At 47.7% G+C, this 286,515-nt stretch overlaps 5 protein-coding genes and 1 pseudogene across 13 annotated transcripts; 3 read left to right on the plus strand and 3 right to left on the minus strand.

Annotated features, from left to right (window-relative positions):
* NXPH3 (neurexophilin 3) lies at positions 41,067-45,932 on the plus strand. The gene is made up of 2 exons (XM_003483007.4): positions 41,067-41,500; positions 44,145-45,932. Exons 1-2 carry the CDS (start codon positions 41,447-41,449, stop codon positions 44,847-44,849), a joined length of 759 nt encoding a protein of 252 aa, XP_003483055.1. The 5' UTR covers positions 41,067-41,446; the 3' UTR covers positions 44,850-45,932.
* SPOP (speckle type BTB/POZ protein) lies at positions 64,514-132,523 on the minus strand. 4 transcript variants are annotated; one of them, XM_021067138.1, is made up of 12 exons: positions 132,338-132,523; positions 111,514-111,631; positions 100,864-100,909; positions 86,617-86,760; positions 85,876-85,997; positions 83,226-83,377; positions 82,971-83,098; positions 75,121-75,298; positions 71,698-71,753; positions 71,077-71,199; positions 67,031-67,173; positions 64,519-65,794 (listed from the first exon to the last, which is right to left on the minus strand). In XM_021067138.1, the coding sequence occupies exons 4-12, from the start codon at positions 86,692-86,694 to the stop codon at positions 65,650-65,652; spliced, it is 1,125 nt and encodes a 374-aa protein (XP_020922797.1). In that variant the 5' UTR covers positions 86,695-86,760; positions 100,864-100,909; positions 111,514-111,631; positions 132,338-132,523; the 3' UTR covers positions 64,519-65,649. The 4 variants fall into 4 exon arrangements, with proteins under 4 accessions (XP_020922796.1, XP_020922797.1, XP_005668928.2 ...); XM_005668871.3 differs by lacking the exon at positions 111,514-111,631; XM_021067139.1 differs by lacking the exon at positions 100,864-100,909.
* On the plus strand, positions 150,245-153,168 carry LOC100737031 (annotated as a pseudogene).
* Positions 153,725-160,439, minus strand: SLC35B1 (solute carrier family 35 member B1). Of its 3 annotated transcripts, none has more exons than XM_021067140.1 (9): positions 159,984-160,439; positions 159,217-159,320; positions 158,489-158,619; positions 158,178-158,208; positions 157,387-157,544; positions 156,323-156,449; positions 155,300-155,406; positions 154,990-155,143; positions 153,725-153,986 (listed from the first exon to the last, which is right to left on the minus strand). In XM_021067140.1, the coding sequence occupies exons 1-9, from the start codon at positions 160,187-160,189 to the stop codon at positions 153,934-153,936; spliced, it is 1,071 nt and encodes a 356-aa protein (XP_020922799.1). In that variant the 5' UTR covers positions 160,190-160,439; the 3' UTR covers positions 153,725-153,933. The 3 variants fall into 3 exon arrangements, with proteins under 3 accessions (XP_020922799.1, XP_020922800.1, XP_020922801.1); XM_021067141.1 differs by having other exon boundaries at positions 159,217-159,724; positions 159,984-160,187; XM_021067142.1 differs by lacking the exon at positions 159,217-159,320 and having other exon boundaries at positions 159,984-160,205.
* Positions 162,764-217,329, minus strand: FAM117A (family with sequence similarity 117 member A). Its single transcript, XM_003358095.5, has 8 exons — positions 217,084-217,329; positions 185,847-186,016; positions 176,236-176,331; positions 173,836-173,946; positions 172,989-173,123; positions 171,097-171,298; positions 169,200-169,350; positions 162,764-163,927 (listed from the first exon to the last, which is right to left on the minus strand). Exons 1-8 carry the CDS (start codon positions 217,277-217,279, stop codon positions 163,627-163,629), a joined length of 1,362 nt encoding a protein of 453 aa, XP_003358143.2. The 5' UTR covers positions 217,280-217,329; the 3' UTR covers positions 162,764-163,626.
* On the plus strand, positions 242,859-276,899 carry KAT7 (lysine acetyltransferase 7). 4 transcript variants are annotated; one of them, NM_001195359.1, is given in 15 exon segments: positions 242,869-243,026; positions 246,181-246,328; positions 249,579-249,755; positions 251,068-251,307; positions 255,907-255,989; positions 259,360-259,449; positions 260,818-260,916; positions 263,997-264,107; positions 266,542-266,733; positions 269,708-269,797; positions 270,027-270,167; positions 271,427-271,520; positions 273,420-273,566; positions 274,443-274,549; positions 275,203-276,899. In NM_001195359.1, coding segments are annotated over 15 exon segments (1,836 nt in total). In that variant the 5' UTR covers positions 242,869-243,011; the 3' UTR covers positions 275,305-276,899.

Raw genomic sequence — 286,515 nt, forward strand, 5'->3', positions numbered from 1 at the left:
TGTGTGTGTGTGTGTGTGTGTGTGTGTGTGTGTGTGTGTGTCTACCACATAATGGACTATTACTCAGCCATCAAAAAGAATGAAATAATGCCATTTGCAGCAACATAGATGGACCCAGAGATTATGGTATTAAGTGAAGTTAGAGAAAGACAAATATCATATGATACCATTTATATGTGGAACCTAAAAAATGATACAAATGAACTTATTTACGAAACAGGAATAGACTTACAGACATGGAAAAAATTTTTGGTTGCCAAAGGGGATAGTGGGGAGTGGGGGGAGATAAATTAGGAGTTTGGGATTAACATTTGCACACTACTTTATATAAAACAGGTAAACAGCAAGGACCTATCGCATGGCACAGGGAACTCTACTTAATATCTTATAATAACCTATAATGGAAAAGAATCTGAAAAAAAGAATATATGTATATATATATATATATGTGCATATATTTACATATATATGTACATATGTATAAGTGAATCACTTTGCTGTACACTTGAAACTAACACAACATTGTAAATTAACTATACTGCAATAAAAAAAATCAAGCAAAAATCCTTAATTCTCATCACAAGGCAAAAATTTTTCCATTTAGGAGTTCCTGTCGTGGCTCAGTGGTTAACAACCCCCAACTAGTATCCATAAGGACGCAGGTTCAATCCCTGGTCTTGCTCAGTGGGTTAAGGATCTGACGTTGCTGTGAGCTGTGGTGTAGGTCACAGATGCAGCTGGGATCTGGTGTTGCTGTGGCTGTGGTGCAGGCCAGCAGCTACAGCTCCGATTCGCCCCCTAGCATGGAAACCTCCATATGCCACGGGCACGGGTGCGGCCCTAAAAAACAAAAAAAAAAATTTTCTACTTGATTTTGTAACTGTATGAGATGATGGGTGTTCACTAAACTTGTAATCATTTCATGATGTGTGTAAATCAAATCATTATGCAGTACACTTCAACTTACACGGTGGTGTAGGTCAATTATACCTCAATAAAACTGGAAGAAAAGGAGTGGTTCAGTGGGTTAAGAACCCGACATAGTCGCCCTGGCCTCGCTCAGTGGGTTAAGGATCTTGGCATTACTACAAGCTATGGTGTAAGTCACAGAGGCTGCTCAGATGTGGCGTTGCTGTGGCTGTGGCTGTGGCGTAGGCCATCAGCCGCAGCTCTGATTCATCCCCTGGCCCAGGGAACATCCATATGCCACAGGTGCAGCCTTAAAAATAAAAAAAAAATCTGGAAGAAAAAAAAATTGACGTGTTGAGTTTGAAAAGCCTGTGGGACCAGTCAGAGGAGAAAGGCAGGCGGCATTTTTTTTTTTTTTTTTTTTAAAGTCAGGAACAGTAAAATCCATGGTTGCAATGGGATATTTATTTATTTAGTATTAAGTGCTCAATAAATGTCTTAATTTTTTTTTTTTTACTTTATATTGGAGTATAGCTGAGTTGCAATGTTGTGTTAGTTGGAGGTGAAATATATACGCACATATCCAATCTTTATCAGATTACAGGAGGATATTTAGAAATCACCTGCCAGGCCCTGGGTGAGGTCGGTAGAGGAGAGACCTTGGGCTCTTCCTGCTTAGGTGACCAAGGAGAATGAGGGGGCAGATGATCAGGAAGGGCCCGTCAGTGAGTTGAAAGGCCTAGATCTTACAATGTCAAGGAAGCCTAAGAAAAGCACAGGTTTCGGAGTTCCCATTGTGGCTCATCAGTAATGAACCGGACTAGGATCCATGAGAACGTGGGTTTGATCCCTGACCTCGCTCAGTGGGTTAAGGACCCGGTATTGTCGTGAGCTGTGGTGGAGGTTGAAGACATGGCTCAGGTCCTACGTGGCTGTGGCTGTGGTGTAGGCTGGCAGCTATAGCTCCGATGCAACCCTTAGCCTGGGAACTTCTGTAGCCACAGGTGCGCCCCCCAGCCCATGGGAAAAAAAGAAAAGGAAAAAAAGCAAGTTTCTAGGAGGAAGAGCGGCTGATTCCCAGTGCAGGTGCTGCACGGAGGCCTGGGAAGGAGAGGCTGGGGAGACCCCCCGGCTTGGACGGGGAGAGTGCAAGAGACAGATGGCAGGGGTCGGAGGAGAGGGTGGCAGGTGACACAGTGGAGAGGTCCCAGTGTATCTGTCCTGGAAGCTAGGGGCTTGCCCCGGGACAGGGAGGGGCTTTCAAGGGAGGACGTGATCTCCACCATGAGGGAGCTTTAAGGTCAAAAGCCAGGTGACCTTGAGCCATCCCTGTCATCTTGGACTCTGCAGCCTAGTTTCATCACTCCAGCCCTTCTGTGTGGCCTCGAGGGCCCAGGCCAGCTGGAGCGGGGGTGTCCGCTTTGGTCCTCAGAGTCCTGCTCCTCCTGCTGCCCCAACCATCATCTTGCCCCTCTCCTGCCACCCATTCTTCAGTCTCCAGCACCTTCCCTCATCTTACCACCACCCATGCAGCATTCCTGAGCAAGTGTCAGTTAGCAAGGAGCTCAAACTACAGTTAAAAGGAAGAGGAAAATTGTCTAAAAATTCTAAGTAGGATTAGATCTTGCCTGGAGGGCCCCAACCTAGATCCTCTACCAAGAAAGATTCTTTGAGACATTAATAAGCAGCTCTTAAGCCCTGCAAGTCAGAGCCTCACTCTGTGCCTTCCAGGACTGAAGAAGCTGCCAGCATCACATTAAGTTCATGCAGAAGCTACCTCGGCAGCTCTGGGCACCAAGCCCCACCTCTTCCTGGAGTGGCACATGGGCCGGGCACGTGCCCAGAGAGGACCACATGCCCATCAGGCTGGGGCCTGCCTCACCCCTCTCCAGGGAGGCTGCCAGAAACCCTGGACCAGGGCAAAGCCAGAGTGGTGACTTGGGGGAGGGCTGGGGCTGGGGAGGGATGGCTGCGGTCTAGGCCAGATTGTGGTGTCTGGCCAGCCAAGGGACAGGGGAGGGAGCACAGGTGCCAGGGGCAGGGGCTTGACTCCATCTGGAAGCAGGGTGATGCCTCTCTTGGCAGGAGGGAAGTCTGCTTGGCTGTCTCGGGCCGACCGAAAGGAGCTGACACCCTGAGTGCTAGGCAGCCCTCCATCAATGAAAAGCTTCCACCCAGGATGAAGGGCAGCCATAGTCCAGCCTGGGGGGACCGGCCCCTCAGGCCTGGGAGAAGAGGGGTAGAGGTGGGGGTGGGTGCCGATGGTCAGTGGGAGCCACCATGCGATCCTCTGGACTCTGGGCCCCAAGTCTGGCCTCACAGTGGAGAAGAGACTCTGGAGGCCCTAGGGGACCGGAGGGGGACCAAGCCACTGAAGTGGCCAAACTGAGCAACACAGCTGCCTGTACACTGGGGCCTCTGGAGACACAGCTTGATGATAACAGATAACGTTTGCCCAGAGCAGGGGCAAGGGGCTGGTCTGGGGAGGCAGGGAGCCTGGAGTAGGGACTGGAATTCAGACAGGGGATGGAGGCTGAAGATAAGCTGACCCCCTTCAGGTATTTCTGAAAGCTCATTCCCTTTCCAGAATCCCCTGCCCGCCTCCTGCCAAGAGTGGCAGGGACAGCTGGAGCCCACAAGGGGAAGAAAGGGGATCCCCATCCAGAGCCATGTGTCTTATGCTGATGTGCAACCAGCACCCCCTCCCTTCTGCCCCCAGCCCCCCAAACCAGGCTGCAGGAGGCTGGTGCCACGGGGAGCCTGGCATAGAGTGTATAAGCCAGGTTTGGTGGAGGGGACAGAAGATCAGCGTGGCCACATTGCAAGCTGAGTCTCACCCTGGGGGACCCCTGCCTGGACCCTTCTCCTATCCCCAGCTGCCCATCTCTCTGATCAACCATGCAGAGTCCTCATAACTTGAACTTCAGTCTAGAATCCAGACAAGTTCGCTCTTTCGAAAGACCTCACCCCCCACCTCCCTGGGCTCTGTTGGGTCCCACGGGGTAACTCCACAGGCACCTCCTTTCTTGAGATCCCTGCAATGAAGCTCCAAGGCCAGAACACTCTTCCCATCTTTGCTGCTGGTTGTTTGGGCTCCGTCTCCCAAGGGATATATGTCCTGGGTCACACAGTCCAGGGTTCAGATCTTGACTTTGCCACTTACCAGCTCTGGATCCTGGGCAAGGTAGTCACACATTCTTATTGCACCTTTGTTTCTCAGCCATCAAATGGGAATAAATAGCTGCTCCCTTGGAGATTCAAACCCCCCCTGCCCTTCCAACCTAACCCCCACCCTGCAGGCAGACTGGGTGATCTGTGTTCCCTGAGTCCAGCCTACGCTTCCCATTTGAGGCTTTTACTGCTGCCCATGGGGCCCTCTTCCCAGCCCTACCCGTAGCCACAGCCCTTTCCCAGCTCCTCCTGGACATCCTCCCAGATCTCCTGTTCCCATTGCCTCCAGGATGGCCCCTCTGCCTTGCAAAGAAAGGACTCTATTCCATTTTGGGTCTTTGCTTTTATCTCTCATTAAATTGTAAACTGGAGTTCCCATTGTGGCACCATGGAAATGAACCTGACTAGTTTCCATGAGAACATGGGTTCTATCCCTGGGTCTGCTTAGTGGATTAAGGATTCAGTGTTGTCGTGAGCTGTGGTGTAGGTCACAGACATGGCTTGGATCCGGTATTGCTGTGGCTGTGGCGTAGGCCAGCAGCTGCAGCTCTGATTCAACCCCTAGCCTGGGAATTTCCATATGCTGTGGGTGTGGCTCTAAAAAAGTGAAAAAAAAATTGTAAATTGACTTATCTCTGTAACCCTCCCTATCCCCAAGGCAGACTCCCCACCACCACCCCTGGCTGCAGTGCCTGGGCGCAGTAGGTGCCCAAAAGCCTGTGGAATTCTGTGTTCCTTCGAGAAGCAAGTTCAGCCCATCTCCCTCCAACCTGCTCAGACCCACTTCCGCATGGAGCCTTCACACCCTCTGGGGAGGCCAGAGCATTGCCATTCAAAGAGGACTCAGAACCCAACTGTAGTCAGATAGGACGAGGAGAGCAGGAAAGTGCAGCAGCAGCCTGTTGATGGGGGCCAGCCCGTGTCTTAATCCAGCTTGACACAGTTTGGCAAAAGCCATTCACGGTTGTCCCTCTGGCGGCAACCAGGCCAGCAGCCCATACCTGCTGCCAACTCTGACCACGTGGAGACAGAGAAGCCATCCACAGACACCAATTTGCAGGACAGAGCCTGGGCTTCCACGGGGGGCCTCGGGGAAGGCTGTGGGGTCAGACGAAGTAAAGTCAGGGATAGTCACCGAACTTGGCTGCAGCTGACACAGGGCTGGAGATGAATGCATCAGACACCTGTCTGCCTTCTGGGCTGCTCTCCCCCTCCAACCATCCCCCCAACCCCTTTCATATTTTTAGGAAAGTCCCTTCTTCTTCATTTCACTTGAACTGTAAGTTCCTTGAAAACAAGGGACTGGCTCCTACCCCCATAGCCAGTACTGTGCCTGATGAACAACTGTTTGTACAATCACCCCATTGTACGGATGAGGAAATTGAGGCTCCAAGAGGTATAGTGACTCAGATCACAGCACAGGACAGGAACCATTTGAGACCTTGGGCCTTCAATACACGGGAATCTTCTCACAATCCTCTTTGGGAAGCAAGTTTTCAAGGGCAAGATACTCTCCGCACACTGTCAAAGCCAGTAAGTTCTGGAAGATTCAGGCACAGACAGCAGGCCTGGAGTTCCCGCTGGGACACCATGGGTTAAGAATCAGGCTGCGGTGGGGATCCCATCCCTAGCCCAGGAACGTCCACATGCCGCTAGTGTGGCCAAAAAAATAAAATAAAATAAAATTGCAATGAAAAAAGAAAGAAAACAGGCTCCTTTCCCCCCGCCGCACATGCCCGGGTCTCCCAAAGTCACCTCCTAGCTTGGGAGGCCCTGAGCAAGGTCACTGGCCACGGGCCAGAAGAGCCTCTGTCCTGCTTTTTCAGCAAATCCCTAGTCTCCTCCCTTGCTGGCTGCCCCAGATCTGCGGAGGAGGGCCTGAGGCCCTGGGGTGCAGTGAGCCCGCACCCCCAGGGTGAGGCCGGTGATGCCTGCGGAAGCCGACTCCGGGGCTCTGGCTCCCAAGTTCCCGTCTTTCTGGCACCCCAGCGATCCCTGTAGAAACAGCAAAGCTCTGCACTCTCCCTCCTGCCGCCTTAGGTCTAACGGCTTCTGCTATTTGGAGCAGATAAAAAGTGCTTGCAGCGAGCGTTAAGCAGCCCCTAGACTGATGGGAAAGGCATGATCTGGTCTCCGATCCGCTTGTAATCTGATGGTGGAAACAGGTAGCATTTGGATGACCGCAGAGAGAGGAAGCGCAGTGGGCGTCGGGGCCGGGGGACCCGGGGCGGGGGAGACAGAGGGAAGGCGACTTGGAGGAGCAGCGCGGGTTCGGAAGCAGGGGCTGGGCCACGGGACGTTTTTGGCCCGAGGAAAGGCCTGGGGGGGACCCAGCCTACGTGGGTGGGGGCGGAGGCGCCTGCCAGGACCCGCCCCCCCGAGGGAGCCGGGTGGCTGAGCGGCTGGGGGAGGGCAGGACCCCCATCCTGGGCCGAGCTCCGGAGACTCCAGCGGGGAAACCTAAGCCCGGGGGCCCTCCCCCTTCCCAAGCCTCGGGTGCTAAAAAGCCCACGACATTTACGACTTCGGGAGGGTAAAGAGCCTGAGAAACGAATCGCAGACCATATGGATTTGTTTCCTGGATTTAAAAAAAAAAAAAAAAAAGTCCTCATTAGGCCGGGAAAAGCCACTGGGCCCCCGTCTCCAGGCCCCTGGATTCAATTACCACCCCGCTTCCCCCACGCGCGGAGGCAAGCCCCCCCTCTCCCGCGCCTCTCCCATGCGTGGGGTCAGGGGTGCCCTGGGAGGGGGCGGGGGTGGAGGGGGTCCTGTCGACGATTTTATTGACTTCTGATGGCTTCAGTGTTCAATCCCCTCGCGGGGGGTTGGGAGTCTCCAGCGCCCAATCCCCACCCCCCACCCACCCCCCAATCTCCACCCCCCACCCCAGCGCCTCCTCCTCTACCATCTCTAAAAAGAGGTCTTGGGACAGGACCTTCTGGGACTCCGGGGAGGGGGGGGGGCGGTGCCGCCAGGAAAAATTTGACTTCAAACTACAACTGAATCAATCCTTGCGCAAATTGAAGGGTGGAATTATATGTGCCCCCCGCCCCCATTTTCAAAAGTTGGTGTAAGACTTTTCCTATGATACATGGAAAAGTCTTACACCAACTGGGGGCCAGAAAAAGCCCCCACCCCTCCACCTGTGCTCTGGGTTTTGCCTGGTCTGTCCCCTCAGTCTATAAACACTCTCCCACCTCCCTCTCCTATAAACACTTTCTCAAGCCTCTGTCCTCCGGTTTCCCCTGTGCCTGTGCCGACTCCTGAGAAAGAAGTGCACCCCCTTCCCCCCCTTCACCAACCCGGCTGTCCTTCACCTCCCCACCCCTCCCGCCCCCAGCTGGCCTCCCTCCTTGTGGGACCTGTGAGTGCTTGCAGGCCTCACCCTCCCAGCCTCCCTGCCCCCGTGCGCTAAGGACCTGGTGACCCCTGAAAAGCCATCTTCCCCTGCAGCCAGGATACAGATGCGAGGACACAGCTACTGCTCCTCTGCGCTCTGCCCCAGAGCCAAAGCTTCTCTGTGCCCTTCTAGGCCCTTTACTCTCTTGAGGTCACCTGTCCTGCTGGCTCACATCACCAACTGCCACATCCCTGCTCTAAATGGCTCCCAAGTCTGTGACCTCAGCAGCATCTCGCTCTTGATTTTCTCAGTTTTCTGGTTGCCTGTAAATACTGCCTTTTGCTTGTTCTACCAACACCTCCAACTCCTTGTGCTTGAGATGCAATAGGAATTCCTTCTTTATCGGCACCGCCCCTCCAAAACCAAAGCAACAATAAATAAATAAATAAATAAATAAATAAATAAATAAATAAATAAATAAAATCACAGTTCCTGCTCAGTGCTTTGTTATTTTTTTTAAAAAAACTGTATATAGGGATTTCCCCTTGTGGTGCAACAGAAACAAATCTGGCTAGTATCCATGAGGATGCAGGTTCAATTCCTGGCATCGCTCAGGTGTTGGGGATCCAGCGTTGCCGTGAGCTGTGGTGTAGGTTGCAGACTCGGCTTGGATCCTGTGTTGCTGTGGCTGTGGCATAGCTGGCAGCTGTAGCTCGGATTCAACCCCTGGCCTGGGTACCTCCATATGCCGTGGGTGCAGCCCTAAAAACCAAAAAAAAAAACCAAAAAAACCCACAAACCCCCACTATATATATATATATGATCATAAAGCAGTTTTAGGTTCACAGCAAAAGTGAGTGGAAAGTTCCAAGAGAGTACCAACAGTTCCCGTGTCCCCTTGGTCACCCCCAAACACATCTTCATCCCGTCTACGTCCCACCCCTCAGTAGTACATTTGTTACAATGATGAACCTGCACTGACCCTTCATCACCAGAGTTCATATTTACACAAGTTCACTTTTAGTGCTGTACATTCTATGTGTTTGGACAACATATCATTGCACATATCCACATACAGACTCATTCCACTGCCCTAAAGATCTTCTAGTGACCCCTCCTAGTGACCGTTCCCTTTCTCAGCCCCTGGCAACCACTTCTCCTTCTCCTGTCTCTGTAATTTTGCCTCTTCCAGGAGGTGGTATGTATGACATACAGCATGTACCCTTTTCAGACTGGCTTCTTTCACTTAGCAACATGCATTTAAGTTTGTGCCACGTCTTTTCAAGGCTCGATAACTCAATTCTTTTCTTTCCTTCTTTCTTTTTTCTTTTTTTTTTTTTTTTTTTGTCTTTTTTGTCTTTTTCTAGGGCTGCACCTGCAGCACATGGAGGTTCCCAGGCTAGGGGTCTAATCGGAGCTGCAGCTGCCGGCCTACACCACAGCCACAGCAGTGCCAGATCTGAGCCACGTCTGCGACCTACACCACAGCTCATGGCAATGCCGGATCCTTAACCCACTGAGCGAGGCCAGGGATCCAACCCACATCCTCATGGATGCCAGTCGGGTTCATTAACCATTAAGCCATGACAGGAACTCCTCATGTTGCTGAGTTTGAAGCGTTCTTAGTACATGTTGGATATCAGTCCTTTATCAGATATGTCCCTTGCAAATATTTTCTTCCAGTCAGTGGCTTGTCTTCTGATTCTCTTGACGTTGTTTTCCACAGAGCAGAAGTTTGTAATTCTGAAGAAGTCCAGCTTATTAATGATTTTTTTCTCAACCTGTGCCTTTGGTATTTTACCTAAAGAGTTATCACCATACCCCAGGTCAATTAGCTTTTCTCCTATGTTATCTTCTAGGAGATTTATAGGGTTTTTTTTTTTTTTTTTTTTTTTTGCAAGTCGTTGACCAGTTGTTCCAGCACCATTTGTGGAAAAGACTATATTGTTTATATTCCATTGTATTGCTTTTGCTTCTTTGTTAAAGATCAGTTGACTGGAGTTCCCATCGTGGCTCAGCGGAAACGAATCCAACTAGAAACCATGAGGTTGCGGGTTCGATCCCTGGCCTCACTCACCGGATTAAAGATCCAGCGTTGCTGTGTGCTGTGGTGTAGGTCACAGATGAGGCTTGGATCCTGCATTGCTGTGGCTGTGGTGTAGGTTGCAGATGAGGCTTGGATCCTGAATTGCTGTGGCTGTGGTATAGGCTGACAGTTGAGGCTCTGATTGGACCCCTAGCCTGGGGACCTCCATGTGCCACAGGTGTGGCCCTTAAAAGCAAAAAAAAAAAAAAAAAAAAAAGATCAGATGCCTGTGTTTATATAGCTCAGTTCCTGGGCTCTCTATTCTATTCCTTGATCTATTTGTCAAACCTTTCTCTAACACTACAGCGTTTCGATTTCGTCTTTGTTTTGTTTTATAGTTTTTTATCATGAATGGATGTTGAATTTTGTCAAATGCTTTTTTCTTCCTTCCTTCCTTTCTTCCTTCCTTCTGGGCCACACCTGCAGCATAGGGAAGTTCCCAGGCTAGGGGTCGAATCGGAGCTACGGCTGCCAGCCTACACCACAACCGCAGCCACATCAGGTCTGAGCTTCATCTACAAACTATACCACAGCTCACCGCAAAGCTGGATCCTTAACCTGCTGGGCGAGGCCAGGGTTCTTGGGTCCTCATGGATACTAGTTGGGTTCATTACCACTGAGCCATAATGGGGACTCCTCAAATGCTTTTTTCTATACCTATTAATACGGTCATGTGAGCTGTCAGGAGCCGCTCAGGCTCTGCCTCAGTCTCCCCATGCACAGCCTACAAACCCTCTCCAGGCAGTAGCTGGGAAATCTCAGGGCCCAGTTCATGTTTTCTTATCCTCAGGAATGACTGCCTGCCTTGCCTGATGCCCAGTGCCTTGATTAACTTGTTTTACATATGCTGTCTGGCTGTTTGGGGTTGCTGTTTTTTTTCCCTTTCTTTCTCCCTCTCTTTCTTTGTTTCTTTCTTTCTTTTTTATCTTTTGAGGGCGGCACCTGTGGCATATGGAGGTTCCCAGGCTAAGGGTCTAATCGGAGCTATAGCCGCCGGCCTAGGCCAGAGCTGCAGCAACACCAGATCCGAGCTGCATCTGCAACCTACACCACAGCTCACGGCAATGCCAGATCCTTAACCCACTGAGCAAGGCCAAGGATCGAACTCGCAACCTCATGGTTCCTAGGCCCTAGTCAGATTCATTTCTGCTGCACCCACAGCAAGAACTCCTCTTTCTTTCTTTTTTTCTTCCTTCCTCCCTCCCTTCCTTTCTTCCTTTCTTTCTTCCTCCCTCTCTTTCTTCTTTCTTTCTCTTTCGTTTGTTTCTCTTCTTTTTTAAATTGAAGAATATTTTATTTATAATGTAGTGTTAGTTTCTGCTGTACAGCAAAGTGATTCAGTTATGGGAGTTCCTGCTGTGCCGCCGTGGGTTAAGAATCTGACTGTGGGTGTTCCTATCGTGGTTCAGAGGAAATGAATCTGACTAGTACCCTCGAGGACTCAGTTTGATCCCTCGCCTCCCTTGGTGGGTTAAGGATCTGGTGTTGTCACGCACCGTGGTATAGGTCATAGATGTAGCTCAGATCTGGCATTGCTGTGCCAGTGGCGTGGGCTGGCGTCTACAGCTCTGATTCAACCCCCAGCCTGAGAACCTACATATGCAGCAGGTGTGGCCCTAAAAAGACAAAAAAAAAAAAAAAAAAGAATCTGACTGTGGCAGCTCAGGTTCGTTTTCCTGCCCAGTGCAGCGGGTTAAAGAATCCAGCATTGCCACAGCTGTGGTGTGAGTCACAGCTGTGGCTCAGATTCAATCCCTGGCCTGGAAATGTTCATATGCTACGAGTGTGGCCATAAAAAGAAAAAAAAGGTGATTCAGTTATGCATATATATACACACAAATATATGTATTTTTTTTTCAGATTCTTTTCATTATGGTTTATTACAAGATATTGAATATTGTTCCCTGCGCTATACAGTAGGTCCTTGTTAGTTGTCTATTATATATGTAGTAGTGTATATCTGCAAAGCACAAACTCCTAATTTATCCCTTCCCTTCCTTTCCCCTTTGGTAACCATAAGTTTTTTTTCTATGTCTGTGAGTCTGTTTCATAAGTTCATTTGTACCATTTTTTTTTGATTCCACATATAAATGATATCATATGATATTTGTCTTTCTCTACCTGGCTTAAGTCACTTACTTAGTATGACAATCTCTAGCTGCATCCATGTTGCTGCAAAGAGCATTATTTCTTTTCTTTTTTCATGGCTGAATAATATTCCATAATATACATATCACATCTTCTTTATCCAGTCATCTCTTGATGGACATCTAGGTTACTTCCATGTCTTGTCTATGGTAAATAATGCTGCTATGAATATTAGGGTGCATTTATCTTTTCAAATTAGAGTTTTTCAGTGTTAAATGCCCAGGAGTGGGATTGCTGGATCATATGTAGCTCTATTTCTAGTTTTTCTTAAAGAAACTCCATACTGTTTTCCCCAGTGGCTGCACCAATTTACGTTCTCACCAATAGGGTCGGTTCCCATTTCTTAACATCCTTTCCAGCATTTATTATTTGTAGACTTTTTGAAGATGGCCGTTCTGAATGGAGCGAGGTGATACCTCATTGTAGTTTTGATTTGCATTTATGTAATAATTAGCAATATGGAGCATCTTTTCACATGCCCATTGGCCATCTGAATGTCTTCTGTGGAGAAATGTCTATTTAGATCTTCTGCCCATTTTTTGATCAGGTTGCCTGTTTGTTATTTAGCTATATGAGGTGTTTGTATATTTTGGAAATTAAGCCCTTGTTGGTCATATCATTTGCAAATATTTTTTCCCATTCCATAGGCTGTCTTTTCATTTCATTCATGTTTCCTTTGCTGTGCAAAGACTTATATGTTTGATTAGTCCCATTTGTTTATTTTTGCTTTTATTTCTCTTGCCTTGGGAGACTGACCTAAGAAAATATTGCTACAATTTATGTCAGACAGTGTTTTGCCTATGTTCTCTCCTAGAAGTTTCATGGTGTCATGTCTAATATTTAAGACTTTAAGCCATTTTGAGTTTATATTTATTTTTGGTGTGAAGGCGTGTTCTAATCTCATTGATTTGTATGTAATCGTCCAGTTTTCCCAATACCACTTGCTGAAGAGTCTGTCTTTTCTCCATTGTATATTCTTGTCCCTTGTCAAAGATTAATTGACCATGGGTGTGTGGGTTTGTTTCTGGGCTCTCTGGTCTGTTCCATATGCCTGTTTTTGTGCCAATACCACACAATTTTGATTACCGTAGCTTGTAGTATTATTTAAAGTCTAGGAGGGTTTGCCTCCTGCTTTGTTTCCTCAGCATCGCTTTAACAATTCTGGGTCTTATATGGTTCCATATACATTTTAGGATGGGCTTTGTTCTCATTCTGTGAAAAATTTCATGGGTAATTTAATAGGAATCACATTAAATCCATAGATTGCTTTGGGTAGTAGGGCCATTTTAGCAATATTAATTCTTCAGGGCATTCCCGTTGTGGCTCAGCGGGTTAACATTCCTACTAATATCCATGATGATGTGGGTTCAATCCCTGGCCTCACTCAGTGGGTTAAGGATCCAGTGTTGCCACAAACTGTGGTGTAGGTCACAGATGCAGCTCAGATCTGGTGTTGCTGTGGCATAGGGCAGGATCTGTAGCTCCAGCTCCAGTTCAACCCCTAAGCTGGGAACCACCTCAAGTGTGGCCTTAAAAAAAAAAATTAAATTAAAAAAAACACCAATCTTACTTCTTCCAATCCAAGAGCATGGAATATATTTTGATTTCTTTGAATCATCTTCAATTTTCTTTATCAATGTTGTATAGTTCTCAGTCTTTCACCTCCTTGGTCAGGTTTATTCCTAAGTTTTTGGTTTTTTTTTTTTTTAACTTCCCCTTTCTGATATTTCATTGTTAGTGTAAAGAAATGCAACAGATTTCTGTATGTTTATCTTGTATCCTGCTACTTGTATCCTGCTGAATTTGTTTATCAGTTCTAGTATTTTTTTTGTGTGTGTAAAGTCTTTAGGATTTTCTATGTATAGTATCATGTCATCTGCATATGATGACAATTTTACCTCTTCCCTTCCGGTTTGGATAGCCTTTATTTCTTTTTCTTGTATGATTGCTGTGGCTATGTTTTGAGAGGGAAGGCAAATACAACCCCTGTTACTCCATCTTGGGCAGAAGCTAAAGCATTTTAAAGTCTCTTGCCGCTTTAAATCTTGTAGTTTAGAATCTGACTGGCATCCATGAGGACGCAGGTTTGATCCCTGGCCTCGCTCAGTGGGTTAAGGATCTGGCATTGCCATGAGCTGTGGTGTAGGTCGCAGATGTGGCTCAGATCCAGCGTTGCTGTGGCTGTGGTGCAGGCCAGCCGCTGCAGCTCTGATTTGATCCCTAGCCTGGGAACCCCCATATACCACAAATGCAGCCCTAAAAAAAGACAGACAGACGGACAGACAGACAGACAGACAGAAAGAAAGAGGCTCGCACGGGGCTCAAGCCAAGGGACCATGCTGGAAGCTCGCTACCCCCAGGAGGAGCAGAAAGGGAAGACAGAACTGGGTTCTCCGGGGCCCAGAAGGGTCTCCTCCCTCCAGAAGGTTGAGGGGAGCTCCTGTCAGGTGAAAGGCTTGGCCCTGGAGACCTCGCAGGAGTCCAGATCTCCCACCCAGTGCCCTGTGTGGTGCCGCGGCTGCGGGTCAGGGGCAGGCATCTCACGTTAAATACCTTCCTTTTTTATGTTTTTCACAAATGTTCAATTTTAATGTGACACAGACATACCTGTATACGAATGACAGCTGGAGAACACTCAGCAGCATGTTGGATGTGATAATTCAACTACATAGTAAAATGTATAATCCCCCCAATTTTAATTAATACTTGCAAATTTGAAGGCATTCTGGGGCATCTCTGTCCTATTTCATAGATACCTTCTTGTGCCCCTAAGGATTCTGGGGGTTGGAACTGGTGTGGCCCTGAAGTGTCAACCTTGCCACTTGCCAAATACGCAGAAGCCCAGCCTCCCCGGCACGCCAGCCCCTGTCCCGTGTCAGAGAGCCAGATTCAGTGGTGCTGAGCCTCCAAGTCCCAGTGATTCTGTGGCAGCAGGTGTTCTGAGATTCCATTTTGAGAGGCAAAGGGGTATCCTTCTCCCAAGAGTGTCCAGGAGTGGAGGCTTGGGGAGAGCATGGGCAAAGGCATAGGGAAGGGGCCCAGTAGGCGAGCAGAGGTGCACTTGGGAGGGGCAGCTGTCAACATCCCCTTTAAGGTCCATTATGCCCAGGTTCCCTCACACCCCAGATCTTATCGCTGGGTGCTGTCCCCCGGATGGGGCTTTCTCCAGGGGACCTCAGGATCCCCCGGGGCAGGAGGAGGGACAGATCAAAGGACAGGCGCCCCAACAAGGGAACCTGAGATGACTTCTTTGTCTGCGGCCGGGAGAGGCCAGCCTGAGACAGGATGGATGGGAGCCCTGGGCCAGGGGGTGGGAGGGGGCGGGAGGAGAAACCAAATCTTGGTGCATTCACTGCGGACAAAAGGAAGGGCTTGCAGAGGGGCTCAGCCTCCTCTCACAGCTGCTCTGGCTGGAGGCTTCCCGAAAGGTCTGGGGCCATCTGGGTCAGATTCTCTTCAGGGGTGGGAAGGACCCGAAGAGGGTGATGGTTTGTCCGCCTATTTGTTGGGGATCCAGGACCCCTTGCTAAGCCCTGCTTTTAGTTGATTCCAAGTTACTTACACCCAGAAGGGGCCCTAGGAGCAAAGCTGGAGGGAGGGAGAGTAGGAAGTAGCCCCCCCTCCCAGATTCTCAAATCCCAGACAGCATCCCCCCCCCGCCCAACCTCCCCACCTCTCCTGGGAAAGCAGATTTGTCACTTGGGTGTAACACTATCCCTGGGCTTGGGGCTCCCCCACATCTGGAGCCCCAGCTGCCGACCCACCAAGGAGGCTCTGAACTCTTCCCCCCAAGCCTGCCTGGTCCCAACAACAGAGGAAGAGCCGAGGGAGCAGCAGCTGTCTGCTCTGGGGACCGTCTGGGCCACAGGCGGGCGCCGGGGCTCTGTAGGGGGTGGTGGGGACAGGATCCATGTTTCACCCACCTCCATGGTGATTTGGGGCCTTGCGGCCGGTGTGAAGTTTGGGGTATACTGGGGATACAGTTCACCTTATCCAACTTTGGTCGGAATTCAAGGAGATCTGGAGACTAGGATCCCCCAAAGGATGTGACCTCCTATTCCTCAGCTGGGACCCCTTGGATTCCAGACAGACTCACTGGGCTAAGCACCTGCTTCAGCCAGGCCAGGTCTGGAGGCGGAGATGGGTGGGGGCTGGGCAGGGTGAACCCAGTGGTGGAGGGTGTGAGGGCTTGAATTCAGCCTTTTCTCCTCCAGGGTTCTCACACAGCCCCTGACCCTTCCCCCAGCAGTCTCCCTGAGGCTGGTTGTTCTCAAGCCCACCTAGAGTTACTGAGTTGCCACAAATTCAGCAGCCTCAAACAACAACACCTATTTATTTATTTACTTAGGTGTTTTTTTTTTTTGGCCATTTCTTGGGCCACTCCTGCGGCATATGGAGGTTCCCAGGGTAGGGGTCCAATCGGAGCTGGAGCCACCAGCCTACGCCAGAGCCACAGCAACACGGGATCCGAGCCGAGTCTGCAACCTATACCACAGCTCAGGGCAACGCTGGATCGTTAACCCACTGAGCAAGGGCAGGGACCGAACCCGCAACCTCATGGTTCCTAGTCGGATTCGTTAACCACCGCGCCATGCCGGGAACTCCTTAAGAACTCTCTTTGTAAAAATGATTTTTTTATTATAGTTGGTTTACAATGTTTTGTCCATTTCTGCTGTAGAGCAAAGCGACCCAGTCATACGTATATACACACTCTTCCCACATTATCCTCCATCATGTTCCATCACGAGTGATTGGATAGAGTTCCCTGTGCTATACAGCAGGACCGCCTTGCTTATCTATTCTAAGTGTAATAGTTTGCATCTATGAACCCTAAACACCCAGTCCATTCCTCTCCCTCCCCTTTTCAAGAATTTTCATCCGATTAAGCCAGGCCCTCCCAGAATCAGCTCCTTTTTTTTTTTTTTTTTTTGCCTTTTTGCCTTTTTGCCATTTCCTTGGGCCGCTCTCGCGCAGCACATGGAGGTTCCCAGGCTAGGGGTCCAATCGGAGCTGTAGCCACCGGCCTACACCAGAGCCACAGCAACGCAGGAACCCAGTCACGTCTGCAACCTAAACCACAACTCAGGGCAACACCGGATCCTTAACCCACTGAGCAAGGCCAGGGATCGAACCCGCAACCTCATGGTTCCTAGTCGGATTCGTTAACCACTGCGCCACGACGGGAACTCCCAGCTCCTTTTTGATCATTCATAATCAACTGATTGGGAACTTATCTACATCTGCGAAACCCCTTCACATGTGCGAGTTCCCGTTGTGGCTCCGTGTGTTACAAACCCAACTGGTATCCCTGAGGATGCAGGTTCGATCCCTGGCCTCACTCTGGGTAAAGGATCCGGCCACAAGCTGCTGTGTAGGTCACAGAGGCAGCCTGGATCCAGCGTGGCTGTGGCTGTGGTGGAAGCTGGCAGCTGCAGCTCCAATTTGACCCCTAGCCTTGGGACTTCATGTGCCTCGGGGGTGACCCTAAAAAAAAAATTTCATATTCTGTTTTCTAGAAGCAAGTCACAGGTTCTGTCCATGCGCAAGGGGAGGGCTTCAACTCACCAGATGTCCCCTTAGCGCTGCCTCTGACACACCATCCACGGAGGGCCTTGGTAACATGTCTGCTCTCCTCCCTCAGAGCTCTGCCATCTCTGGACTGTGGCATCTCTGGGCTCTGGACCGAGAATGCCAGTAGCCGAGGCAGGAGCCAGTGTGGACCCTTCTCTTTTTGTTTGACTGTTGGCAAAGGGCTGCAAGTGTGCACGAGGCCTGCGGGGCTGGGGTGGGGAGAGATGCATCCAGGCTGAGACCCATCCCTGGGACCTCTGTCCTCGAGCTGAGGCCAACGCCATAAAGAAGTCCCTTTAGACTTTTCGTGGAATCCAGAAAAGCTTCTGGAGGGAGGGGCGTTCTGAGCTGGCTCTGGTGGGATTCTGAAGGCAAGCCAGGTTGGGGGTGGGTGGGGAAGGGGCTGCTTTGGCTGAGGGACAGCCCGATGGAGGTGAATTGTGTGGCTGTTGACTGGAGGACTGTATTTTATTTATTTATCTTTTTTGGTCTTTTCAGGGCCACACCTGTGGCGTATGGAGGTTCCTAGGCTAGGGGTCACATCAGAGCTGTAGCCACCGGCCTACACCACAGCCACAGCAATACCAGATCTGAGCTGCGTCTGTGACCTACACCACAGCTCACGGCAATGCTGGATCCTTAACCCGCTGAGCAAGGCCAGGGATCGAACCCACAGCCTCATGGTTCCCAGTCGGATTCGCTTCTGCTGCACCACGATGGGAACTCCCCTGCAGGACTTTAGATGCAACGATCAGACCAGAAAGCCGATGCGGGAGGGCTGAGAGCGCCAGGCTGAGAAGACAATGGGGAGCCGTGAACGTGAACTTCTGTGAGCTGGGGAAAGACAATGATATCTCGCACGGACACCTCCTGGGAGGCCCGTCTCCCTCTCTAAACCGAGTCCCCACCACAAGCCAGACACAAGAGTTTGGCACTGTGCATACGACGTCAAATCAGCAGAGAGAGCGTTTCGGGGATCTGAGAGAGTCAGGGACACAGACCAACCTTCCATCGCATCTGGAATATGAGCTCAGAAGAGAACAGGGTACCGTACAAGCAAAGACTTGGGCCCTGGAGTTCCCTTGTGGCTCAGCAGAAACGAACCCAATTCGGAACCATGAGGATGTGGGTTTGATCCCCGGCCTAACTCAGTGGGTTAAGGATCCAGCCTCGCCGTGAGCTGTGGTATAGGTCACAGACGCAGCCTGGATCCCAAGTTGTTGTGGCTGTGGTATAGGCTGGCAGCTGTAGCTCCGATGAGACCCCTAGCCTGGGAGCCTCCATATGCCGTGGGTGCGGCCCTAAAGAGCAAAAAAAAAAAAAAAAAAAAAAAAAAAGACTTGGACCCTGACCTAGTCTGGTGAATCCCAGGAGCCTGGGCGGCCAAGGCTGGGGAGAAGGTGTCTGGTATATCACACTCCAGTGGAGAAAAAGAGCAAGAACAGGAGTGCCTCCCGCATTCAGTCTGAAAGCAGCCTCCTGTGTGTGCCCCACTCTCGTCCTCTCGCAAAGCAAAGGCCAGAGATCCATCCTGTTGTGTCTCAGCGGTGAAGGACCCAAGGCAGTCTCTCTGAGGATGTGGATTCGATTCCTGGCCTCAGCTGGTCAAGGATCTGGCTAAGATCTGGCTCCGATTTGATCCCTAGCCAGAGAATTTCCATATGCTGCAGGTATGGCCTTAAAAAAATAAGTTAAACTTTTTTTAATTAAAAATTTTAATTAATAAAAAGCAAAGGCCACCAGCACATGCTCCTCCGGTGTGCCCAGCTCCACGCTCCCTCTGCTTTTGCACCCTGCTTTTGCACCTGTGCTGCCCTCCTGCCCATTATGGGGCCCAACTGTGTGTCCCCAGGCTGTGGGAGCCTCTCTCTGTCACCACCGCTGGTCTGGGGGCCCTGCCCCACTGTCTTGCTGCTCCACACACCCAGCCCCAGATGTTCTCACGCCCCATTGCCCCAGACACAGCTCCAGACAGCAGCACAGCTGGCCGGCCTGTGGGACTGCCGGCCTGCCAACAGCTCTGGGGAGGAGGGCGAAGTGGGGACACCTCACGTGGCTGGCTCCTTGAGCCAAAGCATACACCGGCCAGAGGCCTGAACAAGAAGGCTGGCCTGGGGGTGGCCTTAACCCTTCCTCTCCAGCAGGGCTCCAAGGGGTCCCCACCACTCACATCTCTCCCGTTCCCCTGCCTCCAGCTAGATGTCCCCCTGCCCCAGTCATCCAGGCTGGACAAGGAAAGGCTCTCCCTGCCCCCTGTGGTGTAGGTTCTTTTTCTTTTTCTTTTCTTTCTTCCTTCCTTTTCTTTTCTTTCTCTCTTTCTCTCTCTCTTTCTTTCTTTCTTACTTTCTCTCTTTCTCCTTTCTTTCTCTCTCTCCTTCCTTCCTTTCTTCCTTCCCCCCTTCCTCCTTCCCTCTATTTCTTTCTTTCTTTCTAAAAATGGGACAATTTTGGAGTTCCATCATGGCTCAGTGGTTAACGAATCCGACTAGGAACCATGAGGTTGCGGGTTCGATCCCTGGCCTTGCTCAGTGGGTGAAGGATCTGGCGTTGCCGTGAGCTGTGGTGTAGGCTGCAGACGCGGTTTGGATCCCGAATTGCTGTGGCTCTGGCATAGGCTGGCGGCTGCAGCTCCCATTAGACCCCTAGCCTGGGAACCTCCATTTGCTGCGGGAGCGGCCCTAGAAAAGGCAAAAAGACCAAAAAAATAAATAAATAAAAAATAAAATAAAATAAAAATTTGACAATTTTGGAGTTCCCCTTGGGGCTCAGTGGCTTACAAACCCAACCTGTATCCATGAGGATGCCGGTTCGATCCCTGGCCCCACTCAGTGGGTTGAGGATCGGGCATTGTGGTGAGCTATGGTGTAGGTCACAGATGCAGCTCAGATCCCGAATTGCTGTGGCTGTGGCGTAGACCAGTAGCTGCAGCTCCAATTTGATTCCTAGCCTGGGAACTTCTATATGCCTCGGGTTTGGCCCTTAAAGAGAGAGAAAGAACTGGAAATTTTCATTTGAGCCAAAGTTGAAGATCATGACCCAAGAAGAGCATCTTGGAAAGCTCTGAGAACTGTTCCCTGATTCCTTTATTTTCCTAGAAACGAGACACGGGTCTCGTCCCCAGGGAGCTTGGGTCTGGAAGTTCTTTCTGTTGTCTGACCTTCCTCCTGCTCTCTGACTTGGCCGCTGCTGTCCATCTGTAATGGCAGTTGCTGCCTGCCCTTCTCTGAGCTCCAAGCAGAGAAATGGGTCCGGGAAGAGCAGGAGCAGAAGCAGCGGAGGCAGAGGCTGGAGAAGGTGCCGGAGTCTTGGTGTCGCAAGAGGAGGCACAGTGCAGTGGGTGAAGCCTGGGCTCCCATCGAGGCTACCCACCCACTCACAGTGGGTCTCTAGACAAGTCACCAAGGTCTCTGATGACCTGTGTGTAAGGTGGCAGTGAGCGTGGAAGCTGCCTCACGGGAACACAGAGGAAGAAAGAGGCTGTGTGTGCAAAGCATCTAGACTGGCACATGGTGACTACTCAACCAGGGCTGCCTGCTACTGCTTGGACGACAGTAGGGCCAGCAAGCTCCAGGCAGACACAGAGTCCCAGGCATCTCAAACTCACACGTTAGTGGCCAAGGCAGGCACTGAGCACGTAGGCAATCAGCAAGCAAGGTCATCCCAGCCTGGGACAGGTGATGAGAAAAGCCCTCAGAGAAGTGGGGTCCGGACAGACAGGTGGTAGGAGGCAGTGGGGTGAGGGCTGGGGCTTTAGACAGCAGCTGTTTGTCCATCTTTATGAGCCTGTATCCTGAGATGCTGACAGAGACTCAAAATTAAGCTGATGCCAGACCCTGCACCCACGACCTCCCAGTCCTGACAAACGCTCAGAGAGACGCGAGGTTACGGGAGCACAGAGATGGCATCCATCATCCCTGGGCAGGCGGAGGGAGAAGCAAGGCTTGGGGCTCTTGGGGGGCACGTTCAAGCCTGGGATGTGGTAGGGAAGGCTTGTGTGACCAGGTGTGAAGGCTCTGAATGCCAGACAAGGAGTTGGGACCGACTCTTGGGACAGTGGGGAGCCATGGAAGGTTTTGGCCACAGAAGTGACTGTTCCGATGGCTTTTTTTTTTTTTTTTTTTTTTTTGGAAGAACTACTCTGGCTGCAGGGCGAAGAAAAGATTGGAAGGGCTGGCCTGGGAGGGAGGCAGGGAGCCCAGGCGGGGGCCCAGCCTGTGTTTTTCTGGCTGAAAATCGGTAGCTCCTGGCGACTGACTCGACCTGCAGAGGAGAGAAGAGCTGGGCTTCCCTAAGCTGGACTCTGACTCTCCCCATCTCATTTGGTCCAGCGCATTTCAACGCATCTGCTGGGGGCTGAGACGGACAAGCCACGTCTGATCTTGAGGAGACCCTAGCCGGTGGGGGAACGTACATTACACAAACCGCACTGGGAGTGGTGGCTTCTGAATTATTCAAGGAAAGTTTAGACCTGAGCTCCCTGAGGGCAGGGGCCACATCCCCCCTTCACACTGGAGATGCCTGAGGTTGAGGCAGTGTTTTCTCCATGAGGCTGGAGGCTCCCTCAGAGAGGGTCTGTTTCCGGCCAGTGCTGGGGCTGTGGTCCAGCAGCCAAGCACCTGCCCGCTCCCCACCCCTTCAGAGGGGCCAGGAATAGAGGGAGCAGGTCATGCCATCCTGAAACATGGCCAGCCGCCCACCACTTCCTGAACCGAGCCCACTGCTTTCAAGGTGGTGGGGCCACCCGCTCTATCCAGAAGCACCTCTCAGGGTACGATCAGCTCCCCACAGAGGGTCTCTGCTGGGGTCACGACCCTCCCCCTGCCCCCACCCCCACCCCCGGCTCGAGTCCAACCTTAACTGCATGCTCTCTCCCTGCAGTAAACTCACTCTTCTGCCTGTGTCCAGGGAGATGGCTGGATGGAGCCAGACGGGCACTGGGCAGAAGCCAAAGGTCCACACCCATCCTCAGGAAGGGCTCGAGGGCAGGACCAGGGTTGGAAGAAGACTCAGGAGAGTTGCTAGAGCAAGGAGGGTCTAGGAACAAGAGCTGGGAGACGATCCCCAGCCCCTGCCCTCCATTCCTATGGGCCTTGGGGTTATTGGAGAGAATGTTCGAGGCTGGGACGCTTCTGTCTGGTTAGCCTGCTAACCCACAAGGTGATGGGCCTGGAACAGTCACTGCGGTCCCTCTGGCCCTCACTTTTTTTTTTATTCCAACTGGAGCAACATCTTGGGAAACTGTAAGGTCAGGAGGTTCAATGAGTGGACATGCCCTAAAGCATGAAGGACTTGAGGCTGACACTGAGAAGGACTTCCTGGAAGGAAGGGACATGAGCCCCTGTCCAGGCCCTGTGACCTTGCTTTCCAGGGCTCCATCTGGATGGACAGCAAGAGGGACTTGTGACCAAGGCAGCAGCAGGAGGCATCTCCTGCCCTTGTCACCAGGATGGTAGGACGGTCCTGGTCAGGTTGGATTTCCCTTCCTGGCATGCATGAGGTTTGATCTCTGACCTTTGGGTACATCATGGGACCAGGTCGTTTGTCCACTGACCCCACACCCTCAGGGCAGTGCCGAGCCCAGGGCTGGCTCCCAGCGGGGCGGGCCGTCTGTCTGATGGGGAGACGCAGCCTCTGCCTTCCGGACCCCAGTGGAGGGGGAGACTCAGCCCCTCCCTCAGCCAAGAGACCTGTCCCATGGAGAAATGACCCAGGAGTCAGACAAACAGCAAAGCCCCCTCCTCTGGAGGCAGCTGGCCCCCCAACTGTGTGTGAATCTGAAACTAGATCAGGGAAGCAGAGCTGGCAGCGTGCCCAGCAGTGAGGGCCGTGTGTCGGGGAGCTGGTGGGATGAGAAAAACCCCTGCCCCTGGCACGGGTATAAGGGCAGAGGGCTGGGGGAGGGGAGGCACTGCCCACAGCAAGGGGCAAATGGCTCGGTACCTGTGTTCAGACCTGGGAGATGGGTGTGCCGGGTGCGGGGTCCTGGGTGCTGGTGAACCTGGTGCCGGAGGGTCGGCCCGAAGGTGTAAGGGGCAAGTGTATGTGTGTACAACACGTGTGCCTGAGTCAGGATGCAGACCCCTGGGGGAGTGGGCCCCGTGTCTGCCCCCTGAGGTCATACTGGGTGACCTGCACACCCTCCCTGCACCTCGAGGCCCCTGTACACGGGGAGGGGTCGGTGGGCCGTGAGAGGCTAGCTCCATCAGTCTGTGTGCTCTGAGCCCTAGGAGAGGCCCAGGGGCCTGCCCGCCCACTGCCAGGCCTTCTGTCTGCCCTTGATCCCTCGCCTTGGCGCCCAAACAACTGCTCCTGATCAGTGAATGCTGACCGAGCCAGCTGTCACTGTAACATCCATTCTCTGCAGGCGGGAGCTCCCACCCAGCACCCCCAACTCCTCTCCTCTCGCATCTTCTCCCTCCCCGCTGCACCCACAGCTGGGAATTAAGCCAAGTGGCACCTGGAAGCCTCCGGGGGCCATGGGGTCTTATGGGGTTTTGAGCCTTAATTCATGAGCAGTGAGTAACCAGGACGACAAGGAGTTCTGCTCCCAGCACCTCCAGACCCCCAATTTCCCCTGCCCCTGCCCCCAAAGCTAGAAGTGAGGTATGACTCCTGGGGCCCCAGAACCCGGATCAGGAGGATGTCTGCTCATTTGCATATCACTTACATCTGGTTTGCATGAGCCTCCTGATTGGCCATTTCTAAACAACCCTGGATTCGGCTCTCACAGGATGCTGAGCCTTTGCTAGGCGCCCGCTTCTCTCCATCTCCCCTTGACTCAGGTGCCTCCTAAGGGACAGTTGCACACACACAGAGTCCCCTCCCGACCACACCTGCACTTGTGCACAGGCACAAGGGTATATCGGCCTCTGCATGCATATATCTACATGCAAAAAGGCGGACTCCTGGGTCCTAGCCTTGTGCACCCTCACCCTCGCCCTGTGGAACACGCACCAAGGATATTCTCGCACGTGCAATAGCACAGATGCCCACACTTCCGTCTTACACATGCAAAACTCACACATTTGTCCACACTCATCTGCACACACACACCCCCACACATGCACAAGCCAACACAACTCAGCTTCATATAGGGATGGGCTGCCAGTGAAGTGCCCTAAGCAATGGGTTCCACCCAGACCCTTAGATGGGCAGGACTAGCAAGGGCACCCCTGTGTGATTGGCTGGGAGGAGGCAAGGCTGCTCAGGTGCTGTTTTTAGTGGCTTTCCACCAGCAGGTGACTGGGATACCACAGTCAGAGTTGCAGTCCTTTAGTCAGAGTTTTGTCTTCCCTGAAACATGGCTCCAACTTGCATTTCCTGCATCATCTCCGCTGCCCCCATCCTAGGCCCCCTGCCCTTTACTGGTCCTCAAACACAGTTTCCTTGTGGCCCTGCCTTCTGACTTTATTCGCCCTGCTCCCCATCGGGAACACCTCCCTGCCTCCCTCCACCAGAAACACTCACATCCTTGTGCTCTGCTGGTCTCTCTTCCTGGATGGGCTTCCTTCTCTATCCACCCAGAACACTCCTATACGTCCTTCAAAGCCCCACCTCAAATGTCAGTTCCTGGGTGAATCCTTCTCTAGTTGTACCAGGCAGAAGTAATTTCTCTCCTCACTCTGCGCATCCAGAGACAGAGCAGCGGGGTGGAAAGACAGGGTTGGCCCTGAATATCTGTGTAGGGGATGTTTAGGGGCCTGGGGGCTGCAACCCTTCACCTGTAAGGATGGGCAAGGGACTTTTCCAAAAACTACAATTACAAGGTGAGCATTTGGGTTTAAATTATATGTTGTATTTATTTTCAGAGGGAAAGAATAGGCGGCAGAATCAGACAATGCTGCGTCCATCTTTTCTGCTGTGTGCCTTTGGGTTTCAGCCACTGGGGGCCTCCGTTTCCTTGTCTGTAAAATGGGCCCATGCGGGGGAGGGGTTACAAGGACCCAATTAGAGCTTGAACATTTATGGCCTGAATTCTCATTTCATCAAATGGTACAGACTAGTTTGGCTCAAAAGGTTTTTGCTCACTTCTCTGTCTCTCCACTGGACTAGAAGTTCCTTTTCAGCAAGGGTTATGTCTCTATCTACAAAATGGGGATAATATTAGGTCAGCTGGCATTTGCTTACAGTGAGGATTAAACGAATTAACTCATGGAATACGCTTAACAGAATTTCCTGGCACTTCTCAGTGTTTGCCCCTACAGTTATTACTATGTACTTTTATCATTTAATTCCCACAACAACCTTGTGTTGTTGGAGGCATTCTTTTTTTTTTTTTTTTGGTCTTTTTGCCTTTTCTAGGGCTGCTCCCGTGGCATATGGAAGTTCCCAGGTTAGGGGTCGAATCGGAGCTGTAGCTGCCAGCCTATACCACAGCCACAGCAACTTGGAATTCGAGCCATGTCTGCGACCTACACCACAGCTCACGGCAACACCGGATCCTTAACCCACTGAGTGAGGCCAGGGATCGAACCCGTGACCTCATGGTTCCTAGTTGGATTCGTTAACCACTGAGCCACCACGGGAACTCCGTTGGAGACATTCTTATCCCAATTTACAGCTGGGAAAAGAGAGGCTCAGAATCTTTAGGGGCTTCCTTGCCAAGGTCACACAGTGAGCAAAGTATCAGAATCCAGATTTGCATTTGCACTGGACAGAGTCTCAACCACAGGTCAGGATGTGACAGTTCTGGGCAGACAGATCAAATGTCCAGCCCAGGACTTCCTGATAAGCTTATTTGCACATGCCCACACCCCTTACTGTGTTCCTATAGCACATAGGCCTATGTTCCATCTAGACTTCAGCAACTGATGGCAGCGTGGGGCACCCTGAACAAGAGCAGCCCCTTGGCCCGATCCCCACAGCCAGCTGAGGTTCATGCATAGGTACCATCATGAGTCCATGTGGGGATGGGGAGACAGGGTGACCGCCTGGAGGGAAACTTTTGTCCACACGGGCCCAGGATGCTCCTCCCTCAGCCCCTCCCCCCATATCCATTCAGCATCCCAGCCCAGAACCCCTGGCTGGAGAGACGCTGTCATACAGTGAGTGCCAGGATGCTGGTCTTGGAAAGCGTGCCCCAGAATGTGTTTCCCTGGAGCCCTGCATGCCAGGCCTCACTCACACCGTGGTCCACTACATACTCTGATGCAACGGTCTAACTGGGGCCCCCCCGTCCTGCTGGGAAAGCCCTGGGGACAGCAGAGGTCCAGGGAAGCAGGGACATATGGGGTTCCCTTGTGACAGCTGGATTCCTCCAAGTCACACAGCCCAGCTCCCAGAATCAGCGGTTCCCCTTTCCCCGGCCCAGGAGAGGGCTTGGCCAACAAGCAGCCAGTGTCTTTGGAGGTTCCATCCGTGCGTCCAGTTAGCTGCAAAGAGATGGCCAGAATCCCAGGAGGGACATCGAAGCTGGGGCCCCACCAGCTCTGTGTTGGGGGCGGCTTACAGGGAGAGAGAGCAGAGGCAGAGATGAGAGGCAGGGGCGTGGAAGCAATGATTTCTTGAACACCTTCAAGCTCCAAATCTAGCCACCCTCTTCGGCCTAGGCTCAGAGACCTGGACATCAGAGTGCTGTAGACACTAGTGTGACCAGGGCTGAACAACGAAAGATCCAGTGGCTGTGTGGGCAGTGGCTGGTGAGGCAAACTCAGGACTTCAGCTTTAGCAGGCGACTCTGGACCGCGCTGAGCCCGGCCCGCAGCGGCGGCGTCGCAGCGCCCTCTGCTGGCCAGAGGCGGAAGCCGCCCTCCCAGAGCTCGGCCTTGACAGGGGAGCAGGGAGGGGGCTGCCGGCCAAACTCTGATCCAGCGCCAGTTTCCTAGGGACCCAAGAGTCAGCGCTCATTGAAGTGGACAGCCGAGCTGGGAGAACCTTGGCGACTCCTGTGTCAATCACTCTTTTGCTGCTGGGAAAACCGAAGCCAAGAGAGGGGAGATGATGGGCCCCAAGAGGGGCCGGGGCCAGGGACTGGATTATGGGGTGGGCTAAGTGCCAGGGGTGGTACCCTGGGCTGGCCCTGGATTCCCTGGTCAACCCCACCCGCCACGCGTCCCACCAGCCACCTCAAACCAACCTACCTCCAGGTGACTCCAGAAAGGTCTCCCAGTCCCATCACTGCCTCTCACCCCTTCTACCCAGACCCTTCCTATAACCATTCTAGAGCCTCCCTGTCTCGCTGCCAGTGCCCTCCTCTGCCATCTTGGTCCTCCAGCCTCTTCAGCACCCCCAACCCCCATCTCCGGAGACTACCTTTGCTCCCGGACAGACAACCAAACAGCTTCCCACATAAAGCCGCGTGCTTTTTTCTTATTTTTTTTCCCCCCCGGGAAATGAAAACTTTAATTTCTTTCTTTTCTTTTTTTTTTATTAACTTTATTGGATTTTCGTTTTAATTACACACCACAGTACTACATGTTCTTTGTAGCGGCTAAACAAACCAGAGGGATCTGAAGGAAAAATGGATCGTCTCCGCTCTCCCTTTCCAGCCCCACAGCCCTGAGATCACTAACGCGGGGGAAGGAGGGCTGTCTTTCCTTATTTCTCTAAGGATGCTCACTCTGCAGGTAGGAGGAATGGAAATCTACCACGCGCTGGACCCTGTGCCAAGCCTGGGCTACTGGGGACAATAAGACAACAGCCACAGGGCTCTCTGCCCTCATGGGGCTTACATTCTATTTATTTTATATTATTTTATTTTATTATTTTTGTCTTTTTAGGGCCACACCCATGGCTTATGGAAGTTCCCAGGCTAGGGGTCCAATCGGAGCTGTAGCTACCGGCCTACACCACAGCCCCAGCAACCGAGGCTTACATTCTAATGAGGAGAGGGGAGGCAGTAGAGAGTAAGTAGGATATTTCAGGTAGTGATGAATTCTCTTTGGGGGGGTTGGGGGAGGGATGGGCTGGGAGGGATGGGTTCTGGGGCAGGGGCCAGGCTGCTTTGGGTGGAATCACCAGAGAAGGGCTCTCCGAGGAGGGAAATTTGAGCGGAGGCCCGATAGAGGGCACTGTAGGCCACTCTTTGAGTGTTTGCATGTTACTCTGAGGGCACCATAAAGCCACTGAGCTTAGGAAGGGGGTGCACAAGGACCCCTTGGGAAAATGGATTGAGGGTGGTCCAGTATGGTTGCTGGGAGACAGAGGGAGAGAGAGAGGGAGAACTTCTTTTAGATATTCCTTCTTTTTATTAAAAATGGGCTTAGGAGTTCCTGTCATGGCTCACTGGTTCATGAACCCGACCATGAACCATGAGGTTGCAGGTTCGATCCCTGGCCTCGCTCAGTGGGTTAAGGATCCGGCGTTGCCGTGAGATGTGGTGTAGGTTGCAGATGTAGCTCGGATCCTGCACTGCTGTGGCTGTGGTGTAGGCTGGCAGCTACAGCTCCAACTAGACCCTTAGCCAGGCCCTAGAAGAAAGCACACACATGCACACACAATGGGCTTAGACTACGTACATTAAATGCCCCCTTGTTCTTATTCTTTCTGCTGCTTCCAGGTCAGAAAATGCAGCTCCAGTTACAAAGGAGCAGCAGCACCCAGCAGCTCCCACAGCCCTTATTGTTAATCAGTCTTTTAATTTTTCCATCCAAAGGGTGAAAAATACATCATAGCAATTTGAGGAACATAGCAATCCTAATAAAATAGTATTGGATCAAAACTCAAAGTATAGGGAGTTCCTGTTATGGCTCAGCAGTAACGAATCTGACTAGTATCCATAAGGACACAGGTTCGATCCCTGGCCTTGCGCAGTAGGTTCAGGATCCAGCGCTGCAGTGAGCTGTGGTGTGGGTCGCCGATGTGGCTCAGATCCCACGTTGCTATGGCTGGGGTGTAGGCCTGCAGCTGCAGCTCTGATTCGACCCCTAGCCTGGGAACTTCCATGTGCTTCAGGTTTGGGCCTAAAGAGCCAAAAAAAAAAAAAAAGAAAGAAAAAAGAAACACCTGAAAGTATAAAATGAATAACAATGAGTCCATACTGATATAAATAAACAACTGAATAAATTAGTAAATGGAGAAAGAAGAGCGAGATCTCCAGTGCAGAACTCGAGGTAGATGAAGAGGGGTTTGAAGAGGGGCATGTAATCCTCCCCTCCTTAACCGTGGGCTGCACAGGACAACTTCCTCCCAAAGCGGAAGGAAGGAAAGAGGCAGGCTCGGGAGTGCGGGGTAATTTCACAGGGAAAAGGTCTGATACACACGATTGCAGCCAGATGATCAAAGTTCACCTCAACTGTCATAAGTCATGGTGACAGTATCTGTTACCAAGTCCAAATTGCCTCATAGTGCTCACTGCACAACAGGCCATGAACCAACTTTATTCAGAGAGCCCGCAGACTGAGCAGATGGTGGACTACTGTCCCAAAGAACCATCTTGCCCAAGTTTGATGCTAGTTTCTTTTTTTTCTTTTCTTTTCTTTTTTTTTTTTTCCTTTGGCTTTTTGACATTTCTTGGGCCACTCCCGTGGCATATGGAGGTTCCCAGGCTAGGGGTCCAATCGGAGCTGTAGCCGCCGGCCTACACCACAGCCACAGCAGCACAGGATCCGAGCCATGTCTGCGACCTACACCACAGCTCAGGGCAACACCAGATCCTTAACCCACTGAGCAAGGTCAGGGATCGAACCTGCAACCTCATGGTTTCTAGTCAGATTCGTTAACCACTGAGCCATGATGGGAACTCCCCTTGGCTGCTTGTTTCTTTTATAGAACAAAGAGGAGGAGTTGAGGTGGTAACTTAAAAAAAAAAAAAAAAAGAAGATTATAAGTTGCTGCAAATTTTTCCTGGTTCCAGCCCAGACTCTGAGAGGATGTGTTCAATTTTTCTTTCCTGCAGCCATTCACAGGTGGGGCTTCCCATGAACAAAGGTGTTTTAGCTTAAGGCTCAGGCATGGGATGGAAGTTCCTGTTGTGGCTCAGCAGTAACGAGCCCAGCTAGTATCCATGAGGATGTGGGTTTGATCCTTGGCTTCACTCAGGGAGTTAAGGATGGGGCATTGCCATGAGCTGTGGTGTAAGCCGGCAGCTACTGCTGATTTGACCCCCTAACCTGGGAACTTCCATATGCCATGGGTGTGGCCCTGAAAAAAAAAAAAACAGCAAAAACTTCAAGCATGGGAAGCTGGGAGTTCCCAGAAATGGGCCATTATGTGTACTTTAAGCTCTAGGCAAGAGCTGTTAAGTGATTAACTTGGAGCCAAAGCAGTAGAAGACAAGTCAGTAAAGGAAACAGATCTAATATGGAGTCGGATTTGTTCTTCCCTGTTACACACGTACCTTTCACATGATGTGAAGAGAAAGGCACTCCACACCCGTGATCATCCTCCTCTCCCCCAAAACACACAGCCCCAGTCTAGGAGAAAAAGATCAGACGAATTCCAGTGGAGGGGTGTATTCTACAAAAAACCTGACCGGTACTCCTCAAACTGTCAAGTCATCAAAAATAAGAACAGTCTGGGGAGTTCCCATTGTGGCTCAGTGGTTAACGAATCTGACTAGGAACCATGAGGTTGCAGGTTCGATCCCTGGCCTTGCTCAGTGGGTTGGGGATCCGGCGTTGCCGTGATCTGTGGTGTAGGTTGCAGATGCGGCTCGGATCCCGTGTTGCTGTGGCTGTGGTGTAGGCCAGAGGCTACAGCTCTGATTAGACCCCTAGCCTGGGAACCTCCTTATGCCGCGGGGAGCGGCCCAAGAAATGGCAAAAAGACAAAAAAAAAAAAAAAAAAAGGAAAAAAAAGAACAGTCTGGGCATTCTTTTGTGGCACAGCGGGTTAAGGATCCTGTGTTGTCCTGCCCAGAAACTTCCATATTCCACAGGCACAGCCAAAAAAACCCCAAACAAACAAATGATAGAAACAGTCTGGAGTTCTCTGGTGGCCTAGAAGTTAAGGACTAAGCATTGTCACTCTATGGCTCAGGTTTGATTTCTGGCCTGGGAACTCCTGCATGCTGCAGGCACAGCCCCCGAAATAAAATAAGAATAGTCCGAGGAAAAGTCACAGCCAAGAAAAGACTAAAAAGACTACATGTGGAGTTCTCGTTGTGGCGCAGCGGAAATGAACCCCACTAGAATCCATGAGGTTGCAGGTTCGATCCCTGGCCTCTCTCAGTGGGTTGGGGATCCGGCATTGCCATGAGCTGTGGTGTAGGTCGCAGACGCAGCTCGGATCCCATGTTGCTGTGGCTGTGGTGTAGGTTGGCATCTCGGCTCCAATTCGACCCCTAGTCTGGGAACCTCCATATGCCGTGGGTGTGGCCCGAAAAGGGGAAAAAAAATTGTTTATACTGAATCTCCTAGCCAACACCACAAATACCTCACTTCATGCCCAGCTCTGAAGAGTATTAGCTGTGGATCCTTGGAGAAGTCCCTTATCTCCTGCAGTCTCAGTTTTCTCATTTGCAAACTGTGGCAATTACAGAAGCTGCCTCATTAGGTTGTGTGATTAAATGCGAGGATTGGGGTGCCATTTAGTGAGTGTTCCCAATATGTCTTGGCTAGTTTGGGGCTGTGGGGCCCCTTCCACGGATTTGAAACAGGAGAGAGACACCCTCTTGTTTGCATCTTGGAAATCCATCACCTTCTGGCTGTAGGGTGAGTAGGGAATGGCAGGGAGAGACCAGTCCAGGTGGCAGTGGTCCCAGGGAGCAATGATGGGACCTGAAGACTGCAGTGGGTTGGAGGAGATGCAGCTGGACATTGGGAAGAGAGGCTGGAGGCAAGGCTGGCACCGAGATTCTAATGAGGTGGATGGCAGGGGCCCCCCAAGGTGGGGGGATCACAGGAGGCCACCAGTCTGTGGGTCAGGCTAGGAGGAGCGTGATTTTGTATACTTAGAGCTGGCAGAGTCTGTGGCATCCCAGGTCCAGAGTTGGCTGGCTTTGGGTCTGGCATTCAAGAGTGAGTAGGTTGGGAGTTCTCATCGTAGTGCAGCGGAAACGAATCCAACCAGGAACCACGAGGTTGCGGGTTCGATCCCTGGCCTCACTCAGTGAGTTAAGGATCCAGCTCTGCCCTGAGCTGTGGTGTAGGTCGAAGACGCAGCTGGGATCTGGCATTGCTGTGGCTCTGGCATAGGCTGGAAGCTATAGCTCTGATTAGACCCCTAGCCTGGGAACCTCCATATGCCAAGAGTGCAGCCCTATAAAGACAAAAAAAAAAAAAAAAAAAAAAAAAAAGAATGAGTAGGTTATGACTTTAGGCTGATGTCAGGCTCTGGCCACCCCTTCCACCCCCACCAGCAGGCAAGGCTCGGAAGCAGGGGCTACTGAGTCTGCGCGAGGCAGGTGGGGGCAGCCACGGTGGTTTAGGGCAGAACGGGGGTCAGAAAAGCATCTCTAGTGGCTTCCTTCCTGCTGCCTCTTCATGGCCACAGCTGACACTTTCTCGGAGTTGCCTCCACTGAGGTCTCTTTCAGACTGTGGCCCTTCCCAGGCTCATTGCCCCCCTCCCATGCCCTGCCTTATATTGAAATCTTAGCAGGGAGGGGTGTCTGGGGCCCCAAAGGGGAATAATGACCCCAAATGAGCTGGGCTGCAGGGAGTACATTAGGGAACCTTTCCTCCTGAACTCTCTGGTGTCTCATGGGGCCACCCCAACCCTACCTCTCCCTCAGTGCTCCTCATTTTCACCCCACCCCCACCTCTCCCTCAGTGCTCCTCATTTTCACCCCACCCCCACCCCCCAGACCCTTTCTGATCAGATTTGGAATCGGAAGGTCTTGAATCCATCTCCCTAACAGAAGCCCAGGTCAGTGCTGCTCTGGGAAGCCCTTCAGTCTCCCAGACCCCCTGAAAGTTTCTGCCTCCCACCCCCGCCCCCCAAACTCCCCACCACCCTCAGTGGTGCCCAGTGTGCCTACGAGCTTCTTGATAGAAGTTCCTGCAGCAGAAGTCGCGGCTGTTCTTCTCTCCACCGCCAGGCGTCACCACCGGCCTGGAAATGGAAGATGCTGCCAGGCCGTCTTGACCCTCTGGCGACAGTCAGCAGGTGAAGAGCTGACGCGCCAGACCAGCCCTACGCGGGGGACTCTGTAGGATGGAAGCCTCGACCTCCCGAGGTGTTGCCACTGGCTGCTCCGGACCCAGGGTCCGATGGGGGTCCACAGGAGGGAGCACCCTTGAATTTTGGCAGCTGTGGCCGGGAGTGGAGGCAAACTCGAGCGCCAGGGTGCAGGTGAGCGTGGGAACACAGGGCCCCTGGCGCCTACACACACCTTCTCTGTGAGAAGGAAGGGGAACTCTCTGTAGATGTCACCTTGACTCTTTCAGAAATAAAGAACCCGAGGCTCGTTTCCGTGCCCCACGTGGCAGGATCCCTCTCCCTCTCCCAGTTGAGGCCATCTGCACTCCGGAACTGCCTCCTGCAAGCTCCTGGTCCGACAGCAACGTGAAAATCTGGGGATGAAAGAGAAACTGAATGTGCATATAATCGACAGCATTTATTGAGCACTTACTATGTGCCGGACGCTGTTCCCAACAAGCTTATACGTGGATCCTGTTATTATCCCCATGAAGAAACTGGGCACGATGAGATAAAGTCATTTTTTTTTGCCCAATACATAGCAAAAAAGGCAGGATTGGGACTCAAGCGATCTGGCTCCTAAGACCAATCGCGCGACAACGCCTCTGAGCAGCACAGGCTGTTGGTTGTCCTGGGGGGGGGGTCTTCATCAAGCGCCTGGGCTCTGGCCACTGGTGAGCGGGGGCGAGAGTGGCGAGGTGGGGGGACAACGCGGCTGGCGGGTTCAGCCCAGCTACCCTCGCGGGGCAAAGCGCCCGCAGTGCCCCAAGTGCCCACCAGGCGGCGCACCGACCCCACGCCCCTCAGACACCACATGCCCGCCCGGTGCCTGCGGGGGCCGTGGCATTAACCACAGCGGCCTGAGCCCAAGGCGACAGGTGGAGGACAGATGACCTGGTGCCAGGTCCCTGCCAAGTGCTCTGCAGTCTAGCCGTTCAGTTCAGGGCCTGTTTTCTCCCTCTTGCTTCTCACCTCGGAAGATCCTGAGTAGCGGAAGGAGAGCTGCCAGACTCATTTTGTTCCAGCGCTTCCCTGTACAGGAAACACTCTCCACCAGCTCAAAGCAGACAAAAGATCAAGGTGTGCTGCGTGCCCAGTAGAAAGCCAGATGTCCTCCCAGGCACCAAGTCCTCGCCCCAGGGGAGGGCCCTTTTACAGACAGGGCAGCGGAGGCCCCCTCAAAACAAGAGGTTTGCCCAAGATCACCCACACAGCAGATCTCAGAGCCAGACCCTAATCCAAGGCTGCTGGACCCCACGTCTTTCCCTTCTGTGCTCAACAAGAGCAGGCATGGGGGCCTTTACAGCCAGAAGGAGGGGCCTCCTGGCAGGAGAGGCAGGGGCATAGAAAGACGACCCGCAAAGCCCAAGGCAGGAGTCAGGCACCATGTGGGATGTGAGTGGGCAGCTCCCCTCCGGCCTCTGGAGCCAGGAGGTTCCCACCTGCTTCCTGGCTGGCATGTCCCCACCCGACCTCACCCCCTCTCTTCCGTCGCTCCTCCCTGTGTGACTGGCCCTGGCAACCCCATTTTGCACCCTCACTGTGCTCTGTTCTTTTTGAGCTCCTCACATTCTCGCCTCTGATAACTCTGGAGGCTCACACACCTCCCAGCCCGGTCCCTCCACTAGGACCTCCACTCGGCACCCAGCCCTTTGCTGTCCGTGGCGGGGCGCAGCATCCTCCTGCAAACCTGCCCTCTATCCGCCATTCCAGAAGGCTGGCGGTCACCTGACTCCTCAAGCCCAGTCCTAGAGTCTAACTTCTCTCCATTCCATCCCTTAAAAGGTCTTTCACAGAGTTCCCATCGTGGTGCAGTGGTTAACGAATCTGACTAGGAACCATGAGGTTGCAGGTTCGATCCCTGGTCTTGCTCAGTGGGTTAAAGATCTGGTGTTGCCGTGAGCTGTGGTGTAGGTTGCAGACATGGCTCGGATCCCGAGTTGCTGTGGCTCTGGTGTAGGCCAGCAGCTACAGTTCCAACTGGACCCCTAGCCTGGGAACCTCCATATGCCGAGGGAGCAGCCATAGAAAAGACAAAAAAAAAAAAAAAAAAAAAAAAAAAAAGGGTCTTTTGAGGTCATCCCTCCCTTCCCATCCCCAGGGGTTCTGCCCTAATTCAGGCCATCATCACCTCCAAGCCTCCAGGTCCACCTCTTAAATCTACTTAAGGGATCTTTCTAGAGATCGTTCAAGAGTGCAAATCTGCCCCCTCTTTAAAACTTGTAAATTTGGAATTCTCGTCGTGGCACAGTGGAAATGAATCCAACTAGAATCCATGAGGACGCAGGCTCCATCCCTGGCCTCACTCAGTGGGTCAGGGATCCAGTGTTGCTGTGAGCTGTGGTGTAGATCACAGATGCAGCTTGGATCCAGCATTGCTGTGGCTGTGGTGTAGGCCGGCAGCTGTAGCTCGGATTCGACCCCTAGCCCGGGAACCTCCATATGCTGAGGGAGCAGCCCTAGAAAAGACAAAAAAAAAAAAAAAAAAACCTTGTAAAATTAAACTTACAGTAATTGACACATTGTAAATCAACTATACTCTAATAATTTTTTTTTCGGTCATTTTAGGCCCATACCTTTGGCATTTGGAAGTTCCCAGGCTAGGGCTGGAATGAGAAATGCAGCTGCCGGCCTACACAACAGCTACAGCAATGCCAGATCTGAGCCACCTCTGGGACCTATAGCACAGCTCACGGCAATGCCAGATCCTTTAACCCACTGAGTGAGGCCAGGGATCAAACCTGCATCCTCAGGGATACTAGTCGGGTTCTTAACCTGCTGAGCCACATGGGGAACTCCAACTCCAATCATTTTTTAAAAATGTTTGTAACCTCCCCCCAAAAGATACATGCATTTAAAAAAAAAAAAAACCCTTAAAAACAAAAAATAAAAACACCTTAACACAGGAGGAAGCCCAAACTCTTTCACTAGACCCATAAAGCCCTGGCTATCCAGCCCCCTCCCATCTCTCTGGCTCACGCTTCTAGAATCTTCCTAGTCCTGGCAGGCGCTGTTCCCTCTGCCTAGAAGGCTACCCCCCCCAGCTCCATGGTGGGCCAAGGCCTCCTCATCCTTCTGTCCAGTGTCCAATGTCACATCTCACAGAGCTTTCCGGGGCCACTTCCAGGTCAAATGGGACCGCCCACCCCTCTTTAGCTCCTCCCCCACCCCAGCTTGGTGGTCTCCTTTCTTTATACCACCTGCCAGCATCTCAGAGCTTGTTTTTGGATGCTTAGCTATTTCATGTGTCTGTCCCAGAGCCCAACTGGTCTGCTTGACTAAGGACAGCCGTCTCTCATTCACAGCTGTACCCCCACACCCAGCCCAGGACCCAACATAAAAGTAGACACCCGATAACTATTTGTGGAACAAATGAGTCTTTCATCTCATCCTCATCAAAACCCCATTCCCAGGCTTGCTTTCATCTCTGGCCTTTGCATGAGCTGCTTTCTCTGCCTGGAAGCTTCTTTCTTTCCCCTCCCCACCTGAGCTGATCCACATTTCACAAGACTGATTTCTCTGGGATTCGTCCTTCGCCACCTCATTAGACTTAGGGGTCCCCCCTGGGTTCCCCTGGTCCCCTCGACATAGGGTTCTCTCCTGACACTCACACCTTGCAAACGTCCAGGGGAAACGTGAGAGATTATTAGCGGTAATGTTCTACCCCCACCTCTCCCCTGGATCCCTCTGCTCCAGCTGGTTCAAAAGCATCCATTCTCTGGCTTTCAAACCATCAGGAACCCAATTTCCTATTCATTCAATAAGCACCGATCAGGCACCCCTGTGTTGTTTTCTTTCCTGGGGCACTGGGGAGGCAGGGAGGAGGGAGGGTATAAACAGGCTTCTTCCCAGGGTGAGATCAAGTGAAGCAGGTAAAAGCATCAGAAATGCTAAGCAGATGCCCAGCCAATCCACATCCAGGGTGCAGGTGGGCAGGTGCAGGTGGGTGCAAGGAGGCTGAGGGCCCAGGGGCGGGACTAGTGCATTGAGATCTGCCCTCCTTCATGGAGCATCTGCCGTGGGGGGTGAGGGGGTTGCTGGGGAGACCCCAGAGGTGAGCCTGCCTGCCTGACACACTGGGGGTTCCTTACCTCCAGCACAGCAGTGTCCAGAGTTCACTGAGTCTGCGGGCTGTCTTTCCTCTTTGGGAGCAGCTGGGAGGCCCCAGGTTGGGTACAGTTGCCGGAGGAGCCAAACGCAGTGGTCTTTTTTGTCTCTCTCTTGCCAGGCTGCTCTGCTCCTCTGAGCTGCTGCTAATTCCATCTTTCCTGATATTCCCCACACGCCATTCTATCAAAGTGAAGTCCAGGGGCTGCCTCAATGGGCATTTCCTGGGATATGGGCAAAAAATGCATGGAAGGTCCTGGGCTCCCCGCTGCCACCCTTGGGTGGGCCCCTAGCATCTGCGTTCGTACCATAACCTTCGCTTGGTGCACCCCAGTGTGAGCGCCCCACTGCTCTTGTTGCTTCTGGGATCAGCCCACACGCCCTCCGTGCCCCTGGCTGCCGGTTCCTGCCTGGGAGCCTTTGGGGGCTGCTCTTCCTCTGCCCACCCCTTAAACGCCAGGGTGCCCAGGCTCCTCCATCCAAGCCCCTTGTTCCTCTCACGCATCCATCCCTTCAGTCCCCCAGGCTAGACTTTCTCCTGCCCTCGGCTGGCCAACAGCAAGCCCCAGACTTTTTTTTTTTTTTTTGTCTTTTTGCCATTTCTTAGGCTGCTCCCACAGCATATGGAGGTTCCCAGGCTAGGGGTCCAATCAGAGCTGTAGCTGCCAGCCTACACCAGAGCCACAGCAATGCGGGATCTGAGCCACGTCTGCAACCTACACCACAGGTCACGGCAACGCTGGATCCCTAACCCACTGAGCAAGGCCAGGGATCGAACCCGCAACCTCATGGTTCCTAGTCAGATTTGTTAACCACTGAGCCACGACGGGAACTCCACAAGCCCCAGATTTGACATGACCAAAGTTGACCCCTTCATCCCTTGCCCTGCCCCCATAGTGCCCACCTCAGCCAGCATCTTGCCTACTGTTCAAGCCAGAAACTTGGGTATCATACATGACTCCCTGTCTCCCTTCCTCCCTCATGTCAGCAATAACTCAACCCTGATCTGCCTCCTAAAGATGTTTTCAGTCTCCCCCTAACTGGTTCCCTCCCTCTAGTCTTTCCTCTTTCTGGTGAATTCTCCAAAAGCTTTATCAACAGCAAATCTGGCTCAGTGGTAACGAACTACCCAACTAGGATCCAGGAGGATGCGGATTCAATCCCTGGCCTCGCTCAGTGGGTTAAGGATCTGACGTTGCTGTGACCTGTGGTGTAGGTTGCACTCGGACCCCTCATTGCTGTGGCTGTGTTGTAGGCTGGCAGCTGTAGCTCCGATTCGATCCCTAGCCTGGGAACTTCCATAGGCCACAGAGGCAGCCCTAAAAAGACAAAAACCAAACACCGCCCCCCACTACAAATCTGACTGTAATCACCAGCCTCCTTAAAACTCTTCAAAGGATTTTTAAGGTCCTAACCCCTTGACCTGCACATAAGACCTTCCATCAGGTGGTCCCAGCTTCCTGCTCCAAGCATCCTCCTCTCTCCTTTGAGTTCCAGCAACAGCAAACTGCTTCCGGTTCTAGCCCCTGGACCTCTGACCATTTATTTCTTGTGACTTCAGCATCACCTCCTCCAGGAAGCCACCCCTGTCTGCCCCTGCTCCGATGATCCTTGGCATCTAGGGAGGGATCTGTTATTGCACTCACTACACTGAGTTATCATTGATTTTCGCGCCTTGGTTCTGCGCTAGCCAGTGAGATTCCCAAGGCCAGGAAGGGTGTCCCATTCATCTCTGTGTCCCAACCCCTGGCCTGGTGCCTGGCACCGAGGACAGGCTTGGCTCGTGGTTGATGGATGAATGCGGACGGGAAATTTGAAGGAAGTGAGAGGCAGGAAGGACTGAGAGGGCAGGGAGGGCAAGCCTGGCAGGAGGTGCAGCCAGAGCAAATGTGTGGGCAGTGGAAAAGCCAGAGCTTCCCTTTATTGTACGCCACGACTGCCCGCCAGCCATTGTGCCTGTGCTCGGTTTGCACATTCTGTCTCCTTTAATTCTTACAACTACAGATCAGGAAACTGGCATCAGAGAACCAAAGCAACCTGCCCAAGGTCACACAGCCAGGCCTGGAGTGGAATCCAGGACTGTCTGGCCCGAAAGCCTGTGCTCTTTTTGCTGGGTCACACCGCTCTCCTGGGGATAAGACCTTCTGGAGATGGACAGGGAGTGGGCCCAGCTACGCCTCTGCCTCGCTGAGAGCCGGAACCAGCTGCCCACGCTCAGGCCGACAGCTTCCTCCTCCCAGCCGGACCAGAGGCTCAGAGGCCAGACAAGGATTTATCTGTTCCTTCCTCCCCTGGCTTTGGGGTGGGGGGTGGGGGTCTTTGACTAGACAAGCACATTCCCACCCCCACCCCCGGGGAAGGGCTGCTGCATCCTGTACCACCCAGGGTGCCTGAGGAATGCAGGGGGCTCTGAGACGCTGCCTGGGTTCTGCAGAATCTGTCTCCCTCATCGCACTTGGCCCAGGCTGATATTAAGATTCATCTGCATTCCCCGCGCACCCGCCTGGCAGATGGTGGGGGAGGAGGCTGGGTGCGTGCTGGGGGCTGCAGCCAGAGACCAAACTGGGCCTCGAGGGCCAGGGCAGAGTGCCCACCCTCCCTGCCCCACGGGGCCCAGCCCAGGCTGGAACCACTCCAAATGCTGGGGTGCCTCCTCACCCTCACAGCTTCTAAGGGATGGTAGGATCTGACCTTTGGTTTTTCTAAGGACTAAAAGGGCCCTGCAAACCCAGGCAGAAAACAGAGCTGTAAGGTGATGGCGGATGAGCCCCTCCTTGGAAAATCTCAAATGAGGATCTTTTTTTCTTCCTTCTTGCCCTGGAGGCTTGCAGAGACCAGAGACAGACAGAGACTCAGCTGGGCAGAGAAGCCCCACATCCCAACCTGTGATGCCCTGGATTCCAGGGAGGGCAGTAGCAAAGAATGGAGGTACAGCCATTGGTACAGCCTTCTGGGGCCGGGGGGGAGGTTTATCCCCTGACCCCAGATTCAGAATCCAGCCTGACCCGGCGCAGCCCTTTCAGCCCAGAGCTCCAGCCAAAAGTTTCCTGTCACAGCGATTGGACTGAGAGGTGCAGGGGGCAGGCACGGAGGGTTATCTCAGCCCCTCTGAGTAAAGTAGAAGAGGAAAGGGACTGACATGATACCAAAAGGACTACAGGCTAGACACCTAGAAGAACTTCCCTTGGCACAAAAGCAGAAAATTGGACTTTGGGCTGTGGGGATAGGAGAATGTTCTTTTCTGGCTCTTGTAACGGTTGGGAAAAAATGATCTTTCCAAATTCCAGGTCTCTCGGGGTTCGGGGCCTGGCAGCAGATCCCCAAATGCCCGCTCCCGGGGACAGGCGCCTTGCCAGAGGGGTGGAAAAAGTAGGGTGCCTTTCCCCGGGCCACCACCCTCTCCCTTCCTCGCCAAGCGTTACTCCGCCCCCGCGTCTGTCCCCGGCCTCCCAGGTCCCGGGGCTGCGGGCCGGCAGGGGAGGAGTTAACTCCGGAGGTACCGGCTGGGCTCACAGTACCTGCCGCCGCCGCCGCCGCCGCCGCCGCCGCCGCCGCCGCCGCCGCGGGTGGGAGGGACGAGGAAGCGGAGCCGCCTGGGCGCCGGGAGCGCTCCAGTCTGGCGGGGCGCAGCGAGGCGAGCGGCGGCGGGGCTCGGCTCGGCCCGGGGCTTCCGCCAGGGGGCGCGCCGCGACGGGGCGGGAGGGGCCGTCTGGTCTGGGGAATTAGCGCAGGGACGAGCGCGCGCGCGGGTCCCCCACACATCTGGGCGAGAGCCGCGCCACTGGAACCGAGGGGGCATATCGGGAGCGACGGAGCCACCGCGCAGCTGGGGCCCTTCGAGGCGCTCGGGGCGCACATCTGGGGCCTCGCGAGGGGGCCACGCCGCGCGCAGCTGGACCAGGGGAGGGGGGGCTGCGGCTGCACAGCTGGACCGAAGGGGGCGGGGTCGGTCCTGGGCGGCTGGCAGCGCGGAGGGCCGCGAGTGGCCGGGCACTGGAGCATGGGACGGCGCACCTGAAAGAGCAGGGGTGAAGAAGGGCCTGGGACCCTAAAGGAAAAAGAGGAGAGAAAGGGGCACGGGAGCAAAGGACGAAGATGCAACTGACTCGCTGCTGCTTCGTGTTCCTAGTGCAGGGCAGCCTCTATCTGGTGAGTGGTCCGCGGGGAGCGGCGCGGAGGGGCGGGGGCCCGGAGAATTGGGGGAGAGCGCGGGAAGCTCCGGAGCCCGGAAACTTTCTCCCTTCCCCCCCACATCCCGGGGATGGAAGCGTAGCCTGGAGGCTGGGGGAGAGGGCGGGTCCGAGGCCGGAGACTGTACAGAAAGGGTTAATAGGGGCGGGGAGAGGGTGCTGGGCTGGCCCACCCACTCGGCCGCTGGTGGCAGGAGGTGCGACGGGCACGAGGGAAAATGCCCGCAGCCGTCGCCAAGGGTTACTCGACCCCTTTCGGCGCCCGGGGCCCCGCGGAAGGGGAGTGGGAGGTGGTTGTGGAGCCGATGACCTGCCAGGGCAGGGGGCGTGGGCTCGTCTCTGACCTCGGGGGACCCGGAGGACCCCGGGCTCTGGGTTCCCCAGCGCACGAGCCTGTCCAGGAGGGGGGCCGCCCCTGCGTCCCTCGCTCCCGCCTTCCCTCCCGCTCCCTCCCTCCCTCCCTCCCCGCCTGTTGTTTTCCTCTCCGCTCCCGGCTGCGCGCAGCCCGAGCCCCACAGGACCTGGGCAGGCGGCTCCCGCCCCGGGCGCTCGCGGTAGCTGAGCGGAGCGCCCGGAGCCGGCTCCCCGTGCGCTCGCTCGCGCCTTCCCTGCGGCCCAGGACGGGGGGAATCCACCCCCGCCCCCCCAGCCCAGGGCTCAACTCCCCTCCGACCCAGCGCCCGCCAATCGGCTACCTAGCAATCCTGTCGTGGAGAAGCCTCGGCCCCACATCTGGGTCTGCCCTTCTCAAAACAATAATCCCCTTTGCCACTGGGTGGGCGAATCCTTCTCCCCATCCTCCAGCCTTCAGCTGTGACCCTAGGAGGCCAAGTACACAGAGGTCTGCCGCCGGGAGCCCAACTCCCAGAGTCTCTCCTCCTGCTGTCTCTCTGCCCTGGCTTTGGATCCTGGCAGGCAGGGCCACTGCACACAACCGAGGTCATGGCCAGAGCAGAACAGGGGACCAGAGGACCCCAACCCCCTTTGGAGCCCTCCAGACCCCAGCCCGTAGGCATCCTATGTCCTCACCCCAGGGTCACTAGCAATTCCAGATGCTGCTCAGCTGTGTGCTGGGGCCCCTGGTCTTGGTATCGAGACACAGAGGGCCAATCCTTGCTTCAAAAGCTGAGCACACCCACACCGGGTGACTGTCCTCAGGAACCCTGGTGCCCTCTGGAGCTGTGTCCTCTGTTTGAGCTCATCAGGCTGTCCTGCTGGCCTTCCCCACCGCTCCTCCAAGAAACATCCCCAGATGTTGCCTGTCCCTGGGGCTGATGCCGCAGAGGCCAGTGGAGGCTCTGCAGAGCTTTACACGAGATTCCAGGTGGGGATGGGGCTCGGATAAAACCCCCATAGGAGGACCCATCTGGTTTGTGAGACTGGGAGTGCGGAGGGATGGGAGGGCTGAGTCTGTGCGACGTAGCCGTGAATGATGGTATCTGTGAGCCTCATGTCGCCATCTGTGAAATGGGCACAATACGAACTCCTGCCTCCTAGCACAAAGAATGCTCTGGCCTGTTATCATCAGTGGTCCCCAGAGGAGCATTTGGCCATCCTCTTGGGTATGGAACGCACCCGCGTCTCCCTCTCGTCGTCCTGCCAAAACCTAAACCGCATTTGTATTTGAGGGAGAATTTCACTGAGTTCCTTTTTCTTTTCCATTATCTGTTGATTCTCTTTGCCTCTGAGGGTAAAACTTTCCCAGGGTAGGGATGGTATCTCATCCAGCAGACTGGGAAGTCCCCAAAGGCAGGGACTGTACCTCCCCTGCCAAACTCAGGGCTCTCCCAGCAGAGGGATGGAGCTCCCCTGTCTGACTTGGGGCTCTCTGAGGCCAGAGACTAAGCCTCTCCCCATCGGCCAGGGAATTTCACAAAGGCAGGGACTCTGTCTCTCCTGTCAGACAGGGGTGCTCTGTCAGCACAAGGATGTGCTTCTGCCATCAGATGAAGGCTCTGCCAAGATCAGAAGCAGGGCCACCCCCATCAGACTGGGGACCAGGAGTACAGACCATGTACCTCTGCTGCCGTGGTCCCCTGGAGAGTCTTCTCCACTGTCCTTCCAGATTTTGAACAGTGGCCAGAGGCAAGACAGTGGGGAGAGGAGGGAGGGGTGAGCAGAAGGCCAGAACATGAGATGGAGGAGTTCCCGTTGTGGCTCAGTGGTTAATGAATCTGACTAGGAACCATGAGGTTGCGGGTTCGATCCCTGGCCTTGCTCAGTGAGTGAAGGATCCAGTGTTGCCGTGAGCTGTGGTGTAGGTCACAGATGTGGCTCGGATCCTGCATTGCTGTGACTGTGGTATAGACCGGCGGCTACAGCTTCAATTGGACCCCTAGCCTGGGAACCTCCATACGCCGCAGGTGCGGCCCTAGAAAAGACCAAAACAAAAACCCACAAAAAGAACATGAGATGGATGAGACACAGGCCAGAGTGCACGCCCAACCCCAGCAGAAGTGGGCAAGGCAAAGGGGCCCCTCTGCCCCCAGTCAGAGCGGAAGGGTGGGCAGAGAGACGATGCTGGTGGTGGGGAGCGGTGGGCCAGCCTTCCTGGGTCTTCTGGGGACCCAGGGCACTCATTCTCCTCCCGACTGCGTCCACAGGTCATCTGCGGCCAGGATGACGGTCCCCCTGGCTCAGAGGACACTGAGCACGAAGACCGGGAGAGCCAGCCCCGGCCTCGGATGCCTCGCAAGCGAGGCCACATCTCACCAAAGTCCCGCCCCGTGGCCAACTCTCCTCTCCTAGGGCTGCTGGCTCCACCTGGGGAGGCATGGGGCGTCCTCGGGCAGCCCCCCAGTCGCCCGAACCACAGCGCCCCCCCGTCAGCCAAGGTGAAGAAAATCTTTGGCTGGGGCGACTTCTACTCCAACATCAAGACGGTGGCCCTGAACCTGCTGGTCACGGGGAAGATCGTGGACCACGGCAACGGGACCTTCAGCGTCCACTTCCGACACAATGCCACGGGCCAGGGCAACATCTCCATCAGCCTCGTGCCCCCCAGCAAAGCTGTCGAGTTCCACCAGGAGCAGCAGATCTTCATTGAAGCCAAGGCCTCCAAAATCTTCAACTGCCGGATGGAGTGGGAGAAGGTGGAACGGGGCCGCCGGATCTCCCTCTGCACCCATGACCCGGCCAAGACCTGCTCCCGAGACCACGCTCAGAGCTCGGCCACCTGGAGCTGCTCGCAGCCCTTCAAAGTCGTCTGCGTCTACATCGCCTTCTACAGCACGGACTACAGGCTGGTCCAGAAGGTGTGCCCGGATTACAACTACCACAGCGATACTCCCTACTACCCCTCCGGGTGACCCTGGACAGGCCACAGTGGCCGGGCCAGGGCTGGAAGGACAGGCCTGCCCACGCAGGAAGCCATCTGTCTGGATGCTGGGCAGGGAGGGGAAGGGGCCGCAGGCAGGGAGCACGGGGGCGGAGAGGAGGCGATGCCAAGCAGGGCCAGGGCCAAGTCTCAGGCGGCGGGGAACGGGGCGCAGGTGCGGGCCCCAAAGTGAGGTTGTGGAGTGACCAGGACACAGGAGCGCCGGCCGAGGAGTGGGTTCTCCGGGCAGCATCCTGGGGCTTCCTCGCTGACCTCCTGCTGGGTCCAGGAGGCCCCTCCTGAGGCACACAGACCCGCAGCGTCATCGAGAGGAGCCTAAAACCTTGGCTCCCTCCCTGCCATCCTGAGAAAGAATACAGGCAACGAGGAGAGAGCTGTTTCATCACTGGGGATACCAAGGGGCCCCTGCAGGATGGCTGAGCTGGGGCGTCCGGGGCGCCAGCCCTGGGAATCCTCTGGCTGCATCCAGAGGGCAGCCCTGAGCCCTCATCCTGGACTGTGGACGGAGCTCGGCTTAAGGCTGAAGTGGTGACCCTGGGAGTCTTTGCTGTCTTGACAAATGGACCATCTGCCCCCAGCCAGGCCACCCCTTTCCAAAATTCCTTCTCCTACCATTGCTCCCCGCTCCCACCCTCGTGCTGACACCCCGCCCCTTCCCCCACCCGTAAGCTGAGCCCGAGGGCAATCGTTGTTCTCCCAGCACCCAGGCCACAGGTGGAAGCCCACCCTCAGCCACGTGCCCCTCCTCCACCCCCACCCCTTGCCCGCTCCCCAGGGGAGCGTCCTGGTCCAGCGAAGGCGCCTTCCATAGCCAGCCTTGCCCATGAGCCTGGGGTTTCACCGGCCAGGATAGAGATGCTGCCTCCCTCGTGGCCAGAAGGACCAGGAGCAGCTCGGCCCAGGGAGGCCGGGCTGTGGAGGGCGTGCTGGACCTGCCCCGTCGTGTCTGTCTGTAGGGGGGAGGGGGAGGTTTTGTGAAATCACCTGACCGTCGATGTCTGTGTGCAGAATTTTGTTCTTGGAGCAGAGAATAAAGCTTTCCCAGGGCACTGGACTCTGAGTTGTCCGAGGCTGGGGGGTGGGGATGCGGGTGCCCCGCAGTCCAGCCAGCGTTTCTCAAATGGCAGCTGGATGTTTCCTGGAGGCTGGAGCTGCCGGTTTCCAACAGCTGCCAAAGCTGATGCTGCAGGACCTTCCTTTCTGCCCTGTTTCCAGGTTGAGGGGCGAGGGGCATCTACGAAGTCTCTGGGGAGGAAGCGCTCAGAGGCGGGATTGGCCACAGAGCAGGGCTCCCTGCTGCCTTCCTGGATCACCATCTGGGTGGGCCCACTGGGGTCCTGCCGCTCTGGCAGGATTTTGCTCTGTGACCTTGGCCAAGTCCATTGTCCTCCCTGGTTCTCTTTTCCTTTCTTCTCTATAAAATCAAGAGCTTGCCTGGCCCCAGAGTGGATTCAATGCAGAGGTTCTCAAAGATGAGCAGGCCTCTGAATCGCCAAGAGGGTGGTTAAAACACCGATTTCTGGGGCTCACCGCAGAATATAGATCTGGGGCGGGGCCAAAGAATTTGCCTTTAACAGGTGCCTGGGTAGATGCCAATGGTCCCAGCCCAGGACGTCACATGTCCTCTGAATTCCTTTCTGGCGCTGACTTTCTAGGACGAGGGAACACCCCTGATGCTCTCTCCCAGTGTGATTTTCAGCCACTTCTCCCAAGGAGGTCTCCTGGGAGGGTCCCTTCAGAGACTCGGGGTAACTGGGTTTCCAGTTTGATGACACACTGGGGTGGGGGTGGGGGGACAGGCCAGGGGGCAGTGGGGACAGAAGGGGCTTGGACACAGCCATCCTGCTGCTACAGCCCATAGCGGGGGACTTAGAAGGGACGGGAAGAGCTGGGCCCTTTGGGGCTCTCTGAGGGGAAGGCTGGGCACCCCCTCCCCACCACGATCATAGTGCCCTCTCCGGAGACCATTCAAGGTCTGCTTTCTTGGGAGGGTGGTGGTCCCTTTTGGGCAGGTAGCTGGAGCACGGAGTGATGGAGCTTGAGGGTAGGATGCTCCCACCACCCCCAGCCTGTCCCCCCTGCCCACCAACACTCAGCACGGACTAGCACCTTCACTCTGCAGAGCAGAGCTGGACGGAGCCTCAGAAGCCACCTTGCTGGAGTCCCATGTTGTATAAGTGACCAGAAATGGTGAGTGACTTGAGCCCACCCTCTTATCCCAGGCTCGTCTCCGCCCTGCCCCTGCCCTATGGGGCCACCTCTTCTGAGCAGAGATTTGACACTCTTCCATGCCACCCTCTCCCTTTCCATTCTGGGGACAGGGGCATGAGCCCTGCCATGGGGAGCTGGGGCTTGCTGGGCTCTGGTGGACATGCATGGGACCCAGTGACCTGTGGGCACTGGAGGGAGAGGGAGACGGAGGGAGGGAGCACTGGGTGGCCGCCTGGGCCCCCCCCTCCATCTGGCCAGGCTGAACCATCAGCAGGACCTGGGGACACTCTGACCCAGACCCTCCGGCTCCTCTCCTCCTGCAGAGAGCCAGATGCTGCCGACAGCTGGAGGGCTGGCCTGCCTGGCACACAGTTCTGCCTGCACAGGGGGTGGGTTCATTTTAATAACTTCATTTCACCCGCGCACACGCTCGGCCGCCTCATCCCTCCTTTTCCACCTTCCGCAGTAACCCAGCAGCTCTTCGCAGTCAGGGTCTCGCTAACAGATTTCCTCCCTCGTCATAATTCTTTTGGATGAGCCCTCGTGCCCTACTAGTCTGGCCATCACCAGACACTACCTGTTCCCCTGGTCCCCACAAAGGGAGGCAGTCCAGCTAAGCCTCTGGCTACCAAAGTGCCAACCTCTGCCCCCTTGGTGAGCGATGCCCATGGCATCCCCTGGGAGATGGACCCCCGTCCCTGCAGAGGGCTTGGACCTCCACTCTTTTTTTTTTTTTTTTTTTTTTGCCTTTTTGTCTTTTTAGGGCTGCACCTGCAGCATCCGGAAGTTCCCAGGCTAGGGGTCAAATCAGAGTTGTAGCTGCCAGCCTACACCACAGCTCATGGCAATGCCAGATCCTTAACCCACTGGGCGAGGCCGGGGATTGCACCTGTGTCCTCATGGATACTAGTTAGGTTCATTTCTGCTGAGCCATGATGGGAACTCCTGGACCTCCAACTCCTGCCATTCAAAACTCACAGGAGTAAGTTCCTGTAGTGTGGCTCAGCGGTTTAAGAACCCAACTAGTACCCTTGAGGATGCGGGTTCAATCCCCGTCCTTGCTCAGTGGGCTAAGGATCTGGCATTGCCTTGAACTGTGGGGTAGGTTGCAGACACAGCTCCGATCCTATATTGCTGTGGCTGTGGCGGAGGCCGGCAGCTCCAGCTCCAATTCGACTCCTAGCCTGGGAACTTCCATATGCCGTGGGTTCGGCCCTAAAAAGAAATTAATAATAATAATAACAATAAATAAAATGGAGTGGACTAAATAATTTCTAACATTCAAAAAAACAAAACAAACCTCACAGATCGGATTCCTCAGGAACAAACCTGTCTCTGCTCCCAGAGAGAAGCTTTAAGTTCCTATCCTCGCCCCCAACCTTTGGCCTCCCCCCAAAGTGGGGGAGTGGCTGGCCTGCTTGTCTCATGGCCCTACTCCCCCGCCCACTCCACCTGGCTGGGGACCGGGCCCAGGGCAGAGCTTGGTCTCTGTCTGAGTGGAGCCTCTGGAAGCAGCCTACCCGTGTTCTTTATGGATGTGACCACAGTATCTCCCTACCAGATTGGGGAGCCCCTGGGGCCGGGGTCTGTACCTCCCACATCAGAGGAAAGGATCTATGCCTCTCTGATCAGACTGGAGTCTCTCTGAGGGCCAGAGCTGCAGTAGGGAAAGCTTGTTCTTTTCCGAGCATCGGAACAGCTGAAGGTCACCTCTGTCCTTGGCCCTGCACACATCTGGACCCGCATCCCCATCTGGGCCTCAGCATTTCCATGTCCAAGGCGTGACTCTTCTCAGCAGTCCGTGCAGCTAATAAGGGAGGGGGGTGCATGTTAGGTCAACCGGCAGCAAGGCTGTGTCTTCCTCTTGATGAAGCTTAAGGCAAAAGCAAATGGGTCCCTGGGTCCCTCCTCCCTCCTCTTGCCTCCCTCCCTCCTTACTCTCTTTTCCAGGGATGAGCAAGCAGGAACTGAGTCACCCCCCCACACACACACCTTCCATCCTTGGCAGGAATGCTGGTGACCTTGCATGTGGCAGACTTCTGTGGCGAGGCCCATTGCTCAGAGATGCACGAGGTGGTGGGTGGGCAGGGAAGCTGGGGGAAGGGTGTGTATGCGGGTGGAGTGACCAGGTTCTGGATTATCGAGCAGGTATGTGCAGAAGGTTGTGGGGGACACAGTGAACCGGTTGCTCTGTGTTGCAAGGGATGTAATGGCATGGCTGGGACCGGAAGGGAGAAATGCTACTTCCGAAAGCTCTGAGTCCTCTGGTACTGCCGGGAGAACCAGGGGCTGGGGTGATGGGCGAGAAGAAGCACCACCAGCCTTGGCAGGGGGCAGCAGCACCTGCTGCTTATACAGAAGTCTTGGAATGGCACCTGCTACTGTCACCAAGGCACAAATGCCAGAGGGGACCTGGCACTCAGTACCTAGGAGCTGGGTTATGGGTCCACAGGAGATCTGTTTCTCATTGGCCCTCGAGCCTCAAAGGCTGACCTGATAACAATCAAAGCTAAGGGGCCTCGTTCAAAGCCTGCTAGTTCATCATCTCAGGGCCACCTGGCGAGATGGTTCCAAGAGACAAGCTAGCACCTCCTGCACTACGGAGGCCACCAGTGGACTGGCAACATGAGACTTTCAGGAAGCTCTATCTGGACCCCAGGGCTGGGTCTGTACTTAGCTGAGTGCCTTTGAGCCAAAGGCATCGTCAGTTCCCAGAGACTCCTTATGTGAAGAACGAGGCATCTACTACCTACCTTGGAGCTTTGTTGGGAAAATTAAATGAGTTGTTCATCTGTTACTTCCTCCTCTTTTGTTTCTGGAGATGGGTTTGTGTTAACGTCAGCCCTGCTCCTTGTGTGGAGAGGTGAAAAGACCCTAGGCTGGAGGCAGGAGACTTGGGTTCTCATGGCGCCTGCCGCAGGGACCACTAATATCCAGTTCCCCTTTCTCCAGAGTAATGGAATTCTCATTTTGAGCTGGGCAGTTGCACCTAGATGTGGCCATGTGACAAAGATCTAGCCAGTGATACGTAAACCAAAGAATTACTAGGCAACTTCCAGAAATCTTAAGACACTTGATATACACCCTTTGCCCCTCCTTCTTTGTTCCATCCTCTGTCCTGCTGCCTGGAATATGTGTGTGATTGCTGGAGCTCTAGCTGCCATCTTAGGCCATGAGGGATAAGCGCCATACCCGAGATGTGGCAGAGCAATGAGCTGGGAGAAGTCCTGGTCCCTGAAAATTTTGTAGAATAGAAATATCATACCAGATCTAGGTTCCTACCTTCAGACTTTCATGTGAGAGAAAAATAAAATTTCTATCTTATTTCTCAAAGTCTATCTTCTCGAGTTTCCATTTCTTGCAGTTGAGTCTAACTCCCTTTGATTTAGTGGATGCGGTTGAGCGCTTCTCTTCTGAGGACCTCAGCTTCCTCATCTGTAGAAATGAGAAAATGCTCCCCTCTCTTGCCTCACTTCAGAGAGGTTTTATTGAATCACAGGCAAGAAGGAATTTGGGGAAGCTGTGGTTCTCTGCCCTCTCTCTGGCATTGAGGTGCCCAGCCACCATTTGGGAGGTGGAACAAGTTGCTGCGGCAGTGCAGGGGGGCTCCTGAGAGGCTTGGAAGGATCCTCTGCCGCGGTCTGAAAGGCCACCGGTCCCCAAATTCAACCCCCACCTGCCTGAGTCCCCAGCCACATTCTGATGTTGGTGACACACAATCGTCGTTAAGGGCCTGGCTGATCCCAGCCAGATGGGATCCTAATTTAATTAAAACCCTTTAATTACCTGCAACAACACAGCTTTGGAAGTCCACTGCGGAAGGGGGCCTGTGACAAGAGGGGGATCATTGACAGGGCAGAGGAGGGGTTTCCCTTTCATCACTCCGGGAACCTGGGGTTGTAAGGTGTTTCTCCCACCGGGGTGGGCACAGACTGTAACAGAGCAGCCTCTGCAGCCCATGCTCCTGGCTTGGTTGACTGCCAAGCAGGGAGGGAGGCAAACCAGGCCCTTGGGAGCAGCGTACTGGGCTCTTGAACCTGAAGCTGTCAGTGTTGGTTTTGTGCTTCCACTGAGAGCAGCCCAGACGGCTGAAACTCAAGTCTGAGCTCCCCAAGTCCCTGGCCGTGCCCAGGATACTCTAGGTAAGAGCAGGCATGGTTCTGATTCCTCCTGAACTGGCCTGGCTGAAGAAACCAGGGGTACCTCTGCTTCCACCAAGGAAAAGCTGTGCCCCTGTAAACTCAAGGTGGCATCCATCTGGGGAGGGAGACGAAAGGGAGTGACTTAGAGCCCCCAGCTGCCCCCAGCATGGTCCTGGCCCTCAACTGACTTCTTCCTGTGAAGGCAGAAGGAAGTAGCTCAGGCCAGACCAGAGTCTGCCAAGCCTTGGCGGGGACGACTCTGAAAGCTAGACTCCGTGAGCTGGGCTATTTTTAAGCCTTGTGGACATCATATGCCGATACTCTTCTGTTCTCCCTTAGTGCTTATTCATTCAACAAATGTGGTTAATAAAGACTCTGAAAGTTCCAACTGGTCTGCGTGGGGCCAGATCATCAGGGGAAGAGGTTTCAGTTCACACTTGAGCTGTAGCCCCCCCAAACCCCCTGCTTTTTAAGGCCCCACCCACTGCATATGGAAGTTCGCAGGCTAGGGGTCAACTCAGAGCTGTAGATACCAGCCTACACCACAGCCACAGCCACAGCCATGAGGGATCTGAGCCAAGTCTGACCTACACTAGTGCTCATGGCAATGCTGGATCCTTAACCCACTGAGCAAGGCCAGGGACTGAACCTGCGTCCTCATGGATGTTAGGTTCGTTTTCGCTGTGCCACAGTGGGAACTCCCTGAGCCATAGCCTTAAAGGACATGTTCTTTTGCAGTCAGTGTGATGTCAGTGGCTAGAATTGAAACAAGAATCCCCCAAAGAAGGAAAAACTCAAGGGGGAAAAGGAGCCATGAGCCCCCACAATTCCATGCCCCAAATCTTCTCGTTTCAGAGCTGAAGAGGGAGCACTGTAGTTCTCTCTGTTGAACATGCTTTCTGGTACCCAGGCCTTTTGGCTCCCGATTTCCCGTCCCCTTTTTCACTTCCAGCATCCAGTCTCAACTCCCCACCTCATCTTGCTTCCTCTGCTATCACTTCTTTTGAAAAAATTTTTTAATTTTTATTTTTTATAGCGGCACCCGTGGCATATGGAAGTTCCTGGCCAGGGATCCAATCCCAGCCACAGCTGCAACCTACACTGCAGCTGCCATATCATTTTAGCCCACTGCCCTGGGCTGGGGATCGAACATGCACCTCTGGAGTGACCTGAGCCGCTGCAGCTGGATTCTTTTTTTTTTTTTTTTTTTTTTGGTCTTTTCTAGGGCCGCTCCTGCGGCATATGGAGGTTCCCAGGCTAGGGGTGGAATTGAAGCTGTAGCTGCCGCCCTATGCCAGAGCCACAGCAACGCAGGATCCGAGCCGCGTCTGTAACCTACACCACAGCTCACGGCAATGCTGGATCTTTAACCCACTGAGCAAGGGCAGGGACCGAACCCGCAACCTCATGGTTCCTAGTCGGATTTGTTAGCCACTGTGCCATGATGGGAACTCCATGCAGCTGGATTCTTAACCCACTGTGCCACAGCAAGAACTCCCATCCACAGCTCTTCTGAAAGAGCCTACTCCTACCTCTGACTCAGCTTGAGTCGGGAGTGCGATGTCACTGCCAGTTTGGGGACTGTCACAGCAGGAAATGTGGATGTCCCCCCAGACTAACTAGAGACTGGCCACAGGAGATGTCATTCTCCATCAGACTGGACACGCTTGAGGGCAGGGGCTGTATCCGGGTCCAGCTGCCCTGGGGGCTCCCCGGAGGCAGGAGGACCTTTCTTTGAGGGGTATCTGCTGCATGAGCCCGGGAGGCCTGCACACCAAACCCCCCCGGGTGCGGGGGGCAGGCAGGGTTATCCTGGATGGGCCCCATTGGGCGGTGCACTGAGGCAGGATCACAGCCTTCACTCTGCCAGTCTGGGAGAGGAAGTGACTACAGGGGGGCAAGCTGCCACTCTGTTCTCAGTCCAGCAGCCCAGGTTCTCCCGGCTGGAGAAGGTGGCCAGGAAGGGTGAGCACAGCAGGGGAGGAGGGCAGCAGGTAGGTCCTCCTTCCCTGGGAGAAGTCTGGGACCATCTTCGGAGACCCGGATTAGCTCCAGGGCACAGGGAGAGGCCCTGTCACAGGCAAAGCCAGCGTCTTAGCTCCTACCCCGGCACCTGCTCTTTCCTGGCATCAGGCTTCCTTGCCCCGCATCCCCTACATGACTTTCAGGGTGGCCTCATCTGGGAAAGGAAGGTCTGACCGGGCTCCCCCTCCTTGGGGTCAGAGCAGGGCCATTCCCCAGCTAGGATGCATTTGGAGAGAGTTAGGTTTGAGTCTTAGGTGCCATGTGATCTGGTTCTGGTCCCCTCTCTCCTCTGGGCCCAGATGGCCAATCTTCCCCCACCTGCTCCGGCAGCGGCATCTCCATGTCAGCGCAGGTTCACCCCTCCAGCTTGCAGGGGCAGCGGGAGAGGGTTGGTTTCTCTTTCTTTTCGGGGGAGGCCATGGAGAGCAGCAGTTGGGAGCATGGATTCTGGAGCCAGGTTGCCTGGATTCAAGTCCTTGCTCTGCCGCTTCCTGATTATAGACTTCTCGGCAAGTTATGGAACCTCTTTGGGTCTCAACTTCCCCATCTGTAAAATGGGGGTAAACTTTAGAGGGCTGTTGTGAGCTGAAACATGTCAGGCAGCTGAAACTGTGCTGGACCCAGCTGCTCTGAGTACAGCTCCAGGCTATAGCCCTCTCCTGGGCCAACCTTGGGTGAGAGGGAGGGAGAAGCGCAGCCATAGGTAAGCCCATTCCTTGCAGCAGGAAGAATGTGCAGGGAAAAAAACAAAAAACAAAAAAACCCGTAGGGAAGATCAGAAATCTGTCATGTCTCCAAAAGATGACACATATAAGGGAATCTAGTTTTCTTTTGTTTCTGATTAAGAAGCAGAGCCCTTGGCAGCATTCCTGCTGCTCCTTGGGCCCAGAATCCCTCTTGGACACTCCAGAAGTCCCTGTGTCCCCTCCCCGGGACCTCTGCTGTAAATATAACACAAGGCTGGGGATCGCAGATGGCCAAAGAGTCTTTATTTAGAAGCAGAGTTAAACACCCAGAGAAGTCAGCCAGGCCCATTCCCCAGGCCCCAGCCCCACCTCACCTGTCTTTATCACTTCCACCCAGCGCATCCACGCCTCATCAGCCTGGATGGCCCGTGGTCCCTTGCTGGTACCCCTGGGAACTGTGTGTGTGAAACATGCCCCTCTCTGGCTGTACCCCTTAGGGCTGGGTCTTGTATGACCCACTTCTATGCTTTGGGAAGGGCCAAGGGCACAGGGTAGACCCAGAGCCTGGCCGTAAATCTTGTGACTCACAGATGAACTCTGAACTCTTTTTCTATCGTGAGAGTCTTTCTCAGGGACAGAGAAGAGAAGGAGAAGGGAAGATGCAGATGAAAACCCTGCCGGGCAGCTTCTGCAATAAATGAGGATGATGCTGTTTGGGGACTTCAGGGGTAGGTGGAGGATACGAGAGTATGGAAAGGTATATAAATGCCCCATTTACCCGTCTGGGCAGCTCCTAGGCCTGGGATAGGAGGGAGCCTGCCGCTGCTCAGTCAGGCACTGCCATCTGCCACGTCTCAGCGGAGATCAGCCCTGGAGGGCTCGTTGTAGGCAGAGTGGGTTTTGTTTTTTTTGTTGTTGTTGTTATTGTTGTTTTTTAATGCAGCAGGATCAGGCTCAAGATGTCACTCTAGTGAGCAGTACTGGAGACGGGGGAGAGAAATGTCTAGGAGAACAGGGGAGAAAGGATGGAAGCGTCCATGCTCCAGGAGGAGGGAAGGACAGAGAGCAAAAAAGGAAGGAAAAAAGAAAAGCCAAAGAAGGAAAACCGTGTGGAAAAGACAGGCTTGGCTTTGCAGGTATGCATCCTCCTCTCTCCATGGCCCCTCAGGCGGCAGCTGCTGCCCAAGAAACAGGGCCCCAGGCTCCCAAGGTCATTTACATCCTCTCCCCAAGCCCTAGGTTCACACCTGCAAGCCCCAGTGCCTCTGCCCTGCCTCCTCCCTTCCTCTCTGGCATGCCTAAGGTCAAGGGCTCCTGGCTTTTGGAGATCATAACAATGACAACAGTGACGTTCACAGATGAAGAACGGAAGAGCCATTCCAGGGGACAGTACAGCAGGTGAGAGCCTCGGAGCCCGCAGGACACGGGCCGGCCGGCCCCCGCAGGATGCCCTTCCACAGATGATTCTGCTGCAGGAGAGCCCCACACTCCCAAAGGGTCTCATCACAGATTTACCTTCCATTCCAAGAAATCCTAAAAGGGAATGGACTCAAATGGCTATGCATGGCTTGGGCTAGAACCAACAAGAAGTACAAAGCAGGAGTTGCCATCACGGCTCAGTGGAAACGCAGGTTTGATCCCTGGCCTCGCTCAGTGGGTGAAGGATCCGGCGTTGCCGTGAGCTGTGGTGTAGGTTGCAGACGCAGCTCAGATGCTGTGGCTGTGGTACAGGTCAGTGGCTACAGCTCCAATTTGACCCCTAGCCTGGGAACCTCCATGTGCCGTGGGTGTGGCCCTAAAAAGTGCCCCCCCCCAAAAAAAGGGAGAAGTACACAGCAATAACAATAACATCAGTGGCAGTTTACCTTTCTGGAGCCCATGAATGGCAGTCATCATGTTAAGGACTTGATATGTATTTAATTTTCCAGGAGAACTCTATGAAATATACCCATTTTACTGATGAGTAAACTAAGGCTTACACAGGCAGTTGCTTTGGCCAGGATCATGAGTCGGGGCAGGAGATGAGAGCCAGGATCCTGGACTCGAGACGCTGTGCTGTCTGCACACTAACCTTTGGCTGCCTGCACTCTCACGGACTCGCCCCCAGCAGCCAGTTGCCATCACACCTCCACCCCCACCCTTACCCAGGAATTCTCAGCCATGGGCCTTATTTCCTACTTCACACAGAAAAGCATAAGAGTCACCGGATGCAAACTTGCTTGACTCTCCACCAGGAGCCAAGGCCCCTTTCTGCAGGACTCTCCTCACACCCAGAGACGGGTCCCACCCCCTCCCACCCATGCCCACTGGCCGGCCACCCAGCTCTCGCCGAAGCTCCTGGTACAGAGGCTCTTTCTCTGCTGGCCCTGGGAGCTTTGGCTGCTTCCTCTCTGCGGGATCCCTCCCATCAGCTTTAAAGTGCTCCTGTCTCTCCTACACTCTGGGGAGAAACGGAATGCTCCCCACCCCACCCTGCCCTTACTCATTTTCCTCTTCCAGTCACGGCCCCTGACTTTCCCCTCCCTTCACGGCCACACCTCAAAGGCTTCCCTGAACTCTCATTGCTCCTGTCCATTCACTCTTCACTTGGCCCCAGTTGGGATCCCTTCACTGAATGGTCCCAGTTAAGGTCGCTAATGATTTCCAAAGTGCCAATGGGCAGTATTATTGTTCTCTTAGTCTACGGCTTTTGACACTTCTAATGGTTCTGTACTGGTTTCCTGGCATACATTTCCTTCTTCTCTCTTCTCTCTCTAGTTAATTCTTCTCCTTTGTGGCTTATCCTCCTCTTCCAGCCCTAAAATATGAACTTTTTTTTTTTTTTTTTTTTTGTCTTTTTGCCTTTTTCAGGGCCGCTCCCACGGCATATGGAGGTTCCCAGGCTAGGGATCTAATCGGCACAGGAGCTGGAGCTGCCGGCCTACGCCAGAGCCACAGCAACATGGGACCCGAGCCACGTCTGCAACCTATACCACAGCTCACGGCAACACTGGATCCTTAACTCACTGAGCAAGGCCAGGGATCGAACCCGCAACCTCATGGTTCCTAGTCAGATTTGTTAACCACTGCGCCACGACGGGAACCCTTGAGTACCTTAAGGTTTAGCCTTGGCCCTGCTTCTGTCCTCAGTCTATACTTCCCCTGGTGATCCAACACACCAAGGGCTCCACAATTACACCTATAAACCAGGATACCCCCCAACCCTCTCTCCAGTCCTGACCTGTCCTCTGAATTCTAGGCTCATAAATTCAATAGCCTACGTGATACCCCCATGTGGATTCTTCCAGGCAACCCATAATCGACAAGTAAAATGAATTTAATGATCTCATTTCCCTGTTTATCTGCCCACTGGTCTGTATTTTGATGAATCAGTCCTAGTCACCTCTTTGTCCTTCCTCTGTCCAATCATCAAGTTCTACCAAATTTGCCCCCCTGAATCTCTCTCAAATATGTCTCCTCTTCTCCACTCTGTCACCTCTCAAGTTCAAGGTCTGTTACCTCTTGCCTTCCTCCACCCCGACTCTCAACATTGACTTTCCTACAGCCTAGCTAATGATTGCATTGAAATGAAAATCTTGGCATTCCCTGGTGTCCTAGCAGTGAAGGATCCAACGTTGTCACTGGGAAGGAGCGAAGGAAGGAAGGGAGGGAGAGAGGAAAGAAGGCAGGAAGGAAGGAAGGAAGGATTTCCCCACTGTTCTAAGTGACCTATGAAGGTCCTGCTCTCACACTTCTCCACGCTGCAGCCACCCAGCCTTCGAGGGGCTCCTACAATGCCCCATACTCCCTCCTGACTCTGGGCTTTAGGCATCCCATTTCTTTGGCGTGAAACTTGCCTCTCCAGCTTCACCAAGTCGACAGCTCTTCGTCCTGCAGCGCTCACTTCAAAAGCTGCTTTCTTAGGGAAGCCTTTCTGGATGCCCCAGATGAGATTAACTCCCCATTCCAGGCTCGCATGGTGCCCTATCATTTCTTGCAGAGCACCCCCGTGGCTTGAAGTCATGTATTTGTGGGATTATTAAGAACACGCGCTCCCTGCTCGACTGTAGGGTCCATTGAGGGCAGGCAGCAATTAGTTTTTCTATTTATCCCTAGAAACTAGCACAGTCCCTGGCACACCGTACATTGACGGTACAAAGGCATTTCCAGCAAAGAAAACAGAGAGGGCTCTAAAATTCATGCTTAAAAGGCCACACCAATGCAAGGGTTGTTAAATTTTGGTGGGGGTAGAAGACCCTAGGGCTCACCCACTGGCATGCTGATCACGCTCAAATGCCCCGTTTACTCTTTTGTTCAGAGGTAACGGAGGCACTGAGGGTACACTGTGGAGACCATGTGCCCTGGAATGACTGAAGGTTGTACTGGACAACATGTCGGGGGATGTGCCTACTTTTCATTAGGTTTCCATAAAAAATATACACTTCCCATACTGGTAAGAGATAGAAATAAAAATGTTATCTACCCAGAGAGATTAAAAGGGGTAATATGACTGTTGACCTGTGGGTCAATGTCAATTGATCTATAAATTTCCAAAAAGGAAGTACATTATTTTACCATTAAACTAGGGAGTACACTTTAAAGTGCTGTAGGATGGGAGTTCCCTGGTGGCGGAGCAGGTTAAAGGATCTGGCATTATCACTGTTGCGGCCTGGGTGGCTGCTGTGGTGAGGATTTGATCCCTGGCCAGGGAAATTTCTGCATGTCACGGGTGCCGCCAAAACAAAATAAGTAATAAAATAAATAAATAAAACAAAGTGCTCTGAGATAGCAAGAAATAAATGAAGCCCACAGATGACGAAGGACGAATTCGAAACCACACCGGTGGTGGCCTGGAGCTGGTTCACACTGGCTCTCTAGAGCCAGTCGTTGAGTTTTCAGAAATTTTGCAAGCTAGTTGTTAAATGGCCAATTAAAAATTAAATTGTGGAGTTCCCATTGTGGCTTAGTGGTAACCAACCTGACTGGCATCCACGAGGACGGCAGGTTCGATCCCTGGCTTTCCTCAGTGGGTTAAGGATCTGGTGTTGCCACGAGCTGTGGTGTAGCTTGGATCTGGTAGTCTTGTGGCTCTGGCATAGGCTGGCAGTTGCAGCTCTGATTCGATCCCTAGCCTGGGAACTTCTATACGGGGGTGGCCCTAAAAAATAAATAAATAAATAAATAATAAATTGTATTTACATACGACTCACAGCAGAGGTAATAAATACTCAAAATTCATCTTCCTAATTTTCTTACATTTTACCAGTGCCTATGGCAGGATAGCAGTACGAGATAACGGCGAGCTGCACATTTCCATCCGACTCCGCACTGTCATGTCACTGTGAAGTTTGAAATGGGCCACAGTGGGAGTATTTACACCATGAAACCTGGCAAATGCTACCAATCAGGGCTTATATTTTTGGGAGCTAGATGGCATACCGTTAGTAGTACACCACTGAACGAAACCATTGTCCACAAAAAGATTTTAACGGTCTATAGTAAATGTGAAGCAAATTTTTACTTGGAAGATGGGTCAGTTGAAGGGTTTTTTTGGTTTTGTTTTGTTTTTGTCTTTTTGCCTTTTCTTGAGCCGCTCCCCTGGCATATGGAGGTTCCCAGGCTAGGGGTCCAATCGGAGCTGTAGCCTCTGGCCTACACCAGAGCCACAGCAGCGCAGGATCCCGAGCCGCGTCTACAAACTACACCACAGCTCACGGCAACGCCGGATCCTTCACCCACTGAGCAAGGGCAGGGATCGAACCTGCAACCTCATGGTTCTTAGTCGGATTCGTTAACCACTGCGCCACGATGGGAACTCCAGGTTTTTTTTTTAAACAATGAATTTTATTACATTTGGAGTTGTATAACAATCGTCACAACCCAGTTTTATGGCATTTCCATCCCAAACCCCCAGCCCTTCCCCCTACCCCTCCAACCTGTCTCCTTTGGAAACCGTAAGTTTTTCAAAGTCTGTGAGTTAGTATCTGTTCTGTAAAGAAGTTCATTGTGTCCTTTTTTTAGATTCCACATGTAAGTGATAGTACGTGACATTGGTGTCTCACTGTCTGACTAACTTCACTTGGCATGATAATTTCTAGGTCCATCCATGTTAGCTAAAGAAGTATGGAAACGTGCTTGCCTTTTGGAAAGCATCTGCAAGACTGTAAGGATTGAAGGTGATTGCTTCCTCACTGTGAAGCTATCTATAATTGTTCTACAGATACTTTTATTACAAAAATCAGTTACTATTTTTTTTTTTTGGTCTTTTTAGGGCTGCTACACGGCATATGGAGGTTCCAGACTAGGGGTCCAATCAGAGCTACAGCTGCCAGCCCACACCACAGCCACAGCAATGCCAGATCTGAGCCACATCTGCGACCTACACCACAGCTCATGGCAACGCCAGATCCTCAACCCACTGAGCAAGGCCGGGGATTGAACCCGAGTCCTCATAGTTACCAGTCGGGTTTGTTAACTGCTGAGCCACAACGGGAACTTCTACTAAAGTGTGACTTTATGGAACAACCTGTATACCATTACTTCTGGACAAAAATGAATGTGTTGACGTAACAGAGACCTAAGTTCCTAAGAGCGTGTGGGAGAAATTCCCTCCCCCTCTCCCTGCTAAAATTCTGCAAAAAGTAGCATATGCTCAAGCTATGTGTGCTTACCTTCTGCCTCCACCACTTGACAGAAAACTGCTGATCTCCTGAGTGCTAAACCCAATTGTTTCTCGGTCCTCAATGCTACAAACCACCCCCCGCCCCCCGGCTTTGTTTCTGTGGGCGGCTCCCCTGCCTCCTCCATTAGATTGTATTAGTGGAATGGACACCCTGTCCCCTCAGCCCCCCAGCCTAGTACAGTGTTTGGCACCTTCTAGGTGCTTAGACCTCATTTGCTCCATCAGTGGCCTGGGTTTTATGCTGTGACTTTTGAAACAGTCCTCTCTTCTCTGATGTCTGTCTTCTTACACATGAAAAGAAGATGACTATGTGAGGGCCCCCCTTTTTTCCTTGCAGTTTGTCAAGGGCTCACCTTTCAGGGTCTTGAGTGGGCTGAAGCTCGCCCCACTTGAACGGAGCTTTATGAGCAGGTGCATTTGTTTTACTGCCAGGTAAACGCTCAGATTTTCACTCGCTCTTGGGTCCCGGGGCCTCAGCTCCAAAGCTATTCCTTCGCCTTCTGCTGCTTCTTGGCTCACAGCCAGGTTGCATGACCTTGAGGATGTTACAGTATCACCTTTCCAAGCTGTACAACTGGGATGAATGGGAGCCGCACAGGACAAGTCCGCAGGCGTTCGGAACTCCTGGGAGATCTGTAAACGACAGGTCCTGGTGGGACCTTCCCGTGCTTGAGGAATGCGTATTTTATCTTCATAAAGTTTCGCCCCTAGAGTTGATCCCCTTCAACTCGTGAGTCACTTCTGTTGCTTGTACTGAATTCCCTCAAGTCTAAAATCCTTTTCTCCTAGAGCTGCAGGCATCAGAACCGCACAGCATTCCAGATGCCACGCTCCATGCCGGCATTACGGGATTTACAGAGGCGGAGTGATCAGCTCGAGAATGGCTTAGCGGCATAAAGATCCCGAGGGTCAACAATATTCAAGTCCCCCCATGCTCATCTGGAGGGCAACGCTTCTGGTTCTCCCAGCTCAGGATCCCAAATACCGATCATCCTACACGTGCCTCCTTGCTCACCCGTCTCCAGAAGGTGTCCGCCTCCTGGGTCAAAGGCCCCAACACAGCGTGGTTACTTCTGAAATTAAAAGGGCAGGGAAGGCATCTACCTTGCGCACACACACCCGTAAAGGGCGGTGCGCCGATACTCACCTGGATGTTGGATTTGTCCGCGAGCCATGAGAAATGAGTCTCAGGGATGGAAGGAAGGCACAGGTCAGGGACGAGTCACGAGATAAAGGCAACACACAGGGCCCAGGCTGATGACAAAGATAATTAGTTGTGGGAAATACGGTTGGGCTTCAGCCAAGAATTCGTCTGTGACAAAGACAAACCCAAGGATCCCATACAGTCATGGTGGGGGGATTTAGTTGCTGTTCTTTCACAGGGCTTTAAGAGCCAGAACAAAGCAATAGTCAGTTTCAAAGTGCAGCTCTACTTCCCCCCCACCCCGTTTGTTGTTCTGCTTGTAAACATACAAGCACTTTCCTGTCATCTGCACAGGCTCACGCAATATGGAGAACCCACAATAGGTTTAAGGCAGATTTAAAAAGGAAGGTGCGGAGCGGTGGTCGAGCCAGAGATCTTTTGGCCTAGGAATCGTCACGTCCAGAATTTTTAAAAAAAGGAACCCCTTTAAAGACCAAAAGGAGTGCCCGTCGTGGCTCGGCGGTAGCGAACCCAACTAGGATCCATGAGGACGCTGGTTCAATCCCTGGACTCGCTTAGTGGGTTAAGGCTCCGGATCTGGTGTGGCCGTAAGCTGTGGTGTAGGTCGCAGATGTGGCTCAGATCTAGTGTTGCTGTGGCTGTGGTGTACACTGGCAGGTACAGCTCCAACACGATCCCTAGCCTGGGAACTTCCATATGCCATGGGTGCAGCCCTAAAAAGACAAAAACGAACAAACAAACAAATAAACAAAAAAACCACCTCAAAAGCCAGCAGACTTAGCAGTAAGAAGGAAGAGAGACACTTTGTACCTAAATTGTTTGAGATGCCTAAGACCACCACAGAGAGGTTTCCTCCTACATAAGGAACAGGAGAAATGCTTGGTGGATGGCTAGATATAGGGGGGCTGACAACATAGAAGGAGGGGTGCTGGGCAATGACAGCTCTGCTCTTTGGACCTGAAACTGCAACTTCGAAGGTTCTGTGAAACTACTTGCCTGAAATATTGTTTTGATAAATAAGCCATATCCTTGTGGAATTGAAATCTCCAACTGTTCCACTGGCACAGACATCTCTGCAGTGACAGCACATGCCCCAGATTGTGGAGTTAACTTGAATTAAATTTCAGATGTGGGGGGAGCTGAGGGAGGGGGTGGTGGCAGTGGGAGGTTTATGAACAGTATGCTGGGGCTCTGATGTTGTCATAACCAGATGGCTTCAACTGTATCGTTTAAACCAAAACAAACACGTCCGGAAAGACTATAATCATGACAGGAGAAGCATCACACAGCTTCACCTGGACCTGAAATGCTCACAGCTTTGTCCCCATCGTAAAGCCCACACTGAAGATCCCATAAACAGTGGGAAAATCCCAGAAGAGACCTGCACCTTGCCGGAAGCCGGGTGCCAGAACTGCTACCCTCTTGAGGATGTATTCCCTGAACCTACCAGCCCCCAAGCCGGTTTTCTGAAAATAAGGAAGAGCAGATCTGAAGCCTGGTTTGTCCTGCTGGGCCCTCTGAAAAGCAGGCCAGCGGAGGCACCTTTCCAGAGCTTGGCTCTTTCTATTCCCACAGGAAGAACGCTTTGCCTCAGATGTCGTACCGGAACTTTTCAGAAATGGAACTTCCTCTGGTTCCTTACATAATCTTGGTAGGGTTATCACATTAGAAGAACTGTCACTCAAGTTGTGGGACCTCAGGCACATCCCCCTGGGCTTCAACTTCTCTCATCTATAAAATGGGAAGATGCTACCTAGCCGTCACTTGTCCTACCAAATGCATCAAGTTGCTGGGAAGTTCAAGTCACATACTGGAGGTTGTGAAGTTCAAATGCATGTGAAGGTTTGCGGAAACCCAAGGGGGTGCTGAGCCAGTGCGGTTATCTGATAGAAAATTTGGAGAGAGGAGACCCCGGGGAGGCTCGGGTCCCGGGATCCGCATGCTGACCTGGAGGCTGAGGCCTCCGGAGGCAGAGGACAGCAGCCAGAACGTGGAGCAGGGGGCACTTGTCACACGGGGGACACTTAGGAAACCGAGGGCTGCAGTGGATGGTTGCTCACGAACACATCCTGTCTCTGATTATCCTAGAGTAGTCACGTCCACGCCACTCTGGAGGTGGCGAGATAAACGAAAACTGGAAAATGTGCAGAGGCTAAAGTAGCCGAGGGGAAACGCCAGGGGAGATACTTGGCGTCTCCACCTCAGGTCAAAGTAACAAACACCTTGACCCGACGGCCACGGATTCTCCAGTGTATCCCGCTGCCCTGTCCGACACGGAGGAGCCCCGGGCATTCCTGGGAGCTCACTGGCAAGTCAGACATCAACTTTTCTGAAAACACATGCAGGCAGTGACAGAACCAGTCAGAGAGAAGAATGTCCCTTTATTAAATCTCCACATTCATGTCCCCTGGATATTTTTAGATGGAGCTAAGGAGAAGGGAGCTTAGGGCTCGAAACATGAAGGGTGCAGGAGAGCCCACTTCCATCACTCGCCTTGGCGGCAGGCGCCCGAGCCCTCTGAGGATGTGGACCGCGAGATACGCAGGAAGGACGAGGGCTGGCGGGTAGGTGCTGGCAGCTCGCAAAGGGAACTCGAGACTGGGGAGATGAGACACAGCCCTACCGCTTGGGCGTTTTGCGCATCATCTCGGCAAGCTAAAGGATTGACGAGGCCTTCAACATCCCTTGAGGAACTCAGACCCAAAAGACAAGCCCGGTGAGTGAGACAAAAGACCAGAGATACCACACAGTACAAAATAGTAATTATTTATATTTTCAAAAAGAAAAAAAAAATTAACATTTGGAAGTTCTCCCCTGTAGGAAGAGGGGCGAATTGGAAGGAACAGGACTGGCTCCTATGCAGGCGGCAGGTCAGGTACGAACAGCTGAGCAATCGGGGCTGGGAGTTTTTTCACACAGCATGAATAATAAAATTTCCTTTTCTTTCTCTTCTTTTGGCTCCGTTTTGGTTTTGCGTGTGTTTTTTGTTTTTTGTTTTTTAGAAAAGGGAGGGGGAGAAGAAATAAAATCAGGGAAAAATGCCAAAAAACATTTTCCACAATATCTAAAAACAGAGAACCACAGTTCTTGTCAAGACAGTATGAATTCTGGATGAATTACTTTTTCCAGTTGTCAAGACCAATAAAGATTTTTTTCCCCCAAAAGCCACCACATCAGAATACTCATCTTCTAGATCAAATAACCTCCTTCCCCTTTCACCTCCGCTTGTCATTCTTCATAAAAGGCTAACAGGACGTGTTCTGTTCTTGCAAACAGTAAGTGCTAACAAGAGCGCTCTTCTGATATTTGCATGGTGGTGAGTTTTCCACAAATATCCAAGTTTTAGCACAGCTGGATGGACTAAAATTTCTCTCAACATAAATACTACTGGAATCCACAAAAGAGATTTTTGAGAAATTCCGCAAAAATCCTTTCTTCTTTCCTTTTTTTTTTTCCCTTCTCTTAAAACTAATTGTCCTTTTTAAAATTTTCGTTTTGCTCCAGGCACCTGATGATCTGTTCTGCTCAGTCAGATGCAGACAGGCTTCTCCAAAGTACCACCGCTGGGATGTCCTCAGGGCCAGCGCCTAACCTGAATCCCCACAGTACCAACCTCGGCCAGGCCAAAGGGAACACAGTGACGCAGCAACAGGGTTTTCATTAGGTTGAACAGCCCCGAGTCCCGGGCCCTTCCCTCCCCCCACCCCCACTTCCCCCAAGTTTATTTAGTGCTGTTTTCAAAGTCTGGGGCTACGATGCAGTCTTTTCCCCCCACAACAGAGTAAAAGCTCCACAGATCGCGCTGTCTACCTGGTGGTCAGTGGCAGCAACAGTGGCTGCTGCTTCTCGAAAAGAAACGGAGTCTTACAACAGGCAGGATCTTAGGATTGCTTCAGGCGTTTGCGTGGGGGTCCCAGAAACGGGCACTGTGCTGAAGCCAGAGAACGGTACGCCTCCGCCACCAAGTGAGGATGTGACACCACCATGGACTTCCACCCGGAGGTCTCCAGGACATCCGAAGCATGACTAGGAGAGACGTGAGAGACGGTTACCAAAGGGCTGCGTGAAGGGTGGATTACACGGCCACCTAGACAGCCCAGTTTTGCCCAGGCTCTGCTGCTGTAACGGGAGTCAGTGCAAGACCCTTAGCCGGAACCTGAATACGCATGAGAATTTGCTTGTTAGACGAGAGGCAGACAGGTGACCAGGCTATGGTCGCTGTGACTCTGGAAATCAGGACTTTGAGCCACCACATCCTCAGTTACAAAAGGCGAACTGTCCCTCGGGCTCCTCTCTACACCAGCCGAGGCGCTCTACACACTCACTGGTGATGCTGACGCAGAGAAAGAACAAGAGTCCTCTGGGTCTGACCGCTCTGACCTTCCCCCTGGCTTTGCCATTTACTCGTCCCGTACCCACAAAGCAGGTCGCAGCCCGGGGCCGACTTGTTAATGCCAAAAGAGGGATAAGAGCCACACTGCACTGAATGGGTAACATCTAAAAAGCACCAAGCAAGCGCCCAGCACAGAGCGAGCGCTCACTGCAGGGAGCACTTTGCCTCAACTGGTAGCTCCTTTGAAGTAATCTTATAAACAGCCTTAGAGGACACTGTTTCCTGTTTCAGGGCATTTTCTATAGTGAATAATGTTTCCTCATCTACCCGGCAACCTCTTAAACCTGCAGTCTCACCCCAGAACTGCAGCTGTGAGGGCTTCCTAAGGCCTGCTTCTCTTCCTCAGGTGTTTCTGTTCCCCTAATTCAGCAAAGGAGCAGGACACGTCCCCCCGAGAATTCTTTCTGAAAGGAATATGGCCAGGTCAGCTGTCTAGGATGAAGGGACAGGCCTACTGGAAACGACCTCACCTCCTGATTAGCCTTCTTTTCCTCATTCTACAACTGACCACTAGACACGCGTACTAACTCATAAAAACCACACTTTCATCCTTGCAGAGACCTACCTATCTTTTTTTAAGCTGATGAGTGTGACATAAAGATGCTCTCACTTGAGGGGACAAAGCTGCTTCAGGCCAGCTTTTTCATCACCTCTGATCCTACAAGGTAGTAAAGCACTTCCCTCACCCATCAGCTAAGGCTGACGAAAGCAAAATCCTTCTCCATACCGTCGAGCTGAAGGAAACGATAAATACTCTCTACGCACTACTAAAAGCCAAGCTCTCCACCTGTTTTATTCACTAATTCAGTCTTGCTCGTGTGTTTAGCTATTCCAGCTACCCTGAAAGAATTCTGAAGGGGCCAACTCACTAGTTGATGAAATCCACTGCCTGAGTTTTCAATTGATCTGCGCTGTGGAGGTCAGCCAGGATGAGAATTTCGGCGGCGTTCTCGACGGAGAGGTTACTGCAGAGCGCATCCTCACACATGACCTTTAAACGCTCCAAGGCATACTGTAAAACACAAGCAGGGCTGCGCTCAGACGGGAAGAGCGCCGAGCTGACCGCTGCTGAAGCTCTTCTCTTCGGCTGTACTGTCACGGAACTGGAAAACCGGAACAAACCTGCACGGACCATGAGAGGGCTACTGCTGCGATGAGAAACCACAATCATACCTCGAGGGCCGGAATGAAGACGGCTAAGATGACTTGCACAGACGCCATTCGAGTGCTAAGGTCTAGCAGAAAGACGGCGGTATGGAATAGACCCACATCCTCCAACTGTCCCCACCCTGACCATGATCAGGGTTCCTTAAGCCATCCCCACCCACCTTTTCGATGATGCATTTCTCTACTTGGAATCAACAGGCACAGAGCTTTTTAAATTTCTGCAATCCTTTTATCTAGAGCCAGACTAGGGTGGGGCGCAGTCTCTTCTATTTAAGCACTGTCACCAGCCCAGCAGGGTATTCCAACTGGCCCACTGGGCTGTGAAAAGGAGCCCTGCGGTGACTTTCACCAACATCTCTGCCACTAGTTGTTCCTGCATGAGGGTCAACCAAAGGCCTCCTTTTCACTAGAAAAGGACAAATGGAGTTCTATTTTACTGCGGCTGGGCTTACGAGTCTTAGGGTAGGAAAACAAAGCATTAGAGACCCTGGGTCCAAATTCAGTCTAAAAACTTCCTATTTTCCAAGTAAAGGGTATAAACGTTTTGGGAATGAAGGTCTAGGTTAACACTGGGAGCATCTGAGCTAGTTGATTTGTTTGTTTTTTTTTTTTTTTTTGGTCTTTTCTAGGGCCGCACCCGCAGTGTATGGAGGTTCCCAAGCTAGGGGTCTAACCGGAGCTGTAGCCGCCGGCCTACGCCACAGCCACAGCAACGCGGGATCCGAGCCGAGTCTGCAACCTACACCACAGCTCACGGCAACGCCGGATCTTTAACCCACTGAGCAAGGGCAGGGACTGAACCCGCAACCTCATGGCTCCTAGTCGGATTCGTTAACCACTGCGCCACGACGGGAACTCCTAGTTGATTTGTTTTGATGCAACTGTACTACCTGCTCTCTGTATTATAAACTTACTAAGGAACTTGAGGGCTGAGGAGGAAGAGAGGCTAAAAGAAGGCACAAAACAGTGTCATTAATCAGTTCGCGGGAGAGAGGACTGCGCTGAGGGTATCCACAGTCTCTGTATAGGTCCCATCCCGAGGGCCTCGGAGCTCAAGGACACATCATTCCTCCAGGCTGAATCATGACAATCAAACCAGGACAATTTTATTTTTATGAATTCTGGGTGAGGAGGCATATCTGCTGGCACTGTGATCTCCTGCAGCAAAAAGAGAGTTTTATTGGTTTTGGTGCAGCTTTAATTTCTTACATTTGAGTAACTGGAAAACAGTTTCCATGGACAACAGGAATGACACTAGACAAGAAAGAAATTAGGTTGCCGCTTTTGTTTTAAAAGACTGGAAAAGGTTGAGTAAATGTTCAGTCTTTACACAGCGCGGCACAGAATATTCATCTTATTCTTTCTCAAGACATTCTTTTAGAACGACTTTTACTGTGAATAGCTCTGATCCCTAATGCATAATTAGACAAAAGTAGCCATTTTTGTCCCTTGGGGACAAAGTTTTTTTTTTTTCTTAATTATGCTTCCGAAAAACCTGCCTAATGGCAGTACTTACCCAAGAGATTGAAATTGTGTCTCCTAGGCCTGGGCAACGTGTTTTGTTTTGTTTTTGGTCTAATTACACATGTCCCTGGGAGACTGGAAAAGCTCAGAAGAAGCTGTTTTTTAGCCTCTTGGGTAAATTCTAGATGTTTTGATCCTTCCCTGAAATTTTTCTTACTCTGTTTTCCTGAAGCTCACCAGGAGGTGTAAAGGTAAAAATGTTTTCAAATCAGCTTGGAGCAAAGACTGTCTAACAGGAAATGCTGAACGGAATTTGACAAATGCACCCTTCAGTCACTTCTCATTCATAAATTTCAAGCACTGCGATATTCAACTGCTTAAAAAGTAAATTAACACAATGTACTGAAAAATGCCCTCCTTGGACTGTCAATTCAGGCCGAGCCCAGGCTCTGTGTCCTTACAGCAGGTCCCCAGGAAGTTCTCTGGCTGAGGAGCAGGAATGAAAACCCAGGGACACGGATGCCCAACCCTGGCTCTGAGAAGGTACATCTCTGAATCTTAGTATCTCTCTAAAAACCGACCTTGTGAGACTACTCATCCTTATGGAAGCTACCAGATGAGGGGCTACAAGGCTGGTGTGGGTAAACCCAAGTGCCTGCTTCACTGAAAAGAGGAGGGCGGATGAGGCAGAATCGCTATAAACTCATGTTTGTAAAAAGCTGCCATTGGGCTGTGTCTGCTACTTCCCCAGAGCTCACAGGGAACATCTCCTTCCTGTTTCCACGGAAAGCAGGTCTCTTCCGGTCAGAACTGAGCTAGACTGGAAGGATGCAGGATGTTCACACTGCTTAACTGAACTAAAGAAGTCTTGAAGGGTGGTAAGAAAGATGCAGCTCTCAGTCAATCCTTTTCACTGGTAGCACAGATCGGGTTTACGTGCCTCGTCCTCTAGAAACACTCCAAAAAGGTGGATCCATAAAGATTAAACCTCCACTGTAAACAGAGACACTTTCCGCCGTCCTCGGGGTGCAAAGGGAGGAAGAAGGAGACCACCTCCCTGAGTGAATCCTGGGCAGGCTCTAGTGCCCTCAGGTCAGAGCCAGGAGGGACCCCAGATGGGGGCTGCGGCCTCTTGGCAGGAAGAGGAGGCACTGCCAGCAGAGAAACTGCCCTTCTCGAGAGGTGTACTGCAGGGTCTACTGCTGGCCGCCTCACCTGAACCGCCCCCAAACATAAGAAAAGCTTTCAGAGAATAAATAACAGCCCTTTCAACCCACCCCCCACCCCTGAGCCGTGTTTCTTCAGGCTACAGGGCCTTCTCTCTCTGGTGTATGGACACAATGGAAGTCAGTATCCCACAGTGTGTTTTGGGAAACCCTAATCCCTGGAGGTGATCCTTGAGAAAAGTGACTCCAGGGCTAGCAAAGTTGGAGACGTCTGTCCATCATCTCTTTCAGAAACTCACAGTGCACGTGACCACAGTAAAGGTTCCGAGAAATCCTGCTGTATGAGAGAGCAACACAAAAACTCCAAGTGGACTTGGTTAAACACAGTGTTTCGTCACCTCTTCCCCTCAACCTCATTTGGGAATCACTAGCCTGCTGTTTTAGGAAATCAATATATTTCCTTAAGTCTAAGATCCACATTTTTATTTTCAAACTTCAACGCTGCTCAAATTGCAATGTAACAATCAAAGTATACCTTACTGCAGTGGTTGCTCTTTTTCTCCTCAGGAGCTAGTCATCATCTGATAATTCTGAATATGACACATTTCACTAACTTCTTAAGTACAAGTTGAAAATGATAACAACCAGGACACTAGGTAAAAGTTATTGTCTTATTGATAAAGTTTAAATACAAGTTAACGAACTCAAGAACACGATGTAAATTACAAAGTTAAATTATACATTCATTATAAATCCACTCAAGAACACCCTGTACATGACAAAATTAAATTACAAATCCAAATGTTAGCAGTATCTGGGTCTTTATTATCACTGTGGTTAAGTTTGAGATGGGGAAGAGAAGAGAGGTAAACATCAAACTTCACCTTCTTTTCCAGAGTTAGGGTGACCATACAAGTTAGCATTCAAAGCAGGACACTTGTGAAAATAAAAAGGGCGCCATCAGTAACTGCGGGAACACGAGGGTAAGCCAGGACTGTTCTCACCAAACCAAGACAGATGCTCGTCCTACCCACAAAGCAACATGAAAGTCCAGGCATGAAACTCAAGAGGTCACAAAAATGCCTTGTCTTGTTATCATTTTTCTGTTCTTATCTCACCTTGTCAGCAGCTGCCAGCAAATCATCAGCCATCTTGTCCAGGTTCGGCGCCTTCCCCGTGTAAATGAAACACATCATTTCCTTAAAAACTTCAGGCTCCACATCATTGATTTCAACCCGATTCTATGCCAGAGAAACTAAATATGAGAAACATTCCAACAGAACAAAATCCCTAAACAATTTTCATGATCTTAAGCTCCGGTGAAGAGAAGCGCTGCTATCATTTTAAATCTAACATGAATGGAAAACTCCTCTTTGCCCGATTTGATTATAATAGCCTTTTCTCCCATCACACATACCACCTTTGTTTTCTCAAATACAATAGCAAGACAACTATATCTTTGATTTTTTACCTTTCTTTTTCTCAGTAGAAACACATGTCTAATATCCTCACCCAAGACTACTTGGGTGATCTGCCTGCAAAACGGAGTCTGCTTCACCTAGAACGCGTCCAGACCACCTCGCTCCGCTCTCAGAAATGGTCTGTTCAGGGAACTGTACTCCATTTTAACAGCATAATAAGAAAAAAATCATCAGGAAAAGAAATCTGCTGCCGAACTGGGATAACACCTGACGCTAGTCACCTGGCTACAAAGACATCACCTCCATCCCGTTACATACCTTTTTGCTCTCCTCCATTTCATGTTCAAACATGGCACTAAAAACTGGAGAACGAGCTACAAAGTGAAAGGGAAACAGAGACAGATATGGTTTATCACACCGAAATCTCTTGGTTCCTGTTATGAAGAAGAGATCATTTTCTCTCCTGTCCTACTGCTATGGAAATTGTCTTTCTTTTCTTTTTTGTCTTTTCAAGGCCGCACCTGCTATATATGGAGGTTCCCGGGCTAAGGGTCTAATCAGAGCTACAGCTGCCGGCCTACGCCAGAGCCACAGCAATGCCAGATCCGAGCCGCATCTGCGGCCTACACCACAGCTCACGGCAACACTGGATCCTTAACCCACTGAGTGAGGCTGGGGATCGAACCCACAACCTCATGGTCCCTAGTCGGATTCGTTTCCACTGCGCCACGACGGGAACTCCGGAAACTGTCTTTCTTATCAGATTATTCCAGAATTATAAAAGTGCTTTCTTTTTATATTATGCCAATAAGTGACTAATTGTAATACATAAGGAAAAAAAAGGAATTGCTGCTTTCAAAATAGTTTCTTATTAGCTCCATTCCAACCACGCATATTTCAAGATTACTCGAATTACCTAAGTTCAATGACAATGATATCCTCTGGGTAGGTTTAGGAGTTCAAACAGAAGGCATGGTCTAAGCAGGGTGCTCTAATACCTGCATTTTTGCTTGGAACAATGACATCTACCTTCTCACTTCCAGGGACCGCAGAGCAAGGTCAAGAACCCGGCTCAGTGGCAACCACTAACTAGATGAGGGGCAGGCTTGTTTAAGGCAGGCTGTCTGCTCCTCCAAGCCATGCGTTATCAACGGAGAGGACAACCCCCCAAAGAAGTCAAAACCATCTTAGACACCACAATCATCTGCGGCCCTTTCAATCTCAACCCTACTGGACAAAATCTTATTCCCTAATATTTAATGTCTCTTAATTTTTTTTCCCCTTAGGGATGGGAATAAAAAAATAATTCAGAAACAGTGTTCCAATCCACCCATGCCCTAGAATCTAGATTAATGGACACCATGAAAAATAAGTAAACTTAACTTCAACCATGAATGAATGTAATAAAATGGCTAAGAACTCAAATTTTATGATGCTGTCTAATAAACCAGGGGTTTTGGTGAAACTTGAGACTACAAATCTCCACCTAAGAGAGGAAGAACAGATGGGATATAGAGTCGGAGTCTGAGCTAACTGGTACCTGGAACTTTGACCTAGTTTATGTCAGAAAGCACTAATTTTAGATTTGCCGTTTTCTAACCATATAATCTTGGGCGAAATCAGTTAACCCTCTGAGCCTCAATATTTTAATCTATTCTAAAAGCATATCAACTCTCACTGTTCTTATCTCTTATAGGTCATAGACTATAAAAAGTACTGTATTAATATATTACAGAAACTGAGGACTAAAGGACTGGTGCTTTTAATAAAGACGGAAGGGCCCAAAGCAGCAACATGCTTAGCGGATTCAGAGGACAGACAGAAGCTGATGTTATGAGGATAAATAAAATCACCCCAGGAGAATAAGCAGAGTGAAAAGGGGACTGAGGCAGAGCCTTGGGGAGCAGCAATGTTTAGAGAGATGGGGTAAGACGAGGGAGGCCACACACAAGAAGGAGCCAGAGAACAAGATGGAGAAATCTTAAGTGAAGAGTCAATCAAATAATTTATGAGCTAAAGCATCCCTCAAATTTAGGAGTCAGCAGGGCAAGTAACTTTGGAAAACTTTGGAGGTGAACGGAAGATAAGTGGGAGGAAGGAGCTGCCAACACAAGGAACTCAGCTCTGAAAAAAAGAGAAACTAGAGGGAGAAGCTTGATTCTGTTTACAGGCTGAGGACAAACAGGCAACAGGAGAAAGAGGTAGCAAAGATACCGGATGACAAGGGTACAACTGGCACAGGAAGGCTTCTGAGAAGCCAGCATGAGATGCGAAGGCAGAAGTAGGAAGTACAGTCTGCTTTGCACGTGAAGAACAGCTCGTCCCCCAAGAATGCAGGGGAAATGCAGGTAGGGTGAGAGGCAAGAGCCAAGGGAGAAGGGGCCCACTTTTCTCTTGGGTGAAGCAACAGGGTCATCTTTTAGGAGGTGGGGACTGAAGGAGAACGGTAAAGGTCTGAAGTACTTATTGTTGCAAAAAGAAAGGGAGTGGACTACATATCTGCAGCAAGAGGTCTTCTTTGTCTCCTCTCCTTTTCACGGCTGCACCTGCAGCATACGCAAGTTTCAGGTCAGGGGCTGAATCGGAGCTGCAGCTGCAGCCGGTGCCACAACACAGCAACATCGAGTCCTTAACCCACTGAGCTATAAAGGGAACCCCTGTAGAAAGAATTCTTGACAGTGCTGCGGGACTAGCCGGGGTGGAGACACTAATCTAAGAGTCGATAACTTCCTTCGGCAATGCTCAGTACCGCTGTGTTGACAGAGGGAACAGGAAGATGGTCAGATTGAGTCAGACTGAGGTTTTGCCAGGTGTGCATTTGAGAACGACAGGGCTGAAGGTCCTGGTAAGAAATCTGTCGCCTGAAGGTTCATGTGATTTCCTCTTACATCTTGTGGCCTGAAGAGAAGTTTGTGGCTGAAAGCTACGCTTTCCTGAGAGGGAAGGCGGTCAATCCTGCCTTGGCAGTTCCTCCCACGTGTCGGTCTTTCTAGTCTTAAAGACCAAGGGCCCAGGACTAGAATAAGGTCTGATCCTCCTACCTTCTCATTCTTCTAGAATGTTTGTAGGGAAGAGAGGGCTCAGACCTCCAGGGCTAGGGACCTAAGTTTTGAGTCCAGAAGCCTCTCCATTATATCCTATGCCCCTGTCTAGAGGCAGATACCCACTCTTAACCAGTGTTTTGACACCTAAATCGCTAGGTGCAAAGGCATCCAAAACACATGCTCATCCACTTCTTAAAATGGTGGCCTAAGTCCACCTCAGAGAGGGAAAAAAGTAGTAGCATTTTTATGGAGCGTAGGCTTTTTGTTGTTTTGGAGGTTTTTTGGTCTTTTCTAGGGCCACACCCGCGGCATGTGGAGGTTCCCAGGCTAGGGGTCTAATCGGAGCTGTTGCCGCCGGCCTAGGCCACAGCCACAGCCACTCGGGATCTGAGCTGTGTCTGTGACCCACAGCAGAGCTCATGGCAATGCCGGATCCTTAACCCTCTGAGCGAGGCCAGGGATCGAACCCACTACCTCATGGTTCCTAGTCGGATTCGTTAACCACTGAGCCACGACGGGAACTCCAAGAGTAGGCTTTTTGGTTGTGACAACTAATGTCACCACAATACAAAAATATATTTTGTTGCAGTTTTTGTGTACTAGTTCAAAAAAGTTGAAGTTATTCAGAAGGTGATTATGCAGCCACTGTTTTTCCTTGTTTAACCAAAACTAAAGCTTCCCACGAACAAATACCAACCTGCTAAGATAGCTTTGTGAGCCTGGAATTCCTGGCCAGCAACGCACAAACAACAGTCTGTGAACCGGGAATTCTCCCACAGTCCTCCTAACTCATCTGCCAACCGGCACTCGGGAACCTTCACCATATTCATGGTATTCTGGCCAGAAATGTTGACGGAATCTTGCACCACACTCACCTGCAAAAAGACAAGAAGAGAGAGGCCAAAGCTTCTGTTACCAGGAATTTTCATCCCCGCAGGAGGAGAGACGACGTCTCTCTCGCTGTTACAGTACATTCAGATACTGACATTAGTCAGATTCTCTCGAAACCACCTCCACAAATCAAGGACCAAGTAATTTCCAAACTATCACGGTCACGATTATTCAGTGAGAAGAGAGCCCTACAAATCTCCTTCTCCTCTAAACTTCTAATAAGCTCCGCTTTCCCACCTCGAAAACCTGGGCAAAACCACCAGAGCGAAAAAACCAACAGAAACAAACCTCAAGTATTTACTTATTCTGCCTTAAGCAAAAGGTGAAATACAAAGAACTCCTATATAAACTACCATTTAAATTAAACTCTCTGCAGAAAAGAATTTAATAAGCCCAAAAGCACTTCACTGATTTTAGTTAGGTCTGGAACATAAAAATAAAATGCAGCTTCTGTAGGGCCTAGTAAATAACTGGCATCTCCTCACAAACGTTAGTTAAGTGAACATGACTGGGCCTGAAAGATCTCGGGTAGCGTCACCTGGGTGGGTAGCCCATACCATTTATATCCTTACTCGGTCACTTGTGACAATGACATACAAGATGACTGGTTTCAGCTAGACATGCACTTAGGTATAGCTTTGGAAAAGAATGATGACAACGGGTTTACAGAGGAAACCAACTTGCCACACGGCTTCAGCAACATGTTCTAACAGCCGAATTAACTGTTGGGTCCAGATAAAAACTCAGGTAACTTCTAGGTGGGTCAGTGAAACTCAGATAAATTTGTCAGGATATGAAATACAAGGATCAGAGTTCTCGTCGTGGCACAGTGGTTAAAGAATCCGACTAGGAACCATGAGGTTGCGGGTTCGATCCCTGGCCTTGCTCAGTGGGTGAAGGATCTGGCATTGCCGTGAGCTGTGGTGTAGGTCGCAGACGTGGCTCGGATCCCACGTTGCTGTGGCTCTGGCGTAGGCCATCGGCTACAGCTCCGATTTGATTAGACCCCTAGCCTGGGAACCTCCATATGCCACAGGAAGCGGTCCTAGAAAAGGCAAAAAGACAAAAAGAAAAAAAAAAGACAAAAAAATAAAAAGAAACACAAGGACCATATTACACTACAAAATAAATGTATATTACCCAACTGAAAAGTTGAGACCCAACAGATCAGTCTTTTGCTGAACAATCCTTGCTATGCTTCCTCTTCTACATCATATTAGGTTAGAAATGTTAAAATGAAAGCAGAATTCAAGAGTTCCCGTTGTGGCTCAGCAGTAACGAACCTGACTAGTATGCATGAGGACGCAGGTTGGATCCCTGGCCTTGTTCAGTGGGTTAAGGATCCGGAGTTGCCATGAGCTGTGTGTGGTGTAGGTCACAGATGCGGCTCAGATTTGGCTTTGCTGCGGCTGTGGCGCAGGCTGGCAGCTGCAGCTCCGATTTGACCCTCGGCCTGGGAACCTCCATATGCAAGTAGGCTCCGCCCCCAAAAAAGAAAAAAAAAAATGAAGGCAGAACTTACAAACCCTGAGAAGCAGCTCCCCACTTTTGCTATTCCTATGAATCAGATAAGAAAGATAGCTTAGGAACATTCTAAGTGACCCAAATTTCTTTCAACCTTCAAGATGCAAGTCATCCTTTAAATGCAGTCATAAACCCAGAGGCAAAGTTAATGTCCCATCCAAATGACCCCTAGTCCTTTCTGTGTAGGAGTGAGATATTTACTATCTGCTTAAGAAGTTTATTCATTTGTTTAAAACTAGCTCTCACTGTCTTGAGCAATGAAGCAGCCAAGTTAATCAATTATGAAAGCACTTAGCATTAATAGCACATTTATCAGAGCCAGAGTATAACGTTATTTTAACAGCCCAAGACCCAACACAACCACCCCACAGAGGCTGTCCTATGTAAGACCTCTGATTTAGTTCAGCCCCTCTCTCCTATTAGTACCCTTACTTCGTTGATACAGTATTAACACCCAAAGAAGAAGTTGCCTGTTTGCAGTGTTAGCTTCAAAATTCTGCTGACTTAAATAAAAACAAGCACAACAAAAAACAAAAAAATCTGAGAATAAAGACCAATTAAATCCAACTTGCTCACAGGGAAAGGCAGGAATCTCTTGGGTTGGCCAATGTAAGAGAATGGAGAATGCTTTTGGCACTGGGTTGCTAAGGGTGAATTAAACTAGACTGACAGAAGCCCAAAGTCGTTAACACCTGATGGCAATTTACTAGACTGGGTAAAACGAACTGGCAAGAGCGCTGCTGAATTTCAAACTATAGTTACCAGTGGACTCCGTACCGGTTTTATGTATACTCGGTAGTGAGTGGGGCCCAAAGACTGTGACTCCTCTCACTGGGACAATTCCTCTCTCTAGACACAGACAGGAACTCAGCGGGAAGGAGAATGTACCTTTACTGTCTGAGCCAGACTTGTTCTGCAGATATATGGATGCCTGGAGTCTCCAGAGCTCTGAATGTCTGGCACCTCTTACCAACATTAAATACGCTTAATTAAAAATAAATTTTAAATGGCATTCACAAATGAGTCTGCAGAGCTCAAACTTTTAACTTAGAAAGGGATTGTTTTCCTCTGGAAATGATGATGCTAAAATGATACCATTTTGAGAAAAACTAAAGATTTTTTTTTTAATGTCTATAAAGTTGACTGTGGAGACTCATTCAGAATTGCAGCTGTGAAGATGACGTGACTATGACATTTGTGTCGTCTTAGAAATGACTGCATGAGAATGTCTCAGGAAGGCTGTATAACCCTCTCAATTCCAAGTTGTAAAAGAGCCTCACTTTTAAAGTCAATTCCTTCTCTCAAAAAAGAAAATTTCGTAAGACATAATTTCATAAAAAATTGTGCCAACTCGTGTATATTTTTTCTAAACACAAAAAGTCAACGTAAAACCAATGAGAATATGTTATGGACTTCTATATAATTAAAACGATCAAGAACATCAAAGTCATCTGCATAGACTGTTTAAAGCAGCAGCAGTATTTCTAATCAAAAGATTAGTAACAATCTAAATGTTACTATCGGCGAGAGAATGAATAAACAAACCAATTAACTGTTGTGTAAACACACAATCGTAGAGCACCAAAAAACAATGAACCATGGTTACATCCACAACACAAAGAAATTTTAGAACCACACGGTGAAAACAGCAAGTCCTCGATGTCCACAGACGTTCTGACATCATCTTCATAAAGCTCAAAACCAAGCCAACCTAAACAATATATTGCTCAGGCATACAAATAATAAACAAGGGAATGATGAACAATTCAAAAGGACTATTTAAGGGAGTTCTCTTGTGGGGCAGCGGGCCAAGGATCCGACACTGCCACTGCAGTGGCTTGGGTCACTACTGTGGTCTGGGTTCAATCCCTAGCCCAGGCACTTCCACATGCCACAGGCACAGCCAAAAAAACAACCCCACCAAAAAACGAGAGAGCTATTTATTATCATCCTCTGAGTAGGTAAACAGCAGGTCTAAGGGATGGGGAGAAGCACATATAGGTCAGTTCTAATTTACTGGTGATGTTGGGTGGGTGGTAAGTTTACTACACCATCATGTTTCATAACCTATAAAGATGTTACACGGTAATCACTATCTTTGTAGGGCAAGATCAAATATTAATTAGCATTTTCATACAGTTCAACTAACATATGCAAATACTCCATTAATAAAATGATAGAAAGAAAAAAACTAACAGACCTACGTATTTAAAATTCAGCAAAAATATACATTCCCAGGCTATGAAGGGACACTCTCTGTTTGATAAGAAATGATATGTTTTAAGAGTTACTAGTATCTAGCTATTTCATATAATATTTAATATTTCAACTTTAATTGCAACATTGCAAAAGAGGCACTGGAATCTTCTACCTGCCAAAGGCATACACACTGAAGGTGGAATACATGCATCTTTTTTTTTTTTAACTAAAAATTTTTTTTCTTTTTACAGCCACACCTGCAGCATACGGAAGTTTCCAGGCTAGGAGTCTAATCGGAGCTGCAGCTGCTGGCTTATGCCGCAGCCACAGCAATGCAGGATCTGAGCCACATCTGCAACCCTAAAGCAATGCTGGATCCTTAACCCACTGAGGGAGGCCAGGGATCAGACCTGCATTCTCATAGATACTAGTTGGGTTCTTTCATTTTTTAATTTCTTTTCATTTTTTCCTTTTGTCTTTTTAGGGCTGCATCCTTGGCATAAGGAGGCTCCCAGGCTAGGGGTCGAATCAGAGCTGTAGCTGCCACAGCAATGCCAGATCCGAGCTGCATCTGGAACCTACACCACAGCTCATGGCAACGCTGGATCCTTAACCCACTGAGCGAGGCCAGGGATCAAACCTGCAACCTCATGGTTCCTAGTCAGATTGTTTCCACCGCTCCACCACGCGAACTCCACGAGTTGGGTTCTTAACCCACTGATCCACAAAGGGAACTCGAACACATGCATCGTTATTGCTAACAGCTTCTTGTTTTCAATATAGGTAAACGGACAGAAGATCGAAAGCAGCTGAATGAAACATTTCAAACAGATTTTCTGTGGTCCAAACGATTAAAGAGAAAATTAAAAGTGTAAAGACTTTGTGATTCTCTCTTTCATTACCCAAGCGAATACTCTCTGTTAAGAAGACCTGGTAGAGCCCGGGTTTCCTTGGGTGAATGGCATTCAGCTCCACTTAGCGTAATACAGACTAGAGACCTGGAGACCGGAGAGCTGACATGGCCCTGACACTGATTTGCTGTGTACCATGTTAGGAAAAACTACCTGACCTCCCCAGGTACTGTTTCTCTCCCCAGTAACACGAAATGAAGGGAAAAGAAGTAACCTAGCTCAAAGGATTGGGACAAGAGACAATTCAGGGAATGCTTTGAAAGTGCCTCCAAATACGTTAACTAAGCAATGTCAGCTTGGAAGAACTGCCATACTTCCTAACGGTCAGACAAAAAGATCACCAGTGGGGCACATACAAACAAGACCACCCAGTCAGCATTTTTCAGAGCCTGTGATCTAATTTCATTTAAGTAGTCACTAAAAGTTATACCACTGAAATAAAGCCCAAACACACAAATGTGTGATGCCCATTCTTTCACCTTAGGATTCCCTCTTGTGACCTCTGGGAAGAGAACCAAGGGGGAAAAAAAATCCACAAAGCAACTGGGCCAAAGGCTAAGTAAGGGATGGAAGACTGGAAGGTACTCCTAACCTCAATTTGTGTGGACATCCACTTCATAAAGGCCTCTGAATTATAAGAAAATACTAACCCAATTATAAAATATAAATATGAATAAACTTGCTTATAAATATTCCATTGATAGAAGGAAGCAAAGGTCAAAGGATGCACCAAAGGATGCATCTTAGCTCTAAAAAATCACTAAGAACTGAGACGAGCTGTAGACATTTTTAAAACCCACACATCCAACACACACCCCCACGCAACAGTCTTGCAGTGCTGAACGCTACTAAGTCCACAGAGAGCCTTGGAACAGATACGAGTCTCACTAGGCACAAGCCCAAGAACGAGAAGCAACACTCAGCACCTGTGGCCAACAGAGAAGTGTGAGAGGAACAGATGGCACACCTGGTCCGATGGTAAGAAACCGACAGCATCAGCAGAACCCAGCAGACGTTTCCCTGTTCAACATCTCTTCATTTCCAAAGTGTCATCTCACTTCCCTTCTAAGTCAGTAAGGCATTTCTAAACTTAACCACAGGATTTCTCCTAAGAGCATCTCTTAGGGGGAGCAAAAGGAGAGAGTGCCTCGGACTTAACCGCAGGATGAGAGCTTGCCAAGTGAGGGCAGGCCAACTGGTTTCCAGGTCAAGAATGTCAATAGAAGGGTGGGAATAGATGGCAGGGATTTGGTGGTAGTGTGGTGGTGGGGGAAACATATAATAAAGGGTTGGACCCACTGTAGACTTGAGAATGCTGCAACAGGAGCTCCCTGGTGGCCTAAGGGTTAAGGGCCCAGTGTTGTCACTGCTGTGGTGTGGGCTGGATCCCTGGCCTGGAAACTTTCATATGTCTTGGGTGTGGCCAAAAAAAAAAAAAAAGAACGAACAGAAGAAAGAAAATGCTGCAATAAAGGTTATGGTATTGCCTAAAACACCAGACGAATTATTTAGAGGCAATTTCTTTTCCTTCAGGGAACAGTTCGAAGATAGGCTTTCATTTCCAACAAAATTTAGAATTTTCCACTACTTCAAATTCTTCCTGAAATATAGGGTCTCTAGGATGGATGAATATTAAATTGACAGTTTATTTACATAACATCCAATCTCACACAAAACCACCTAATTGTTCTCATTGCTCCACTTGGGCAATTTGAATATGATCTGTAACTATCTGGATTTATACAGAATTCAAATTCCAAGTTCGAGAGACAAAAAACAAATTGCAAACTTCAAGTATCTTTACGGATGCCATCACTCTCGTATTTCCTTCTTTTACTTGGCAATTAATGAGGAGAGAAGGAAGCTACTATGCAGACTGTATTTTATGTATTCACTGTAATATTTTAATAAACGATACCTCCCAAATTTCCTAATCACCAGCAACCATTCTGTGGAAATATTCAATGAGCTGTGACTTGGAAAAGAAGCCAGCTACCGCTGGCCAGGCCTCTTCTATGAGAGGGCATGATTCCTAAGGGACACCCTCCCTGCTGCGCAGGTGGCGATATGCCTTTGCAGCTGTGAACCTTAACTCGTTAACCGCAGCGTGAGCCTCTTCTCCGACAGAGTCGCTGGAAGTTGGGGAGCTTTGCCTGCACTCTCTCCATGAAAGCACTGGCCACTCCCATCAAGCGATGCTACTCAGGAGGTGGGTCCCTGACCATACACTGCACAGGGAACACCAACGCTTCTTCCACTGTGAGCTTCTGAGGATTTCTAAGTATGTTGGTAAAAGCATTAAATAACTGATACATGATCATTAAAGAGACCATTTTCCAAGTCACTCTCGGTTTGGAAATTTTACTTCAAGGCTTCACCTATCAACTTGAAAAAGACTCTTTAGGTCACACTGGGGAGAGGACTCTCCTAACTGACTACAGATAACTCTCGTAGCTCATGATGAATCAGAGAGCTTTAGAAACCTTCACTCCTGAAAAAATGGTTCTCGCCTTCCTGTTTCACAGGCACCCCTGCAAGACAAACTGGAGACACTCATCTCCTGATAAGAGTCATCTAGTTCAAACAGCAGAAAAGGAAAGTGATCTATTAAACACACATGGACTTCCTACTCAGAGAGGAGCCAGGAAGCTTGAGGAACAAATACCCACGTCTAGTTGCGGGCCATTCTCCTCAGCTCAAAGTAACAGTCCTTCCAAACGCTTTCAGAAAAAAATCTGCAGTGAAAGAGCCAGAATCCTGACCCAAGCACTTCAAAAATCACACATACCGAGAGAGTGCACAATCTTAGTTTTAAAGAACAGTTAACAAGTGGAAAGCTGAGATGCCCAACAACCTTGAAATCCCGGCACAGCTCTCCATCAGTCACATAAACAACATTCGTGCAGCACCACTCCACTTGGGGATTTTTCTCACTCTCTGTCCTTGAAACAATACAATTAAATCTGCTGATACCCATCAGGTCTGGGAATTGCTACTCTCACAGCGGGGTAAAAGGACTCACCTCACAGAAGAGGGTAAGCTTGTCATCAGGGAGAAGCCCGTTGGCCTCATCCAAGAGAAAATCTCTACGGATGAATTTTTTGAATCCCCAGTCTTTGCCTTGCACAAACCTATATGCCCGTTGACTCTCTGGGGTGAAAAAAAAAAAAAAAGGTTACATTTAGGGTTACTCAAAAAACCAGATCAAAGCCACAACGTGTCAATGTATAGAATTGCTAGGTGGGAAAATAAAGAGTCAAACAAGGATAAAATTTACCCATAGCTTTGGTTTCTTCTCCCTTGGCATTCAGGATGGAGAATTTGAATTTTGCTCGAACTTCACTCTTTGGACAGCTGACCAATAACAGGTAAAGTGACAGGTAATCTTTGCTTTCTTCATCTAGCCCTTTTGGGTTTACCCGCAAACACCTACCCAAAACAGGAAAAAAATGTCGAAAGCATCCATGTTTGCAGGCCCATGAAGTGATAGGAGGGAACTAGAACATCAGAATCAAGGGAGGGAGATGTTTAAAAAAAACAAAACAAAACAAACGAAAAACCCAGGCCCCACGCCAGGATATTCTGAATTCAGTAAAAGACTGCTTGGAAACCACTTTTCCAGAACAATCTGAAGCACCTTTTAAAAAGTAAACAACAGGAATTCCCACTGTGGCTCAGTGGGTTACGAACCCAACTAGCATCCATGAGGATGTGGGTTCCATCCCTGGCCTCACTCAGTGGGTTAAGGAATCGGCGTTGCTGTGAGCTGTGGTGTAGGTCACAGGCACGGCTCGTATCTGGTGTGGCCCTGGCTGTGGCTGTGGTGTAGGCCAGCAGCTGTAGCTCCAATTCGACCCCGAGCCTGGGAACTTCCCTAAGCCACTGGCATGGTCCTAAAAAAGTAAACAACAAAAATAAAGGGGTATCCTAGAACCTGACAACACATCCCATGCATCTCCGCCTCTTTCCTCATAACATCCCCAATCACTTTGCCCCCCTAAAATATTTTAAAATTCAGCCAAGACTCAATCTATTCTAATTCTTAATCTCAGGAAAAGCAGCTCCTTGTTTTGTTGGGGCTGTGGTGAAAAGAGGAGAAAAGAGTCAGCGAACCTTTCAATATCACCCTGGGAGAGAAAGAGAATTCCAGAGAAATACGTGAATAATAAATAATCTTTTGCAGATATTTTATCAATGTGGCAATGAATTCTATGATGAAAATAAAGGAGGCAGTGCTGAGGAAGCACAGACAAAAGCAAGCTCCCATTACACAGGGCAGAGTTGAAGCGAGACTTCTAAATAGAGTTAGAGATGCCAATCTGTTATCAAAGAATCAAAGTAAAATTCAGACAGAACTGAACAGGTTCCATTCAGTGAAGTTGTAAATGTCATGAGCTGAACTGCACGTGCTTCAGACACTGCCTCTACCATGTATAATACATAGGCCATATGCATCCTGAGGCCTTGCCGGTGTTACGGCACCTCTCTTAAACAGGTGGCCCAATTCAGTGCTTCTCTAGGAAGTGCATATGCCACAGACATTGCTATACATTGTGCTAAAGATGTGGATATAAATACAATGCCTAAGAATAAGCCTTCTCTCAGCGCCTAGTAGTACACTGCTTCATGTCCCTGGCCAACAAACACTAGATGAACGGAGCGTGGTTAAACTCTTCCGCGGCTATCACAGGTCAAAAAGAGTGGGTCCCACATACACACAAAAGGAGTCCCAGGGTGGCCTAACGGTTGAGGATTCGGCATCGTCACTGCTGTGGCTTGGCTTCAATCTCTGATCCAGGAACTTCCACGTACCACGGCCATGGCCAAAAAAAAAAACAGTGGCTCACAGACACATGTGCTGGTCTTTGCAGCAGGCACATGGCTGTACCCTGGACTGCCCGCTCCTCCTCAGAGAACACATGGTTTGGATGAGAATGACCCCTACGCCCCGATCCCACTCCCTTTGCCACAGGGATCAACTGAGGGAACTGAGACCCAAACCAGGCAGTGCATGTCTGACATATTCTTGGCCACACACTTGAGAAAAAGTTCAAGGACTCTTGTTAGATGGTAGTGGGTTACGCCCATTGCTACTGCAGCCTTTATCCTTCAACTGCAAGGGAAGAAGCTAAGCATGAAATGCCAAACTGGGTGGAGAGCAGGGCAAAGCAGAGAGTAAAGGGGTCCTTAATCTAACCACTGGGCTGCTAGAGCCAACGACCTTCAAACCTTTCCTACACCTTAGGCGTTCCAGTTACATAAGTAGATAAATCTCCTTCGTTGTTTCAAAACAGGCAATCTAGGAGTTCTCTTGCGGTGCAGCGGGTTAAGGATCCGGCGCTGTCACTGCAGTAGCTGGGGTCACTGCTGTGGCAAAGGTTTGATCCCTGGCATCTGGGACTTTCCATGTGCCTCGGATGAGGCAAAAACAAAACCAAAACCAAAAAACCCCACAGAACCCAAACAACAAAAACCCGGCAATCTAAAAGTCCAGAGATTTTACATTAAAATCCAGAGTTCTTGCTTTTCTTGAAAAATCAGCAAATTTGGCAATATCAGCCCCTATTCACACCTAGCTATAGTCACCTGGAGCTGAGCAGCCACCACTTCTTTTAGGACACTTACTAGTTTGCCAAGGGGTCAACTCTTGTACCAGTACGGATGTTATTTACCACACCGGCCCTCGGTGCTCATCTGCATTACCCTACAGCCATGGGAGTTAGCGGGTCCCTGATACCCTCATCGAATTAATTCAACAATATACAGTGCATATCTATTACGTACCAGACACTGGGGAGGACATTACTAACAAGACAAAGTCCCTGCCATCCAGGATCTTACGTTCTATTCCAGTCAGCCTCCCGTGAAACCAAGCAAAACAGGCAACTTTCAGTAAAATGTTTACAGCTAAATATAGTCTTCCTCACCATTTCAGTTTATCATTGGCTCCTGATGAAAAGGTTGAACTTTTAATGACTTCACCCATTTCCTCCCGGCAAAAGCTAAAGTTATTGATGGTCCACATGTAGGAGAATTTCACTACCTTGATCTGTTGATAGAAAACCAAGAAGCAATTAATAGGAGGAAGTGGGCAACCTGCAAAACAGGCTGGGATCAGATGGCTCCTCCCCTCCCTCCGTGTGCACAATCCCACAGGAAGACCGCACTGTCTGGCCAACACGGAGGCTCAGCCTTTTCTGTCCATCATCCACATTTTAAATCATCTCATAGTGACCCGACTGCTTTCATAACTTTCCTCAGCTTCCGAGAAACACTGGATGGAAAGTGAGAAAAAACAGAGGCAAGGCTGGGAAAGCAGGTGATTAAGCCACACCTAAAATGAAACAAAGGGCTGTTTGATGATTTATATGTTGATGCCACTGCCTTGGCTGCAAATCTCAAACCTGGTTTCCCCTAGAGTTGACCAGCAGAGGAACACACTTCAATCAAGAGGGATATAGGCAGATCTAGTTTCAAAGACTTACCCCTTTTCAACCTCGGGTGAAAAGCAGTGGCCTGGGGCATTCAGATTCCTCGTGGAAAAACCAAGGAATGGAAAGCTGACAAGTACTTTATTTGGCAGGTATGTCCCAGAGAAGGCAGGAAACACCACGAGGAAAGGAATTCGATTCCTTTCATCCACCAAAATCCTCCCAGGATGCACCTACCTGTGTGTAGCACCAGCTCTCAGCTACAGGGCCACTCGACATTTCTGCCGGAGGTGGAGGACTTGGAACCCTTGACATCGCCAGTTTGAAGGTTAAACAAGATCTCCAAGGTCAGGGGACAAAGACTTCTGTTCTCTCTTCACCCTGGTTGACCCGAGAAGCACGAGCATTTTATTAGATGAATGGCATGCAATCCTACTCTTTCCGTTTGGCCTTCTAGAGGCTGGAAACTTTGTCTCCTGCCTGGAATGCTCTACTCTTATCATTCAAATGGCTTCTCAGCATTCAATGGAAACCTCAGAGAAAACCGCCTAACCTAAAGCAGTCTCCTCCTCACTATTACCCTATTTTAATCTTCTGCACAACACTATTTAATATTAACTTACCAAATGAATTTACTCAAAGGGTACTTAAAGAACATCCGAGATAAGGCTGCCTAAAGAGGAGACAGCCGGGTGAGCTCCACATACAACTTTACCAGCTGGCTCCTTCCCTTGGGGTACAAATACTCCCCCGAAAAGGAAAACGATCTTCTTACCTTTCAACTATGTCTCATCTCCTACACTTCAGTGCAAATTTATTATTAAGAGTAGTCTTCTGGGAGTTCCCATTGTGGCACAGCAGAAACGAGTCCGATTAGGAACCATGAGGTTGAGGGTTCGATCCCTGCCCTTGCTCGGTGGGTTAAGGATCCGGTGTTGCCGTGAGCTGTGGTGTAGGTCACAGACTCGGCTTGTATCCTGCCATGGCTGTGGCTGTGGCTGTGGCTGTGGCGCAGGCCGGCAGCTACAGCTCTGATTAGACCCCTAGCCTGGGAACCTCCATATGCCGCAGGCAAGGCCCTAAAAAGACAAATAAATAGTTTTTTGTTTTTTTTTTTAAACGAGTAGTCTTCTACTTCTCAATCCATTGCTAGCTGCTCTCTGGAAGGGCAATATCTGCCGCTTTCTTAGATGTGTTCCTTTCTCTGCAGCATTAGAGATGCTACACATACTTCATCGGTATCTGATTTTTCCAGATTCTTTTCCTTGCTTTCTTGGTTTTCTGATCATTCCTCAATCTTTTACTGGATTCTCCTCCTTCACTGTGGTTCCCACAGTTTAATCTTCAATCATTTTCTCAATCTACATTCTCTTTTGTGGTAATTTTATCCACAATAGTGTCAAATTTCTGCCTTTATACAAATGTTCCCCAAATATCTAACTTTGACTCTCTCATAAGCCTTAGACCATTTTTGAATAAATGCTATGTATCTCAGCAGGTGTCCCAATAGTAAATCAAATCCAACTCAAAATTCTCCCCTCCAAGGCCTTTCTAAACATAAAAGCCATTTTAAAAATTGATGAGTCTGATTATAATTTTTAAGTACCACGAACGAAGCCAAAAACCAACAAACAAAAGCTTACAATGCACGGCAAAGAGATCATTTTATGAACATACGAATTGATATATAAATTGTTTCTACAAAACAAATAAGGCTAACTAACCTATAACAATAGCAGTCACAAAAAAGGAAATAAAATAGCTCTTAAGTATTTAACACCTATTGGACTGGCAAAAAAACAAAAACAAAAAAAACCAACCATACCATGTAAGGGGATATGGGAACACTCATGTACTGCTGGTGAGACTGTAAATTAGAAAGTATATTTGGGGTGGGAATTTGCCATATCTAGTAAAGCTTTACTTACATACACGTAAGACTTAGTAGTTCTACTTTTAACTATATGTGTGCTAGAGCAGTGGTTAGCAAACTTCAGGTGCATCAGGCTCACTTGTTAAACAGACTGCTGCCCCCCGCTCCCAATTTTTGATTCAGAGGGTCTGGAATGGGCCCAAGAATTTGCATTTCACAGGTGACCCTGATGTGCTAGTCCTGGAACATTTTAAGAACCACTGTCCTAGAAAAACTGCTCACCGGCACAAGAAGACATAGACAAGGTCGTTCCCAGTGGCGGTGTTTATAACAGTGACAAACAAACTAAAAACCCATTAGGAGGGAAACAGATAAGTAAATTGGGTTATTTCCATATAATGAAAAACTACCTCAGGATTTAAAAGTAATGAACTACATTTATATCACCACGGAGATGAGATCGAACACAATGCTGATGGAAAAAGTTTTGGAATGACATGTGCAGTACCTTATTCATGCAAATTTAAAGATTTATATATTATTTACAGAAATATGCATACAGTAGAAGTAAACAAAATCACTGACAAGCTATGCATCAGATTCATGATGGGAGAGCAAGAAAGAAGAATATAGCTGGGAAAAGAACATAAGACATTTCAAGTTGATCTCTCATGTTTCTTTTATTGATTGATTGATTGATTGTCTTTTTAGGGCTGCACCTGTGGCATATGGAGGTTCCTGGGCTAGGGGTCGAATCAGAGCTGTAGCCACTGGCCTATATCGCAGTTCACAGCAACCCCAGATCCTTAACCTGCTGAGCAAGGCCAGGGATCGAACCTTCATCTTCATAGATACTAGTCAGATTCTTTTCTGAGGAGCCATGATGGGAACTTCCATCATGTTTCTTTTAAAATTAGGATGACCTGACACAAATATGACAATACAAATGTCTACTAGTTAGGGATGACAGCTACTCTAGTGTACACTATCCTTGCTACTGTTCTTTTTTTATTTTTATTTTTTGCTTTTTAGGGCCACACCCACGGCATATGGAGTTCCCTAGGCTAGGGGTCTAATAAGAGCTAGAGCTACAGCTACAGCCACAGCCACAGCCACAGCCACGCCAGATACGAGCCCTGTCTGCAACCTACACCACAGCTCACAGCAACGCCGGATCCTTAACCCACTGAGCAAGGCCAGGGATTGAATCTGCAACCTCATGGTACCTGGTTGGATTCGTTTCCACTGTACCACAATGGGAACTCCTGCTTTATTTGTAAAATATATTTTATTAATTGTAGGAGTAATGTAAGGGTGTACTTATTCCATTATATCATACATTGTCTGGTTTCTAACGTACAAGAGAGAAATTTATTTCCTGAATACCTAGTTTGTTTTTAGCTATGGACAGACAATGTTGGTCTTTTTTTTTTTTTTTTTTCCTCTGTCTTTTTAGGGCCACACAGCGGCACATGGAAGTTCCCAGGCTAGGGGTCGAAACAGAGCTGTTCCGCCAGCCTATGCCACAGCCACAGCAATGCCAGATCCAAGGCATGTCTTTGGGCTACACCACAGCTCACGGCAACGCTGGACCTTTAACCCACTGAGCAAGGCCAGGAATCGAACCTGCATCCTCATGGATATTAGCTGGGTTCGTTTCCGCTGAGCCACAATGGGAACTTCCAATGTCAACCTTATAACTGATCATGTTGCCCTCTTTCCTCATTTGCCCTCAGGAAGCCCTGAGACAAATCTGCGACCCATCTCTTGAAAATATATGCTCACATGCTCATTCTCCATGCTCTATTCTATACAGGCTCATGTGATCATTCTATTATAGCTTTATTCTATAAGCTATCACAGCTTCTTCACACTGTTTACTTACTTTGCTAGAATTCCCTCAACTATTTATTTTACTCTTTGATATGTTAAGTATTTCTGGAAACTGCCTCAAATCCTTTACAAAGGACAACTTGGAGGCTGAACATATCTGTTCTATACCACCTCTTTCTATAGAAAGAGGTATAAATGAATAACAAAAAAAAAAAGAAATCACTCAACTCACACACATTCACTGGCCGCTTAAGTAGTAGGCATGGAGAAGGATTAAAAAGATGTAGTTACACCCTCACAGAGTAATACTGCTGGTACTACCAGAGTAACCATTGGTTTCAAACACTATCCCACCTGAATTTACAATGAAAGCATCCTATGTAACCACAGATGAAGTTAACAGTCTTATATACACATGATGTGCTACTTCACTTAAGCTAGCAAACTAAGCACTGCAATGGCATCTGGGCTTCCAGGGTTTGTGCAATTCAGGATCCCATGATGATATTAAGAAAAGAGACCTGTGATCAAGGTAGGCCTGCATTTGATGGAAAACCCTTTCTCACAGAACCATAAATCTGTGCAGTAGTGAGTAAATGCACCTTAGGAGACTTTACAAATCCCAGTTACCATTAGCGCCAGCAGGAGCCAGAATGAAATTTCAAACTTCCCAATCAAAACTATCTTTTGGGCAGGTTGGCAATGTAAACGTGAATTTCACACGTTAGTTAAGCGCATAAAACTTGGCTCTATAAGTGTGATGTGCAGGCTCAGCTCTACATTGATCAATCATAAAATACTGATTTGAGTTTATTTTGAAGTTAAAAAAAACCCTCAAATTTATCTAACAATAAACAATTTTAAGAATTCTCTAAATCTGACAAAAAGACAAGTTTTAAAAAAAGATTTTTTAAATTTTTTATTTTTTTGCTTTTTTATGGAAATTCCCAGGCTAGGGGTCGAATCGGAGCTGCAGCTGCCAGCCTACACCACAGCCACAGCGATGTGGGATCCAAGCTGCCTCTGTGACCTACACCACAGCTCACAGCAATGCTGGATCCTTAACCCACTGAGCAAGGCCAAGGATCGAACCTGCGTCCTCATAGGTACTAGTCAGGTTCATTACCACTGAGCCACAACTGGAACTCCTGAGAAAAAAGCAAGTTTAAAAAACAGTTTATTGAAGTTCCCATTGTGGCTCAGTGGACTAAGGATCTGGTTATTGGCACAAGTTGCGGAATAGGTCGCAGATGTGGCTCAGATCTGATGTTGGGGTGGCTGTGGCATAGGCTGACAGCTGCAGCTCCGATCTGACCCCAGGAACCTCCATATTCTGATAGCATGGCTCTAAAAAGAAAAAAAATTAATTAAAATTAAAAAGTTTATTTTAATGGCTTAATTGTTGCTACCATGGTCCTTTATTACAACCAGAAAAAAAAAAAAAAACCACAACTTTGATCTTAACCATTTTTTCCTATCTTTTTTGCTTGTCTTTTATTGTGTAGCAAAGTTTTTTTTTTTTTAATAATATCACCAACCTTTCTTCCAATTTTTAAAAAATGTCCAACCTAGCAGCCAGGAGAACTGGACAATCAGCTTGAGACTCTGAGGAGCTCTAACCACACAACCTGCTGAGAGGGAAATTGACTAGGATAGCACAAGTCTAATTAATTTCACTCATAGCAGGCACCAGGGGCAAAGTGTTCATGGGCAAAGTAGCCTGGTGTTACATGAACTCTCCAGCACTTCATGCCAACTGCCACAGATGCCCAGCAGAAAAACAATTTTAGAAAAGAGAAGGTCTATTTGAGGGTCATGGTTTGGGAGCCCTTGTAGGAGACAACTAGCACCAAAATACACTGTTCTTGGCTTCAAACACATTAAAACAAGACTGCCCAACTTCTCTAATGAGAAACTTATTTTTCAAAGCTTAGCAAACTTCCCAGTATGCTGGCAACTTGGAGGCTGAATATAACTGTTCTATAGCACCATATATTTTCCTGTTCACTCTATTAAATCCTGACCTGTGAGGCTACACTTCTTCCGAGTCAAACCAAAAAATATACTTTAAAGTATCTGTCAACTGTAATACCGCTCAAATTCCAATGAAGGTAGTAGTATCAGTTAGCAAACTAATAGCAATCTCTAATAGAATGTTTTGTAGTAGATACTGAGAGACCATGAAGCCATCGATCATTTTAGACAAGGGATTCAAGTCAGTCAATATGATTTCTAAGCAGAATGCTAAACTTTGGAGAGTACACAGAAGTACAAAAGAAATGTATTAATTCCGTCGTGGTACACAGATAATGCTTTCAAACCTATACCATGCACTTCTTTTCTACCTTATTTACACTTATAAACATTTCCCTTGTCTCCAGTACACTTCAAGGAACGTGCAACTATTCCTTTTATCCCCTTACCACCTAGCACAGTCTGCCTAGAACAAGGGATTCAGCAGAAATACTCTGATGATGGAAACATTTATTCAGTTGCATTCAAGTTCATTAACCTTTCTGCTTGTTTCTTTCACATATCTCTAAAAGTGCCCTTTGAATAGCGCTGAATATATTAGTTTGTAAATGTAATGAGAATCATTAATTTGTTCTTTTGGATGAGTTACACACAAAGCCCAAAACTCCCAGCCTGGCACTCTCAAGTATCAGCCCTGGTAAATCTGTTTTTCCTTTTTCTCTCTTTTGTTTATTGTTTTTGGGCCACAACAGGGGCATGTGGAAGGTCCTCGGAACCTAAGTCACAGCTGCAACCTGAGCCACTGCAGTGACAATGTGGGATCCTCAACCCGCTGAGCCACATGAGAACTCCCAAAGCAAGTTTTTCATCCAGTATTTCATTCTACGAGGGGAGAAAGACTGGTTATTTTTTCCTTCATTTTGAAAACATAAATCAGTAACTTGAACTAAACTCTTACATAATCAGGATACTTTAAGGCTAGAAGACGTATTTCCTGTGCAATAGAGAGAAATGTCCCAATAGTTTAACCTGCAGTATAGGCAGAGCTAGGCTAGAACACTCTCTGTAAAGTGTTATATAGACAATTGTGCGGTTATTTCATCTTTCTTTTATTCCTTATAAGCATTCCTCCATCTTTAATCTAATCCCAGCATCCAGAGAATTAAAAAAAAAAAAATCAACACCTAACACAGGCATATCACATATATGATATCTACAAGGTGGAATTATATCCCTCAGTTTTAAAATTACAGGATAAAATTGTAGGGATAGCAGACTGAACCGTGAAATTGTTCTGTCGGCCAAAGATAGTAGAAAATCACCGATTTCGAGTGCTTTAATATAATACACAAACATGCACAAGCTAGATGGCTGGGAACACGACTTCTTGCCAAAGAATGGTTAGGAACTTTTAAAAAGCCTATAACTTTTTTTTCTCTTGCTTTAAAGCCTGGTATAGTTTCCAAGTAAGGAAAAAATCCCAATGTCGTAACTATTTTAAACCTGAGAGACGACTGCATTTTCCAGAACAGAAGATGCCAAAAGGACTGTTGACAAAAAACAACAACAACAACAAAAAAACACACCTATAGAAAGATTTGGGTATATTCATTTTTGAGAAACTTTTGTGACCTCAAAGGAGTGTCTGTATTTCTTGCCTTACAATGTAGGAGGTAAGAACTTCTTTCTTATTACAGATTATTACAGGCCATACTGACTCCCTCTGTTGCAAGGTTTTAATAACTTTCAAATACTTGTTATGGGTAAACTTTTTGCAATTCAATCCAGTCTACAAAATACTAAATGTATTTTTTTATTATTATTTAGAGATGCTTCTTAAAATGAAATTAAGGGCAATCAAGAGAGATCTCAATCAGCAAAGGAAAGATTGGGGTTTCTCATGTCTTCATGTTTCCTAAAATTTACAAGTTAAAGATGATTGCCACATGGGAACTCCTCAAAGGTTCTCAAATATGTGAAAACAAGTTCAACTCTCATTCATAATAGACAAATGAAAATTAAACCATATATTAATTCACAGAGTGAAGTGACAAAGATTAAAATGTTTGATGGGGGTTCCCTGGAGGGCACAGTGGGCTAAGAATCTGGTTTTGTCACTGCTGAGGCTTGGGTTTGATCCCCGGGCTGGGACCGTCCACACGCTGTGGGCGTGGCCAAAAAGGGAAAACACAAAAAAGAAATGTTTGATAACACTTGTCCAGAGCAAGGAGAACATTTCTGATTAGAATATAAATTGTTATAAACTCCATGAAGGGAAATGCATATCCGAATGAGAAGGAAATGCATATTATACCCCCTAATCCAACAATTCCAGGTCTAGAAATTTACCCTAGTGATATGTTTACACTGACAAATACAAAGGGTTTCTCCCTGTGGCACTATTAGTAACCACAAAAAAAAAAAAAAAAAAAAAAAAAAAAAAAAAGGAAGTAACCTAAAAGTCCATCAACAGGGGACTGATTAAATAAATTATGATACAGACAATTAATATTAAGTATCTATTAAAAAAGGAATGGGGAGTTCCCGTCGTGGCGCAGTGGTTAACGAATCCGACTAGGAACCATGAGGTTGCGGGTTCGATCCCTGCCCTTGCTCAGTGGGTTAAGGATCCGGCGTTGCCGTGAGCTGTGGTGTAGGTTGCCGACGCGGCTCGGATCCCGCGTTGCTGTGGCTCTGGCGTAGGCCGGTGGCTACAGCTCCGATTCAACCCCTAGCCTGGGAACCTCCATATGCCGAGGGAGCAGCCCAAGAAATAGCAACAATAACAACAAAAAAGACCAAAAAAAAAAATAAAATAAAATAAAATAAAATAAAGAAAAAAAAAAGGAATGGGCAAGCTTCATCTAAAGAGGCAAAAATCCTTCATGTGTGTGTATATACATACATAAAATATCTCTGTAAAAGCTACATAAGACTCTAGGGACCCTGGCTACTTCCAAGGAAGAAAACTGAGCACTTGTCTGGGAAGAAGAATTTCCATGAAGTTCCCTTTTGTACTTAGCGAATTTTGAAGCATGTGAATCATGGTCTTTTCAAATAACGCACAAAAATATTTTAAAAGGAATTAGCAGACTTCACAATGAATTTTTCTAAGTTGTGAAATGGCTTATAAATCAAACTCCTCTGAGAAACAAGACGGGAATCCTACAGTGGCTTCCCTTGCTCTCCAAATAGAAGCTACCTTTTGTTACGTCTGCCAAAGCCTGTGTGCACCTCCCTGACCTCATCTAACACTTACCCCTCTCCATCACCACGCCTTCGTCACCCGGGCCTTTCATTCTATTTGGTGAACACATCAGGCTCTTTCCTTCCTCAGATCTTTTCATACCTGGCTCCTTCCTGTCACTCAGGGGTCCTATCACGTGTAATATCCTCAGACAGGTCTTCCCTGACCTCTTGATCTCAAGTAGTCCCCACTTTTAGACTGTGTTTTGTTTTGTTTTATTTTGGTCACATTACCCTATTTAAATTTCTTTTGTATTACTACAGTCTGAAATGATCTTGGTTTTATATTTTCATTTGTCTACTGTCTTCCCCACTAGAAGTTAAGCACAATGAGAGAAGAGCATCCCCATGTGCCTAAAATGGTTATCATAATAGGCACCCAGTAAACAGTTATTCAATGAAATTGCTGCTGACTGACTAGACTATTGTCTTTTGCGATCATATTTTTCCTTAATGAGCTCTAGTTAAAACGTTAGAATTTGGGAGTTACTAAATGAAGAAGAGCTATAGGAATCTAGGCATACCTTTAAAACAAAATATTTTTAAAAGAAAACTCTCAGTTCATCTCCAGTTTTAAAGAACTTATTTAATACACTCCAAAACTATATTCTTCTTTGATTTAAAAAAAAAAAAAAGAAATCTTGGGAGAAAAGAGAAGCCTGCAGGCGAAGTTCTTGAACACACGAGACAACAGTAATATCAGCACATCTTCCAGGTTAAGTCATTACCGTAGCTGTTGGAAACTCAACCTAGACCTCTGAGTTATTTCGAGTTAAATTATACACAACAAAAATTCAAATATATTGATAAAAAATGAGGCAGATCCTTAGCATCGACTTAGATCTCACCTATAATTTTCCTATCTAACAAAGGGTTTGATTCTTAAAACTGACATGTAAATAAAAGAACTTTTGTCAAATTTTTATTTGAAAAATGTAGAGAGGAGTTCCCGTCGTGGCGCAGTGGTTAACGAATCAGACTAGGAACCATGAGATTGCGGGTTCGGTCCCTGCCCTTGCTCAGTGGGTTAACGATCCGGCGTGGCCGTGAGCTTTGGTGTAGGTTGCAGATGCGGCTCGGATCCCGCGTTGCTGTGGCTCTGGCGTAGGCTGGCAGCTACAGCTCCGATTTGACCCCTAGCCTGGGAACCTCCATATGCCGCGGGAGCGGCCCAAAGAAATAGCAAAAAGACAAAAAAAAGAAAGAAAAATGTAGAGTAAAACTATTACAGCTGATTCTCTTAAAAACAAAATAAGTATACCATGTTTGATTCATCACCAATTAAAATGATTCATATCTCAAAAAAAAGACACGTAGTAGAGAAAAGATAATTAACACGAAATATATACACAGGTGAACGAGTCTAGCAATACAGAGACAGAGACACAGACAGACATACCTCTAAAACATGTCTTGACACATAACCCAAGGCTCTCTGTATACCAGGCTAAGATGCAGGACGTATTTTCTACCAGAGCCAAATATCTAAATAATTAAGAGTTTAATTGTTCTTGCGGCTGTTCTTTTTCTTTTTTGGTCACCCCGAGGGACATGGAGTTGCTGGGCCAGGAATCAGATCTGAGCTGCAGTTGTGACCTAAGATGAAGCTTCAGCAACGCTGGATCCCTAAGCCACTGTGCCAGGCCAGGGATCGAACCTGCGCTGATCCTGTTGCACTAGAGCCGGAACTCCTTACAATGGTTGAATATAAGGAAAACGTAGAAGAAACTATTGTGTATGAGGAAAAAACTCAGCAACAAGTACAGTATTACATAAGCATGTCAGTATCTTTAAGATTTTCACAGTTTACTGATCTCTTAGGCAAGCACAGACTGAAATGATTGTGAGGACTAGATATGCTTTTGTATGTAAAAAGGCTATTTTCCCTTCTTCTCCTCAATCTAAGTGTTATAAGACAGTTTTATAGAAATAGCCTGGCTAGCGATGCTCATCCAAAGTCAAAATAAAGATGAACAAGAAGATACATGAAAGAATTTCAAGTTGTGGAAAGCTGAGGAATAAACAATAGGCTGCTCCCCCTGACTCCCAAACCTCAGAGTGTGCTGGCTGTTTACAGTCTTACTGCCCTTCTCTATAGGTTATAAATAACTGCAAAGTGTCCTTGTCCCCAAGGAGACCTTAGCAGCCAGCTCAAAGGTTAAAATATGGAATAATTCTCAAGCTGGAAGTAACTTTTCCAGTTAGGGGAAAAAAAAAAAAATCAAAGAACAGAAATATGTGGGGTTCCCGTCCTGGTGCAGCAGAAACGAATCCGACTAGGAACCATGAGGTTGTGGGTTCGATCCCTGGCCTCGCTCAGTGGGTTCAGGATCCGGCATTGCCCTGAGCTGTGGTGTAGGTCGAAGATGCGACTTGGCTCTGGCGTGGCTGTGGCTGTGGTGTAGGCTGGCATCTACAGCTCCGATTAGACCCCTGGCCTGGGAACCTCCATATGCCACTGGTGCAGCCCTAAAAGCACAAAAGACAAAAAAAGAACAGAAATATGTATTGCCAATTTAAATTAAGGGCTAGGGAATCATTCTCTCCCTCTAAAAACTATTCATTATGTAAGAGTTGTTGATATAGACATATTAGCATAATTCCCTACCCCAAAAAGACATCCAGGGAGAGCAGGCTCTGCTCCAAAAGCAGAGGTGTGTCCTGGAAAGAGGTAGGTGCCACTCGACACTCTTGCAGCACTGCATCTCCTTAGACCTTAAGAAGACATCTTGAGTTTTTGTTTTGCTTTTTAATTTAGGCATAAATGACTACTGAGCTCAAGACAGCTACTTAACAGCATCAAAGGAAAAAAGTCCTGTCTCCACTTGGATGGAGGATCCCGCAGAATAAACCAACAAGCACAGGTTTCACAAGGTCTAGGTTATTCCCATCAGGTGATGTGCTGCTGTTGTTAATTACTAAACCCTGCTACGGAAAAACCACCACCACCAAACTCCTCCAACTGCTTAAAAAAAAAAAAAAAAAAAAAAAAAAAAAAAGGCAGACAGAGTTCATCAGATTAAGCTTCTCTACACAGCACTTTCAACATCCATCATTTGAGAGATGTCTCAAATGGAACAACATGAATCCAAATCAGCAAACAAACCTGATTATAAAGTGGCTGTTTCACTTCAAAGTGGATCTCAGTTCCAAAGGAAAACACCTTTAGAAATGAAGTTAGATAGGAAGAATCAAACAATAGGCAACTTCTCTTTTTTCAGAAATTATAATAATGTCTGGATTCCATCGAATGGCTTGGACAAAAATCTCTAGGATCCACAAAGAGCAACTTAAGGAAAGATGAAGATTTTAACACATCCCACACATTATCAAAGACTTTTTTTAGGTTGAGAAAATTTATTCTAAGACAAAAAGTGGAACAGAATTTTTAAAAAGAAGGAAGAGGAAGAGGAAGAGGGGGGGGGAAGCCTTATGGCTAAGAAGATTCTATTTACTATATAATTATATTCCCAAAGCTGTTTTGAGATTTGAGAGGTTACAGTTGTTCACCTTCTCCCCCCAACTACCGCCACGAAGAACCTTATAAAATCCAAACAGTAAACAGATGAAAGGCTTGGCCTTAATACAATTTAAGCAGGTCCAATTTGAGAGGAATTCAAAAACAGAAGAGTCATTTCATGAAACAAATAGGCAGAGGTTGCATAACCCCACAGGGTCATCTGGCCTTTACAGAAGCCAAATCCAACAAGCAGTTCTCTTCAGCCATTGATGCTTTCTCTAGTCAAGCCCATTTAAAAATATTTCTTGCCAACACAGCTTGGCTACAGAAGGGGCCCAGGAAATGCATGCTAGAGAAGAAATTCTACCTTGATCTTAACGGTATACAATTTGGAGTAAGTTCATTAACTTAGAAGCTGAGAAGACTCACCTGCTCCGGAGAATTTGATCCATTATAAGGGCAACCAATTCTCTTCAGTATTAACTACTATGTACCATCTAGCAGCACAGAATTCAGTCTCTGGATTCACTCATCTAGATTTCCCTCTAACTAAGAAACCAAGACTGTGTTATATTTATGCTTTCATCTTCCCCATCATGTATGGTCTTAAGTAAAGAAATCTGATAACTGTCACATGGACCCATGTTCCTTACCTAGAAACCACCTGCAGAAAATAAATTTTCCCTTCTTCTAAAGTTAGTAAAAATAAGCCAATTTCTTGGTTAATGTTAAGGTTCTAACTCAACTAAATGGAACAAAGGATGGGCAGGAAGTTCTCAGTTTCAAGTGTTCATTCCAAAATTCATGACGCAAGGAAAAAAGTAAAACCACGAAGGCAGACAAAACAGAGGAAAGTCAGACCGAATGTCTGTCTTACAACTTCCTGGCTCCCTGTGATTTGTGTCAGAATTTAAAGGATGAAAATGCAGTAACACCTATTTTATCCAATAAAACCGAGTAAAAACATACATAAGTATTTAGGGCAAGGATCTCATACCACAAAGCAAAACTTTAAAGATGCTAGTCAGAATGGCGGAAAGATCTGCCTACGTTACCATAGAGAGAGGAGCTCTAAGGTACCCATACAAAGGCAATCTGCTCAGAATCACACTTTTACATAAAATATAAAATGAAGTCCATGAATTGCTTTAAGATATGTCCTTTTATAAACTGTAATTCTACCTTCCCTGAAGATCTTTTCCAAAAAGAAAAATAATCTTACTCGAAGCTCTCCGTATCATGCATTATCAACCACTGATTAAGAGTTTAAATCCAAGTATCTTTTCTCCTCTCCACTATTAGTGCAAAGCCTTATCCTACAAAGACACCAGAAAAGATCTGAATAAATAACTCTAGCTTACTCCAAAGAAGAATATTTAGAATAAAACCTCTTTTGAAACCATTTATATTAAATGTTTTATTTAAAAAAAATTTTTTTATGGCTGCACACACAGCATATGGAAATTCCCAGGCCAGGGACTGAATCCAAGCCACAGCTGTGACCTACACTGTGCCAGATCCTTTAACCTACTACCCTGGGCCAGGGATCAAACCTGCACCTCTGCAGCAACCTGAGCCCCTGCAGTCAGGTTCTTAACCCACTGTGACACAGTGGGAACTACATAAAATATTTCTTTAACACGGATCGTGCAGCTCCTGTTGTGGCTCAGCGGGTTAAGAAGCTGACAGGGTGTCAGCGAGGATGCAGGTTCAATCCCTGGCCTCTCTCAGTGGGTTAAGGATCCCATGTTACTACAGGCTGCAGGATAGGTCACATATGTTGCTCGGATCCAGTGTTGCTGTGGCTGTGGTGTAGGCGCAGCTCTGATGAGACCCCTAGCCCAGGAACTTTCATATGCTACAGGCGCAGCTGTAAAAAAAAAATACTGATGGTATTCTCATTATTTAAAAAAAGAACTTACATGCTTTACCTTATACGACTTCCAACTTTACATACTATTTGTACTGAAATGAAACAGTCGATTGCACTCAAGATGTGCATTTTTTTAAGTCATGGTAAATATTTCTATACATTTCATTCCATTTCTGGCCTCATGATCTTAAACTATGTTTAAAATAAAACTATGTAAAAACTCACCAAGTCAGTAGGAAGACTCTAATTTGTCTTGTCTAACAGGAAATCTCTGTTGGAAATAGAGATGATGAATCAGACTTAACTAGATTCTGAATCTCACACAAGTCTTTACTTTGGCTATTCTGAAAAGAGAAAATCTTACAAAAGCAGGTAATACATCAGCTAGGATTTACTACTAGTCAAAATTACCATTCTTATATCTCATCTGAGTGTTCTATTTTCTAGTCCTCTCTCAAAAAGATTATACTTAGAAATTAAAGTCAGAAAATTTCAAGTTAACCCTTCTAACGAACTGGTCCATGAAGCACAGCAAAAATGACATAAGTAGTGTGCCCTTTGTCAATATTTACAAGAGCGGAGGGATCACTTGTGCCAGCTACTTCACAAAATGCTGAAATTACTACCATCAAGTTTTTGTGTAATATTTTTCCTTTATAAAAACTGTCCTGAGGGTCAGCTGCAGCAAAGCAAGATATTTAAACAAAATCATGAATCCTATCACGTTAATAAATAACTGCCACACTGAAGCTGCTTGTGAAGACTAGTAAGATATCTTAGCTAAATACCACCACCACCACTACCCTAAATAATCTACATACCCTGCAATGTGACTCATAACAGAAACAGGGATAAGAGTGGTTGCAAAGCTTCTACAGATATACCCTAGGCAGAAAATTCTTGTGCTATTTTCCTTTTTTGTGGAAAAGTGAAATACCGCATACACTGTGATTCTATAAAAACAGTACCTTTTCCTGAAAATATAAATCCTATCTTTAATCAGTACAAATAAGCTTCTCTTATTTTGGTTAATCAAGTCTAGTTACTGTAACAGAATGAGCCCTCACCAAAAACTGTACCAAACTACTGACTTTAAAACAGGACAAGTCATGCTCAGAAGATTAAGAATAGCAATACAAACAACTATTTACTGAACACCAACCGTGTTTAAGGTTTTGATTTCTCAATTTGCCAGAACAAAAACTTTTAGGCCTAGTGGATTGGCAAAATTTAAAGAGTCTGACAATACTGAGAAGGACTGGGAGGACCATGAACACTTTCGCACTGTTAAGAGGACAAAATTCGTATAACCACTTTGGAAAATAGTTTATTATCTAGTAAAACTAAAGATATAGTAATTCTATGCCCAAATATGGCCCAGAGAAACTGCACATGTCCATCACTGCAAATAAACAAGCATGTTCACAGGAGCACTGTTCCTTCCAGCCAAAAACATTCTCAGCAGGAGAAGGGATACACAAAGTGTGGTATATTCATGACAAGGTGCTACCTGGCAACGAAATTAAACTGCATTTGTACACAACAACACGGATGAACTTTACAAACGTATAGTTAGGTTCTGGAAGAAGATGTAAAAGAACACATATAGTATTATTCCACTTAATGTATATAAAGTTCAAAAACAGACACAACTAAGTAAGTTATAATGGTTTGCGATGAGTCCTAGGTGGTAAAATCACAAAGAAAAAGAAACAACTATCACAAATGTCAGCTTAGTGGTGTCTCTGAACAACGGCACTGGTAAAGATCTAGAAGGGACACACAGCATCATCAAGCCTCTTCTGGGTGCTGGCAACGATGTATTTCTAGGTCTGACTGAAGGCTATAAAAGCACATGCTTTTTAGACTCCCCGTCATGGCTCAGCAGTAACAAACCCGACTCGTATCCATGAGGATGAGGGTTCAATCCCTGGTCTCACTCAGTGGATTAAAGGCTGGCGATGCAGTGAGCTGTGGTGTAATTCACAGACTCGGCTCGGATCCCAAGTTGCTGTGGCTGCTGGGTAGGCCGGCAGCTGCAGCTCCGATTCAACCCCCAGCCTGGGAACTTCCATGTGCCGTGGGTGTGGCCCTAAAAAGAGACCAAAAAAAAAAAAAAGTACATACTTCTTATAATTAACCTTTTATAACTAATTAAACTACATAGTTATGTCTTCTGTATTGTTCTTGATAAAAACACATTAAAATCTGCAATAAAACAACCCAGTTAGAGTGTGTGTGTGTGTATATATATATATATATATATCTCCACTAATGTTTAAGGGTGAATACAGTGTCCTGCACAGAAGAGACCCTTGATTTTTTTTTTTTCCCAAGCTAATTCAGGATGACACAACTCAGTAATAAAGCAGGGCTACCCAAGAATGAATACCTATAGCTAGGCTTTCCTACTATAATTACTTTCTCTGAATTTAAATGCAATACCTAAGATCTGCATTTCTGGGAAATTTTTAGCACTGACACAAATGTTTAAATCTATGTATGACTATTCATCAGAAGCCATTAGTAAATACCTAAATTACCGTAAGAAATGAATGAAGAAGGCTTTTGAAAAGGCAAAGCCAGGATACAAGTAGTTTTTGGTATTACCTTTTTTAGTTTAATCACGGCCTGTGATGGACCCTCCAATGATTTTCCATCTGACTCTGAGTAAAAGCCAACGTCCTCACAAGAACTGAAAAGCCCCTGCACAATCTGGACCTCATTACCTCTCTCTCCGGCCTCGTCTCCAATTACGTTCTCCGGAGCTCACCGAGTTCCAGCCACACTGTCCTCCTCGGCTTTTGTTCCTCAGACAGAACAGGCTCACTCCTGCCTCAGGGCTCTGTACCTGCCCTTCGCTCTATCTGGATAACTCTTCCCCTAGAGAGTCTCTCGGCTTGCCCTGCTGGTCACCATCTCTGTGAGGCCCTCCCTGACACCTTAAACATGTCATCCCCTTCCCCCACAACCACACTCCTATGTCTCCATTATTTCCTTTCTTTCTAAAAGAAAGGAATGCACCGTATTTTATCTGAAAGGTAAGAAGGCAGATGCTTGTCTGCTTTGTTGCTGTACTCAGACAGTGTCTGGCACACGGAAGACCAGAAAGAAAGACTTATTTAATAAATGACTGAATTCGTCTCCTCTTCTTTTGGATTTCTATCCCTGAAAGATTAGACAATAACTTTATACATCTGAAAAACAGAAAGTTTCCCGGCTGTACATCAAATTAACAAAATTTGTTTTATTAACAAGTTTCAGATTCATGCTCTTACTAGTATCGAGTCACAGGTACGACTTATAAAAAGCTGATAACGACCTAAATTGTACTTTCCCCTTACAAATGTGTGGTGCCTGGTTTAATGATGACAATGCCAGGAGGGCCCGGAGAGACAGGAACTCTCCCATGTTGCTGGCTCACATGTACACAGCCATCACCACTTTGGGAATTACTCGACAAGATGGTAGCGTGATATGCTTCCTTTAATTATGCTTTTCATTTTTTAAAGTTTTTTCTCTTTTTTAATGGCCATAAGAGAAGCATATGGAAGTTCCCAGGCCAGGGACTGAATGCAAGCTGCAGCTGCGGCCATGCCAGAACCTTAAAGCACTGTGCGGGGCTGGGATGGAACCTGCGCTGCCACAGAGACAATGCCAGATCCTTAACCTGCTGCACCAAGGAGGAATGCCCTTGAAGTTTTATTTATTTATTTATCTTCAAAAAAACAAAAAACAAAAAAAAAAAACCTTTATGGCTGTCCTGCGGCATATGGAGTTCCAGGGCCAGGGATCAGATCTGAGCTGCGGCTCCAGCAACACCCTATCCTTAACCCACTGTGTTGGGCCGGGGATTGAACCTGCATCCCTGGCTCCAGAGATACAGCCAATTCTGTTACACCACAGCGGGAACTCCTAATTTTTTTTTTTCTTTTTTAAAATGAACCTACTTTAAAGTCAGGAAGAAGGTGTTTTAAATAACGCATTATGCAAACAAACTATATTTTCAAGAGGAAAGTTCTTATATTTTGACTCCCACAAAGACAATGAAGTCTTCTGTTATAATCCTGATGAAATATCCCAAGAAGGTGACCACAGTTAGAAGAAAAGAGTATTTTTACTTAGGAACTAAAACTTTTTATCATATAATTTCCAGAGTGGAAGGGAAAACAAAACCCCATGGTGTTAGTGTTCCATGTAAGAACATACTTTTATTCTAAAGAAAGTTTTAAAATAGGAACATGTTTCTTGCAGCATAAAAGGTGGGACTGATGTGATAAAGATACACAGGCATCTGATATTCTACAGCTCTACAGTACACTGTATATTACTAAGATTTCCATTTTAAGGCCTATCAATCGTTTTTAAAAATACCTAACACATACTTTCTTCGAAACAGTTGATAAGCTCAAGAAAGGAACACTTCAGCAGGCAGACCGTATTCGTAGCAGTTTTCATCTGTAACACTTCAGCCTTCCAAGCGCTCAAAGCTCTGAATAGGATCCACCTTTGATGGCGGGGAGGGGCAAGAAACTTAAAAACACATTCAATCTCACAATAATGACTAAAGTATAATAAAGACTCCAGAAAAAAATATATATATAAATGAAAACCATTGGTCACTGAAATGTAGGGTGCCTGAACAAAATTTACATGTAAGGGTTCTAACCTACGGTAAAGGTTTACACTTTTAAAATGTTTAATTTGGCTAAAAAGGCTCCAAGAAACTCTTTGGTAAATATCAGCTATGTTTGGAGCATGCTGAATTTCTAAGACAATACAAGAATTACATGAACTGGATTGGAGATCACTACATACTAGTCCTACTTTTAATAGGTGGGAAGTATTCTAGAAGTTAAAAACCTATAATGGAGAAAGGGAAAAGGTTACTGATGCTTATGAAAAGTTACTGATGCTTATGAAAACCAGCTACTGGATATGAGACAATAAAAATACAAAACAGTAAATGCAAAAGTTGCCAAATTTATCAGAGTCCAAAAAGAACACATAGGAAAAGAAAATTTCAGAGCCTCTGGCCTTAGTAAAAGAAAAGTGGGCATTTCAAATTATGGAAGGGTTTCCTCATCCCTCCCTCGCCCTCGAATGATGATTGTGAATACCTAAGTGGTGAACCAAATGGCAGAATTCAAATACGCTATTTAAGACAATCATATCACCAAAGCAATCACAAGGAAGAAAGAGGAGGAGAAAACCACAGAGGATACATACGAGGTGGTGGGTCATTGAAGTTTTATCAGTAATGGCCAAAAAAAAAACCCGTAAACAATTAAAATTTCCACCAAAGGGGTTTGGGAAAACTCTGAAATATTTATACAGAGGAATACAAAATAAAGCAGCTAAGGAGTTCCCGCTGTGGCGCGAGAGGATCGGAGGTGTCTTGGGAGCACTGGGACACAGGTTCGATCCCTGGCCTGGCACAGTGGGTTAAGGGTAGAGTGTTGCCATAGCTGCGGCTTAGGTCATGTCTGAGGCTCAGATCTGATCCCTGGCCAGGGAACTCCACGTGCTGTGGGGCGGCCAAAATAAATAAATAAAATAAAAATAAAACCTCTAAAATCAGGGGCTTAGATCTGTGTATCCAGATGTATAAATCTTGAAAAATAAGAATAAATGAAAACGATGACTACCACGGAATTCACACATTCTGCATTGGATACGCACTAAATTCATGGTAACAAGTTGTCTCTGTGGAGCAAGATGGAAACAAGAACTGAGAAAGTGAATGAAGAGGACTTCATCTGAAGGTGTCACAATCCTCTTTTTATGACTTTTAAAATGTTTCAAAAACAACGAATTCAGAAAGCAGATTAGAAGAGCCTTAAAAAATTGACATCAGAGGGAGTTCCCGTCGCAGTGCAGTGGTTAACGAATCTGACTAGGAACCATGAGGTTGCCGGTTCAGTCCCTGCCCTTGCTCAGTGGGTTAACGATCCGGCGTTGCCGTGAACTGTGGTGTAGGTTGCCGACGCGGCTCGGATCCCGAGTTGCTGTGGCTCTGGTGTAGGCCGGTGGCGCTGGTGGCTACAGCTCCGATTCGACTTCTAGCCTGGGAACCTCCATATGCCGCGGGAGCGGCCCAAAGAAATAGCAAAAAGACAAAAAAAAAATTGACATCAGAGCAATATTTTCAATACACAGTAGAGGAGTTCACTGGTGGCCTAGTAGTTAAGGACTAAGCATTGTCACCCCTACGGCTTGGGTTACTGCTGTGGCAGGGGTTCAATCCACATCACCCACCTCCTGAAAACCCGTCCTCTCTCTTTCCCTAATTTTACTCACTCCCCTCTAAGACCACTCCCTCTTTTAAATCATCTCAAATTATATTTACCTGCAAAGATTTTTTAAAACTTGAGACTTAGAAATTATTTAAATACTTCCTCTCCTCTTTCAAATGTTTTTCCTTGTTCTTGCTTTACTTTTTCCATCTCCAACCTGTGTTTTTCCTTTCATTCTCTTGCTGACCAACAGTTACTTTCGATTGCTAGCAAGCCTCTGGCGTGTTTATACTTTCTCCTTCTTAAGGAAAAGCTACTCGGAGTAAACCAAACAAAATTCTACTCCACAGCCCAAATAGGAAATAAAGGCTTGAAAAAGCTCAAGTAAAAAATACTAACCATATTTTGCTGCCTTTCATTTTGGCACTGTGGCTAGGAATAAAGTTCTAACTACAAACTAGGAGGGCAAAACCAAACTTCCTTGCACATTTTTTTTCATCCTTATGGCATTTAAATTTATCTAGGGTCCTCTGTTTCACAAGTCACCATGGTTAAGAATTAAAGGCACCTAGAATAGGTGTGTATAGCAGAGCCTAATGGAAACCGTAATCTCAAGATTCACAGTAGAGATAGAACCAGAGCACTCCCATGCCCCTATCCCGCCTCCTTGTCTTTTTTTTTTTTTTTTTTTTGCCTTTTCTAGGGCTGCTCCCGTGGCATATGCAGGTTCCCAGGCTAGGGGTCCAATAGGAGCTGTAGTCACCGGCCACAGCAACGCCAGATCCGAGCCATGTCTGCGACCTACACCACAGCTCATGGCAACACCAGATCCTGAACCCACTGAGCAAGGCCAGTGATCGAACCCGCAACCTCATGGTTCCCAGTCGGATTTGTTAACCACTGCGCCATGACAGGAACTCCTCCTTGTCTTTTTTAAAAGGACTTCTACGGTCCTTCTGTGGTAAATGCTTTTACGCTATATGACCATTCCCTCACAAGCAGTATCCGGTGCCGCATAGTCTTCAAAGTACTCTGACATTCATGATCTTATTTGGGATTTTTTAACAGCTCTGTGAGGCATGTATTTTTGCAAATAAGGAAACAGAAGCTCAGAGGTTACAATCTAGCATGGTCTCATGGCTGTTAAGGGTACCGAGTTCAAAACTCAAGTCTTTCAACTTCTAACCCAGCACTTTTATTCCTGTCAGATGCGATCTTTTATTCAACACGGAGGAACTGGAAAAATATCTGATAGAAGTTATATCTATATACCCTACCTTTCAATTCTGATTTCATTTTTAAGTGGGAACCCTGCTGAAAACTTAGGCTCTCTTGTTCTAACAAATTCTGAGCTCCATCATTAATGAGACCTGGGCAAACTGTTGATAGGCTCATGCCTACTTTTAAGAATGGACCCTCGGAACAAATCATATGTCCCAATGCTTTTTAAATGACTTTCCATATTTTAGCACCTAATCTTCATCAATTTTTTTTTAAATAAAATGTGTATTGTTCTAACATGCCAGAGTAATTTTCTAGTCTGAGTTCACAGAAACCAGTGTCTTTTCTCCCAGGAGATCTCTCTCTCCTTTGCTGCAAGTTTACCGAATTAAAAAGTGCCATTTCAATCATTCCTTAATTATATTCATTTGAGAAGTTTCGCACGCCTACAATCCTAAATGGCACCAACTTCTAACCAGTTGCTCTAGCCCAAACCCCTGTTTTCATATCCCGACCATCAGCAAGTCCTGTCAGCTATCCTGCTTCCGAATCTATCCTACATTAATCCATTTCTCTACAGTTTTCTCCTGCCTGAACCAGTGGTAAGTGGTTTCTAACTGATCTCCCAGCTTCCTCGTGGCACAACCTATTCACCACATAGCAGCTACAATGAACTCTGATCAAGTAAATCAGACCATGTCACTCTTCTACTTAACCACATTAGAATAAAAATCAGTCCTTTACCTGACCCTGTAGGGTCCTATAAAAAGCTGGCCCATTATCCCCAATTCATCACCTACCCCTGGCGCACATTACTAACCTCACTCCAAAACACACTGGCCTCCTCTCTCTAAATAAGCCAAGCCTGTTTTGTCTCAGGGCCTTTGCACGGTCTTTCCCTCAGCCTGGAAGACCCTTCTCCTAGATATTCACATTGCTTGCTTCTTGTTATTTACGTTTTTAGCTCACAAGTCACCTCTTAAAAAAAAAAAAGTCTTTCTGAGACCACAGTCAAAATGAGTAGCCCCATCCCTACCCATCCATGAATTTGTTTTCTGTGAATTAATCCTCTACACTGTCTTCAGTTTATGTAGCCTGATCATCTTCTGAGTGTACTTATAATACTGACATTCTGGTCCAGCAAATCTGAAAACCAGACCCTAGACAGTAGGGGCTCTGCTGAGATAACACCCACTTCAAAGTCAGAAGCAGCTCCTTGGCTTTTTTTTTTTTTTTTTTTTGCATCCAACAGAAACTCTATTAAACTTTCTTTTTTCCTTTGGGTGTAAAAATCTTTGACGAAGCCATTCTTCATCTCTGACAGCTTTCTTACTGTTTCCAATTAGGCTTCTCTTTTTAAAAGTTATATCAAGGCCGTAGACGCTGTTTTGCTTAAAGAAATTACTAGCTTTTTTGACCACTAAGCCTTATTCAGTAGTATATAATTTATTTTCTATCAATTAAAGAAACCAACTTATCATAATGGAACTGGGGAGCTGAGATTTGTTTGCTGAGATGGAAAGCTGGCTTACAGATAGAAAAATAAAAGACATAAAAGCATTTTGGGAGACAGAAATTTAAATAATATAAAAAATTGTAACAAATGCCTTCTGGGGGATAGTGAAAATCAAGACAACTTGCCACTACTACTCAATTCTCCAAGAGTAAACGACGGAGGTGATCTGAGTAAAGTGAAGGGAATTCTTTGCTATTAGCCTGAATATTCTTTGAGGGCAAGGGACTTGTACCCAAAGCATCCTGTCTTGTGCCTGGCACACAGAAGATGCTTCATAAACATCTAGTGAATAAAAGAATTAGCAAAAGAGTCTAGAGATGTAAAAGGACTTAATGAACATCCAGGAAAATGACTGGGTTTTTTGTTTTGTTTTGTTTTACAGCCGCACCTGTGCCATATGGAACTTCCTGGACTAGGGGTCAAATTGGAGCTGCAGCTGATTGTGAATGCGCTAAGCAAGGCAAGGCATGAAACCTTCGTCCTCACAGAGACAACGTCGGATCATTAACCTGCTGAGCCACAATGGGAACTCCAAAATGACTGTTTTACAGAAGAAGAAACTGAACCCCCGCCCCCGACACACAGGAGGCCAGGAGCGGAGCAGAAACCAGAAGCCAGGTTATTACACTACCTCCCTATAATTATGTTGGAAAAAGCAGATGTTGGGCTCAAGAATTTTAATGTGGGAAAACAGAAGATTATGCATTGGTGAAAAATAATCAAATGGTAATTAAGGACACTGAGTTCAGTAATGATTCAGAATGCAAAAAAGACCTTGATGAGGCACTATAGTTACCCAAATGGACCCACAAAATTCTCTCCATTATCAGAGAAAGAATATTAGAAACAAATAAGAAAACATATGCAACCCTGACATCTCCCAATCTAGCTTTCCAGTCTTACCTAATGTGATGGCTCAAATTAAGTCAACTGTCAGGCTACCCGATTCCATTGCTCAGTCTCCATTCACAACAGAATTAAAGCGGCTACAGAAACTGGAGTCCTCCCTAAGGATGTGAGGTTACAAAGACAAATGTGCAACTCTATTTGTTATGGTCTCTCTACACCCTTTTCTTCCTTCCAATTTAACCAAACTTTAACTGATTAAAACTGCACTGGTATGATTTGATTCTATCCGTAAGATGTAAAAAGGCTCCTTTACTTCCTGAAAAGCCTTTCCTTTGACACAGGGTCAGTCGTCTTATCAGCCAAATCAATTTATGATCAAATAGAGTGCCCATTTTGGGAGAGGCCTATGGATTATTTAAATTACGGAAAATAAGTTTTCCTCACCTATACAACTAGTGGGGTCACCGCACAGACAGATTTTTATCCTAAGTCCAATACTCAGCCTTAAGAAATATGTGCTCCCATTGCTCTAGCCATAAAGTCAATAACCATAAAAAAAAATTCATTGACCACGGTTTGGAGGTCCAGTCCCCTGTTGAACTACCTACCAGCCTTCACCACTACCAATTTCTCTGTTTGGCTTGAATTAAGAGAAAATGCTTCTGACCTTGAAGAGCCAGAAAAGATTCAACTTACAGACAAACTGTTCATATTTTCAAGAAAAAACTCTCAATATATTAAAAAAAAAAAATTCCTCCTTTAAACAATTTCCCTACCATCTTCTACAGTTTACTTGGTCTTAAAATAGCAACAGCCATTTAGAAGTCACAAAGTTACTTCTCCATCTATTCACCCCTGGAGACGAGATGGAACAAAAACTCAGTAAAGACAGTTTGAAATAGCGAGAAGAGTCAGCTGGTATTCAAATCAAAAGGGGAAGCTTTGAACACTAGATGTGGATTCAATTCAAATATTAAAAACTTACAGAACTCATAAATTCATTTTTAAGGAACTGGGTCTCCAAAGTTACAAAATGTGGCGAAGACTACCTACCTCTTTACCTTTATTACTAGAGGTAGTTACATTAAGGTCTGTCTTACAAAGGTCAACATTTCACTGGGTCTTCAAAAATCAATTCTTCACAATGGGAAATGGACATCAGTTAAATAAGCTGTTAGAATAAAGAACAGAACAAGTCAATATAGTCATAAGTTTTTGCTGTCCTCGGGACCTGAATTCTAGTGTAGGCTTTGTAGATACGTCCCTAAATCTTAAGTTTTCTCATATTTAAATTGGGGGCAGCTGCCTAAGGACCTCTAAGGTCCTGCCCAGAGCTAAAGTTCTATGACCCTTTGGAAAGACAGTTCACATTATATCTGCCTCTCTTCACACATGCTTTTTAAAAACTAAAAGCAAGGCTACCTTCCAAACACCCAAACATTAAGGTCTGTCTTACAAAGGTCAACATTTCATTGGGTCTTCAAAAATCAATTCTTCACAATGGGAAATGGACATCAGTTAAAAACTAAAAGCAATATAATTGAAAAGTAAAGGCTACTTTCCAAACACCCAAATCCCTCTTCCTTGTATAAAGACAACCGCCGTTTTCTTTTGTATCCTCAGAAACAAGCAAACGCACATACACACACACAAAACCAAGAAAGGCGTGTACCAGAAAACACACACATACAACACATATTCATCTACCCTGGAGGCCCACACATACCTTATCCTTTCTAAAGGTTGCATTGTACCCTGATGTGTGGCTTCCAGGTTTCTGCTATTGCAAACAACATAGCAAACAGGTGTACCTGAGCATGAGTACCAGCAAGCCCAAGCATCTGAGCATTGTTTATTTGGACAGATAATGCCACACTGCTCAACATAATGTACCAAAGAACCATAATGTACTCCCCACTGACTGACGGCTCGGTTCTCCCACACCTTTGAGTAGCAGGACACACAAAGAACAGGTGAAAGTAGACTAATACTGCTGAATCTATGAATCCCAAGAAGACCTAGTTCTGTCTTAGATCAGGAGATGGATTCAAGAGCACATATGGCTAAATTCCTCTATATATAATCTGGCCATTTTCACCCAGAGGTGGTTGTTGTTGGTACACTGAAAAATCAACTTAGTCACTGGCAAAGGATCCCTATTAATTCAGCTATTTTTGCCCAAATTAAATGGGACAGTGGATGATCTGAGTTGATGAAAGTGTTAACAGAGCACATAGGAAGCAACTCTTGGTGTACTTTACAAGTGTTTTTATTAAATAATTGGTATAATGTCTAGCATGGAGTAGATACTCAATAAGTAACTGTTAATCAAATTAATGAGTTTACTTTTTTAACTGGACATCAGTTAAATAAGCTGTTAGAATAAAGAACAGAACAAGTCAATATAGTCATAAGTTTTTGCTGTCCTTGGAACCTGAATTCTAGTGTAGGCTTTGTAGATACGTCCCTAAATCTTAAGTTTTCTCATCTTGATGATTTAGTAGAAGGAATCTGCAAAGAACCATGTAAACACCGGGCAACTCTAGGAGTGTATACATCAGGCAGCTCCAGGGGGGAACACATGAGTTTCTAAAAACAAAATAAATATATACAAAAGTTCTCACTTTACTTTTCTACAATTTGCTATTTCAATGTTTATTACATCTTCAGTTGTAGTATGCCCTCTCATGGGGAGGGGGACAACTTTGGTTTTACACTGAAATGTGGGGGAAAATTTTTACTTTTAGAACCAGGAAAACAATGTGTATCTAATGCAATATGTTTGTCTTCAGCAGAAGCTCCCTCTAATTTTATAAGAAAAGTGGGAAAACAAATTTAGGAACACCCACTATGAGATTATTCCCAACACATTCTTTCATCATCCAAGTTAACCAACCGCACCCAATACTACGTCTCTTAAGAAAATAGGAAGCACTCATAGCAAGGCCAGACTTACATACACCTATACGTAAAACTAACCAAACATAGCAAGTCCTCTGCTAAGGGCCAGAAGCATCTTTCAAAATGAGGGAAGTCTTCTCAGCCCTTGCCCTCACTACACCACTAATTATCCATGGAGCCCAACTCCAGACACTGGGCTCAGAGTAAGCAGATAATCCAAGTATCCAACAAGGCATCAACTAAGAAGGGGAGGGGCAGCTGAACTAAATGGGACACAAAATCTAACACAGGGGTTACTTGCAAGGGTCTTTCCCATGAATTCTCAAGAAATTACGTGGGGAGTTTCCTGGTGGCCTGGCAGTTAAGGATTCGGCATCGTCACTGCTGTGGCTCAGGCTCAATCCCTAGCCTGGGAATTTCCACATGCTGCCGGGTGCAGCCAAAAACAAAACAAAACACGTGGGAGGTCCCCAAATTTCGCCACTAATTAAAAAAAAAAAAAAAAAAAAAACCCTTACCTGTACTCCCTTTAAGACTGGTTGCAGCTGAAGAAAAATTAAAGTCTTCTAGGTGCTAGCAAATCCTACTTAATAGAGTTCAAAGTCCCACCTACCAGAATGAACTCCACAGACTGCTAGATAAAAATTTTAAGTTAACAGGCTTCAATTAAAAATTATAAGCCACAGGAAAAACAAATATTACAATTGTATAAGAGGCAGCCTCAGATCAAGATGAAACAATTACGCCTTTCAATACAATCCACTGTTTCCAAGACACACAAGAATTTGTTTCTTGGACTTGAGATTGGTAATAAATGGCAATGGATCAAAGAGAGAAAAATGACAACTTGAAACTAAGCCAAAAATCAAATCTAAAGACACTCAATTTAACACTGAGCTTGCACATACTGTCAGGAACAAACTAAAGCAATATTTAGCTGGGTTGCTATGTTAAATGGCAAACCACTATGACATATAGGAAAATGGCTCATGATTGGCTATAGACAGTCTGATAACCAAAGTGCATATTTATTGGCTACTGCCAGAAAAGCTTATCCAATCAGATCATCTAATGCAAACTACTTCCAAAAGTAAGTAGCAGTTTGTTTTTTCCCCCCACTGTGTACGTTTTTAACAAGCACATATGCCATATAAGCAGTAGTCAAGGCACAGTCCAGTGGAGGAAGGGAGGTGTCTTAGTTTTCTATTGCTACATGACAAATTATCAAAAACTGATGCTCAATGTCTTTAAGACTTCCAGGAGTTCCCGTCGTGGCGCAGTGGTTAACGAATCTGACTGGGAACCATGAGGTTGCGGGTTCGGTCCCTGCCTTGCTCAGTGGGTTAAGGATCCGGCATTGCAGTGAGCTGTGGTGTAGGTTGCAGACGCGGCTCGGATCCTGCGTTGCTGTGGCTCTGGCGTAGGCCGGTGGCTACAGCTCCGATTCGACCCCTAGCCTGGGAACCTCCATATGCCCAAGAAATAGCACCAACAACAACAACAAAAGACAAAAAAAAAAAGACTTCCACATAATATATAATTAACCCAATCACTCCTATAAATATTTCACGTCTGTAAACTCTGACTTTCAAAGATACTGTTATCCTCAGACTTTATTTTTTTTATTTTTATTTTTTTTTATTTTTTGGCTGTGCCTGTGGCACGTGTAAGTTCTGGGGTCAGGGATGGAACCTGCAGTGACAGAACCAGCTCCTTAACCTGCAGCATTACAAGAGAACTCCACCTCATTCTTTATTCTCGAATGAAACTACAAAACCTTTATTTCAATTCCTTCCATACTTGATGGAGATGAAAACATTCAAAAAGAAATTTAAAAAAAATTACTTGTAAAAATACTTTAGGTATCTATAGTGAAAAATCATTCACAACTGATTGGTGGAAAAAAAGACTGGGACAGTGTAATACGAGACTCTTCCAATCCTTTCTTGCTGCTCTATCTTCAGGTAGTGACAACCAAATAAGGAGAAGGATGGATACATTTGAAACCACTCATTTTCTTATTTGTTATTTGGTCAAAGAACTGGTAAGAAAGTTTAGAGAAATCTGTTAATATGAGATTCTGGCATTATAGAAACTTCTAAACATGTCCTGATAAAAGGATTTAAGAGCACCCACCCATAGAACTCTGGAATAAACTCTGGATGCTTTTTTTTTTTTTTTGGCACTTTTTATATACAGTATAATTTATCTTTTTGTGTACAAAATTTCTGACAAAATTCTTATGTAACCACTACCAAAATCAAAATACAAAACAGTTTTTATGTGACTTTTAGGACAACCACAAGCAAGGGTTACTACAGCATTTACTTCAAAAGACAAGATTTCTGGAGTTCTTCCTGTGGCGCAGCTGGGTTACGGATCCAGCACTGTCTCTGTAGCAGCTCCCAGGTCACTGCTGATCTTTGCATATTATGTTTTCTCTATCCAGCCTGGCACAGTGGGCGCAGTTGCGGCTCGGATTCAATCTCTGGCCCAGGAACTTCCATATGCCATGGGTGCGGCCAAGGAAGGAAGGAAGAAGGGGGAGGGGAGGAAAAGGACAAGATTTCTAACAAATCAAAAGCAGACAAAAAGGAGTAAATGAGGTTTTACTGAAAAGTGAAATACTGACCCCTCTCTTTTCGCTCCTGTCTTCTAGCCAATCCAAATCACAATAACCACCCCTGTTTCATTAATGTCTATGGCTTTAGTTACCATAGACATGTCTGCCTATCTTTTCTGTACTGCAAACCAACTTCATAACGAGACATCACATGGCTATCCGGTCGGTATCTCAAACTGAGCAGGTCCAAAACGGAAATTCATCCTTCCTCCAAAAACCTGTCTTCCAGTGATCCTACTATTCATTGAAGTACTCCAAGTAGAAACACAGGAGTTAGAGTCAACTTCCCACTCTCCTCACTTCCCCCACCTCCAACTCCCACCTCCCATTTGGTTAATTATCATCAGAAATACACCCCCAAACTGTCTGTTTCTCTTGATCCCCAGGACTAACAACCAGCTTAATTAGTTCAGGACATTAGAGTACTGCAATATCACCTTAACTGCAATACTTTCCTGTTTCATTTCTGCAGAGTAAGCTGGTTTTTGGCCCACAGCATCTTTGCATATTATGTTTTCTCTACCCAGAATGCCTTGCCCACATCTTTGTAAACAGCAACTCTCATCTCTCCAAATAAAATTAAATGCTTCCTTCCTCATCACTCTCAATGTGTAGATCTCTTGCTGTTATAATTATTTGTCTTTCCCATTAGACTGAGTCCCATGAGGGCACTTAACTGTGTTATATTCATCTTCATAAGCCTGGTGTCTAGGCAGTACCCAGCAAATAGTAACTGCTTAATAAATGTTTGAAAAAGGAATCCGTGACTAGGTCATGATCCAGATAAAATGGTCTGAAGGATTTTTACTTCCCTTTGCTAAGATTCATGCTTACCAAGTGACCTTTTGCTTAGAACACAGTAGTTACCAGCTATATGATCTCAGGGAAGTTACTAAAAAAACCTCCCTGCACCTCAGACTTCTTACCTGCAAAACACAGAAAATAATACCTCCCTTATAAAGTTACCGTGAAGATTAAATAAGTTAAATTCATGTAAAATGCTTAGAGCAGAGCCTGACACATAAGTGCTCAGTAAACATGAGCTACTATTTAATATTCTGATACTAGGAGGGGAATGGATTGAGCAAACACATATTTCTGGGTCATGGAAAAGACTGCCCCTCAATGTATCTTAATTAAAATGGCATTCTGGGAGTTTCTGTCATGGCTCAGTGGTAAGGAACCCAACTAGTATCCATGACGATGTGGGTTCAATCCCTGGCCTCACTCAGTGGGTCGGGGATCTGGCGTTGCCATGAGCTGTGGTGTAAGTCACAGACATGGCTCAGATCTGGCGTTGCTGGGGTTGTGGCTGGTAGCTGTAGCTCTGATTCAACCCCTAGCCTGGGAACTTCCATATGCCGTGGGTGAGGCCCTAAAAAGACAATAAACAAATAAATAAATAATAAAATAAAATGGCATTCTGATTTAACCCAAGGTGAGTTTGGCTAGCCACTTTTCCATGAGACCAATCAACTCTGGTGCACTGAAGAAACAAATTTACTTGCAAAACTGAGGGAAGGATCCTAAATCTTGAAGGCCCCATCAAGTAAACAGCATCCCAAGAAGACGTGTCAGAAGAGCTAGTCAGTCACCTTATGACCTTGGTTCCCTCTAAAAGGCAACACTGGTTAAAGGTAGTACCTTTCAACAAAAAGAATCTGATGCTAGGAGAGAGATATTTAAAGTATACCACAAATTAGCTTTGAACATGATTGTGTACTTTAAAAAGGAAGTCTGAGTTTAAAAAAGTACTAGTCAGTTCTCGCATAGCCATACTAAGGGAGGTGAAAAGTGGTAGAAATCAATCAAACGGAGAGTAAAAACAGAGAGTAAAAAAGAAATCCTTAACATTTTACTTTGGAATGTACTATGTCATTTTTCCTGTAGATTTATATCCAAAATTGCATCTAGGCTGAATTAATAACAAAATGCTGGCGTTCCCGTCGTGGCTCAGTGGTTAACGAATCTGACTAGGAACCATGAGGTTGCAGGTTCGATCCCTGCCCTTGCTCAGTGGGTTAAGGATCCAGCGTTGCCATGAGCTGTGGTGTAGGTTGCAGACACAGCTTGGATCTGGTGTTGCTGTGGCTGTGGCCAGAGGCTACAGCTCCAATTAGACCCCTAGCCTGGGAACCTCCATTTGCCGCAGGAGTGGCCCTAGAAATGGCAAAAAAAAAAAAAAAACCAACATGTTTTTATACAGCCTGGCTATATATTAAAGACATCAAAGGAGTGCATTCAAAATAAAAGGAAGCCAGCACGAGATAAATTCCTATGGGTAATTTACAACTGTCTATTGTTATTAACAATAATACAACCTCACAGCATCCTCTTGAGGCTTTACCTTAGCCATAAAATTCTTTCAAATGAGAATCTCTAAGTGTCACTTAAAAGGTGAAAACAAATCAGTTTCCAAAAGCGAATCAATCTAGACCTGGGAAGACAAGAGAGAATCATCCAACTGAGGATTTCTGTTCCCACATATGAGGGTGTGTTACTGGGCCTAAGAAGCTGAAGCAAGTATCAGCCTAACTCAGGCCAGTTTATTTCATAAAATCAAGGTGTTCTTGAAAGGTTATGTAACAATCTCAAGTGCCAGAAAGAACTTCTGCAAGCACCATCTTAAACCCTTTGACTGTACAGAAGAAACTGAGGTCCACAAAAGTTGCAACGTGTCTGTCAAACTACATAATAAAATGAATATTTAGTTATCGGGAAGTTCATTCTTTAAATTGAGATAAAAGAGACATATAACACAGTATTAAGCGTACAACACAATGATCTTATATATATATATAATTACCACAATAAATTTAATTAACATCACCATAGTTACCAAAAAATTCTTTTCTTGTGATCTACTTGAAAGATCTACAGAAAGTTTATTATTTAAATAATTCACTTATATAAATATCATATATTTCTTGTAAAAAGAGACTTTAAATGTATTCAGTTTGCTTAAATTGGGCCACATATCTGCCTTATCTTATAGTCCCCTACTGTACAATTTCAGATGTACCAAAAATAAAATGAGTCCTCTGGAACTGAACTTCTATAGATATTTACTCAAATATTACCTTTGTAGTGATTTAGTGAGACAGTCCCTGGCCATTCTATCTAAAACTGCAACACCCACCTCCACCTCAACACTCAGCATCGCTTTCTCCAGCTTTCTTTTTCTCCATGGGACTTTCTACCGTGTAACATAACATATACTTTACTTATCTTGTTTACTGGCTCAATATGTACTTCTTGAGAGCAGGGATTTCTGTTTTGTTCCTTAACTATATCCCCCGCACCTAGGACATCATCTGGCACAAGGCAGGTACTCGATGAATATCTAACTCCTCAGCAAGGCCTTCTCAGACCCCCCAATGAAATGTAATTTCCCCGTTACCCCCAATAGTAATTTATTCCTTTCCTTCATAACATTTACAGTAATCTGTAACTTTATTTCATTTATTTGTTGAAGCGTCTTTCCTAGAATGTAAATTCCACGAGAACAGGGATTATCTGTTTGGTTCGCCATTACGTACAGCATTCCTCATGCTGCAGTGGTACAGAGCAACTATTTAAAAACAGCTGATGAATGAATTAATAAATGACTGAGATCAAATACATTTTCTGAAAGCACATTCTGATCACAGTTATTTTTTCAATCGAAAACTTTCAAAGTCTCCCTGTCACTTACCCCAGTAAACCCTGTCTGCCCTGGCAGAAGACTCTCCATGTTCTGGGCCAATTTATTCTCCTGTCTTATCTCCCATTATCCCATGTGTCTTTTTCTTCAGCTACACTACACTGTTCACTATTCCCAGTACACACCCTTATACTATCGCTGCGCTGCCCCACTTCTACTTTTTGCTCACGGCACGCCTTCTTCTTCTGTCTGCCTATCAAGCTTCCAGCCTTTAAAATACCTACCCTACAAACCACAGGAATTCACGCTGTGGCGCAATGGGTTCAGGATCTGGCATTGTCTCTGCAGCGTCTCGGGTCACTGCTGAAGCACAGGCTCGATCCCTGGTCCTGAGCAGTAGGTTAAGGATCTGGTGTTGCCACCCCCCAGCCGAGACACAGCCCAGAGCTTCAGCTGGGATTGATCCCTGACTCAGGAACTTCCACATGCCACAGAAACCCAGTTCAAAGGTAACCTCCACAGAGACAGTCCTCCCATCCTGACTTTCCCAACTGAATGATCTCTTCCTTTTCTAAACACCAAAATAATACCGGTTTAATCCCCCCTCATTTCACCCATCCTTCCCCCACCTTTTACCAAACTTTTTGTTTATAGTCACTCAATAGGTATTTGTTGAAATGAAGTCAGTTACCACCACTAGTCCCTTCTCTGCCATAAAACAAATTTAAATTGGGGGGGAGGAGTACTCTCTCTTTTTTTTTTTTTTTTTTTGTCTTTTGTCTTTTTGGTCTTTTGTTGTTGTTGTTGCTATTTCTTGGGCCGCTCCCGCAGCATATGGAGGTTCCCAGGCTAGGGGTTGAATCGGAGCTGCAGCCACCGGCCTACGCCAGAGGCACAGCAACTCGGGATCCGAGCCGCGTCTGCAACCTACACCACAGCTCACGGCAACGCCGGATCGTTAACCCACTGAGCAAGAGCAGGGACCGAACCCGCAACCTCATGGTTCCTAGTCGGATTCGTTAGCCATTGCGCCACGACGGGAACTCCGGGAGTACTCTCTTTAACAAGACTCTTTCAGGACCGAAAGATGTAAAGCTGAAACAGCAGATTCCTAGCTTTAACCTTCCCGTCTATGCTTTTTATGCAGGTTTTGGAGCTCCGATTTTTAAATGTATTCAACTGCTTGGAAAAAAAAAAAAAAGTTAAGCTGCATGTACTACTATGATGACATAAATTCCATAAGCTATATTAAAATGGGTTCCCCTAAGATTATGACATATTTGAAAGACTATCTGGAATCCAAATACCTTAAATTCTGCTGTTTGAAAACAATACCCATTAGGAAAATATTTTTGTCCAACAAGAAATTGGAAATGTTTTATGATCTTTTACCTATCCCACTCATTCCTACATCATGTTAAGCGATGTTAAGTAACAGTGCTAGCAATCCAGTAAAATTCTACCATAAAACACTTGTACCTCAAATAATACCTGTTTCCCTACCCACACCTTCTCATAAGGCTGTGGTTCCCAAACTGTAGTTCACAGATCCCTGGAGATCCCTTTCAATGAGCCTGCTGAGTTGAAACTAATTTCGTAATACTAAGAAAGCTTCTGCCTTTTTCATTGTGTTGACATTTGCACTGGTGGTACAAAAAAAAAAAAAAGAAAAGAAAAACCGGTATAACTGTTGATGCCTTAGCATAAACCAAAGTAACAGGATCAAACTGTACTTAAGTCACGTGTGTCTTTCACCACCACGTACTAAGGATTTTTTTTAAAAGTCAATTTTGTAGTCCCATTGTGGTGCAGTGGAAATGAATCTGACTAGATCCATGAGGAGGTGGGTTCGATCCCTGGCCTCGCTCAGTGGGTTGGGAATCTGGCATTGCTGGGAGCTGTGGTGTAGGTCGTAGACATGCCTCGGATCCCGAGTAGCTGTGGCTGTGGCGCAGGCCAGCAGCTGTAGCTCTGATTCGATCCCTGCAGGTGCGGCCCCAAAAAAGCTAAATAAATCAATAAAGGTCAATTTCACTTCAGAATGTTCTTGATGAAGCAATAAAAATTATTAATTTTACTAAATCTGAACTCTTCTACAGGTCTTTTAAAATATTCTGTGTGACGAACTGGGAAGGATACAAAAAGCACTTTTACAGGATACTCAAGTACAATGGTTGTCTCCAGAAAAAGCACTTGTGACCCTATTTGAGCTGTGAGCTGAACTAACTCCTTTTTTCATGGAACACTACTTTTACTTCCTTGATAGTACATTACAAAATGTATCAGTTGGAGGATCTGCTTAACTCAATGAACCAACATTTTCTAAACAACCAATAAATGATATATTAATATCATATACCAGTAAAAGATCCAAAGTACAAGAAAGAGCAATGAATTTTAATGTCACAGGAACATCAATATGTTTTCAGATTCCACACTGCAAACTAACTTATAAAGAAACTGCCAACTGTCACGTGTTGGTGTGGTATCAGAGACTAATAGGCACAACTGTCTGAAAATACTCCTCTCTTTTCCAACTACATGTCCTTTGATGCTGTATTTTCTTCATATATTTCAATCAAAATAATCTATCACAGACTGAATACAGAAGCACATTCTAGCTGTCTTCTATTAAGCTGGATAGTTAAGAGATTTGCAAAAATACTAAAAAATGCCACTCTTCTCATTAATTTCTTGAAAAGTTATTTTTCATAAAAATGTGTTATTTATGTTAATATAAGATAGTTTTTGTTTGTTTTTTTTTTTTAGGGAGTTCCCTTTATAGCTCAGCAGTTAATGAACCCGACTAGGATCCATGAGGACGCGGGTTCGATCCCTGGCCTTAGTCAGTGGGTTAAAGATCCGGCATTGCCATGAGCTGTGGTACAGATCTCTGACATGGCTCGGAGCTAGCTTTGCTGTGGCTGTGGTATAGGCTGGCAGCTATAGCTCAGTTTGGACCCCTAGCCTGGGAACCTCCATAAGCCGTGGGTGCGGCCTTAAAAAACAAAACAAAACAAAAAACAAATTAAAAAAGATCGTTTTTTTTAAGTAACTAGTATTTTTAAATGTTTTCTGTTTTAATTTCTAATTTGGTAACCATCAATGGATATATACCACACAAGGAAGAGCTCTATCATTTTTAAGAGTATAATGAGTCCTGAGACCAAAAAGTTTAAGAATCACTGGTTAAGAGAAGCTGCCTCTGATTCCAGCCACCCCCAAAACTGCTGTTTGTATCCTCAACCAGATTGGAACCTAGGGCAAATATCTGGCCCAGGGGAAATCAAGCCTTAGACTGACCAAATCAGCTATTGCTCAGGAAATCTGAATTAAGCCTCATGGATACTGAGGTCTATTTACAGTGGAACACTAGAGTCCATTAACTCTAACTGCTGAAGCTCTTGGAACTGTTTTGGTGCCAGTCCTTTCTGAAGCCTGGTCATTCAGCTTTTCCTTGGATTCACAACAGCTATTTCCTTTTGATAAATCTTTTTTTTTTTTTTTCTTTTTCTTTTTGGGGCTGCACCTGCAGCATATCAAAGTTCCCAGGCTAGGGGTCGAATTGGAGCTACAGCTGCCAACCTACACCACAGCCACAGCAACACTAGATCCAAGCGGTTACCTGTGACCTACACCACTGCTCACGGCAACACGGGATCCATAACCCACTGAGCGAGGCCAGGGATCAAACCTGCATCCTCACAGATACCAGTCGGGTTCTTAACCTACTGAAACACAACAGGAACTCCTTTCTTTTCTTTTTTTTTTTTTATTTTAAGGAATTCCTTTCTGACAAACCTTTTCTAAGAGCTATTTTAAACAGCCTTCTTTTTTTTTTTTCCCTTATGATCAAGAAAGCCTTAACACCATAGAACCTTAATGCTGTCACCAAAAGTGTTTTATTTCGTGTCCTTATCTGAGCCACCAAATTGGTTCTCCTACATAAAAATGAGTATCACTCTAACAAAACTAAAAATTGAATGGAAATTGCAGGCTCATTCAAAATAAGAGACAAACTTAATGACCAGCTGCTAAGATAAGGGAGGCTTGATTTTTTTTTTCCCCTCTCTTTTGAAGAAGGCCATTATATACCATGTCAACATAATTTAAACAGCAAACAGCTTCATTAAAATATACTATTCCGACAGGGTGTTTCAGGGAGCTTGATGAACAGAAAAAGAACAAGGTAATGAGACCTGCCCTACCAGATATGAATAATTATTATAAAACTACGATAATTAAGGCAGTGTAGTACCAGCACAAGATATACAAACAGACCAATGGTACAGACTATAAAGAATACAGATATAGGGAGTTATCTTTGTGGCTCAGCGATTAACGAACCCGACTAGGATCCATGAGGATGTGGGTTCGAACCCTGGCCTCCCTCAGTGGGTTAAGGATCTGGCATTGCCACGAGCCATGGTACAGGTCGCAGATGTGGCTCAGATCCAGTGCTGCTGTGGCATAGGTTGGCAGCTATGGCTCCGATGCGACCGCTAGCCTCGGAACCTCCATATGCTTCCGGTTTAGCCCTAAAAAGACGAAAGAGAGAGAGAGAGAGAAAGAAAGAGAGAAGGAGAGAGAGAAAAAGAGAAAGGAAGGAAGGAAGGAAGGAAGGAAGAAAGAAAAAGAAAATACAGGATGTAGCTGTTACCTCACAAAGAACACAAGCCAAACAGAGAAAAATAATAAATCTTACTTCGTTAAAGTTTAAAACTTAGTTTCAATAAAAGGTAAAATAAAGAACAAATTACATAACCACTAGGATGGCTACAATTTTAAAAAAGCAACAGAAAATCACAAGTGTCGGCAAGGACCTAGAGAAACTGGAACCCTATGTACTGTTAGTAAGAATGTGAGATGGTGCAGCCACTACATTAAACAGCATGGAGGTTCCTCAAAAACAGTAAAATCAGAATTACCATATGATTCAGCAATTCCACTTCTGGGTATATATTCAAAAGAACTAAAAGCAGAGTCTCAAAGAGATATTTGTCCACCCATGTTCACAACATTATTCATAACAACCAAATGTGGAAGCAACCCAAGCATCCACTGGTGGATATCTGGCCACACAAAATGCAGTACATGCACACAAGGGAGTATTACCAGCCTTGGAAAGGAAGGGAATTCTGACACATGCTACAATATGGATGAACCTCACGGACATTACGTTAAATGAAATAAGCCAGATCTAAAAGGTCAAATAATACCTGATTCCACTCATATGAAGTATCTAAAGTAGTCAAAATTATAGAAACAGAAAGCAGTACCTGTTTCTAAACACCAAGAAAAGGAGTATGCGAATCTCAAATTAAAGACAGCAAGGATTACCTATACATCTTTTTTTTCCTTACAGATAAAGAGACTGATAGGAAGAATTTGAGGCTTTCAGAGAACTACTGCAAGCCCTTCTTTGATGTAGCTGGTGCTATGGCAGGAATATGTATGCCAACAGCTTCTTGGAAAGCAACAGGTCTTCACAGTCAAGTAAGGGTAACTGTCTGAATGTTTAATTCCCATTCTGAGGTCTGCATCCAGCTCTCCCAAAGCATAACCAACTTTGCCACACAGAGTAACTAGAACTGCTGCCCATTCTCTTAAAACATGACCACAGTCATAAGAATGAAGACCCAACTGTCTCTCCTAAACTTCAGAATCTTTTTTCCCTATAATGAAAGCTTATCAAAAACAAAAGTAAAAGAATCTACTGAATCTTTGTAGCAAATGTGTCAGCAGAGCCTTTCAGAGTGATTCACCATGACTGAAAACAAACACAAGAAACAGGTGTGCTTCTCTGAATACACAACCAGAATTTAATATTGAACCAGTATGGTTATGAAACCAGGATGAGAATAGCCTTATAAAATCTGGAAGTAAATATGACGAGATGGTAAAAAAAGAAAAACGAACTTCAGATCAATATCAGAATACTGTGTCAGGTGTGGGTAACCTGAAATCAGTTAAGTTGCTCAAAATACCATTAAGTGGTAAAATAAAGTATTTTCCGCCAAGGCAGGAATTAGTGCAGTCCCTAAAACAGCTTTAGAATGCAGCTCCACTGTATCTTTCACTTCTATTAATCTTCATTAGTGTAATGGATTTTCAGAAAACACTGTGGATGCATCAACATTTCTGAGTCTATAGTACACGATAGAAATTCACAGAATTTCAGCACTGTTCCAGACCTTGTGTTAAGACAGCTAGAGTTCATGGCCTATCTGAAATTTTTCCCTAATTAAGAACAATCTGTCTCTTTTTTATGATGAAAATCCAGTGATAATGAAAAAAACATGCTATTACAGCAGAATCTTACATAACACTCCAAATGTGTTGGGAAAATGTGTATAAAGGAGGAGAAGGGAGAAACGACAAACACATACTTGGGCATATACACGCGAAGATGCGTGACAATCAAAACCCCACACCTCCAAGACATTACAGAAAATTATCAGTCTCTAAATCTTATTTTGTACCTTTCATTTCAGAAAAAAAAGCAAGGTTGCTCATGAGACAAGAAATTCCCCCAGCTCTTCTACAGCTAAACTCCTCTTAAGGGTGTGGGGTTGGGGAGGGTGGGGGTGGGAAGCAATGTTCTCTTCAGAGATACTACCTGTCTTTCATAAAGTGTATTTGAGGTAAGTAATCTGAGAGGTCTAAGAGCCGGAATCCAGCAATGCCAGTGGCACAGAAGTGAGTCAAACACTAGGTACATTGTGTTAAAAGAAAGGCACCTTCAGTTTTGAGAATCTGGTTCCAGCAGCGCCATAGGGAGATGAACAACATAATTTATTTAGGGGAAGAAAATGTGGGATTCCCTTGTGGCACAGAGGGTTAAGGATGCAATGTGGTCACTGCTGCGGAGCAGGTTCAATCACGAGCTGGGGAACTTCCACATGCCTAGGGCACAGCCAAAAAAAAAAAGCAGGGGAAGAAAATGTAATATACATATAAACCTACAGAGGTGAGGGGGCATCTGGGACAAGAAAAAAGAAATACAAGGACTGCTTGTACTAGAGGCACTCGTATTTCAAGCTTAAAGAGCTCCTATGGGCCAAATACAGGACATTTTGGGGTTTTTGTTTTTGTTTCTGTTTTGCTTTTTAGGGCCACATGTGTGGCATATGGAAGTTCCCAGGCTAGGGGTTGAACCAGAGCTACAGCTGCCGGCCACAGCCACAGTCACAGCCACACCAGATCTGAGCCTCCTCTGCAACCTACACAACAGCTCATGGCAACGTTGGATCCTTAACCCACTGATGGAGGTGCAGGGATCAAACCTGTGTCCTCATGGATGCTGGTCAGATTTGTTTCCACTGAGCCATGACAGGAACTCCAAATATAGGGCATTTTGAACATCAAAAAAAATTTTGTCCATAATTGTTGGTAAAACATAGACTAAATTAAAATCCATGAGTTTATAATGATACTTAAACAAAAAGAGCAAGAAAAAGAAACAATTAATCTGCTATCATTAGAGGGCTTTTTTTTTTTCCCCTTGGGCTATGCCCATGGCACAGAGAAGTTCCAGGGCTCGAGATCAAAGCTGTGCCATAGTAGTGTCAATGCCAGATCCTTAACCTGCTGAGCCACCAGAACTACCTAGAGATGATTATTGTACCAACTCCTTACAAAATTGTTAAAGGGAAAATTAAGAGTTGACCTATACTTTTAGGAAGAAATTATAATTTATTTGTAACTCATAAAGGATCTTTTTTTTTTTTCCCCCCACAATATATGAAAGTTCCCAGGTCAGGGGTTTAATTCAAGCCGCAACTGCGGCAAAACCAGATCCATAAATCACTGCACTGGGGCGACAGAATAAGCAGAGACAACACTGGATCTTAATCCGCTTCACCACAGTGTGAACTCCTGATGAAGGAAATCTTTACAGAAGACTGAAGGCTAATCAATGTAAAAGGAATGGCAGAATTCGAAAATTACCCTTTTGTAATAACCAAAGAAATAACTGATTCAGGCAAGATTGTCATCAGTAGGTGAAAGGTTGCTGGAGAAGTATAAGAGTATGGTGCCAAAGTGTCATCATGTCACAGATTCCTTGCTAATTACAAAGGGGAAAAAAGTCTTTACAATGGAGAGATCTACTTACCACCCTTGAACAAATGATTGAACAATTTCATCATCATCAATAGTCAGACTTTATAACATTGTTTCTGTCTCTTTTTTTTTTTTTTTTTTTGGTCTTTTTACCTTTTCTAGGGCCACTCCCTCAGCATATGGAGGCTCCCAGGCTAGAGGTCTAATCAGAGCTGTAGCCAGCGGCCTACACCACACAGCCACACCGGATCCTTAACCCACTGAGCGAGGCCAGGGATCGAACCCACGACCCCTTGGTTCCTAGTCAGATTCGTTAACCATTATGCCACGACAGGAACTCCCATTGTTTCTCTTACTGTGATGTGATAGGAGGTACAGAGCACCCCTATGAAGAACTATTACCAACAGGGTTTAACCTGAATCTAACTGAGCCTTTTGACTTCATTGCCAGTTTGTAAGCAATACAGATAAAGGAACAAATTAGTGAAACTGTGAGGAAACACTGAGAAAATTCCAGAAGTGATATATTCTACAAGAAAAATGGCCCGGTCTCTTTGAAAAGGCAGTATCGCATGGCTCCTAAATAAAGTGTTTTAGATTTTATGAGGCATGTTTGAAGAAAAAAATATCAATAGCTAGCAAGTGTTATCTTGGAGAAAACTGGAAAAATCTGAACATTAACTGGATATTAGATGGTATTAGGAAAGTAATGTTCATTGCCTTAGCTGTGATAACCTAAGAACAATTAAGCAAAAGAATGTCTTTAAGGTGCATCTCAAGTATTTAAAGTATTCAAAATATAAGGTGTGATGTCTATAATATAAACATTCATATATTATACATGTACATACACGCACATAAAGCAATTGGTATAAAGATGAGAACTGTACTATTACTCTTTCATTTTTCTGTACGTTTAAGTTTTTCACTTAAACAGTTGGAAGGGGGGGCTCAAAATGTACAAAATGTACTTCCTCCAGGAAGGCCTCCCAATGAACTCTCCTCTAAACCTTAATCATTTCTTTACAAAATCCTCTCAGCATATAACAGTGTATTAATGTTCCCATTCTGTTTTCTAATTGTTCTCTTATTAGTCCACATATTCAGTAGATTTGGTTTTGATTGTAAGCTCCTTCCGGCACAGACATTTTTATGTATTTTTTTCCTATTTTCTTACAGCTCATACTGTAGTACACATTCTGCAGTTAGCAGACTTTTTAAAAGTACAAGGAGCAATATTCTGTGCAGACACTAAACAAAGCACCTTAACTAACTGGGTTAGCTTTCCAGTTCCTCAACAGAATGGCACTTTGCTTGTATAAACAATTCTGAATCGCAGCTATCAAGAGAAGATAACGATGATCAAACATCACTTAAGGGCTTATCGAATTTCACAGAGAGACACGAGCATCAAGAGTGAAAGGAAGAAATCAGAACATAGGTTTTACATGTCTTCCTAGCACTGTTAATGGATTTGCCGAGGTATCCGGGCATATGACTTTGTATTCCCGACACTGCTCTTCAACACTATCTCCCATAGCCACCCACATCTGCAAAACACTCATTCATCCACAACTCCTGCGTGTAATGAAGCTTAACAAGCTACATAGTGAACTTTAAAATCTTAGATAAAAAGCATGCACAAAGATTTTTAAAATTTAGTAACACAGTGTTGGAGAGGAAAGAGGCAGATTCATACACTGTTGGCAGGGATATATATCCGTACAATTCCACAGAAAACTATTCACTAAGAGCTACTATCATTAAAAGTGCATATATGGAGTTCCCATTGCGGCACAGTGGTTAACAAATCTGACTAAGAACCATGAGGTTGCAGGTTCGATCCCTGGCCTTGCTCAGTGGGTTAAGGATCCGGCGTTGCTGTGAGCTGTGGTGTGGGTTGCAGATGTGGCTCGGATCCCACGTTGCTGTGGCTCCAGTGTAGGCCGGTGGCTACAGCTCCGTTTCGACCCCTAGCCTGGGAACCTCCATATGCCTCGGGAGCGGCCCAAGAAATAGCAAAAAGACAAAAAAAAAAAAAAGAAAAGAAAAGTGCATATATCCTTTCACTAGGAATTTATCCAACAGATATTCATGTACAAAAAAAGTTCACATGAGGAACTAACTGCAGCACTAGAAACAACCTAAGTATCCAATAAGAGGCGGCTGAATGACGGTATCCCTACTCAGTGGAAAAACTGCCATCTTTCAAAAAGGAAGAGGGACTCTACGTACTGTACGGAATGATAGGCAAGATACATTACATGAAAAAAGCAAAATGTGGAATAATGGGTATAGAATCCTACTATTTGTGTAACAACAAATAAAAACAAAAACATCAAAGAATGTATAGTTGTATATGCTTGTAAAAGCACTATCTTTGGAAAAGTAAACAAGATACAGGAAACAAGTTTCCTTTGAGGGAGGTCACTAGATGGATGAAAGGAGGAGAGCAGGAGAACAATTTTTCCCCTCTCTCTGCGTGGCTTTTGAATTTTGTTTCATATGGATGTACATGTGTTACCCATTTTAAAGAGCTATTTTTTTAAACATAGCTCTCCACCAACTCGAATTATTTAATGAATACTTATCTTCATACCATAAAAGTTTAAAATGAGACTTCAGTAAATTCAACCAGATGAAATGTTTCTAGCTAAAAACAAAGCATCCTAGATGACAGAAGCCTACTGAGAAGAGAAATGGACTTTTATTACCGCCAGAGTTTTACTTCAAGACTTTACCAGACCACCTGATGGAGGTCTGGACATAGGCAACATTAAATACCTCCAAGCCTCAAATGAACCACTTTAAAGAGCTCTAAAAGAGGAAGTCCCAAGTACCAAACGGACATCAATCACCCCCACCTAAGTGTGAAGTTCTCACAATAACTTCTACCCTGCAGTCTCCACACAAGGGAAAAAAAGATGAGTCTCCAGCTCTTTCCCAGAAAACAAGAAGATATATGCCCCCCAAATTCCTGTGCTTCCTCTGTATCATCTCTAGGCTCCATCTGTAACCATGGCAACAGAAAACAGCACAAAAGACAGCTGAACCATGCAAAGGCCAGAGTTAAACCGGGAAGTGAAAAATACATACACACTTTAAAGCCCAAGAACATAACGCCCTAGAATAAGAACGGCTGCTCCCCCTCCCCTCCAAAAAAGAGGCTTGGGAGAAAAATACCAAAGAAAGAACACAAAGGAAAAAGAAGAAACAATAAGGCTTACTTATGTCCCATTCCTAGTTATCCAGATAGGAGACAAGGTTGGCAAATATAAGTGGAAAACACAGAAAATGCACCCCCCGCAATATTTTAGCTATTTATTTCAATGCTATTCAGCAAACGTTTTGCTTGTAAGTTTATCACTTCCTCACCTTGGCAGAGGTAAGAAGCAGCAACTACCCAAAAAGAGTGACAACACAGGAGTAAATTATGGGACCATGTATAATCTGCTAATTGAAAACCCAGGTTTTGGATCACGGTATTGTACCTTAAAGTTCCTTTTTTAAAATTGCTCTTTGTATTTGCAAATGTGAAAGAAACATCCCTCTCGCTTCTTAAATTTAAAACTTCCACTGGGTTACGTTATTGTCCAACAGTCGTTTCAGATCGCTTTTATTTTCATGGGCTGTTCACAAGGCATCAATAATGTACAGCCAAAACCGAAAGCGCTAAGATCTTTTACCAAAAAAGAGGCAAATAGGTCACACAAAGTAGGAGGGCTGGAGACGAGAGAACCCTGATGTCTTGATTTACAGTTACTACTCTTAAGCCTTATGCTCTTTGCTCTTTACCTTTCTTAGTTCAATAAGGATAATAATTTTACTAAAAGGAAATCTCTCTTACTTGCTTTTTAATGACCCTAGTCCTCCTTAGAAAGGCTACCAAAATCCCCTGCCAGAATAATTGAATGGGTTGGGGCACCGATTCCTAAATTTAGGGGAAGTTTGCATTAAATATACAGCATGACCATGGGAGTATCCGAAGAAAGAAAAGTTAATTTTGTAAGAAGTTGCAGTGACAGGTTCAAAAGACGGGACAGCGTGGGGCAGGTTGGCTCTGGGAAGCGTTTGTAGCCTGGGAGTCTCTAAGACAACACCAGATACGAACAGTGCTGTCAGTTACTCCCTCAAATCATGTAAACTATCCCTTTTGCACAGGAGCACCAGGCTCTCTCTCTCTCTGGCAGCAAGTCTAGCCCGCTGCTTGGGAAAAAGGCAGGCGCATGGTCAAGGGGCTCTTTATCCCGCAGGTCCCTGCAACACAGCGATGCGCATGCGCCCCGAGGGCAGCGAACAAGCACCCCTAGCTCGTTCACACTCGCGCATGCGCCGTCACCCATCTCGCCGCAGGCGACAGCTCACTATTTGGCAAGGGGGATGGGGCTGGGAAAATTATGGGGGGGCCGAAGGCAGGGGGCGCGTTTGTGACTCCTGAATGCTTGGGATTAGGAGAAGGAACGGTTGATAAGGCTCTGGCATTCACAGGCCACGTAACCCGGAATGTGGGAAATGGGGCAGAGTGTGTGTGTGGCGCGGGGGAGGGGGGGAGTGGGGGTCAGTCACCTCTTAAGGGAGACGCCCCCCCACCCCACCCCCGCTCCGACAGGACAACCCTTTCCCTTGACTCTCCTCCCCCCACTCACCTGAGAGCGGCGGCGACAGCTGCTGGTCCCCGTCCCCCTGCGCTCGCCTCATACTGTCCGCAACATCCGGGACCTGCGGGACCGCCGATACACAAATACACACACACACACACTCGGAGCGCGCACACTCACACACACACACCGAAACACACCGGCCGGGGCGTCATGGCGTCAGCACGCCGACGCAGCGAGCGCGTACCCGCCGAGCCCCACCCCACGCGGCCTCCGCCCCCTCTACTCTCCTCCCCTCCCCTCTCTGGGTTCTCCTGCTCCTCCTCCGTCTCAAGACTCCGCCTACCTTCCCTATTGCGCATGCGTCTCGGGGTGGGGGGAGTTTCTCACCAGGGCCTGGGGATTTGAGAGGAGGGAGGGGCCTGAGAAGAAAGAGGCGGGAACTCGGAGAGGGTCGCGTGCAGGGTGCGGCAGGCTTCGCGGAGGTGCGAGGACCAAATAGAGCCGCATCAAGGGAGGGAGTCGGGATGGGCGTAACAATAAAGGCATTTAACAACAGCAACTTACATTTGCAGACAGGGTGTGGATTCCTATCCACTTTTACATGCATTACCTCATTTCTTTCTAGTCAACTGTGCGTCGGTAACCTATTTTCCGGACTTGGATGATGGAGACTCTTTTAAGCAACTTTTAAAATGTAGCATTTGGAAACAAACATGAAGAGCCATTCGTTTGACGGAAGGCAGACATACAAGAAGCTTCATTGAAAGGGAGCGGATTAAATGACAATTTATTGTCTTGGACACCTGGGGCCCCAAGTGGCTTTGCTCACATCCTACCTCCCAAGGGCTATCAGTGATTCCTGAGTTGAGTAAAAGAAAAAGGTCTCAGAGCATCTTGGCCTTGGAAGAAAAAAGGCATATCTACATTAGAGCAAAAACAGTAGGGATAGATTTTTTTTTTTTTGCTACAATTCTTTCCTTTAGCTTAAACTTTAAAAAATTATTCTTACTGAATCAAGCCAAATAATCCAGGGCAGGCATTGTCTCTTCTCCAAACTGAGACTGTAGCAGTAAGTAGACACACATGCAAATAAGTGAGAAGGCGTCATATCCAAAAGAGCAACTAGATGAACCTGTGGGTCATGAGGCGACAAAGTACGGGCCCTTCCTTGGGGACAGCTATGGGAAGTTCTGCTTCTGTGGGACCGTCTCCAAGAGACAGTAGTGCTCACTGTCTCCTGCCACTTGCATCCTGGCGCCAGGTGGCTGGTGAGTCTGTTCAGCAAGAAAGGTTGGGCTCCCATGAGCACAGCCACGGGGGAGGGAGGCTATGACAGTGCCAGGCTGCCTTCATTTTCAAATACACAAGCAGATCCTACAGTCTCGCAGCTTAAAGTGTCCTAGGAACCACAGATGAAATAGTCCAAACTCCTAAAGCTTGCTCCACCCCTATTTCAGCTAAAATGTTCAATCAAGAAATGGAGACCCTAAATTCAATAATGATGCAGTTTCTGTGCCTACACTTAAAATAAGAAGCTATCAGACTGATACTTGAAACTTTCCAATTAAATTTCACTCAGAGTTTCCCTGGTGGCCTAGTGGGTTAAGGATCCGGTGTTGTCACTGCTATGGCACAGGTTTGATCCCTGGCCCAGGAACTTCTACATGCCGCAGGTACAGCCAAAAAAAAAAAAAAAAAAAAATTCACTCATCATCATCAATAAACATTCACACTGTCAGCCGAAGCTGGCAAAGTTTTAGGTCGTTGGGAAAATTCAGTGTCCCCAGAGTAACCCAGTAACCAGTTACAAGTAACTGATTCCTAGTGTCACTGAGGCTGTTTAGTTCCTGTTCTCTTGACTTCAGATTTCACAGGATGGCAGGGAAGAAAGAAAAGGGGTACTCCTTGGAGGTAGGAGCAAGGAGGTAGGGAAGAGGCGAAGAAGGAAGAAACTGGAGGCATAGACCGCAAACTTTGGCTAGGTCACAACTGAGGCTAATCATTACATTTTAGTTAGACTCTGCCTGGGACCTAGGAAGTGATTCCTCAGAGGTGCTAAGTCTGTGCCTACAGCTTGTCCAGGCTGGCCCTGAATCTCCAGAGACCTGGAAAGACATTAGAGTCCCATTCCCCATCTGTAGCCTGGTGCGATGAGGCTCCCATTCTGCTGTGGGGACCATACCGCCCACCTGAGATGTGATCCCCGCAACCTCTGTACAAAGGACTTTGATTTGGTGTGGATCTGATTAAATGACTGTAGATGTCCTTGGAAGCACTGTGTGGAGGAATTTTAAACAGCTTCTCCTTTTTAATATGCACTTCCTCTTCGGTTTTAATTATTTTGTTCCTACATTTTCCCTTTCAATTTACTAAAATCTAGAAATGTAATTAGAGCAGAGGCTGGGCTCAGAGAAAGCTGCCAGGATTTCTACAGCATGATTAAATATACTAGGCATCCCTTTAGTGTGGGGCTGAAAAAATAGGATTCTCATTATTATCTTTCCTTATCCAGGAAAGAATCAGCACCACGTACAGAGACGGATTTATTGAAAATGCAGCACTAATTAAAAACTCACCCAGCCTCTTGACGAGGTATGGGGGGGAAAGTGCAGTTGTTTAATTATTTTCTCCAGTTACTGTTTTGTTGTTGCAACTACAACAAGCAAGAAGCCCCCCTCCCCTCATTCCTCTAGCCTCAAAATTCTTCTCTCCCTCAAGAGGGACTTAATGAGGCTTTTATCTATGCAACAACAATCAAGCTTACAATGGCACCAGTTCAATTCACCGCTCTTTGTGAAGGTAGGAAACAAGCAGCATGCATTTTCTTAATCCAAAACACAAATGACACAGTGTTCTTTGGCCATCGTGAGCCAGGTCTGAGCAAGGAATCTGTCCACAAGTCTCCCTAAATGTCTGGTATTTATTCTGCCAAAGAGGACCTTCAGCTCCAGTTTACAGTCCAATAAGCAAAGGCATGGTTTCCCTTGAAGGTGTAGGGGAAGTAGAGGTAGGCAGGAATGAATAGAAAATGAGTACATGGGAGTTCCTGTCATGGCGCAGTGGTTAATGAATCCGACTAGGAACCATGAGGTTGCGGGTTCGATCCCTGGCCTTACTCAGTGGGTTAATGATCCGGCGTTGCCATGAGCTGTGGTGTAGGTTGCAGACACGGCTCGGATCCAGCGTTGCTGTGGCCCTGGTGTAGGCCAGTGGCTTCAGTTCTGATTCGACCCCTAGCCTGGGAACCTCCATATGCCGCAGGAGCAGCCCAAGAAATGGCAAAAAGACAAAAAAAAAAAAAAAAAAAAAAAAGAAAGAAAAAAAGAAAGAAAGAAAGAAAATGAGTACATGGATAGGAGATAGATAAGCGGGAAGAATGATCCTTAGTAGGGGCAGGGTCCTGTCTAAAGGAACACAGACAGATGACACAGCCCCAGAAGACAGATGTAAGATGATATGCAAGAAAGCCTATCAACAAGAACACACTGATGAGGTCGTGCTAAGGCTGCAAGAGGTTAATAGAAAATTGGCAGTGAAGAAATATTTATTGATTGACTAAATTTGTTCGTTATGCAGGTTGTGGCTTAATGCGTTCCAGCCTCCTTGTCTGGAAACTCAAGTTCAAATCCAGCACTAACACTTACTAAATATAAACGTGGACAAATCTCGCTGAGCCTGTTTTTCCATATGAACAATGGAGAAAATAATGCCCACTCTATTATATTGTTGTGAAGGTTAACCAAAATAATATTTCAACATAGCCTATTCCTTCTAGACCAGAATAGACACCACTTATGTATGGATGTGTTCTGAACATGGATTTGCAGGGTAAGTATTCCTATGCCTGCAGATCTTCAAGCCTCACTCTAATCTGTGTGCCATCTTCACTCCTTTCCTCTATGCCCTTCTTTAGAATTCTTCAGTAAGCATGGAATCAAGGGCACCGCACAGGCTTCTTGGCCAGCACACTGACACTTGCTAGCGGGGATCCCTAAACAAGCCCCTTGACCTTGGAGGCTGTTTCTTCAGCAATCAGTCAGGTCTCTGGTTGCAAGAGCTGACCCAATGTTGGCTGTAACAACCCCAACTGGAATCTACTAAAGAAGTATCTCTGGCTCCCAGAATTCACAGGAGCCGAAGCCAAGGGCTAGTAGAGGAAGAACAACAACCTTCTTTCGCAGGACCTTCTGGCGAGGGGGTCCAACCACAGGACCCTGCCACAAAATGCCACCACCAGACATGTGACTCCTGAAGCTGCCATTGCAAAGGATGTCTCACCTTCCTTCTAGCTTTGTGCCTCATGCTGCCGACCCAAAGCCCAGGCAGCAGCACCCCGTTGACTAATTCTAGACCACATCTTATGTCCTGACCACCATGGAGGAGGGAAGAGGAAACCAAGAAAGCCCTCGCTGCTACAGTGTCCATGGACACTCCTCGCGGATGCTGTCCGCAGCAGGGTACTTATTCCAAACAGGAAGGGGATCAGCTGCTGCAAGGCCAACCCTCCCACCCATCCGTGAAACAGGGCATTCATCATAGGGTAATAAGCAGCTTCAAATGACATGTCTATTCAAACGTGCTTGGCCTGTAAAAGATACTCTGTTACTGTACTTCCATCTTTTATAGGATGGAAGGCTTAGAATGGTCTAGCTGAGGATTTGATCCCTGTGCTTGTAGACATTGAAATTCTCAATTTTTCACCTGGAGAAATGTTTGGGTGAGATGATGACTGAAGAGCGGAGTACCAGGCAGAGAAAGAGGCAGCGGGGAAGAGAAGAGAGGAAACAGCAAGTGTGAGTTCACCTTGTCCTTGATTTTTGTCTTAGACTTGGCCACACAGCTCCACCTCCATCTCATTCATCTTTAAAACGAATCTAAGAATTACCTGAGGTCATTGTTTCAAAATCACTATTAGAAGGTCAATATTTGTTTTCCACAAAGAATATATTACCAAATATAGATCATCTGCACTGATATGAACGATCTCCAGTGGTTTTTGGTCCTCTTCTGAATGGGCTTGATCCACTACCTGTTGGTATTGGCCCTAAAATAATATTTACCTAAATACAGATCATTTGTTTGGCAAAAGCATATTTTTCCCTTTGCCTCAACTCATATAGAAATTACTTCAGATTTCACAATTTAGATTATCCTTGCCCTGGCTCTACTTTATCAAGGTGAATTGATTTCAATTGAACGTTTATTCTACCTTTGAATCCTATTTTGAAAAAAAGGAATTTAATCTAAAATTCAATTATGGAAGGTCTGTGCCCAAATGAACAGTCAACCAGCCCTTACTGGATGCTCCCCCAGGTACAGAGCTCTACCAAAGTAACTACAGGAGAAGTCAAAACAAACAAAAACATTGTCCCTATTCACAGGGAGTCGTCAGTGTAGAATTTTAAATTTCACAATGGGAGGAGACCATGCAGATTCTCCAACCCAGTCGTTTTTGTGCAGTGTGTGCTTCTCAAGCTCTGAGCTTCTGGAGATTTGCCTCAAGGTCTCCAAGGAAGGGAAGATCAGCCAAGGTGGCAGGGATGGTCCAAACCAAGCGAGCCTTGTTCTCTTTCCACTCATTCAGCCATCATCCTTGAGTCTTCTCCCTTGGTACCTCACATCGAATCCATCAGGAATTCCCATCAATTCTAGTTTCAAAGTATCCCTTGAATCCATCCACTTCTCTCCATCTCCCCAGTTCCATTCAAATTCTAGCCAACATTCTCTTTTCCCCGGACCACAGTAAGAGGGTCCTAATTGGTCTTCCTAAGTCTTTGCTTGTCCCTCAATCCATTCTTCCCTCAGCAATGAGGCCACTCTAATTAAAACTTAACACAGGAGTTCCCATTTTGGCTCAGCGGAAACGAATCTGACTAGTATCTCTGAGGATTTGGGTTCAATCTCTGGCCTCGATCAGCGGGTTAAGGACCCAGCGTTGCTGTGAGCTTTGGTGTAGGTCACAGATGTGCCTTAGGTCTGGTGTTGCTGTGGCTGTGGTATACAGCTGACAGCTACAGCTCCAATTCGACCCCCAGCCTGGGGAACAACCATATGCCACAGGTGTGGGGCTAAAAAAACAAAAACAAAAATAAAACTTAAGTCAGATCGTGCTTAAAACCTTTGACTATCTTCCCATTGTACCAAGAGGGGGAAAAAAAAAAAAGCACCCAAACTTTGTACCACTGCCTTTAAAAATCTCATATTCATGTGTACTCCAATGTTCATTGCAGCACTCTTTGCAATAGCCAAGACATGGAAACAACCTAAATGTCCATTGACAGAGGAGTGGATAAAGAAGATGTGGTACATGTACACAATGGAATATTACTCAGCCATTAAAAGGAAAGAAATAAGGGCATTTGCAGCAACATGGATGGACCTAGAAATTATCATGCTAAGTGAGGTTAGTCAGATAATGAGACACCAACATCAAATGCTATCACCGACATGTGGAATCTACAAAAAGGACACGATGAACTTCTTTGCAGAACAGATACTGACTCACAGACTTTGAAAAACTTATGGTTTCCAAATGAGACAGGTTGAGGGGGTGGGGGGAAGGCACTGAGAGTTTGGGATGGAAACGCTGTAAAAATTGGTTGTGATGGCTGTTGCACACCTATAAATGTAATAAAATTCATTGAGTAATTTTTAAAAGTTACACATTAAAACCTTTAAAAGAAAGAGTCTCATATTCAACTATTCGATTTTGCCTCATGTCGCTTTTTTTTTTATTTTTTCCTGTCTTCGTTTCAGCCACATTGAGCATCTGTCAGTTTTTAGAACCCATCAAGCACTTTCCCTCCACAGGCATTGATGTTACTATTCCTCCTGCCTGGAACACTTTCCCTCTAGCTCTTCACATAGCTAGTTCTGCCTTTTATTTCAGGTCTCACCTTATTTTTCACATTCTCAGAAAACCTTCTCTGACCACTTATCAAAGCAAGGACTGTCTTGGTGTCTTCGTATTCTGTGTACATCCTCTATAATTACTCCTAATAATTTATAATTGTTTTGTGTATTTACTTGTTTATTATCAATTTCTCCTAATCAATGATTAGCTCCAGCGTGTTTTTGGTTGTTGTTGTTGTTTGCTTGTTTTGTTTGTTTGTTTGTTTGTTTGTTTTGCTTTCTAGGGCTGCACCTGTGGCACATGGAAGTTCCCAGGCCAGGGGTCAAATCAGAGCTACAGCTGATGACCTATACCACAGCCATAGCAATGACAGATCCAAGCAGCATCTGCGACCTATACCATAGGTCACAGCAATGCCAGACCCTTAGCCCACTGAGCAAGGCCAGGGATCGAACTCACATCCGCTTGGATCCTAGTTGGGTTCATTAACGGCTGAGCCACAACAGGAACTCCCTTAGCTCCAGCCTGTTTGTTTTTCTCTCCATAATGTCCCAACATTCAGCACAGTGCTGACACGTGGACAGAAGGTGCTTAGTACACAGTGAATGAATGAATGTATAACAGAAAGCCCTGGACATTCCTGGAATGTCAAAGAAGTTCGGAAGAATGAAAGGAAAGTTAGTAAGCAAAAAGTGTGGAGAAGGGGGATGAGGAAAGAAAGCAGTTCAGGCAGGTAAAGATCCTAAGGCTGGAAAAAGCATGGAATTTTTTTAGAAACTCAAGGAAAATTAGTGTGGCTGGAGTACAGAAAGCAAGTGGGAGGGTTGTAGGGGCTGGGTCAGAAGAATCAGGAAGAGCCAACCAGCATCTCTCCCTTGCAATCCAAACCACAGGAAGGACTGAGACCACGGGAAGAGAGAATTCCCCAAAGAAAACGCAGGGTGCTCTTGGCAGAAGGGGGAAATGAATGCAGAGGCCAACCCCAGAAGACCATTATTCCTGATTTTCGTTCTACCTCTCCTGTTACTCCTTTTCAGTCTATTTTACAGGCTCTTTCTTTGGCCTTCCTTTGACTGTTGGCTTTCCTTGGATCGTGTTCAGCTTCTCTCCTCTTCACGCTGTCCTCACTTGCCTTGAGATGGCTCCTTCACTCTCACAGTTCCACTGCCATCCATCTGCTAAAGTATTTCAAATCTTTCTTGAGCCAGGTCTTTCTCTTGGGCTCTAGATTTCCACCTCCAGCTATTAACCCGATATCTTCAGTTGGATGGACCATAGGCACCTAATATTCTTCAGATGCAAAGCCTGCTTCTCCTTTGGTGTTCTCTTTTCTCGACAAGTAGTCCAAGCCGAGAAACTGGAAAGCATCCTTGACGCCTCAAGCTCCCTTCTAATTCAACACCAAGTTCTGACAATCCCATACTTTAGTCATCTCCCAGTTCTGCCTACTTCCTTCTATCTTCACTGACACCTCCCTGATCATAGCAGCCTCCTCCCTGGCCTCCCAGGCTCTGGTCTTCACCCTTCTGCTTCATTCTCCACTCTGCAGCCAAGGTGAGATTTCTAAAAAGTCACCCCGATCGAGTCACTTCTTTGCTTTCCACCCTTCCTTGCCCTCAATATAAAAACCATACTCCTTAATAGAGGTGAAAAACTCTTTACCAGTGACCTGTGCCTTTGCCTCCAGGTGTTCTTTTTTGCTTCCCACTGTACCTTAGCAATAAGGTTTCCCACCATTGAAAGAACTACTTGCAACTCCCAGAGTAAAGCAAGTTCTTTTTTGCACGTACTGTTACCGCTTCCCCAAACAGTCCTCTCTACCCCTTTCCCGGGCCCTGCTCTCACCTTCCCTTAGTTAACGCACTGCTGATTCTCCAGGCTTCAGTTTACCCATCTGTTCCTCTAGGAAGCGATGCATGACCCCTAGCCCTGAGCTAGTTCTCCCCATATTTCTCCTCCCACTGCACTATATCGTGGTGGCCTGTTTCCCTCTCTGTCCCTCACTAGATGAGAAGCTCCTTGGGGTCAGAGATTTCCCTTTTCTTTTTTTTTTTTCTATTGTATTTCCAGCCCAGGGCAGCCTTCCTAGCATATACTAGGCATTCAGAGAAAGGCTCGTGGGATAATACGTGAGAGAAGGAATGGAACAAATGTTCCTTTCAGGAACTTGGATCCTATAGTTTCAGCACAGAAGCCTCCAGCAGCTTCCTCTTCCTGCATCCACTGTTTGGCCACAGGCTGGTCAGCAGGCTGGACAGCAGCCTGTGAGAACCCTGAACATCTGCTCAAGAGGCTCCTTGACTCACACCATCCGCTTGGGAGCCCAGGCTTCCCTTAAAAGGCCACCTTATCGGAAAGTGCCTTTGATGGCATTTATGAGCTCTATTTTTATCTGTGTTGGAAAAGTCTCAGAGTTAATTCCCAAGCCAACAACATTAAACTCAGGAACGTGGATGAGCAAGAAAGCATCGATGCGATGCCTTTGAGTCACAGCTTTGTTTTCCGTGGCAAGGCTTCCAGTCCTCCAGTCACTGGGCCCTTGTTTTGAAGGCCTGACTGCCTCTAAAGTGCTGCTGATGCCACATTCCTTAATATGAGATCCGGCAGCCCTGCCTGGTCTAGGAAATGGTATCCTCTTGCTTAGGAGTCTCTGCCCTCGGCTGGGACCCTCAGAGCAGAACCCAGAAGGGAGGGCCGGCCCTCTCCCAGGTTAGTCAAGCTGGCTTTCTACCCGCACCCCCACATGGAAATGAATCGTGGGTGATAGCATTGCTCGCAGCAGGAAGGAAGGAGGCAGAGTGGCCAGAGGAGAGGGCTCCCAGTGCGCTGCTTGGCCAGAGAGCTAATTGGACAGAAGCTACAGAAATGAGGAGAGTAACCCAGCAGGGCTGGCAAGCAAGGCGAGAGCCTGTGCCAGGGAAAGGATTCGCTGTCAGAACTGGAGGAGAGAGAGAGAGAAAGAGAGAGTGATGGAAGGGAGGTGTATGAAGAGAGGGAAAGGACATGAAGCCTGAAGGAAGAAGGGTGGCAGGAGGGAAGCAGGGAGCAGCCCAGATGGAAGGAATCATCGCAGTTTGTAGAGAAAGGGATGAGGACGGATGAGCATACATTTCCCTTTAACCTAAGGGGAGTCGTTTGGGGAAAGGGGATGTTGGAGAGGCAGGTGGAGGCCCCAGAGGTGAGGTCTGTTCCACTCCCCTGTGGCAGATTAGAAATCAGAGCCAGGGCCTGTATCAAGAAACGGTCTCGGAGTTCCCGTCGTGGCGCAGTGGTTAACGAATCCGACTAGGAACCATGAGGTTGCGGGTTCGGTCCCTGCCCTTGCTCAGTGGGTTAACGATCCGGCGTTGCCATGAGCTGTGGTGTAGGTTGCAGACAGACGCGGCTCGGATCCCGCGTTGCTGTGGCTCTGGCGTAGGCGGGGGGGGGCTACGGCTCCGATTCAACCCCTAGCCTGGGAACCTCCATATGCCATGGGAGCAGCCCAAGAAATAGCAAAAGAAACGGTCTCACTCCCAGATTCAAGGTACTGAATTTGCCACCATGCCTGCCTCTGGGAATTTAGGAAAGATAGGTTTTATCAAAGGCTGCTGGAACCTGGAAAACTCAGGCCACTATTTGAGTCCACCCCCGCCCCCACCCTTCCCTTAGCAAAAGGCTAAACACTTCAGGGCAGGGGCCACACCCCAAGGTCTCGCACCCCAATCACCCCTGCCCAGCAGCACGCACACAGCCCAAGATCACAGCCCCTGTGCACCTCTCCCTCTGCTGGCTACTCTGGGACAGAGACCAGGCTGAAAGCTTGGAGTCTGGGCTGAGTCAGCACTGCCGGTGGGAGAGGTTGCTTCCTGGAAAGTCTTGCTTCAAAGCTTCTGGCTGACCAAGCACTGGGAGGGAGCATGAGGCAAGCTGGCGGCCATCTTTGGCCTTCATGATACCTCCACCAGGAGTTCCCATGTGGCTCAGTGGTAAACAAACCTAACTAGTATCCGTGAGGACGCAGGTTCGATCCCTGGCCCCGCTCAGTGGGTTGAGGATCTGGCATTGCCACAACCTGCAGTGTAGGTCACAGATGAGGCTCAGATCTGGCATTGCTGTGGCTGTGGTATAGTCTGGCAGTTGCAGCTCCGATTCGAACCCTAACTTGGGGACTTTCACAGGCTCATGTGCGGCCCTAAAAAGATAAACAAAAAAACCAAAACACCTCTCACCAGAGAGAGAGTCATGGGACAGAAATTTCCATAGTCCACCTTAAAAAGAGACTCCAGGGTCCCCAGGTTGCCCCTCCATCCTCTCTGGTTCAAAAAAATCACATTTTTTTTTCTCAGGGCTCTCAAGAGATGTCAGGACCAAGGTGGAAGTTCTGATTCCTGATGGATCTAGTTACTTCTCCTGAAAATCAGATGAAATATATGCTTTCTGAGTCTCAGATGTCTATTTTCTGAAGCTAGGTCCTTATTCACTGGGGCAGCAAGAATGCACACAGGATGCTCTGCGTGGGCGCAAGGCAGCACTCTCTCGATAAAAAAAGACAGCATACCATTAGCAGAATGAGCGCCTGCTCCAGTGGTCAAGCTCCCACTCTGTCTCTGGGGGCTTTGATGGGGAGTCTAAGCCATCTTCACCCTGCTCTTTCAGTTGGGAGTTTCGATTCCCCCCAATGCAAGGTGGAGGGTCATTTTGATGATCTCACTTTGGACAAGTGAGAAGAGAAAGCATTTTATTTTGACCCCCACAACTGCTTGCTATGCAGCGGGCACTCTAGTGGGTAGGGAGTGGGTGGCAGCAGCTGCCAGACACCTTCCCCTGGGGGATGTATCGGTTGGTGCCAAAAGCCTGTATAAGCTCTTTCTGATCTCTGTGCCAGCGACTCCAGGTCCTGGAAGGAAGCCAGAGTCCACCCTGAGCTCTGCGAGCTTCTCCTCCCTCTCATCCACCGAGAATGGGAGGGATGGCTTGGGAGCGCCTGGAAAGAGGAGTCGGCGGTTCTTAGACGTGTTTTCCAGCTGTCACACCTGCTACCATGAGAACTCACACTCATGAGCACATGCACACTCAGCAATAAATTGTTTCGGGCTTTCTGGTTCCATCTGTCCCACGCCCAAAGCAGTAGGAATAAGAACTCCCACCGACAAACTGTTGTTCCTGTCATGGCGCAGTGGAAACAAATCTGACTAGGAACCATGAGGTTGTGGGTTCCATCCCTGGCTTCACTCAGTAAGTTAAGGATCTGGTGTTGCCGGGATCGGTAGTGTAGGTCATAGATGTAGTTGGGATCTGATGTTGCTGCGGCTGTGGCTGTGCTGCAGGGCGGCAGCAGCTCCCATTGGACCCCCTAGCCTGGGAACCTCCATAGGCCATGGGTGAGGCCCTAAAAACAAACAAACAAACAAAAAACTGCTGTTCCCATTTTGCCTCCTTCTCCTTCCCCTCTTTCCACCCTGCCACAAACATTTATCGATGCTTGACTGGCACCTACCCTCTGCCAGTCACTGTGTATTCGGGGCTAAAGACACAAGGACATAGTCTTGAGGGAGAAAAAAAATATATAAATACCAACCAGAGAGTTACCATCGTGGTGCAGCGGAAACGAATCCGACTAGGAACCATGAGGTCTCGGGTTCGATTCCTGGCCTCGCTCAGTGGGTTAAGGATCTGGCATTGCCGTGAGCTGTGGTGTAGGTCACAGACAGGGCTTGGATCTGGTGTTGCTGCGGCTCTGGTGTAGGCTGGCAGCTATAGCTCTGATTGGACCCCTAGCCTGGGAACTTCCGTGGGTGCGGCCCTAAAAAGACAATATATATATATATATATAATAAAAAATAAAAAATAAAATAAATATTAACCAGATGCAAGCTGGTGGTATAGTGTTGCAATATGGGAGGTGGCAAGCTGGAGGCCACAGGCCAAACCTGGCTTGTAGGCATGTTTCCTTTAGCTGGCAAAGAATTTTAAAAATTGTCAGAGTTCATGCAAAAGTCAATATTTCCATCTCTTTTTTGAAATTGAAGGTTGGGCAACCATCAGGAGGAGGTGAAAAGCCACTGCCATCTTTAGAAAGGACATGTCTTCTCAAGGTCATAGGCCACATACCCCACCCCCTTCCCGAGTGAGTTAACCTGGCTCGTTCTGTTCATCCACGTTTCCTACAGTGATTGTGCAGGTGTTCGAATTTTGGACCCTTAAAATGAAACGCCATCAGAGGACACAAAGAGGGAACTGTCACCTCCGCTCAAGGAAGTCAGATCAGAGATGGGTGAACTAAGTCCCCGTGCCTGGTGGATTTGATCACGTGTTTATTGCTTCTTCCCTGCCCCCTCCAAGTACCACCAGCCCACAGCAGGGCACCTGGGACAGGGTCGTCCCCACGCATGCTGGCAAACTCATGAAATGTGTTGAATGAATGGAGTCGCTAGAAGCAGCAGGTGGAAAAGGGAATTCCAAGCAGGGGGAATTGTGGGTAACAAAGGCCTGACAGTGAATGGTGTAGTGGGAAACTGCAAAACAGTTCGTGGCGAACGGGGGTGGGGTGGGGGTGCCAGAAGTGTGACAAGGGGGTGGGATCAGGTCGGGTGGAAGCAGCCGGAGTTGAAGCCTGGAAAATAGACTCCAGTGGGATCGTGAAAGGCTTTTCACAGTGTATTTAGGAAGGTAACCATGGCATCTTGGAAGTGATGAAAGGAGTGAAGTGACAGGATCAGATTCTTGTTTCACAGAGATAACGCTGGCAGGCTGCTGGAGTGGGGAGCAGTGGGAAGCTCCAGTGGGAAGACAGAAGCAGCAAATAGAAACTTCAATTCAATGTTCCCCTTTCTGAGGCCCTGGAAACACCACTGGGGATCTATTTTAAGAAAATGGTGCCCCCTGCTGATTAAGCCTGGGCTCGCATCTTACCTTGGCCAAGAGGGAAATAAAATGTTTCGCCCTGAACAAAAGTTTCTGGGCTTCCTCCTGTGCACAGAATTGCAAGTGATGCTGCATGGGAGAGTGCCTTCCTTTCCCAGGAAAAGAGGGGCCCACAAGGACAGGTGACAATGACTATGGCACAAATTGTGTTGCCAGATAAATATAGAACACCAGCTAAATCTGAGCTTCAATTAAACAAGGCATAATTGTTTGGCATAAAGATGTCTCAAATGTTGCATGGGACATGCTGACACTAAAAAAGTATGTGCTATTTTTCTGAAATTCAAATTTAGCTGGGCATATTGTATTTTTATTTGCTGACCCTAATAACCCTAGATAAAATGTGTTGGGGGCCGGGGGCAGGAGAACACTAGAAATGAAACTAGAGGAGTTCCTGTCGTGGCGCCACAGAAACGAATCCGACTAGGAACCATGAGGTTTCAGGTTCGATCCCTGACCTCGCTCAGTGGGCTAAGGATCTGGCGTTGCTGTGAGCTGTAGTGTAGGTTGAAGATGCGGCTTGGATATGATGTGGCTGTGGCTGTGGTGTAGGCCTGCAGCTGTAGCTCCAATTGGACCCCTAGCCTAGGGGTGCGGCCCTAAAAGCAAAGAAAAAGAAAAGAAACTAGATGCATTACTCTTCTTGGGTTTTTCCGCAAATTCAAGCTCACCCTTCCATCGAAACAGGGCTGGAGATGATGCTTTCTCATTTCTTGCAGTGATACCCAGTTATACAATAACTCTACTTGGGAAGTCACTTTCTTTCTTTCTTTCTTTCTTTCTTTCTTTCTTTCTTTCTTTCTTTCTTTCTTTCTTTCTTTCCTTCTTTCTTTCCTTCTTTCTCTCTTTCTTTCTCTCTGTCTTTCTTTTTTCTTTTCCTTCTTCTTCTTTTTTTTTGTCTTTTTAGAGCTGCACCCAAGGCATAGCAACGTGGGATCCGAGCCATGTCTGCAACCTACACCACAACTCATGGCAATGCCAGATCCTTAACCCACTGAGCGAGGCCGGGGATTGAACCCATGTCCTCATGGGATTGAAGCCATGTCCTCATGGATACTAGTCAGATTCGTTACCACTGAGCCATAATGGGAACTCCTGGGAAGTCACTTTTCAATAAATGAGCGCATGATTTCAGCAGATCCTGGGTATAGACCCTTAGGAGAATCAGAAGAGAGCTGTGGAGCCTCCTAACCAAAAAATCGACCTACTAGCTTCACCAGAGTAAGCACCTGTGTTCCACACACATTTTTACATAAAATTTCAGGAAGTTCCCAGCCTTCGTGTTAAGAGTGACATGTTCCCTGTAAGGCTGTAGTCTGAATGCGCAGTTCCAGGGTCCTGAGGGGGCGGAAATGGTGTCTAGTCAGGCCCTAAGCTGAAACAGGATGCTTCTGCCAGCTCTGGCCACCCACGCACCATGACAAAAGACAGAGGTGGGCAGGAAGAAATATTCTGTCTCTCCCCCTTGGAGAATGCCTTGAACCTCTTCCCTCTCCCACCTCTCCCAGAAAAAACAGGGAGTCAGGCATATTTGGACAGAAGATGCACCAGCCCTCGTGGACTTGCGCCTCGGCAAGTGGAAGGCACTGAATGCAATCGTTCCTGATTCCAAGACTCTCTTTTCTTCTCTTTTCCAGCCTTCTTGCCACAGCAGGCGTAGCCCCCTGGCTCTCAGCTGAGGACTGTGCCTGTCAGAAATTATCTTTCACCAGGAGGGGAAATTCCGGATGAAATTCTGGACGCTCTGAACTGGGTGATCAAAGTCTTGGGCTGAACATCCTGGGAGGAGACCTTGGCGTCGAGGTGCCGAGTCTGTCTTCCTCCTGCAGCCCTTGCCGAAGAGCGTCCTGGCCGCCACCGTCTGCTCTCCTCCTGGCCCCGCAGAGGGAAGGCAGAAGGGGCCCAGATCAGGTGGCTGTTGGTTTTAGACTCTCTCAGAAGGTTCTAAATGATGAGAAACCTCATCGCATGTTGCTTCTATCTTTTTCAGTATGCCTATGTGACACTCAGCTCCAATAGCCTGCAGTATGACATAGAGCCCCCAAGTATGAAATTGATCAAGTCATTTCAAACAAACATCATAATGATATACTTACCGTGTATTACCATAGGATAATCTTCTATATTGAACATTTTCTACAATTAATTGACATTTGTTTAACCTGTATATGGCTATGATTTTCAACTCTGATTTCTTTGGAAGAAGGGTTCTTAGTTCTGAGGTGGATAGCTTTTCCTAAAATGTTTAAATTTAAAATGTCTTTTTTGGGACTCAGTGGTAAGGAACCTGACTAGTATTTGTGAGGACACAGGTTCCATCCCTGGCCTCACTCAGTGGATTAAGGGTCTGGCATTGCCATGAGCTGTGGTGCAGGTTGCAGACAAGTCTCGAATCTGGCATTGCTGTGGTTGTGGCGTAGGTCAGTGGCTACAGCTCCAATTCAATCCCTAGCCTGGGAACTTCCACATGGTCTGGTATGGGCTTAAAAAGATGAAAAATAAAGTAAAATATCCTTCTGTAAGCCATAATGATATTGGATTTTACTCTTTTGGCTGTGCCCATGGCATGCAAAAGTTCCCAGGCCATGGATCAAACCCAGACCACGGCAGTAACAACACTAGATCCTTAACCCACTGTACCATAAGGGAACTCCTCTCCCACCCCCCATATTAGATTAAAAAAATTTTTTTTCTTTCAGAGTTCCTGTCACAGCTCAGTGGTTAATAAACCCAACTAATATCCATGAGGACACAGGTTCGATCTCTGGCCTCGCTCAGTGGGTTAAGGATCTGGTGTTGCCGTGAGCTGTGGTGTAGGTCACAGATGCGGCTTGGATCCTGCGTTGTTGTGGCTGTGGTGTAAGCCAGCAGCTGTAGCTCCCTTTAGACCCCTGGCTTGGGAACCTCCATATGCCTCAGGTGCGTCCCTAAAGACAAAAAAGACCCCCCAAATTTTTTTTTCTTTACTGCCACACCTGCAGCATATAGAAGTTTCCAGGCTAGGGGTCAAATATGGGCTGCAGCTGCTGTCCTTCACCCCAGCCCCAAACAACGCTGGATCCAAACCACATCTTTGACCTACATAGCAGCTTGGGGCAATGCTGGATCCTTAACCCACTGAGTGAGGCCAGGGATCGAACCTGGATCCTCACGGATACTAGTCAAGCTCTTAATCTGCTGAACCACAACAGAAACTCCCTGATATTAGATTTTTAAATCAATGTCCTTACTTATAAAGCCAGCATACCTATACCAGCCCCCCAAATTATTCAAAAAATTCTACCAGATCAGGAAATCCAAACAGCTGGAAACCACTGGCTTAGCTCGCTGACCTCTGACATGTGGTCAGCAGAGACTCACTCTGGGCCCTGCCCTTACACAGAGTTGTGTGACCTTCCTCTGATGACTTTTGGTGGATTTCAGGCTCCCTGTTCCAAATATGGGGAGACTTGCTTCTGGCCTAAGCTCTCCCCAGGAGTGTTGTAAGGATAAAATGTCATGAACTAAAGAGCTTTGGGAAAGGAGGCGCTCAATAAATATGATTGCCGTTCCTAAAGACAGCTGGTGTGCTTTCAGTGGGAAGGGCTGAACGATCCCACAGAGACCCAGGACAATTTCCCTGCCAGGACATCTGGGGAGAGTGACCGGCGCCACTCATAAAATGTGCAAACTGTTCCACTGACAAGTGGGACCAGACGGCAGAGCAATGGGCCCCCAGAGGAGCTTGGCTTCTCCGCCTCTGAGGGCACAGGGCCAAGACACAACGAGAACTCGGGGAACCTTGAGTTCCAGTTAATCCCTCAGAGACCTCCTGCAGGTTGCCTCACGTCCCTTAACTTGTTTTTCCATTTCTAGAAGGGGTAGGTACCCGCTCAGTCCTCTTCACAAGGGCGTTACGGGGCTGTGAGAAAACACACCACCCAACACCCAACACCCCATCAATCTCTGGCCTCGCTCAGTGGGTTAAGGATCTGGTGTTGCCATGAGCTGTGGTGTAGGTCCCAGATGTGGCTCAGATCCTGTGTTGCTGTGGCTGTGGTACAGGCTGGCAGCTATAGCTCCAGTTTGACTTCTAGCCTGGGAACTTCCATGTGCCATGGGTGTGGCCCTAAAAAGTTAAAAAAAAAAAAAAACCCTAATTTTAAAGATATTCCCACAGCACTCTCTTTCCACCATCTTTCTGTGCCACCATAATGGTGCGTGAGAATGTCATGGCTGATGCCCTCAAAAGCACCAACAATGCCCCAAAGAGAGGCAAACGCCAGGTTCTTACTAGGCTGTGCTCGTTAGGTTTCTAACTGTGCTGAAGCATGGTTACCTTGGCGCATTTGAAGTCACTGATGATCACAGAGCAGGGACACTTGTGAACCTCACAGGCAGGCTAAACTCCACAGTGTGGAGTTATCAGCCCCAGGTTTGACATGCAACTCAAAGATCTGGAAAGATGGCAGAATAACCTGCTCCCATCCCATGAGTTTGGTTTCATTGTACTGACAACCTCAGCTGGCATCATGGACTATGAAAATCGAGGCAAAAACACACAGGAGGAAAAAAAAAAAAAAAAAAAAACTTGGATTTTTTTGTTGTTGTTGTTGTTAGGGCAGCACCGACGGCATGTGGAGGTTTCCAGGCTAGAGGTTCAATCAGAGTTGTAGCCGCCGGCCTACACCAGAGCCACAGCAACACAGGATCCGAATCACGACTGTGACCTACATCAGAGCTCACGGCAACGCCGGATGCTTAACCCACTGAGAAAGGCCAGGGATTGATCCCTCAACTTCACGGTCCCTAGTTGGATTCGTTTCCGCTGTGCCACGATGGGAACTCCTGAATTTTTTTTGTAGGAATGTAATACATACGTGCAAATAAAATGGCTCAGTGGACCAAAAAAAAAAAAAAAAAAAAAGATCCACAGTGAATGTTTAATTCCTGCTCGTTTGAATTCTTTGATAAACAACACATAATTGTTTTTGCTTATAGTGATTAATTCCAGAATAGATTTCCCTATGGTTTTACCCCACATCACATCTGTGCATCACTCCCCTTGCCCAAGGCCAAGAGGTGTACAGGAAAGGGAAGAACCTGAGCATAAACAGCCAAGGAGGCGGACCTGATAGTTTGACCAAAATAGACGTTAAGTACAATACGCCCCAAACTGAAAACACAGGGCTGGTGCCCTCCCTTCTACCCACAGCAGAGAATTAACTGCAGGAGAAAGTCCTTTGATGTTTAGAAACTGGAGGCATCGGGCCGCCCAGGGTTAGCGATCAACAATACTTTTGTTTGAACTTGTCTGGTATGTCACGTTTATCAGCACCATTATAACCTAGCTGAGTGTTACCAACGTGTGTCTCACTTGGCACACTCAGTTCCTGTGATCCTGAAGCTAAGTGCGCCACACCGAACGAGCTGGCAGCTTCCACCACGTTTTAAAATATCTTCCAACTGAGCCGAAAGATGCCTCACTGTAGAGCCACTGGTCTGCCCCCTCCCCGTGCTCTCGCTTGAACCGATTAGAGGCAGGGGCACGGGGAGAAGCCAGGCAGTTAAAAACCCCATTTCCCAGTGGGCGGGGGAGCCGGAGTTTCATCTCCTCTTCCTTTCATCGTCCCACGTTCTCTCCAGCTCAAGCCTCACCTTGTCCAGACACCTTCTTTTGTTGTTGGCCTGGCATTTCTGAGATGCAGTGATGTATCTGTCTCCCTGTTACACCATGAACCCCCTGGAGGGTTAGCCCTGGTCCCACTCAACTCTGAACTCCCAGCGTGTTCCCAGGGTGCTGCACACAGAAGAGTTAGATGAAAGGACAAGGGACTAAATGAATATGCCGGAACTGGGCTCCTGGCTCACCAAGGACAGGACAGGCTCGCTCTAGTGTCAGGTGAGAGCCATGCTGAGCAGCTGGAGATCCTTCTTGCTCTTGGTGACGAGGACGAGGTATGTCTGAGACCCCTAGTTGGCAATGGCAGGGGGTAGAGGTGGAGGGGACTGGCCAGATAGGAAAATGTCTCTTGTTAGAACAACAGGCCCAGGAGTTCCTGTCGTGGCGCAGTGGTTAACGAATCCGACTAAGAACCATGAGGTTGCGGGTTCGATCCCTGGCCTTGCTCAGTGGGTTCAGGATCCGGCGTTGCCTTGAGCTGTGGTGTAGGTCGCAGATGCAGCTCGGATCCTGCGTTGCTGTGGCTCTGGTGTAGGCTGGCAGCTATAGCTCCAATTGGACCCCTAGCCTGGGAACCTCCATATGCTGCGAGAGCAGCCTAAGAAATGGCAAAAAGACCAAAAAAAAAAAAAAAAAAAAAAAAAAAACCAACAGGCCCAGGAAGTTAGTTCCCTTGTGACGCAGTGGGTTAAAGATCTGGAGTTGTCACGGGGGTGACAAGGGTAACCCTGGCCTGGGGACATCCATATGCTGCAGGCACACCCAAAAGGGAAAAAAAAAAAAAAAAAAGGCCCAGGCAAGGGCTGCTTGTGGGCCCCTGACCCTTGCCATCCGCTCTCACCACCTAAGCAACCCACAGCAGACTGTCTGGGAGAACTGGCAGTCTGGTGGGGAAGGAGCTAGTGGAGGCAAACTTCAGGAGGAGAAAAAGAGGGCAGGGGAAGGGGCGGAGAAAGGAAGGAAGCTCAGCCAGATGTATTTAGAACCTCTTCTCTCAAGGAGGAGTTCAGAATGAGAGGGGGCCTTTCAGGGCAGAGCTGCAGTGACACCCGCGCCCCTAGAGAGCGAGACGAGTGCGAGCGAGGCAGGGCTTGAAAGGCTGGGCGGCGGGGTGGGAAGGCAGCCGCGCAGGAAGGAGGCTGGGCTCCCATCTGGAGAGCCAAGGGGCTGGGGCTGCTGAACAGATGGAGTGAAAGTTGCAGCTGGTGGAAATGCACTTTCATGTGTAAAGTTTGGTCCATGGAGGATTGCGACTTCCAACTCTGCAGGCAGCAGTGGGCCGGTGGCTCTGCTCCACGCTCCGCCTTCTCCCCCCAGTGCCACCCAGAAAACTCGGCAGCGGCTCGATGCCAGGACTCAGCCACTGTGCCTTCAGCCAGCATCCCTTTCAACAGGCAGACGCTGGCATGGCGACACCTTGGCACAGGCGGGATGGCAGAGGATGCTGTGCTTTAGTAGTGAAAGGGGGCAGGGGAATGAGAAGGATTAATCCAGCTGCCCCAGAAGGGGCCCCGGGAGGACCAACAACAGACGTGGGGATGGAGCGAGGGAACCAGCCCTTCCAAAGCTGTTCACAACATACACATGGGGTCTCCGCTCTGGTCCTGGTTGAGCTTCGGCTGAAGGGGAGGCAGTGGGGAAACGTGAAAACACGGCAGACTCAAAGGCTCTGAGCTTATTTTTATCCCAACCTTAAGAGAAGCTTCTCAAGGAGGAAACATGTCTGTGGTTCTCGGAAGAAATATTTGCCCATCAGAGCTTCAAGGGAGAAAGTGATGTTTAGATTCTCCGGCTCTAACAGCCAGCCACCTGTCCTGGCATATTTAGACCTTCACCTATGGGGACAGAGGCCACAAGCACAACTATAACATCTATTCACGTTCCTCCCTTATAAAGCTTGGCCCCCCAGCAAAGCCTGGGCAGCCCGGGCAAACGGGCACCAAGCTCTTCCGTCTCTTTCTCTCTTCACTTGCTGTGTTCCCGGTCATCAAGAACAGAAACTGCCACTCTGTCTGGTTAAAATCCAAATGCTTTTTTTAGAATATGTGATTTTGCTTCCTTTAAAACGAAACAAAACATAACAAACAAACAAACAAAAAAACCCCCAAAACCCAGACGGAAACCTAGTCCTTTATCTCTATTGTGTCCGTTTTTCCAAGAGATGTCACTGTTTGAGATAATAACTTAAATATTCTTGGAGTGGAGGTAGTCTCTCTCTTCCTAGTGGGATGTCTTCTTGGTTCCTTTCCCAAACTTGGCATCAAGACCGAGACCTACAGAAACAGAGAAGATGGGCTTAACTTGAAGGGAGAAGCGAAGCTTACACATGATGTGGCGGGGGTGGGAGGAATTTCCCAAAACTGGGGCTTGAAGTCATCTTTTTTTGGAGGGGTAGGACCATGTTCATGGCATGTGAAAGTTCCCGGCCAGGGACTGAACCCGAGCCACTCAAGCCACAGCAGTGACAATGCCAGATCCTTAACCCACTACACCACCAGGGAACTCCCCAAATTGGGGCTTTAAATAAGACTAGTTTTCAAATAGCGGTTTTAGAAGACCTCCTCGTAAAAAAAAAGACGGGCATCGAATGAAAAAAAAAATCATTACGAGATACTGGTAATTACACATGTATATAAAATACAGCAAGACTGAAAGAAACTCAAGAGTCAGTCTTCTAAGCTAGTTCTCTCAGCTCCTCCACGACAGCAGCATAAATCAGTAGGGAACAAGTGTAATAATTTTACCCTGTCTGGGGAAAGCAGAGCCACTTGAAGGAAAGCACTCAATCGCTCAAATGAAATGCTCCTGAGAGAGGCTAGATGAGAGGTAATGCTTCCTTTTCTCTTTTAAAAACAAGTTTTCTCTAAAATAACTACATAGGAGTTCCCGTTGGGGCTCAGCAGAAACGAATCCACCTAGTATCCACAAGGACGGCAGGTTCAATCCCTGGCCTCGCTCAGTGGGTTAAGGATCCAGCATTGCCGTGAGCTGTAGTGTAGGTGGCAGATGCATCTCGGATCTGGTGTTGCTGTGGCTGTGGCGTAGGCCAGCGGCTACAGTTCTGATCTGACCCCCTAGCCTGGGAACCTCCATATGCCACGGTGCAGCCCTAAAAAGACAAAAACAAATAAATAAACAAATAAAATAAGATCAATTCGAATAAAACGACTACATAAATGTCATAAATATACAGGCAAATTTTCTGGGGAGAAAACCCAAAGCTCTGTCACTGTCCCTCTGCGTGGCCCAGAGCTGCCTGCTCTGGATGGAACTTACCCAAGAATACCAATACAGTGCCCACCCACTGCATGGGGCTGATGGGGTTGGCGAAGAGGATCACAGAGGCCAAAATGGTGAAGAACTTTCGAGTTGTGGTGATGATGGAGCAGGTCAGGGGACCAAAATACACGACTGTCATGAAGATGAAGCTCTAGAGAAAGATAGGCAGGGACGAGGTCAGTCTGGCTCTTGGGTATCTGCCGAAGGGTATAAAATCTGTAGCAGGACTCATCTTGCCACCCCTCTCCTCCCAGTCAGGCCAGTCTTTCTTGGGGAAGCCAAGCTATCCCCCCCTCAAGGCACTCACCTGACCCAGGGCACTGGTCAGGCCAAAGAGCAAGATGTTATAGACGATGGTGGGGTACCTTTCGGCAAAGCTCAGGAACTCCCAGAGCTCCCCAGTGAACAGGATTCCTAGGAAGAAATGCCACAAGATGAAGGGTACACCTCGCGTGCCCTCCCCGTTTGCACGCAGCACAGGCCTGCACGTGGCCCGCTCAAGCGCTCGGAAGGAGGGTGGGGCATGGGAAAACGCGGAGTGAGTCTGTACGGTCCCACCACCTCTTCTATTTTTCTCTTCTTGGCTGGGCCCCTGGCATGCAGAAGTTCCGGGGGGGGGGGATCAAACCTGCACCACCGCAGTGACCTGAGCCACAGCAGTGACAACGCTGGATCCTTAACCCACTGAACTACCAGGAAGTCCTCTCCTATGCTTCTGATTAGAGAAACAAACTGAAGACTCTCCTGATAAAGGCTTGGGAGTTAATACGTTCCTTCTGCCAAAGTGATGGGACAGCCGCAACCCTCAGACATTGCGAAGATCCTGATCCACACAATCCCACCTCAAGACAGCCCCAAGCGCTGGTTGGGTTCCAGCCACTGGCAGCCGCCTCTGTTGGCCCCAGTGTGCTGTCCGAGATACCTCCTGTGCGCGCCCAGATTTGAAGAGGGTGAGGAAGCACTGACTTAAAGGCAAGTGCGTTCGATGTGTCTGAACTACGGTCGGTCTCCACCACATCCCCATGTCTCAACCTCCCCCAGAAGACGACGGGCTCCCGGGGCACCCCAGCGTTTTCCTACTGTGTGTCTTCCCGAGACACACCCAGCACAGCTCGACCCGAGATTGTGCTGGCGACGACGAGCAGCAAGCAGAGCCTGCTGGGGAAGGTCTGTCCAAGAAGGCTACTCAGGCACTGGGACGGAAAGGCCTCCAGGCCCAACCTTTGGCCTGGGCAAAGTCGGCAACCGGCACCAGAGCTGGAGACGAAAACCGATGAAGGCGCTCTGCCCTCTGCTGATGCGTGCGAAGAACAGCAGAATGGCTCCTTACCGGCTCCTAGCAGCAACGTTGACCAGAGGTTGATGTTCAGCATCATGTGGTTGGAGCCCGTTTGGTAGTGAGCCCGCATGTGGTCCTGGGAAACGCCGGTCAGGCCATCCAGGGTGAGGGACAAGAGCTGGGAGGGAGAGAGCGTGCAGCCTGCAGTCAGAAGGCCACCAGGGTCCTCCCTGACACAGGACCCAAGCCTCTCACCCTTCCGAGACGCCTCAGGAAGCCGCTGCCTTGAGAGAGTCCTCAGAACAAAATGCTGCCATTGGACCACAGGTGCAGGGGCGGGGGGAGGCGAGGGGTGGGAGGAGCATGTGAGCCCCCACCCCCCAGGCACCGAGCCAGTGGGTAATGCGGACAGAGGAGGGCAGGAGGCCACGCCACGGAGCCTGGCGTGCAGGGTCCTAGAACCGGCTGTTCTCCCACTAAAGCTGGAGAGAGGCAATGCCCCCCAGCCTGTTAGCCTCAGGGCTTGAAGTACAGTGCTCCAGAGACTGGACGGTGCGGGCCCCCTGCCTGGATCAGAATCCAGGGCAGTGGTGGCCACTAACTCTGCCAGTTAGTAGCCGGGTGACAATGGGCAAGTAGTGCTTGGATTTTTCTTTGCCTCGGTTTCTTCATCTGTGAAATGGAGATAACACTAACGAAGTCGTGAGGTCATTGGGGTAAAAAATTAATTAATACATATGTAGAACACTCGGAACAGTGCCTAATGCATGGAAAGCAATAGCTGCTAGAGTATGACTTTGAACTCTGGCTTCCAGGTTCCTTGGAAAGTCACCAGAGAAACACACGACTCCGCTCTGCTTTGCTCTCGGGTCTCTGGGACCTCACCCAAGCATTTCGACACAGGCCTCAGAGTCATCCCTTCCCCAGAAGGAGAAATGAGCTGTAGTGAGATAGTTGAGGCTCCTCACTGTGGCCTTAGCAGAGCCAAGGGCCTGGCAGCCAGAAACATCACAACCTCCCTCAAGACATACATCTGGCCTCCCGCCGGCACAGGTGGGGATTTTCCTTTGTGAAGGTGACTGGCAGAGGCTTCTGTTCCCCCCAGGATCACGTACCAGGAGCAGCTCTCCATAGCCCACTGTGTGTTCTTCTATCCCGACTACTTTCTTGGGTTTGTACATGAAAAGGGCCACCCCAGCCACAATTAGCAACACGCACAGGTACTTGGCCATCGGATATTTCTTCCTCAAAAGGGTCACTCCAAGGAGCATGACTACGGGGAAGAAAGAGAGTGGAAAATTCAGGCACCTGCAGGCATTGATGAATCCAACACTCTCCTTCTGGAAACTAAAGACTCAGGGGGGAGAAAAGAATGTCTGCGAAGGAAAGCTAACAGAGGACAAAAGAAGGGTGCAAGGCTGGCACTGAGATAGAGACAATTGAGCAACAAGGCTGAACAAAGCGTAGAGAGCAAGGAAAAGGTAGAGAACAAAGGTGAAAGGTCCAGGAAGGAATGGGGCGGGGCGGCGGCGGGGGGGGGGGGGGGGGGAGAGTGAGGCGGGCAGTGGGGACAAATGAGAGGTGGAGAAAAAGGAAACCGATAATCAAATGGGACTGAGGGTGTCTCATGGCCCTGTGAACATGGGGGACACCAAAATGACTGCCACGCAAGGCAGATTAGGTCGGCCTCTGGCCCACAGTGAGGATTATCAGCCTGTGCACACCCAACACCCCAGGAAGTGACCCGGATGACAGGAAGGGCAGGGAGAAGGGCTGGAGGGAAGTCTTGAGGGATAGCTGTGGGGCATGACAAAGCCCAGAGGGACAGAGAGCTCTAGCAGAGGAGGAGAGAGCTTCCTGCAGGAAGAGTGAGGATGGAAGCTGGCGACCATCTTCTTCTGCTTACCTGGGATTGGCTTGCAGGATTTACCAAGGACCTGAAATTAAATTCAGCAAAAAACATGAGTGCCTGAGATGCGGCAGGTACTGTGCGAGGTGCTACCTTAAGAAGAGCAGGTGTGGGGCCTGCACCAGGACTGCAACCTCAGAAAGCAACCCTATCACGGCCAACCCACCACCACTCGGATTGAGGGCTCTTTGCACTCTTCATTTCTTAAACACACTCTCTTTTTGTTTAAGTCACAGACCTGAGGGAAGACTCCTTCGTCCTTTTTGAATAACTTCGGAGCCAACCCTTAGCCCACCCTGAGGTTTCACCTGAGTTGGGTAGTTGACAAACTGTAGTGCTGAGTTGCTGGAGACCATGGCGCCCAGATAGGAGACAGAACAAGCAGCATAGAGCCAGCTCCGAGTCCGATCCACCCTGGCAGTGTCAAAAAACTGGATCACTGTGAGAAGACAAAGGAAACATACAAGAGAAACCCGGTGGGCCTAGGATGGACCACTGGGCAAAGGCCAAAACCACATGAAAGGAAATTGTCAAATAAGATGAGAAGCACCAACTATTTCTGTCCTTTTAGATGGGGAAATCTCTGAAGATTCTCCAACTCTCCAATTCCTCTTAAGCCTAACATAAGACCTCATGCAGGGGTGGGGGCGGGGACAGAGGGGGTGCGGAGGTGCTCATTCAGTTTAAGAGACCAGTCAGCCTTGCGAGCACCCAAGGAACAAAGAAAGCTCAAAATGTGCTTGAAGCTGACACACAAAGGAAAATCAAAAGGACAAAGAAAAAAGGATAAAATGTTCTCATGGGGATCTGAAACACAGAAGACCCATCCTCTTCACAGTTCTGAGAAATGTGACTTGATTTAAAGAAATGGGGTTTCACCCTTTTCCAAAGCCACTAGTTTTATAGATCGAACAGAGAGGCTGTTTCAGTGCTAAAGGGGCCGAGAGTCTTAAGAATTAGACCTTAAGGCTGGGCCTCTGCCTAAAGCCTAGGATACCACGGGAGCGGGGCACACAACGGATTACTAGGTACTCACAGATCTTGGCAAACACAGCATTGATCACACACTGGATGAAGACCAAAGTTAAGGCAAAAGTGAACGTCTCCTGCTTGGCTCCCTCCCCATACTTTCCTCTTGTTCTAAGAATGAAATGCATGAGAAAGAGGGGAGGAATTAGTACACTTCTCTCAGTGTCATCTACTAATCCAGAGCCTCTGAACTCTTGAAACTATCCTGCCAGATGTAGAGAGAGTTTGGTATGGATTGCCAGGCTCATTTACAGTAAGAACTGATTTTATTGGATCTAGAAATGACATTTCAGGCTGCGAATCCCAAGGTCTACAAGAAAAATATCCGTAAAGGACAGAGCTAAAGGAAAACACGAACAACTAGTTGGTGAAAGGAAGTACCCCAGGCAACAGAAAAAGGGATGAGCTACAGCAGCAAGGCCGAGGGCAAAGGAATCAGCTCTCTGCAAGCATCTGGGAGTTCCAAAGAGGGGCCGGCACAGGTCGTGGAAACCTAAGCCTGTAAAACCCAGCTCCTTAGACCAAACAAGAAAAAAAGCAATTAAGGGAAGAAAAATAGCAATTAAGGGAAGAAAAATAATCAGCTCCCGAGAATCCAGAGACCAGCTTTCGCGTTTTGGAAATCTGGGGAGGTCTAGCCGCAACTGCAAAGGTGTCAGGATGCTGAGAAGGGAGGGAGCAGGGGTGGGAGGACCGCGAACCCGACCACAGGCTGGGGAGATGAAGCAGGATGGGACGGGGGTGTCTGCGTTCCGACCCGGGGTATCAGCTTACATCTTTTCCTGCAGTATCCCATAGTAGAAATAGCAGACAAAGACGCCGAGGAAACACAGCGGCAGGCGCAGCCGGTCGGGCACCAGGGAGCTGCTAGCGGCCATGAGACGCCCGGACGACCCGACCGGAGACCCGCTCACAGCCGGCAGCGGCGGCGGCGGCGACAGGTCCAGCCGGACATCGCCGACCGGCGACAGGGCCCTCATAGGAGCTGCATGCGACCGCTGCCCAGTAGGGCCCCAGCGGCTACCGCTAGAACTGCCAGCTCAGGTCTGACTAGGAGGAAACTCCTCAGAACCCAGCACCCGCTTCTAAGGAAAGGAGACCCGCCCTGGGGCTTTGTCCTTGTCCCGGGTGGCCAAGCGAGCCAAATACCCCGAGGGTAACGCCTTGCTCTCGAGACTTTCCGATCAGGCAACTCCGAGGACAACTTCGACACGGAGCTAGACGGGAAGGCCTAGGAGGTACGCGGGCGTGGAATGATGACGTAGAGGGATGTGGAGGTAACCAATTGGCTGCACCGTGAGAAAACAGACAGGTGGGCGGGAAGGAGGAGTACGCCGGCCGGGCAAATCTACAGTCTTTTTTTTCCCCGGTCTGCTGTCAGGCTTCTGCTGGGTCCTAACGCCCTGAAACGCTCAATGGAGCCTTAGCGCCCCCTAGCTGCTGCCCAGCGCCCCCGACTCTAAGCCCTTTACCAGCAGAGCGTTCAAGGCCTGGCTTCGGGGAGCGTTCTAGGCACATCGCTAGGCTTCCAAGGGCCTGTCTCAGCTCTGTCACTTAAAGGCAGGGTAACTTACGCATGTCACCTAAATTCCGAGCCACGGTTTTCCTGGTCTATATATAGTCTATGGGATAATTAGTAATAGCCACCTTGTCGCTTCTTGACTGTTCTGAGAATCAAATGAGCAGAGGTTGGTGAAAGTGTTTTATAAACTGCAAAGTGTGCTGTGCACGTTTAAGGTATTTATTAGTCATTACTTTCTCAACTCTGATCTCTCACATCCTGGAGGTGGAAATGGAAGCTTACTGAAGTGGATTTTCTTCAAGGTCTTTTCAAGTCACCCACAATGGAGCAAACCCTCCCGCATTAATGAGCTCCTTGTTGGGGCCCACCCTCATCTAAGTGTTGGGCCTCTAGGGGCTGACACCAAGAGCTAGGGCGGACTGACCCCAGGACTTGCCACTACCCCCCTCCAGCCCCACCTTAATCATTGAACTCTGGGCTGCTCTTTCTCCCCTTCTAGCAGCCTACTTACTCCTTTGGCACAGCCTCAGTCAAAGGAAGGAAACTCGGGGCAGCACCACACCCATCACTCTGGGCCTGACTCACTAAGACTCTGGGGGTAGGCCAACATCTTTCGGGGAGGGGTAAGAAGTAGAAGATACGGTCTGTCCCCAACTCTCTATCTCCTTTATCTTAGGGAGAGGGACCCCCACGTTTGCTGTCTTATGCAGTGGCTTACTCTATTGTATTAGCCGACAATTCCGGGGCACCGAGCTGGGGTTCCAGTCCCAGCTCTGCCTCTTTACCACCTGGGACCTCAAACAATTCACTTGACCTCTGAGTCAAGTTTCCTCATCTGCAATTAATGGAAATATAACAACAAGCGGGAGGGCACTGTGGCTAGAAGCATGGGCACTGGATTCAAATGATCTGGTTCCCAGTCCTAGCTCCCTTGCTTTGTATCTGTTTGGGGGAGAGAAATTATTCAATTTGGGGGGGGGGGTCCTTCTTTCATTAGTACAGTGGGATTTATCACATTGGGAAGCTGTGATAGTTCAATGACGTTTTATGTAAAGCATTTTACAGTGTGTCTGATGCTTATCTAGCCAAGGCTTGGTAGTTGGGATAGCCTGGCTTAAGAGTTTGTTTTGAGGTTTTATGAGATAGATTCAATGATAGCTATGCCTGCCTTTGGGGTAGTCAACTTTGACCCACACAATGAGGATAATGTGTCTTTTGTGAAAATGCTTTGCAAATTGCATAGTTATTCTCATTTTTCCCAAAAGCCTGAGAGCTCTTAAAGGTATGGTTACCTGCTCTGGTCCCATCAGTTTGGTTTCATTGTACTGACAACTTCAGCTAGCATCATGGACCATAAAAAGCAAGACAAAAACACACAGGAAGGGGGAAAAAAAGTCCTATAAAGCTGAGAGGCTGCAAAAGGACAGGAACAGTTTCTTCTACTCTTTGTGTTGTGGGTACTCACTAATATAACATGAAAAGGATGCTCCAAAGGAGCTAAAGCTTTCCTAAAACTGTGCCCCAAGATTCAATCTGAATGTCATTCCCTGGTCTTGTTTCCTTTGCTGATGCAAGCAACACACACACACTGTCGAACTGTCTCCCGTTGGTCACCCTCATTTCCCTGCTGAAATCCACTCTCCCCAGGGCGCTTTTCCAGGCTCACCCAAGAATGGATGACTTCCCCCACCAACTCCTTCACTGCTCTTCCACCATATTCCTCATTCTGGACAGCCTTTCCCCAGACCCACTGTTTCTATGTCCATGTAGAAAAATGCAAGCCCGGTGTCCCACGAACAGAGACTCTGGATCCAGCCACCCAACATTAAGTGTTAAGGCTTCTCTCGAAGGCAAGGATGAAGTGATATTCATATGATGCCCTCAATCTACATCCCGCTCCCTCCCCCCAAAATATTTAGCAGGACCTCAAGCTGCTGGGAATACTTATTTATTTGGTCTATTAACACCAAGATCGGCAAAAAAACAAAAACAAAAAAAAAAAACAAAAAAAAAACTTCTAAACACAGGATAATAAAACCTGAACATCAACATTCTTCTTCAATTTTGTGTAAGCTCTGCAGTACGGAAAATATACAAACTTCAAACAGCTGCAAAAATAGTGTCTTTGGGAGAAAATAGAGTTTCTACATCGATACAAGAAAAATAGGCATTTTTCTAATCCAACCCAGTCCTGGGGCAGGTGGAGGGTCGAGAGTCGCCACTTGCCACCTGGAGGAATGCCAGCTCTCCCCCTCCCCCAAGACCCACCTGGGGCTGGGCAGGCTGGGCTGCTGCTTAAGACAATTGTAGGGTGAAAGCGAGATGAAAATGCCACTTAGGAAAAACGCTTGGTTCCCCCTCTGCCAGCAGCTGGATTGGTCAAGTGTTCTGGCCCTTTAGGGCTGCTTTGGTCAGCTCCTCCAATGAGAGGGAGGCGTGGGGCTGGGGGCTGAGAGGACGGGGTATCTGCCTTCCGGTCCCCCCTGCTGTGTCTGGGGAGGAGAGGCAAGGAAATGTGTGTGGGGGGGTCCCCCCTCCTTCCATCATGGCCAGCTTGCTCCATGATAAAGACAAGGGCCCCGGACGCAGTCACTTGGACTCAGACCCAGGGGTGGGGGACCCGAGGCCTTCGGGGTGCGTTTTTCCACCCAGTGAGAGAGGTGGCAAGAACACAGGTGTGACTTGTGAGCTGCCCAGCTGCTAGTGGAGAAGGCAGGTCCCCTCACACGCGGAGGGGCTGGTGTCCACGAGAAAGAGGACCCAGGGCTTTGACACAATAAATGAAAGTGCTCGAAGGCCGAGAGGGAAGGGCTCCTTCGTCCCCCATCTCAGGGGAGCTAGGGAAGGGCCTGCCACCAAGGCACTGGTCTCCATGGTCAAGTGGGGGTGGGGGCCTCAGACCACCAGCGAGCTCTGGAAGAGCACGGGCTCTTCCGACGGCGGGCTGCGCTGCCACGGCTCAAAGGGCAGCGAGGAAGCCTTGGAGGCCTCTGGATCCTTCCGAGCCGGTGGTCTGGGGCTGGCAGGGGGGAGGGGGGACCCCGGGCTCGAGGGGCAGTTACGGAAGATGAAGCCCATGCTGGGGAAGAGGGGCTTCATCAGGCTGACAGGGCAGAAGGCCGAGCCGGTCGGGTTGAAATGGACTTTGTTCTTGTCAGGACAGGAAGTCAGGAAGGCCAGGTCGGGACCTGGGGACCTGGAGCGGGGAGAGAGAAACACATACGTGTGTGTGTGTGCACACGGTGGCACGCATGCAAGCACACATGCATGCACACAAACAGCCAGTAAGAAGGCACGAGAGGTGTCACAGCATCAGGGGAGCTGGGTGTCTGTACAAACGGGTTGTAGCTCGACCAAAAAAGTGACAGGCTCCTGAGCAACCACCACTGTTTAGGCTTCTCGGCTCTCAGGTTTTAGAAATATAGCTAAACAACAGGAAATCTACTTCAGCTAAAAACAGGAGGGATTAAAGCTAGACAGGAAGGAGAACTTCCTGACAGTGTGATTCTAGAAGAGACTGAGAGATCTTTTAATTTGAGAGATTTTATCAGTGAATAGGGTTTTGGGAGCAGACCACTTTCTGCCTGAGAACAGAGATCCAGGCGAGGTTTGGACTTTCTTTTTTTTCTTTTTCTTTCTTTCTTTTTTTTTTTTTTTTTTTTTTTGTCTTTTTGCCTTTTCTAGGGCTGCACCCCTGGCATATGGAGGTTCCCAGGCTAGGGGTCTGATCAGAGCTATAGCCACTGGCCTATGCCAGAGCCACAGCCAGGCCAGATCCGAGCCGCATCTGGGACCTACACCACAGCTCACGGCAACGCCGGATCCTTAACCCACTGAGCAAGGCCAGGGATTGAACCCGAAACTTTATGGTTCCTAGCTGGATTTGTTCACCACTGAGCCACGACAGGAACTCCAAGTTTTGACTTTCTTAGGCTTTGCACAGCCTGCAGCAGGGTTTCTCACTACTACTGCACTAGTGCTCTCAGCACTGTTGGCATTTGCGGCTGGTAATTCTTGGTTGTGGGAGCCTGTCCTGTGCATCACAGGATGCTTAACACATCCTTGGCCCCTGCCCCAAGCTGTGACAACTGAAATCATCTCCCAACACTGCCAAATATTCCTGGGGGAGAAAACTATCTCCCATTGAAATCTACTGGCCTCGAGAAACTAATTCTTTTTACTTTGTTGGCTGCACTCATGGTATGCATAAGCTCCTGGGCCAGGGATCAAACTCATGCCATAGCAGTGACCCAAGCCACAGCAGTGACCATGCCAGATCCTTTAACCACTAGGCCACCAGTAAACGTCAAGAATCTAATTCTTGGGAGCTCCCATCATGGCTCAGAGAAAACAAATCTAACTAGTATCCATGAGGATGCGGGTTTGATCCCTGGCCTTGCTCAGTGGGTTAAAGATCCGGCGTTGCCGTGAGCTGCGGTGTAGGTCATAGACAGGGCCCGGATCCCGCATGGCTGTGGCTGTGATTCAACCCCTAGCCTGGGAGCTTTCATATGCCCCAGGTGCAGCCCTAAAAAAAACAAAAACAAAAACAAAAAACCTAATTCTTGAACAGATTTGAAAGGTGTGATTTTCAAAACCCTTTTGGGTGGAGTTCCCGTCGTGGCTCAGTGGTTAACGAATCTGACTAGGAACCATGAGGTTGAGGGTTCGATCCCTGGCCTTGATCAGTGGGTTAAGGATCCGGCATTGCCATGAGCTGTGGTGTAGGTCACAGACATGACTCGGATCTGGCCTTGCTATGGCTCTGCTGTAGGCCGGTGGCTACAGCTCCGATTCGACCCCTAGCCTTGGAACCTCCATATGCTGCAAGAGCGGCCCTAGAAAAGGCCAAAAAACAAACAAACAAACAAACAAAAAAAACCCTTTTGGAGAGAAAAGGACAGCAGTGAGACCTTAGATCTAGGGTGGAATTCACCATCTGGTCTTGGCCTGACGTGCCTCACCCTTCATGTGGAAAGAATCCCTACCCTGCCAACAATGTAGGGGAAATAGAAGGATAAAAGGAGGTGAGGTCAGAGACTTTACCCTTTTATTTTTATTTTTTTGTCTTTTTTTTGGGGGGGCCACACCCACGGCATATGAGAGTTCCCAGGGTTAGGGTCAAATTGGAGCTGTAGACACAATTCTACACCACAGCCACAGCAACACCGGATCCGAGCCACGTCTGTGACCTACACCACAGCTCACAGCAACACCCACTGAGCGAGGCCAGGGATCGAACCTGTATCCTCATGGATCCTAGTTGGGTTCATTACCACTGAACCACAACAGAACTCCAAGGTCAGAGACTTTAGAGTAAGGAATCCTTATGAGAAAAAAAGAATGTCTGGCCATGCTTCAAGGCTGAAACAGCCTGAAGCAGCTACTGGTTGTGAAGATTCTGGGCAAGAAGACAGCGTGTGGGAAGATGGCCAAGCTCTGTACCAATGCCTCCTGTCGCCCACCTTTTTCTTTTCTTTGTTTTTTAGGGCCACACCCATGGCAAATGGAGGTTCCCAGGCTACGGGTCTCATCAGAGCTGCAGCTGCCAGCCACAGCCACGCCAGATCCGAGCCATGTGTGCAACCTACAGCACAGCTCACGGCAATGCTGGATCCTTAACCCACTGAGCGAAGCCAGGGATGAACCTGCATCCTCATGGGTGCTAGTCGGGCTCTTTACCACTGAGCCACAACGGGAACTCCTTTCTTTTTCTTTTTTCTGTGGCATGTGGAAGTCCCTGGGCCAGGGATCAAACCTGCACCACAGCAGCAACCTGAGCCACGGCAGTGACAATGTCAGATCCTAAGTTCCACTGCAAGGGGACTCCATTGCCTACCGTTTTCTTAAAGTGTAATGTATACATATAGAAAAAGGCACTTAGTGTCCAGCTTGATAAATTGTTATTTTAACTATAGAGGTTTTGTTTTATTTTGTTTTGTTTTTTTGGCCATGCCCACATCATACAGAAGTCCAGACCAGGACCTGAACCTGGTACCTGCCACCGTGGTAACAATGCCACATCCTCAACCGCTAGGCCACCAGGGAACTCCCTTAATTGTAGAATTCGAATCCTTCCAAACTCAGGAAGAAAGAGCAGGGCACCCGTTGGAGGGCAGATGCTGGCATGGGGCAAGAGGTGGAAGAAGTGGAGGGAAGTCAAGGCCTATGTGTGGAGTGTGTTTGGAAGCCTGTGGTTCCAGAGCATTCCTCAGTGGCAAGGTGTCCCCGGAGAAGGGCTTAAAAGACTCCCACTTTGGGAAGGAGTAGGGGATGGGCAGGAGAGGGCATGTTCTCGGGTGGGGGAGGGTCGTGCACACACACACACACTGGGAAGGTGACCCAGGGAGACGGAGTAACACTGCAAGGACATGAGGGCAACCAGCCTAACCCCGAAGGGCTTGATTCCCTGTCTGGGAAATCCAGGCCATCTTAACACGACGGGCAGCCAGGAAGAGGAAAATGGGGCAGAAGAACCACCAAACACAAGCACCTCCCAGGAGGGAAGTTCATGCAACAAAGAGACCCCCATGAGCTGGGAATTTCTATCCCAAGATAGCTGAGAAAGTAACTGACGGCTCACCACCTCTCTTAAAGGGTTAACACCGGGGCAGGAAGCCAGATGAAAAGACTTTAAATTGGGAGTTCCTGTCGTGGCTCAGTGCTAACCAACCCGCCTAGTACCCATGAGGACGCAGGTTCGATTCCTGGCCTCACCCGGTGGGTTGAGGATCCCAAGTTGCCATGAGCTGTAGGGTAGGCCAGCAGCTACAACTTCGATTCGATTCCACCCCCTAGCCTGGGAACTTCCATATGCTGAGGGTGTGGCCCTAAAAAGACAAAAAAAAAAAAAAAAAAAGGTAAAAGAACTGACTCTTTGACCCAGGAACACCGCTTCTTGGACTCTGTCTTACAGAAATACATCAGTACAAAAGGCATGTGCAATCAACTATAATTTAAAAATAAAAAAACAACTTTAAACTTCTCTGGTCTTATCAGTTTACCAAAGAATCAAGACCAGCAACAGCCTAATTGCCGCAAGCAATCCCAGGCTGTAATTACTCTTACATAGATGTGCAGACTGGGAAGGGTACAAGAGCTCAGGCTGCGTAAGCTATGACATCGGGCGCCTTCCCTCAACACCGCCCCAGAGGACTGAGGGCTCTGGGAGAGTCGCCAGGCAACGGTGATGATGGGAACAAAGCCCAGCCCCCGTGGTTTTCCCCTTAACTCCCACTCTGGGTTATACAGGTACCTCCTGCGACCACCACGGCCTTATCTGAGATACAGAGGGAGCCATCCAGCCCCCACGCCCTGTCCTAGTGAAATTGCCACTCATGCTCCGTAACTCAACTCCCTGAGTGCCACTGAAACCACAGCTTCTGCTGTGAATTGGCCCCAGTGAGTATTCTATTGGCAGGGGGACTACAGGGAGCTTTCTTCTCAGCTCCTGCTAAGGGGACAGTAGGGTATTTGGCAAATTGCAGCTCAAGATTTCTCTCTGCTAATGAGAGGGAAGCGCAATAAAGAAACCAACTTCAGGAGTTCCCATCGTGGCACAGAGGAAATGAATCCGACTAGGACTCATGAGGTTTCGGGTTCGATCCCTGGCCTCGCTCAGTGGGTTAAGGATCCAGTGTTGCCGTGGCGCTGGTGAATCTAATTCTTGGGAGCGCCCATCATGGCTCAGAGAAAACAAATCCAACTAGTATCCATGAGGATGTGGGTTCGATCCCTGACCTCGCTCAGTGGGTTAAGGATTTGGCGTTGCTGTGGCTGTGGTGTGGGCTGGCGGCTACAGCTCCAATTAGACCCCTCGCCTGGGAACCTCCATATGCCATAGGTGTGGCCCTAAAAAGACCAAAAAAAGAAAAAAAAGAAACCAGCTTCAGAATGACATCTGAATTGTCCAGTCTGGCTTGGGAATATTCCACATTCCTTACTGGCAAGGACTAGAAATTTCTGTCTGGAAGTTCACGATGCTTGCACTGCTGCAACGGCAGGGGGAAGATGCGACTCAGAAGCAACAAGAAAGCTGTTTCGGCTTCCCCTCCACGGCTGTGGGCAGGAGACACTCCTGAGCTCTGCCCGAAGAGAGTGACTAGTATGTTCTCTCGCTCTCTGCTTACAGTCTAGCAAATTCTCACACCTTCCCCAGCGATGGAAAAAAAAAATAGAAGAAACAAAGGGTTTAGGTTTCAGATCTCTTTCCTTTCCAGCTCCTGCTGTGTTTGCGGCTGGCATGTGGGCAGAGAGCACGTTTCTATGGAGATAACGATAAGCAAAGATTTAGGTGCTCAGAGGAGGCAGTGTCAACAAGTTTGATCATGGAAGGACGGCATCGACGGCTGACAGCGTCTCCAGGACGAGGGAGCATCAGGGCCGCAAGGGGGGGGGGCTATCAGGGGCTTGCGTCCCTGTGCCTCCCTCGTGTGCCCCCCCACCCCCCACCGGGGCGAGGTACTCACGTGGCCTCTTCAAACACCCGCACTCTCTCACAGCCTTCTGGGGGCTCCCGTTTGAAGACGTAGCTGTGATTGGGCCGCGGGGAGGCGGCAAAGGCAAGGACTGGAGATGGGCTGCCATCTTCAAGGAAGGCGGGGTGGCCTGGAGAGGAAGCTGCACACAGAGCAAGGCTGAGTCCGGTGGCACTAAGGGGAGGCCTCGGCTTGCCCCAGCTCAGGCCTTGGTGCCAGGAGGCAGGACTGGGGGACAGGGACCGTGGGTGGCTGTGGTTAAGCTCAACCGGGTGTTTGTCTACACCCTAGCTTAAAACACCTCTGAGGCAGCTTCCAAAAACACATAGTCTGCTATACAGGATACATAATACAGTTGGACGGATGCAGAAGTCAGGTCTCATACCAAGGCCACACGCCGGGGAAGTAGGCTGCGTCCGACTGGAACGCCAAGCCTCCAACGCAAAAGAATCCGCACGTCTGTGGGTCTGCCTTCTCGCAAGACTGCACCGCCCTGCCTGCCAACATACCACAGCTTCTTCCTTTCCACAGCCTTGAAAATCTATCCCTTCTTCCAGGAAGAGCTCTCCTACTGACTCAGAGAGGCAGTCCTGGTTCAACCCCACTCGCAGGGATAAGAGTCCTCTCCCTTTCTGCACAGTCAATGTACCCAGACCCGGGCGGTTGCCAATAGTGACTCTACCTGTATTTAATGCCCACGTATTCTTTTGTATTCTACGGTCTGTTTACCTGCATATTGTGAAATCATGCCCTTGACCAGCTGTGAGGTGCTGGTGCTGCTGTGAGGATCAAGTTAGGAGATACAGGCAACAGTGCTTTAGAATGGCAAGGTCATTATCACCGGGAAGAAGGCCTCCAATCCTGGCCTCTCAGTGACGCGGCCACAGCACAGTGCAAAGTGGAGACGTCGAGTCAGAAAGCCTGGGTTGTGATCTGGGTCAAACTGTGTGACCCCGGGCAAGCGACTACATTCTTTTATTTACAGGTTCACAACCACCCTGAGATGTCTTGCTGGTAAGGGGGACAGTGGATACCCGAACAGGCTCCTGGGCTTTCCTAAGCTGAACCTCAGCCCAAAGCGGGGGACGGGAGGGACCGCTTCTTTGGATTACAGTGGGCTCTAAGTGCAGACACTTCATATCAATTATAAAGCAGAATCTACATCCAGGACCAGTAGGACAGACAGAATAAAGATGACTCATAAAGATAATTGAGTTGGGGAGGGGGAAGGATGGACGGGGTGGGGAGGGGGGTGGTTCAGGTGGGGCATATGCACACCGAGGGGTATGCAATGATTGGCCAGTGGGGATCTGCTGTACGGCTCAGGGAACTCAACCTGACTTTTCTGTCTTTTTGCCTTTTCTAGGGCCGCTCCTGTGGCATATGGAGGTTCCCAGGCTAGGGGTCGAATTGGAGCTGTAGCTGCCACCCTACGCCAGAGCCACAGCAACGTGGGATCCGAGCCGCGTCTGCGACCTACACCACAGCTCACGGCAACGCTGGATCCTTAACCCACTGAGCAAGGCCAGGGATCGAACCCACAACCTCATGGTTCCTAGTCGGATTCATTAAGCACTGAGCCACAAGGGGAACTCCATCGACCTAATATTCTGAGAGAATCTATTCGGGAAAAGAATCTAAAAGAGAATGGGTGTGGGGGCATGTCGCACTGAATCACTCTGTTGGAGAGCAGAAATGATTACAACGCTGTAAATCAAATCTACTTCAACAAAACTTTGAAAAATGGGAAGCGAAAAAAAAAAAAAAAAGATTCTAGTTGGTTAGTGAGTAAAAAAGGCCCAGTCAGAAACTGGTGAGAGGTGGCAAGGGCAGGGACAGACACTCCAAGTGGGCCCTGCGGTCTCAATGACCCCACCCCACAGCTTACCTTTGTCGGTGGGGATGGATGCCAGCTCCTCAGTGGCACCCCGGTGTTCCTCACGGCTGGTCTGGCCAGAAGGCTGGGGGGATGCCAGGGGCATGGAGGGAGAGCTGGCAAGGTTTCCAGGCTCCAGGAGGAGGAGGGGATGGTCACAGCTGCCGCTCTGGGGGGGAGCCGGGGCGCGGTGCCCGTCAGGGATTTCAAGGATCTGCCGGGGTTGAGGATTGGTCAGGACACTCAGGCTGGTCTCTTCAGGCCGGGGACCTGTAGGGTCCCCCCCCTCACTGTCCTCATCGTTTCACAACACACAGTGACAGCAGGACACCATTTCCTCGTGTCACCGACGTTCCCAACAACCCCCAATCTGACAGGCCACCTCCTGCTGTGGCTCCCGGAGCACTGCCTTCTTTTCCCCCAGAGAGCATTTTATGACTACATATTATTTACCGGTTTCATCAGTGTGTTGCCCCCACTAAGCTGTGAGCCTCACGAGGGCAGGGACCTCCTGTGTGTCAGGCTCTGGGAACACAAGGGTGACTAACGCATGGGGACATGGAGGGGGCACGCCACCAGGACACTGCAACAGCTGTGTGCCTTTTGGGACAGGCGTGCAGATTATCATCATGCATTAAGTACACCCGCCCCCGGTTTTTTGGGGTTTTTTTTTTTTTTTTTTTGGTCTTTTTGTCTTTTGGGGCCACACCCACATGGAGGTTCCCAGGCTAGGGGTCAAATCGGAGCTGTAGCAGCCAGCCTACACCACAGCCACAGTAATGCCAGATCCGAGCAGTGTCTGTGACCTACACCACAGCTCCTGGCAACGCCGGATCCTTAACCCACTGAGCAAGGCCGGGGATCGAACCCGCATCCTCATGGTTCCTAGTCAGGTTCGCTAACCGCTGAGCCACGACAGGAACTCCCCACCCCCGTTTTTAACATACAAAGGTCCCGGTATCCACGGCTCACCCGTCTGTGTGCATGTGCAAAATCCTACATGCACACACTTGAAAACCAACCAGCAAGTAAATTATAAACTGAGGAGTGTGCCCATGAGAATTATATTAATACTGCCCAACTGGCATTCCCCAGTTGTCCTGTGTCAGTATAAACCTGTGCCTGAGACTACAGAAAAGGAAGCAAATAATTCTGCCAGGTATGGTGGGGGGAGGCTGCGCACAGGTGACTGGGCATGACGGATGAGCGCCCTGTATCTGTGTCACCAGCCAGAGATGGAGGGATGGGTACCGGGGCTGTTTGAACTGAGGCACAGCTGGGTGACGGTGATGACGGTGAGGGTGACAGCGGCAAACTGTGAGCTGCTGCTTGGGCTGAAGAGTGAGACCTTGTCCCTTCCTCACACAGCTGGGGGCCTTGCTCCTTCTCTTTCCATTCACCCCCTAAAAGCCTTCCCCAATGTACCATCCAGCTCTGCCGTTCTTGGGATCAAGTCCATTTGGGTCTCATAAACTCAATTTATGTTCCTTCCACGGGATGATGTTCCCATGTGTGACTCTCTCTCTCTCTTTTTTTTTTTTTTTTTTTTTGTCTTTTTAGGGCCGAACACGTGGCATACGGAGGTTTCGGGCTAGGGGCTGAGTCAGAGCTGCAGCTGCCAGCCTGTGCCACAGCCATAGCCATGCCAGATCCAAGCCACGCCTGCGACCCACACCACAGCTTACGGCAACGCCAGATCTGAGTGAGGCCAGGGATTGAACCTGTGTCCTCGTGGATACTAGTCATATTCGTTTTTGCTGAGCCACAACAGGAACTCCCCATGTGGCTCTCTTAACATGCACGTGCAGCCTGTGAGCCCCTAGGCGGCACGCGTTCGCCGTCCCCGTGTCCAGACGCAGCAAGACACTGCCTGTCTGCGCATCCAGGGTGCCACCCCTACTCACCCGCAGCAGCTCCTCTTCGCCCTGCTCCTTCACAAACACCTCCTCCAGCTCTTGGTTGAGCCCTTCCAGGCTCCGGTGCAGGCAGGGGCTGAGTCGCAGGACAGGGGACCCTGAGGGGAAGCTGGGAGGGGACGCCTGAGGAGGAGGCAAATGAAGCCATCACTGAACCCCACCAAGCCTTGTACAGTTATCGGGTCTGACCAAGGGGCTAACGGTCAGGTCTACACAGCAGAACCAAATAAGTACAGGAGAATTCAGGGACAGTTACAATTGAATTGGTCCATTTGGTGGGGTTTTCTCCAGGGGGCAGAGCTTTGAGAGATCTAAAGTGTGCTTTTTTTTTTTTTTTTTTTAATTTATTTTTTTATTTCATTTTTAAGTTTTAGTTTTACAGCTGTACCAGCTGTGGAAGTTCCCGGGCTAGGGGTCAATTTGGAGCTGCAGCTGCCAGCCTACACCAGAGCCACAGCAACACCAGATCCAAGCTGTATCTGCGAACTCCACCGCAACTTGCAGCAACACCGGATCCTTAACCCACTGAGCGAGGCCAGGTATGAAATTCGCATTCTCATGGACACCATGTCAGGTCCTTAACCCACTGAGCCACGATGAGAACTCCCTAGATTGCGCTTTTAGAGTCAGCATCATTGCCTCAGCTGCGCAGGGGCTGGGGATGGAGGAGAGAGACCACACAGCAAGAAGCCCTTTCCAATGCCACTCGGCAAATCCAAGTTTGCACCAAAACTTCATTGGACCCTCCGTGGCCTTAGGGTGGGTGTGCATTGTGGGAGGGGTGGGGTTGGGGGGCAAGGAGGAAGCCAGAGGGGACAGGCTTGGGGAAACATACCATCAGCGCTCCCCGCACAGCATGGTCCCCTTGGAGGGGGGAGCCCCGTTCCTTCTCCTTCCCACTGCGGCTCAGCTTTGTCCGCTGCAGCTGTTGCTTCAACTTGGTGATCTGACCAAGAGAGAGGGGAGGACAGGCGGGTAAAGCAAAGCGAAAGTGCCCTGGGTCCCTTCTTCCAGGGCAGCTCCCGCCTGGTGCCCAGGAAAACACATAAAAGGAAAGTGGAGGCTAATCTTCCATCTCAGAATCCCTCAGTGGTGTTCAGAACTATGGGGACAGGTTCGGCAAGCTGGACACCATATTAACCGGATTATTTGAGTTTTGGAATTACCGCGTATTCCGCAGATGGCTCAGGGTCTCCCAAATTCTAAATATGCGACACTGAAACCATTTTTGTCTTTCACGGATTCCAAAGGCATGGAATACGACCCTATAAATAGAAACGGGAGGGAGTTTCCATCGTGGCTCAGTGGTTAATGAACCCGACTAGGAACCATGAGGTTGCGGGTTCAATCCCTGGCCTCACTCAGTGGGTTAAAGATTCAGCGTTGCCGTGAGCTGTGGTGTGGGTCGCAGACGTGGCTCGGATCCTGTGTGGCTGTGGCTCTGGCGTAGGCTGGTGGGTGCAGCTCTGATGAGACCCCCTAGCCTGGGAATCTCCATATACCGTGGGAACGGCTCAAGAAAAGGCAAAGAGATTAAAAAAAAAAAAAATAGAAATGGAAAGTAATGGCTTTGAAGTCCCACCTCAACGTCCATTCACAGCCATCTCAAAGGCCCTGGGTCCAGGAAGGATGGAAGGATTTCCCCCCATTTTCAAGCAGATGACACTGAGCAAGGCGCAGCCTCTCAAGAAGGAATATCAGCTGGTGTCCCAACTTCACCCCCAGTGACAATCATGGAGCATCACCAACACCTCTGAACACTGTCACAGTCACATCTGTAATCCTGGATCTCTTCACTCTTAGTGCATATAACCTCCTCACTCCGATAATTACAAATTTTAAATACACCAGCCTTAAATACTTCAGATTCTCTCTGTTCTTACGACCAAGAGGGCAGAAGCTACTCCCCTGGGAAGGGTGAGCCCTGGCAAGCGGCACCCCCCCACCCCCGCAGCACGCTGCCAGGCGGAGCTGGGTTGGGAGCCCTGGAATCTAGTCTATGCGTTTCTCTACTCGCCCTCAATCATTGGGACCCTCAGGAGAGGGAAGGAGGGCCAGGAAAAACTGTGTGAGAACACATCGCTATTTTTCTCTCTCCTTTTTTGCTTTTTTGGCTGCACTCGTGGCATATGGAAGTTCCAGGACCAAGACTGAATCCAAGCTGGAGCTGTGACCCACGTCACAGCTGCAGCAATGCTGGATCCTTAACCCACTGCTCGGGCCAGAGTTTGAACCAGCAACTTGACAGAGACCAGCAGGATCATCAATCCACTGCACTAGAGCAGAAACTCTATTTCTCCCTCCTTTTAAAAATAAGGCTGGGGGCGTTCCCATCGTGGCTCAGCAGTTAACGAACCTGAGTAGGATCCATGAGGATGTGGGTTAGATCCCTGGCCTCGCTCAGTGGGTTAAGGATCTGGAGTTGCCATGAGCTGTGGTGTACATCACAGACCCATCTTGGATCTGGTGTTGCTGTGGCTGTGGTGTAGGCCGGCAGCTGTAGCTCTGATTCGACCCCTAGCCTGGGAACCTCTGTATGCTGCGGGTGCAGCCCTAAAAAGCAAACAAATAAATAAGGCTAGGAGTTCCCATCATGGCTCAATGGGAAAGAATCTGACTAGCCTTCATGAGGTTGCAGGTTCAATCCCTGGCCTTGCTCAGCAGGCTAAGGATCTGGTGTTGCTGTAAGCTGTGGTGTAGGTTGCAGACGTGGCTCAGATCTGGCGTTGCTATGGTTGCGGCTGTGGTGTAGGCCAGTGGCTACAGCTCTGCTTCGACCCCTAGCCTGGGAACCTCCATATGCTGTGGGTGTGGCCCTAAAAAGACAAATAATAATAATAATAATAATAATAAGGCTGGATGAATAGTTAAGTAGCGAACGAGCCTGGGGGCTTCCAACTCTCAGAAACTCACTCTCTCCAGTCTCTGAACCCCTTTCCTGGATCAAAGCTCAAGGTGACACGAGAACAATGGTCACTCCCATCCTGTGCTTGGCTGCTGGAGGGCACCAGGAGTCTCCGGCCAAGCCCCTGCCTGCAGGAGGGTTTGGACTCCTAAAGCCAAGCCACCAGGAGGTTGGGAGGCAGCTATGAAGGCGTCATCCCATTAGGAAGAGGCTGGGTCAAGGCAAGTGAGACTGGAAATGTGAGTTGGCTTTGGAGCAGAGGCCTCCACGGTTGGGGGGTGGGGGGCGGGTAGACAAGGCCATTGGCCACAGAGTCAAAGGGGGCAGTACCTCTTTTCGGTGGTCTGTGCTGCCCCAGGACGCTGAGCGCTTGTGTGTGCAGGAGCTGGAGCGCTCACCTTCAAGCTCTTGCCAGGACAGGGGGGTCTGCAGAGAGAGAAACCCGGTGAGACAGGGGCTTCTCCAGCAGGCCCTGGGGAAGCAGACACACCATTTCCCAGACGGAGATGGTGGCTCTTTGCAGTCATCTCTCATCTGCTCATCCACCTCTGGACACTGCCGGCCTCTTTTATTCTTTCAGGCTTCTCCACCTGCACTGCCGCTTCCCAATCCACCTGCTCCAGGAGACCCTCCCGGATGAGCCACGAAGGCCCATCTGGTCTTTATGATTCTCTATGACTTTCACACACGGACGGGAGCCCCAGCTATTTATTCTGCATGCTTCTCCCCAGCAGTGAGGACAGGTATTGTCCCTTTCCATCCCCACCAGCTCCAAGAGAGCACGGCCGGGCTCAGGGAACCACTGGCATCCGAGACGCCCTCCCCATCTGCATGCCCAGCACAGGCCCAGGTTTCCTGGGAGCCCAGTGAAAAGCAGTTACCCGAAGGGACTCCATTAAGGAATCATGAATTAGTTGACTAGGAAAAAGGTCAACAGAGACAGCCCTTTCTCCACCCCGAACCTCTGTGCTTGTCCTGAGACTCCTCCCTGTACACGGAGTAAGTGACGGGAGCCCTCCAAGTCTCCCTAAATGCGCAGGGAGGGGACCTTTTCAGAAAGGAGGAAGCCAGAATTTTGTGCTCAGCCCTGACTGCTGACCGCTTTGGGCTTCATCACAGCTCCTTCTCCTGGACTCTGCTCTGCCCCTGGCAAGAACCGGGCTCTCGGGGCTCTCAGTCTGCCACCCTCCCTCCCAGCTGCACAGAAGATGGGGGAACCAAGATGGAGGCAGAGGTGGGGGGGTGTCTGTAGACCCACTTCCTGAGCTCCCACTGGAGGGAGGAAGCGGTTGGCTCTCAGCATGATCCCTCCCCACCACCAGCATCCCTCCTTTCATTCCAAGGGAGGGGCCCAAGGGGACCGCTCCAGTGGAACCAGTTCCTCTTGAACTTCTTTGCACAAGCTGCCAAAACCATGAGGGCCTGGGAACCGTCTCCTCCAACAGATCTGCTGACCTCCCCCGAGGGGTTGTTGCAAACAGAAATGGGGGAGGAAAAGAAGGAAAAAGCCCAACAATTCACCACCCAACAGCTGTGAAGAAGAGCTCGGCGGGGGCAGTCTGAGCGCGGGGCTGTGGGAGCAGCCGTCCCGCTCGCCAGCTGCAGAGGAGAAGGCCCACAGGGGCCCAGCCCTGCCTCTTCCTTCTCCCAGCTGCCCACCCATCAGGACCTTTCCTGGGCTCTGTGACAACTGCCCCGACTCCCTTCCCTGAGGCCAGCACCACAGGGAGACCCCCCGACCCCCCAAGATGCATCCCCACTATTCCTACTTTAGCAAAAGGGCAGACAGCACGTTCTCCGGCTGGCACCCCAAGGCCCTCGAGGTGGAGCTGGCTCTGACAGTGCACGGAAACCAAGCAGCTGGTCTACTTCCAAATGCCTGCATCTCTCTACACCAGGGTGTTGGAGGTCCCTAGTGGCCTAGCGGCTGAAGGATCCAGCACTGTCACTGCTGTAGTGCAGGTTCGATCCCCGGCCTGGGAACTTCCACATGTCATGGGCATGGCCAAAAAAACAAAACAAAAATCCAGTATGTTGGCAGACAGAGCCTCAGAAAAGGCTGCTGCATATCCTGAAAAGAGAAGTCCGCCTCTCCCACAGCCCCCAGAGCCCAGCAGATGTGCACAGGCTCCTTCCACCGCCAAAGCCAAGCCTATAGCGAGCTAGGTCTGTTCATCAAAGCCCTGGAAAGGTGGCAGAGGCTACAGGGCAGGTGCGACAAAGGTGAAGGTGCCAATGCTCATTTCCCTTCCTTCGGGAAGCTCCTGCACGCACAGGTGGGTGGCAACAGGGAAGCGAAATCAGCCACACTCAGGCTGCCACAATTCCACTCACATCTCTTGCAAACTCTTCCACTGCCTCTTTCTTCAGAGAGATGTGAGGGGGTGGAAGGAGAGACGTGGGCTAGCTCTGGGGGTTAGAAAGGACGTGAAAACTTAGAGCAGCTGGGGTCATCTCCTCCCTCCACCTTGCCTCACCTCAATCTGCTTGGCAGCATTTCCCAGCATCTCCTGCCTCCCCTGGAAACTGCTCTGCTAAGGCCATCACTCTGCCTTGACACCCACCCTGACCAGAGACCTCACCATCTTATCCTCCATCCGTGAGCTCCCCGTCCCTGGCTCCCTGTCCTACCAGCAAATCCAGCTCCAGCTCCTTTTTCTTTCCTTATCCCTTGACCTCTAAGCCTGGCCTCCCCATCTCAGCTCCCCACTGACCAGCTCTCAGGAAGCCCTTTCTAACTTGTCCATCCCACATGACCTGCTGCTTCCCTCTGCATCTCTTCTCTTCGGAGGGGTTCAGGGTATACGTCATTCAGCGTAAACTCACTCAGCGAAGAGTTTCCCAATGCAGACTGTGTGCCAGGCAGTGCTGCAGGGGCTGGGGACACGACAAGGCACAGACTGACAAAAATCCTTGTCCCCTTTGCGTTGACATTCTAGTCTAGTTTAAACAGTGCTAGGTACTAAGAAGAAAAAGTATAGCAAAGAAGGGCTAGGAGGAGTTCCATCGTGGCGCAGCAGAAACGAATCCAGTGGGGAACCATGAGGTTGTGGGTTCGATCCCTGGCCTTGCTCAGTAGGTTAAGGATCCGGCGTTGCCCTGAGCTGTGGTGTAGGTCGCAGATGCGGCTCCGATCTGGTGCTGCTGTGGCTGTGGCGTAGGCTGGCGGCAACAGCTCTGATTAGACCCCTAGCCTGGGAACCTCCATATGCCACAGATGCAGGCCTAAAAAAGGACAAAAGGGCTAGGAGGGCTGGGCGGGGGAACATGATTTTAAATGTCAGGGAAGTGTTCAGTGAAAAGGTTAACATCTGATGGGAACACAAAGGAGGTGAGGAGGGAGCTGTGTGAATATCGGAGGTGAAAGCAACCCGGATGGAGGGCAGAGTCAAGTGCAAAGGAGTGAATCTGGGTACATTCGAGAATGACAAGGAGGCCGGCGTGGCTGGGGCACAGCGAGCCACGAGCAGAAGAGATGAGGTCAGCAGGTGGACAAGTAGAAAATGACCCCCCAAGAAATCAGGTCCTAGTCCCTGGAACCCATAAATATTACCTTATGGGGCAAAGTTTCGGCAGAAGCGCTTAAGTTAAGGACCTTAAGATGGGAAGAGCACCCCGGCTTATCCTGGAGGGCCCTGCATGTTGTTTCAAGTGTCCTTAGGAGCAGGAGACAGAGGGAGATCAGACACTCACAGAAGAAGACGAGGCCATGTGACCAGGGAGGCAGAGACAGGGGTGATGTGGCCACAAGCCAAGGAAAGCTGGCAGCCACCAGAAGCTGGAAGAGGCAAGGAACAGGTCTCCCAGGGAGCCTCCAAAGAGAGCACAGCCCTGCCAATACCTTGATCTTGGCCTGGTGGAATGGAATGCAGATTTCTGGCCTCCAGAATGGTGAGAGAATACATTTCTGCTGTTTTAAGCCACTAAGTTTGAAGTAATTTGTTATATCAGCCTCCAGAACCTAATACAGTAGGTTATTATACATTCGAAGCTCTTTACATGCTGGGCTTAAGGATTCTTCAGGCAGGCACGTGCTCAGGGTGGGCTTTGGCCCCTCCCACAGAACTGGGAGCATCAGGCGTGGGGACCATGCCCCGCCCCTGATTTCCAGCACCCCTGGGTGGACAGACCCCCTCCTCCTGCATCTCACCACAGACATCTGGGCCAAGGTTTCCTGGGAGCCCAGAAATATCACAGCTAAGGAAGGCTACCCTTCAAAGAGGGACCCTTCAGGACACAGCAGGGGCCAAGCCATGCTGAGCAACGGCACCACAAGTAGTCGTTCCAGACGGCCCTTTGCGAGCAGGATAAAGCTTGAGCTCAGCAGGGCAGCCATGTTTGTCAAAGGGACTCATGCAATGGAACAGATGTATTTTAACACCCTGGCCCAGGGGGAGCAGCCGAGGGAGAAGCGGGGCTCCTCACTAGCCAACTAAGCAGATGATGCTCGGATTATGCAAAACTGGATGTGGGTTAGACCAAGGAAGCTTTGCCCGGGAGTCTGAAATCCCAGAGCAACACGGGGGATCACTGGGGGAGGCGTGGACGGCCTTCCAAAGAGCAGCCTGATGTAACAAGAAGGCAGGGGTGGGATGGAGCCAAGATCCCACCCCCACTGGAACCTGTTTCTCTGCCCCCGACCCGACCAAGTTCCTATCCGGCTGCTGAGGCAAGGAAGAGTCCTGGTCCGCGCTGTCTCCTGTGACTTTGGCTGGGTCCTGGGAACATAACCAGTGTACCCCCGCAGATGTGAAGAGCGGCGTGGTGCCTGGCCTAGCACTGATGCTCCGTAACTACGCGGTGGAACCGAAATCCAGCAGGGATGGAGTTCCCGTCGTGGCACAGTGGTTAACGAATCCGACTAGGAACCATGAGGGTCGGGTTCGGTCCCTGCCCTTGCTCAGTGGGTTAATGATCCGGCGTTGCCGTGAGCTGTGGTGTAGGTTGCAGACGCGGCTCGGATCCCGTGTTGCTGTGGCTCTGGTGTAGGCCAGTGGCTACAGCTCCAATTCGACCCCTAGCCTGGGAACCTCCATATGCTGCAGGAACGGCCCAAAGAAATAGAAAAAAAAAAAAAAAAAAAAAAAAAGAAAGAAAGAAATCCAGCAGGGAATCAGCCCCGAGGGACTCTGGCTCGAAAAAGAGGCAGGAAGGGCTCTGAGGGTGGTCTGCCGGCCAGCACCGGGAACGCTGGCTGCAGGTGGCCAAGGCCATCATCCCTGGCCCTGTGGTGACTGTGTGACCCTCAGATTTTCCATCATGAACCTATTTGCAAATATTCTGTGCTGTTGACCAGTCCTGCTCATCAGTCCTGGAAACAGGCACTGGGCCCGGGCCCTGACACCTGCAAAGAAAGGCTGTGATGAGCGGGCTGAATCGTGTGTCATCACCACATGCTGAGGCACTGGGCTGGGAAAAGGAGGAGGCCGGCTTACAGGTAGGAAAGTCAGGGCAAGGGAAGTCTTCCCCAACAAAGCATGCCACCTCTGCCCTTGGCCTTCAGGACACTCCAAGAAGTGTGTCAGGGATTTAAGCTCATTTTTTTCCCCCAAAGGGTAACTCAGGCCTAAAGGAACAAAAGTTGATCAGAAAGGCCTTCCCCACCGGACCTGGCACCTGGGAGGAATCGGGGCCAGGGATGGGCAGGACCAGGGGCCAGGTGGAGCGGGCACCCAGGGTCCTGTCTGTCTGCACGATGAGAACACCAGCGGGGGAACTGGGCTCTAACAGTCATCCCAGCTGTGGTGAGACCACTTCCTCCCTCCAGAAAAGTGTGAGAAGACTCGCAGCAAGGAGGGCGGGGGCGACCGCAACCACCTGCCTGTGTGGCCATCGCCCACCGTGGCCCAGCGCCAGAAAAGCCCAGCTCAAAGCGCTTGGGGGCCAGCTCTGAGAGGCCAGCTGACCCGGTGGAGGGCACTCCAGAAAAGGGGAAGCATGTTGAGATTGACCTAGACAATCCTCCGAGGCGCAAAGAAACCTCTAGATAATGGTGACATCACCCGAGAGCCTTCCTAGTCCTTGCTGACTGGCCCCTCCGTGTCCAGCTCCCACTGCACCCAAGTGCTTCCTAACAGCCACCAAGCTGTCCCCCGGGCGACCTGGCCACCCTGCTCCCGTCGTGTACCCTGGCTCAGAGCAGGCAGCAGCCCCGAAGCACACCATCACTCATCACCGCATCCACAAGCCATTTCCCGAATAAGATCCATCCATCTCTCTCCCTCACCTGCCCCCGATATTTGGGGAAGCCAGCGCTCCATGTCAGACTCTAAATTGCCTGGGAACCACCCATGCTATCCTTCGTGCCTGCCTATGAGCTTAAGCCCCAGCTGAGCCCAGGGAGGGAACAGCAGGACAGGTGGCCACCTGCTTTGTTCAAAAACCCAGGGCTTTTAACCCCACCTCTTGCCTTGTAAGAAGCCTTAAGGACGCAGTGTGCCTGGATGTCTAAATGGCAGGTCTTCGGCCATGAAACTTGCAGGGCTCTTCCTTGCTTGGGTGCTGGTGGTGGCAGGGGGCGGGTGGGGGGAAGCCAAGCTGCTCGGCTGCTGTCCTTCCTGCAAGCTCTGCCCCGGGAGGGCCAGGCTGTGTCCAGAGACACATTCCACAGCTGGCTCAGGATGTGAGTTGGGGTGGGGGGCAGAAGGGAGGGCCTGCCAGAGGCGTGGATGTACCACACTGGTGTGGCCAGAAGAGAAGGCACAGAAGGGGAGGGGAGGGGTGGGAACAGCCCCGCCTCGAGCTCAGAGGCATGAGGGAAAGGCGCTGGCATCCCTTATTTTTAGCAACTTAAAAGCTTTCAAGGGCTTTGTTAGATCCTGCCTCCCTACCTCCCCTCTGCTCTTCCATCTCCCCAGAAAACCTCTCCCTCATCCCCAGTCCTTTCTGGGTGAGGTCGGGCTGAGCTGGGAAGGGGCATCTGTGATTGAGGGAGCGGCTCAGGTCTCATGGCATCAACGCCAGTGTTGAAGGAGGTAGCTTGTGCCAGGCCAGGGCGCTCAAGCAGGCATTTGAATGCAGCCCAAAACCTAGAAGCAGAAAATTCCCAGGAGGCCAGGAATGAAAGATGGGGCAGAGTGCATACTTGGGCTGGGATGCCTACGTTGATCAGAACTCTCCCATCTCCTGACTGCAGCCACAATATTGACAGGTTGCTAAGAGTTCCTCGAGGGCTGGAGCCCATCCCAGGGAAAGAGGAAAGCTGCATGGCTTGGCCTTGCCAGACCCACGGAGGCGCATCGCTGACCTCTGTCTTGCTGTGGCAAGAAGCCCAGACTTGTTACATAAAAGATCTGGCCTGCAGCTGGAGCCTGAGCAAAAACACACAGCCTAGAGCCCATGCCTCTCAATCCGGCCAGAGAACATCTGAGGCCAAGCCTGCCCTGAGTTGACAAAGAGAATGCTATCTGAGGAGTGGGGTGGGGGCTTCCTAGAAGGCTGGTAGCAAGAAATGAGAGGGATACAGGGATACGAGGATGGAGGCAGGGAGCTGCGTGGGAGCCCATGTCTGATGAAGGGGGATGCCAGCATGAGCTTACACCACTGGAAGCAACCTCAAGTCCTGCTCCTCCAGGAAGCCCTCCATGACTAGACACGCTTGGACTAAACATTCCTCGGGAAAAAGAAAGGGGTGTGTGCTCCAGGCCTGTGAATGGGAAGCATAACCTACCCCCCTTGCCCTTTTTGGGGGTGGGGGGGCAGGGATCAGCAGTGACCCGGGCTCCCAAGAAGTCGGCCTACTCTGCCTGCTACGTGGGGCGTGCTCCCCCTTCAAACCTCTCCCCAGAGTGAAAGAGCGCCATCGGTTTTTAACTGCGGCAAACTCTTGTTGGTCCAAGGTGGTGTGTTCCCAGGAGAAGCCCCCTCCTGTAAACTGTGCCAGACACTCGGCGCTCCGTTCCCTGGCCTTCATGGAGCTGGCATCCAGACTCACCAAGGCCAAATCTTGTTCTCATTTCCTGGTTCTTCCCTCCGACCTGCCAAGAACAGGACTGGGCATTCAAACATTCACTAATAACATCTGAAAACGGATCTCATTTAAAAAATAAATAAAAGAAAGCGGCTGACGACGCGATGTGCTCAGCAGAGCACGACGGGGGACGTGAGAGCAGAAAACCCTTTGCCATTTGGCCGCCACCCCACCTCCGACGACGCAGGCGGGGCAGGCACGCTCCAGCAGCGGGTGAAGGAAGGGCGGCTGGCCTGGCATCCCCCAGGATTCGGGCTGCCTCTGAGCCTGTGTTCTCCCCACCCTGTTTCCTCTTTCCTGAGAACAGCTCATTTGTTCGGAAGCTGAACAGGAATGGGTTTAAACTGCCACAAAAGTGAGAGAAGAGTTGACTCTTCAAAACGTCACTGCTGAGAAGGTTGAAGTTCTGAGTCGGATGAAGAAATACCTTTGTATAATTTCACATACAGAGTTCCCACAGTGGCACAGCGGCAATGAATCTGACTAGGAACCATGAGGTTTCAGGTTCGATCCCCACCATGGGTTAAGGATCTGGCATTGCTGTGAACTGCGGTGTAGGTCTCAGACGCGATTCGGATCCCATGTTGCTATGGCTGTGGTGTAGGCCGGCAGGCGCAGCTCGGATTGGACCCCTGGTATGGGAACCTCCACATGCCGCGGGTGCAGCCCTAAAAAGACAAAAAAAAAAAAGAACAAAGCAGACTTGCTTAACTATAAAACCATAAATAAAAGCACAAGATATGGAGTTTCCGTCGTGGTGTAGTGGAAATGGATCCGACTAGGAACCATGAGGTTGCAGGTTTGATCCCTGGCCTTGTTCAATGGGTTAAGGATTTGGCGTTGCTGTGAGCTGTGGTGTAGGTCGCAGACACAGCTCAGATCCTGCGTTGCTGTGGCTGTGGCGTAGGCCGGTGGCTATAGCTCCAATTAGACCCCTAGCCTGGGACCACTCCACATGCCATGGGTGTGGCACTAAAAAATAAATAAATAAATAAAATAATTTTACAAACGAGATGACTGCTTAGGCTAACACTACCTCATTCCAAAACTGCCCCATGGGCTGGATGATTGATGGAGATCCCTTCCAAGTTTAGGATTCTTCGTGAAAAGACTATTGTGAGGAAAAATCCTGAAGGAGGGGACCTGGCCTCCACAGGACTCAAACGGATCCAGTGCAGTGCTGGAGCGGGCTGCTGACTAGGGATCAACTCTCCATTATCTGAGAACTTTCCCGTTGCTCCAGTGGGACCTATCGTGGCTCAAGACTTTTTGGCCACCCTTTCCAGTTGTCTGGGGATAAATTAACTCCATTGAATGTTGACTTGTTTTAACAAGGTAAACATCCTCTTTTGTGTGTGTGTGTGTGTGTGTCTTTTTAGGGCCACACCCACAGCATGTGGAAGTTTCCATGCCAGGGGTCCAACTGGAGCTGCAGCCGCCAGCCCACACCACAGCCACCACAACGCCAGATCCAAGCCGCATCTGTGACCTACACTACAGCTCACAGCAACGCTGGACCCTTAACCCACTGAGCGAGACCAGGGAATCGAACCTGCGTCCTCCTGGATTCCAGTCAGATTCGTTTCCGCTGAGCCACGATGAGAATGCCATCAATTTTTTGGCATGTCATTTTTTGAAACCTAGGATAAATCCCCAGATCAGCTGTGCTTACCTGCACATGAAAACTCAAAGCCAAATGGATAAACCCAGATTGACTTCTCTTTCCCACCAGTCAGGTAGAATGGAGATTCATTTTCAGGTAAGTTAATGGAGATTCATTTTCAGGTAAGTTTATGGAGAGAATCAAACTGGTAAAGATGAGAGGATGAAAAGCTACATGGTGACGATGTGTGGCCAAAGCCCGGGGCAGGTCATGTCTCTGACCAAGTGCTGGTAAGCAGCCCCAAGGCCGCCTCAGCCAGCCCACTGCCCCATCCTTACCCCTCAGCCCATGAGCAGAGCGCTTCATTACCTGGGTGGCCTTGTCATTGGTACAGCAGGTGAAGGCCCCATCAGCATCTCGTGGCCACTGGCCCAGAAGGTAGGAGCTGAGGATGGTGTCCAAGGAGAAGGTACGTCGGACCTGGGGCGGCTGAGGCCTGCACACTGGCTTTTCAGGGGCCACAGAACACGGGACGCTGGCTGGAAGAGAGCACAGCCCGCACGGCGTGACGTCAGCATGAAGGAAGCAGACATGGTAACTGACCTTGTCTCCTTTTGTTTTGTTTTATTTGTTTGTTTTTGTCTTTTTGCCATTTCTTGGGCCACTCTTGCGACATATGGAGGTTCCCAGGCTAGGGGTTTAATCAGAGCTGTAGCCACCGGCCTACACCAGAGCCACAGCAACACGGGATCCGAGCTGCATCTGCAACCTACACCACAGCTCATGGCAATGCCAGATCCTTAACCCACTGAGCAAGGCCAGGGATCAAACCCGCAACCTCATGGTTCCTAGTCGGATTCGTTAACCACTGCGCCACAACGGGAACTCCTGACCTTGTCTCCTTTTGGAAGCCTCTCGAGACTGCCAGTCTTCCCTTCTATCCGCCTCCCTCCTGACTCAACCAGCTGTTCTTTGTCACTGGAAAGAATTTATACCATTGCACTCCGGACAAGGGGTTACTTTATACATGTCCTCTCTTTCTTCTGTTCCTAATGAACTGTGACCTCCCAGGTCTGCGTCCCAAGTTTCCTGAGAGCAGGACTGTTTCCCATCACTAAAGAGGTCCCTGGAAGTGAATGGAAAGCATGGGTTCCTCCATCTTTTATTTCCTGCCCTTCTTCCTCCCTCCAGCTTTATTACAGGGTTCCTCCACACGGCACAAATTCAAACAATTCACTGAAGGGCTCCCCCCACTTTCTTCAAGGCTGGCTGGCTCCAGGGACCCTAGGTGCCTCAGACAAAGAGGATGAGCATCCAACTCGTCTGGTTCTCTCTTCTGCCTCTGACTTCTGGCTACATGGGACAGAAATAAAGCACTTATAAATCCACTCATTTTATTTTGACCTCGGCTAAAGCATTCCGGGGGAAGGTCAAAGTCACTGTTGATCACCTGCAAGGGTGCTGGAATCACCTTTAAGTTGCAGCCATCTGGGTTGACCGTGTTTTTCAGGCCACATTCAAAGCAGCCTACGATCTTAAGGTCCATCAGGCTCTTTCCTCTCCAGAGAGCAAAATGCTTTCACATCTGCACTAATCTGTTGATAGTTCACGTGTGCATTCAGCACAGCAAAAGGAACTGGGGACTGCAGATATAAATAAACTTGAAGAGCTTGATATTTAAAAGACACTAACAGGTTGTCAGTTCCTCAAAAAGTGAAATATAGAATCACCATGCTATCCAGCAATTCCGCTTCTAGGGAGATAAACAAAAGAATTGAAAGGAGGGTCTCAAAGAGGTATTTGTACACCCAGGTTCGTGGAGCACTATCCACAGATGCCAAGAGGTGAAAACAGGAGTTCCCCTTGTGGCTCAGCGGTTAGCGAATCTGACTAGCATCCGTGAGGTTGCAGGTTCGATCCCTGGCCTCTCTCAGTGGGTTCAGGATCCGGTGTTGCCCTGAGCTATGGTGTCGGTTACAGACGAGGCTCAGATCCTGCGTTGCTGTGGTTGTGGCATAGGCCGGCGGCTACGGCTCTGATGGAACCCCTAGCCTGGGAACTTCCAGACGCTGTAGGTGCGGCCCTAAAAAGCAAAAATCAATAAATCAAGAGGTGAAAACACCCCAAGTGTTCATCGACAGATGAATGGATAAACCAAATATGGTCTACACATAAAAAGGAGTGTTTAGCCTCAAAAAGGAATGAAATTCTAACACATGCTACTTACACCATGGGTGAAACTTCAAAACATTGCACCACATGAAATAAGACGGACACAGAAGGACAAATATTCTCTGATTCCACTGATACGAGGTACCTATAATAGGCAAATTCATAGGGACAGAAAGGAGAACTGAGGGGACAGGGGGTTTAGGGGGAGAAGGGAACAAGGAGTTAGGGTTTAAGGGCCACAGGGTGCCTGCTTGGGATGATGAAAATGTTCTGGAAAGGGATGGTGGTGATGGTTACACAACATTGTGAATGTACTTAATGCCACTGAGTCACAATCTTAAAATGGTTCAATGGTAGTTTTTTTTTTTTTTTTTTTTGCTTTTTGTTTTACGGCCACTCCTGTAGCATATGGAGGTTCGCAGGCTAGGGGTCGAATCGGAGCTACAGCTGCCCACCTATGCCACAGCCACGGCAATTCCAGATCTGAGCCGTGTCTGCGACCCACACCACAGCTCCCAGCAATGCTGGATCCTTACCCCACTGAGCAAGGCCAGGGATGGAAACCCACAATCTCAGGGTTCCTAGTCGGATTCGTTTCCTCTGAGCCACAACGGGAACCCCTCAATGGTCAATTTTATGTTATGTGTGTTTCACAATGAAAAAGAAAGAAAGAAACGCTAACAACACTATCCACATCCTCCGAATCCATTTAAATAGTTACACATGGAGTTCCTGTCAAGGCTCAGTGGAAATGAATCTGACTAGGAACGCTGAGGTTTCGGGTTTGATTCCCTGGCCTCGCTCAGTGGGTTAAGGATCTAGCGTTGCCGTGAGCTGTGATGTAGGTCGAAGACACGGCTCGGATCTGGCGTGGCTGTGGCTGTGGCATAGGCTGGTGGCTACAGCTCCAATTAGACCCCTATTCTGGGAACCTCCATATGCCGCGGGTGCAGCCCTAAAAAGACAATAAGACAGATAAATAAATAGTTACACACAGTTTGCAATAGTGTACTCAATATGAAATATGCTACATGATGTTCTGCTTTGATCTACCCATTTCATGTACCTATTTCCAAGTATCAACAATCTACATATCTGTCATTTTTAAAGATTACATAATATTCCACCAGGTTGATCTTCAGCGGTTGGCTGAACCACTCCCATATTATTGGACATTTGAGAGGATTCCCAACTACCCCAATCTGGATATCATAAATGCTACTGCAGGGACAACTTTTAGCCTCAGTTCTTACCTGATTCCTAACTTATTTCTTTAGTCACTTCCCTCAGCCATCATACATATGCTCATTTAATGCAATTTTAAAAGAACCGATAATTACAAAAGCAGTAAGCATGAAGGTAGAAAAGTCAAGAAATACATAAACAGGAAGAAAAAAACTAAATCTCAACACCCAGAGATAATCATGGACAATACTATGAGATGTACTGTAAGAAGGCCTTGCACTCTTTAAAATAAAAAATGGGGGAGTTCCTGTTGTGGCTCCACAGTAACAAACCCAACTAGTATCCAGGAGGACATGGGTTCGATCCCTGGCCCTGCTCAGTGGGTTGGGGATCTGGCATTGCTGTGAGCTCTGGTGTAGGTCACAGACGAGGCTCGGTTCCCTCATTGCTGTGGCTGTGGCGTAGGCTGGCAGCTGCAGCTATGATGGGACCCCTCGTCTGGGAACCTCCATAGTCCCCTTGAAGGAACGTCTGGAGATTTGTTGATTTCCCCTGGTACCTTGTACTGTTTTAGTACTTACCAGCCTCTTTCTTGGATTACGAGTACTTGTAACTTTCAGATAATAAACAACCTGCGGCCAAGGGCTGTGTCTAATTTATCTTGGAACCCCACACAGCACCTTGGCCACGGATTGTTTATTAAAGGGCTGGCGATTGGCAGATACCTAAGTATTTGCATAAAATCAAAAACCCGTTCCTACAAGGGTGAGCCTGCTCTAACGACACCCGGATTCTAAGTCTGTCTGCCTTGAATATCTGTGCTCAGCCCACTCCCTGTGAGTCAAAGCCCCGGAGCTGCTTGTCCCTCTTCCTCTCTGCCAGGCTCAGCGAGACCCAACCACCTTTCTTCCCCTCCATGCACCTGTTGCCCAGTAAGGTAGCGACAGGCATGCGAGGTTCAAGCCCCAACTTTGTCTCCTACACTGACATTTCAACCACTTGTGTTCCTACCCTGGGTTTAAGAGCAAAAGGTGGCCACCAGATATTTCTGGGAGCTTCTGACCTATGCCGGCAGCCTGGCCAGACACCAAATGCTGACCTGTGGTTCTCCTGAACCATCTCTAAGGGCTCATGGATGAGGCAGGGGGAAGCACATTTACGAGGATAACATGAGAAGAAAGTAAAGAGGCAGGTGAGAAGCGAATGAGCAAGAGACAGACAGCGAGGCTGGGACACCATGATCCTAGCAACAGCGTCACCGCTGTCCAAAGGAGAGGCTCTGACTCCGGGAAAGGCACCAGTTCGATCCCTGGCCCAGCGCTGGGGAGCTATCTCGGAGGCGCTTTCCCCAGCCCCTCAGCAGAAGGCTCCTTTAGATTTTTCCATCCTGAAACCCAAAGTACACTCTTCTGTTTATAAAATACTTTCAAGTTGTGCCGCCTCCTCACAAAGTGCTTGTGTATGTAGTCTTTTGCGCTCCTCGAAGGGGCTCCAGAAAAACCGATAAAGAAACCAAGGCACAGATGGAGTTCCCACTGTGGCGCAGAGTTAAGGATCCAGCACTCTCTCTGCAGCAGCTTGGGTCGCTGCTGAGGCACCAGTTCGATCCCTGGCCCAGTGCGGTGGGTTAAAGATCCAGCGGTGCCGCAGCCGTGGTGTAGGTCAGAGCTGAGGCTCAGATGCGATCCCTGGCCCGAGAACTTCCATATGCTGCAGGTGCAGCAAAGAAAAAAAGAAAAGAAACCAAGGCACAGAAAAACCCAATCTCAGATTAGACTTGGTGGTGCAGTGGCAGGGCTATATCCAAATCCAAGCCTCCTTTCCCCTAAACCCGTCATGGGGGCTCTGGGCCCTTTTGCATCAGGATCGTCCCCAAGGGTATGGGGACACCTAACTACACACCTGGAGGAACAACTGGCTGCCTGTTAGCTCCTTTCAGGGAGGGGAGTAAAGAAGAAGACTGCAGGCCTGACCGGGTGTCAGGAGTGATTTTTTTGTTTGGGGGGGGTTGGTGGGAAGGTTATGTGGAGATGTCTTTGAAACCTGGCAGAGAGGATTCTAGTATCCTCTAGAGACAATTGAAACCACACCCAATTTACCCTAAAATCGTTCCCACTGATAACCTTCACAGCTCACCCATTCATGAGCCACAGGCGGCGGAGTCCAATCTCAGGAGCAATAATCAGAGGTGGCACCTTAGTCCCCAGCGCCCCTGAGACTCGGGAGAACCCAGGATCCTGGAATTTGGTATGTGAATCCAACCACTCATTTTGATCAATTCTACCTGCTTCTGGCCACCTCTGACCAAAGTTATTCACAAAGACTCTGAGGCTTCAAAAGTCGACAGTTATTCACAAGACTCAAAGGGCTTCCTCGGTTCTGACTTGCTCCTCCATATACAAAAAATTAACACAAATACCAAAAAAAAAAAAAAAAAAAAAAAGGGATGGACAGGCAGATGGGAAGACACCAAACATCCTAATCCAGAACAAGCGGCCTCGACCCAGCCTCCTCCTCTGCTAGACCTGCAAGGATGTTGCTGCATCTGTGTCCAACTGGAGGACTTGCCTCAGTTTCTTTTCCTCTAATGAGACCCCTCTGGGCCTCAGCCTTCTTTTTTTCCTTTTTTTTGTCTTTTCTAGGGCTGCACCCGTGGCATATTGAGGTTCCCAGGCTAGGGGTCTAATCAGCCTACGCCAGAGCCACAGCAATGTGGGATCTGAGCCATGTCTGCGACCCACACCACAGCTCACAGCAATACCAGATCCTTCACCCACTGAGCGAGGCCAGGGATCGAACCCGCAACCTCATGGTTCCTAGTCGTTAACCACTGCGTCACGATGGGAACTCCAGCTTTATTTCTATAGTTTCCACGTCGTAGCACAGGGTGCCAGCCCAGCTCCTTATCAGCCCAGCGGCGAGATAACTCCCTTCTGCCTCGAAGCCCTCAGCAGAACCCCTTCTCCCCGCCTGACCCCCATGTTCTTAGCCCCCTTGAGGAGACTAAAATGCCATGTTTCCTTTACACTCAGAAAATAAAGGAGGCAGGCACTTTAAAAGATTAGGTTTGGAAAGTTAAACCATTCTATCGCTTATTTAAAAAAACCCACCCCAGAAGTTCCCGTCCTGGCTCAGCAGAAACGAATCTGACTAGCATCATGAGGATGCAGGTTCAATCCCTAGCCTTGCTCAGTGGCTTAAGGATCCGGCATTGCCAGGAGCTGTGGTGTAGGCTGCAGACATGGCTCGGATCCCACGCTGCTGTGGCTGTGGTGTAGGCCGGCAGCTACAGCTCTGATTCGACCCCTAGCCTGGGAAGCTCCATATGCTGAGGGTGGGGCCCTAAAAAGACAACCAAAAAAAACCCAAATGGTTGAGTGAGTACCTGCTAATTTGGGCCTCAAAACTGATTAAGGGCTAAACCGAGGTGTCAGATTCCCCCCAAACGTGACACAAACCAAAGCCCAAATCAGACACCAACATGTTCTGTGCCATCCCTGAAGGGGCCACTGGGATGCACCAGGGCCCCTAAATATCTGGTAGGGACTCAGATGGGATGGATCTAGTTTTGACTGCAGCTCGGCCCTCCCTGCAATGTGACTGCCAACCACACTGCTCACCCTCACCAGGCTGGCTCTCCCATCCAGCCAGGACCTCTGTCCCAGCCTCAGTTTCCTCTTAAGGACACTGTAAGCGACAGAAGACGAGACTCAAAAATGCTTTAAAGGAGTTCCCATCGTGGTGCAACCGAAATGAATCTGACTAGGAACCATGAGATGGTAGGTTCGATCCCTGGCCTTGCTCAGTGGGTTAAGGATCCGGCATTGCCGTGAGCCATGGTATAGGTCGCAAACACAGCTCAGATCTGGCGTTGCTGTGGCTGGCAGGAACAGCTCCAATTAGACCCCTAGCCTGGGAACCTCCATATGCTGCAGGTGCAGATTAAAAGGACCAAAGACCAAAAAAAAAAAAAAAAAAAAAAAGGCTTTAAAGTCGTCATTAGCTTGATTATGTCAAACCAACTACTGTCAACTATACCCTCCCCCCACAATCGTTTAGGACTAAAGATGGGGGTGGGGGAGCCTAGGAAGTGGAGACACACACAGGGCAAGTTCCAGCCACCACTGTCCCTTGGGGAGGTGCACAGCTTCAGCGTCAGAGGCCTTTCCTTTCCAAGGGACCGTCTAACCCAACTCAGATGGCACCCGGAGCAAATGGTGCAGGGGACAGAGAGCCGCTGGTGGGCGTGGGCATCAACATCAAGGTCCGAACTCGGGTTGTGCCTTGCACCCGAGACCTCCCCTAAGAAATCTCACACGTGTGGGCAGTTGAAATTGGGCTCCGGTTTATTGCACCCTCAAGGGTGCACCGGAAAGATCTGGGTATGGGGTTCTGCCCTGCAATTGTGTGATTATGGTTAAAGGAGAAGCGCTAAGAAGTCACAACGGTTGCTTGTGGTCGGAAGATGAACTGGTTTCATTTCTGGAAAGTACCCCTCTCGGATTTGGGCAACAGGACAATCAGCTGCCCTGCCTGAGATGCCCCTATCACGACTGGCCATGACAAAGCAGCAGGCGGCCGGGGCACTGGCTGGGTGGCTGCGGGAGGGTGGGGCGTCCTGTTTACAGCACTGTGGGGTATTATCGGCCCATCGCATGCAGCAGCCTCCACAGCCCAACCACCTGGCGAAGCTCCCTGGCGTGGCGCCAGGCCATTTCACCATGCAGCTCAGCAGTGAGCTTTGGTTCTTGGGCAACGGCAAATGGAAAAAACAAAACAAAACAGCGCGCACCGGAGATAAGGAGCCCTAGGTGCTATCTTCCAGGGCCACTTGGCCCCGTCTCCCAACTGTTGCGTTCGTATGGCTTGGGGGAGAGGGGTCCCTGAGCAGAGAGGACCAGGTCCAGTGCCTGCGCGGTGAGGGATGGTGAACAGGGCGGAAAGGCACAGAGAGGTGACAAGAGGGGCCTGAAACACCACAGCAGACAGACCGATTCCTTCAGTAGTGGCCTTTGAGGGCCCACCACGAGCCGGCCCTGTGATAAGCACTGGTGATCAGGCAGGAGGAGCAGGACCAGAAGCTGCTGATCAGGTTGAAGTGGGAAAGGCTGACACAATCCCTAAGTGCCAGGCTGCCGGGCACAACCTCGGGGCGGCGGCGGGGGGGGGGTCCCCCCAGTCACTGACTCTTCCTTCCGAAGGACCACCAGTTTACCCCTGCTGTCCCCTCACAGCCGTGGCCACACCAGCAAACTCCAGGAAGCCGAAGGAGAAGGGCGGCAGCTCTCAGGAGGAGGAGTCGGGGGAAGGAGGAGGGAGGCAGATGATGCAGGAAGTGAGGCATCTGTGGCTGCCCTTCTCAATGTGGCCAGAGACAAACTGCGAAGGCGGGTGGGTGGGTGGGGTTCTCGCAGCTTCAGAGGGGAAACCAGCCCCTGTCCAGAGGGCCCTGGCAGGGCACCTAGGCGGCTACTTCACTTATTTTACCATCTCCGGGGCAGTGCAGGAGAGAGAGGCCTCGGACGCAAGACAAGGCTGCGCCCCAGCCACCCTCCATCAGCATGAGGACCAGGGATCCCCAAACCCCTCAAAAGGACTACAGAAGGAAGGACAGAGAGACAGCCAAGGAGATTTCACACGTGGCAAAACCTCAGCAACGCGCAGGTTCAACAAACAAGTTATTAGTCACTTTCTTGGGTCGTTGGGGTGTGAGCCATTATTAGCACTAATCCTCTCGCCTTCCCTCTTTTAGCAAAAATAACTCATTATAACAGAAGCTGGACACATACTGGAGGAAATTAAAGGAGATTTAAAAAATGCAGACTAGCAAAAACTGAAAAATAAAAACTATGCGTGCTGCCACTTAGCAATCATCACTGTGCACATCCTTCCTTGTCTCTGGACACATACGCGTGATAGATATTTTTAATAAAACGAGGTCTTATTCCACACGGTTTTCTAACAATATACTTTTTCTCAGTCACAGGGTTTTTTTTCGGTTTTTGTTTTTTTTTTGAATATTCCTCTCTCTTTTTTTTTTTTTTTTTTTTTTTTGCTTTTTAGGGCTGCATCCACGGCATATGGAAATGCCCAGGCTAGGGGTCGAACTGGAGCCACAGCTTCTGCTTATGCCACAGCCACAGCCACACAGGATCTGAGCCATGTCTGCCACCTACACCACAGCTCATGGCAATCCCAGATCCTTAACCCACTGAGCGAGGCCAGGGATTGAACCCGTGTCCTCATGGACGCTGGTCAGATTCATTTCCACTGAACCACGACAGGAACTCCAGATCTTCACTTCAGGAGAAGCAGGCAGGGACAGGGCCACCCAGGAGGCTCAGGCAGGCACATGGTTGGACGCTGAAGGAGCAGGTCCTGTCCTGTCCCGTCTCCTAGCAGCATTTTTGTTGGGGGGGTGGGGATGGGGGAGATGCTAATCTGGAGAGGAGCTAAGTGAAACAGATTCAGAATTACTAAACATTTCCCCAATACCAGATTTGCAGTAAGTAGGGGAAGTTCCTCCTCACAGCTTCACAGGGATTCCTTTTCCATTTCAGCACATGTGTTGGGATTAAACAGTGCAGCCGGTCTTCTGAGCTGCTTTGCGGTCCTGCACCGCTTAACTGCTTAACTCAGGGACATGTGGGTTTTGGAGGGAAGTTGTGGTCAAACCGAAATCCCCAATATGACTGTACAAGAGTTAGAAGCCCTCCTTGGAAAGCCCGAGGAGACCCCATCCATCCCAGCTGGGAAAATTAAAGGCGAGGCTTTAAACCCTTCTTTCAACACCAAGCCATAGCTCATTTCATCGGCTACAGGGAGAAGAAACTGAAGAAACAAGATTAAAAAGAAGACAGAAAAAAAAAAAAAAAAAGCCTAACAGCTCATCTCCCTTACCAACAAGGCTTCCCTCAGAAAGAGAAAAAAGAGTGGCATTTGTATAAACACGAAAAACTTCTCAGCCAGGACCTCAATGAATTACTACTGGCTCCATATCTCAGTGGGCGGCTCAAGTGGAAGCATTTCTAGCTTGTGTCTGACTCCCTAGGATGTGGAGCACATCTGGGGGCAGCTGGAGAGAGGGGTCGGGACTCACCCATGAGCAGACGTCACTGTGGGGTAAAAATAAGCCATGTTCTAACTCTTATCAGCAAGGAGGGGAAAGGCAATTCCAAAGTGTGTGCATGTGTGTGTGTGTGTGTGTGTGGAAGGATGGCATGTAAAGAACAGACAGCAGTTACTAAGACATTTGTTCAGTTCTCAAGAAGCTTCAGTTAGAAGAAAAGGAAGTGGTATGAACTTTTCACCTTTTATCTGAATTTTCTGAGGAGGAGTTCTGTAGGATTTTAAGAGTCTTAGAACAGGACACAAGATTAGCGGTCACTGACTGCACCATGCTCTCCTTGGGGATCTATTTGGCCTTCACAAGAACAGCATAAAGAGTCATAAATGGGAACACCAGCTCAGCAGCAGTCAAGCTGACCAGTACTCAGGAGGACCCGCTTTCGATCCCTGGCCTTGCTCAGTGGGTTAAGGATCCCACATTGTCACAAGCTGTGGTGCAGGTCAGCAGCTGCAGCTGCAATTCAGCCCCTGGCCTGGGAACCTCCCTATGCCGTGTGTGCAGCCCTGAAAAGACACCCCCCCCAAAAAAAAAGAAAAAGGTCATAAATGGCTGGAGTTCCCTGGTGGCTCAGGGGGCTAAGGATCTGGCATTGTCACTGCTGTGGCTTGGGTTACTGCTGTGGCACAGGTTTGATCCCTGGCTGGGGAACTTCTGCATGCCATGAGTGTGACCACAAAAAAAGAAAAAAAAAAAGCCTCTCCCCCTAAAAGCTACCCTTATCCCCTGGTTATTTGGGAGTGATGAATTTCTAAGTGGCTCTAAACTCAGAGGACAGGCATAAACCCTTCGGTATCTTCACTTCAGACAACAATCTGATTCTTATCAAGCAGAGGAGAAATCACGATGTCCAGTCAGCTCTTTAAAGATAAATGAGGTGAAGGAAGAACCAGAGATTGAGGAGTTTCATCTACAGTCAGTCCTGTGAGAGGACAACGGTGGTTGAAGCGATCCTTGGATTTCCGTCCTGATCATGTGCGCCCCACATACTTTCAGGAATTCTGCTAAGGAAGAGGGGGCGGAGCTTCCAGGGGGATCGGGGATTGGGGGGGGCATCCTTGTGCGGAGAGGTGAACTGATTTCTCCAACGCTGCAGAGCAGGTTGAGACATGGGCCCTTTTCCCCAGAGAAGACTTTGCAAAGTCCATTTCCCCCCTGGTGTTTCCAGGTCAGACCCGGCTGCCATGACTGCCCAGAGGCCTGGTTCAGGAACTTCACTGGGGACTGGAAGGCTTCCATTCCTTTCCTGTGCTAGGAACCCAAGCGATCAGACCTGGGTCTTGGCGACATCATTTTACCCAAGGGGCATGTAGAGCAGCGGGAGGAAGAAGACTTCAAATGAAAGGAGGAGGGATTCCTTTTCTAGCGAGCAAAGTGGAAAGCGCGTGAAAGAAAGAAAAGGAAAGAAGCATAGAATTACAGATAATGTTCGAAGAGTCAAAATCATTTGTGCTTTGTGAACAAACCAGGACTTGTTTTTAGTTTCATCCAGCCTGCCTCCTCCCTGACCTCAAGCAAACTGCCAGGGCACACTCTATGTGAAAGCAGCCGATACTCAATTTACTATCAGTCCAAGTCACACAAAATACACAGACTTGGACAGAATTTGATGGCCCCATTTTGTTGCCTTCCTCCCAACAACTGCAAAACCCAAAAGAAAAAAGGATTTGGGGGGGCAGGGGGCATACCCATGGCATGTGGAAGTTCCCGGGGCCAGGGATCGAACCCATGCCACAGCAGCGATCCAAGTTTGCAGTGATGATGCTGCATCCATAACCCTCTGCACCACAAGGGAACGCCACCCCCAGAAAATGTTTTATTCCTCTTTAGAACAGCTTACGTCAATATTCACTTCTCAGTACCAGCTCAGAACTGGCTTTATGCAACTCCCAAATGAAGCTCGATCAGGAAGTATCATCAACGGATGCCAAAACTACTGGGAGAAACATTATGAAGGATAGAATACTTAAATAATGCCAGAGTAGGAGTTCCCATCGTGGCACAGTGGTTAACGAATCTGACTAGGAACCATGAAGTTGCGGGTTCGATCCCTGGCCTTGCTCAGTGAGTTTAGGATCTGGCGTTGCCATGAGCTGTGGTGTAGGCTGCAGACACGGCTCGGATCCCGAGCTGCTGTGGCTGTGGTGTAGTCTGGCGGCTACAGCTCCGATTCGACCCCTAGCCTGGGAACCTCCATATGCCATGGGAGTGGACCAAGAAATGGCAAAAAGACAAAAAAATAAAAAATAAAAAAAATAATAATGCCAGAGTATCTCCCCAAAAACCACTTACAAGAGAATAATGTACTATTACAATGGGAAATCTGGGAGTCACCAGCTCAACTGATCAAACACTGCCTTACTAGTGACTCTGACATTGTGTGCCGAGAGGTTATGAAGTATACAATCTCACCCACAAAATGTTTTACCTGAGTTGAATCGGGCCCTAGACCTCACCTCCTACTTGCAGGAAATCCAGAGGAGAGACGAACAAATGAAATGCCATCGTGAGGAAACAGTCAGAAAAACCTAACTATGAGGTACCACCTTACACCGGCCAGAATGGCCATCATCCAAAAGTCTACAAGCAATAAATGCTGGAGAGGGTGTGGGGAAAAGGGAACGCTATTACATTGTTGGTGGGAATGTAAATTGGTGCAACCACTGTGGAAAACAGTATGGAGATCCCTCAGAAAACTAAAAAGAGAATTACCATTTGATCCAGCAATCCCACTCCTGAGCATCTCTCCAGAGAAAACCATGACTCGAAAAGACGCATGTACTCCAATGTTCACTGCAGCCCTATATACAATAGCCAAGACATGGAAACAACCCAAATGCGCTTCAACAGAGGAGTGGACAAAGAAAATGTGGAATACTACTCAGCAATAAAAAAGAAAGAAAGAATGGCATTTTCAGCGACACGGATGGACCTAGAAATTATCATGCTAAGTGAAGTTAGACAGTGAGACACCAACGTCATAGGCTATTGCTGACATGTGGAATCTAAAAAAAGGACACAGTGAACTTCTCTGCAGAACAGATACTGACTCATAGACTTTGAAAAACCAAAGGAGACAGGTTGGGGGGTTGCGGGATACACTGAGGGTTTGGGATGGAAATGCTATAAAATTGGGTTGTGAGGATCACTGTACAACTATAAATGTAATAAAATTCATTGAGTTAAAAAAAAAGAAAAACCTAGAATGTGGGACAGCTGGAAAGCATCTAATTTTTGGGGGGTGCACACCCGCAGCACGTGGAGGTTCCCAGGCCAGGGATCAAACCCGCACCATGGTAGTGGCTGGGGCCACAGCAGTGATCACACCAGATCCTTAACCCACTGCACCAGCAGGTAACTCCTCGGGTCCACACTTTCATTAGGTCAGTCATTAAAAAACCAAAAACCTAAAACCAAAAAGAGAGGGATGAAAGGGGAATTTTACACAGGTTTTTTTTTTTTTTTTTTTGGCCGGGGGTGGGGTGGGGAGGGGAAGCGATAACCCAATGAGCACATTGAGTAGATTCTTAGATCAAAAATAAAAACAAAAGGGAGCTCCCGTTGTGGCACAGCAGAAACGAACCCACCTAGGAACCCTGAGGTTGTGGGTTCGATCCCTGGCCTTACTGGGTTAAGGATCCGGCGTTACTGGGAACTGTGGTGTAGGTCACAGATGCAGGTCGGATCTGGCATTGCTGTGGCTGTGGTGTAGACCGGAAGCTATAGCTCTGATTCAACCCCTAGCCTGGGACCCTCCATATTGCTGCGGGTGCAGCCCTAAAAAGAAAGTAAATAAATAAATAAATAAGAACCATCAAAGGGGGAATATGACCAGGAAGGAACTGGATATGAGACAACACGAAATTAGTTTCCTTAGGTGTAATAAGGACACTGTGATTGTGTAGAAAAATGTTCTCATTCTCAGGAGATGCCACTGAAGCAATAGACAAAGTGCCATGGTATTTGCACCTTATTTTCAAACAGTTCACCAGAAAATGGGCCTATGGATGCACACGGGAGATACCCATACATAATATACACAGGAGAGAAGAGAGATTAGACCATTGCGGCAAAGAGTTATCACCGAGTCCAAGGTGAAAGATGAATGGATGTGCACTGAGTTTGCGACTTTCCTGCAGGTTTCAAATTTTTCAAGATAAAGCTGTGAGGGAAAAAAAGAGCTGGCTTAATTTGGGATGAGCAAAACTAAATCCGTGGCAAGATCTAAACCATGCGGCAGTTCAATCTTGGCAGGCTGCTGTCCCATTCATTTGGGTCCCCTGTTCTGGTCTTCTAATTTGGGGAGGGAGAAGGTGGGCAGAAAGAAATGAAACAGTGGATGAGGCATATTGCCTATGAGGCAATTCATAGGAGGCAAGGAATTGAAAGGTGTACATCAGTCCGAGGTAGAATAAAGCTACTAAGTGAGGGAGTTCCTGTCATGGCGCAGCGGAAACGAATCTGACTAGGAACCACGGGGTTGCGGGTTTGATCCCTGGCCTCGCTCAGCGGGTTAAGGATCCGGCATTGCCATGAGCTGTGGCGCAGGCTGGCAGCTGTAGCTCCGATTAGACACCTAGCCTGGGAACCTCCAGATGCTGTGGGTACAGCCCTAAAAAAGTTAAAAAAAAAAAAAAAAAAAAGCTACTAAGTGAAGGAGACTTTAAACTAATCTAAGAAGGGCCATGTTGGAGTTCCTGCTGTGGTGCAGCAGGTGAAGACCTTGACTGCAGTGGTTCAGGTCACTGTAGAGGTGCTGGTTTGATCCCTGGCCCAACACAGTGGGTTGGAGTAGATTGTAGCTGTGGCTTGGATTCAACCTCTGGCCCAGGAACTTCCATAGGCTGTGGGTGTGGCCATTAAAAAAGAAAAAAAGCAGCAGCAGCATGTCATCCCACAAGCAAAGCCCAGCATGTGGGCAGAACTAAGGTGGTCCCTGTAAGTCCAGAAACACAGTTGGAGTTAGATATAACCTCAGGTACGCCCCCTTGTAAGTTAACCCTGGGCAGCCATTCACCATTTCTCCTCTTCAACAGGAATGCAGAAGCCAGGGAGATCCCAGGGAAAATGGGTAAAAATAGCAAATGGGAAGGTAGCTAGATCCCAGGAAGAAGGTGAAATGAACTTAGGTCTTCTTTTGTGTGAGTGCAAAAAGAGCAGGGATGTCCCTTGTGATGTAGCAGGTTAAGGACCTGGCATTGTCCCTGCAGCAGCTCAGGGACACTGCTGTGGTGCTAAGTTGGAACCCTGGCCCTGGAACTTTTTGGCATGAGCGCAGTAAAAAAAATAAAATAAAAAAGGAAAGAGAGAAAAAGAAAAGGCGAGGGCAAAAAAAAGACTTTAGTTAGAAAAGGAGATTCGGGAGTTCCCGTTGTGGCTCAATAGAAAGGAATCCGGGAGTTCCCGTCGTGGCGCAGTGGTTAACGAATCCGACTAGGAACCATGAGGTTGCGGGTTCGGTCCCTGCCCTTGCTCAGTGGGTTAACGATCCGGCGTTGCCGTGAGCTGTGGTGTAGGTTGCAGACTCGGCTCGGAACCACATTGCTGTGGCTCTGGCGTAGGCCGGTGGCTACAGCTCCAATTCGACCCCTAGCCTGGGAACCGCCATATGCCGAGGGAGCGGCCCAAGAAATAGCAAAAAAAGACAAAAAAAAAAAAAAAGAAAGAAAGGAATCCGACTAGTCTCCATGAGGATGCAGGTTTGATCCCTGGCCTCGCTCAGTGCGTTGAGGATCTGGCACTGCCACAAGCTGTGGTGTAGGTCGAAGACACAGCTTGGATCTGGGGTGGCTGTGGCTGTGGCTGGCAGCTGCAGCTCCAATTCAACCCCTACAACCCCTAGCCTGGGAACGTCCATAAGCCCTGGGTGCAACCCTACAAAGCAAAAAAAAAAAAAAAGGGGGGGGAGAGATTCCTGCTCATTGGAACTGAATGAGAGAAATCACAGAGTCTGCTCCTAAACAGCTCCAGGGAGTGATAATTAACCCTCCTAGAGGTCTCAATAATCCCCACCAACCCCCGGCAGGCGGGAGGTTGTATCTGGAGAATATGAGCCTCCTCCAGTTCTAAAATTCCCCAAATATTAAAGGGTAAACGAGAGATGGCTACTGACCTATTCGGCTAGATTGACAGCCTCCGAGCCCAGGCTGTGATCCGCAGCAAATTGAGGGAGGGAAAACACACAGTGTCAGAGGGAGATGGGCTTTACCGAGCGAGGCTGATCGGACAGCTGTGTTGTGGGTTCCCAGAAACTCTCTCCCCCCTCCTCCTCCAGGCAGGAGAGTATAAATAGGCTCAATTTACCTGTGGCCAGCCACAGGCACAGGGGCAGGTCATGTGATCGAGCAATCTGGGCGTGACTGCACCGGAGACCTCAGCGCTCAGAAGGTGGCTTTCCTCACTTGCTACACTTCAGGAGGTCTGTCAGGACCAAACCTCTGCTCTAGTGCATTTTGCTCTGGTCTGGGGAATGGGCTGGGGAGGGGGGAAAGACTTATAAGGAGCAATTGCTCCGTTATAAGCCTCAGGGCCATGAAGGTACAGTCACAGAACTGGCTTTGCCATCAGGGTCTAAAATCCTATTCGGGTTAACTCTGCTCAAGCCTCAAAGCCTTCAAAACCTGCGGGGACCATTTTGTCCCACTTGCAAAGAGCCTTCTCTGGTTATGTCCATCTCCTTACTCCAGTTCTGCTGTGTGTCCCTGGCTTCAAAAAGGAAATACCTGTGAGATCACTATATCGCCACAAGGGATTCCCTACCTGGCCTATGACCTTCTGGAACTGACCCAGCCTGCCCTCAAAGGCCAGGAAAATTCCCAGGCTGTGCCTAATGGAAAAACCCCAAAGTGTGCCGGGCAACAGTCCACGGCAGCCCCTGCTCTGAAGCCGTGGTCCTGCTGGTTGCTTAGATCTCCTAAGGGAAGCTCCAAAAGCTAAATACTGCCTCCAGGGTAAACCTCATCTGAAAAGCAAGATTAGATGGCCCTTCCAGAAAAGAGCCTTGAAAAGTATGACCTTGGGAAGATTTTCCTACCCTAATGCATGCCTGAGACCACTGATGACTTCATGGCAAAAGGATGCTTGTCAGGTCACCTCTCAGCACATGCTTCCGGCTCCACCATCTTCCCCACGCACAATGCTCTTAAATCAAAAGCTGCTCGACAATAATGCCACCTTCTTTTATAAGTCAGGTGAAGAGGCTTATCCTCCTGAGGCAAAAGGAGAATTTGATCCAGGGCAGCAGAGTGGAGTGTTAATTACCAAGATGTCCCATCCATGGCTCTCAGAACTGAAAGGGATGGAACACGATGGAGGATCATGTGAGAAAGGGAATATATATATATACGTATGCCTGGGTCACTTTGCTGTATAGTAGAAATTGACAGAACACTGGAAATCAACTATGGTGGGAAAAAAAAACTGCTTAAAAAAAAAAAAAAGAACTGGAAAAGGAAAGGCTCAGCTGTCACAGTCCCCTGTAGACAGCCCTGGCCATTTGCACAGCCCTGGCCATTTGCACAGCCCTGCCATCTGCTCCAACACAGACCTCCACGCTGCAGACAGCCTAACAGGAACCTGGGCAACAGCCTTTTCTCTTCTTCCTGCATCTTGTCCTGATTCTGGATGCCATCCGTCCGGCACTTTTTTGGAGGTGGGACAGAGCCAAGAGAATACCGGGCACAGCCTGTATAACTTGATACTGCCTAAGGACAAGCAATCTAATATATAAACGGGCATAATAATATAGTAAATTGCTCATGGGTCTATTTCACCTCACTGGCTGGAGCCCATGAAAAAAAATCCTTTAATGCCAACTAGACCGCAGTCTCACACCCCAGGTAGCTGTGGGAAGGCCTTCTAGATAAAGAACACATGCTAAAGCTAAAGATTTTCAAAGACACTGTTTTCTCTGTGTTAAGCAGTAGAGTCAGACTCATTCACTTCTCCCAATTCTGGAAGCTGGGGGGGAAATGTCAGTAAACAAAAATGTCAGGACTAATTCAAGTGCCTCCAAGGAGCACATAGATGCCTGTGACGTCAGAGAATAGAGCCTAGGAACAAACAGCAGTGTCTGAACCCCTAACTCTGCTCAGGAGTGATTACCAAGTCACCCCCCCACCCCGGGGGCCCTGCGGTTAATGCAAGGGTTTCACTGACTAAGCGTGAAGTCCGCCCTTTGTATGTGAAGGTGTAATTCCTGCCGGCTTGGTGAGATGTGTGGCATTAAACCACAGGCTCCTGTACATTCATTCACACAATGGTGGGCACAACAGACCCACTGGTACACAGCTGAGAAAGCTGTCTGGCCATATACAAGTGCCTGGGCCAGGGATCAATCAAATCTGAGCCGCAGCTATGGCAACGCTGGATCCTTAACCCGCCGCCTGTGGGGCTGGGGATCGAACCCGCACTACCGCAGAGACAATGCCGGATCCTCGTTCCTGCGCCATAGCAGGAACTGGCATTGCTCTCTAAACAAAGCTCACCTCCTTTCCCCCTCAGATTTCTACTATAAAATGCAAGGCAGTATTACTCCCCGGCCCTGGCACATGACAGCCTTCCAATTTCACGTATTTTTAAGAAAAGAAGAGAGCAAAGAGAAGAGTGAGAGCATCTCTCAGAATAAGGAAACAGTTTCCCTCGAAGGTACCTGGACATCCTGAGCATGCTCAGTGCGGTTCAGCAGCCTGCTGTGACCCTGCTGACCCCACCACTGGGTCAATGTGGGACTGGACTCGAACACATGGCAGCAGGCACCCAGTGATTCTCAGACTCTGCTGCCAACCCTGCCCACCTTGAGTCGCAGGGACAAGCTGCGGTCTCCTACCATTACGGTCAATACCTGGGCCCAAATCCTGCCTCCGCCTCAATGGGCTACATGACCTCAAGACGAGTCACTTAACTTCTTTGGACTCCAGTTGTTCTTTCTGTTAAATGGGGAGAATAAGAGATGTTATAAGGACGACAGAAGACAATTTCCATTCTAGAGAACTCCTGGTACAGTCCAATGAGTCTAGCATACATTCATTTTTTTCAACTTTTTATTTGGAAATAATTTCAAACATGTAGATGTTAGAACAAGAAGTGTACACAGAGCATCCATATACCCTTCATCCAGATTTGCCAAATCTGTTCAACACTTGCCCCGTTTACTTTATCCTTTGTTTTCTTTTGTTTTTTATCTTTTTTCTTTTTTTTTTTTTTTTAGCCTATGGAGGTTCCCAGTCTAGGGGTCTAACTGGAGCTGTGGCTGCCGGCCTACACCACAGCCATAGCAATGCGGGATCGGAACCATGTCTGTGATCTACACCACGCCTCACGGCAACACCAGATCCGTAACCCACTGAAGAAGGCCAGGGATCAAACCCGCGTCCTCATGGATACTCGTCAGGTTCATTAACCACTGAGCCACGATGGGAACTCCTATCCTTTGTTTTCTTTCACGTGCTCTTTGCCTGACACACACTCAGGCCTACCCTCTCCCACATTCATCCCTGGCACCCACACATTCACACTCAAGACACACACACACACACCCCTTCACATTCAGATACTCACACATATTGCCCTTTGTCAGGTTTTGTGCTGTGGTCTGTCTAAAGACAACCAGGGCAGACAGGAGGGTGGGAGGTTGGAGATAAAAGAGAAAGCAAAGGGGGAGTTCCCGTCATGGCTCAGTGGTTAACGAATCCGACTAGGAACCATGAGGTTGCAGGTTCAATCCCTGGCCTCGCTCAGTGGGTTAAGGATCTGGCATTGCCGCAACCTGTGGTGTAGGTTGCAGATGTGGCTCAGATCTGGCGTTGCTGTGGCTGTGGTGTAGCCCGGAGGCTACAGCTCCAATTGGACCGCCAGCCTGGGAACCTCCATATGCCGCCGCGGGTTCGGCCCTAAAAAGACAAAAAGACAAAAAAGAGAGAGAGAAAAGCAAAGGGGGCCATGCTACTTGGAGATGGTTCTGCAGCCCAGCTCCCCACTCCCTGCCTCGACAGCAAGACACTCAAGTGTTGTGGTTTCGAGATGAACTATGACATGGACAAGGCCCAGAAAAAGTGCTTGTCACATTAGCTAGCTGGTTGCTCTTTTTCTTTAAATGAGAAAAACCACAAAACACAATAACAAAAACATGTATATGAACCATGGAAACAATTTTATTACATAGAACCATTTTCATAATTTTTGTTACAGTGGGACTTTACCTTATGCAGTTGAGAAATAAATGGGAATGAAAAGTTCCACCACATAAGCATATGGTTATTAGGCTCTTCAAGAATGGTATACATAGTTCCCGTCGTGGCGCAGTGGTTAACGAAGCCGACTAGGAACCATGAGGTTGCGGGTTCGGTCCCTGGCCTTGCTCAGTGGGTTAAGGGTCCGGCGTTGCCCTGAGCTGTGGTGAGGGTCGAAGACGCGGCTTGGATCCCGTGTTGCTGTGGCTGTGGCTGTGGCAGAGGCTGGCAGCTGCAGCTCCAATTCGACCCCTAGCCTGGGAACCTCCATATGCCGCGGGAGCGGCCCAAGAAATGTCAAAAAGACCAAAAAAAAAAAAGAATTGTATACAAAATCTGGTTTTGCAAAAGAAGACAGGAGGTAAGAGCTGCCCCAAACCTATGAAGCAGGCCAGGCAATTCTCCCTGATGCCAAGTCCCTAGATGGAGCTTTCTCCTGAGTTCAAGTGCCTGTTAGTCCCCTTTTTGGGCACATGCTTGTCTCATAAAGACACTCACGCAACACCATGACTCCACTCCCGGTTAATCTGAAGCTGGGAGATGGAGACAGGCTCAGGTGGAGCATGAGGAGGGGGTGCAGGGGGGTCTGCCCCAGGGCTTCCCCACATGGAGGACTAAATTGTCACCCATGACACAATGCCACCTACACCTATCCTGCCCCCCCACCATAGGAATGCGCCACCCACACTGACTCCTGGGTGCTTTTGGGCGAGGGTGGGGGGGTTCCACACAGTCACACATAAGAGAGACACCCTTTCTTATAAGCTTCATCTTAAGAGTATCTCTCAGACATGGCCCCAAGCTCAGTAACCACGATCATGACCCCACAGAAGCAGGCAAACCCTGCCTGCCTCCTGGGCCCTAGCTAGCTTCTTATTCCACACGAAACTGCATATCTCAAACCAGTTGGAAACACTCAAAAGCCACCACCGGATCACACATGTAATGTAACAGCCATCACCCTCCCTCAGCCAAACCAAGTGGACAGTTACTTATGGGGTGCCAAAGGGACTTCCTTGCTGTCCACTTTCCTCTTCAATTGTCTTTTGACCAGTGAAACAAATAAATTTTTGCCCCTGGAATACAGGTATACAAGCAGAAGGGAAACAGGCTGGGCATGTGCCGGGCAGGCAGCAGAGGATGCCAGGCTGGAAGGAAATTTACCACGAGCTCTCCGCACAGAAGTGGGAAGAGCCTTGGATCAGGAAGAAGGGCTTTATTAGTCATAAGATCTTGGGCAAGTCACTTCCTCTCGGGGCCTCAGTTTCCTTATCTGCAAAAACAAATGCCACCTGCACCTGCAGGACGGTTGTGACAATAGACAAGAAAGGTTTGAGGGTACCAACTGCGAGCAACAAAGAGCTAAACACATGGAACATGTTGTCAAAACCACACTATCCAGACCTGGCCTCGCTCAGTGAGTTAAGGATCTGGGGTGGCCCTGAGCTGTGGTGTAAGTCACAGATGCGGCTCGGATCCTGCATTGCTGTGGCTGTGGTGTAGGCTGGCAGCTACAGCTCTGATTGGACTCCTAGCTTGGGAACTTCCATATGCTGTGGGTGCGGCCCTAAAAAGCAAAAGCAAAAACAAAGACAAAAACAAACAAACCTTGGAGTTCCCGTCATGGTGCAGTGGTTAACGAATCCGACTGCGAACCACGAGGTTGCGGGTTCGACCCTGACCTTGCTCAGTAGGTTAAGGATCCGGCGTTGCTGTGAGCTGTGGTGTAGGTCACGGATGCAGCTCGGATCCTGTGTTGCTGTGGCTCTGGTGTAGGCTCCTATTTGACCCCTAGCCTGGGAACCTCCATATGCCACGGGAGCGGCCCCAGAAAAGGCAAAAGACAAAACAAAACAAAAAAAACCTAATACTATCCATACTCTCAACTTCCCTGAAAATTGCAGATGAACTCTGGGGCCTTCCAGAGTTGGGATCCACAGCCTCTTTCTTTCCACACAGGCAGGTGCTTTACCCGCCTGTGAACACAAAACGCCCCAGGGGTACAGCTCTAATGAGAAAGTGTCCAGGTGCCGCCTTCAGCATTAAGATGTGCACATACCACGTGGACGCGCCTCGCACAGCCTCCTCTCCCCAGCCTCGAAACCCAGACGATGTGATACCATGAGAGCTCTCTGGCTACATCCCTTCTGTCATGCCAAACGCTACCCACTCCACCCTCAGCTCCAATGTGTGTATCTTATCTGATGGGCATGAGTTGCAAGACGGTCCCCAAACCGGGGGCTGGGCGTCAGGTTCTCAGCCAGCTTGCAGGTGTGGGGCAGGGAGCACACACGTTATCAGCCGAGGTTTGCTGCAAGCCGTGTAGGCCATCAAACACTCGCAGGGCCCAGAAAACTCTTAAAGGGCAGTTAGTGTGGCAGATGGGGGAGACAAGACGGGAGGAGGGAAGAGGAACCGCCTGCCTTTCCTCGCAATCACATTCTTACTCTGCTCAAAGTTACCCCCAGCCGGGTAGGTTGCTAAAACCGTTTTGGCTAAGCCAAAGGCCCGCAGTTGGCAGCTTGAAGGGCAGGGGAGCCCAGGCTCCATGGACGACAATGTAGGGCTTGGAGAATGACCGTGACAGTGTCTTTCCAGCATTTCCCCCATTTGGTAGGGAAAGGAGAAAGGGTGGTGCCTGGCTTCCTGCCTGATCACACACCTCTGAAGCCACCCTCGGGCCAACAGACCATTCTGCTCCCCAGCCCCAAAAACGTCGCTACTTCAGATTTTGGTCTCCTGCTTTCCTTTCTAGCACAACTGGGAATCTGGTGCAAATCCACCTGGAGCCAAAAGGACATCCCGTGTTCATCTCGGGCTCCTTGGCCTCTCACCCATATCCCCGTCTAAGCCTAAAGCCAGGTCTTCCGGCTCTTTTACAAAATCACAACAAAATCCTCGACACTGGCTGTTTCCATGGATCAACCTGGTAACTACCCGCCCAGGCTCACCCTCTGGCTTTAAGTGTGTGGGGAAGAGAACCTACAGGCCTAGCAGACAGCCATGGAAATGCCACGTCTTTGCCACCCGCTGGGCTTTGAGCCCAATGACCAGGATGAATGGGAGCCCAGTGATTTGAAGAGAGGGAACACTCACACTTCGGGAGGGGTGGGGGGTAGGGGTGCCTTGTAAGTAGCTAATGAAAGGTGTTATAAAGGGGGCACAGTGTGTGCGGACCAGGAGTGGGAAAAGCCATGTGCAGTGCGCCTGGGGAAGTGTGGCTCACTCTCCCCACCCCTGCTGCCTTTCCAGCAACTCCATCCAACAAGTATTTATTGAGCACGACACTCCCCATCTGCCCCGGCCCTCCCTCTGCAAAAACACTCAAATCTGTTCAAGCTGCAGGGTGAGTTCCACTGCACTTGAACTGGAAACATGAGGTGCCTACCTTTTAAAAAGGCAGGCACACAATTTCCAGCATGGGGCAGAAGGGGCTAAAGAGATTTGAGAAAGTTAAGGGACACAGCTGACCAAACAAGGACACACCACGGCCACTTTCAACAGGGACGGGAGAGGAGACAGAAAAAATTTCATTTAACCTTAGGGAAAATACACTGGCTAATTTATTTAAAAAAAAAAAAAAAAAAAAAAAAAAAAAAGAGCTTACTGGAGACATCTCAGTAATTCTCTAATTAACCCTAACTAGTACTGACTATTCCCTCATTCTATGTCTCTTCCGGCTTGAATGTATAGTTTATTCGCTGGCACATGTGTTAGTAATTTGTTCTTAGAGCTGTATGTTTAATCCTACCTTTGCTTTTTTTGTTTTGTTTTTTGTTTGTTTGGTTTTTTTTGTCTTTTTGCTATTTCTTTGGGCCCCTCCCGCGGCCTATGGAGGTTCCCAGGCTAGGGGTCCAATTGGAGCTGCAGCCGCTGGCCTCTGCCAGAGCCACAGCAACGTGGGGTCCAAGCCACATCTGCAACCTACACCACAGCTCACGGCAACGCCGGATCCTTTAACCCACTGAGCAAGGGCAGGGACCGAATCCACAACCTCATGGTTCCTAGTCAGATTCGTTAACCACTGCACCACGACGGGAACTCTTGCTGCTTTTTTTTTTTTTTTTTAATCTTTTTATTTTTTTGTTTTTTAGGGCCACACCTGAGGCATATGTTAGTTCCCAGGCTAGGGGTCAAATCAGAGCTACAGGTGCTGGCCTACGCCACAGCCACGCCAGATCCGAGCCACATTTGTGACCTACACCACAGCTCACGGCAATGTCGGAGTCCTGACCCACTGAGCAAGGCCAGGGTTTGAACCTGCATCCTCCTGGATGTGAGTCAGATTTGTTTCCGCTGAGCCACAACGGGAACTCTGGTATCTCCGCCTCTTAAGGAGGTTAGACCTCAAGCTTTCTTGTGTGTTTTCATTTAGGACCAGATGATGAGGGATTCAGGTGGGAAGGCAGGTGGCAGACTAGACTTAGGTTTGGTAACACAAGTCCCCCCGACCCCCCAGAAAAGCCACCCTCTATGTGCAAGACAGGGAGCACAGGGTGAGAGAAGAGGGACCTCAAGCTTACCACTCTGCCTGCCAAGTACTCCCCAACTCTAAGAAGCCACACTCAGGCAGCCTCTGAGAGAAAACTCCCCCACCCCCGAAGCCTACGCTTCAGATCAACCAAAAGCCCTCAGAGGACTTGCCCAGGCCTCCCGCAACCTCCACCCTTTCCGAAATGTGCAGGAGGAGCTGAGCCCAAAGCGCTGGGCCACCCCCAGTGTCAGCTGTCTGGGGCCTGTGAGCAGGCAGGGTAAGTGTCTGTACACAGCCCAGACTTCAGTTCCAGGCCCCCCGGGGGCTGGAGTTAAAAGTTTTCCTGTGATGATGCAATACTTTGATAGCATTCTTTTAAGTTCATTAAAGCCACCCTTGATTGGCTGTGCGGTGCTCCCACACAGTAAAAGTCAATAGAGGCTTACTCGGGGCCTAAGGATAAACATTTAAATGACTCCAAGCTGGGCATCCAGCTTTGCAGTGACCCGGAGGAAAAGCGTGGAGGAGAAAGCAAAGGGCTGGGAAGGGTTTTCAAAATCAAGAGGTTCCGTGGGGACCATGAGCCAGAGGCCTGAGCGCGAGCTGCCAGCTGTCCAGAGCCTCCCACCAAACAGCTGTTCCCAAGAACAACAGCCCCTTCATAAGTTCCACACGACTGGAGAAGAACTGGAGCACAGATCATTTATTACTTCAAATAAAACCCCACACTCTTTTCTCTCTGAGATGGGGATTTGTGTTGGCTCTAACAAGGCGAAGAGATTTGGCTAATGTTTGGTTAATTCATCAACCGGCACACCACGTCATGGTGCCCTCTGTCAAGCCTCTACCCAGGCAGAGGTGGAAAGTGGACCAAGTCCCCCACTCAACTTTTCTCTGCTCCCACTCCTCCCAGCTCCCTCTTCTACCCATCTCCAAGGGGGATAAAACTTACTAACCGGAGTTCCTGTCGTGGCTCAGTGGTTAATGAATCCGAGTAGGAACCATGAGGTTGCGGGTTCAATCCCTGGCCTCACTCAGTGGGTTAAGGATCCGGCGTTGCCATGAGCTGTGGTGTAGGTCGGTGGCTACAGCTCCGATTAGACCCCTAGCCTGGGAACCTCCATATGCCACGAGTGCAGCCCTAGTAAAGACAAAAAACAAAAAAACAAAAAAAAACCCTTACTAACCCACGAAGGGACATTCGAGTCTCACTAAACTAACTTGCTCTTGGCCACCCACCTTCACTGTGAACTGGGAAGGAAACACAAGGGCTTCCCTTCCAGCCCTTTAAGAGGGCTCCCAGCTGCCTGTGCAGTAATGACTCAGCCCAGGGAAGTCGAGGGAAGCATTTGAGCCAACAGGGTCATACCTACAGCCTCTGATATGTATGATAGCGTCTTTGACCTCAAAGGGTTTAAACATCCTTGCTCCGTTACCCAAGAGGAGAGCTTCCCATCGATATGATCCTTTGTCCAAACTGCCGAAGAATGCATGAACTCACCCTCCCTTGAGTACCAAAAGGACAAAGTAGTTAGGTACTGTGGTCCCCAATTCCAAGGATGCCATCCCTGGGGAGAACATTTAAGAGAGACCTCGGCATTGCACCGTGCTAACCACGTGCCTAGTGCCAGCAAAGCTGTCAAAAGCAAGTCAGCAGTGTCAGGTTGGGAAGCGCCTGCTGTTTGATGCCTCCCGAACAGAAGCTGCCTCAATCACAGGTTTTCAAAGGCCAATTGTAGCTCTTAAAGGATTTTAACTGCACCCTCAAGCCTCATTATCGCAGGATGGCTCCCTGGCACAGAAAAGTTGCTCCCTCTTCTACACTCCAGGCTATTTCTAGCACCCAGGTCCAGAAGGACCGTGGTTTGATGAGGGCTTTTTCTCAGGGTCTCTAATAAGCAACTTCTTTTCCATGGTTCCATCCCCATCCCCCAAGGACTAAGTTTGCAAGGCTCTGCAAGGAAAGGAGTTTAATAATTACCAATAGCACTGCTCCTAACAATGCTGCCTTACATTCACTGAAATGGCCATCCTGGAGCACCTAATGGACATTTGAAATAAACCCTTCCTATGTCCCTGTGGGGAAGTCAGTATTTTAGGGCTGCCGTCACTACCGCTGGCGCTCAACGATCTGCTCAGAAAAATAAAAGATAAGGAGAAAAATCCCAAGCAGGAGATAAGCCTACAGTCATTTCCATTTGATTGTGAAATGTGTTCCACAGCCGTTGTAGGTTGTTAGGTTTGGAAGGAGAGGCAGCAGGGAGGGGATGCAAATTTGCCCGACAGTTAAGCTTTTATGGAAATCCTAATTAGTTTGTATCTACCAAACATGTGTCACCTGGCCAGGGTGGGGGTGGGCAACCTGGATCCACACAGGCGGATCTACAGAGACCAGAACCTGGATCCACACAGGCGGATCTACAGAGACCAGAACCTGGATCCACACAGGCGGATCTACAGAGACCAGAACCTGGATCCACACAGGCGGATCTACAGAGACCAGAACCTGGATCCACACAGGCGGATCTACAGAGACCAGAACCTGGATCCACACAGGCGGATCTACAGAGACCAGAACCTGGATCCACACAGGCGGATCTACAAAGATCAGAACGACTGGAAGCTTATGATTCCTGTTTCTTTTCCCCTAAAACATCAGTGTGAATATGGGCTGGTTCCTTTTCTTCTCCCCTTGGGATTTTCTGTGGAGGCATATACTCCACACACTTGAAACTCATAGAGGAATATGGGTCAGGAGCATTACTGAAGACAAGGGGCAGGCCACCTCTTTTTTTTCTATAAGGGGCCGTGTAGTAATATTTTAGGCTTTGTGGGCTATTTGGTCTCCATCACAACTGCTCAACTCTGTCATTGTGCAAGGCTACTCAAAGTCTGTCCATGTGCAAAAGCAGCCACAGCCGATCCCTAAATGAAGGCGCATGGCTGTGTTCCAATAAAACTTTATTTACAAAAACAGGCAGAGGCCTGGATTTGGCCTTCAGGCCATAAATGCCAAGCCCCAGCTTAAGAAGCCTGGGGGATGGAAATCCTATAAAATTTGATTGTGATGATCGTTGTACAACTATAAATGTAATAAAATTCATCAAGTAATTTTAAAAAAGAAGAAGAAGAAGAAACCTGCAGGACAGAGGAGGTTCAGAGGCAGCATTTGGCTCCCCTAGCATCCAGCTGGCCCACTAGAGAAGGATGTGCAAAGCTGGACTGAACATTAGCTTCATTCTAGGGCCATGGAGACAGACCCTCAACAGGAGAGGAAAGACTGGAAGGCTGAACAATTCACCTGGCCCCCTTTTGTCCATCATCAGTGGTCCTGGAAGATTAGAAATGTCTGCAGCCTCCAACTGCCATAAGACAAAGGACAGTTTAATGAAAGGGGAAATTGCAGTAAGACATTTATCCTGTGTTTCTGTTACCCACTATGGCTCTTAGCTTCTTAGAACTGACCTTCAGTTTTCTCTCCACTCTCTTCTGCCTTCCACACCCCAAGCCCAGGCTCATAAAAAATGAAGCCATTCTTCACTTTAGGGAAACATCCCTTACAGATGAATGGCCACAGGAGGTAAATCCTGCTCTTTCCGCCATAACTCCCCACTTTTTTTTTTTTTTTTTTTAACATCAAATATATCTTGTCAAGAACACAACAGGGTGTGTGGTGGAGAGATAACTGCACAGCCCTGAGCACTACGTCACTTGGAGATGGGAAAGAGAAACAGTGACGACACTCAATTGTTCCTGAAAGCCAGGCCCGGCTCACATGCTTTTTGAAACAGTTGGGTTTCAGAGCCCTGCTTGGAAAGCCCGTTTTAAAAGATGAGCGAACAGAAGTGCCAGGGGAGGCCCTGAAATTCTGAAACCTGCAGTACTGGTTTCAGACCAAGATGGGTTTGCTCTTTGAAGCCTGAAAAGGCAATGCGCTCTGGCCAACAGTGCTCTCACCTTGGCGGGGTGGAGAGAATAACAGCAATACGAGCAGCAGCAAAGGCTCATGAGCACCTTCTATTTGCCAGGCACTGTGCTAAGCACTTTCTAGCTGTTAACTCATTTGATTCTTATGATGTAGTTATTACTATTTGCATTTTACAGATGAAGAAATTGAGGCCCAGAAGTTCGCTTCTTCCAAGGCACCCAGCTAGTAAAAGCTGGCTTCGAAATCCAGGTACTCTGGCCCTCAAAACCATTCTTAAGGGTTTATGACTGCAAGGCATTTCCTTCTCTCACATATACCCTACGGGCCCAGAGGAAACCACTTCTGCCACAGCTCAAGGCCGAGGAATGGAAACAATCTGAACGCATATAAGGGTAAAAGTTAACTTGTAGAAGGCCTGCTGGGCTCTCAAACCAATGACCAGGGACATTCCCACAATGTCTGGCCACAAAGCAGTCCACAGGCTCAGGTCACTCTTTCCTCCTCCTGCCCCACTGAAAACCTACAGATAATCTCACGACAGACCAGGTAAGTGCCTTCTCAGTGCTTCTGGGATGCTAACAGGTGGAGAAACACGCCATCAGCCCAATCCCTATGTGAGAGATCACCCAATCTGCCTTAAATTGTCCAACAAATTGTGCAGAGCTCTTGCGTCCTATGCTTTTCACCAACATCTTAGGGCCCTAAAAAGGAACAGGCCATGTGAAGAACCCAATCATCCAAACCTACACTCTTCTTTCCACAACATCCATCACTGTTTGTCCTTTTAGTATCAGTTCTAGAGTAGGCACACACAAAAAAAACTGCTCTTAAAATATGACGACTACTACATTTGCAGCTACTGCACAGGCAGGCTTTCTATGGATTTCTACTGAAAAGAGACTAAGGTTCTGGTGCGTGCTGTACGGCTAACATCCCTGGACTCCAAGGAAGCACAAACAAAACTCAGAATAGGTTTGTATTCTTGTGGTTTGCTTTACAGCAGCTCCTGATAGGCGTGAGTTTGTCTGGGCATTGCCTTCCTCGACACCATCAGATTCTGGACATACTTTTACTAGTTGGTTACCATCTTGCTACCAGATTTGACCAAGTTTCTGCATTCCAAGAGGCAATGCTAACATTTACAGTGAGGTCCACACAGACCTGGGCTTTCTACCTCAGAGGCCTTCTTAATCCCATTCCTACCTAGGAAAGCACTGTAGCAGCTATAGTTTCTGGAGAGGGTGTGCTTTGTAATCACAAAAAGCTCAAGAAACTCTGGTTTAGAGAATGTCATTAACTATCAGATGGCAAGAACCATGACTTTTGTACGTTTGGTAGACTGTGAGGCTTTGGAAGTGTGCAGTGATCTTTTCACATCTGGTGTGAATCAGATGCAAGCCTCACTTTCAACTTATTGCCAACGTCCTCATGTAAGTAGGCTCCTTTTCCCATTCCTAACTGCCTGCATTTGCAGTGGATCCATTACAACTTCTGAGTGTGAAAGTCAGGTTAAGCTTGCTTTCCCCTAGTTTCCCCACATTTATCGAATCAAGCTGCTATTAAGGCAAGTTTTTGGTGCCGTTCAAAAAGTGTGTGTGGCGGGGGTGGGGGTGGGGGGGAGTATTTGCCACACTCTACTTGCTTGTAGCCCTCAACCCACTGCCACATTGACTGACATGCCCAAGACAAAACAGCCTTGCCGGGGGCGGGGGAGGGGGGGGAGGCAGGGGGCTAACTGTCCTATACGCACAAGCACACTCACGCATGATGGTTGGAATAAGCAAGCCATATCAAGCTGATCAATGATGTGGGAACTTAGAACTCCTGGGCCACAGCAATAGGAATGTAGGGAATAGGAGCGAAGAGTTTCCACGGTAGTAAAAGCCGTTAAACTAATTTCCAACGGCTCAGATGAGCGCAGCTCCAGAAGGTGGCATAGGGAAGCGCACGTTAAGTGGTGGGGAAAGGAACTCCAGAGCTGCAGAGTGAGACGCTGGGGCCAAACTCAAGTTGGAGAACTAACACATGGCTCCACGGGGCTCTGCTCCATGCCCCTCCCCCTCCCCGTGCAGATGTCCTGCGCCCACCGGCTCCTCGCTCCAGGAGGAGCAAGCCCTAGATAGGGCGCCCCCATCACGCACCACTCACTCCTTCCTTACACCTCGCAGCCACCCCTGCATCTTCCATTCAGGTCCCACACGACACCTCTGCCCACTTTTTTGGTTACGCCCCCAAAGCCAGCCTCCATCTGCCAGGTCCCTCCCCTCACCTCCCGGCCCCGACTCCCTGCAACCCAGTCCCGGCGGGGCACTCCGCGTTCTTGGTTCCTAGCTCACGCTCCTTCTTTCCTTACAGACTTTGCGCGACCCCTTTTCTCTTCACTCGCAGCTATCACTTCCCCGCAACACTTCTCCCCATACCCCTCCCCCCCGTCACGCGCTCCCCCTCCCCCAATGGATCCCTCCCCAGCACCCGCTCCAGGCCCGGCTCACCTGCGCGGCCACCCCCGTCCCGGCGCTGGTGCGGCTGCTGCAGCTGGAAAGGGACTGTGGCCCTGAGCGGCTGAAGCCCAGCCCTGGGGGAGCCGGCGGGGGCTGGGGGAGAGCAGCCACGCCGGAGCCCCCCGGACCCTCCACGCCCCGGCCCCCAGGCACCTCCGCCTCGGCCGCCCGCTGCGGCCCCCGCCATCACCCGCCCGCCCGCCCGACCGCTTGCCTGCCTCCGCCTCACAGCGAACCCCACACAGCCCCCCAACCCCCGCAGCGGCTGCTTATCAGCCCTACCGGGCAGAGACCGGCCCCCTCAGCCCAGAGCTCTCATTGGCCTACAGATCCCCAGGCCCCTCCTCTCAACCAATCCTCGGCTTGATCTTCTCTTTCCAGAGGATGACTGGTCAATATGCCTAGCGATCCAACCCAAGACCCCACCTCCACCCCACCCCTGCCGGCTGGCCTAGGTCCGAAGGTCCGCTGATTGGTCGGCCCACAAGAGGGCTGGTTCTACGGCGCCGCCAATGAGAAGAGGCAGAAAAGGGGAGCGTCACACCCAGTCACAGGTAGTATGCAAATACGATGTCACGTGACGTCAGGCTGAGCGGGGGCGGGGCCGCGTGTAAGAAGGAATCGCTAGGAAGCACTAGCGAAATCATTGGGGGCGGGGCGGGGGGTAGGGAGGAGTGTCAAACTTTGGGCAGTTGAGTCCTGGACAAGCATGGAGAAAGCAGTAACTTGAAAAAGCACTACTTTTGGTTTAACCTAAAAACATTAATTTTGGATCCTCATAGAATCTCTATGCTGTTTGTTAGCTCCAAATTAAGATTCTACAAATTAATACAAAGTTTGCATACATTTGCATGCGATTTGCATTACATCCGTGCATTTAATGGCTACTGTGCCTCCTGTGACACTACATTTGTCTTTCTCCACATTTCCAATTCCCTACTTGGTGTTGGTCCAACCTAAAAAAAGCAGCTGCTAGCCTGTAAATTAGCCTGAGACTGAAAAGGAGCAGGGAATTTCCCTTCAGAATCGTCCAAGTCTAGCTCAGCAGAGTGGAAGGAACAAAGTGACTGAGAAAGTTGACCACATTTGCACAGTGATTCCATTAGCAAGTCCTGGTCTTCCCAGTTCCACCTTCTCTGACTTACAAGTCAAAATGAATCTGGATGGTCCCTAAAGAGAATGCAGTTGTGAAAATCACATACTATAATATACATGAAGACATTTGGGGAAGAAAACAGCACTTAAGTTACTGTCAAAAATGATTACTCTTCAAAAGAAAAAACTATTACTGTTGATATATTCATTAACCATTTTGTGCTCTATATGGAAAACTGTGACGGGCAATCGACCCTGGATTGTCTGTGATAAGGGACCATCCAAATAATTAGGTAATTCCCTCCAGATTTATATTTAGCGATGATATCTATTTTTGATCTTGCTGCAGATTTATCTTTCTATTTCTGTTTTTGCCCAGTTTAATGTTAAAATGGAGGTATTCCCTGAAGCCATACTAACTAATCAGAGAAAAGGAGGTAGTCTGGGAGCATGCTGCAAGGCACGGAAAGGTCATTCTTGGGATTAAATATTGAAAGCAGATAATACCCAAAGTGGAAATTCAAGAGTTGGATGAATATTAAAATCATCCTAAGTATAGAGAACAAATTGAGGCAATGGAACATTCTGAAGAAAGGTTTTCTTTGCAAAGAGTGTATTCTTGCAGATTTGAATAATTTACTTCAAGGGATGACATTTGAAATCTTTTTTACTGACAGGGCAAGGAGATGCTGTCATGCCATGAGGGGGACAACTTTACCAAAGGCAGATAGGAATGAGCAAAAACTGATGAACTGATAAAAAGTCTTTAGACATTTAACTATGTTTTTTTTTAATCTTGTAATTTATAATGTTCATCAATTTCAGTTAGTTCAAAGTCTTCATATAGCTTTTTTTTCTTTTAATCCCCATGGCAATCTGGAAAAAGAAAAATCATGGGTTCTTATTATAGTGCAAGTAGAAAACTGAGACCCCAAAAGGTGAGTCTTTTTGATTCCTAGCTCAGCTCTCTCTATCAGGTCTTTTTGGACCATCCTGCCTTACATCTTCATTAATAAAATCAGTAATGGTAGCAGCTAACATTCAATGAGTTCCTTTCTCTATGCCAGCTACATGTGAAGCACTGTGCATACATTACCTCATTTAATTCTCATGACTACACCTATGAGATGGGTATTACCTCCTCTTCATTGAGGCTTCAGAAAGAAGATTACTTACTGCCCAGAACTACTCAGGCAGCCTGACTTGAGATGAACTCTCAATTTCTATTCTTGGATAACTTTTTTATGAACACAGAAGGATTACTATTCATATTTTACATAGTCTCCAAAGAGCAAATGTGGCTGAGATGTTAAAATTAACACTTGTCTGGTACTTTATAGCTTTCATATGCATCATCTAATTTTCACCATGGGCATGTAATAGGTAAAATATTACATGTAGAAAATGCAGAGATTATTGTCCCAATTTTACAGAAGTCTAAGTCACAGAAGCTAGATGACTTGCTCAAGAGTGTTCACTTCGTAAATGGCAGATGCCAGACTACATTCTAGGTCTTTTGACTCCAGATTCAAATACTTTCCCAACACTCAACTTCTAGACCATTAGTCTGACTGAGAGCCAAAGGATGGGACAGTTGATTTCTTGAAATCTGTTCTTACACCTGACAACTTTTTCCATTTTAGGATCCACAACATGTAAATTCTCAAGCACTGTTAGGAGATGATGAGTGATTTTTATTGGTGGAGCTATACAGTGTGTGTTAGAGGTAAAAGCCCTGGAATGGGGAATCTCGAAATACTTTGGGCAAATGGCTTCCTTTCTCTGTGCCAGAATCAACTCTGCTCCATCAACCTCGTGGAGTTGTTCTCAAGATAAAATGGCACATTATTGGACAGAGACATTCTTCCCTGGGAGAGACGGCTAATGTGGGGAGTCTCAACGATATGGAGTTTAAATTTTGTTCTAAAGCCAAAGTCCCAGCAATTGAGGGCCTGGACGGTGGAAGAAGAGTCGGTGAGGTGGCACAGTTGAAGAATTGGATCTTTGGAGTCCAGAGAGTCATGGTCTTTCTTGATAAGCTGGCAAAAGGCACTAAGTTGACCTAGCTGGAGGAACGTGAAGGCAGGCATGCATAGGAGATCCCTGTCCTCACCTTACCCAAGTATCATGCCCAACCAGCTGTCTCTTATTCCCTTCTCTATCACTGACAGCTTCTCCTGGTGCGGGCATGATGGGAGGATTAAGACCTCATCTGAAGATCCACCCCTGTTTATTTCCTCCCATTTAAAAAGCCATGGCTTTGGAGAGGCTGTGTGCTTTGCTAAGGGGAGATATCTTACCCTCTAAAGCATCTTCTAGCTTGCAAGAAAACCTTTGTCAATGTCCCCCTGTTATCTTTATCAACATGATTGTCACCAGTTAATTCACTTGTCACAAATTGATTGAAATGACCACTCTGTGCCACAGAGCTGGGCACTATGGAAGGACAGAATGTTCAGAGCCACACTGGCTACTCTGGAGTTCCCAGTCCAGCAGGCTTGAAGCCTGTACGCAGAAGCAGGCTTGATGCTATTCTGACTGAGACATGACCTGGGTCCTGCTTTCAGGGATGTCAGAGGCAGGCACTCAAAAACATCAAAAATGGGACATTCCCCTTGTGGCACAGTGGGTTAAGGATCTGATATTGCCAACAGCTGTGGCACAGGTCACAACTGTGGGGCAGGTTCAATCCCTGGCCTGGGAACTTCCACATGCTGCAGGTGCAGCGCTGCCCCCGCCTCCCCCCACAAAAGAATATCAAAAATGGAGGATTATTTATACCAAGTATATCAATAAATTGTTTTTCATCTATAGGAGAATTATTTGCCCCAGAGGGTTCCCACAGCAAATGTTCAGTCCCTTGATCCCAGCCTGCTCTTGGCATTTCCACAGCTGTGACAGATATATGAGGACTCAAGGAATTGGAGTTACGTATCCTACAGGTCTGAGTCTGGGGTATAGCCCTTCCCCAAGCAGTCCCGGTAACATCTGGGGTCTTAAAAGCTGCAGAAGTCTGAGAGACTACCAAGGACAAGAGGCTGCGGAGGAGTTCCCGCCATGGCATAGTGGGTTAAGAGTCTAACTGCATGGAATTCCCTTTCTGGCTCAGCAGAGATGAATCTGACTAGTATCCATAAGGATGCAGGTTTGATCCTTGGCCTTACTCAGGGGTCAGGGATCTGGCATTGCCATGAGCTGTGATATAGGTCACAGATGCAGCTGTGGCATAGGCCAGCAGTTGCAGCTCCAATTTGACCCCTAAGCTGGGAACCTCCATATGCTGTGGGTGCAGCCCTAAAAAGCAAAAAAAAAAAAAAAAAAAAAAAAAAAAAAAGGAACCTGACTGCAGAGGCTCAGGCCTCTGTGGAGACACAGGTTCAGTCCCAGCCCAGCAGAGCAGGTTAAAGGATCTGGTATTATTGCAGCTGTGGTATAGGTTGCAGCTATGACTTGGATTCAACCCCTGGCCTGAGAACTTCTATATTCCACTGGTGCGGGCATAAAATTTTTGTGTGTTTTGTTTTTTTGTTTGCTTTTTTAGAGCCACACCTGCAGCATATGGAGGTTCCCAGGCTCAGGGTCAAATCAGAGCTACAGCCGCTGGCCTACACCACAGCCACAGCCATGCCGGATCCTTAACCCACGGAGCAAGGCCAGGGATCAAATCCACATCCTCATGGTTCCTAGTCAGATTCGTTTCCACTGCACCAAGATGGGAACTCCCAGCCATAAAATTTTTTAAAAAGATAGGCTGTGGAGAATTCTCAAAGATCAAAGGATCAGCAGGCAGGTCTTATCCTGCTTGGCTACTGAACTAAGAGAAGGCTGGGGTTGTCAGAGCCAAGAGAAGCTTTCCAGTTCGGAAGGCGCTGTCTGGTCCCACAGCCGGGGCACCTTGACTCTCTACCCTACCATTTGTGCCACAATAACCAACAAGAATGGGAATTCCAAACAACCATTTTCACCCTCCGGAATCTGATACTCCCTAGCACGTCTTCAGCAGCGAATAGAGAAGTCCTGATTCCTTGGTACCTGGGGGACGATCTCTGAACTTCCTGGTAAATGTCCTTAGACTTTGCTTATGTCTTTGGCCCCCAGGTTCCGAAGTTACAAAAAGGAAAAATAAAATGACGCAGACACAGTGTCTTTTTCTGACCTACCTCCTTCCCTCAGCCTCTGTCTGAAATGTCAGGCCGGGCTCCTCGGGGAACGAGATCCTGAGGAAATGGGGTCAGAGCCGAAGGAGCAGAGAGCCTGAGAGGGATTGGGAAGGAGTGTGGAGGGAATGAATGAGGTTATGGGAACAGAGCAGGGAGGGGGGCCTAGCCCTCAACATCTCTCCCACTCTGGTGGCCTGCCTCTCTCGGCACCGCATCCCTATTACTCCCGAGGTAGCCGTGGCCTGGATTTTGACCTTCGGGGCTGTCTGACACACTTTGTCCCTTGCTGCGGCCCACCACTTTCTGTCCTCTTCTTAGTTATCTCACTTGTTCATTCTCCTCCTTTCAGATCCAGGAACCTTCCCCCCTTAGTGCTTCCTTTCCTCTTGGTGGGAATCATTTTCTTCCTTAACTGCAGCCTTTTTTTTTTTTTGTCTTTTTGCCTTTTCTAGGGCCGTTCCCGCGGCATATGGATGTTCCCAGGCTAGGGGGCGAATCAGAGCTGTAGCCACCAGCCTACGCCTGAGCCACAACAATGTGGATCCGAGCCATGTCTGCAGCCTACACCACAGCTCATGGCAAAGCCAGATCCTTAACCCACTGAGCAAGGCCAGGGATCGAACCCCCAATCTCATGGTTACTCGTCAGAGTCATTAACCACTGTGCCACGACAGGAACTCCAACTGCAGCCTTTTTAAACTGAAGGTTTCTCATAAAGGATATGTTGGAGGTTTCAAAACAGGTAAAGGGTCAATGTGGGATCAGAGACATCCAAATTTTGGAATACTGGGCCTAGTTGCGCGCCATGAAAAATAAAAAGGAGGCGTCCCCTGGTGGCTCAGCAGGTTAAGGATCTGGTATTGTCACCGCGGTGGCTTGGGTTGCTGCTGTGGTGTGGGTTCGAGCCCTGGCTGGCCAGAGAACTTCCACATGCCATGGGTGTGGCCAAAAAATAAATAAATAAAAGAAAGATTGGGAAAAATACAAAATAGTTTTTTTTTTAAGAACTAGAAGATGGAGTTCCCGTCGTGGCACAGTGGTTAACGAATCCGACTAGGAACCATGAGGTTGCGGGTTCGGTCCCTGCCCTTGCTCAGTGGGTTAACGATCCGGCGTTGCCGTGAGCTGTGGTGTAGGTTGCAGACGCGGCTCGGATCCCGCGTTGCTGTGGCTCTGGCGTAGGCTGGTGGCTACAGCTCCAATTCGACCCCTAGCCTGGGAACCTCCATATGCCGCGGGAGCGGCCCAAGAAAAAGCAACAACAACAACAACAAAAGACAAAAGACAAAAGACAAAAAAAAAAAAAAAAAAAAGAACTAGAAGATGGAGTTTCTGCTGTGGCACAGCAGAAAGAATCCGACTAGTATCCATGAGGATGCAGGTTTGATCCCTGGCCTGGCTCAGTGGATTGGGGATCGGGCATTGCTGTAAGCTGTGGTATAGGCCGCAGATGCGGTTCAGATCCCGCGTTGCTGTGGCTGGGGCTCTGGTGTAGGCCGGCAGCTGTAGCTCTGATTAGACCCCTAGCCTGGGAACCTCCATATGCCTTGGGTGAAGCGCTAAAAATAAATAAATAAGGACAGGAAGAGACATTAGAGACCGTATATGATCCAGTCCTCTCATCTTACAACTAGAGAAGTGGGTGCTGAGACATGGGAGGGACTTGTCAGCAGCCACTTGAAAATCAGAGGCAGGACAGGAAGACCAGAGCTCTTGCACCCCGGTCAATGTTGCCTCAAAACATAAAGAAATTTCAAAAGAGGAGTTCCCGTCCATGGCGCAGAGTTAACGAATCCGACTAGGAACCATGAGGTTGCGGGTTCGATCCCTGCCCTTGCTCAGTGGGTTAACCATCCGGCATTGCCGTGAGCTGTGGTGTAGGCTGCAGACGCGGCTCGGATCCAGCATTGCTGTGGCCCTGGTGTAGGCCAGCAGCTACAGCTCCGATTAGACCCCCAGCCTGGGAACTTCCATATGCTGCGGGAGCGGCCCAAGAAATAGCAAAAAGACAAAAAATAAATTAATTAATTAATTAAATTAAATTAAATAAAACTAAAAAAAAAAGAAATTTCAAAAGAATTTATATGGAATGCTATTCATCAATAAAAAGGAATAAATTACTGCTAAATGCTACCGCATAGATGGTCCTTAAAACATTATGCCAGCTGAAAGAAGCCAGATGCCAAAGACCACAGTTTGTATGATTCCATATATACGAACTATCCAGAAAAGGCAAATTTAATTCTCTTTTTTCTTGGTCACCCCCAAGGCATGCAGAAGTTCCTGGGCCAGGGATCAAAGCCATGCCACAGCAGCACTCCAAGGCACAGCAGTGAAAATGCCAGATCCTTAACCTGCAAAGATACCAGAGACCTCCAGAAAAGGCACATTTATAGAGGCAGAAAGCAGATCAGTAGCTGCCTTGGGCTGGAAGCAGAAGCAGGGATTATCTGCAAACAGGCACAATGGAACTTTTTGGGGTGATGGAAATGATCTAAAAAAAAACTAGAATGTGGTGATGGTTGCCAGCTCTATTAACTTACTGGAAATCAGAATTATACATGTATCATAAGTGAATTTTATGGTATATAATTTATGCTGTTTCCATCAAGCTGTTTTTCAAAAAGGATTTAGAAGAGTTCCCATCGTGGCTCAGTGGAAGAGAATCTGACTGGGAACCAGGAGGACACAGGTTCGATCCCTGGCCTTGCTCAGTGGGTTAAGGATCCAGCATTGCCATGTGCTGTGGTATAGGTTGCAGACACAGCTTGAATCTGGCATTGCTGTGGCTGTGGTGTAGGTCGGCAGCTACAGCTCTGATTCGACCCCTAGCCTGGGAACTTCAATAGGCCATGCAAGCAGCTCTAAAAAGCAAAAAAAAAAAAAAAAAAAAAGGCAGAAAAAGATACCTACCCCCGTGATATCCATAAAATTTCACCGTGAAAGACACATAATTTGGTTCTTTGGCCTATGAAATACCCAGCTTGGCATTCTTCATTTTTAAAAAAGTGTCCTGGAGTTCCCATCGTGGCACAGCGGAATTGAATCTGACTAGGAACCATGAGGTTCGATCCCTGGCCTCGCTCAGTGGGTTAAGGATCCGGTGTTGCCAGCAGCTGTGGTGCAGGTCGCAGACTCAGCTTGGATCCTGTGTTGCTGTGGCTGTGGTGTAGGCCAGCGGCTACAGCTCTGATTCAACCCCTAGCCTGGGAACATCCATATGCCGCAGGTGTGGCCCTAAAAAGCCAAAAATAAGGAAATAAAAATAAATTAAAAAGTGTCCTCCTCACTAATAAATGGAAGAAGTTTCCTGAGGAGAATAGGTGCGTCTTGGGCCTCACTCTAATGACGACACCTCGCACTGTGACCAGCAGGAAGATGGTGCTTCACAAAAATGAATTAAAATAAATGTTGAGTCTGCTGTGCCCATGTGATTATGGGTACCTTGAGGGACCATCTGCTTTCTAGAGCAGTACCTCAGTGGGAACAGCTTGCATTCGCCCTACAACTTTCCCAGGCCCCTCAGGCATCAAAGTCTCTGTGGAGGAGATGCTGGTTTCAGACATTCCCAGGAGACTGTGTATAACCCAAAAGGCCTATTTGTTTCACACGCCCCCTTTAGAGTTCTCTCTTCCCCATTCCTGTTCCCATTTACCTTCTCCAGGTCGATCTCAAAAATGGACAATGACCCCTGAGGCAAATTAGCTACAATACCCTAAACATTCTATATATATATACACCTACATATATATATATATATATTTTTTCTTTTTAGGGCTGCACCATTGGCATATGGAGGGTCCCAGGCTAGGGGTCGAATCAGAGCTGGAGCTGCCAGCCTACGCCACAGCCACAGCAACATGGGATCCAAGCCATGTCTTCGACCTACACCACAGCTCACGGCAACGCTGGATCCTTAACCCACTGAGCGAGGCCAGGGATCGAACCTGCAACCTCATGGTTCCTAGTCAGATTCATTTCCGCTGCACCATGACGGGGAACTCCTAAACATTCTTCATCTAATTCCACACTTAATCCTTCTCCTTTCCACTCATACCAGGCACCAAATCAGTCATCAAGTGCCATGAAATCCAGCTCAAAGATATTATAAATATAATAGAAGGAACAAGCGATATGAAAGTTAGTGTATAGTTTGATTTCCTTCAGACCTATGGCGTAGGTTCAGCACTTATTTTCATAGTCAAGAATATTACCTCTATGAGTTCCTGTAGCAGCTCAGTGATAATGACCCCAACTAGTATCTATGAGGACACAGGATCGATCCCTGGCCTCACTCAGTGGGTTAAGGATCCAGCATTGCTGCAAGTTGTGGTGTAGGTCACAGATGAGGCTCGGATCCTTGGTTGCTGTCCCTGTGGCTGTGGTCAGCCTCTGTAGCTCCTATTCGACCCCTAGCCTGGGAACTTCCATATGCTGTGGGTCTGGCTAAAAAGAAAAAAAAAATTATCTATAAAGGGCTTCTTCCGCCCCCTCCCCCCAGGCTAGGGGTAGAATCAGCAGCCGCTGCTGGCTTACACCACAGCTCATAGCAATGCTAGATCCTTAACCCCGTGAGCGAGGCCAGGCAGGGATCAAACCTGAATCCTTGTGGATAACTAGCCAGATTCATTTCTGCTGAGCCATGACGGGAACTCCTAAAGGAATTTTGTAAGAGACAATCGCAAAATATCACCACAGATGCATCCTCAGTTCTGTCTTCTGAGCCTTAGATATGATATTCCCCCTCCCTCCTTGCAATTCCACCATTTTCATCATCTGCTTCAACTTTCAGTCAGACCTTATTTCCTTCAAGCTTTCCTCAACTGACCCTATGAAATATTAATGATGCCTTCAGGACTCAGGCCATCAGTTCTTAGCCCACGACCCCCCGGCATGGGAAAGTTTCCCAGGCCAGGGATCAAACTTGTGCCACAGCTGTAACCAGAGCCACAGAAGTGACAATGCTGAATCTTTAACCCATTGAGCCACCAGGGAACTCCTACTTTATATTTTCTTGGAGTTCCACGAGGTCTGGTATTCCAAAATTTTGATGTCTCTGATCTCACGTTGACCCTTTACCAATTTTATTTTTTTTTGTTTTGCTTTTCAGGGCTGCACTGGCAGCATATGGAGGTTCCCAGGCTAGGGGGTCCAATCAGAGCTACAGCCTACTCCACAGCCACAGCGACGCCACAGCCGCGTCTTCGACCCCCACCACAGCTCACAGAAATGCTGGATCTTTAACCCACTGATCAAGGCTAGGGATTGAACCTGCATCCTCATGGATCCTAGTCGGGTACGTTAACCACTGAACCATGAAGGGAACGCCAACCTTTACCTATTTTAAAACGTCCAGGAGTTCCTGTCGTGGCGCAGTGGTTAACGAATCCGACTAGGAACCATGAGGTTGCAGGTTCGGTCCCTGCCCTTGCTCAGTGGGTTAACGATCCGGCGTTGCCGTGAGCTGTGGTGTAGGTTGCAGATGCGGCTCGGATCCCGCCTTGCTGTGGCTCTGGCGTAGGCCGGTGGCTACAGCTCCGATTCAACCCCTAGCCTGGGAACCTCCATATGCCGTGGGAGTGGCCCAAGAAATAGCAACAACAACAACAACAACAACAACAAAGACAAAAGACAAAAAAAAAAAAAAGTCCAGCATATCCTTTATTGTTAAGGATGAGAAATCTTCTGTTTAAAAAGGCAGCAATTTAGCAAGAAAATTTGAATGGGAGAAATGGCTGAGCCATGAGGGAACTCCTCTTAGCCTATTATTTTGTACTAGCTTATGGGTAGCTTCATAATTCCTTCTCAGTCATTTTATGTAGGTCTGTCCCTTCTCCCCGATTCTGCTTTTTTTGTTGTTGTTTTTTGTTGTTGTTGTTTGTCTTTTTGCCTTTTCTAGAGCTGCTCCCAAGGCATATGGAGATTCCCAGGCTAGGAGTCCAATCAGAGCGGTAGCTGCCAGCTCACGCCAGAGCCACAGCAACACAGGATCCGAGCAGCGTCTGCAACCTACACCACATCTCATGGCAATGCCAGGTCCTTAACCCACTGAGCAAGGCCAGGGATTGAACCCACAACCTCATGGTTCCTAGTTGGATTCGTTAATCACTGAGCCACGACGGGAACTCCCCTTCTCTTCAATTCTGAGCAATGGAACCCATTTGCTCAGGTATTTCTCATCAGCAACTAGCACAAGCCATGGCGTCCAGTGTTGCTAAGGCAAGACATTGAAAGCCAATGGCTTTCTAGCAATATATTTCCTAACCTTTCTGAGCCTCAGTTTTCTCACCTGTACATTGGGGCTAGCTATGCCTACTGTATAGGATATAATAACTGTGACTGAGGAGTCAATGGGATCATGTGTGCCGACTGCTTAGCCCATAGGGTGCTCCCAGTAAGCAAAGTTTTCTTCTGTGCTGTGCAGCAGGGGCAACAAAGGCTACACAGCAGGGTATTTGTTTTTCCAACCAATGTGTCTCATCACTTCTAAAAATTGAGGCTAAAAGTGCTGTGGTGCAGGCCCTTAAAAAAATTTTAAAAAGTGCAGCAGACTAAAAGTGAGGAAAGCTCCAGGTTTTATGAAATCTAATGCTTCTATCATTTGGGGGTTTCTTTTGTTTTTTTTTTTATTTATTTATTTATTTATTTATTTATTTATTTATTTATTTTGTCTTTTTGCTATTTCTTTGGGACGCTCCCGCAGCATGTGGAGGTTCCCAGGCTAGGGGTCAAATCGGAGCCGTAGCCACCGTCCTATGCCAGAGCCACAGCAACGCGGGATCCGAGCCGCATCTGCAACCTACACCACAGCTCACAGCAACGCCGGATCGTTAACCCACTGAGCAAGGGCAGGGACCGAACCCGCAACCTCATGGTTCCCAGTCAGATTCATTAACCACTGCACCACGAAGGGAACTCCGGGGGTTTCTTTTAAAGTAAAATAATTATAGAATCAGGTATAAGAACTTGGAAGGGTTCTGAGCAAGTGAGGGGCTCTGGCTCTTAAGTTGCATTAGGGTCCCCGTGAATCTGTTCCTGACCGAGAAGATGAAGCCTGGTTGTATCCTATCCAACTCTTCCACCCTGACAGAATTAAGCACCTATCCTGGTTTTTCCTGTGGATATCCTGTACCCGACACATCTATTCCACAAGATGGCTCTGGCTCAACAAAATGGCCTTGGCAGCCAAGTCTCTCCAAAGAGCTGGAACGATGCTCCTCCCACTTGGTAACTTGGTGGCACTTAGAGGAACATTCCTTTCAGAGCAGATGGTTTTTTGCTGTACGTGGTGGAGGATGAGCACCTTGTACCCACTTCTTCCTGGAAGCCCCTGATGGCTCAAAGCCTTGAGGAGTTGTGTTGTTGTGCAGCAGAAGGGCCTGGAATGTTCCAGTACATTCCACCAGTGGCCTCTGTGACCCCGGCTTCCATTCAATTTGGGCAAAGGCCTGGTCATCTACATAGTAGCGTGTAATCTGCCGGCATAGGAAGCAGCTTGGTCTCGCTTCTCCCATGCCATTCTGATAATATCACACAAGTTGGCACCTCCCCTGGAAGTCCCACCCACCCAGCAGCTCCAGCCAATTCTCTGACCTCCTGGGTGTTTGCCCAGAATGTCAAGCCAGGGTCTAGATAGCAAACCTGTCGATGTTTTGGCCTCCTACACCCAATTTTGAATTCTTCCCCAAATAGATTAGAAATCCTGGGATCTCTGAATCAGTGCTGGGGCTGCATTGCTCAGAATGCCCACGAGGACTGTGCCCCCTATGGAGATAGTAATGCTGGGCACCAGGAAGGAAGAAATGTAATCGGGATGCCAGGTCATGTGCCCCTGCTACGGAGCACAGACGAAAAAACGTCTACTTACTGGGAGCTCCCTATGGGTTAAGCAATCTGTACACATAATCTCACTGAACCCTTGGTCAGAGTTATTATAGCCTATACAGAGGGTATAACTATCCCCAATGCACAGGTGAGAAAACTGAGGCTCAGAAAGGTTAGGAAATGGGTTGAAGGTTATGCAGCTAGAGATCACAGGTCCATCTGCTTTCAAAGACTTGTGAATACCCACTACTGGGGCGGGGGCAGGAATGGGGGGGTGGGGATGGGGGGCTCAGTGGACTAGGTCAGAGGGATGCAGACCTGGAGGTCCACTCCTTACCCAGAAGGTGAAGGTCAGAGTTAGGAATACAGACCAGACTGGTCATGCTAATAACCCACTCCCTTGCCTCCCTGTCGCTTCCCACCAGCCCTAAACCTCCTACATCTCTGCCTTTGTTTACATTGAAGGGAAGCAGTGCTCAGAAATTATGGAGGTGAGTCTGGCAGGTTCCAGCTGTTCCTGGTGTGGGAGTTGAACATTTTTTTGGAACTTCTCCTTGGCAGAAGCGTGTCTCTCCTTCGGGGGACTTGCCTAGGACCAAATCCATTTCCTTTCTCCACGCTTCCTACCTTGGGGGAGGAGAGAGAGAGATGGGGAAGCTGGGGGATTTCCACTGCAGAGAAACCAGAGACGATTCAAGGAGGTAGAAGGGCGATGCTGCCTTTTTAGAAAGCCTGCCAGAGCTCTGGAACCACGGCTCTAAAGAAACTTCTGTAATGTGCCAAGTAAAGTGAGAAGGAAATCCGTGGGGTTGAAAGAGAAGCTACAAGAGGAGGCCCTGGGGAAGACTTGGCAGAGGCAGGTGAGAAAGAGGTAAAAATCCATCCAGGACCAAAAGTGTGTTTGAATTCTGAAGCCACCAAAATCAAAAAAGAAAGGGTCTCGGAGTTCCCGTCGTGGCACAGTGGAAACGAATCCGACTAGGAGCCATGAGGTTGCGGGTTCGATCCCTGGCCTCCCTCCGTGGGTTAAGGATCCAGCGTTGCCGTGAGCGGTGGTATAGGTCACAGACGCAGCTTGGATCTGGCATTGCTGTGGCTCTGGTGTAGACAGGCAGCAACAGCTCCGATTAGACCCCTAGCCTGGGAACCTCCATATGCCATGGGTGGGGCCCTAAAGAGACAAAAGACAAAAAAAAAAAAAAAAAGAAAGAAAGAAAAGAAAAGAAAGGGTCTCACCCTTTGACTCCCTACCTCTGGGGGGTGGGGGCTGGAAGGGCAGCCAATTAAGGGGAACTCTGCCGGACTGTGCTCTCCATTGACAGAAAACACTGCCTGCCCTGCCTGCCAGAGCACTGCTGGAAAGAGCCACTGACCACTGTGTAGGGTTGATAAATGACAGGCACCCCTGCCTGCCGCCCATTCTCTTCTTTTCTGCCTGCTTAGTCTGCAGCCTTCTGCCTGGCAGGGAGCCCCAGAGTAGGGGTGGGGAGAGAAGGGTCCTCCAGACAGTATTTAATACTCGGTGATTTATAGGCTGCGGGAAGGCAGGGGTGGGGTGGGGAGCCAGAGAGGGGAAGCCCCTGGGACTAGTTTCCATGACGCATCAGCACACCATGGACAAGAGTCAACGTATTTGCTTGATGCCTCTGCCTTCAGGCCCATCTTTGAGACCAGACACAGTCCTCACCCCTCTGGTACCATGTAGGATGTGACCAGCAGAGCTGGCTGGAATGAGGCTAATGGACACACAACCAAATCCTCAACCTTCACTTGAGCCCCAGACTGCTGGGCAAGGGAAGAAATAAGTGAGGTCAAGCAGCTCAATAGAGGATTTTAGGGGGAGGATTTTTTGTTGGGGGAGGATTTTTGTTGTTGTCGTTGGAGGATTTATTTTTTTTAATGTACAGGAATTCTTTTGAACCCTCCACGGTTCTACGAAAAACTATTTGAAATGTCCCTGCTTAAGGGGTCTGGGGTTAAGTGCCAGGGATGGAAGGCTAAATGCCAGGGATGCTGGTTGCAGGGATTCTTGGGACCGGGGCTAATGGCCTCCCTGCTGTGGGCTCAGGAATACCAGGCCCAGCCTCTGGTTGCCCTGAGAGATGCAGCCATTTTTACTTCTGATGGCAGGGCACCACCTTCCGGGATATTCCCTTCTCTGGTAAAAAACCAGAGTAGAAAGTGCCCAGGGAGCCACCAGGACATGTGCCCCAAAGTCTGGAGGGCACTGGAGATGTGACAATATGAGGCAGGGTGAGACCAGTGCTTTATATCGTTTAGAGTTTGGTCCCTGCTGGTGGAGAAAAGATGCATGTTGTGAGCGTGCATGGTAATTGCCCTTCATAAAGATGATCTCAAAAGGTCAAGGGATGGGCCTTGAATAGCCCTAATGTCCCTGAAACAGTCTATTGTATAGCTATTGTCCATACATGTAAAGGAACTCTTCTTGACCCTATTCATACGTTGCTGCCTCTGGGATTTCCCAAGTGAAAAACTGTATCCTATTTTATTCTCCCGATCCAACTCTTCCTCTTTTAAGCTTCAACCACAGCATCGTGCAACATACCTTTTTGGAGCTCCTACCAGGTGCCAGGCATCATGCTAGGAGCTGGGAAAGAGGTAAGAATCTATCCAGGACCAAAAAAGGGTGTGTGAATTCGGAAGCCACCGAAATCAAAAAAGAAAGGGACTCGCACGGTGTCTCCTCTGGGGAGTCCACAGGCTGGTGTTCAAAAGATTTTCCTTCGCACTGACTTTTGGGGTCTGGTAGATAAATCCGCATCTATCCCCTTTATTTTCATGTGCATGGATGACATGCTCAGCCTTTGTCGTTCCACGGTCTTTCAAAGTTTGCCTCACATATAACCTCCACTTTTTCAGGGACCAATTCGGATAAATTTCTTTGGATCCTGACAATGTCTGCCTTAGGAGCCGAGTGGCCAAAATTAGACACTATATTTCACATGCAAACACTATATGGATGTGTGTACAAGAGTTAACACCATGCTATCTAACTTCCTTCATTTATCTTTTTTTTTTTTTTTTGTCCTTTTAGGGCCGCACCTGCAGCATATGGAAGCTCCCAGTCTAGGGGTCAAATTGGAGCTGCAGCTGCTGGCCTGCACCACAGCCACAGCAACGCAGGATCCAAGCCATGTCTGCACCACAGCTCATGGCAACACCGGATCCTTAACTGACCGAGCAAAACCAGGGAGCGAATCTGCATCCTCATGGATGCTCGTTAGATTTGTTTCCAGTGAGCCACGATGGGAACTTCCCATGTATCATTATCACAGCCATTCTTTCATACATCCAAGAGTGACTGAGCACTTATTAAGCACAACGTACTGTGCTAGGTGCTGAGAAGGCAACAGGAAGTAAAATGGACACGGTGCTCCTAAGACCTATAGTCTGGAGTGTGTGTTAAGAGGAGAGACGATAAAGGATCCAAACAGATATATAATTATAAGCTGAGACAAATGTTATGACGAAAAATGCATGTCGCTATCACAGTACAGAAACGAGGGCTTTGGTCTAGGTTGGAAACTTTGGGAAATAGTTTCCCGAGGAAATGCCATTTGACCTGAGACCCGAAGGATGTGTGGAAACAGGTGAAGAAGAGGACGGGGGAAGAACATTCCAAGCAGAGTAAAGAGTGTGTGCAAGGTCCTGAGGTGGGAGGAGCCAGAGCCCTCCTGAGAAGTGGTGCAAGAAGGTAAGCGAGGCCAGAGAACAAGGTTGTGCCTGATGGACTAGAGAATGAACCAGAGGGCGGACCATGCAGGACACTGAAGGCTGATAAGAATTTCAGTCTTGGAGTTCCTGTCGTGGCTCAGTGGTTAACGAATCCAACCAGGAACCATGAGGTTGTGGGTTCCATCCCTGGCCTCGCTCAGTGGGTTAAGGATCTGGCATTGCCCTGAGCTGTGGTGTAGGCACAGACACAGCTCGGATCCTGCATTGCTGTGGCTGTGGTGTAGGCCGGCAACTATAGCTCCAATTGGACCCCTGGCCTGGGAACCTCCATATGCCACAGGTGCAGCCCTAGAAAAGACAAAAAAAAAAAAAAAAAAAAAAGAAAGAATTTCAGTCTTTATCCGACAGGAAATCATGGAACCAAAGACTTCACAGAAGAGCTCTTTTTCTCAGACTTTTCTTTTTTTTTTTTTTTTTTTTTTTTTTGGTCTTTTTAGGGCCTCACCCACAGCATATGGAAGTTCCCAGGCTAGGGGTCGAATCAGAGCTACAGCTGCTGGCCACAGCCACAGCCACAGCCCCACCAGATCCGAGCTGCATCTTCGACCTATACCACAGCTCACAGCAACACCGGATCCTTAACCCACTGAGCAAGGCCAGGGATTGAACCCACAACCTCATGGTTCCTGGTCGGATTCCTTTCTGCTGCACCACGATGAGAACTCCTCCCAGATTATTAATGCTGCTTATACTTATCTTGAAGGAAAACAGTGATCTGAATGGCTAGGAACTTTCTCAGTTTCCTGGCACCGTGTGGCCATGTCTGGCTGGCCCTGGGGAGGCCTAAGGCTGATGAGCTAGCCCCAGACTGGCAGTCCTCAGGCAAAGGATGGCCCCTGTCACTGTGAACAGAGGGGCAGGGGTGGAGGGTGGGTGGAGTGCTTTGCCTGAGGTATCAGCTCCGCAGTGACGTTTGGAACAGCCCCAAGACTATGGCTCTTGTACCTTGATAACTCTATCATGTGTATCCCCCCACCCCATGTAAATGGCCTTCTCACCCGGCCATCCTTCCTACAGCAGCTGTGTGCACCCCACCCAATCTGGGGAAGGCCTCTGGATAAGAACTCTCACTCTGCCCAGAACCTGAGGTCCTCACCTGCTGATTTCAGGCCTTAGTACAGTCTGGAGCCATGTATATACATATCCTTGATAATTTTCAGAGTTATTACTGGAAGTCATGGGACAAGAGGGTCATGATGGTTGGACTTGGCTTTTCTGAAGTCCTCTTTCCTTCCAGGCCTGTCTTTGGAGAACGTGGTCTGGTGTGCTGACATCTATTGGCAAAGATAGACAGGTAAGAAAATGACCAGATGCCTAAGCATCCTCAAGTAGTTTCCAGACCAGTAAGAAGATCATCCATAACCCCTGAGATTAGGTTGGGTCAGTAACCATAGTTGGTTAGAGCAACACTAAGAAGTCCAAAGTTGCGAGCTTGGGCCATGCATGTGCGGATTTACCTTAAATAGAGAAATGATTTTCCTAGTTGTAGCCTGCATCCCTCACCCTGGCAGTTGATTCACATTTGGGTACAATTAGTCACAAGGGAGACTGGGTAAGCATGTGTACGTGACTCAGAGAAACCCATTCTTAGCCCATTCCTGGGAAAGCATCTCCCAACACATGAAATGACCCTTGGTTTACAAATGGCAGAACACAGGGTCATTTTTCATCCTCCTGAAGTCGACTGGTTTGTGAATTTTTTTTTTTTTCTCTAGGGTTCTGTTTCTCCTGGGTCATCAGGAAAATAGTGGCTACAGAACTATCTTCAAAGTTTCTATAGTGGGCAAGAATGATGGTAGCTTTTGCTTATTTATTTATTTATTTTTCTAGGGCTGCACCTGTGGCATACGGGGGTTCCCAGGCTAGGGGTCGAATCAGAGCGGTAGCCAACGGCCCACGCCAGAGCCATAGCAACGCGAGGTCCGAGCAGCATCTGTGACCTACACCACAGGTCACGGCAACGCCGGATCCGTAACCCACTGAGCAAGGCCAGGGATCGAACCCTCAACCTCATGGTTCCTAGTCGGATAGGTTAACCACTGAGCCACGATGGGAACTCCTGATTGTAGCTTTTAAAGCGGCCCCTCAGTTCTTGCTGAGGTAAGTCACAATCTGCCTCCTCATTGCTTTCACCTATAACATCTACACATTCTGTTCACAATCTCATTCTCTCTCTCAATGGCGTGCATACTTGACAAAGAATTTACCGCTAGAGGTAATAGGGAAGCCAGAATGAAAGAGCAAGGAGAAACTACTAGAGAAATTATCATGAAGCAAATGTTCTGCCTTCTTCTTCTTCTTCTTCTTCTTTTTTTTTTTTAGGGCCGCACCCATGGCACATGGAGGTTCCCAGGCTAGGAGTCTAATCGGAGCTACGGCTGCCTACCTACGCCACAGCCACAGTAACAAGGATCCGAGCCGAGTCTGCGACCTACACCACAGCTCACGACAACTCGTGATCCTTAACCCACTGAGCAAGGCCAGGGATTGAACCCACATCCTCATGGATGCTAGTTGGGTTCATTAACGACAGGAACTCCTGTTCTGCCTTCTTAATAACACTGATCCCATAATTGAGTGTGGCTCAGACACAGCATCTATCTCTCATCTTTCATTTAAACTTAAAAGAAAATCAAGCCCTCAGAAAAGAATTGAGTAAGGCATAGGATATCACAGAAGAGGAAATGGAACCAGTAAATAAACACATGAAAGGCTGAAGTATATGCTAACTAGAAATACAATCAAAAGCACATGGGAGGTGCACTTTTCATTTTTATTAAACTTGCAAGATCTCATTAAGTGGTAATACTCAGTTCTGGGAACATCTTAAAATTGGCATCCTCACACAATGATGGTGACACTTTAAATGTGGGCACGTGTTTGGTGAAAGAAAGAAAGCAACGTATAAGAGGTAGAAATAAAAACAGGAGAGCTATAGATGCATGCAGACATTCACTGCAGAATTACCTGACATAAAAGACCCTCCATAATCCCTAAGAGGGGAGGGCACACTGTCACAGGCCTTCCTGCAATGTCACAGCTATTACAGTTTCAACTGGGAAGACTACAGAGAAACACAGGAAATGGTGAGAATGTGTTTAAAAACATGAAGCTTCATGTAAACAATGAGTGCGTTTATACCAAATGAACACATATAATAAAACATATGCATGTGGAGAAAAACTGGAAGGCAACGTGCAAAAAGATAAAAATAAAAATAGCTCTCTGGCAGCAGTGAAATTAAGAATGTCTTCTATTTTTTTGAACATTTACTTAGTGTTTTTATAAGACTGGGTTAATCATTTTTGAAAACGTGGAGGGGGTGGGTGCGGGCGAGCATCATATTCTCCCAGTCCCCTCCTATGTACACGTGCTTGTCCTAAATTGTCAGCTCAGGGTGGAAAGGACCACGTCTGTTTATTCAGTGTGCACTTAGCGCTCAGCCCAATGCCAAGCCCTTATCAGAGGCTCAATAAATATTAGTTGAATGAATAAATGAAAATGCCCGCAGGCTAGAAAATCTCAACCCATGATCCCTGGGTACACTGCATCCTCAGGCACAAGGAGGAATTTGGTTTTGCTGGAACAACCACCACAACAAAAATGAAGGTCCATCCCTAATGGCAACTCCCTGGTTTTCCTGATAAGTAAATTTGGGCATGGAGAACCCAGGGAGAGAGAGTCTTTTAAAGCAAACCCAATTACCACTCAGGAACATATGTTGCCCTGAGGCCTCTGCTGCCATAACAACATTGCGTAACTATAACTACAGCCCTGGAGGGCTTTGGCCCTGTCAAATAAGGAAAAGGATGTCTTCATTGTACGGAGAGCTTTGTACTCAGATTGGCTTCCCTGGGGAGCTTGGATCAGGGAAGGGAGCTAGATAAGAGGAAGAAAGGGAGAGGTGGAGGGCAGGAGTGGGAGAAGAACTGCTCCTGAATCAGGTTCAGAGTGATTTTTTTTTTATTTTAGGCATTTTCAAAATGCAATTATTTGACTGTTTAGTTTGGGTGGTTATTTATAACCCCAGCTGCAGAGGCGGGGAGCTGTGCCTGAGCCTGCTGGGATCTGTCCAATACGTTCCCCCAGAGTGGGGCTGGGGGCGGGGGAAGGGGGGGATCAGGTGATCCAAGAACCAAATTAACAAGTGGCCAAGAAGGTTAGAGAAGTCCCAGGCCATCTCCAGTAAAAAAGGCGGGACCACTAGGTGACCTCGCTGACTCTATTTTTAAGGCAGCTTGTAAGTGAAAAGATCTTAATATGAATTATGGTCACATTAGCAACCTCTGGGAATCTCCCACAGGGATAGAGACTGGGCCAATACTTGTACTCAGAAGTTATACGATTGGCCCGGCTACTTAGCATGGCTTTGAAAGGTCAAGGCATGTTTCCCTACCTTCCGGGACAGTTATCTACACACCGAGGGAACTGCTGTCCCCAAGCCCTCCTGGTCAAAAAAAGACTTAGGGGAGAGGAGGTGGCCGGTTCTGTGCAAGTCTTTCCTAACTGAGCCAACGCCTGGCAGTGGCCACATCGCTTACTGAACCCTTTTAGATGCCAGCAAGGAAGAAGCTGGAGGCCGTGAGGCCAGCCAGGCAAAGCTCCCAACCTCCAGGAACTCCCAGGCCTTTGAAGCAAACAATGAACAACCACACTTTGTATTTGAAATATGGTACCTATCATTTTCCTGGCTAGGGCAGCATTTGAAAGGAAATTGAGGGTCTGTTAGGGAGCTTCAAATGTAACTGAGGAGATGAGATACAGATACGAGAAGGAAAATTCACAAGAACGTACATAAAAGATTACCCCGCTACCTCTACCCTGTTGGGTTCCTCCTCCACTCTGGGTAAGTTATCATTATGGCACCATTATTATTATGATTTTTTCCTTTTTGCCATTTCTTGGGCCGCTCCTGTGGCATATGGAGGGTCCCAGGCTAGGGGTCGAATCAGAGCTCTAGCCACCGGCCTACGCCAGAGCCGCAGCAACTCGGGATCTGAGCCCCGTGTGCAACCCACGCCACAGCTCAAGGCAGCGCTGGATCGTCAACCCACTGAGCGAGGCCAGGGATCGAACCCGCAACCTCATGGTTCCTCGTCGGATTCGTTAACCACTGCGCCACGACAGGAACTCCATTATGGCACCATTCTAACTGCCACTCTGATCAGTCCTCCTCACAGCTTCCAAATAGAGATCTCTAAAGTGCAAGTTGGCATTCCCGTCGTGGCGCAGTGGTTAACGAATCTGACGAGGAACCATGAGGTTGCGGGTTCGATCCCTGCCCTTGCTCAGTGGGTTAACCATCTGGCGTTGCCGTGAGCTGTGGTGTAGGCCAGCAGTTGTAGCTCTGATGTGACCCCTAGCCTAGGAACCTCCAATATGCCATGCGTGTGGCCCTAGGAAAGACAAAAAAATAAAAATGAAAAACAAAGTGCAAGTCAAGTCGTTAGACTTCTTTGCTTAAAGTCCTTCAGAGAGTCCCCTCACCTCCAGCTCAGGCTTCTCAGCAGAACATTCAAGACTCTGCAGGACCTGGTTCCCCAAATTATTCCTGCCTCTTCTTTTGTCAATCACTGCAACCCCTGCATGCCCTTAGTCACCCCCACACAGTCCTGCTCCACAGGTCTGCGCTTTTGCACAGGCTGTTCCCTTGGCCTGGAAAGCCCCTGTTCTCCAGGTCCATTGGCAAACTTAATCGTCCTGTGAAGTTCCACTCTTACTTCATCTCTGTATGAATCCTTTTCCAAACCCTCAGTGTCCTTCTCTGTACCACTTCTGAACTTTGCTTATCTTTCTGCTGTTCCATTAATACTCTGTCGTGCTCTGGAACGACAAGCTTCCTGGCCTGGGGAAACACAATGTTGGGTTTTTTTTGTTTGTTTGTTTGGTTGGTTTTTGTCTTTTTGCCATTTCTTGGGCCGCTCCAGCGGCATATGGAGGTTCCCAGGCTAGGGGTCCAATCGGAGCTGTAGCCACAGGCCTACGCCAGAGCCACCAGCAACTCAGGATCCGAGCTGCATCTGCCACCTACATCACAGCTCACGGCAACGCTGGATCCTTAACCCACTGAGCGAGGCCAGGGATCGAACCTGCAACCTCATGGTTCCTAGTCAGATTCGCTAACCACTGAGTTACGACTGAAACTCCCGAAACACAGTGTTTTAATGCTTTAACTCAATATATAATATATAATACATAATGCCTCGGTAACATTCGGAGCCTCCTGCACTGAAGCGAGTCTCAATAGACAAAAACAAACAACCACTAAGACTATGGAAAGTTATTTTTCACAATCATTAGGATAGTCCAGCCATGACTAGGGTGACTGAAATTATAATGATCAGTAATAATGGCTATTTATTGAGCGCTTATTCTGTCAGGGACTGTGCTAAGCGCTTTACAACAATCATTTCCTTTAATCCTTATAACAGCCCTGTGACATGGCTATTGGTATCTTGACCTCACAGCTGAGAAATCTGAGGCACCAATACCTTTTAAAACTTGTCCAAGAGCAAAGCAGACAAAGTAGCAGGACTGAAATTCAAATCCAGATCTGACATCAGAGCCCAGTACTGGACACGAGAACAGCTGATGAATAAAATAAATAGGAGTTATGTTCCTATTACTTGTTTCGGGAGGAGTGAAACAGAACACCTACCAAACTGTAAAGTATATATAAATCAGTAAGTACAAACTAACATATCACTGTGCCCTACTACCTTAGAAAGAATACATCAGGAGAGACCTTCTGAAGAAAGCAAATTTTAAAGATGGTCGGGAGATGCATCAAGGCAGGAAGAAAAGCCTGTGTGAGAGCGCAAAGACAGGGAGAATAGTAGGACCACTTTTGCAAAGTCTGGCGGATGAGGATTGTCAGGGGCCCGGTCAAAGGCTTTAAACCAGCAGTTCGTGCATCACGAGCTAATTTCTGCTGGAGGGTATGCTCTTCAAGGACAAGGCATGTCTCAATGAAACTGTAAACTCTTTCGGTGTTAGCTGCAGTGTTTGAAAATGCAGTGCGAGGGATTAATGTGGAACATTTGTAATGTTGGTATTTGTATGATGAATGGCTAAGTCAGGATAAGATTTTATTCTCATATGCTAATTCCCAGGGAGGGATACTTCACCATCTTTGAGGGCTAGACATTCTGACAGTGTGAAACAGTAAACATATTTTGATTGAGGAACAAGAATTTACTATGGGTAGAGCACAGTCTGGCTGCCATTAAGGATGGTATAAAAGAAGAGAGATACGCTTTTTTTGTTGTTGTTTCGTTTTACTTTATTTTTAGGGCCGCACGCACAGCATATGGAAGTTTGAACATGGAAGTTCCACATCTGGGACCTACACCACAACTCATGGCCATGCCAGATACTTAACCCACTGAGGCCAGGGATGGAACCCACATCCTCATGGATACCAGTCGGGTTTGTTACCACTGGGCCACAACGGGAACTCCCGAGATATGGTCTTAACATAAGTGCTCTTTACCAGTAGTTGGGGAGCCAGAACACCCAAGAGTAACCTTGGGAACACCCGAGTAGGTGCAAAATAACAGTAATAGTGTGAAATTAAATAAGTTCTTTTGTGCAGTTCAACCTAAGTAGGCCATTTAAAGGTGTTTATGGTAAACATTAAAACCTAAATACTAACAGCTGCCTGTGTTATTACCAGCCCAGGATACACCCAAGGAGAGTGCTAAATAAGGGTCTGGAACTCTAATCCTTCTGAGTCCTCTGCTTAGCACAACAATCAGATGTTTACCTTCTGCTGCTTTGTTCTTTAGTTCAGCTCCAGGGGGAAATCTCCATCTTAGCTAGCCTCAGGTGAAACGGGCTCCAGGATCCTAACTTAATGACTCTTGGATTTTTTTTTTTTTTTTTTCCTCCCAGTCTCTGGGCAAAGCTTTACTCCACACAAGGCTTTTCTCCCAGCGAGGTTAAATCCTCAACGCTTGCTGTTCACTTCTCAGCCTTTTCTTACCGCTCTTCTGCCAACCTTACATCTTCCACCAACTTCTCCTTTCTAGGCAGCTAACATCAATGCCTTTCTGAGCTCCAGCTTTACTAAAAATATTCCTTCCTCTTCCTCCAACTCCTGACTCAAGCGTCTGGATTTCGAGAGGTCACTTGGGCTAATGGGGTTCAATGCTTTTCCAACTCTGGTACCGCGCACGCGCGCACACACACACACACACACTCATCCCGAGGGCCACCCAAGGCTCTCAAACCCATACAGGATGAGGGGACGAAGTGGGTGTGCTCACCACAGAGCTAAACTGGTAATTCTTTGGAGCAACAGTTTCTGGAGAATGGTTGTGTCTCCTTTCGCGAGTGAACGGATCAACATACTTGCGGTTCGCTAAAGGCAAGGACAATGTCTCCTCTACCAGACAAGAAACTTCTTCATGAAGGACGCTACCTTCTTTCTGTCCTTTCACAAGCCCCCATTCCCAGCACTGTGAGACACCGAATGGCTCTTAAAATAGTTTCTTGTGCAAAATAGCCCTTCCCAATTTTGAGTTTATGTGATAAAGGGAAACGTCCTTTAGCCAATTCGGCGACTAAGGGGTTAAACCTCAGCAACCTGATGGATTCTGGGGCTTTCTTTCCTCGACTTCAGAAATTAAAACCAAAGGGAAGGGAAATTTTGCCCATTGTAAAGATGAGAACTGTTAACTTCAACTGTCAGGCTTCTGCCCCAAACAGGAATGGCTACCCACGCCTACAGAGGATGCCATTCCCCTAACTAAAAATGGCGGGCCCCAGTTTCCACTGTCGCTGCCACTTTCTGCCCAATTCCAAAATGGCTCCCGCTAGCCTCACCGGAGGGGGAAACCTCCCAGAATCCTCTCTGGCCCTAACGTCAGGTGACGCAAGCCTCAGCCGGAAGTGGAGGAAAAAGCGCCTCAGCCCGCGGCGCCTGCGCAGAAAGGTCTAGACGCTGTGAAGCAGGAGGCACTTGGGATCGTCCGCAGGATTGGGACTGCTACAGAGGCCGCCACGGAGCCCGCCGGAGCCACCGTTCCCACTGCTGCTGCCGCCGCTGCCCGAATCGGAACCGTCGGGCCGCAGCCGCCGGCAATGCCGCGAAGGAAGGTGAGAGGAACGGGACAGGAGGGATGGCGGGTTTCTAAAGGGCAGTCGATTGAGAAGAGTGACGCAGTTGGCCACGCCTCACAGTGGTTGGGTTCCAACTTCCCGCTTCCCTGAACCTAGCTCAGCAACCCTCGCTTCTGTCCATACCCAACAGAAAAATGTGGGCCCGACTGTGGCCTCGGCCTATGCTTGCACCTATTCCCGCCCTCTGCTTGCCTGGCTCGGAGGCGTTCTTCTCGGCAATTGGTCGCTGAAACGTCTAGAAGCATGTTGATTGGCTGGCGACACCGCCCATTTGGGCCCAACGGTCACCTCCCCGCGTGTGGGGGCGGTGTCTAGGCCCGGCTCTACCGCTCTCCGACTGGATGTAGAGAACGATCCCTCTTCTCTTGATTGGCGGGGCTTGGCAGTCTGTCCTGTGGGGGCGCGGTTTAGCGGGACCGCGATTGGGTGGCACGAGTCCCCTCCCATCCGTATGGTGATGCTCATAGGAGGAGAGGCGGGGTTTGGGGAGTATCCTTCCTTTCCCCGCGGAGGACACAACAAAGCAGAGGACTGGGTGGTAGAGAAGCAGCGCCCACTCCCGAGGGATCCCTTCCAGGCCTGTTGCACCTAAGCTGCGGTTTTCCCTTATGTGCTTAGTTGGACAGCGCCTAGAAAATGAAGTTCGTAAATCGGAAACTTCCTAGAATTAAATGGGACTTGACGATGTCATCTAGGGACACCCCCATCCCTTTTCTCAGCTAAGCAGAGGCTTAAGGGAGTGCCCCAAGCCACTCAATTAGGCAATGACAGAGCCTGGACTACAGGACAAATCTAATTCAGTTCAACAAACGTTTATTGACTCTTCGCTATGTGCTGGTTGCCGAGGACTCGAAAATTAATTAGACATGATCACTGGCTTAAGGAATCAGAGTCTGAGAGGAAAACAGACATTTAAATAACTGTAGAAGGGTTTAGTAAATTCTCTACTTGGCAGTAATAAAGATTAATGGGAGGGAAGTGGAGCAATTTAATCTGCTCTGGAGTAAGATGGGAAGTAGTTGGTGAAAGCAGTAGAGGAGAGCTGAGCTCCAGGGTCATGCCAGGAAGGGATGGGCAGAGATGATTAGGGATTCAAATAGCTGGGTAATTGGATTGGATGACCTTTAAGACTCCCCTTTCATCTTAATTTTTGGTGATTCTCTGTGGATCCTCCACTCATTTCCTGGCAGATTATCCTTGAAATATTTGGAACGCTGGGTGGTGGTCTTGCTCATTTCTGCAGAAATCTTTCTCTTCACAGAGGCTTTCAAATATTTACATTTTTTAATGTCTCCAAAATGACCTACATTGATAGGTGGTATTTATGTTAAGGCTCACCAAATAGTACTGGTGTCTTGGAATAGGCCCACAGTCTCCTTTTTGCAATCCCCAAGTACAAAGAGTTCTTGAAAATGTGTGTTTTTTAGTAACTTATTTCTTGGCAGAACCTGTTCTAAACTGTTCTGAGGCTATTTACAGTTTTTGTGTCTCATTTAGTGTGATTGTACATATATTTTGCTGCAGAAAGGGTGTTATTTGCAGGATGTATGCAGACTATTCCTTTCTAAAAAATTATGAATTCTAAACACATCTGATCCTAAGGGGGCTTTTTGTTTGTTTTTGCTTCTTGTATGTTTTTTTTAAGCAAATGCATCTCTCTTTATGGTTTAAAATTTTTTTTGCTTTTTTTTTTAGGGGTGCATCTGTGGCATACAGAGGTTCCCAGGCTAGGCATCAAATCAGAGCTACACCTGCTGGCCTACGCCACAGCCACAGCAACGCAGGTTCTGAGCCACATCTGAGAGCTACACCACAACTCACAGCAATGCCAGATCCTTAACCTGCAACCTCATGGTTCCTAGTCGGATTCGTTTCCTCTGCACCACAGTGGGAACTCCTCTTTATGGTTTAATAAAGGGTATGGTGTTAGCATAGGAGGGTACCCCAACCCTTCTGGCTTTGCTCTAGGATTCCCTGGGAAGGAAAGAAAGTTGGAATTTAATACAGAAAGCTGATGATCAATAGGTGATAATAAGTTGAGGGAGAAAATGTAACATACTTTGAGCACTTAAATTGTGCCAATTTGGTTACTGCTGTATGAGCATGCTGCAAAATGGGAGAAAAACTTCTGTTTTTTCAAACAAGTGTTTAATGCTTAATTGATAAAAGTTATCTTTATGGTTAATTGTGTCTCTGGAGGCTGATAATTGACAAATAATATTAACTGTAAAGGTGATTTTAAAAAACCTTCTGTTTTTGCATACCCATGTGTCTTCGTTTGCAAACCACTCCCTCCCCCCTTTTTAAAAGCACTTTTGGGGTACATGTGGAGAAACTTCAAAGGGAGATGACATAAGTAAGAAGAATTACTATTTTTCTCCCTAAGTTTGAGATCAGAGTTATAGACCATGATATTTTGAATCAGTGTGTGGTTTTTAATTCATTTTATTTTTTTATTTTTTGGTTTTTTTTTTTTTTTGCTTTTAAGGGCCATACCTGCAGCATATGGAGGTTCCCAGGCTAGGGGTCTAATCAGAGCTACAGCTGCCAGCCTGCACCACAGCCACAGCAATGCAGGATCCGAGCCACATCTGCAACCTACACCACAGCACATGGCAACACCGGATCTTTAACGCACTGAGCGAGGCCAGGGATCAAACCTACAACCTCATGGTTCCTAGTCGGATTCGTTTCCGCTGAGCCACGGTGGGAATTCCAGTGTGTGGTTTTTAAAAATGTAATAGCTGTTTATGTAGACTTTGAGCAAAAGCTACTCCAGAATTAAGTGAGGCTGTCACTAACATTTTTCTCTTTACCCTGGACTTTGTATAAGTGCATTGTTATGTCAGCCAGACTATTTTGAGTTCTGTATTTTCCAGTTTCCAAATCAATTTGTTTCAGAACTAATGATGATACAGTAAGAATTAATTCTCTTTATTTATTTAATAAAGATGCACTATTCGTAGGTTGTTCCATTTAAATGCTCTAAATGAAGGGAAATTGGCTGTGGAGTCCTTTCTTAGATTTGAGCTTGGTGTTTTCAGCATCACAGTTTGTTTTATTTCCAGTGTTATTTCACACCCACGGAGTTAATGTTTCTGTGCTAATGTCTGGATCTATGGTGTTACAGAGGAATGCAGGCAGTAGTTCAGATGGAACCGAAGATTCCGATTTTTCTACAGATCTCGAGCACACAGACAGTTCAGAGAGTGATGGCACTTCCCGGCGATCTGCCCGAGTCACCCGCTCCTCAGCCCGGCTAAGCCAGAGTTCCCAAGGTAAAAGGCCGCTTCCTTCTTCCTGATCACACCTCACAGCTCACTGGTCATCATGTTACTGTGCTAGTTCATGTGGAAACTGGTCCCTTGACGTGATGCTGATGACAGAATCTGGTACAGTGCAGAGCAAATGACTGCTAAAGTGTCAGGTCCTTAAGGATGGTTCTGTTGGGGGTCCTGTCCAATTGTAGACCCGGAAGAACTATCTCTGGTATGGTACATTTGTGACACCTGTATGTCTTGAGTCTTTTAATTTTTTATGGATTACAGTTTCCCTATAAAATGAGAATGGTATCTTTTCACTTTTTGTTAGAATGGCCTAGGAACTTGATAAAGTGGTGTCTCGAATGTGCTATTGGAGGAGGCCTAAGACCTTTAAAACCATGTTTAATTTTGTACTATAGTCAGGTGCACAATCAATACAGATGACCCAACTATCAACTATAATAGTACCCAGAATTTTGCTATGGTAGTAAAGAATAGAGAATCTCGGTGTTGGAAGGTTCTCTAGTACAGTTAGCCATCTGGTCTTAGATTTGGAGGGTACCCACTGTCTTGGCTCTGCTCTGAGATTCGCTGGCAAAGAAAGAAAGTTGTGAGTAATACAGAAAGCTGATGGTCAATAGGTGATGATAAATTAAGCGGGAGAAGTATACTCCGAGCACTTAAAAGTGCTGATTTTTTTTTTGCTGCTATATGAGTGTGTTGCAGACTGAGGGAGAAACATCTGTTTTTTCAAGCAAGAAAGTGGGAACATTCTCTCTGTGGTTATTCCTAACTTTATCTTTGAATTTAATATTTCAGCTGAAGTATAGATAATTGTCTCTTGATTTCTCAACTTCTACGTTTGTATTTTGGGGCATAATGGGAATATTGATAAACGGTTGCTATAATTCAGGTATTATGCAACATAGTGGGATACTGTGATAGAAAAATCGGAGTTCCTGCCCTCAAAGAGCTCACAGTGTAATGTGGGATGTCAACTCTTATGGCAACGCATTGTGCTAAGGGCTGCGAGAGAGGTTTGCATAGAGTGCTGTGGAAGCCTAGAGATGGAAATCTTTAAGGATCTAGGAGGAATTTACAAGTTGAAAGACAAGAAAGTGTTATTATAGGCAGAGGGTACAGAACATGCAAAGGAATGGGCATAAATGCTCTTAGTATAAATGGCCATGCCAAAGTTCCTGTTGTGGCTTAGTGGAATGAACCTGACTAGTATCCATGAAGACAAGGGTTTGATCCCTGGCCCCGCTCAGTGGGTTAAGGATCTGGCATTGCTGTGACCTGCGGTGTAGGTCGAAGACATGGCTTGGATCTGGCGTTGCTGTGGCTGTGGTGTAGGCTGCCAGCTGCAGCTTGGATTTGACCCCTGGATGTGAACTTCCAAATGCCACCGGGTGTGGCCCTTAAAAAAAAAAAAAAAAAAAAAAAGCCATGCCCTGGTCACCTGAAAGTTATAAATATTCAGAACAGATAGGAATTACATGAGCTCTGAGTCTTTTTCTAATGACTGTACTTCATGAACACTGAGTGCCACAATGGGAGGGCACTGTTCTCTATGTGGTCTCTGTAAGGGGGCCCCCTCTAAAGCAAAAAGTAGACTGCATTGTAAATGGAACCCCCTGGAGGCATGCAAACTGAAAACCTAGCTGTGTGCTAGCTCTTACATGGGAATTTGAGAATTTCAGGGGTTTTTTTGTTTTTGTTTTTTGTCTTTTTAGGGTCACACCCATGGCATATGGAGGTTCCCAGGATAGGGGTCTAATCAGAGCTATAGCCTCTGGCCTACACCACAGCCACAGCAGCCACAGCAACGCCAGATCCGAGCCACATCTACAACCTACACCACAGCTCATGGCAACGCTGGATCCTTAACCCACTGACGGAGGCCAGGGATCAAACCCGCAACCTCATGGTCCCTAGTCAGATTCGTTTCTGCTGTGCCATGATGGGAACTCTGAGAATTTCAGTTTTCTTCATTAAAGAATTAGGATTTTTTGTTTACATAACATATTAGGGTTTTTTTTTTTTTTTTTTTTGGCTTTTTGCTTTTTGCTTTTTAAGGCCATACCCGCAGCATATGGAGGTTCCCAGGCTAGGGGTCCAATCGGAGCTAGAGCTGCCGGCCACAGCCACAGCCACAGCAACCTCATGGTTCCTAGTCAGATTTGCTTCTGCTGTACCACAACAGGAACTCTTATTAGGGTTTTTTTTGTTTGTTTGTTTAAATATGCTTTAATTTTAGCTTCAGATTTATTTTATTCCTTTTTTAGGTGTCATCAGACTGGAGATGTAAAAAGGTTGCTGGGTGCTTCAGAATAGATTTCTCCATCCAAAAGAATTTTAAAATTGTGTTTTTGCCTTGCCCTTTACAAATCTAGATTATATTGCTTCAGGGTGTCAAAGGGGGTAATCAGGAAGAAAAAGATTCTTTTTTTGGGGGGGTCTTATTGCCATTTCTTGGGCTGCGAGCCTGCAGCATACGGAGGTTCCCAGGCTAGGGGTCGAATTGGAGCTGTAGCCGCCGGCCTACACCAGGGCCACAGCAGCACAGGATCCGAGCTGTGTCTCCACCTACACCACAGCTCCTGGCAATGCCAGATCCTTAACCCACTGAGCAAGGCCAGGGATCGAACCCGCAACCTCATGGTTCCTAGTCAGATTGATTAACCACTGAGCCACGATGGGAACTCCAAAAAGAGATTCTTAGAGAAAGAACATAGTTACATATTGCTGTCCTTTGGTAGTAGAGTATTTATTTTCAGGTCGATTGGAGTAAGAATAGAGGCAAGAGGATGCAGCTAATATTTATAAAGCCCCAAATTTAGGGATCTTGGGATTGTGTTAAGTGCCTTATGTGAATTATTTCATTCATTTCTCACAACAAATGTATGAGGAATGTGCTACTAGTATTTTCCTTTTTTTTTTTTTTTCTTTCATGGATCAGGAAACACTTGGAGAGATTAACTTGCCCAAGATGCCACAGTTAGTTAGTATGATGGAGTGGAACTGAATCACGTTCAGTCTGGATTCCAGAGCCTAAACTATTAATTCTGTGCTGTGTTGCATCTCTGTACCCGATCTATTTCGTTTACATTTAATTCAGTAAAAAAGATAGTTGAAGGTTTTGTTGCATTTTGTGAGATAGGAAGAGGAGGACCTACATGCTAATAAATCACAGTGATGGGAAATAAAACAGATTTCCTTCTTTTTTCTTTAATTGTTTTATTGTTTTAAAAATCGGGATCAGATTCCAGCCCTGTTCGAAATTTGCAGTCTTTTGGCACTGAGGAGCCTGCTTATTCTACCAGGAGAGTGACCCGTAGTCAGCAGCAACCTACCCCAGTGACTCCGAAGAAATACCCGCTTCGGCAGACTCGGTCATCTGGCTCAGAAACTGAGCAAGTGGTTGAATTTTCAGATAGAGGTGAGTGGGTGTCGTATGATTTGAACCCATTCCAGAGAAGGTCGTGTCAGTTACCTCTTAAGGGAGGCTCAGAGCCACTGCAGATAGGTACCTAATACACAGTTCGGCTATAGGGGAGTGCTGTTTGATTCCTTTCTCACGTCTTACTGAGGACGTTCAGTACTGTATTATTCTTGAGGTCCAGAGTAGCTGAAGCATGTTAGATCAGACCTGCAGTAGGCAAAGGGAAGGCCCCTGGAGACCTCTGACCCACTGATGAAGAAGGCTTAGATTTTCTTCCAGCCATGCTCATCAGTCCATCTCTCTGAATTTCTGAGGAGAAATGACTATCAGTAATGGGGAATGGTAGGCCATTGAGGTTGTAATTCACCAGCGCAAATCAGAGGCCTTACAGCAAAGGCTATAGACTGGTGAGCCTCTAACCTGCCAGTATGGTCAGTTGGTTTCCTTGCACAGTATTTACTTAAAAAAAAAAAAAAAAAAAAAGATTTTTTTCTGGCCTGTATTTGAATACAGAGATTTTCATTAAAAACCTGAGTTACTAGTTTCTTTTAAAAAATGGAAAGCTGTGGGAATATTACATGGCCATTCACCCACAGTAATTGGCTGGAACTAAATAGTAGTTGTTCCCTTGAGAGGGACAGTCAGCTCTCTATTTGGCCTTGTAGGCATTTGGTTAGCAACCCCTGATTTAGAGCTGGTCAAGTTCATTCATCTCAAGTCCATTCAGTGTCATCCAGAAAGAACCATTTTCGTTTGTCCATCATCTTGTGTATCTTCTGGAAAGAGAGTGGAATGGTAGTGTTTTGTTTCGTTTTTAATTTATGCCCATCCAGCCTTTTTTTCTTTTTTTGGCCATCTTGAGGCATATGGCGTTTCCAGGCCAAGGATCAGATGTGAGCCACAGTTGTGACCTATGCTGGGCAGCTATGGCAATGCTGGATCCTTCAACCCACTGTGCCCGACTGGTCCTCAAACCTGTGTCCTGGTGCTGCAGAGACACCCCCCCCCATCCCATTGCTCCGCAGCAGGAACTCCTGTACTCATCCAGTCCCGATTACCCATGATTTGGGGCTTGGGAGAAGCAAAAATAAGTAAACCCCAAATTGAATTTTAGTCAGCATTTAAGGTTGCACAAGAGGAATAATGTTACTAGTTTCTCTTCATTTTCCATTTACCTTTATGGCAGGTAAATGGCTAAAAGTTACTGGTCGAATCGTAGAAAGAAGGTAGCCCATAAACTCTTGTGACTGTAGTCAACCTCTAAATAAATCAGCCGCATTCATGAGCTCTACCCATTGCTCTACTTTAGAAACGAAAAATACAGCTGATCATGATGAATCTCCACCTCGAACGCCAACTGGAAACGCCCCTTCGTCCGAGTCTGATATAGACATCTCCAGCCCCAATGTGTCCCATGATGAGAGCATTGCCAAGGACATGTCCCTGAAGGATTCGGGCAGTGATCTCTCTCATCGCCCCAAGCGCCGACGCTTCCACGAGAGCTACAATTTCAACATGAAGTGTCCTACCCCAGGCTGTAACTCTCTAGGTGAGTTTGCCCCCGCTTCATAACACCCTGTGTTCTATGGTTCCCTCTACCTCTGGAATGAAGATCACCCAGAAATGTTTAGTGCTCTCTTGTGACTTAGCTCCTCAGGCCCTTTAGTGATCACTACTCAGAATAGCAACAAATTGCCTGCTTGGATAAAAGCATTTCTGCTTCTTGACCTGTTAACTGTCATAACATATTGGGCTGCAAGGAAATTAACTGTGATGCACTATTTGGCTTATTGAGAGCTTTTCCCTTTGAAAAATCCTCAGTTTTTCCAACAACAAAAACAAAACAGAAGACCGGTTCTCTCCAAATATGTCATTGTATGGTGCATAGTTGAGGCTTACTGAGGACTAATAGTGCGTAAGTTCGTGGCGAATAATGGTTATATGGCCTTGGCTGTTAAGGAAATGAGAAAAACAGATTTTTGTGTGTGTGTGTGTGTGTGTGTGTGTGTGTGTGTGTGTGAAGAGATTGAAGCTAGAGAGTATAGATGAGACTGTGGCCCTTGTGACCTCAGTAGTTCTAGGTCTTGCAGCTCTGTGTGCTTAGTGTGAACTAGATAGATAAGTATATCTTCTCACATAGATGAATAGTTCATTGTTTTCCTCTGACCGACTTCTTCTTTTACTGAGGGATTCATGTAATGGTTTAAATCTTATTTGTGCTCCTTAAGTGAACTTAGGTGCATGTGTTGGGCTAGGCTTTTGTCTGGAGCTGGAAGGTGCTGATTGGGAGATAAGAGGCCTTTCTTTCTATCTACAGATTTAGCTTTGGAATGTGACCACCAGTTTTAGACAAAAGGTAGAACAGAGTAAGTTGCTGCTTTGCAGGCCACCGTTATGTATTTCCTAGTATTTTATTTATTTGGATCCTTTTCTGGTCTTAGCAGCAATTTCTCAGGTAATTTCAACCGATCCAAAGGCATAGAGAGGCTCACACTAAGGGAAGTAAGTCAGAAAGAGAAAGACAAATACCAATATGATATCATTTATATCTGGAATCTAATATACGACATAAACGAACCTTTCTGCAGAAAAGAAACAAGCTCACGGACGTGAAGAATAGACTTGTGGTTGCCAACGGGGAGGAGGAGGGAGTGGGATGGACTGGGAGTTTGGGGTTAGTGGATGCAAACTATTGAATTTGGAGTGGATAAGCAGTGAGATCCTGCTGCATAGCACCGGAAACTGTATCTAGTCACTTGTGATGGAACATGATGGAGAATAATGTGAGAATAATGTGTGTGTATATATAATATATATGTATGTAGATATGTCTGGGTCACTTTGCCATACAGCAGAAATTGACAGAACAATGTAAATCAACTATAATAGAAAAAATAAAAACCTAAAAAAAAAAGCATAGATAGAGCAAAAGTTTTCCTGAATGCTGTACCAGTTGTTACTCAGGGTAGTTTCAGGCCTAAATCAATTTCCTCGGGATAAATAATGAAAAACTACGAATAGGGAGTTCCCTTGTGGCTCAGTGGTAATGAATCCAACTAGTATCCATGAGGATGCAGGTTCTATCCCTGGACTGCTTGCTGGGTTAAGGATCTGGTGTTGCCTTAAGCTGTGGTATAGGTTGCAGATCCTGTGTTGCTGTGGCTGTGGTATAGGCTGGCAGGTGCAGTTCCAAATTGACCCCTAGCCTGGGAACTTCCACATGCTGCAAGTGTGGTCCTAAAAAGCAAAAAAAAAAAAAAAAAAAAAAAAAAAACCAAACAACAACAATAATGAAAAAACAAAACACTAAGAATAGACAATATCATATAAATGCTAGCACACAAGAGAGAACTAATATGCTTTAAGAGGGTAAGAGGATCTCCTTGCCACACAGCAAGAGAAAGAATTTCCCTCAGCTCTGCTAGTCCCTATCCATTCATTCTTAAATTGTTACTTTTATTTTATGTACTGTGTTGAATTAGTTCCTCAGTACTTACTAAATGTTTGCCATGTGCCAAGCACTGTTTTAAATTCTTGGGATAGAGTTGTAAACATCTTCGATTCCCTGCCTTCATGGAGCTTATGATCTATCTGCCTGGGGAATGCAAACAGATAGATATAGAATACATCATGCGGATACATGCCACGAGGGGTGGGGTGCTTACATACACACAAGCACATGTGTGTAGGGAAAGCCACTCAGTTACAGTGATGCTTGAGCAGAAACCTGAAATAAGTTGAGTGTCTGGGGGTTAAGCATTATGCTAGAGGGAATAGCGAGTGCACAGGGTCTGGGGCAGGAGGATGCTTAACCACTTTGAGCAATACTTCAGGGCCAGTCTGCCTGGGCTTGGCAGACCAGAGTGGGGAGGAGGAGGTGAGGTTAGAGGGTAGGGGCCTGATGACGGGTTAGTTATGTCCTGGGCTCGGCACCCTTAATGTGATAGACCAGAGGGCAAATATAAATCTGTTGCTTCTCAGGAAAGTTCACTTTGACTTTTAGTTTCAGTGCACTGGCAAAGTTTGAAAGGTATAAACCTGAGCTTCCAAAGTTATTCTCAAACTCATTCCAGTCTTCTTCTTAAGCAAAACAATGTCATTAATTTTTTTGGTTGTTGTTAGTTGTGGTATGAAAGTATTATGTACTTGTGGAAAATTAAAACCTTGTAGGAGGGCTGCAGTGCTAGGTGAAAATTCTCCCTCCCTCATATCTCCCAAACTATGGCTTAGATATAAAACTACCGTTGGTAGTTTTTTAGGAATGTTTTTAGTAAGCTTCAGTACCTTTGTAAGCACACATGTATGTGTACTTTTTCTTTTCTTTTTTTTTGCTGTGCCCTTGACATGGAGAAGTTTCTGGGCCAGGGATCGAATCAGTGCCATAGCTGTAACCAGAGCCACAGCAGTGACAACACTGGACCCTTAACCCACTGAGTCACAGAGGAACTCTTACACATGTTTCTTTTTTGTTGTTGTGTATAAAAAGGAAAAATACAATGGTTGGTTTGACATCTTAGATATTTTACAGTATTGACACTCAGAAGTCCATTTGTTTAAAGGGCATATTATATTGATAGTTCAGAAATTATTTAAATTGCCCTATTTAAATTATTTAAATGTATTGATTGACATTTATGTTGTTTCTCATTTTTAGACATTTTGAACAATATTGTAGTGGATAGTCTTGTATGTATGTATTTTGATGTCTTTCTAGAAAATCTGTTGGATAAATTCATAGCAGTGGAATTACCAGATCAACAGAAGAGCTATCATTTAAAAACTTTTTTTTTGTTGTTGTTGTCTTTCTGTTTCTTTTTTTAGGGCTGCACCTGAGGCATATGGAAGTTCCCAGGCTAGGGGTCCAATCAGAGCTACAACTGCTGGCCTACACCGCAGCCACAGCAACGTGAGATCTGAGCTGAGTCCGCAACCTACCCCACAGCTCATGGCAATGCCGGATCCCTGACCCGCTGAGTGAGGCCAGGGACTGAATCCAAATCCTCATGGATACTAGTTGGATTCCTTTCCACTGAGCCACAACAGGAACTTCAAGAAATGTACCTTTGATAAAATGAGCTTTCTGGATTGTCATTCCTAACATTTCCTCTTAAGAGGGCCTTGTGCAAGCTGCCTGTTTAAAAATGTGATTACGGGAGTTCCTTTTTGGTGCTTTTTTTTGTTTTTTTTTTTTTGCTTTTAGGGCTGCTCTTGTGGCATATGGAGGTTCCCAGGTTAGGGGTGGATTCAGAGCTATAGCTGCTGGCCTACGCCACAGCCACAGCAACACCAGATCTGAGCCGCATCTGCAACCGTGGCAACACCGGATCCTTAACCCACTGAGCGAGGCCAGGGATCGAACCTGCGTCCTCATGGATACCAGTCAAATTTGTTTCTGCCGAGCCACACGGGAACTCCCTTTTCTTCCTTTTTATTAAATGTATGGGTTTTTGACTTTTTTTTTTTTGGCCTCACTTGCGGCACATGGAAGTTCCTGAGCCAGGGGTCGAGCCCACAGCTGCTGTAGAAGCCGAGTAGTTGTGTTGTGAGCCACACAGGAAGTCTGGTTTATGACACTTTGGAATTTTGAGGAATACATCATTAGAAAAGAAGGAATTACAATTTATATTGAATATATGCAAGTATGTTCAAAGATGGCTAGATCCTGGAGTTCCCGTCGTGGCACAGTGGTTAACAAATCCAGCTAGGAACCATGAGGTTGCGGGTTCAATCCCCGTCCTTGCTCAGTGGGTTAAAGGATTCGGCGTTGCCGTGAGTTGTGGTGTAGGTTGCAGACGCGGCTCGGATCCCGCGTTGCTGTGTCTCTGGCGTAGGCCGGTGGCTACAGCTCCGATTCAACCCCTAGCCTGGGAACCTCCATATGCTGCGGGAGTGGCCCTAGAAAAGGCAAAAAGACAAAAAAAAAAAAAAAAAAAAGATGGCTAGATCCAGCCTGGAGAAGAAAAGAATTTATTGTGGGTGCAAGTTATGACCCTAACAATACTTACCTTTTATAGATTTAATCTTTAATCAAACATGTACTTGCTAAAAATATTACACACAAAAAACGTAGTATTATTTTAGAGAAAAATATTGGTTTCCAAGCTTCATTGTATCATCTTGAGGTTAAGTTTTTTTCCTCCTTTAACAGGACACCTTACAGGAAAACACGAGAGACATTTCTCCATATCAGGATGCCCGCTCTATCATAACCTCTCAGCTGACGAATGCAAGGTAATTGTATTCTCATTTATTCAGCAGATACGTTTTGAGTGCTTACCATTTGCCAGGCACTTGGCTAAACAATGGGGATACAGCGCGAACAAAATGGGCAGGGTCCTTCTTGATTTCTAGTGGAGAACTAAAAAAACAATTGTTTAAAAACACACACACGCAAGAATTACTGTATGTAATAAGTGCTTTGAGAGAAATTAATAAATTATCTGTGGAGTATTTGGACCCTCATCCTGTAGGCACGTTGTTATTTTCTATTGAAAATTATCTTCGAAGATTACTGGGGACCATTTCCACTAAGGAATAATTTGCATAAATATGTCACCTTGATGTTTATGCATTAGTTTCTCTTATAAATCTATGAAGACGTTTTGCTTTTTCAAAGTTTTTCAAAGTTCTTTTCCTCTTGCTCTATTTCTGTGGAACACTTTTCCTTTTTGTTACTCTCAATCACGCCTACTCTTGGGTAATTCTTGTTTCATGATCTTGAAAAAATATAGTTCTAAATAACCTTTGTGATTTTTGGAATAATGGCTTTAGGAGTAGAGCCTAAGATCCTATTTTGTATGTTTCTGAATGAACTGCTGCTACCAAGGAGGAACCGAGAAACTAATTCTGGGAAAGCAAGAGTTGAGAATGTTATTAAATGGATTTCTCAGGTAGTATTTGGGCAGATTATCCAGCTGGTTAGACCAAAGTATTAATTGTTGTTTTTGTGGTTGTTATTTTGCTAACAAGGCCAGGATAGCAGGTTTATTCCTGTCTGAGCCAGTTTCCTCCTGAGAAAAATTAGATTCCACAGCTAACATTAATTCTTCCTGATTCAGGCATTTGTTCTCCTGGGTACAAGTGGACTACAGGATGGAAAGTTTCTTTATGTGTTGCGTCCAGTCTGTCAGCAAAGCAGTATACTTTCAAAGGATTTTAAGGTTATAGACACTTACTCTTATTTTTCTTCATCCCAGCTCTCTTACATAAGCAAGGCAGTTTCTTGTGCCCTGTGTAAAAGTGGTGGGTCTTCCCATTTTCTTCCATGAGTGTGAGATCAGATCAAAACAGGAACATCTCTTCCACCATCTGCATCAGAAGCTGACAAGGTGTCAGCTGCTTCTTTCTCTGGAAATAACTGTGATTTCTGTTTTTTTAAGAGGAGTTCTTTATCACTTGTCTTTATAACGATCTGATACTGTCTGTGGTTTTACATGAAGGTCTTCCTAAGGTATATCTTTTTAAATTGTTGGCTTATAGCCGTATGAACATATTACCTTAAGCAATTTATTTAAAAAAAATAAAATTTTCACTTTGAGGAAGAAAATTCTGAAAAAAGAAATTCAGTTCCTGAATTTTTCCTCCTTTGTGCTCTCTTCTTTACAAGGGTAGCCAGCTGGACCATTGGGGTGGGGGGGGTCAGGATAATTTCTGAAAGATACTTACTGTTGTTACATATAGAATCCCAAGTGGAAAGATTAGACTAATTCCTCACATTTATTAAAAGCTCCAGAGTTTTTTTGTTTGTTTGTTTGTTGGTTTTTTGGCTGCACCAACATGTGGAAGTTCCCAGGCCAGGGACTGAACCCGTCCTGCAGTTGTGGCCTATGCCACAGCTGTGGCAACCCCAGATCCTTAACCTGCTGTGCCACACAGGAACTTCCAAAAGCGCCAAAGTTCCTAAAGTACTGTGTATACAGAATTACTGAGTTTCCTGGTAAATGATTGCAATCAGTGCCATTTTTATTCAGTCATAAATTTCTGTGACTTGCCCATGCCAGCACACAGGTATCTGAGAATTCTGTGAATGAGATAAAAGACTGCATTCATTGAGTTAACATTTTCTAGAAGGGAGACAAAATCCACATACAAAATTAGGAAATAGGAATTTTGTATAGTGATAAATGTTTTGCGGGACAAAAAGTCTGAACAGAGAGTGACTGTTTTGGGAGTAACAGGGTGTGGCACTGCTTTTGCTCAGACCATGAAGACATTTTATCTGAGTTGTGGCTGACAGCAAAGAGACAGTTGTGTCAGAGTTCCCGTCGTGGCTCAGCAGTTAATGAATCTAACTAGCATCCACGAGGATGCAGGTTCGATCCCTGGCTTTGCTCAGTGGGTTAAGGATCTGGCAATGCCATGAGCTTTGGTATAGGTTGCACACGTTCTTGGATCCTCCTTTGCTGTGGCTGTGGCTGTGGCGTAGGCCAGCAGCTACAGCTCTGATTTGACTGGTTTGAAGGACAGCAAGTAGGCCAGTGGGGCTGGAATATGATGGGAAATGTAGAAGCAGGATCCAGATCATGAAGAACCTGTAGGCCTTGGCCAAAGGAGTATGCGTTTGTTCTGACAGCAGTGGGAAGCATCCAGAGGGCATTAGCAGAGGTGTGGTGTAGTTTCATAAACACATTTTTTTTTTTTTTAGTTGCACCCATGGCACGTGGAGGTTCCCGGGCCAGGGTTCAAACCGGCACCACAGTTGCCTATGCCACAGCTGCCACAGTGCTGGCTCCTTAACCCACTGGGCCACAGGGCAATGTCCTGTAAAAATCACGGCTTGCTAGTATGTGGAGAATGGCCTGGAGGGGGCAAGAGTTGACACAGGGTCGCTGGTGGGAAGGCAGCTCAGCAGAACATGGGGGCATGACCTAGTGTTGTATCCGTAGAGAGGGTAAGAACGGGTTGGACTTGGGATGTGTGTTGGAGGAGAGCAGCCTGGCAGACTTACTGAGGAATTCAGTGTAAGGTGGAAGAGAAAGAAGAGAGTCAAGCATGACGTTCAAGTTTTGGACCGGATCAGTTGTATAGAAAGTGTTGCTGTTTATTGTCATGGGAAAGATTTAGGGTGGAGCGGATTTGTGGGCGAATGTCAGTCATGCTGTTGTGACCATGCTGATTTTGTGTTGATGTTGGATAGGAGTCCTCACTGCCCAGAAGATGAAACTGAGACTGTTGGAGAACGAATGGGATTTGTCTAAGCTCTTAACTGCAGGGTGAGGTGTCCCTGTAGACTTGACCCCAAGCACCTAACCTTTTCTTTGTATTTCCTTACTCTGGTTCTTGCACTTGCTCACACTCTTTCTTGTCCATTGCACACTGGAAAGGGTACAGAGGCTCAGAGTCATCAGACTAACTTAAAATCTTAGCTTTACCACCATTTAGTTGTAATTATTTCACTCTCTGATTCTCGGTTAATGGCTGAGAAAACAGTGTGCAGCTTGCCCTGTCTGTTTCTTACAGAGATTGCGATAATAAATGTGAAGACCCTTTGAAAGTAAAAGTACCGTTGTGTGAGTTCAGGGGAGTACTGTTGTATTCTTACACGTGAAGTAATCATAGTCTTAGAAGCAGGTGGATTTATTGACGTTGTTGATGGTTGCAGGTGAGAGCACAGAGCCGGGATAAGCAGATAGAAGAAAGGATGCTGTCCCACAGGCAAGATGACAACAACAGGCATGCAACCAGGCACCAGGTACGGGCCGTATTAAAGCTCTGGCCGTTCTCAGTTTGAGAGCCAAGTCTTGGATCCCCTCTGCCCCATAATGGTCTTTAGGTCTATCCATGCCTCTTGTTTCCTGCGGTATGTCTGGATAACTGGTCTGCAGTCATAAAGTTAGAATCACACTTTTTCCAAATCGTAAATTTTCAAGAGACTACCTCACAAATGAAGGAATCGTGCTATCTATAATAATAGTAGTAGTAATAGATAATCTTGCCTATTTGTAAGATTATACTTGCTGTGCTATTTTCCTCATTTTGCATCCACTTGTTAACTCCTTATAATTGACTTTTCTTTTTCTTTTTTTGTAATTGACTTTCAGGCCTTTTCCCTCTGCTGGCATGTTTTCACCGGTGACTTTTCCTTAGCGCTTGGCACTTGGAGACGCTGCCATTTTTCTTTTACTTCTCTTTTCTTGTGGGTTCCCAAATGCTGCTTGGCCCTAACCTCTCTCCCTCTCTGAACATTCATGCCCAATGATTACACTTAATTCCTTGGAATCCCTGAATGCCTTTGGTCTTTTCTCTTGCTGTTTTTCTGCTTGAATGCTATACTTAGACCGAGAAGAGATTGTGTTCATCAAGGCCTCGTGCAATTCTTAGCTGTTGTAGGAATTCTTCACCCATCTTCTACCAGTAGTGGAATTTCTTCCTCATATATTCCTACTTGTGATGTTCTCCGAATGTTAGTTTAGCCTGTGTCACGTGCATATTATAGATACACACAGCTCATCATGTAGGTGTCTGTTTTTGTGGTTAGATTATAAGTGGATAGCAGAGGAGGCACAGTGGTGAGGGAGAAGTTTGACTTTGGAGCCAAACAGATCTGGATTTGAATACTGCGATTCTCTTACTCTAGCTGTGTGGTCTTGGGCAGGTCAGCTAAGCTCCCGAAACTTTTATTTCCTTGTTAATAAAAGGGAGTGACTACTTCCTGTGTGGCTGGGTAGTTAGCTAAATTATGCACAGAAAGTACCTATCCTCAGTGCTTGGCAGGTAATAAGCACTCTGTAAGTGGTAGCTAGGCTTTGCTTCATTGTCTGTCTTAGGTTCTGTTCTTATGCAGTTTTTAAATTTGTATTCATTTTTGTACCGATGCTTGGAAAACAGTAAGCCTTCTACAAATGCCTGTTGAATCGAGATGAACTTTATTTTATTCCTGTCGCTTCCGTCCTTAATTTGTGTTCTCTTTGGATTAACAAATAAGTACATTTCCCGAACTCTCATTAGCTGACAGGGTAGTGGTCTAGGTGCAGAGGGAACCCTATTTGGAGTTTTAGGATTACCATAGTAGTCACAGGGTGGCTGTAACACGTCTGAAATGTCTTCTTTTTCTTTTTAGGCACCAACAGAGAGGCAGTTGCGATATAAAGAAAAGGTTGCTGAACTCAGAAAGAAAAGGAATTCTGGACTGAGCAAAGAACAGAAAGAGAAATATATGGTGAGAAGAAGTTAAATATTTAATTAGCATGAACTTTTGCTATCACATTTGATTCCTTTTGGTGACTAAGATTCTGCTTTTCACATTTACTCTTCGGTATTTTCTGTAAGTAACAGGACTCTTCTGGCAGTTAGAATTTACTATATATAAATTCCCCAAAAGAGTAGAACTGGGAGTTCTTGAAAAACAAAATGCTGTTAGAATTTAGATGAAAAAACTCATTCCTCTAGTTTGTAGACCCTACTTTAGGCTTAAAGGGTTAAATTTACCCGCTTGAACAAATACCATGATGTTGGAGATGTCTGTAGAAGGAAAAATATTCAAGCTAAGCAGTAGTCTACTTCTTTTATTGGACGAGTAAAATTCCTACAAGATAAGAGATACTAATTGGGCGATATATTCTGTAATAAATCTTCTTGTAGAATTTTTTAGTTTTTTTAACTTAATTTTCTAGTTTTACAAGTAGGGTACATTTGGGAGTTTCTGTTGTGGCTCAGTGGAAACGAACCTGGTATCCATGAGGATTCAGGTTCAGTCCCTGGCCTTGGTCAGTGGGTTAAAGGATCTGACGTTGCCACAAGCTGTGTGTAGGTCACAGACGCAGCTTGCTCAGATCCCGAGTTGCTGGGGCTGTGGCGTGGGCTGGCACCTGTAGCTCAGATTCAACCCCTGGCCTGGGAACTTGCATGTATGCCACAGGTGTGACCCTAAAAAGCCAAAAAAAAAAAAAAAAAAAGTATTTGTAATAGAAAATATAATTGGAAAGTATACAGAAATAAACATTAATCCTACTACCTAAAAATAACCACAGCTAGTGTTTTGAGATATCTCCTTCTAGCTTTTAACAAATGCTTTGTTTACAAAGTTTGGTTATTACTGTTAAGTATAGCTTTTAATTCTGTGTTTTCATTTACATATCTTGAACTGATTTCATTTCATTAAAAATTCTGCAAAAAATGCATAAAATTTAATTTTTTTGAGAGCATACACTTTGGATTTATTATGCCCTAAATTTCAAGCCTTTTGTTTGTAGTTCCTAATTTTTTTTTCTTTTTTTTATATAATGATTTTTTTTTCATTATAGCTGGTTTACAGTGTTCTACTGTATAGATTATGTTTTTAAATGCTTAGGCAGTCAGCATGGTTTCACTGAGACAGAGATATGCCAGACTATGTATCTGCCTTTGTGGTAGACATCACCGTCTTAAAAACGATAACCGTGTGGATAAATGGAGATAGACCAGTTTGAGATGTGTGGAGGCTGTGGGGTGAGTTTGTAGCTAAACACCTACTTCACACTGTGCTGGGTTTGTAGAAAGAGGGAGGGCTCCAGAAGTGGGCTGTAGGTGGGAAGGTTGTATGCTTCCCTTTTTGTTCAGTGTTTTTATCTGCAAATTGGATAGAGGTGTAATAATACTACATACCATTTATTGAGTGCTTATGTGATAGGCATGGTGGTTATGTTGCTTCTGTAATCTTTGTTACAAAAATGGATGGTATTTCACCTGTTTTGTACATGGGAGACTGAGGAGTTGTGGCTTAGTGATTAATGAACCTGACTAGCATCCACGAGGACGCGGGTGTGATCCCTGGCCTCGCTCAGTGGGTTAAGGATCTGGTGTTGTCTTGAGCTATGGTGAGGTTGCAGATGCGGCTCAGATCCTGTGTTGCTGTGGCTGTGGTATAAGCCAGTGGCTACAGCTCTGATGGGACCCCTAGCTTGGGATCTTCCATGTGTCATGGCTGTGGCCCTAAAAAAGACCAAAAAAAAAAAAATTATATATATGTGTGTGTGTACATATGTATGTATGTATGTATGTATGTATGTATGTATGTATGTATAGACAGGAAACTGAGATTTAGAGGTAATTTTCCCAGAATCATACAAGTAAAGAGTGTCTGATTAAAAGTCCTGAAATTTTTACCTTACAAACATCTGCTTTCTAGTAGTTTGAGTTGGGTTATTTGAACTGAACCTTCCTGGTAAAAATGCTGGATAGGATTTTTTTTTTTTTTTTTTTAAGTTTATGAAACTAGAAGAAGTAACAAATACTTATTAGAACACAAATCCTAGATGACAGAGCCCAAATGAAAAAAGATATCCGTTAGATGGGCCCAGATTAACCCAAAGAGACTTGAATAGGGGTCAAGGTACTGGTGAAGGGTGTTTTGAGATGCTAATCTAGGTGCCCAGCCGGCTGTGTTCTTCCTGGGATGAGCCGTCCACTCCTCTCAACCACCATTATCCTCTATTCTCTGGGTAGGAGGTGGAGTCTGGGACGGAGTGGGAAGGGCTAGAATCCAAGGTTAAAAGGGAAGCTTCCCCTGTGGAATTTCTTTCCTGTGTAAGGCTACTTGCATTGTGACGGCCATGGTAAGATTTGCTAATTATTTAAAACTGGATTATTTTTGTGGCTAGTCCCTCATTTGTTGTTGCTTAATACTTAGTAAAACAATTTCTCAAAGAGGTTAGCCTTTTTTTCCTGTGCCCTTGGGCCAGCGTTCTGAAGTGGTAGCATCGCAGTACCTTTGGCGGACTGTGTCGTGGTGGGTGCAGAAGTTCAGTGAGAGTTTACCAAAGACCGTTAGTCCAACTGCCCCTTCTTTCCTGCAAATTTGACTTTCAGTCGAAGTGAAATCTTAGACTCGAGGGCTTAGAGATTCTGTTTTTTATTTGGTCTTGTTTCTAAATGGGAACCGTCCACCCAGGTTCCTTCCAGATCTCAGGATTCTAGGAATTGGTAGTGTGTTTGGCTTTGTGACATTATATTTCTTTATGCTGTCCCGCACATTTCCAGAGGAAGAAGTGGAAGCCTGGAGTTCTGAAGAACAGAGAGCTTATACGAGCATTGCCTTTCCAGATTCACTAGGGTGGGCAGTGAGTGTCTCCTGGAATTAACCTGTCTGATAAGTAGTATGTTGTGTACACAGTCCCTAGTGCCTAGTATAAATGCCTGGCAAATAGTAGGCACTAAATAAACAATTCGTGGTTGTTCTTGGCCCTCTGGTTGGTATCCGTTGAAATGCCGTAGATGAAGTTCTTAGAGGTAGAGAGTATCACGCTCTGGTTATTCTCCTAGGAACACAGGCAGACCTATGGGAACACTCGGGAACCTCTCTTGGAAAACCTGACTAGCGAGTATGACTTGGATCTTTTCCGAAGAGCGCAAGCCCGGGCTTCAGAGGATTTGGTGAGTATTCAAACTTCCGAGCCGAGGACCCCTTGCGAGGGGCATTTGGACCTGCCAAGAAAAACGGATCAGTGTCATTTTGATGGGTTTGATGGGGATTAAATGTACCTTGCTGCTTGACTCTTTCCCCTTCCCCCAGCTATCCTTATTTGAAGGCTCTCTTCCTTCCCATTCATATTTAAAATTAATTACCCCTCCTCCCTTGCCTCATCTCAAAAGTTTTCCCTTCCCTCCTCTACTCCTGGAAGGTTGGAGGTGGTTGATAAAACAATAGGTGCCCCTTTGTCTTAGTTGGGTAGTTTGCAATTCTGATTGCAGAATTGGGTTGGGTAGAATTGCAACTCTAGACTGGGAACCTCTGGACTGGGAACTCCCTTTGCAGGTTTGCCTCAGCCCTTCCTTACAGCTATAAAGGAATAAAAAGAACGGTGAAGAGGGATAATAAAAGAGCTTGTCGTTGGATATTTTCTTTTTTTAATGAATTTTATTACATTTATAGTTGTACAGTGATCATCACAACCTAATTTTATAGCATTTCTATCCCATACCCCCAGCGCATCCCCCCACGCCCCAACTTCTCTCCTTTGGAAACCATAAGTTTTTCAAAGTCTGTGAGTCAGTATCTGTTCTGTAAAGAAGTTCATTGTGTCCTTTTTTCAGATTCCACATGTAGGTGATAGCATATGACGTTGTGCCTCACTGCCTAACTTCACTTAAGCAGGATGATTTCTAGGTCCCTGTCGCTGCAAACGCCGGATTTTTTTTTTAATGGCTGAGTAATATTCCATTGTGTATATGTACCACATCTTCTTTATCCACTCCTGCGTCAGATCTTTTCTTTCTTTTTCTTTTTGCAGAAGTTCCTAGGCCAGGGAACAAACCCGAGCCACAGCAGTGACCCAAGCGTTGCAGTGACAACACCAGATACTTAACCTGCTGTGCCACACGGGAACTCAGATATTGTAGAATTATTCTTTGACACAGCCAAATTTCATACATTAAGATGGTTTCTCTTCTGATTTTTATTTATAATTACTTAATTTTGACTCCCTAGGCAGAATTTTCAACAACTTTGATCTCAGGAAATCGTGATTTAGTTTACCTCTGATTTAATCAATTAAATGTGTTCAGGGAAACTTAGTTTGTAAAGTGAATTTCATCTTCCTTTAAAAAAAAAAAAAATCTGGGAGTTCCCGTTGTGGCTCAGTGGTTAACAAACCCCACCAGTATCCATGAGGATACAGGTTCAGTCCCTGGCCTTGCTCAGTGGATTAAGGATCTGGCGTTGCCGTGAGGTGTGGTGTAGGTTGCAGATGTGGCTTGGATCCCACATTGCTATGGCTGTGGTGTAGGCTGGCAGTAGCTCTCTGATTCGACCCATAGCCTGGGAACTTCTGTATGTCTTGGGTGTGGCCCTAAAAGAAAAAAAAAAAACTCGAATAGACTTGTTAAAAGTGTTTTGGGAGGCAGGGTTTGATAGCTGCCCTTGGTCAGGCTGTTGCTGGTTTTCTCTCTCCTGCAGAGCATTTCCTAGGCCAGCTTTTCACAACTCACCACCCGGTTATTCTTCAAAATTATTTCTGTAGCCAGCTCATAGCCACTGAGTGGGGACAGGTACCCAAACATCTTCTACTTTTCCTCGCTTTAGATTTCAGAATTAAAGCATCATCCATGTTTCAAAAATATTTTTTAGTAGTTCCCGTTGTAACAGTGGTAATGAACCCGACTAATATCCATGAGGACTGGGGTTCATTCCCTGGCCTCACTCAGTGGATTAGGGATCCGGCGTTGCCATAGCTGTTGGTATAGGCTGCAGACACAGCTCAGATCTGGCGTTGCTTTGGCTGTGGCGTGGGCCGGCACCTACAGCTCTGATTCAACCCCTAGCCTGGGAACTTCCATGTGCCATGGGTTTGGCCCTAAAAAGAGTAAAAAAAATTTTTTTTCTAAGGGACCTGAGTTGAGAGGATGGCCACTGTGGGTGTATGTCATGCCGATCTAGGCAGCTTTCTAGAGGATTCTAGAGGCTCTTTTGTCTGGTTTTAGAAAGATTTGTAAAGGAGAAGGGAGTTTGTATTTGCAGTAGATTGCCTTTTAGAGTTCAGTTTGGTTGGGGCTGAGAAAAAGAAAATTTTACTAAGGACTTGTTCTGATGTTCAAGAGATGAGAGCCAAAGCGTGGTAGGAAACAAGAGACTAGCTACTCTTTTGAGAGCTGTGCTCTGGGCAGTGGTAGACAGTAGATCGTCTATAAGCATTCCTGGTTATTCAGTCCACTGTAGTCGTCTTCAGAAAAGTGCAAGTTTCTCATGAGGTAGAAGCCAAATCTTTTTTATTTGTTTCCAGTGTCTGGCGTGGTGGCATGCACACAGCTTACAGCCACAAAGATGATCAATGCTAAATCCTCCTTTTCCTTGATTTCTTCTCTACAATAGGAGAAGTTGAGGCTGCAAGGCCAAATCACAGAGGGGAGCAACATGATTAAAACAATTGCTTTTGGTCGCTACGAGCTAGATACGTGGTACCATTCTCCCTATCCTGAAGAATATGCACGACTGGGACGTCTCTACATGTGTGAATTCTGTTTAAAATACATGAAGAGTCAAACAATACTGCGTCGACACATGGTAAGTTGTCGGGGTGGGGGGTGGGAGTTCCATGACCATGGTGGCGTTAAGCTGTAGAATCTCTGGATGTTGACACCTATCTAAGCATCTCTCAGTGGTCCACAGAAATGAGATGAAGGCACAGGAAATTGAAAGCCACGTTTCAGGGTGGGGTAAGCAGCCTTTGGCGTGGCTGGTGCTCAGTGACCTGTAACCACATCCTCCTGTACTCATCTCCCTGTCTTTTTTCTTGCTGCCTGTCCTTCTCTGCTTTTTCTATGGGATGTGAATTACTTCTGCCCACAGTTCTTCTGTGTCTCAAACTAGAGAAAAATAAATGGACTTCATTAGATAAACTTTATTAGACAAGCCGGGTCTCCGTAACTCCCCTTTGTATCCCTAGCAACCAGCATGGGCTAATTACCCCATAAATGCCTCGTGAATATGTTGAATGAAGGAAGACAAATTATGAAATTAATAGAACGGGTCCTTGGGTCAGCCTTTCCCTTGAGTTGCTTAGTGTTTTTCTGGTTTCTGAACAGTCTTCTTCCTGTTAAAATAGGAATAAGCACTTGAATCTGATCTTATTGTTGACAGATAATACTTAACTAGATAATTTTGCAGCTTTAAGCTGTTTTTCTTTCCCCAGTTATGGAATGAGAAGTCGTGTCTTTTTTTTTTGACTGCACCTGTGACATACCAAAGTTCTTGGACCGGGGGATCAAATCCAAGCTACAGCTGAACCGAGGCAACATCGGATCCTTAACCCACTGCCCCACAGTGGGAGCTCCTGAAAAGTCTTGTGTTACAGGGAATTTCTACCATGGAGCAGGCAGGGATGGGAAAGGGTCAGGGGTGGCAGTTAGTCTTTCAGACAGGGAGACCTTCGTTTTTTCTATGTCCGTAGTCACAAGGTAATTGTAGCTGTAAGACCTTTTAGGGCGTCTCTTTTTCTTTCCCCCTCCATCTTTGCTTCTCAGAATTGCCCCCTGCTGAGTGTCTATAACCCAGGCTTCCTGTGATTTCTATCATAACACTCTTCACCCCAGGTTGGTGATAACTGCTTTGTTTGTGTGTTTCCAACTCTGGAGTACGTGGTGGCCCAGAACTGCCACTGCACGCTAAGGCCTCTAGACTCTGGCACACTAGGCTGGCACTAGACTGGTGGGGAGGAGGGGTGATGAGCAAGGACTGGGCTCTGTGATTGTAGCCCCTGGAGATAAACTAAAATAAGGATTTACGTGTGAAAGACTGGCATTTTTATTGATGTGAATTGCTTACCCTTTTTCTTCTTCTTTATTTAGTGGCACTAATCAGTGGAGTAGCCAAAAAGCAAGAAATAGTGTGGGGGCAAAATGGGTCTAGATAAATCTGAGCATCAAGTAAACATTCTAAATATTTGAGAATCTCTATTATGTGAGTTGTAAGAAATCAAATTCCAGGAAATAAAAACCTGCTTTAACCCACACCTCTTCAAATTCCTGTTGCTTTAGGCGTAATCATAGAAATTTTTCTTTGGCCATGTGACCAACAGTTTGGCTTCTGTTTCTAAATGAATAACTGTTGTTAGTTTTTCTTACTGTTGGGAAGAGCCAGCATGAGTAAAGGGGCGGGGACAGGAAGAAACTCCAGGTGGAGGTTTCTTGAAGCAATCCCACTTAGTGCATGGTTGGACTTAGACGTGACAAATTGGGGCATGATTCTTGAGTTGACCAAGAGTCACAATAAAATTTAATAGAAAATGTTCCACATACATAGGCTTTTTTTTTTTTTTTTTTTTCCTGTCCTTTTAAGGCTGTACCTGCAGCATATGGAGGTTCCTGGGCTAGGGGTCGAATTGTAGCTGCAGTTGCCAGCCTCCGCCACAGCCACGCCAGATCTGAGCTGCGTCTGTGACTTAACACCACAGCTCAAGGCAGTACTGGATCCCTAACCCACTGAGTGAGGCCAGGGATTGAACCTACGTCCTCATGGATACTAGTTGGGTTTGTAACTGCTGAGCCACACACAATTGGAACTCCTATATACGATTTTTTTTTTTTTTGGGGGGGGTCTTTTTAGGGTCTCACCCACAGCATGTGGAAGTTCCCGGGCTAGGGATCAAATCTGGCAATGCCGGATCCTTAACCCACTGAGCGAGGGCAGGGATCGAACCTGTGTCCCATGGGTACTAGTTAGGTTTGTTACCACTGAGCCACAACAGAAACTCCTTAAATGATATTTTAATGTGTATTTTACATGAAACCTTTCAAGAATTCACATATTTACAACCGCGGCTTCCCTTCCGGCTACATTAAACCTATTAGCAATTGAGCGAGAGGAAAGGGGTACCTTGTGCCCCCTTGTGGCCAAGTTGTCATTCATCCCCAACCGCGTACTCCTAGCCTGGCTTCCTGCTGCTCAGTCAGGCTGCCTTGCCTCTTTGGGTTTTTGTTGTTTTGTTTTTAAGCCACAGGAGGACTTACTCATAACCTTCAAGTGTAACAAGGGGAACACTTGGAGAGGGGCCTGGTTGTTATCACTGGGTCTGTTTTCTAATCTGAAAAAAAAAAAAAAAAAAAAGCCCATGGTGGTTTAGGTGCCAAGTTATTGGTAAAGGTGAGAGTTCTTTTACTTAGCAACTCTAAGCTGCTAGAAATAAGCTGCTTAAGAATTTCCTGTTGGCACAGGACGTTTTGTAATAAGCCAGGGATATTTTTTATTTATCTTGCTTTTACGTAGTAGACGTTTAATCTCCTGGCTTGGAACATTACCAGCATACAGTCCAGAAAACTTGTTCCAAACTGCTATAAAAATATCACAGCTCCTGCAGTAACTTTAGAAGCTTGTGTTCGTTTTCACTGGAAAAAAAAAAAAAATGTTTTGCTCTATGTTCTCAAGTTTGTCCACCTGTCCATCTTAGCTAACCAGATTCAGCCTGCGACTCCTTTCCCTTTTGAGCATCAGTCTTCCTGGGGAGGTTTGTTTCCCTGATGTGAGTCCCATTCTCTTGCAGGCTAAGTGTGTTTGGAAACACCCGCCTGGTGACGAGATATATCGCAAAGGTTCAATCTCTGTGTTTGAAGTGGATGGCAAGAAAAACAAGGTAAAAGGTGGTGCCGTCGGAAAGAGGGGTGGAACTGTTGTCCATTCGCAGGTTTTCAGAAGGAGCTTGTTTTGTCTCTGTGTCACATTGTAAAGAAGATAGAACTCTTGGCCAAAATATACAGTTTCTGCTTTGCTAACACTAATGGTATGTGCTTCAGTTTTAGGCCTGTCTCTGATAAGTGTAAGAATCACTGGCCCACACATAATTGCTGTTTCTCTGCTTCTAGATCTACTGCCAAAACCTGTGCCTGCTGGCCAAGCTTTTTCTGGACCACAAGACATTATATTATGATGTGGAACCCTTCCTGTTCTATGTTATGACAGAGGCGGACAACACTGGTTGTCACCTGATTGGATATTTTTCCAAGGTCAGCAGGATCTGGAGATTAAGAAGCTGATGACCAGAGCAGGGTGATTGATGTTGGCATATGGGGACGCACATCGATGACAGGGAGGCAGTTCCCTGAGGGTGGCGGGGGGGAGAGGGGGAAAGCCACCTAACAAAGATGATTTGATGCAAATGTGCAGTTCTTTATTAAAAGCTTCTGGTTTATTCACTTCTGGACTTGTGGGTTGAAGCTGCCTATTAATTACTGGCCAAAACCCTGCCTACTAACCCTCACGCCCACATCTGGTAGTCAAGCCAACTTTTCCCTATGTTGCTAGTTTAGAACCAGGAATATGTTCCTTTTGCCTGGTTTCTAGCTGGCCTCCCTCAGTGGTAGTACCACTGTGCCTTTAAAGACTGAAGGCCAGGCTTTGCTTATGATTTTTATTAAGTGACAACTGTCTTGAAAGAGAATTCACATACCATACAATTCACTCGTTTAATGTGTACAATGCAGTGTTTTTTTGGTGTTTTGTTTTTCTTTTTTTGTCTTTTTGCTATTTCTTTGGCCGCTCCTGCGGCATATAGAGGTTCCCAGGCTAGGGGTCCAATCGGAGCTGTAGCCACTAGCCTACGCCAGAGCCACAGCAACGCGGGATCTGAGCCGCGAACCCACAGCACAGCTCATGGCAACGCCGGATCCTTAACCCACTGAGCAGGGATCGAACCCACAACCTCATGGTTCCTAGTTGGATTCGTTAACCACTGAGCCATGACGGAAACTCCTGCAGTGGTTTTCAGTATAAGAAACCCCCTGCCCATAAGCAGTCACTCCCTGTTTCCACTCAGTCCCCCTCAGCCCTACTGTCTCTGTAAGGTTGCCTTTTCTGAGCATGTCATGTAACTGGAATTGTACAATATGTGATTTAATCATGTTTCGCCCCCCCTTCCAGAATGAGGATTTACTCTTTGGATCCCTCGCTTCTCCAGTAGGCATGTCCCCTTTGGAAAGACCGCTTTTAAAAAGGCTGCTCTAGACTGACTCAGCAGTCTATAAACATCTTGCTTTGCTCTGTGCCTATAAAGAACCCAGAGTCAGCCACCGTAAGATGAGACCGGAGGACTTGGCTAGGGAAACCCTGGGGTCATTGTAAAGGGTGGGGATGTACCAGCCCTTAGCCAGCGGCCATACTGGTTAGCATATACTTTGCAAGCGGCCGTATTTTGTATCTGTGGGACTCCTGACACCTTGGATTCCAAATTCTCATCGCCTGCTCATCTGTTCGCTCTTGATTTTAGGAAAAGAATTCATTCCTCAACTACAATGTATCCTGTATCCTTACCATGCCTCAGTACATGAGACAGGGCTATGGCAAGATGCTCATTGATTTCAGTAAGTGAAACAGCCAGGTCCTAAGTTCCACAAGCAGGGGCCTTGTGAATATGGTTGTTTGCCTGTTTGTCCTGTGCTCTTTACAGTTCCTGCCATGTAGTGGAATTACACTGGTATTAAGTGAATGAGTAAGTAGAGAAATCTGAATGTTGTTCTTAGTTTGGCCTGATAGACATGGAACACTTGAATGAATATGGGACCCTGCGTTGGTCCCTAATGGTGGGAGGAGATAGAGGATAGAAAAGAAATCCCAATTGAGACGTAGGAATAGCACACACCTTCATAAGGCTTCAAATTTGATGTTAGGGATTTCAGTTTTGTTAAGACTTGTCTAGAGGCAGTCCATACACGTGGTAGAGGCTTTGAGTCTCATTAATGATGGATTCTGTATTTGGAAATTTAACTCTCTGAAATTGATTTGTAACCCACAAATCAACACACATGACACCCAGCAGCAAAAAAAAGTTAATTCTCAGATGAGGTCAAAGTGTCATGTTTTGGCTCTCTGTTTAAGCAAGTGTCCTCTTCACAGTCTCTTGGTGCCACGTTCATATTTTTGTGCTTTTTGTGGGCTGATTTTATTTTATTTTTTGGCCCCTCTGCAGCATGTGGAGTTCCTAGGCCAGGGATCAGATGATGCTTGGGATGGCAGTTGCAATCTAGGCGGCAGCTGCAGCAACGCTGGATCCTTAACCCACTGTGCTAGGCCTGGGATCAAACCTGTGTCCCATCGCTCCAGATGCATCATTGATCCTGCTGGGCCGCAGCAAGAACTCTCCTTGTTGCTGATTTTTTTTTTCTTTTTACGGCTGCCCCTGTGGCATATGGAAGTTCCGAGGCTAGGGGTCAAATCAGAGTTGCAGCTGCAGGCCTCTGCCACACCCACAGCAACTCTGGATCCGAGCTGCCTCTTTGACCTGCACCCCAACTCATCGCAATGCCAGATCCTTTAACCCACTGAGTAAGGCCAGGGATGGAACCCACATCCTCATGGATACTAGTTGGGTTCATTACCATTGAGCCATAATGGGAACTACGCTAGTTGGGTTCTTAACCTGCTGAAATACAGCAGGAATTCCTGTTCTTTTTTTTTTTTTTTAAAAAGAGTTCCCTGATGTCCTAGGGGTTAAACATCCAGTATTGTTTCTGCCGTGGCTCTGCTCACTGATACGGCACACATTCAGTCTCTCATTTGGGAACTTTTGCCTGCCACGAGTGTGGCCAAAAAGGCTTGCAGGGTTTTTTCTTTTGTTTGTCCGCTTTCAGATCTGTTTGTTTTTAACTCAAATCCAGATAGAACTGATATTGGGATTGATAGATGTATCTTATGAATCACCTTTAATATAAAAGTTCCTATTCCATCTTTTTTTTTCTCTACTATTTATTTAAGAAAGCAGATTAATTATCTGCTGGTTTCCTAGAGTATGAGTTTTGCTGACTGCATCCCCCAGATGTTGATAATTACATGTTTGGACGTTAAAACTAGAGACTTTGTGAGATTCAGGTTGTGTCTGTCCCCTACCCCCTGCCAGTATTTCATAGGCAGTGCTGAGATAATCCATTCTTCAAGTTCAAAAGTTTGAAAGATTAAAAGCTGTGTAGTGAATCGGCTTCCCATCTCTTCCCACCTGTTCTGAACACTTACTTTCAAATAACTGTTGGTAAGTTTCTAGTGAAGCCTTCCAGAGTTGTTTTTAATGTCTATTAAGTAAGTGTGCATGTGTTCTGTTCCCCTTTTGTTGATATGAAGGCAGCCCGCTCTACAGCAGCCACGTAGGATCGCATTAAATGACTGAACCCTAATTGATATTGCAAAGCAGACTCTACACCTTAAATCTTTTGCCATGTTGGTACGTTGTTAACAGGATGAGATACAGTGTCTGTATTGTTCCGTGGCAGGTTATTTGCTTTCCAAAGTGGAAGAAAAAGTTGGTTCCCCAGAACGTCCGCTTTCAGATCTGGGGCTCATAAGCTATCGCAGTTACTGGAAAGAAGTGCTTCTTCGTTACCTGCATAATTTCCAAGGCAAAGAGATTTCTATCAAAGGTTGGTTTTTTTTTAATTTTTTAATTTTTTTGTCTTTTTGCCTTTTCTAGGGCCGCTCCCGCGGCATATGGAAGTTCCCGGGCTAGGAGTTGAATCAACACTGTAGCCACCGGCCTACACCAGAGCCACAGCAACGTGGGATCCGAGCCACGTCTGCGACCTACACCACAGCTCACAGCAACACCGGATCCTTAACCCACCGAGTGAGGCCAGGGATCAAATCCTCAACCTCATGGTTCCTAGTCAGATTCGTTAACCATTGGGCCACAATGGGAACTCCTCAAAGGCTGGTTTTTGATTCTTCGAGAATGATTGTTACCCAAGATGTTAGCTCCACTGAATATTCTGGCTTTTCTCCTTGGCCCTGTTCATGCTTTGTAACCTGCAAAGGTCATGTCCCATTCTGTGTTCCATCTAGATGTGCGAGTGGAAGGCCGGCCGAATATGGGCTCCTCCCTAAAGGTGCCTAAGGATTCCAGAGCATTTGGCCCTTGGGACTGGTCATATGATTTGGTTTCTCAAATCTCGGGTTGCTAACAATTTAATTCTCAACAGACGTTAAGAAATTTCAAGTTTCTTAACACAGGAGCTTCTGACAATCCCAAGTCCTTGAGCAAGAGTGAAAGAATTGAGTTTGGTCTGTCTTTGACCTTGATTTCTATAGCTGCCAAGGTGGTTTCTGCTGTAATATCCCTCTTCTGTATTTATTTGAACTGGTCCAATGAATGCTTCATAAACTTTCTGAGCGGGTAGGGTTGAGTAGCCAAGATTCCAAATATTTGGGGGTCCATCTAGATTTCCTCCCAGGGAATGGGGTCTTGGTAGGGAGTGGGGATCTTCATTTTGGACAAGTTCTCAGTAGCACTTCTGTTTCAGAAATTAGCCAGGAGACAGCTGTGAATCCTGTGGACATTGTCAGCACTCTGCAAGCCCTTCAGATGCTCAAATATTGGAAAGGAAAACACCTAGTTTTGAAGAGACAGGTAACGTTTCTGTCAGCCTCTTCATGGTCATTATTGAGTGTCCCTTGAGGCTTGGCAGAGCAACGTGGGGCCTTCACACCCTAAAGGTACCCTTCCCTTCCTAAAGGAGTCTGACTTCATGCACCTTTTATTTGGTCTCTTCGTTAGTCCTCTCTCTGACCCTATCCTTATCCGAAGCTTTTGGTGAGCTCCTGTCTCAGATTCAGATGACATAAATGGAAGCTGCTCCAGTTAAGCGGCTTTATGTTATACTGTAGGACTTCTGTCCTTCGATGGTTTTCTGAGAACAGAAACTGCTCCTCTGTGGAGAAAATCTTTATAAACTCCAGGGCTCATGGAAGTCTGTTTTAATTCTTTCACCATGCCATCTCAGCTCATGCCTATTTGAAATTTTTTTTAAGTTGACACATAGCATTTAATAAGGGAAGACGAATAATGATTTTCAGGTCTTAACTGAGGCCATAGTAGGAAGAAATGGATTAGGTAGGAAAGCATTTTGTAAATCAAAAGGTAACTTTTTATATCTGCTTCACACCTTAGTATGTTATTCAACCTTTGGCGATTTCTTCTTTGCTCTCTATCGTCTTGGAGTCCACGTATGCAGATATTTTAGTCACATGGACATAATAATTGTTCTCCTTGTTCTCCCCCAGGACCTGATCGATGAGTGGATAGCCAAAGAGGCCAAAAGATCCAACTCCAATAAAACCATGGATCCAAGCTGTTTAAAATGGACCCCGCCCAAGGGCACTTAAAGTGACCCGTTCCTCCGAGCCAGCGAACCCCAGCAGTAGGAATCCGTACCCTAGGGATCTGTCTGTCATTTCTGTTGCTCTTGTGATTGGCAAGTACAGTATCCTTCGGGAAGGCCATCCCCCTCAGGACTGTCCTGGCTCTGACCTTCGTGTACACTGCAGACGCTGGTTCTGAGGAACTGTTGTTTCGGCCTCAGTGAGGTTGCCCGGATGGGATCTCTGTGAGACTTGAGTGCAGATCCCTCGTAGCACTGACCCAAGGTGTTCTGTTTTGGTACTGTACCTGTCCAGTCACTGGTTCTCTCCTCACGTCCTCTGGCCCCCCGAGGTTGTGTCGTGTCTTCTAAACTTGGTAATAGTGCTTCTTGCCACCCGGTCACCAGACCGCCAACTACGGTTGCCACCGCCAGCACCTTTCCAGTTACTCCTTCCATGTGTCTTTGGAGGGGCGGGGAAGAGGTAACACTTCCACGTGTGTATGTGTGTGTGCTGGGAGGGGGTCCCTTCCCTTTGGATTTCATCTCACTTTAGGTTTTTTTGCCCCTCCGTTTTTATTGAAAGACCTGTTTTTGATCAGTATCAGGCTGACCAGAGCCAAATACCCTGGCAGCCCCTCCCAGGGGTGAGTCTTGGTGACAGCACACTGTCCAGATGAGACGGAGAAAAGGACTGAGAGGTGGTGATTCTGCATTTTGATTTGCGTTCACCTGTGGGCAGCGGGCAGTGTCTTGGTGGAAGGGGATGGAACACTACTTTTGGCCTCACCAGAACGTGCCCGGCAGTAAATGTTTTCTTCTCTTTACTCCCTGCCCCTTTTTACGTTTGCAGGTGCCAAAGTAATGGCCAGTTCTCCCTTTCATGCTGCCTGTTAAACTGGTTAATTAGACTGCAAAAACCTTTTCTCCTGTCCCCGGCTGCTCTAGCACACCTCTCCCTGCACATGCATTGCATTGCTCTTGTCTGAACATCCTCGGAGAAGTGATTGAAAGTGACTTCCTTATCTCAGACCATGACTCGGCAAGGCAGAGTGGCCACCCCTGCCAAGGTTTGCTTCTCTTTGCACCAGTGCCTCACCCTCCCTCTAGGACGAAAGTGCTCATGCCCTTCCAAGAACTCCTCCTCCATTTCCTTTTTGGGACTTGGCACCCTCCCCCCCATTCTCTGGCCTCCTATTTTTGGTGGTGTTTAAGCGAAGGAAGAGACGCTCCCTCTAATTTCTCTCTAGCCCATTATAACCTGCTATCTTGGGGCAGCTTTTGATGTCTGACATGTCACCCTCCCCGGCTTGGTCTCCTGCAACACCACGGTCTTCATGCAGAGCCCTCACCACAATCCCGACTCTGGTCATTTGTGCCTTTCTCTTGTCATCTTTGTACACTACTTATATTCACTGTGGGTTGGGGGGAGCTCATTTTAAGCATGTTCGGTGGCAGCTCCCTGCCAGTTTCAGTGTCACTGTTAAAATTTATCCAAAAGCAACTTCACTGGGGGTTTTCTTAGGGGTAAAGGCCTTTTACAGACGCTAACCCTTCCCCACATGTGGTAGAATGTGCTCTTCTGTATCTCCTCCTCAATAAAGCATGTTCTCTGCTCAAGTCCGTTTCACCCGGGAGCTCTCATTGACGTACGCAGCAGTGCCGCTGACCTGCTGCTAATAGTGAATGCGCTCGGGATTTGTTTTCCTGACGGTAACCCGACTGCCGAGGGACGTGGTGGGCGGCTGTGGAAAGCTTTTTTTCCCTCCGATGCAGGCCGTGGATAGAGGGAGTGCCCTCTCTGAACTTGTCTGGTGGGTGGGGTAAATTCTGCCCCACGCTGGTTCCAGCTGACAGGTGTGAGTAACAGTGACAGGTCCGTATTATCCGTTCGTCCATGAAGTTCAATTTCCCCTGATTTCCAGAGCGGGAGAACCAGCAGGGAGTTCGAAGAGGTGGGGTATGATCCGTAGTTGCCGGAGGTGGGAACAGATAACCCTGCCTTCCGATCTCCAGGCTTATTTGCCAGTAGTGAGCTGGGCCGCCTCTAATCACTGTCTTTCTCAGGTTGAGATGCTTTCTGAAAGTAGCTGCATTTTCCCGTAGCAGGAAAGGGAGGCCAGGCACTTCACTGGGTAGTGGAAAGGAGGGCGGTGTTGCCCACTGTGGCCAGTGGGGGTAAGAACCTCTCCTGCAGACACACCAAGGGTCCTCCATCCTTTGTAAGTTTAGGGTCCTGTGTGTCACCTATGGGGTAGGAGATGGGATGGAGAGAAACTTAAGCTTGTAGAGTAACCCTTCTTACTCTCATCTTGGAAAGACGTATGCCCACATTTCCCTGTTCTAGGTATTTGTATCAATGGGAAGTTCTGCTCTCTGTCACCTGAAAAAAAAAAAAATTGAAGTAGGTAAGATGGACCATGAGAATGGATGCTGAGAGGTCAAGGCGCTTAAGGTTTTGTGTGCAGTCCAGATCTCAAGCCTCCGATAAAAATCAAAGCCTCCGATAAAAAAATCAAAATCTGTGGTTTCAATCCTTAAAGGTATGGGACAGAGTTTTCACTTCCTTGGCTACTTTGAGTAAGATTGTCCCCCTCTAACTCCTTTTTTTTTTTTGTCTTTTTGTCTTTCTGTCTTTTCCAGGGCTGCATCTGCGGCATGTGGAGGTTCCCAGGCTAGGGATCTAATCAGAGCTATAGCCGCGGGCCTACACCACAAGCCACAGCAACGCCAGGTCAAAGCCGAGACAGCTGTCTACACCACAGCTCACGGCAATGCCAGATCCTTAACCCCACTGAGCGACGCCAGGGATCGAACCCGCAACCTCATGGTTCCTAGTCAGATTTGTTAACCACTGAGCCACGATGGGAACGCCATCTAACTCCTTTTTACCTACACAAAAAGAAGCTCAGCTGCTTAGGTTCCTTCATCAGAAGAGCAGAGTTATTCCTGGGTCTAGTTCCTGAAACCCTCAAAATGGAAGCAGCTACTCTGGATCTAGAGTGAGAGCACCCTAGCCTCTGCTGCTTGCTTCCTATGTGCTCTGTGCTGGGTACCTTCACACTGCCTCCTATGACCCTCATGTGAGCCCAGGGCCGTATAAATTCACACCAGTTTTGTGTGTGTGTTTTTGTTTTTTGTTTTTTGTTTTTTTTGTCTTTTTGCCATTTCTTGGGCCGCTCCTGCGGCATATGGGAGGTTCCCCAGGCTAGGGGTCTAATCGGAGCTGTAGCCGCCAGCCTACACCAGAGCCACAGCAACTCGGGATCCAAGCCATGTTTGGGACCTACACCACAGCTCGTGGCAACACCGGATCCTTAACCCACTGAGCAAGGCCAGGGATTGAACCCACAACCTCATGGTTCCTAGTTGGATTCGTTAACCACTGTGCCACGACGGGAACTCCTGAGGAATTCACACCAGTTTTGCAGAAGGAGACCTGGAACACAAGGGGACACACTAAGCATCCAAGGCAGAAATTTCAGATGGAGATGAAAGAATTGATTTTAGTTGCTCTTATAGGCAGCATTCGGGGGCCAGCAATAAAGATGTGCCTCAGTCTGGCTTTGCTTCTGATCAGTGAGCGCTGACCCTTTACTTACGTGGTTTCCTTCAGTCCTTACCACTCGAGCACTGTAAGGTGTATATCATATCCCTTTTCCACACGAGGAAACTTTGAGGCTCTGAGGTCTTGCTGCTGGGTTATAGAGACTTGCTTCTCTGGTTCCAAAACCCATACTTGCGACAATGCCGTCCTGAGTCATCTGATGCCTCTGCCTGCTTTCGCATTTCTCACAAGGGGGAATAGTGAGTCACATTAAGTAATTTTTAAGAATATGGTGTGCCCTTTATATGGCAGGATGGTGCTTTTGACATGTCCTCAGCTTGGGTTCGTCCCTGCAGTTCTGGGCAGGGTGCCTGGCTGGGGTTAGGAATGGCTTCTAATGGAGTTCATGTGAAGCCAGGATAGAGGAAGACCACAGCCTGCTTACAGCATGCATTCCTTCTGGGATATGAAACAAATGAAAAGCAGCTTTTTGGATGTGTATTAGAAACTGTTTCAGAGGTAATCATAGGCACGTCTGCCTTTTCCTCCTTTGAAGAGCAATTGGTAAGCGAAATGATGTTTAAGAAGCTTCGTTTTTACAAAAGGAGCTAGAATCAAGCAGCGTATCCATCAGCAGTGTTCTTCGGACCTTTGGAGAATCTAACCAAAGCATTGGGTTTTTGTTGTTTTTTTTTTTAAATGTACGTAATGCACACATTTTTCTACAGTTCGTGAAACTGAGCCTTTGAAGTCCATTTCTGAAAGCTCCAGTGACAAGGCCCTAAGCTAGTTCTCCCAGGTGAGGTCCAGTGAGGACCAGGGGAGAAGGCTTGGCTCAATGTGAGTTTCCTTCCAGTGGCTTTGCAGGCACACTTATATATACACAGGGTATATCACATGTTCAGAGAATAAGGTGCTCCTTATTCTCTGCTCCTTTGCTAAGTATATATGACACTAAAAATTCTAGAAACGGCCTTTTCCCATTCATTGGAACATGCAGTTATAGAACTGGACCTCCCCTGGTTTTGCCCCAGCGGGCTTTCTGCTACAACCTTCCAGACTGTTTCCTGCTGAGGGCAGTTTAATTGCCCACTTCCTTTGTGGTGTCTTCAATAAAATGCCAATGAGTGTCAGTAAGAAGGAAAAAAAGGACTACCCCGTGGTGGAAGATGTCCCTTGTGCTGAAATACCAGTTTCTTTTCTGTCTTGTGCAATACCTGTAGATGCAGGTCAAGCCGCCACCATTTGGGGGTTTGGAACATTGTTTATTTGTGCCCAAGAGTGGAGAAAATAACCTGTGCTGTTGCGTAACTTTGGCTCCATTGTTCTTTCCAGATGTTCTATGTGAGATATAAACACCTTTATCCTGTGTCCTGCTTGTCCATTCCAAGAAGCCAGTGTTCTCAACTGGCTATTTGGGGATTTTTTGGTTTTCAGGGCTGCACCCGTGACATACGGAGGTTCCCAGGCTAGGGAACCAATCGGAGCTACAGCTGCCGGCCTACACCACAGCCACAGCAACACAGGATCCAAGCTGCGTCTGCGACTACACCACAGCTCACAGTAACGCCAGATCCTTAACCCACTGAGTGAGGCCAGGGACTGAACCCACAACCTTGTGGTTCCTAGTTGGATTTGTTTCCGCTGCACCATGGTGGGAACTCCTCAACTGGCTATTTGTTTCTGGAAACCACTCACATCATATTTAATCCATTCCAAAGTTTTTAGAAACCTGTACTCTGACCTCACAAAAAAGGTGTGGTACCTCACCTCCCAGCTCCTTCCAATAAGAGCTGCTTTTCGGAGTTCCCATCATGGCGCAGTGGTTAACAAATCCGACTAGGAACCATGAGGTTGCGGATTCAATCCCTGCCCTTGCTCAGTGGGTTAAGGATCCAGCGTTGCCATGAGCTGTGGTGTAGGCCGCAGACGTGGCTCAGATCCCGCGTTGCTGTGGCTCCAGTGTAGGCTGGCAGGTACAGCTCCGATGAGACCCCTAGCCTGGGAATCTCCATATGCCGCGGGAGCGGCCCAAGAAATGGCAAAAGGACAAAACAAAACAAAAAAAAACTGCTTTTCCTTCTAGTGTATAGGCTGGGTTTTTGACTTGCTTTCACCAATCAAATGTGGCAGAAGTGATATTCTGGCAGCTTCTACTTTTGCTTTTGGAAACTAGCTAACATGTTTCCAAACCAGAAGCTGGAACTAAACAATTTTGAGGGGCCCGGTAAGGCCATGTCTAGGAGAACCGGTGTGCTGAAGCCAATTGCGTCCAGACCCCACCTCATGAGCCCAGCTGGGTACAACCTCATGAGTGAGTCCTGCCAAACCTAAGGATTCATGAGAAATACTTTTAAACCATTATTTTGGAATGATTTGATCCACAGCAGTGGGTAAGTGAAAAAAAGGACTTGAAATTAAAGGACTGGAATTCAGTTGTGGGTTTGTAGTGTTTGGGTTGTAGATTTTGTTAACTGATTACCTGTGATTGGAAACAAGAGGTACCCAGAGGACCGCCACCTTGTCTTAACTCCAGGATACTGTTCATACGGGCCCAGTTTAACTCAGCTGTATGTCTCAGCTGTCAGATTGCCTCTCTGAGGTCTCTCCCTAGCCTTGGAATTAGACACCTTCCTACAGAAGTGGATCAGAAAAAGTGAATATCCTGCTATCAAGACACAGCTCGTGGAGTTCCCCTCGTGGCACAGTGGAAACGAATCTGACTAGGAACCATGAGGTTGACGGTTAGATCCCTGGCCTCGCTCAGTGGCTTAAGGATCTGGTGTTGCCATGTGCTGTGGTGTAGGTTGCTGACTCTGCTCGGATCTGGCATGGCTGTGATTGTGGCATAGGTCGGGTGCTATAGCTCCGATTGGACCCCTAGCCTGGGAACCTCCACATGCTGCAGGGCGGCCCTAAAAAGACAAAAGGGGAAAAAAAAAAGACACAGCTCTTAACGTGCTGAGGAATTCACATGGCTTCCATTGCTCCTTGGATTAAATTCACATTTATTCTACGTGTATCTCCACAATCTAACTCGACCTACATAGCTTTCATTGTTCCCCTGTGTAATCTCCATCTCTTCATGTTTTTACAGGAAAAATGTCAGCATTCCCTGAAGTGTTTCCTATCAAACACAAAGTATTATGGGCAATGCAGGTACTATAGTCAGACTTAGAAAACACAGAGCTAAATTTACATATCATTATGTCTTGAGTTCAGGGTTTCTCAAAGCCTCCCTCTTAGGATTTTCCAAGGAGTCTGTATCATTACCTAAAATTATTTGGTCTGGAAGGATTTTTTTCCTTTTTGTGGCGGGCGGGGGGCAGGTAACACCCATGGCATATGGAAGTCCCCTGGCTAGGGATTGAGTCTGAGCCGCAGCTGTGGCCACAAATGATCCTTAACCTGTTGTGCCACAGTGGGAGCTCAAGGGTTTTTTTTTTTAATGAAATTCATTCAGTGAACATTTATTTTTTTATTATTCAATGAATTTATCACATCTGTAGTTGTATAATGATGATCACAATCCAATTTCACAGGATTTCCATCTCACAACCCAAGCACATCCCCCCATGCCCCAAACTGTCTCCTCCGGAGACCAAAAGTTTTTCAATGTCTGTGAGTCAGCATCTGTTCTGCAAAGAAGTTCAGTCTGTCCTTTTTTCAGATTCTACATGTCTGTGAAAGCATTTGATGTTGGTGTCTCATTGTATGGCTGACTTCACTCAAGGATTTTCTTGAGAGGACGAGTATGTTGGGGGGGCAGACATTTGGAAGTTTTTCCTATCTATTGAAGTGGCCTAGTTATAAAGGAATTTGTGAAGACTTCCTATAATTCTGCCTGAGACTTGTCTGTATAGTTATGTCCTACACCAAGGAAATGTAGGGTAGGGGTCAAGTATGTGAAGCGAAGGACCTTTGGGTCAAATCTTGGCTCTGCCATTTCCAGTGTAGAGTGGGTAAAGGAGTTCCCTTGTGGTGCAGTGGGTTAAGGATCTGGTGTCGCTGTGGCAGCCTGGGTCACTGCTGTGGTGTGGATTTAACCCCTGGCCCAGGAATTTTCACAGGCCACAGGTGCAGCCAAAAATAAAAATTGAAGTATAACAACGACAATAACAACAACAAAAGACAAAAAAAAAATTGAAGTATAGTTGAAACAATATTTCATTAGTACATCAGTGATTCAGTTGTACATACACTTTTTCAGATTCTTTTCCCTTACAGGTTATTGCAAAATATTGAGTATAGTTCCCTGGGCTATACAGTAAGTCTTGTTGGTTGCCTATTTTATATATAGTTGTGTATATATGTTAATCCCAACCTCCTAATTTATTTTTAAAAATTTTTTATAGTTGATTTACAGTGTTCTGTCAATTTCTCCTGTACAGCAAAGTTATCCAGTTATACATACATATATTTTTTTTTCTCACATTGTCCTCCATTGTGTTCCATCATAAGTTACTGGATATGGTTCCTTTTGCTATACAGCAGGATCTCATTGCTTATCCACTCCAAATTCAGTAGTTTGCATCTCTTAACCCCAAACTCCCGGTCCATTCCACTCCCTCCCCCATCCCCTTTGGCAACCACAAGTCTGTTTTCCAGTCCATGAATTTGTTGCTTTTCTGTAAATAGTTTCATTTGTGCCATATATTAGATTCCAAGTATAAATTATATCATATGGTATTTGTGTTTCTCTTTCTGACTTCACTAAGTATGAGTCTTTAGTTCCATCCATGTTGCTGCAAATGGCATTATTTTGTTCTTTTTTAAGGCTGAGTAGTATTTATTCCATTGTGTAGATGTACCACACCTTCTTAATCCATTCATCTGTTGATGGACATTTAAGTTGTTCCATGTCTTGGCTATTGTGAATCAACATCCTAATTTCTGTCTTTTTGTCTCTTTAGGGACCCCCTGCAGCATATGGAGGTTCTCAGGCTAGGGGTCCAATCGGACCTGTAGCTACCAGCCTACGCCACAGCGATAGCAACATGGGATCCAAGTCACATTTGTGACTTATACCAGATCCTTAACCCACTGAGTGAGGCCAGGGATGGAACCTGTGTCCTCATGGATACTAGGCGGGTTCGTTAACCACTGAGCCACAATGGAAACTCCCCAACATCCTAACTTAGAGGACAATTTACCTGTGTAAGTTGTCTTGCAGAATGCCTGATACATTCACATTCATCTGTACACAAAAGACGTAGAGCTTACAGTCTCCTGGAGAAGACTAATATTAAATACTAGGATTTCTAATTGTGATCAGCACTGTGAAGGGCAAAGGCCAAGCTCTTGTGTAAGCGTAACTGGAAGGAAGTAGTTGAGTGTGATTACCGAGGAAGCCCTGTCTAAAGAAGGGCCTTTCTTTATCCTGGGACCTGAAGGATGAGGAGTTTAGCCAAGGGGGCGGGGGGAGCATGGAAGGACTGGGGGCAACATTCAGATGGAGAGCCTGAGCAGAGACCCAGGAAGAGGTGAGCCCTTGGTGTGCCCGAGGGTCAGAGAAATCCTGGTGACTGCCAGCAAGGTGGCTGAGCGGGGAGGATCAGAACAAAGGGCTTTGGAGGCCCCACCTAGAATGTCAAGTTTATCTAGGAAACTGAACTGTGGTCAGTAGGGGACAGACGGGGGCTTCGTGCTCTGGGTGGAGAATGGAAGGGAGCCTGGTCTGGCAGTGAGGGGGGGAGCAAGAACATCTCCCAGTAGGCTGCTGCCCTCCACGCAAGGGAAGACAGTGCCTCGTGTTAGTGGGAAGGTGGCAAAATGGATTCTAGGTAGATTCGGAAGAACCAGCAACTTACGGGATGTGTTTTGATGGGGGAGTGAGGAGTGGAAAGTCGCTCCCAGGTTTCCAGCCTGCAGCAGGGAACATGGAAGTGCCAACCTAGATGTGAGCTGAGGTAACGGTTAGCTCTGGAGATGTGGGTCAAGTGTTCAGCCTTTGGGAGTTCCCGTTGTGGCTCTAAAGGTTAATGAACCCAAGTAGTATCCGTGTGGACATGAGTTCGATCCCTGACCTCGCTCAGTGGGTTAAGGATCCGGCGTGGCTGTGAGCTGAGGTGTAGGTTATAGATGCGGCTTAGATCTGATGTTACTGTGGCAGTGGTGTAGGCCAGCAGCTGCAGCTCCGATTCGACCCCTAGCCTGGGAACCTCCCTATGCTGCGGGTACGGCCCTAACAAGACAAAAAAAAAAAAAAAAAAAAAAAAAACATTCAGCCTTGGCACACGTTGAGTTTGAGGACTACGAGATAGATGTTCAGTTATCAGTAGCGGCTGATACAGATTTCAGTTACTTGTATTAAGTGTGGCCCCCTCGGGGTTCTCTAGGACAGGACATTGTGAGTCCGGTCAAAACCCTCTTCAGGGATCTCTTAGGTGCAGAGCGCTACTTGGCACTGGCGTGAAGATAAGTAAGAGGTGGTCTGTGTGCCTGAGAAACCCTGTTGTTGAGATAAACTGTGTTAACATATGAGAGCTGTGGTGGGAGTCTATGCAGAGTGCTACGGGAACTTGGTGGTGGGAGTGAATGGGTCGTTCCCAGGTTGGAAAAGCTTTAAGGAGACGTTGACCTCTGAGTCAGGATTCACTAGGATCAGAGGAGAATGATGTGTGCAGAAACCAGTTTGAGTGAACACGGTGGGTTGGAAAAGCATCGTCAGTGAGCAGGGAAGGGGTGGCCTTGGCACAAAGTGAACACATCTCCCTGTGGTCATTAGGTCTTTGAGGACAAATTCCAGGCTTCTTTCATACTCCCAGTCCTGCCTGGGTGCCCAGCAAAGTGCTGGCACAGAAAGGGAACTTGCTAAATAGTGACTTCAGTTTCTTCTCCCATGTCCCAAACTTCAAGCGCAGCAATAAAATCTTCAGTCCTTTTTTGTGGATCCCGCGGGGTGGGTCGTTAGAGTGAACCACCTCCCTGGGACCACAGCACTGGGTGGGTGAGGTGGGGAAGGCGCTGGATGCCTAGGGGAGGTTAGGTGTTAGGAGTGGCTGGGTCGAGGACCCTGGGAGGTTCTGCAGTTGTGGTGCAGGTTTGTACCATCCCTCACGCCCCTGTTTCTCAAAGGACTAGGGTAAGGTGTGAGAATGAGGAAGAGAAGCCTCATGGCCAACACTCAACCTCTCCTTAGGGCGTCTGCTGTCCCTAAAACCTTCCCAGGCTCCCAGATGAAGGGCCTGCCCGCTCCACCAGTGCCTACTTCCCCTCCTTTGTTTTTTTATGGTCACACCCTTGGCATATGGAAGTTCCTGGGCTGGGGGTTGAACCTGCACCTCCGCAGCAACTGAGCTGCTGCAGTGTGATTCTTAACCCACTGCACTGCAGCGGGAACTCTCTTCCCCACTTACTTATTTATTTTGCTTTTTAGGGCCACGCCTGCAGCATATGGAGGTTCCCAAGCTAGGGGCTGAATCAGAGCTACAGCTGCTGGCTTACGCCACAGCCACGTCTGCGACCCACACCACAGCTCACGGCAACGCCAGATATTTAACCCACTGAGCAAGGCCAGGGATTGAACCCACAACCTCATGGTTCCTAGTTGGATTCATTTCTGCTGTGCCATGACGGGAACTCCTCTTCCCCTCCTTTTAAACAGCCTAAGAATCCGGTGACCCACCAAAACTCCAAACCCATTTCTTTTTTGAAGAGAAGGACACAGGGAAGCTAAAAGTTACCATG

Source organism: Sus scrofa, chromosome 12, assembly GCF_000003025.6.
Source record: "Sus scrofa isolate TJ Tabasco breed Duroc chromosome 12, Sscrofa11.1, whole genome shotgun sequence".
Lineage (NCBI taxonomy): Eukaryota > Metazoa > Chordata > Mammalia > Artiodactyla > Suidae > Sus > Sus scrofa.

Excerpts from the sequence above, each read along its gene's own strand:
- FAM117A (XM_003358095.5), bottom strand. The coding sequence starts at position 217,279 with ATGGCGGGGGCCGCAGCGGGCGGCCGAGGCGGAGGTGCCTGGGGGCCG. Across the intron at positions 171,299-172,988 it reads GCGAAGAGGAGCTGCTGCGG|ATCCTTGAAATCCCTGACGG; the intron begins GTGAGTAGGGGT and ends CAACCCCGGCAG. Across the intron at positions 163,928-169,199 it reads CGGGTGTTTGAAGAGGCCAC|GTCCCCAGGTCCCGACCTGG; the intron begins GTGAGTACCTCG and ends TCCCCGCTCCAG.
- KAT7 (XM_005668865.3), top strand. The coding sequence starts at position 243,659 with ATGTGCTTAGTTGGACAGCGCCTAGAAAATGAA. Across the intron at positions 249,756-251,067 it reads GGTTGAATTTTCAGATAGAG|AAACGAAAAATACAGCTGAT; the intron begins GTGAGTGGGTGT and ends GCTCTACTTTAG. Across the intron at positions 251,308-255,906 it reads CCCAGGCTGTAACTCTCTAG|GACACCTTACAGGAAAACAC; the intron begins GTGAGTTTGCCC and ends CTCCTTTAACAG.
- SPOP (XM_021067137.1), bottom strand. The coding sequence starts at position 86,694 with ATGTCAAGGGTTCCAAGTCCTCCACCTCCGGCAGAAATGTCGAGTGGC. Across the intron at positions 83,099-83,225 it reads AGAAGAAACCAAAGCTATGG|AGAGTCAACGGGCATATAGG; the intron begins GTAAATTTTATC and ends TTTTCACCCCAG. Across the intron at positions 71,200-71,697 it reads AAATGGAGGAGAGCAAAAAG|AATCGGGTTGAAATCAATGA; the intron begins GTATGTAACGGG and ends TCTCTGGCATAG.
- NXPH3 (XM_003483007.4), top strand. The coding sequence starts at position 41,447 with ATGCAACTGACTCGCTGCTGCTTCGTGTTCCTAGTGCAGGGCAGCCTC. Across the intron at positions 41,501-44,144 it reads TGCAGGGCAGCCTCTATCTG|GTCATCTGCGGCCAGGATGA; the intron begins GTGAGTGGTCCG and ends CTGCGTCCACAG.
- SLC35B1 (XM_021067140.1), bottom strand. The coding sequence starts at position 160,189 with ATGAGGGCCCTGTCGCCGGTCGGCGATGTCCGGCTGGACCTGTCGCCG. Across the intron at positions 158,209-158,488 it reads TTGTCAACTACCCAACTCAG|GTCCTTGGTAAATCCTGCAA; the intron begins GTGAAACCTCAG and ends ATTTAATTTCAG. Across the intron at positions 155,144-155,299 it reads TGACCAGTGCCCTGGGTCAG|AGCTTCATCTTCATGACAGT; the intron begins GTGAGTGCCTTG and ends ATCTTTCTCTAG.